This window comes from Carica papaya, chromosome 4 (genome assembly GCF_054855325.1).
Source record: "Carica papaya isolate Zhongbai chromosome 4, ASM5485532v1, whole genome shotgun sequence".
Classification (NCBI taxonomy): Eukaryota; Viridiplantae; Streptophyta; class Magnoliopsida; order Brassicales; family Caricaceae; genus Carica; species Carica papaya.
In genome coordinates this window covers 31,405,023-31,685,166 of record NC_142312.1, presented here as the reverse complement: position 1 = coordinate 31,685,166, position 280,144 = coordinate 31,405,023, and the positions used below count along the sequence as shown (strand labels likewise).

At 35.0% G+C, this 280,144-nt stretch overlaps 31 protein-coding genes, 1 long non-coding RNA gene, 2 other non-coding genes and 1 pseudogene across 68 annotated transcripts in view; 18 read left to right on the top strand and 17 right to left on the bottom strand.

Moving 5' to 3' along the window:
- The window catches only part of LOC110808916 (uncharacterized), a 44,396-nt gene extending 33,713 nt beyond the window's left edge, over positions 1-10,683 (bottom strand). For all 3 annotated transcript variants that reach the window (XM_088219036.1, XM_088219038.1, XM_088219037.1), the window contains exon 1: positions 9,961-10,683. The gene's annotated coding sequence lies outside the window, so the exon portion shown is untranslated. The remainder of the gene's footprint in view (positions 1-9,960) is intronic.
- Positions 10,684-20,079: 9,396 nt separating this feature from the next.
- Positions 20,080-28,072, top strand: LOC110808888 (uncharacterized). Of its 6 annotated transcripts, XM_022034519.2 has the most exons (7): positions 20,088-20,483; positions 26,033-26,221; positions 26,308-26,428; positions 26,545-26,628; positions 26,692-26,763; positions 26,858-26,929; positions 27,499-28,072. In XM_022034519.2, exons 3-7 carry the CDS (start codon positions 26,345-26,347, stop codon positions 27,760-27,762), a joined length of 576 nt encoding a protein of 191 aa, XP_021890211.1. In that variant the 5' UTR covers positions 20,088-20,483; positions 26,033-26,221; positions 26,308-26,344; the 3' UTR covers positions 27,763-28,072. The 6 variants fall into 6 exon arrangements, with proteins under 6 accessions (XP_021890210.1, XP_021890208.1, XP_021890209.1 ...); XM_088219035.1 differs by having other exon boundaries at positions 20,085-20,483; positions 21,006-26,428; XM_022034515.2 differs by having other exon boundaries at positions 20,086-20,483; positions 26,033-26,428.
- Positions 28,073-28,585: 513 nt separating this feature from the next.
- On the top strand, positions 28,586-42,951 carry LOC148266564 (Core-2/I-branching beta-1,6-N-acetylglucosaminyltransferase family protein). The gene is made up of 2 exons (XM_088219034.1): positions 28,586-29,694; positions 42,034-42,951. Exons 1-2 carry the CDS (start codon positions 29,170-29,172, stop codon positions 42,670-42,672), a joined length of 1,164 nt encoding a protein of 387 aa, XP_088075160.1. The 5' UTR covers positions 28,586-29,169; the 3' UTR covers positions 42,673-42,951.
- A 682-nt stretch (positions 42,952-43,633) lies between these two features.
- Positions 43,634-45,813, top strand: LOC110808894 (protein neprosin-like). Its single transcript, XM_022034528.2, has 7 exons — positions 43,634-43,753; positions 43,888-43,977; positions 44,314-44,514; positions 44,695-44,853; positions 44,949-44,993; positions 45,102-45,248; positions 45,321-45,813. Exons 1-7 carry the CDS (start codon positions 43,646-43,648, stop codon positions 45,696-45,698), a joined length of 1,128 nt encoding a protein of 375 aa, XP_021890220.1. The 5' UTR covers positions 43,634-43,645; the 3' UTR covers positions 45,699-45,813.
- A 545-nt stretch (positions 45,814-46,358) lies between these two features.
- On the bottom strand, positions 46,359-47,969 carry LOC110808884 (small ribosomal subunit protein eS30z/eS30y/eS30x). Its single transcript, XM_088219033.1, has 3 exons — positions 47,832-47,969; positions 47,592-47,729; positions 46,359-46,593 (listed from the first exon to the last, which is right to left on the bottom strand). The coding sequence occupies exons 1-3, from the start codon at positions 47,833-47,835 to the stop codon at positions 46,547-46,549; spliced, it is 189 nt and encodes a 62-aa protein (XP_088075159.1). The 5' UTR covers positions 47,836-47,969; the 3' UTR covers positions 46,359-46,546.
- Positions 47,970-48,055: 86 nt separating this feature from the next.
- LOC110808883 (RNA methyltransferase family protein) lies at positions 48,056-61,804 on the top strand. Of its 2 annotated transcripts, XM_088219032.1 has the most exons (10): positions 48,056-48,465; positions 54,246-54,488; positions 54,730-54,891; positions 55,596-55,705; positions 58,825-58,933; positions 59,610-59,765; positions 59,897-60,012; positions 60,096-60,262; positions 61,046-61,176; positions 61,256-61,804. In XM_088219032.1, exons 1-10 carry the CDS (start codon positions 48,070-48,072, stop codon positions 61,361-61,363), a joined length of 1,698 nt encoding a protein of 565 aa, XP_088075158.1. In that variant the 5' UTR covers positions 48,056-48,069; the 3' UTR covers positions 61,364-61,804. The 2 variants fall into 2 exon arrangements, 1 of the variants encoding a protein (XP_088075158.1); XR_015818738.1 differs by lacking the exon at positions 60,096-60,262.
- Positions 61,805-63,239: 1,435 nt separating this feature from the next.
- Positions 63,240-66,850, bottom strand: LOC110808917 (IAA-amino acid hydrolase ILR1-like 4). Its single transcript, XM_022034556.2, has 5 exons — positions 66,433-66,850; positions 66,060-66,185; positions 65,388-65,702; positions 64,374-64,502; positions 63,240-63,864 (listed from the first exon to the last, which is right to left on the bottom strand). Exons 1-5 carry the CDS (start codon positions 66,781-66,783, stop codon positions 63,457-63,459), a joined length of 1,329 nt encoding a protein of 442 aa, XP_021890248.2. The 5' UTR covers positions 66,784-66,850; the 3' UTR covers positions 63,240-63,456.
- A 760-nt stretch (positions 66,851-67,610) lies between these two features.
- Positions 67,611-71,540, bottom strand: LOC110808880 (IAA-amino acid hydrolase ILR1-like 4; annotated as a pseudogene). The gene is made up of 5 exons (XR_015818737.1): positions 70,610-71,540; positions 70,238-70,363; positions 69,754-70,052; positions 68,773-68,901; positions 67,611-68,265 (listed from the first exon to the last, which is right to left on the bottom strand). The product of XR_015818737.1 is annotated as an IAA-amino acid hydrolase ILR1-like 4 (transcript).
- Positions 71,541-71,864: 324 nt separating this feature from the next.
- Positions 71,865-73,251, top strand: LOC110808882 (Mannose-binding lectin superfamily protein). The gene is made up of 3 exons (XM_022034507.2): positions 71,865-72,004; positions 72,412-72,639; positions 72,744-73,251. Exons 1-3 carry the CDS (start codon positions 72,002-72,004, stop codon positions 73,086-73,088), a joined length of 576 nt encoding a protein of 191 aa, XP_021890199.1. The 5' UTR covers positions 71,865-72,001; the 3' UTR covers positions 73,089-73,251.
- Positions 73,252-73,441: 190 nt separating this feature from the next.
- On the bottom strand, positions 73,442-75,057 carry VPS46.2 (SNF7 family protein). Its single transcript, XM_022034506.2, has 2 exons — positions 74,592-75,057; positions 73,442-73,901 (listed from the first exon to the last, which is right to left on the bottom strand). Exons 1-2 carry the CDS (start codon positions 74,914-74,916, stop codon positions 73,615-73,617), a joined length of 612 nt encoding a protein of 203 aa, XP_021890198.1. The 5' UTR covers positions 74,917-75,057; the 3' UTR covers positions 73,442-73,614.
- A 4,216-nt stretch (positions 75,058-79,273) lies between these two features.
- On the top strand, positions 79,274-91,265 carry LOC110808895 (anoctamin-like protein). Of its 7 annotated transcripts, none has more exons than XM_088219028.1 (16): positions 79,282-80,625; positions 81,317-81,386; positions 81,481-81,596; positions 81,890-82,016; positions 82,100-82,200; positions 82,285-82,376; positions 82,488-82,592; positions 82,719-82,988; positions 88,172-88,304; positions 88,385-88,498; positions 88,583-88,650; positions 88,754-88,854; positions 89,464-89,546; positions 89,648-89,755; positions 90,608-90,766; positions 90,906-91,265. In XM_088219028.1, the coding sequence occupies exons 1-16, from the start codon at positions 80,449-80,451 to the stop codon at positions 91,026-91,028; spliced, it is 1,947 nt and encodes a 648-aa protein (XP_088075154.1). In that variant the 5' UTR covers positions 79,282-80,448; the 3' UTR covers positions 91,029-91,265. The 7 variants fall into 7 exon arrangements, 3 of the variants coding, with proteins under 3 accessions (XP_088075154.1, XP_088075153.1, XP_088075155.1); XM_088219027.1 differs by having other exon boundaries at positions 79,287-80,625; positions 88,754-88,884; XM_088219029.1 differs by having other exon boundaries at positions 80,491-80,625; positions 81,220-81,386; positions 88,754-88,884.
- Positions 91,266-91,502: 237 nt separating this feature from the next.
- LOC110808944 (fasciclin-like arabinogalactan protein 21) lies at positions 91,503-93,554 on the bottom strand. The gene has a single exon (XM_022034600.2). The coding sequence runs from the start codon at positions 93,262-93,264 to the stop codon at positions 91,966-91,968; it is 1,299 nt and encodes a 432-aa protein (XP_021890292.1). The 5' UTR covers positions 93,265-93,554; the 3' UTR covers positions 91,503-91,965.
- A 4,171-nt stretch (positions 93,555-97,725) lies between these two features.
- On the top strand, positions 97,726-101,317 carry LOC110808914 (ras-related protein RIC1-like). Of its 2 annotated transcripts, XM_022034555.2 has the most exons (8): positions 97,918-98,021; positions 98,771-98,813; positions 99,833-99,905; positions 100,031-100,078; positions 100,172-100,219; positions 100,305-100,376; positions 100,452-100,711; positions 101,029-101,317. In XM_022034555.2, the coding sequence occupies exons 1-8, from the start codon at positions 97,970-97,972 to the stop codon at positions 101,120-101,122; spliced, it is 690 nt and encodes a 229-aa protein (XP_021890247.2). In that variant the 5' UTR covers positions 97,918-97,969; the 3' UTR covers positions 101,123-101,317. The 2 variants fall into 2 exon arrangements, with proteins under 2 accessions (XP_088075156.1, XP_021890247.2); XM_088219030.1 differs by lacking the exon at positions 98,771-98,813 and having other exon boundaries at positions 97,726-98,021.
- A 293-nt stretch (positions 101,318-101,610) lies between these two features.
- Positions 101,611-104,336, bottom strand: LOC110808948 (large ribosomal subunit protein eL28y-like). 2 transcript variants are annotated; one of them, XM_022034606.2, is made up of 4 exons: positions 104,208-104,336; positions 103,923-104,087; positions 103,030-103,190; positions 101,611-101,956 (listed from the first exon to the last, which is right to left on the bottom strand). In XM_022034606.2, the coding sequence occupies exons 2-4, from the start codon at positions 104,068-104,070 to the stop codon at positions 101,816-101,818; spliced, it is 450 nt and encodes a 149-aa protein (XP_021890298.1). In that variant the 5' UTR covers positions 104,071-104,087; positions 104,208-104,336; the 3' UTR covers positions 101,611-101,815. The 2 variants fall into 2 exon arrangements, with proteins under 2 accessions (XP_021890298.1, XP_021890299.1); XM_022034607.2 differs by having other exon boundaries at positions 104,187-104,318.
- LOC148266563 (small nucleolar RNA R24) lies at positions 102,130-102,219 on the bottom strand. Its single transcript, XR_015818789.1, has one exon. It is a non-coding gene; the product is annotated as a small nucleolar RNA R24 (small nucleolar RNA).
- On the bottom strand, positions 102,650-102,740 carry LOC148266562 (small nucleolar RNA R24). Its single transcript, XR_015818788.1, has one exon. It is a non-coding gene; the product is annotated as a small nucleolar RNA R24 (small nucleolar RNA).
- An 850-nt stretch (positions 104,337-105,186) lies between the features above and the next one.
- On the bottom strand, positions 105,187-114,293 carry LOC110808892 (uncharacterized protein At1g51745). 5 transcript variants are annotated; one of them, XM_088219023.1, is made up of 5 exons: positions 114,198-114,282; positions 113,804-113,894; positions 113,311-113,700; positions 107,922-108,985; positions 105,187-106,643 (listed from the first exon to the last, which is right to left on the bottom strand). In XM_088219023.1, exons 3-5 carry the CDS (start codon positions 113,499-113,501, stop codon positions 105,523-105,525), a joined length of 2,376 nt encoding a protein of 791 aa, XP_088075149.1. In that variant the 5' UTR covers positions 113,502-113,700; positions 113,804-113,894; positions 114,198-114,282; the 3' UTR covers positions 105,187-105,522. The 5 variants fall into 5 exon arrangements, with proteins under 5 accessions (XP_088075149.1, XP_021890215.2, XP_021890217.2 ...); XM_022034523.2 differs by lacking the exon at positions 113,804-113,894 and having other exon boundaries at positions 114,198-114,293; XM_022034525.2 differs by lacking the exon at positions 113,804-113,894 and having other exon boundaries at positions 113,311-113,689; positions 114,198-114,293.
- Positions 114,294-120,821: 6,528 nt separating this feature from the next.
- LOC110818625 (Ubiquitin-conjugating enzyme family protein) lies at positions 120,822-142,988 on the top strand. Of its 2 annotated transcripts, XM_022047560.2 has the most exons (11): positions 120,822-121,400; positions 121,929-121,994; positions 122,090-122,157; positions 122,603-122,636; positions 122,837-122,906; positions 132,041-132,098; positions 132,330-132,458; positions 133,301-133,392; positions 134,435-134,519; positions 142,444-142,525; positions 142,647-142,988. In XM_022047560.2, exons 1-11 carry the CDS (start codon positions 121,394-121,396, stop codon positions 142,724-142,726), a joined length of 771 nt encoding a protein of 256 aa, XP_021903252.1. In that variant the 5' UTR covers positions 120,822-121,393; the 3' UTR covers positions 142,727-142,988. The 2 variants fall into 2 exon arrangements, with proteins under 2 accessions (XP_021903252.1, XP_088075148.1); XM_088219022.1 differs by having other exon boundaries at positions 120,822-121,994.
- Positions 142,989-143,369: 381 nt separating this feature from the next.
- LOC110808939 (Amino acid dehydrogenase family protein) lies at positions 143,370-167,768 on the bottom strand. Of its 4 annotated transcripts, none has more exons than XR_015818732.1 (16): positions 167,516-167,768; positions 165,931-166,528; positions 164,836-164,965; positions 164,525-164,726; positions 161,614-161,700; positions 161,458-161,517; positions 161,287-161,373; positions 159,436-159,507; positions 159,271-159,326; positions 151,256-151,341; positions 149,554-149,644; positions 149,300-149,457; positions 149,122-149,213; positions 145,231-145,304; positions 144,592-144,665; positions 143,370-143,850 (listed from the first exon to the last, which is right to left on the bottom strand). XR_015818732.1 is itself a non-coding variant. In XM_088219018.1 (16 exons), exons 2-16 carry the CDS (start codon positions 166,490-166,492, stop codon positions 143,775-143,777), a joined length of 1,914 nt encoding a protein of 637 aa, XP_088075144.1. In that variant the 5' UTR covers positions 166,493-166,528; positions 167,516-167,768; the 3' UTR covers positions 143,370-143,774. The 4 variants fall into 4 exon arrangements, 3 of the variants coding, with proteins under 3 accessions (XP_088075144.1, XP_088075145.1, XP_088075147.1); XM_088219018.1 differs by having other exon boundaries at positions 145,231-145,311; XM_088219019.1 differs by having other exon boundaries at positions 145,231-145,311; positions 165,931-166,518.
- Positions 167,769-169,456: 1,688 nt separating this feature from the next.
- LOC110808896 (dentin sialophosphoprotein-like protein) lies at positions 169,457-189,594 on the top strand. Of its 3 annotated transcripts, none has more exons than XM_088219016.1 (12): positions 169,457-170,001; positions 182,529-182,755; positions 183,115-183,182; positions 183,486-183,560; positions 183,721-184,070; positions 184,299-184,367; positions 184,448-184,536; positions 185,571-187,823; positions 187,914-187,991; positions 188,193-188,304; positions 188,911-188,961; positions 189,083-189,594. In XM_088219016.1, exons 1-12 carry the CDS (start codon positions 169,636-169,638, stop codon positions 189,131-189,133), a joined length of 3,789 nt encoding a protein of 1,262 aa, XP_088075142.1. In that variant the 5' UTR covers positions 169,457-169,635; the 3' UTR covers positions 189,134-189,594. The 3 variants fall into 3 exon arrangements, with proteins under 3 accessions (XP_088075142.1, XP_021890222.2, XP_088075143.1); XM_022034530.2 differs by having other exon boundaries at positions 188,911-189,012; XM_088219017.1 differs by lacking the exon at positions 188,911-188,961.
- Positions 189,595-190,339: 745 nt separating this feature from the next.
- Positions 190,340-206,051, top strand: LOC110808904 (ubiquitin carboxyl-terminal hydrolase 6-like). 2 transcript variants are annotated; one of them, XM_088219015.1, is made up of 19 exons: positions 190,340-190,499; positions 191,484-191,629; positions 191,770-191,805; positions 191,905-192,012; positions 193,644-193,744; positions 193,887-194,013; positions 195,937-195,996; positions 196,095-196,162; positions 196,428-196,478; positions 201,589-201,697; positions 203,349-203,437; positions 203,625-203,694; positions 203,787-203,867; positions 203,947-204,039; positions 204,141-204,189; positions 205,271-205,390; positions 205,479-205,553; positions 205,798-205,849; positions 205,945-206,051. In XM_088219015.1, the coding sequence occupies exons 1-19, from the start codon at positions 190,490-190,492 to the stop codon at positions 205,985-205,987; spliced, it is 1,488 nt and encodes a 495-aa protein (XP_088075141.1). In that variant the 5' UTR covers positions 190,340-190,489; the 3' UTR covers positions 205,988-206,051. The 2 variants fall into 2 exon arrangements, with proteins under 2 accessions (XP_088075141.1, XP_021890228.2); XM_022034536.2 differs by having other exon boundaries at positions 205,798-206,051.
- A 1,656-nt stretch (positions 206,052-207,707) lies between these two features.
- LOC110808889 (serine/threonine protein phosphatase 2A 55 kDa regulatory subunit B beta isoform) lies at positions 207,708-217,829 on the top strand. Of its 2 annotated transcripts, none has more exons than XM_022034520.2 (14): positions 207,708-208,340; positions 211,217-211,320; positions 211,424-211,522; positions 211,617-211,736; positions 212,290-212,493; positions 213,089-213,180; positions 213,565-213,683; positions 214,121-214,244; positions 214,642-214,765; positions 216,358-216,426; positions 216,513-216,604; positions 216,694-216,771; positions 216,866-216,933; positions 217,095-217,829. In XM_022034520.2, exons 1-14 carry the CDS (start codon positions 208,229-208,231, stop codon positions 217,229-217,231), a joined length of 1,542 nt encoding a protein of 513 aa, XP_021890212.2. In that variant the 5' UTR covers positions 207,708-208,228; the 3' UTR covers positions 217,232-217,829. The 2 variants fall into 2 exon arrangements, with proteins under 2 accessions (XP_021890212.2, XP_088075137.1); XM_088219011.1 differs by having other exon boundaries at positions 212,290-212,496.
- A 136-nt stretch (positions 217,830-217,965) lies between these two features.
- LOC110808890 (uncharacterized) lies at positions 217,966-219,513 on the top strand. The gene is made up of 2 exons (XM_022034521.2): positions 217,966-219,079; positions 219,177-219,513. Exons 1-2 carry the CDS (start codon positions 218,919-218,921, stop codon positions 219,364-219,366), a joined length of 351 nt encoding a protein of 116 aa, XP_021890213.1. The 5' UTR covers positions 217,966-218,918; the 3' UTR covers positions 219,367-219,513.
- A 959-nt stretch (positions 219,514-220,472) lies between these two features.
- On the top strand, positions 220,473-222,414 carry LOC110808868 (dof zinc finger protein DOF1.7-like). Its single transcript, XM_022034485.2, has one exon. The coding sequence runs from the start codon at positions 221,071-221,073 to the stop codon at positions 221,770-221,772; it is 702 nt and encodes a 233-aa protein (XP_021890177.2). The 5' UTR covers positions 220,473-221,070; the 3' UTR covers positions 221,773-222,414.
- A 3,045-nt stretch (positions 222,415-225,459) lies between these two features.
- On the top strand, positions 225,460-226,998 carry LOC110808931 (inorganic pyrophosphatase 2-like). The gene is made up of 5 exons (XM_022034575.2): positions 225,460-225,595; positions 225,744-225,916; positions 226,001-226,122; positions 226,219-226,423; positions 226,510-226,998. The coding sequence occupies exons 1-5, from the start codon at positions 225,502-225,504 to the stop codon at positions 226,861-226,863; spliced, it is 948 nt and encodes a 315-aa protein (XP_021890267.2). The 5' UTR covers positions 225,460-225,501; the 3' UTR covers positions 226,864-226,998.
- Positions 226,999-227,656: 658 nt separating this feature from the next.
- LOC148266561 (inorganic pyrophosphatase 2-like) lies at positions 227,657-232,641 on the bottom strand. Of its 2 annotated transcripts, XM_088219014.1 has the most exons (6): positions 232,499-232,641; positions 232,178-232,350; positions 231,972-232,093; positions 231,671-231,875; positions 231,320-231,584; positions 227,657-227,862 (listed from the first exon to the last, which is right to left on the bottom strand). In XM_088219014.1, exons 1-6 carry the CDS (start codon positions 232,590-232,592, stop codon positions 227,774-227,776), a joined length of 948 nt encoding a protein of 315 aa, XP_088075140.1. In that variant the 5' UTR covers positions 232,593-232,641; the 3' UTR covers positions 227,657-227,773. The 2 variants fall into 2 exon arrangements, with proteins under 2 accessions (XP_088075140.1, XP_088075139.1); XM_088219013.1 differs by lacking the exon at positions 227,657-227,862 and having other exon boundaries at positions 231,096-231,584; positions 232,497-232,583.
- Positions 228,761-230,510, top strand: LOC110808930 (inorganic pyrophosphatase 2-like). Its single transcript, XM_088219012.1, has 4 exons — positions 228,761-229,080; positions 229,423-229,544; positions 229,632-229,839; positions 229,943-230,510. The coding sequence occupies exons 1-4, from the start codon at positions 228,943-228,945 to the stop codon at positions 230,318-230,320; spliced, it is 846 nt and encodes a 281-aa protein (XP_088075138.1). The 5' UTR covers positions 228,761-228,942; the 3' UTR covers positions 230,321-230,510.
- Positions 232,497-241,936, bottom strand: ABCC8 (multidrug resistance-associated protein 6). 3 transcript variants are annotated; one of them, XM_088219010.1, is made up of 13 exons: positions 241,828-241,936; positions 237,848-239,805; positions 237,442-237,762; positions 237,257-237,343; positions 236,479-237,093; positions 236,174-236,338; positions 235,782-236,076; positions 235,270-235,484; positions 234,760-235,065; positions 234,612-234,675; positions 234,148-234,387; positions 233,843-233,999; positions 232,497-232,583 (listed from the first exon to the last, which is right to left on the bottom strand). In XM_088219010.1, the coding sequence occupies exons 1-12, from the start codon at positions 241,913-241,915 to the stop codon at positions 233,845-233,847; spliced, it is 4,509 nt and encodes a 1,502-aa protein (XP_088075136.1). In that variant the 5' UTR covers positions 241,916-241,936; the 3' UTR covers positions 232,497-232,583; positions 233,843-233,844. The 3 variants fall into 3 exon arrangements, with proteins under 3 accessions (XP_088075136.1, XP_021890263.2, XP_021890264.2); XM_022034571.2 differs by lacking the exon at positions 232,497-232,583 and adding an exon at positions 233,566-233,766; XM_022034572.2 differs by lacking the exons at positions 232,497-232,583; positions 241,828-241,936 and adding an exon at positions 240,170-240,886 and having other exon boundaries at positions 233,566-233,999.
- Positions 241,937-248,028: 6,092 nt separating this feature from the next.
- On the top strand, positions 248,029-254,260 carry LOC110808887 (kinase with adenine nucleotide alpha hydrolases-like domain-containing protein). Of its 2 annotated transcripts, none has more exons than XM_088219008.1 (10): positions 248,029-248,185; positions 248,881-249,864; positions 250,421-250,575; positions 250,664-250,758; positions 250,960-252,002; positions 252,342-252,502; positions 252,865-252,941; positions 253,026-253,173; positions 253,483-253,632; positions 253,744-254,260. In XM_088219008.1, the coding sequence occupies exons 2-10, from the start codon at positions 249,681-249,683 to the stop codon at positions 253,993-253,995; spliced, it is 2,265 nt and encodes a 754-aa protein (XP_088075134.1). In that variant the 5' UTR covers positions 248,029-248,185; positions 248,881-249,680; the 3' UTR covers positions 253,996-254,260. The 2 variants fall into 2 exon arrangements, with proteins under 2 accessions (XP_088075134.1, XP_088075135.1); XM_088219009.1 differs by lacking the exon at positions 248,029-248,185 and adding an exon at positions 248,229-248,383.
- Positions 254,261-255,847: 1,587 nt separating this feature from the next.
- On the bottom strand, positions 255,848-260,502 carry LOC110808918 (RNA-binding (RRM/RBD/RNP motifs) family protein). Of its 2 annotated transcripts, XM_022034557.2 has the most exons (10): positions 260,296-260,502; positions 258,701-258,763; positions 258,356-258,437; positions 258,174-258,248; positions 257,886-257,964; positions 257,714-257,756; positions 257,114-257,229; positions 256,946-257,015; positions 256,218-256,300; positions 255,848-256,132 (listed from the first exon to the last, which is right to left on the bottom strand). In XM_022034557.2, exons 1-10 carry the CDS (start codon positions 260,500-260,502, stop codon positions 256,102-256,104), a joined length of 849 nt encoding a protein of 282 aa, XP_021890249.1. In that variant the 3' UTR covers positions 255,848-256,101. The 2 variants fall into 2 exon arrangements, 1 of the variants encoding a protein (XP_021890249.1); XR_002538708.2 differs by lacking the exon at positions 257,714-257,756.
- A 980-nt stretch (positions 260,503-261,482) lies between these two features.
- LOC110808919 (uncharacterized) lies at positions 261,483-262,240 on the top strand. The gene is made up of 2 exons (XR_002538709.2): positions 261,483-261,622; positions 261,753-262,240. It is a non-coding gene; the product is annotated as an uncharacterized LOC110808919 (long non-coding RNA).
- A 2,983-nt stretch (positions 262,241-265,223) lies between these two features.
- Positions 265,224-266,151, bottom strand: LOC110808922 (PRA1 family protein F3-like). Its single transcript, XM_022034561.2, has one exon. It carries the CDS (start codon positions 265,999-266,001, stop codon positions 265,426-265,428), a length of 576 nt encoding a protein of 191 aa, XP_021890253.2. The 5' UTR covers positions 266,002-266,151; the 3' UTR covers positions 265,224-265,425.
- Positions 266,152-269,274: 3,123 nt separating this feature from the next.
- PLDEPSILON (phospholipase D alpha 4) lies at positions 269,275-272,230 on the top strand. The gene is made up of 4 exons (XM_088219006.1): positions 269,275-269,440; positions 269,641-270,204; positions 270,310-271,507; positions 271,618-272,230. Exons 1-4 carry the CDS (start codon positions 269,351-269,353, stop codon positions 272,061-272,063), a joined length of 2,298 nt encoding a protein of 765 aa, XP_088075132.1. The 5' UTR covers positions 269,275-269,350; the 3' UTR covers positions 272,064-272,230.
- Positions 272,231-272,356: 126 nt separating this feature from the next.
- On the bottom strand, positions 272,357-275,008 carry LOC148266560 (Tetratricopeptide repeat (TPR)-like superfamily protein). The gene has a single exon (XM_088219005.1). It carries the CDS (start codon positions 275,006-275,008, stop codon positions 272,480-272,482), a length of 2,529 nt encoding a protein of 842 aa, XP_088075131.1. The 3' UTR covers positions 272,357-272,479.
- Positions 275,009-275,222: 214 nt separating this feature from the next.
- LOC110808941 (uncharacterized) lies at positions 275,223-277,788 on the bottom strand. Its single transcript, XM_088219007.1, has 2 exons — positions 277,666-277,788; positions 275,223-275,282 (listed from the first exon to the last, which is right to left on the bottom strand). Exons 1-2 carry the CDS (start codon positions 277,786-277,788, stop codon positions 275,223-275,225), a joined length of 183 nt encoding a protein of 60 aa, XP_088075133.1.
- Positions 277,789-280,144: the final 2,356 nt, after the last annotated feature.

The following is a 280,144-nucleotide window of genomic DNA, read 5'->3' as shown; positions in this document are numbered from 1 at the left end:
TTTCATCCTCCCTTGAGTAGGAACTCTCCGTTCTTTCACTTCTATGCAATAACCAAATATAATCCTCTTATTCCCAGTCATTGAAGTTTTTTAAATCCTCCACCTCTGACACCAACAACCGCTGAGAAAAAGAATAGACCATGAGAACATCTTTCTTTTTCCAAGCAAAACAAATTGGGAAATTGTATGCAAAGAGGAGAAGGGCCATACTGCATTTTATCCCAGTACTGAACTCCCTTCTCGCTTCCCCACCTCAGACTGGATACAAACCTCAAACTCTTCCCAATCTCCACTAATCCACCTCCATAGACTAGCACCACAGGGACTCCTATCCATTTTAGTCATCCAACCCCTCTCCTAATCACTTTTCACACAGACAACCAGATTAATCATGTATTTTCAGAGCCGTTTACCAAGAAGTGCTCTCATTAAGTATACCAAACACTTGATATCAAGTCCACCTAAATTCAATGAAAGTGTGACTACATCTCACATCATCAAACGGAATCTTCTTGGCTTGTCAGAATCACCCCAGGAAAAACGATATTGGATAGCACATAAGCATAGACCTATTCAAATCCCACAGGGATAAAAGTTGAGAAAATCTTTAAAAAAAAATATGATGATACTTTCTTCATTTCTTTTTTTGAAATAAAAGTATAGAAATGTATCATAAGAGACTTCAAAGGGACGTCACCCATGTACAAGGAAGAATTTACAGATCTATGAGAATATTAACAATAGATCCAAAATCATCTACACGATCAAAATTGTGACCAAGAATATTTGATCCAAAATAGTGAAGTCATTTGCCTTTGATAGTAACAAAATCAGTTTCTAATCCATCAAAATTCTTCTGTTTCTCTCCTTCCAAATAAACCAGAAGACAGTCAAGGGAATAATTTTGAGTTGCTTGTTTTTCAATTTGATCCCTTCCCAGGCAAGAAGTTCATTTTGGACAGAGCCAGGCATGACCCAGTGAATACCAAGGAGGTTGAATATCATAGAGCAGAGCATGTGGGTGATAGAGCAATGCACAAGGAGGTGATGACAAGTTTCTGTGTTCTGTTTGCACATGGGGCATCTGTAGGCAAGGCTGCACCCCCTTTTCATTAGGCTATCAAGAGTGAGGATTGGAACCTTAGTACCTTCCCAGGCAAAAAAAAAAAAAAAAGAAGCTCTTTGGGGGGGGGTTAGATATCCAGAGAATTTTGCTAGGGAAATCGATCAAAACAGCAGGAGAATTGACAAGGGAGTTATAGAAGGTTCTGACTGAAAACAAACCATTCTTGCGTAGGTTCCAACAGAGTTTGTCGTCGGCATTATTGAGCGGGAAGCTGGACAGTAGGTGCAAAATGTTTTCTTTCTTCATTTATAGTGAAACATTTTTAGGGAAAGAACATTAATCAATATTTTTTTATCAAAAGGTTCGACACACTGTATTCCTTTTTTTTTTCAAGTCATTTAGATTTTTGCTTTTTTTATGTGGATTCCTTGTGCACCTAAACATCTTTAGATAATCTTCTTTCTCTAATAACTTTTGCCTCAAAACAGATGTTACTGAAATTTTATTCTAGTTCTTTAAGACATTGATTTTACAAGCTGAACTTGACATTCCCAATCGTTGTCATTTTTTTATCTAAAAAACAATTGCCATTTTCATTGTTAGCTAACACATCTTATGTGTGATTATAAGTGAACATGTATGGGGCAAGCACAAAATTGAAAGGTTTTGATTAACATTAAACAAAACAGAACTTTCTAATAATAGATCTTGGAACAATTGGAATAAACAATCATTCATCAGACACATCAAATATATAATCAGATTTTGAACGTACCTTACATCAATTATAAGCTTAGCCAACTCTCCTCCTAGACTCTTAGGCTTGAGATCATTTCCTATATACTTGGTCGAACCACTACTTTGATGGTTTTTTTTGTTTTCTTGCAACAACTCTCTTGACTAGGATCTCAATGTCCTATGTTTGCTCCTTCAAGTGTAAACTTAGTCTTCTTGGCAATGGCTCTTACCGTTAACAAATGTTGAAAAAGGAAAACTATTTCTAATGATAAAGCTTAAAAATTTCTAAATCTCCAATGAACTTTTGAGACATTCTCAACCTTTCGGGTGGATATGATTGCTCCCTACAAACCAAATGACTGCTAATAACAAAAAGGAACATAAATTTAGACATTATTGGAGGATGCACTTTGCTAAAACATGAATTAGACATTCTTGAGAGCTCTTGGCGGCCAAATCTTACATTTACTTTAATCTTGAATTTATGTATTTTGTTTCAACTCTTGAAACATAATACATCGAGGATGCTAAGTTCTAATCTCGTTGGACTTTGGAAGAAGGATTTTAATCTATTACAACAACCATGTAGGTTCTGCAATGGCTGTCATTTCTTCAAAGAAGAAGATTTGGAGCTAATCAAATTCTCAGTTTACCTTTTAATTGGACACCATAAATTAGGTCAAGATTAAATTAAATATTGTCTCATACGATCCACTTATTTAAGAATAACCTATTTAATTAAATTTGGACCTAATTAAATCTCAGAGGCTGAATCAAGTTACTCTTAAATTAAGCTATAAACATATAATTAAATGGTACCCAATTAAGGCCACTATAAAGCTAGCACTTAAAATAATTATTTAGATGATAAGATCTAAGACAAAAATTAATTAAGTAACTTGGAGTACTGTATCATGCCTTAAACTCATGTAGGATACATTTCTCGAACAAATACATAGGCACATATATCTAATTTAACTGTTAACTAAATTCTTATTTGAATATTCATTAATCTCATTAAATAAAACCTAAAACTTGTTCAGGATTAATCTCTTCATTACACAACAAATAAAATTTACTTCAGATAAAGTACGTGCACCATTAGGTTCATTGTCAAGTTAGTCAATCTTATTGATGTATAATCAAACAATTTAATTATATAACACCAAAATACCTTTTAGTCCTCAATAGAATTCATTGATCACATCAATAAATTTAAGTGAACCAAGAGACTATTGTCTATCTAGCCAAGCGTCAGTGTTTGCTTCTGCTTTTACGGTCAAAAAATAGAATCTTGCCAAAGTATTAAAAGTAAAAGGCTTGAGTTAAAAGTATAATTTATCTTTCTCTCTTGATAAAGATAAAACAAAAAATTGGAAACATATATTTTTTATATGTAGCTCTTGTTATAGAAGTAGAATAATATTTTGAAAAGTACATCTATTAATTTTATATTTCATTAATTTATTAGTTTACAATTTAAAATATATATATAACAATAATTAATTACTAATAAGTATATTATTATAAATTATTAAGATAATGCTATTTTAAATTCTCTTGCATGTTGATGCATGCCAAATCCCTTCTATTCAGGTAGATCCTCAACATTATTAGGCTTCTCTAAATACTTCACGCACGTCAAATTATAAAAGATACAAGAAGCTAAACTAAGGAAGAGAATAAATTTATTACAAGAAGTTAAACTAAGGGAGGGGTCTGAGAGTGGGCGGATGAAAGGGACACGTTGCAGGAAGGTGTCAGCATTTCAGTCGGCCGTATTGGCCGACCAACAGGAGATGATGATGGATGCAGATGGAACGAAATTTGTGCTAATCGAAAAGAAGTCGTTTGATTTGGTGAGTGAGGGCAAGAACTTGAAAGGGCTAAGGATTAGTGAAAATGGGAGAGGCTTCTGGGTCTCAATTTTGCTGGAATAAGAAGTCAAATGGTTATTGGAGGCATTGGAAGACTTTTATTGGAGGAAGGGAGGGAAATAGTGGGGGAAGAACAAGGTCAGTCGGGGTTACAAGTTATGTATTGCTTTGGGTTGGCACAGAAGCAAAAGGTAATTGGTTTTGTCCGAGATCAAAGGAAGAATGTGAAACGTATTTTCATCCCAGATGGACAGGAGGAAAGAGAGTAGTGGCAAATCATGCAATCGGTCTTTGAGTCAACAAGATGAGAAATCATCAATCCTAACAGAAAGGGGAAGAAATAGTCAAGGAAGAGAAGGTAAAGAGTTTGGAGGTGAGAGTAAACACCGAGGAAATCGGAATCCTACAATGTCCTCACTGTCATTCAGAGTTTTTTACCTCCGCTGAGGTGAAGGAATAGTTCGTGGCGGCAATGAAGAAGCGGGATGCGAAAGGAGAGCAGGCATGGCAAAAGAGGTCCAATAGTGATCTGGGTCTGGCGAACTTTGAATTTCGAATCGGCCCAAGTCTCATTTGGCATCAAGATCTTTTAGCCTCTACCGATGCTCTTTAGGAGAAGTTCTTTATTACGAAGTTTGTGCTTGTGCATAATAAGTGAACCACTCGAATGGAAGAGGTTTTGGCCTTTGAAACCGAATGAATAAAAACTAAATTAACAATATGAATTGCATAAAGTTTCAAGTTATGAATGACAGCAAGGTCAAGTTCTAGATTGATTGTTAATGCTTGGGTAGACTTTTGAAAAACATGCATCTCTAAATGCTTTAATTAAAACACACAGAGTCAAAGATTAGGGAATGTTAGGAGGGGTTTGATGGCAATATTCAAGAAATGATCTCTTCTTCCTAATCTTGATGATTGAAAAGTTGGCCAACCTTCTTTCAATGTCAAAGTCAGCAAGCACGCAGCCTTTTCTAGAGGTCATCCCTGTTTGGAAAATCAACGGAAGCGGGAATTCTCAACGAAGTCCTACTAACATAATTTTTTCGATGAGATTCTAGATTGTTTCCCATGAAACATGCATGTAAAACTAGTTTCTCTATATATTGCTAATGCAAAAAGGATGATTTTTTTTTATAAAAAAGGAAGAAATGATACAATCAAGGAGAAAAAGACATCCTCAACATGATACTACATGAGTAAGCGATAAACAAAGAAATGCAAACAAACAATGGCCTAATATCAAGAGATAAAAGCTTCTCAGTTGCGGTGGAGATCAGTGATGCTTGTCGTAGAAGCAGCCCCATCATTGAAAACCCTACACTTCCTTGAAAGCCAAATACAACATAATCCTGCAAAAAGAACCCTTCTTCAGGCTGGTTTAGCCCTTTCAGCCACCCTCTCTCCTTTAATATGACAGCTCATGAAAATCTCAACTGTAAGAGAAGTCATCCAATATATGCCAAAAGCCTTTATCATTTTGTCCAAAACTTTCAACTTGTCTCACAATGTAAAAATAAGTATGAACGTGTCTCTCCCCCCACAAAACACATCACACATATGTTCAGAGACAAAGTAATGTGAGGTTAATAGACTTGGAGCATATCGTTTAACTTCATATGGATGGCGGTCCACAAGAAAACCTTGACTTATGAAGGAACAAGAGATTTAGAAAACACTTTGGCCTTGAAAAGTAGGTTATGGTTTGGTCTTTTTAAAAAAAAAATAAAAGTGAGAAATGTTATCCACAAAGATATCAAGAGAATATTGTCCGCATACAAAATAGTTACATATCTATCAAGTTATCAATAACCAAGTCAATGTCTTCCCAATCATGAACATCATTATCTAACAAGACAGCCCAGTAATAAATGGTAGCACGTTTCCTCTTTAGCTTTATAAAAATAGCATCTATTCACAGTAGTGTTTCCTTTTCTCTTTAACATGTCAAGAGTCAAAATACTATCTTTTGCTGCCTCCCAAGCAAAAAAAGTTACTCTGGGTGGTGCCTTTGTCTTCCAAATTAGCTTGAAAGGTGCAATCATGTTCAGTGTCCCTTCCTTGTTTGCATAATCTGTTATAAAACGACTTAACCGAGAAGCCCCTGTTAACATCCAGTTTCCAGAGCCTCTCATCTTTATTTGTTAGTCAATCTTGTGTTATCCAAACAGAGCAATAGATCTTCAATCTCCCAATCTTGCAGATTTCTCTTTACCTTAACACTCCAGGTTCTATCACCTCTCACAGATCCATAAGCCTTCTCCACCTTAACCTCCTTATCACTAACAATCGCAAAAATTCTAGAAAAACAATCTTTTAACTTGAAGTCACCCTCCCACTCATCATGCCAAAAGCTTATTTCTTCCTCATTCCCAACCTTCCAACCCACAGTTCAGAAACTCTTTGTTGTCGTCCCTCATTTTCCTCCAAAGACTCTTACCATGCAGTCTGAATCTCCCCCTCCTATCCCTCTCCTTATTCCAAATCCCCCATCTCCCAGTCACCACCTTCCTCCACATCTTCTCTTTCTGGTGAGAAACCTCCACAACCATTTCCCATGTAGAGCATTGTTAATTTTCTTAATGGATCTTAAACCCAATCCCCCCTCCCTCACACTTTTCTTTACCTCCTCCCGTCTAACTAGATGATATTTTCTATCCCCCTCTTCATTTCCCCAAAAAAAACTTACATTGGATCTTTTCAAGTTTTGTAGCAATGCTAGTCGGGATGGTTAAAATTGAGAGATAATAAATTGGTAGATTAGCTAGAGTACTCTTGATCAAAGTGAGCTTTCCTCCTTCTGATAGGTAGTTTCTCTTCCAACCCACCAACCTCCAATCGAACAATTCCACAATAGGATCCCAAGTATTGACATCTTTATATTTGGCCCTAAGTGGCAATCCTAAGCATTTGATTAGTAACATTGATACTTTGCATCCCAAAGCCCTTGCCAAACTCTTCTCATCCCCCCATCACCAATCCTAATCAATTCCGTTTTCCCCACATTAATCTTAAGCCCAAACACCATTTAGAAACAAAGTAGAACACACCTCAAGTATAACAAGGCATGGATATTCGCTTCACAAAAAATAAGTGTATCATTCGCAAAAAATAAATAAAACGCCCTCACCCTTGACTCCCCTCTCCCCACCACGATTTCTTTCAACAAACTCAGTTCCCCAGCCCTATCCATCAATCTGCTAAATGCTTGCATAACAGTAATAAAAAGTAGAGGCGATAAAGGGTCACCTTGACGGAGTCCTCTGAAAGCCTTAAAGAATTTCGAAGGCCCCATTAACCAATACAACAAAAAGATGTAATAGAAATGCAGTTCATGACCTATTTCCTCCTTTTGCTCCCAAACCCCATCCTCTCCAGCATATAGTTTACAAAATCCCAACTAATATGGTCGTAAGTCTTCTCCATATCAATTTTACATATAATAACATCTTTTTTCTGACCAACTAAATCATCCACAATTTCATTTGCAATCATCACAGCGTCTAAGATCCGTCTACCCTCCACAAATGCATTCTGATTTTCTCCAATAACCTCACCAAGCATCTTGGACATCATTTTCGCCAACACCTTTGAAATTAGTTTGTACACACTGCTCTTAAGACTTATAGGTCTGAAGTCTTTAATCTTTTTTGCCCCCACAACCTTAGGGATAATGACCAAAAAAGAAGTGTTAATTGAGTAGACAAAAGAGCCCGCTCTATAAAAATCATTGAAAACCACTATCACATCCTTCTTGCTCACCTCCCAATAGTCTTGATAAAATTTCAAATTAAACCCGTCTGGCCCCGGTGCCTTCTCCCCATTACAATCCTTTAGGCAAACTCTGATTTCCTCTTCCATGAAAGGTGTTTCCAGCCCCTTTCTACTTTCTTCACTTAACTGCTTAAAAACTAAGCCCTCCAGCCTCAATCTAACACACTCCTCCTTGCTGAACAGATTCTGGAAGAAAGATTTGGCTTTCTCCCTCATTGCCTCGATAAAACTAAGTTCTTCCACATAATTATTTTTTCTTCTAAGTTAGCCAAACTGTGGAAATATTTTGTGTTCCTATTCCTTTCCTTCAACCATTTCTCTCTAGCTTTTTGTCTCCATGAGATACCTCCATATTCATAATGGTTGCAATGTCCCCTTTTAAAGACTTCCTCCTAGCCCGACCCTCTTCATCTAATCTGCCCTCTGATTCCTTACTATCCAGATCAGCATCTCCTTGAAATTTTCACTAATTTTTCTTTCTATCTTCCCTTCCTCTTCGCTGGTGTATTTTTTGATTTCCTCCTTCGAGGCTTTTAATTTTGCAGCAAAGATGAAGCTAGCCGTCCTTTTCACTGCTCCCAACCAGATTCCTGAAACCCTCCACCTTCAACCATTTATTGGTAGGCCTAAACAGTCTTGATATGAGGTGTATGAAGAAGGATTTACATGTGTATATGCCTGAAGATCCCAAGGTCCATGTTCTAGTATCAAGAGGGGATGTTATTCGGATAGGCTCCAAGAGGTCCAAAGGGTTTAGCATTTCAGAAGCCTCCCCGTCCAAAAAGTGACGGTAAATGTGAAAATTACAGGTTATATTCCTCTATATGCCAAAAATAAAGTGTGAGTTAGTAATGTTCATGTCTCGTGGACAAACTATAAATGCGTGGAAATTTAGTAGCTAACAACTGATCGCCCTTCTAAGTATCCTCCAAGAATTTGGCTCCACAGCTATTTATTTCCTAAGCATTATGCTTGCAGGAGGTTACCGAATGATTGACTTTCTTTTAACATCAGCTCTTAATTCTACCTTGATCAGGACGTTATTTGACAATCTCTTCAACCAATCAACTTCGAGTTTTTAATTCTTTAAGCTTCTATACATACTCAATTACTGATATGTTGCAATAGCCTAAAGTATAAGTTTGGTCATGAAGGTCGCAAAATAGTGGGAAGGTAAATACTTTTCACCAAGAATGACTTTCATCTCTTCCCATGTTTCAATTGTTAATTGTCTCCTTCTTGTTATCCTCTCATCAATAATGTACCACAATATTTTTGGAAATTCAAACTCTTCGTGCATCTGAAATATCATATAAGTTGAAGTATTCTTCTATTGAATTAAGGCAATCAAGAAAGCAATTGGTATCTCTTCTTCCGTCAAAATCAAGAGTTTCAAACTTTACCCTTCTGTTAACATGTCCGATGTTATCTTCAGCATGTCTTCTATCAGCAGTTTGAGCAACTTCTATAATTTTCAATTGACAGATGTACTTATATTATGTGCAGATCTTCACACAACAAGTCTTCTTACGGAATTCCAACACATCCTCTTCAAAAGGAGCATTTGCCTTGTATCCACTCACATTATTCCATCAAAAATAAATTTAACTTTTTTCTTAGTTTGTTTCTCCTTTTTCATTCCTATTCTTTTGTTATTTTTATGAATAGAAATAAATACAAAAAAAAGAAAAAAGATTGAAAGATAAAACCTAATTCCTATTCCCTTTTCAACAGCATATGATGGTAAAAGAACCTAAAAGACACCCACTTTCATCAACTTTAATGAAGACAAATGATGTTATACCATGGGAATAAACCACAAAATACCATAAGAACATTAAGGAAGAACCAGATAAATGAAAATCAATTAGTCAATAGATGATATAGTAAATACTGAATACTGAATAATAAGACAGGTGAAAGTCCAAACAGAAACAAAAGGAACAGTGGATTGAAAATTATAATAATCCTTCCTCACATGCAACTTTTAGAAATGCCAATGACCCAGTAATGTTTAAATCGATATCCTATTTACCAGTAATCTACTATTTGTATCTAAAAAAAAAACGAAACTGACTAAATCACCTTTGAACTAAAGTAATACATCTAGAAAGTGAACCAGCCTCAAGCAAACCTCTGACTTTTCTGAACAAAATCCTTGCAACTAAGCGATAAATTAAACTCAAGTGCTGTCAGCGATCAATTCTAAAAGTGGAATAAGTAATAGGAGATCTCTACCGCTGAACTTAAAAGTGCAATATCTAGCATTCTGGATATAATTATAGTCCTCACCTCCTATTGAAAAGAAAACCAATGCTACTACATAATCAACAGAGAATAAACACTGCAAACAAATATAAATTTACTGAAACATTCAATTAAATTCACATTTCATGTATTCATACTGCCTCAAATATACTGTATAATATGCTAAAAGAACTTAAACTAAAGTCATTGGAAATTAATATATATATATATATAGATATTTAGGTATTAAGATTATACCTAATGATTATCAGGCTCAGATCCTCCTGTTCCTCCTTGCTTCTTCAGTCTTCCCTTGCTCCAGATTCTTCACAGACGCACCTCTCCTTCTCAAACAGCTCATGCTTTTTTTCGTTCCATCTTGCATTAGAAAACTACCCCCTATTCGTCTGCTTCTCTGGAACCCAAATCCTCCCCTTTCGTTCTCGACCTCCTCAAGAAGCCCCTTATTCTTCTGAACTCCACGTGGTCTCTCACTTGAATCACACTCTCCCAGCCCAGAAATAAGCCCTCTAACTACAATCCTTTCATGTTCGCTTCTTCTTGCGTAGCCGCGCCTTTCTTTACCTTCTTCTCCCTTTCTCGCCTCGAGTCAACCATCCTCTTATAATGCCTTTTCCTAATTTCATGTACCGTTTCTCTTTTTTCCTCAATCATGCCAGAAGCAAGGGCTTCCGCTTTGATGTTTCATATCTTCTCTCTTTCCTTGGCTTGCTACTTCATTATCAGTTTCCATTTTCAGCTTTTTCTCTTTCTTCCTCGCACAGAACCTTTAAACCAATCTCTTTCTTCTCTTCTGTCGAGTTTTTTCCCTCAGCTTTGCCACTGTCTCTTTGCCCGGGCATATCTCTTCCTTCTGCTCCGTCATCGCCTCCTGCAAGCTTCCCCTTCATCTCTTTCGGTTAACACAGAAAAAAATTGAAAGGAGACGAAAATGTTTCTGGTTTTGAGGAAATAGGCTTAGGACGTTGGTTATATACGCTATGGGCTAAAGTTGGCTGAAACGACAAAGCTTCTTATCGTTTAGTTCTTATTAAAATTGAACTATTATTAATGATTGGCGCTCTTCATGTGTGTGTGTGTGTATATATATGTAAGATTTTAACTAAATAATTTTTTATACGTATACCAACATTTTGTAAATTAATTAAAAAACAATTAACTTTTTTGATAATCTAGCTAATGCGATGAATATTACACCCGAATTTATATATATATATATATATATATACAAGTCTCTCAATACACGTATGTGTTTCTTTTCGTTTCTTGAAATATATAATTACTATAATTATATTAAATATATGTGTTCTATTCTTTTAAATTTTTGAAATAAATATACAAAAAATTTAATAAAATTAAATAAAAATTATATGTATCTAATGTGAATAATATAAATTAATTACTTATAGTTATGTTGTTATCACTAATTCATATATTTTCTTTACCTTATATAAATTATAATTTATCATTCTAATATATAATTTTTTATAAAAATAAATAAATATTTTATAGATTAAAATCTTATTAGTTATATTAATTTATTCTATTATTATTATATATTTTATAATTAAATATATCATATAATATATCTTAATGATCATAAATTTAAATACAGATTGTTTCTATATAATAATTAGAGCATTATTAATTATAATAATTTACTCATATCATTATTAAATATTTGATTATTAAATATATGTTTTTATATATTTCTAGTTCTTATATTATTTGTTTTTGTTCGATTTAGTATTTATCTTGATTTTACATCAAATTTATTTTTTTTACATTAGTGATCTACTAATACTATTAATAACAGTGTTATAAGTTTAAACAAATGATTGTTATTTGGATGATTAATTTTTTATAATAGATACTACGTAACATCTGATATGATAAATATTTATAAAATATTTAAATTATTTTAAAAAATAAAAAATCAAAATTATTTCATTTTTCATTCATCCAACATTTTTTATTATTTTCTTTTACAAATATAAAAATAATAATATAAATTCTATAAATTGTAAAAAAAAAAATACCAAAACGTTATAAATGAAGTCATTTAACTTTTAAAATGAATACTTTAAAAATATACATCAAGCTCATTCTCGGACATATCCAATCGATTAATCCAACACCTTTGATCTCTTTCTACCCCCAAATACTTAACCATACATTTCTTGCACAACTCCCCCATGTGTGACATCTCACCATACATCTTATCATCACTCATTCCTTATGCTGTGCCAAAAAATCCTTGTGAATTATCTATTTAATGGGTTTGTTTTGTCAATGTGCAGCAGATGATGAGTGCATCATAATTGGCCACAAGTTCGCATTACAGACATTAATTAGGAGTTCGTCGATTGCATCAACAACATCTAAGGAGAAGATGGTGTCAGCATTAATTACAACAATGGCACAATAGTAATATTAAATTATGTCGAGATGGTTGAGGTCAATGTTAATGTCGATGATGAGAGTAAGAGCAACAAGAGACACATGGTATCAACAAGGACAATGAAGTTGTCAAAGGAGAGGATGGCCTTGTCAAAATGAGAATGGTTGCCAAAGAATATGAATGTTAGTGGATGTTTTAGAAGCATGACTTTAGGGAGTGTGGGAGATAAAGTGTTTTGATCCATTTATGATTGAAATTTTCAAAAGATATTACATATATGATTGATATTATTTATATTATTCTTTTGTATTTGGATAAAAATTAACTAAAATAAAATAAGAGAAAGTTTTGGAAAAAATAAAATTACAAATAATTTTTATTTTAGTTTTTAAAATAAATTGTATATTTTTTGTCACATCATATATCATATCAGATAATATATAACATCTTATCTAAAAAATTAACAAATAAAATAATATTACATGTATAAGCTGGTAATATGTGACATAATCGTTAATAGTGTTAGTGGTTATTACCACAGATTGACTAATTAAATAATATCAAATATTAAAACTTGTGACATGTTATGCAATCATTAATAATATAGTGTTCATTGACAAATATGAACTAATTATAACATTATTTGAAAGTACATGAACTAATTTATGTAACACCCAAATAATTTCAGCATTTTGTTATTATTTTTATTATTTTTATTTATTTAGTTTAATTTTTTTTTTAAAAAAGCCACGTCAGCAGCTACGTCAGCGGTCCAGTCAGCAGCTCTGGCCAACCAGGACCTGCCGCGTGGCAAGACCACGTCGACCAGGGAACGGGCCACGTGGGCGATCCGCGTGCGCGCGATCGGACGGCCCAAATGCGTCCCCGCGCGCACGGACAGTCCAGAACAAGCGTGCGCACGGACGGCCCAAATTTCATCAAAATGGACGGCTGAGATCAAAATGCAAAAGGGTATAAATAGAACCCCCACACCTGACCACAAAAACCCAAGCCGCCTGCCCTCGCCGGAGAAGACGAACCAGACGCCCGAAGGAGCCGGCCGCCGCCACCCGCCGCCGCACCAGGGAGTTTTCCGACCACCGATCGAGGTAAATTTCATACCCCCGACTCGTTTTTCCACGATGAGTTCCCCTGTGGCCAAATCGGAGCCAAAATCCCGGCCAAACGGCCGGAAAACACGGCCAAAACCCAGCGGCGCCGCCGCGCCCCTCCTCAGTTTTTGCCTCCGATGAGGCCCTTTCTGACCTCCGTTTGATGCAATTTTTATATCACCGTGATCACCATTCTTTTCTCTACAGGTTTTTCCACGCTGAGTTCCCCTGTGGCCAAATCGGAGCCAAAATCCCGGCCAAACGGCCAGAAAACACGGCCAAAACCCAGCGGCGCCGCCGCACCCCTCCTCGGTTTTTGCCTCCGATGAGGCCCTTTCTGACCTCCGTTTGATGCAATTTTTATATCACCGTGATCACCATTCTTTTCTCTACAGGTTGATCGGAGCCGAATCACCAAAACACGAACCTCGCCGGAGAGCCGCCGCACCCGAGAGCACCGCCGCCGGTAAGCTTCGGTTTTTCGCAATTTTTTGGCCCCCCGAGGGCCCTAGGGTTGTTTTATCACAGGGACCGATGTAAGTGTGGCCGAATTCGGCCAGAAACGGCCGAAAACGGCCAACCCGAGGCGAATCGCCGCCGCAAGCGGCGGCGCCGTCGCCGGAGCAAGGCGGAGCCGCCGTGCCATAATTGCAATATTGGCCGAAAGGGGCCCTGGGTCTAATTTGGGATTTTTTGGAACACGTGCAGGTACCAGTAGTGCGTTTCAGTTCCCCGGAAAAAATTCAGAGAAAATTAGGGACAACCTGTAGGCGCACTGTGGAGCCGTGTTCAAACCCCAAAATGAGTAAGGACCCCTCACCCTATTTCCTATCACGGTATTAAGTTCAATAATGATAAAACGGTATTTCTTGAATTAATGAATATGTGAAATTACTTAAGGTCGCTAATGGAGCCCGAGTCTAGTGTGTTTATCGGTTAACTGTTATTTGGCCTATTTTATAGTTTTAAATGCAGTATGAGGTCTGATGTTTTTATTTAATAGTTTCGTGTGCATATTTTACTGTTTTATTGATTGTGGGTTGAATGACTGAGAAACCGATGCTGTATGTTGTCTTGTTTGGCATAAATTACTGTTTTGCTTGTTTGTGTGTGAATTGATGATGCTGACTGAGGAAAAGGGGAATGAAAGGTTATGTAAATTGATAATTGTATAATGTGATCAGCCTGACTAGATATCCTGGGAGATGGTGGACGGACCGGGTCCGTAGGGAACCCTACCAAGATTGTGGTCTCTCATACCGGACGGGGTATGGAGACCCTATGTGTTTTGGCGCCCATACCAGACGGGGTATGGGGACGGCCGGTTTCACCCTCATACTGGACGGGGTATTGAGGTTTATATTTTTGACGCCCATACCGGACGGAGTATGGGGACGGCCCTGAAATCTGATTACAAGTGTTAAGGGTTCACGGGTAGCGGGACCCCTATGGATCCCCATGGATACTAGTAGGCTGGTAAAAGAGGAAAAATATGTTGTGTAACGATTGAATTACAAAAGGCGTGATAAGTATTATGTTATACAGTTTATATGATTTCATGATGATGATAATGTTATTGCTTTCGTATATTATTTTATGAATTTCACCGAGGTAAGTGGATGGTAAAGGTTTTATTATTGATAAAAGGATTTGCTGTAAATTATGCTACATTGGTCTTTTTGTGTTTTCTACCCACCTTTACCTCCGTGACGGTGAGATATCGTGATGTCTTTACTTGGATAGTGTAGCTCATTCCTTATTTAATCATTTCAGATCAGGAAGACATTGTTCTCGAGCCTGTTCTGCAGGAAGACGACGAAGGGGACGCCTAAAGACTCCATAGTCATATTCATAGTTTTTACTTTCGAGTTTCTCTTTTAGTTAGTTTGATCTTTTATATTTTGAGCACGTTTTTTGTTTTAGTGTAAGGGATGTTAATCGAAATTTTGACTTCGCTTCCGCATTTGACATTTTTAATACACATATTTCATTTTAAATTTCCGGGGCCATTACAATTTAGCACTTTATTATTAACAAATCATCGTTAATTAAGTAAAAGAGTATAAAAAAAATTATCATTAATGCATGGAGTAGGGTTGTTGTTGTAGTAAATATAGTCTCATCGAATTGAAATCTTCATTTCTTTAATTATAAAGTTATTCAACTCTTCATGTTTCCTATCTTATCAATTTGTCATGTTTAAAAATATAACAAAAAAAGATTTAAAATAAAAAAAAACATAAAAAAAGAAAATGGGTGAAAAAGTGGTTTAGTATCTCTGTCTTTTTAAAAAATAAACATAAACAGATCAAATATTTTGTAAAAGCCCAAAGCTAAAAGAAATGAAAATATTGAATTATAGCAATTATAAGCGGAAGCAATTTAGAATTTAGGATTTACATTCCTTACACAATAAAGAAAGAATGTTCAATAAGGTTACGATAATGTTTCTTTTTCAACAGTTCATAATAATGGAATAAATGATTAAAACAAACGAAATAAAAATCATGTGGGGTTAACCTCCGCTGGGCAACTTTGATGGAGTCCGGGAGGTAAACTTTATTCGCAATCCTCCTACTGTTAAGGATCCGCATATTGGTCTTATTGATATGAAATAGTTAAATAAGAGAATGAGTTACACTAATCCTGTAAGAATATCACACTTATCACTGATACAGAAAATAAAAGTTTGGTAAAAAATCATAAAACAACCCATGAAGTCATTTACTTTCTTAAATAAATTCTTTTTAACATAAAAAATGTTATTTTATACGTACCCTCATGAGTTTCCAAAACTCACTTATGAAAACAATAATCCGAATAACATTGTGATTTCATATCCAAATGAGAAAAAAATAACAACTTACCTTCTTACCTGCTTACCAGTACCTCTAGGGTCCATAGAGATCCCCCTTACGCATGGACCCAATATCTAAGTTATCGATTAACCAGTCATCCTCATACTATGTCTGGTGATGGGCACCAAACATGTCACCGCCTTAATATCCCGTCTAGTATAAGGGTAAACTATATCTCCTAACCCCTTTCGGTATGGGACTTATCAACTCCGTTCAATTGAGATAATTTCTACGGTAGAGTTTTTTTATGTATCGGGTCCGTTTACCCTTTTTCAGGATACCCAGTAAGTATTTCATACATAGATTCACATCATCACCAGTCATCACCAATCGCATAGATTAATGCATGCATATTTATATGCATGCATTAATCTAGTTTAATTTTATACAGATATATATTCATTAAATTAATGTTAGAAATAATCAATTTACATACATGTATTAAATTATGTTTTAAAATTAATTCTAGGAATAATTAATTTTTATGCATGTATTTAATTAATTTTAAATATTTGGAAAAAAAAAAGAGAGAGAGACACCGTTGGGAACGAATTGTAGGTTCTTTATTGTTGGTTAGTGCCTCCATTATTTTTTTCTCATTTTGATGCCACTTCTAGAGTTAAATAGACAATGTATCAATCCTCTATTCTTCATTGTTTGTTTGTCTTTTTTAAATTTTTATACCTATCGGCTGAATATTAAAAAAAAAAAGCTTGGGTTTCTAAGAATGAGATATTATTGTACCCTGATCGAAGGGTGCACATACACTGCAATCGCTCCGTGACACAACCTACACATATTTAATGAAACATCGTGTTTTGACTCTCTTACTACCTAAAAATGCAGGCTTGGTTAACCAAGCTTGAGCTCATGAACTCTCTTAAGCCTAATAACAGTTTTTTTTTTAGAGTTCTCTCTCTCTCTCTCTCTCAATTTTTCTCCTCCAAAATCCTCCCTTCGCCTTCCTTGGTTTTAACTCCATTTTAAAAAGAGAAAGAAAATATGACAATTAGAAGAAAAGTAAGGAAGTCAAGGGGTCGAGATTTATTCATGACATCAAGTAGTTCATAAGTTCCCTAAAAAATCTTCCTCTTATTGACTATTCCATTAAAAAAAAACCCTAAAGGAGAAAGAGAGAGCTGAAGATCAATTGGCAGCGACTACTTGAAAATAACAGGTGTTGCATGTGGAAGATTTGTTTTGAAGAAAAAGACGTGCGTGGTAGCTTCTTAGAACTTGTTTTGTCCGTACAACAACATTCCAAGTTTGGTTTAGATCTAAAGAAGGTGAAGAGGCGTAATATGTCTAGATTTGTGTTGAAACTGCTTCAGTGCACAATGAGAGAAAGCCGTATGTCTAGATATGTGCGAATGACTGGTGATGAAACATAAAAAAGAGATTAGTGCATGGATCTATCTGGGAAGAGGAAAAGTTAGATCCGTGTGCAACTTGAAGGGGACGAACCACATTTGCGAGCGTAACATCCAGCTTTGCACACGGTGGAAGAGGCAGATCTATGTGCCACGACGACTCAGTTCTGTATGGGGAGAGAAGATGCAAAATGTGTGACGACGCGTGGTGGTTCGCCCAAAGGGCGATGATGCATGGTGATCTTGGTGATGGCACATGTAGTGGCGCATGGTGTCTCCAAAGAACAGGAACCAAATGTCCAAGGTAAAAACTTGTTCACCTTTCATGTTATGTTTATTTCTAAAAGTATTTGTTGTTTAATGTGTGTTATCTACTTTTTAAACGAGAAAATTAATCGAGTAGTAGTCGAGATTTAAAAAAATTATAGATCCAACCCAGTAAGAATCCCAACATCTTTTTTTGATCGAACTCCGGATAAGAATACTTTAACCATTCTCTATAATTGTTTAGTCGAGACTTAACACTAAAATATCTAAATTATAAACTGTTTTGAGGTAAATTCACTTGTGATGTTGATGATGGACATATACATATATTTTATTCGTATTTTAAATGCATATCTGCTTTTCCATGATAGTGTATGTGTACCGTGTGTGTGCACATTTTTTGTGCATGTAAAATTACAAATAAATATGAAAGCACATATAATGTATATGTGTTCAAATTATAATATATGTGTGTGTAGTATATATATAGGAACATGTTTTTAATGAAAAGTAGGAATTTTTAATATAATCTACGTATTAGGTTACAAAAATAAATGGTATTGCATGGCAATTTTTGTATATATAATTAATATTATAAGCTTTATAATATAGTTATAAAGTTGTATCATATAACATAAATTTATAAAATTAAAAGAATGTGATATATACATGTAAATTATATATGAATGTGAATATAAGGATTTGCTAATATGTATGTATAAACATATGTATGTGTATAGGTATATAGAAAAAAATAACTGAAAGACATCGAGAGAATAAAAGAATTAATAAAATTCTAATTGTTGAAGTTGAAATAAAAAGAAAAAAATAAATTAAGAATAAAACGCATAAAGAGTGAAATAGTTATTTAAAAGACTAGAAAAATTCATTTAACATATATCAGAGAGGGAGGGTGCGTGTGTAAATATGAAATATGTGGTTAACCTTATTATGAATACAACGATAATCTATAGCACTCGTGTAGGTTGAGGTACGAGGATGATCGATATTTTATGGTGCTCGTTTAAGTTGAGGTATGAGAATGACTAATGTTTTATGATACTCATATAAGTTGAGGTATGAGGACAACTAATATTTTATGGGGCTCATATAGGTTAAAGTACGAGAACGACTGATGTTTTGTGGCTGAGGTACGAGAAAGACCAATGCTATTATGAAAAATGTTTGAGTATCCATACGTAGAGGAGATCTTTGTGTGCCTTCAATGATACCGGTTAAAACGGTATTGCACCATAAAATCTAAAAGTAAGTAAAACTCTAAATCTCATATGGAAAAGAAAAGTAACTAATATGATATATGTACTATATTTAAATATCAATTCGATATGATGTGATGGTAATATGTGAATGAAAATGAAATTATTTAAATATAAATTCGATATGATTTGATAGTATTGTGATTGAAAATGAAATTACCTGAATATAAATCCGATATGTTCTGATAGTATTTAAATGAATGAGAATAAAAGTGCGATGAAGGAAATAAAATGAAAAATGAAACATAATTGTAATAAGAAGGAGAAATTATAAAAGGAACAATAAGATTTTTAGATTAGAGATATGAGTCAAAAAAAGTTGAACATAAATGAATTAAGAGATTAAAAAAAAGTATCTTAAAATAAAAATATAAGTTTTATCAAACTATATTTTATTAATATTTTTACTTTGATAAATTATTACAATTTTTTATTTTTGTATTCTTACTGAGTTAACGTAATTTATTCAGTTTATTATTTATTTATTTTTTAAATTAAGATAAATTATCAAGGAGGACAAGTCCATTAAGAATAATCGGATAGCTAAATTTAAATAATTGTAGAGATTTGAAGTCAAGATAGTTCAATTTCGTTAGTACATCTTATGTGCATTACGTCGTGTATTTGTATTTATTTATAATTTATATATACAAGAGATGTGTAATATAATACTTTATTATATTATTGCTGTATTAGTAGATTTTACGCGAGCGGTAACGTCTTTAAAGATTAGTACGATTTGAAAAAAAAAATAATAATAATAATAAAAAAGAAAAAGGGGAAGGCAAAAGGGAGACTGGTTTTAGTTCAAATTTTACTTTGGTTTTTTTTTAAGATTTAAATAACGAGAAATGACTTTTAAATTCATATAGAGAAGGATAAATATACGAATAATTAATAAATTCACAAGAAGATATTATAATTATTGTCAAAAACAATTGGAATTAGCGTACAGCCGAAAAGGACAAGAAAACGACAAAAAAAAAAAAAAAGAAAAGGGAATATAAAAGACTAGGTGGAAGCACGCGCCAAAAAACATGAGAGTGGGGCATGTGATTTCTGTAGGAATTACTACTTCCAAGTTTTACTCCAAATAATAATTGCTTTTCTTGTTTTATATACCCAGCGACCGTATCGTTCGTCGTGCCGTCTACCGCCCGCACCTGCTCCATCTTCTTCCATCACTCTTCCTTCCGTTTCCAAAAACCAGAAAACCCTAACTTTTTCCTTCGTTCCTCAGTTATCTCACACCAGAGTGGCCTCCGTCACCCCTTTGTTACTTCCTCCATTCGAGATTCCTTGCTCGCCAGGGCTCTCGTTTTTTTCAAATGCTATTCCCCAGCGGCTGCCATTGTTTACGGGTCCGAACAGTGTTTGTCGAGGATAAAAAACCTGGAAGCTAAATAATCTCCCCCTGTCGTCATCGTCCATCGCGTCAACTCCTCTTGTAGTCAAACTTTGGAATCTCCACTCAGGTAATACCCGAGCCTCTCATATTTCTATTTTTCACATTCTTCTGTTGTTATATTTGAGACATATTTTGCAAAATAGTGTTAAAGGGAAGACCTTGTTTCCATGGTTTAACATGTTCCATTTAGCTTTATTTGTACTGGCATTTTTTTTTTCACTATCATTTCCTGTTTACACCTCATAATTTTTTTGTTCTTCAAGGGAAGTAAACTTTCCTGTACCATCCTCAAATGTTTCTAGTTCCATTTTAAGAGCTTAAATCTGTGGTTTTGATTTCTATTATATATATATATATATATATTTCCATTTGTCCACATGTTTTATAGTTCCTTTTGAAGAGCTTAAATCTGAGGGTCTATGGTTTTGAACTCCATTTGGTCCTTTTTTATTTTTTTGAATTTTTTCTATTTATTTCTCAATGATCCATCTTTACCATGCACTTTTAGGTCCCCTTTTGAGTCCTTTTACTTTTTTGTTACATTTCCTTATATTAACAATATTTTTGAGAGCTTTATTTTCTTGAATAGTTAGTGCGATCAAATCGAGAGAAGCATGAGATATATTGCAAGAAGATCTTTAGGGATATGCAAAGGTAATTGCCGTGAAGTTGCAAATTTTGCGAAGACAATTTAAAAAATTGAAAAATAAAGGAGTTAGAGAAAATAAATAAGTATTTCTCGAGGGTTGTCTGACAAGTATGAGTATATTGTTGCTAAAACTAAAGAGTGAAAAGACTTATTCACACTTACAATTTAACAATTGATGAGTTTCTTAGAGTCGCATGAGTCGAGCAAATTGCAGTTTGGAGCAACTCAGTTGAAAGTGCTTTTAGTACAAGTCTTAGAACCGAAAAATCCTTGAAAATTCGAAAGTACTTCTCAGAGAAAAGGTGGACAAGATGTGCAGAAGCAGCATGTTTCAAATTGAAAAAAAATTGGGTTTGAGTAGTTTAAATATGCAGTGTGATATATGCAAGAAATTGAATTATAGTATGCCAAGATGATGGACGAAGAAATGCTGCAACAAATGCAAGAGGTACGACATATTGCAAACCGCTGCATACTCAATTTTGTGATCGAGCAAATTTCTCAGCAGAAAAGAAGAATGCAGAAAATATTTTTGATGCATGCCATGTTGCGATAGAAGAGATTGATGATATTTGGTATCTGTATAGTGGCTGCACAAATCACGTGATTGGTAATTAAATTTTTTTTCTAGATACAGATGCATCGTACGAGATCAGTTACGCATGGGAAACGGTCAAGCTAAAAGCAAAGATAATATTGCTGTGCAGACTAAGATGGGGTCGAAATTTCTTTGAGATGTACCATTAGTTCTAGATTTGAAGCAAAATTTGTTGAGTATCAAACAACTTGTGTAAAATGGTTACACAGCTTATTGTGAGGAGGAAGGTTGCAAAATTTTCAATCGTAGAAAAAAAATTAGCTAACCAAAGTTGATATCGAGAGGCTTAGAAAGTTTCCGCTACAAATAAGTTGTGCTTCATAATTGATATTGCAAAGTGAAGTAACAGACTGTTCATCCTTATGGGACAAAAGGTTTGTTCATCTCAACTACAACGGTTTAGAGATGCTGACAGTTAAAAACATGGTTCAAGCCCTATTATTCATTCACACGAATTCAAGCACTTGTGAAGGATGTGTTTTCCGTGAACAACATCAAACATCATTTGAAAGAATATATTTTGTGGTAGCAAGTCGACAATTGCAATTAGTGAGAAACTAGTTAGTCATGACAGAACCAAAGATATTTTATGAAGTACCATTACATCTAAGAAGTAGTCGAATGCTAATAGGTACAACTTAAATTTTGTAAAACGGATTTTTAGTTCGCTGATATCTTTTGCATAAGCATTAACCAAAAAATAATTCATACACAATCGAAAAGATCTTCAGCTAGTGCACATGCTTGTTAAGATCTTCCAGATGGAGAGGATGCTTGATGTTGCTTGCCAAAAATACATCATTCACAAGTGCTCGAATTTGTGTTGATGAACGGTAGACCTTGAACCACGTTTTTAACTTTCAAATCTTTGTAATTGAGATAGTCAAACCTTTTATGCCATAAGTTTGAGCAGTTTGCTACCTCACTTTGCAATGCCAATTCTGAAGCATAACTTATTAGTAGTGGAAAATTTTTGGGCCTCTCCTTATCAACTTTGGCTAGCAAATGACTTCTGCTTTTTCGATCGAAAATTTTGAATCTTCATTCTCAAAATAAATTGCGTAACCATTTTACAGAAATTTCCCAATACTCAACAGATATTGCTTTAAATATGGAACTAATAATACATCTTGAAGAAACTTTGGCTCCATCTTAGTTTGCACAATAATACTACCTTTACCTTTAGCTTGAACTAGGTCCTGTTTCTCATGCGTACCTTGGTCTTGTACAATGCATGTATTTCTTGATATAATTTTTGATTGGAGATATCTTCATCATAGTTCCGTATTTGGTTTACGATCTCAATCATCTTCGAGAAATGTTCATTTATTTTCTCCGACTCTTTCATTTGCAAATTTTGATGTTGCATTCGCGAAGTTTGCAACTTCATTACAATCACCTATGCGGATTTCTAAAATTCTAAATGCAATATATCTTATGCCTTTTCAATTTAGTTGCCCCAATTATTCGAGAAAACAAACTCTATGCAATCCCTTCTTGGATGAGAAACAGAGTTCTAACATCTCTCATATGATCTTTTGCCAACTTCTTTGTTTATTCTGACATTAGTTGTTGCCCAACAATAGATTGAGAATAACCATTCTCAAGTACATCCCACAATCTTTGTGATAGTAGTAACATTTGCATCTTAATCTTCCATCTACCATAATTTTCTTTCACAAATATGAGAATCATTGACTACAACATACTTGCGAACACCTGAAGCCATGAATTTGGATGCTTATTCAAATTTTACAAATGTAAATTCACTATTTCGTTAATTCCTGTACTCGAACCAGACTTGGATACAAATTGTTGGGATTAAAATGAAAACTATAAGTATTGCTAGAGCTGAAATGTAAATTATCTAATTTGAAGAAATATATTGGAAATAAGGTTAAAACCATATCGAGTCTTCTTTTTTCTATAGAAAACAGGGGTCCAAGAGAGATACAAATACAAGGGTATATGACATATATATATGTATATACAAGTTTGACCGACTTGAAGAGAAAAAAAAGGTTTTCCTTGCCATGCTTACTTCACGGCCACTTTCTCTCTTCTTCTTCTTTTTTTATTGCCATTCTCGATTCTTTTTCTCACCGACATTCTCGATTCTTTTCTATTCTTCCTCAACCATCATTCTTCTGTCTCTCTCTCTCTCTCTCTCTCTCTCTCTCTCTCTCTCTTTGTGGTTCTCTGTTTTCGGCTTCTTCTTCAAGACTGCCAAAGAAAATTTATTTTGAGAATGGTGGTTGAGGAAGAAGAGAAGAAGTGTCGATAATAGCAGTAAAGAAAGAAGAAGAGAGAAATAGTGGTGAGAAGAAGAATCAAGAATGGCGGTGAAAATTTATTTTCTTCTTCAACTCGTCAAACATGTGTATACATATATATATGCCATCTATCATTTTGTATATGCACTCCTGTTTTCTAAAAAATTGAAGGGTTGGTATGATTTTAACCTTATTTTCATTATATCCCTTCAAATTAGATAATTTACATTTCAGTCCTAGCAACAACTCCTAGTTTTCAGTTTAGTGATGCGAATCCAAAATCAACCAATGTGATAAAAAATCACATATAGAATTTAGCACAAAAACTTAATCTCTAAACAGGTCGTCCATACTTAATTTACAATCAACCTGTGATTGAGAAGTAAGATAATTGGAAAAAGAACAATAATTGATAAAACGCCAAAAGAGTTACCTGGATGAGTATAACCAATTCTTCGCTCAACAAGAAGGTTGAAGTAAATCTTTACAAAAAACACTCGAAAGCCAAAGGCTATAAGCTTGAGAAGCTATGAAATTTTATTGATCTAAACTTGAATTGCTTACTACCAAAGAAGTGAAGCTTTTGTATAGCTATAGGCCTTGAGAATTGCAATAGAACTCAAAGTCTAAAATGTAGGAAAAAAATCTCAAATTCCTATCTAGTACTCTTAAAGAAAATAATAAATTAAAGAATTATAAAGTAACATAGATTAAGACTCTTTACTCTCGGATAAGTGTTGATTTCTTCAAGGATTGTGGTTGGCTTTATCTTGGAGTAGTTTGCTTGGTTTTTGCCTTATTATTTTAATAATTGTAGGTGATGAAGATAAGATAACATTCAAGCATGTTTGATAAAGAGAAGGACTCTTTTTCCTTTCAGCCATGAGGTGTAACTTATCCTCTTTGAGCTTTCACATGTCAAATATGATTAAAACACCTTCTTAATATGATTGTAGGAAGAGGAAAAACCGATTAGGACTCTTGAAAGGATGAGGATGGATTCCTTGAGTGATTTACTGCAAATCCTACTTGATTTAGGATTCATGAAACTGATTTCTACCATGAGATGAAGAGGGGAGAAAATCTCTCTTGGGAAAGAAATCCTCTGGCCATGTGACCCTATTTTATGGAGCTTGGCGTGGCTAGCTCTCTTTTGGCCTTATGGGCCTTGTTCTCTTCCCTAGTGGGCTTTTAAATCTGGTCCAAGCCTTTTTCCTTCAATGATCCACTCTTGAGCAAAAGTTTGGAAGGATTTCTCGAGTTCTTTAGCTCTTAAACTTGTGGTAGTCCTTCAATGTGTTCCAAGTCCATCATATGTTGTGATCAGCCCTTGTATGCACCCATATGAACTTTGTCCATGGCCTAAAACGTCATGGACTTGTCTTGGACAGTCCATGAGGCCGTGATCTCCACTTATACAGCCTAATCCGCCTTGATCTTCCTTTAGACAACCCAAACCGCCACCTACCGAGCTTGGATGGTCCATACCTCAACATTCATATTTATGGGGCTGAAACCATTGCCTCTCATGCTTATGAGACCTTGAGATACATCTTGGAATGCGTCTTGCTCTTCCTTAAGTTGGTTGTGGCCTTGTAACATCAATTGGCCATGTTTTTCCTTGAGCCCGTAAGCTATCAAACTCATATTAGTCATGTATGCTCATGTGGCCATGAGCTTTCAAGTGATCTTAAGATTTCTTATGGTCTAGTTTTAGTTGGCTTACCTTGGCTCGTATCATTTAGTCTTAACATTTTGCTGTTCAGGATTTTGGTATGTAAAAATTGTTTGTGGATATCTTTCTTCCCTTAATGTTTCTTTATTTTATTCTGTAAATTCTTAGGTCATATCAATTTTTTTTTTTGGGTGAAGTATCAACTATGTTTAGTAAAATATATATATGAACACATCCATTAATGTGCATGGCCGAAGTATCTATAGTCACAGTAGTCCATTGCGCATGAAATGTTTAATGGCTCTTTATTTAATTGCTTTGCATGGTGATGATACCTATATTTGAATATGATTTCCATAATGTACTTTTATCTCTTTTCTTGGTGAGTTCTATTTTACTTCAATCTCATTTTATTTTCTAGTAAAATTCTGTAAACACCAATCCTTCTCTTGGGGGAGCTGAATTACAAACTGAGAGTACTTATCAATCACTAAGTAGAGGAAACTTAAGTTGTTGGTTAGAGACAATGAAATCGCAGCATAAAAGGCAAGCTGATAGTTCCAACTTGTCTTCAAAGAGAATAGCAAAGATGAAGAGTGCTGTTCCCCCAGTAAGGCGCTCTGAACGTTTACAAAATGTTTTTATTTCTTCTCATGCAAAAGACATTCAACATGTGATTAATGAGGTAACTCTTAGTGAAAGTGAGGAACCTCCTCTTCAGGAGGGAGAACCAATGGAATCTTTGGAAGAAAAAGTTAACTATCTTTTACAAAAATCCATAGAACATCAAGAGATCATAGAAGAATTTAAGTTTAAGGTAACTGCAATCTCTTTTTATTATTTTTCCTTTTCCCTTTGACATTACTACTCGTGATTGTGCCGATAATTTTGCATTTTCTGGTATAATTCCATAAAATATTGAAATTGAAATAGGTAACTCGGGATTCTGTGTTTTGTAAAAGTCCATCTGCAGCGGATACCAGATACAAAAAATTGTATATTAACTCTCAGAAGAAGGTATGTATGATCAGTGTCATTATCTTGTTCTTATTTTTAGTCTAACATTTTTTTTATATGCAGGTTGAGTCCTTAAAAGATGAAAATCGTGAGTTGGCTTTGAAGTTAGAGGCTGCACTTGCCAAAGTAGAAGCAGTATGTTTTTGTAGTATAGTTTATATTACGTATTCGGCATTGTTATCTTGTTCGCATTCCTAGTCCAACATTCTTTTCTCCTTTACATATGCAGGTTGAGTCTTTAAAAAATGAAAATTATAGGCTGACTTTGAAGTTAGACACTACACTCGCCAAACTAGAAGCAGTACGTGCAACAGTATTATCTTATCATAATATGATAGTGTGATTTATGATTCAGTTAAAATCCGATCTATATGCTCATAGTAACAAATGCGATCTAAACCTTGATAATAATCATAAGGCATCTTATCACTGTATAAAAGAAATATGGAATAGTGAATAAATGGCAAATAATTTGTGTATATATGTGGATGTTGGTACCTATTTGTGCATAGAAATAAAAATTACTACTACATCTGTTTTGTTCTGTTATTAATGTTAATCCTTGAATTATGGTGATTTTGTTTCTTTGTAGACTCGCTTTTAGTTGATAAGAGTGCAACTATTTTGGGAAATAAATTCTTGGAATCTGGTTCTTAGTTTTTGTGTACTTTTCTGAGTCTTTAGTTCATTGAATATTATATGACACTATTAGGCTTCGAATAGAATTTTTAGGTTATAATCAGCTTACTCGGGTAAAAAGTAATGGATGTGCTTGTTTAACTTTCTGTTTGCATGTGTTTTCGTACTATTTCTTAAGTCAACTCTGGCACAAAATTGCAACTTCTTTAACTTCTGCATTGTTTGTTTTAGTGTGAGAAAGGTGCTACTAATGTTCCGGAAGTTCTGGAGAAAGTAAAGGATATGATGGTGGTTTCTCATCTGACAAGTGCAGTAGGAAATGTCGAGATTTTCGAACTTGAGAAATTGAAAAATACTATGAAAAGAGCAGCAGAAACTGCTGTGAATGTTTCTTATCAAGCAATGCAAGATGCTATTGTTCCACCGGCTCCTGGTGTTCTAACCAGATTATCTTCTGCCAAGAGAAAAAGACATGAAGAAAGTAAAAGGGTCTGATGGCCTTATTTCCTCAGCTACCGCTTCAGGATTCGGGACTGTCTTTTTCTTTTAATGAACTCATACGATGTTCATATTTTGTCAAAAATATTGGTGTCTGTAGTCAGAATGTTAACAAGGTATTTAGTAATGTTCTAATGGTTTTGCCATTTTATTCTTAGGTAGCACTTAGTGTCCAGTTGCATGTATAATTCCTCCTCCTACCTTCCCTGTTCCAAAATTTGTTAATCTTAAAGATTCAAATGCTCTGGAAACTAACTAATTATTCAGAATATGTGGTGTCTATGCAAAGATTAATCTTATGATTAAATGTTTTCATAATATATGCTTATACATTACCATGAGCTTATTATGATTATATTTTTATCAACATTTATTATTTAAATAAATTTTAAATATCCATATGTGAATAACACAATAATAAAAATACAATTATAGGTGTATTTCTTTCCCTTCTAATGTGTTTTTATGACACATACATGCTTCATTTATTCCATATATTATTATAATAACTATGCATTATATTCATATGACACATAATATAATTTAATTATACTATAAAGTCAAAGTTATAACTTTTACATCATTATGTATGACTATGAGATTATAAGTTTTATTTGTTTATATAGTTTAAGAAAACTTTGTTTTATATTAAATAAAGCCATGCTAAACACATACACACACACACACACAATATATTTGGCTAAGTAAGAATGTAAAAGCTACAAAATTTAAATTAAAATATCAGAAGAAAATAATCTAAAAGGAAAAAAATATTACAGAAATGACAAAAATCAAGCCAGTTACAATGAATTAAAGTAAAAAATATAAACAGAGAGAAGAGAAGAGTTGTTCCAGAAAAATCACAGCTTTTTCCAAGTGGTGAAGCAGGTTTCTCCATCCTACTTGTCATCTCTGTTCTTTGTGCACTTCGAGTTTGAAAGAGTTGTTTCAGAAACAGCCTTTGATGAACACACACCAACCTCGCACTACAACAAAATTGGGAGCCTCTCTCGCTTCTTGTCTCTCCCAAATAACCTGCCGCTATTCAGGAAGGGTATGAAATGTGTGAACCCTTCCCATCCTTCGCCTCCTTCCTCGTACTTTTCTTTTTCTTCTCATTATATAACTCTCAATCCACATGTTAGTTACTTGCAATCTTACACGTTATTTTCACATGATGATCGCTCTTGATTTTTTTCTCTTTCTTTATCATTTCTGATCTTGTTACTCTTCCCACTCATACTATCCATCTGGGAGTTGCAGAAGATCAAACACCCACATGGCGGATGCTAACCCTCCTCCATCTTTTCCCTTTATATAATGTTATCTCATGCATTAAAAGAGGTTTTCACCTTGAAAGACTTGGTTTTTTCCGGAATCCAGAGAGTGATTTTGATAGTTTAGATGCTACCAAGATTGGCTTCAATGGAGGAGGGCAAGGACCCTGCTTCTACCACTGCTTTTAGGATAACCCATTCTAGGGCTTTGCCATTGAGATTCCTTCAAATTTTTTTGTTGCTTCTAGGTCTGGGTCTTGGGTTTTCAATCATTAGCATGCGCATGTTCCGGTATTTTGGAGCTAATAACATTACCCCTTCCACAACTACCACCATATTTCCTTGCTACCAAGAAGTTAATAATCTCGAAAGTTGGATTAGACCACCATCAAACCTCTGGCATACCATGAATGATAGTGAGCTGCTCTGGCGAGCATCCTTTGTAACTCTAAGAGAAGAGTATCCATTTAAGAGAGTTCCTAAGATTGCCTTCATGTTCTTGACGAAGGGACCACTGCCACTGGCACCTCTTTGGGAGAGATTCCTCAAGGGGCACGAACAGCATTATTCTATTTATGTCCATGCACTGCCATCTTATGTCTCCAATTTCCCAGAGTCATCAGTGTTCTACAGGAGACAAATCCCAAGTCAGGTTACGTATTGCCTCATTTTTCTTTTATCTATATGATTCGGCTATACTTTTCTGTTACTGCTTCTTTGAGTCCATGTAAGTGATTTAAGCATTTGTGAATTGGTATGACTTTGATGAATGCTTTTAATTATGAATCATACAACTGAGCCATCGGTATTGCAAGAAGCAAAGTTTGTTGTCTGTTGGCTGAGTGATACCTATGTTTGTGTTCTTTCTTCTTCTTCTTTCATTGATGTTGTACTTTTGACTATTTTGCATAAAAATGAAGTAGCCACAAACATTCTTTTCTTTAACTGACACATGTTGATTAATTTGTTGTTATTGGAAGGGAAGGACAACGAGAAGATTAAAATGAAAGTTTACTTGTCTAGTAGTAAGATTTGATTTACTTACAAGATCTGATGAATGGAATTTTATGTTGGGGTGGGTGGGGGTGGGGGGGGGGGGGGGGGGGGTGGGTATTTGCTCAGGTAATAACTGGATGGACTGTGATTGAGATGGATTGTGGTTATGAGCCTTTTTCCTACATAAAAATTGTACATAGATTACATGTTTGTAATGGATGGAAATATGCATTCAGATCTAGACATCGATGTTGTTAAGGGTTACAAGTTCAAAGTTTTGGGGACTATGAATTTATCTCTAGTGTCGTGTACATGTAAGATTAATTGAGATTCATATATATGTTGGGTTTATTTCTTACTATGATATGGGCATAGGTGGACCAAGTACTTTTTGATATTTTTTTGTATACTTTCAGATTCTTATATAATTTGATGGGATGTTTTTGTTAGAGATGAATTTATAACTGTTTGGAAGTAGTTCAGGAAAAGATCCATTTCAAATGATCTGGTTGAAAGGTAGTAGATATTTGTTTGTTTATAACCAGCATGATGACCTCAAAGTTGTTCCTGTTTTGGGTGAAAACTACTTAAAATCATTTGTCAGAGTAACTTCAATGAAGGTAAATCATGGGCCATTTTTTTTGTTGCATGGCTTGGTGCAAGTTGAAGAATATATCTCAAATATGCTAGTGGAATTCGGCTCCCCAGCCTTAATTACTGGGGGAATAAGAGAAACAATTACAGACGTGCACAAAATCCCAATTGATTTTAATGAATGAAATGTCTGCTTCAAGAAAGTGGTCTTCTGATAATAAGATCCCATCATTGTTAGTCCTCTTCTGTTTTTTTTTTTTTTGAAATAAGTTAGTCCTCTTCTGTCCAACCAACCTCGTTCTGTTTATCTCTCCCTTGTATGTCTTTATTTTGGTCCCTCGTTTCCTATTATCTCCTGTTATCGCTTCTATTCCTCTAATTTCTATAGTACTGTAGGATAAGCTAATCTCTCCCCTGTCTTTCTTCGTTTCGGTCCTCCCCATTTCCTCTAGTCTGTCTTATTATTCTATTTTCTTGTCTATATTCATCTAATTTCTATACTACTGCTATTTTCAATGCAACTTGTCCTACATCAATTATTCTTAAGCTTTTTGCAAACCATTACTTCTCTTCTGATTATTTACTTCTGTCAGCACTGTAAACTGATATTTTCTCCTTTCCTCCCGTTTGCTTGAAGGAGAAATTTCAAGTTATTGTTAAACTTTTGATGCATATAACATATACAACCTTTTGATCTGTGCTTAGATCGTTAGGAACAATTACATGGCACACCCCATTAAGTTCTGCCTTACTGTACTGTTTTGCAGTGTGCTAGCTTTGGCAGGCTAAACCATCACCAATTCTCCTTGAGATTCATGCTCCATTATTTTGTGTCTTATTTCTCTTACCTGGAACTTAATTGAAAATCGAGTAACTATAGTTGCTATATTAGAAATATTTACTTCATAATTTAGAAGATATGACACCAAGGTTGACCAATTTTTTTTGATTCAGTTTGCTATTTATTCTAGAAAATTCTCTTACTAATTAAGAAGATTCTTATCAAATCTCTTTAATTTGATTTGACATTTATTTTGGAGAATCTTCTCATTAGTTAGGATTTTTTTTCCTCTATGTATAAATATGGTAGCTTTTATATTGTAAATATAATCATTGTATTATTCTCAAAAAATAGGGTGCGATCATATTAGCACTAATGTATTGGATCCAATCAGAATTCCGCAGTTAGCGTGTTTGGAAGAGAATAGTATTAGGATGGATGATCTCCTGGAAAATTCTTGTATTGCACCTGACTTTTTATAAATCCCGAGTTCATTTCTCGAAATGCCCCTTACTTTTTGCCATCATTCTCAAAAGATGAAAAATACATAATTTTAATTCTTCATGTGTCAGAGCAATTCTAAAAGACCAAAAACTGTTTTCTCTTGTTCTACTGCCTCAATCATCTCTATTATTTTGTCTCGATCTGTTACCAACTCTAATAGATGATCTGAATCCAATGCCTTTTTCATTACTGGATGCAAGCTGAATGACCATAACTATCTCCAACAATCATATTTAGTTATGATGTTGATCTATGTCGAGAAAAAGATGTCTATAGCAGAGATGCAGTCATTAAACTAAAATATGATGGTCCACTCTATAAGACGTGGAAAATTGAAAATAACTTAGTCATGTCATAATTTGTAAACTCCATGGCAGATGATTTAGGAGAGATATTATTCTCTATGAAACAAGATGAGAAATCTGGGATGTCATGCGTGAGACCTAGTCAAATAAGGAAGATACAGTGAAGGCGTTCAAGATTAAAGGTATCCTTCATGACCTCCAACCTCTCAGTCACCCAATATTTCAGCTATCTCTGTAAGTAGTAGTAGCGAGTAGATGTCTATAAAACTATTCAATAGGATTGTCCAACAGATGCAACCAAGTATAAGAAGATTGTTAAGAAGAAATGAGTTTACAAGTTTCTGTTAAGACTCAACAAAAACCTTGATGAAGTTCGTAGCTAAACGTAGCAACCAAATCTCTACCTAATCTGCGAAAGGTCGGTGCTAAAGGCTGATAGGAAAAAAATCAGGAAAAAGTAATCATGGGCCTTAGAAACCAGTCCATCAACAATAATGAGGCTTATGACCTTGCATCACGAAGAACTAAGAACAAACACACCAAGAAGGAAAGACCATGGTGTGTGCATTACAAGAAGTCTGGCACACCTGTAATACCTATTGGAATATTCATGGAAATCCCCATGATTGGAAGCCACAAAACAAGAGGGAAAGACGTGAAAATCATAGTACAACCGAGGAACAACCAACCAATTTAGTAGGGAGCAGTTGAAATCATTCAAAAGCTGATTGCTGAAGCACAACATTTTTTTTATGCCAAATTCCAACCTCTCGGCAATAGCAAACATGGCACAAAAAGGTACTTCTCAATAACCCTCGAAACATATTGGGGGGCAAGAAAATTTTATGAATAATGGTTTATGGAGCCTTTGATAATATTATTGGTGATGTAGCTCTTATATGAAATCCCACTGCTTGTCATGAAAACTTACTGTCAAGATAGCTAATGGATTGGTCTCAGAAGTGACTGGTAGAGGATCTATGGTTCTCTAGAAAACTTGACCTTCAATTTAGTTTCATTGGTTCCAAATCTGGATTTCAATCTTCTATTAGTTAGTCAAGTTACAAGGGAAAGAAATTATGTTGCGATATTCACCTCTAAATGTTGTATCTTTTAGGATTTGACTTCGGGATAGATGATTGGTAGTGGGGACTTGCATTTGCGACTTATCATGCTCAATAGAGTCGAGTCTCATGATAATTTTCTTCAAAGGAAGATTGTGTTTTTCTGCTATCAAGAATAAAGGTAATAGAATAATGTTATGAGACTATCAAATTTAGGTAATTCAAATATCTTATATCTCAAGAAACTCTTCATTGTTCAAACATAACTCTATTGATTTTTAGTGTGAATCTTATCAGTTGTCCAATCATGTTTGAAATACCTATCTTATCTGACAATACAAATAGTTATACCTCTTTCAATGATTCACATTGATTTTTGAGGACCATACAGAGTCAAAACTTTAACTGGAGTAAGATGGTTCATAACGTTATAGATGACCACTCACACCTTAATTGGGTATTCCTCATGAAGGAAAAATTCGAGGTATGTAAATCGTTTAAGTGTTTTAATAAAATTGTCCAAACTCAATTCGACACAAAAATCTAAAGCTATACACAAATAATACTAAAAGTTATTTTAGTTCTATTATTGGGGAATATCTGATCGAAGAGGGAACTATCCACAAAAGTTCATGCATTGGCACTACTTGACAAAATAAGATAGTTGGAGAAGAAAATAGACATTTATTAGATATTGCACGAGCTATCATGATCCAATCATGTTCCAATCATGTTCCAAACATTTTTTTTGGGGGACGCCATTCTCACTATAGCCTATGTAGTCAATCGAATTCCTTCCTGTGTCCTATAATTCCAAACACTGTGTCATGTCTTCAAAAATACCTAGCCATCAACATGATTCATCTTATTGATTCCTCTAAGTGTTCATCATTTGTTCATGTTCCTCAACAATTAAGAAATAAATTTGATCCCAAAGCCCTAAAATATATTTTTCTTGGATATGCACCAAATAAAAAAAAGATAACAATGTTACTCTCCAATCACCAAAAAATTCCATCGTTCTATGGATTTTACATTTTTTGAAAATAGACTCTCTTATTCCAAAGTTGATGTTCAAGGAGAGAGTGGAAATACAGAAGAACATCATCTTTGGAATTTGGGAGCAACACCCAAACACAAGATCCCAAACTTGTTGAGTCAAATCTTCTTGATCCACTTATCATTTCACCATATATACTTCTTTCCTAGAAGACCCCTCTCAAGTATTCCTCCAAATAATGAGCAAGAACTCTCAATATACTCAAAAAGACAAAAAAGTGCCTAAAGGAACAAATGTAAGAAAGAGCTGGTCGTGAAGCTGGACCGGAGCCAATCTCGGAAGAGAGACAATTAGGTAATACTTCTGGTAAGTTGATATTACAAGATCTCGATTTACCAATTGCTCAAAAGAAAGGAGTTAGATCTTGTATTCATCATCCTATTTAAATTTCGTGTCATATAAGAAATTGTTATTTGAATATCATGCTTTTGCCAGTAAACTCACGGAAATTCAGATTCCTGATAGCATCCAAGAAGTCATGAAAAATCATGAGTGGAAGCAAGCTATTATTGAAAAACTTAGGACACTTGAGAAAAAATAGTACATGAGAACTTGTTGATCAATCTCTTGAAAAAATTGGACGCAAGTGAATTTTCACTATTAAACACAACGTAGATTGTACCACAGACAAATTTAAGGTTTATTTGGTTGCTAAAGACTTTACTCAAGCTTATGGTATTGACTACTGAGAGATTTTTGCACATGTTGCAAAACTTAACACCATTCGAGTTCTCTTGTTATTGCCATCAAATTTTAGTTCGAGCTTTATCAGTTAGACATAAAAAATGTGTTTATCAATCGAGACTTGAAAAAAAGTGTACACGGAGATTTCTAAAGGTCTCAAAGATCATACTAATTCAAGCAAAGTTTATAAGATGAAAAATCTCTCTATGACCTTAAGCAGTCGCCGAGAGCCTGATTTAAGATATTTTTAAGGCTGCAAAGAATTTTAGATATGCCTAATGTCAGTTAGATCATACTTTATTTATTAAAAATTTTGTTGATGAAAGGATATTTGTCATAATTATCTATGTACATGATATTAACTCAACAGGAAATCATGAATAAGAGATTATAGAACTTAAGAAAGTTCTAGCTTATGAATTCGAATTTAAAGACCTATAAAACCTAAAATATTTCATTGAGATGAAAATTGTAAGATCTCAATAAGGAATTATAGTTTCACAAAAAATGTATGTCCTTTATTTACTCAAGGAAACAAGAACATTATGCTGTAAACCTCCAGATACTCCAAAAGAAGCAATCACTAAAAAAAAAGGAAGAAAAAAACTGTCAAAAATTTGATGTGTATTATATTAAATATTACAACCTTATATATACAGATTTTCTAAAATCTGAAAAGGAAATAGACAATTAATTACAATTAATTACAAACAATGTAATTGACCCTCATATTCTTTAAGTTAATTTACCATTTCTTTAACATTCTCCTTCAAGTTAGGGAATAAATGTTGTCTATTATCAGCTTGTCAATAAGAATTTGAAATGTTGGATTGGTTGCACTTTTAGTTAACACATCTGCTAGAGAATTGGTGGACATGTATATGGTAAATATTAAGCCGTCATTAAATTTTTTTTTGGATAAAATATCTGTCAATCTCAATGTGTTTGATTTATTTATGTTGCATCAGATTGTGAATGATACTTATGACTGACTTGTTGTCATAATATAGGCGCATAAAATTTTTCCACATAATTCAAAGATCTTCCAAAATTCTTCTTAGTTCACATACCCCTTGTGCTATTGCCCATAATTTTGATTATGTACTTGATCTCGCTGTTGAGAAAAAAAATCTCAGATTTAGATCGAGCAACTTTAATTCTCGAAAAATACTTCAATTTGTCTAGTTTCTTAATTTTTGATTCTTTTGCTAGATACTAATTTAGTGTTTGTTGTTTATTCTCATCATTTTTTGTTGTCATCAATGTATACTAGGAGAGCTGTAGCTCCCTATGTTTCTCAGTGTTTGGTAAACAAAGTGTGGTCTCCTTGTGTGTGCTTGAATCGCAGATCAATTATCACTCTTGTGGAATCTAAAAATTATGCTTTTGGTGACTGCTTGAATCCATATAGTGCCTTCTTTAGTTTATATACCTTATTTGATCTTATTTCTTCGTCAAACTTTGGTGGAATATCCATATAAAATTTTTCTTCTAAATCTCCGTGTAGAAAAATATTTTTTACATCAAATTGTTATAATTGCTAGTCAAAATAGCTATTGGTGCGACTCTTTGCTAGTAGTCTATCCCATATGCTGGTGTATAATTTTTTGCCCCTAGTCTACTGCGTATCTCTAGATTGGCCCATGGACTTTATATTTAATTGAGAAAACTCATTTACATTCTACCAGTTTCTTGCCTCTAAGTAGATTTACTATGTCTCAAATCTAATTTTTTTCAAGTGCATGTATTTTCATACTCATAGTATTTTTTCATTTTTTACATAATAATGCCTCATATACTGTGTTAGAGATGTACTGATTATTTAAATTTGTGATAAAGTTTTTATAGATTGGTGAACACTAATCAAATGAACAAATTATAAGATAGGATATAGCGAGTGTTCAATACAGTTTATTGTACCTTTTCGAAGTGTAATAGGTATATCATTATTAGAGGATTGCATAAGTTTTTTGGAACTTACCTTAGTTTCAGGGTTAAGGTCGATTTCTTGAACTAATTTGGCCTCATTATTCGACATCTTCCTCCTTGTATATACTTGAGGAGACTTAGGTTCTGGTATGTTCTCTTGAGAGGATAGATTTTAAAGGTTTTTTTATGGTGATGAGTTTTTTGGTGGATTTTGAATGTTTTCTTTTGATGATGGTCTTGAGGTGTGTGGTAGAGGTGGTAAGTTAAAATTCATTAAAAATTTTGTATCTTTATTTTCCAATACAAACTTCCCATAAAGATAAAGTTGGGTAAAGTAGAATTCTTTTTTTTTTGAAGTAAAGCTGTAAGGTATAGTAGGATTCTTTTTTTTTTTTTAAAGTAAAGCTGTAAGGTATATTAGGATTCTTATTCAACAAATATAATGTTTACAGGCACATAAAATTTTTAGATGGACGTATGATAATATTTGTACCCATCTTGAGATGAGAAACACTCCACAAATAAACATTTTTTAGACTGGAGATCAAGTTTCACTCGTTTTTAGGAATGAATATGAACAAGAAACGTATCAAATATTCAAGAGACCAAATGTTTTGTGATACATACTCTGGATAAAATTGTTAAAGTGTTTGAAGAGGATTTTTAAAGTCAAGAAAATTTGCGGGAAAGTCATTAATAATGTATGCGACAATAAGGACAATTTCGCCCCAATATTGTTTTGGGACATTGTTTTGAAAAAGAAAAGTTCTTTTGGTGGTTAATAGGTGAGTATTCTTGCGTTTCGCTCCTTTGTTCTGCCGTTGATTATGGATACAGGATGATTCATAAAAAATTCATTTTTGATGGAAGAATATGAAAATGGAGAAAATCTTTGACATTACCAGTACGAAATTTTTTTTGAATGTTCTAAATATGATTTTTTTATCATATTGCGGAACTAGGATATGATATGACTAACATCATATTTGTTTTTGAATAAAAACAGTTAAGTGACTCTTGTGCCATCGTTAATAAATGATGCAAATTATTAGGTCTAAAAAATATTAGATATGTGAGATGATTCCCAAGTTTTATTGTGAATTAATAAAGACGAAACTAAATTTCGTTTATTATTATTGAAAAATATCACATATTTATGTTTTGCAAGCTCAGATATCTTGGTGTAAATTTCGAATTTTTAAATAATGAGGAAAACATAATCTTTAAGACAGGGAAAGATGAGTGTACAAATCTTTTATGGTGGAGCCAAATATTGTGTTTGAGGTCGATAGTAATAGCAGAGAAAGATCCCTTAGGTGTATGTAAATAGTAGAATCCGTTTCTGACTTCATCACGTTGAATTATCTTTTTGTAATTCTAGTCCTGAAAGTTACATTAAGAAAAGTCAAATATTACTTTGTAGTTTAAATTTTTTTATAATTTATTGAGTGACATAATATTAGAACACAGTTTAGTAACATTTAATATATTTTTTAGGACAAGAGTTGGACTAAGCTTAATGTTGGCTTTTCCTGCAATAGTATTGAAGCAACCATCTGCAATAACAATTTTTTATTGCTTGGACATGGAGTACATGTATGAAAATGTTTAGAAGTATTGGTCATATAATTTATGATTCCTGTGTTCATAATTCTAAATTTTTTAAAAATTTATCTGAGATGTTTAATCCATGCGAAATAGAAGCTGAATCTGAGTGTGCCATTAACTTGATACCTGTTTGTTTCTTCAGGGACTCAAGTCAAGTGCTTAGTCTTTCAATTTTCACTTTGAATTCGCTAATATCTAAAGATGCCATGCTGAGATTTATTCTAGTAACTTGAGATGTTATCTTTGACAGCTTTTAAGAATTGTATGGTAATTAATATCGGAAAAGAAAAATTGTCAGAAAGATTTTACCTAGAACATGTGGTCACATAAGGAGGGAATCCATAGATTGCAACTTAGTTAGCTCCGCATTGAATCATTGAGTCCATTCACTGAATCAACTTGGATTAGGAACTTACTGAGTCAATTCAGATTAGGAACAAGAACTCATTGAGTTAGCTTAGGGCGTGACAGGAGCAGCAGGCCGTTCGTCTGCATCTTTCGTTCATTGTATTTACAGTTGGCGACTAGGGTTGTACTTGATTGGAGATTAGGGCACTGCTTGTTGATAGAGATCACGCGAGGAAGGACCACAGGAGCAGGGACCATGCAAACAGATCATGTTTGCGACAGGGATGAAGTTCGCAGTTGACAGAGCTATATAATGTTATGTATGCATGACTGAGAGAGAACTGAGTTGGTGACTAGGTTGTGCCCCGAATGGTGTGGCTGCGTCTATTTACGGTGCGGCTCCATTTGGATTTGTGCTAAGGTCTTACTTCTATGCAATCAAGAGACATAGAGAGGTTGCGTCTGGTCGCAACTGATAAGATCTGAAGATCACAGAGGAAGGCCAAACAGAATCCGAGATACTTGGATAACTGATCAACCCAGCTGCTCCGCACGGACTGCAACAAATATAGGAGGAAATCTACCAAAAACTCACGGATCAGCTGCTATCCACTCTAGAATTTCAGCACCAACATTTGTTTTTTGAATTTCTTTTTGATTTACTTATATCTTCAGTTCTTTTCTAAAATTATCCAGTCAGTTGTACTCATGTCTATTTAAAGGTCTCGACATTCATCAATAAAACAGTCAAGAAATTCAAAAATTTTCTCTGGTCTTTTCTCGCATAAGTAGAAAACCTTACTTGAGTGTGAAGCTCTGACTGGGACCTATCAGTGGTATTAGAGTTTGGCGAAAATGACATCTAACAAGGAACGTATTGAGAACCTTGAAACTGGTCTCAGTGCTTTACAAGACCAAATTAGTCGAATGGAGATTGGCACGGTTGACAAACTCTGAGCCATCGAAGAAAATCTCCAACAATTGACGAAAGCAACCATCGGGTACCACGCGTCAATCAACCACACCCCGACCTTGCGATCGATGATATTGGGCGGGCCCCCTTCTTTCAAGGGGACCGGGGGGAAGGAGGGGGGTGATGATAAGATTCGAAGATCATAGAGGAAGTCCAAATATAACCCGAGATACTTGGATAACTGATTAACCCAGCTGCTCCGCACATGTTGCAACAAACAGAGGAAAAAATCTACCCAAAAATCACGGACGAGCGGCTATACACTCTAGAATTTCAGCACCAACATTTGTTTTTTGAATTATTTTTGATTTACTTGTATCTTCTTTTTTTATTTAAGATTATTTAGTCAGTTGTACTCATACCTATTTAAAGGCATCAACATTCATTAATAAAGCAGTCAAGAAATTCAAAAACTTTTTCTGATATTTTCTCGATTAAAGTAGAAAACCTTACTCGAATGTGAAGCTCTGATTGAGACCTATCAACGACAGAGAGCAACTTCGCGTCTAGTGGTTGCACCTGAAGGTGCAACTTGTCTGCACACGATAGAGGAAGTCACTTGCTTTTAGTCGCGATTGAAGGTGACCACGTTTAGGGCTGTGACACAGCTTGGTTGGGCAAATTGGACGATAATGAAGGCTGGTCTTTGGTGGAGATGGCTGGCTATAATGTTGGCTTGGGGCAGAGGTGGCCGGTTTGTGGTGGTTGGCAATGAAGGTTAGCCTGTTTATTTATTTATTTTGGTAATAAAGACTAGAATTTGTTAACTAAAAGTTCTAGTACCATATTAAAAATGATTGATATATATTTTCTTAAATATAATAACTCTATATATACATATTATTAAAACAGAAAAGAAAATATTCTTTAACTTAATTTATCCACTCTTTAACAGAAATAATGTTTTATGTGATAAAAAAAAGATATCAATGATAGTCAGAAAAACTCTCACACACACAACCAGATATCAGCTTTGCTATTAGTCTGACTAGTCAATTCATAAGTAATCCTACTGAAGAGCACATGAACCGATTATATCATATTCTGATGTATTTAAAGAGGACTCTTGAAGAAGGTTTTTACTTCAATAATACTAAAAATAAGAATATCGAAATGTTTATTAATGTAAATTAGACAAGATTCACCATTGATTGACGATCCCCTCAAGGATGCTGTACTTATATGTGGGGAAATTTGATTACTTAGCGAAGCAAAAAGTAGAAAGTAGTTGCTTAGAATAATATAGAAGTAGAATTCAGCGCTATGACTGATGGAATATGTAAAGGAATGTAGTTAAAACGTTTACTCAGCAAACTTAACATTTAAGTGATACCATCAATGTGATGTATGATAACGAAGCTGCTATAAGTATAACGAAGAATCATGTTCATCATAATAAGACGAAACATGTGGAAATAGATAGGTATTGCATCAAGTAGAAGATAGAAGAGGGTATAATTAACATCTCCTACATTCCTACTTACATCAAAGAGTAGGTATTCTGACTAAGGTACCATCAAAGGCAAAATTTGAAGATATGAGGATATTTACAATCCAACTTGAGGGGCGTGTTGAAAATCGAGTAATTATAATTGCTATATGAGAAGTATTTATTTCCTAATTTAGAAGATATAACATCGAAGTTGACCAAATTTCTTTAATTTTGTCTTCTAGAAAATTCTTTCACTAATTAGAAAAATTCTTACCAAATATTTTTTTATTTGATTTAAAGTTTCATTTGATTTTCAAATTCTTGTCCACGTAAATCCACACACTCATCAACTGAAACTTTGCAATTTTGGGAGTGCTGAAGTGCTGGTGAAAGGAGAACCATTCCTTACATCCCCACTTTAGTTTGATTTTGCCATTTGTTCTGAACAAATTTCTCACTAATTAGGAAGGTGTTTTTATGTGTATAAATATAACAACTGTTATATTATAAATACAATCCTTGTATTATTATCCAAGGAATTTTAATTCTTCATTATTTTTGAATCTCTATTGGCCCCTTCCATTCTCATGATCCTTGCTCTTTAAAGTATTTAATTTCTGTTAAGTAGCAAAATTGTGATGATTGCCTGGCAAGAATATCTGCTTCACTCTGCATGTTTTTCTTATTAAAATTACCTTTGATGTTTTAATCAGGTTGTTGAGTGGGGGGAGATGAGTATGTGTGATGCTGAGAGGAGACTCCTTGCCAATGCATTACTTGATATTTCGAATGAATGGTTTATCCTTCTATCTGAGGCATGCATTCCTCTCCACAACTTCAGCATCATCTATCACTATATATCGAGATCACGATACAGCTTCATGGGGTCTTATGACGAACCTGGGCCTTATGGGAGAGGACGGTATCATAGGGGGATGCAACCCGTAGTTACACTGGACCAGTGGCGTAAAGGGTCTCAGTGGTTTGAAGTTAATCGGAGACTCGCAGTTGAAATTATACAAGACACCATTTATTACCCTAAGTTCAGAGACTTCTGCAAACCAGCATGCTATGTTGACGAACACTACTTCCCTACAATGCTAAGCATTGAAGTTCCGCATCTGTTGGCAAACAGGACACTTACATGGACAGATTGGTCAAGAGGGGGCGCTCACCCGGCTACATTTGGGAAGAAGGATATAACAAAATTTTTTTTAAAGAGGATGTTTGAAGGTCAGTTATGCCTTTATAATAATCAGCCGTCTACCGTTTGTTATCTTTTTGCGAGAAAGTTTGCTCCTAGCGCGTTAGAGCCTCTTTTACAAATAGCATCGGAAGTTTTTAATTTTTGATGAAGGTCTAGTTATTGAGATAATTCCGAGAAGAGTTCCCGGAATAATCTAGACTTTGATTAATCATACTGAGTTTCCAGGTTCTCTCATTCTCACAAGCATTTTGGTTGTATAGAAAATTGAATCCAGAGATTAATCTCCTTAAAGGAGGATCCCCTTGGAGTAATAATATCGTTGCCAATTTACAAAAACTCTTGATTAGATAAATGCTAAAGATGTTTTCTTGTAACACCTCTGGTTGATTTAATGGTTAATTAATGTGAGTATTTTAATAATTAATTACATATGTTAACGTAATTTTAACAGTTAATTACATTACAAGCTTAATTTATTCTGTTAAATTCAATAATCATTTTTTTATATTGCCTCAAATCTTGGCCATGGAAGAGAGAAAATCCAACAAGAAATTTCTTAGTAAAAATTCAGAAAATTCCCAGTAAAGAAACTTCATAACATCTCAAGAATTTAATGCAGAGTATATTAAAGTTTGAAAAAAATTATTATTACGTTACAGTAGATGTTAGAAACTCATGTAATACGAATATTTAACATATTAATAGTAATCAATATTCATTTAAATATATATAAAAAAAACATTACTATGATTAATTACAGATTTCGTACAAATCTAATTTAATTAATTAATAAATTATATCAGAGTATCTAAAAATTTTTAAGGATATGATTTTTTGTAAGTTTTAAGAAATCATATGCTGGGTTTATTTTCGCATTAAATTATAATTACAATCAAAATTAATTAATAACAGTAAGTATTTTAATGTTGTATTCCGGATCTAATTTATCATGGGAAAAAAATTTCTATTTCTTAAATTAAGAAAAAAAAATATCTTTCCTTATTTGGGTATGTGTACCATGAATGTATATATATATTTATCTATATTGATATATATATATATATATGTAGCATATATGTATTATTTGAGCAGCCATTGCAGCTTTAGAAAAGAGAAACATGGCGGATGGACCCAACAGCCTCCTCTCCTTCTTAACTTTATTCCTCGTATTATTAAGTTGTGGAAGTAGACATGTTGACGGAAGAATACTCAAGAGCATCACACTGGTTCGTATATAGTTATTACTGTCTTTCACATACGTATACGTATATATACGTACTTACATATATATATATATATGTATATGTATACACATGTCCTCGTTGAAGTTTGTGTAATTAAATTCCGCTGGTTTTTACAGAGTGAAGAAGACGACGACGTAATCGACTGTATTGATATCTACAAACAGCCTGCTTTTGATCATCCACTTCTCAAGAATCACACAATACAGGTACTTATACATACATACATACATAATATATTTATATATATATATTAATGGACTTAATTACGAACAATGTCCATATGATGTTTATTTTATTTTTTTGTAATTAAATTTATATATTTCAATTTTTTATATAAATATTTATTGTAACATATATATATCAAAGTAAATAGAAAATTTTTAGCTTTTAATTCAGACTACGTAAATATATTCAATTTAATTTTGTTCGATATTTTAAATGTTTTATTCCCGTAACGGTTGATATATTATGATTCGTGTTCAAAAATTTATTTATATTTTTTTTAAAAATTATTTAAAAGAAAAGCAAAATTATTATTGTAGATGAAACCCAGTTCATCGCCAAGCGGAATTAGAGGAGGAGAATTATTTTCGAATACGTTCGAAAAATTGTTCGAGTGTCCTGAAGGATCGGTTCCAATTAGAAGACATCGAACAGATTTTCCTCCGAAAGTAAACCCTTTCGCTCCACAAGCTACGCGACTTAACTTTAATAACAGCTTTCTATCCACCGTAGGTCACGAGGTATGTGTATGAATTATGTTCGTTAAATTCGATAATTCTTTCGAAAAAAATAAACTAAAAAAATTTTTATTTTAAAAAATGATTAGTTTAGTTTATGTACCCTAACGATATATATATATATATATATATATATTTTTGGTAATACTAAACATAATTTGTTGGATTGGAAACTTGAATTAGTATGCTAATGTTGAGGTAAGAGGTGGCCGGTACTTTGGATCACATGCAATGCTTAATGCATGGCAACCCTTGACATCTGGTCGAGACATCAGCATTAGTCAACTGTGGGTTACAGCCGGACCCTACGAAAATTTAAATACTGTTGAGGCCGGATGGATTGTAAGTTTATATATATATATACATATATATAATTTAATTTGTTTTACCTGAAACATTAAAGTAAATGTAATTGAGAATCAACTCTGCATTTGCAGGCCAACAACAAAGTTAAGGACACTACAATTTTCGTATATTGGACGGTGAGTCTGTATGTGTATTCAACAGTTTAGAATTGGGTATACTTACAAATTTGAATCGGTCTCCATTTTATGTTAATATTCATACATGATATGATATTTGTATTTCAGAGAGATGGGTATGAAAACACTGGATGCTACAATCTTAATTGTCCAGGGTTTGTAATAACTAATAGAGCACACAGTCCTGGTTTTCGGATAACACCTTTATCCACCTTTAATGGAGAACAAAGAGGGATAGCCTTAACCATACACAAGGTAATTGGTAATGCTGTACAATGCTGAAGATATTATTAAGTTCGTTTTAATTATATGTGTAATCTTTTGCAGGACAAGAAAAGTGGGAACTGGTGGGTGGAGTTGAACGGGGAAGCCATCGGATACTGGCCAGGATCGATCTTCACGAGCTTACAAGGTAACGCGGACAGGTTAATTTATGGGGGAGAGATATCGAATTCAAATCCTGATGGTCATCACACGACAACTCAAATGGGAAGCGGGCATTTTGCAGAGGGAGGTTTCAAGAAAGCCGCGTTCGTCGGAAACATTCAATACATTGATGAATCAGGTAAGGCAAAAGATCCAGAAAGTCTTATATCCACTGTCACAAACCCTGCCTGTTATAATTTGAAGATTGCTCCCCGCAGCTCAGTTTATGGAACTCACTTCTATTTTGGGGGTCCTGGATATTCTGATAAGTGTCCATAAATCACACATCCTCCCAATCTACAGCTTATTAATTTTATTTATACAATAATTTCATTACAACTAGCTGACTTTTTAGTTATTATACATATATATATATATATATAAAACATTTCAATAAAAGAATTAGAACAGACATGTTAAATTCGATTGTGGCTTTAATAGTTATAAATATATTTTCAACTAAGATAAATTAGTACTCAAAATTTAATACTTTTTATAATTTAATTTATATTTGTTGTTATAATTTAATTCCACAATATTATTTTATTTATTTCAAACATTCAATTTTTAATACAAAAGATAAAATAATTAGATAATATTTAAATGAATTTAGGAATGAACAAACTAACTTTTCAATTCAATTCTATCCTCTTCTGGTATGAACATGCCCCAAATACCACTGAATATGTATATATACACATGTAGGCAGATCATATCTTATTTAATATCTACGTTTAACAAATACAAGTTTCAAAGTTTTGAATTTCTGATCGAGCACCATAATCAATCTGTTTTTTTTTTTAAAATAAAAAGTATAGTATGATCATTAATTCATAAGTATTAACGGAGTACTACCCATATAACCAATCCGTTTTCTGGTTTGGGAATATGCAACTCCACAGAATTATAAATACAAGTATTCAAATGCGATCAAAACCATGAAAACTTATGAAACTTGATTTCAAACTTGAAGCATTAGTATATCTAAGCCATAAAAACAGTTATTCAAGCAAACTGATGTCAGCTAACAAAAAGGAAATTGCAAAGCTTAATTCTAACAAGAGACATTTCAAAATTTGAGAGTGTACGAAAATAATCGACCAGCCTACACTAGCGAAGGGGCGAGCTTACTTCTCTGATGAATTGGGTCCCCGCTTCTTTCCAAAGCCAACAACTGCAAACAGATTTGAGGGTTTAATCATTGTACTGGCAGATATTCAACATATACAATCTATATGACATAGTTAAAGCATAGCATAAATGGGTATTCAAGGTTAGTCCTTACGGTTTTTTCTTGCAAGAATTGGTTGTTGGAAATCAAACTGATGTACAACTAAAGACATGTTCAAACTGATCCTATAACGGTAACGGAGCTGAAAACTCATGATTCATATTATTGCATGAATACATTATCTAAATTAATGTGTTTATAGACGTGTTTATTCATGAAAGTATGTAAGAGTTGCATATTTGTAGAATAATCGAAACACAAATAAGCTAGTTCTTTAAAGAATACAAAAAACAATACTTCAAAGCATTCTAACTCCATTATCATATTTTTCGTTGGTAGCTAACTTGTATATGATTTAGTAAATGAAATATATATGAATACAGAAAATAAAAACTGGGAAATATTTTCATATAGGATTCTAACAGCTTTGACGGATGGCTTATACACAATGGAACCACCGGGGCCATAAAGATGCAATATACTTATTCATGCTTCATGTATACAGTATACTACTCTGTCATGACTTGCAAATTTCAAAACTGTAGTGCCCCAAATACAAAATGCTGCATTGTTGCAGAAAATTCAATTCTATGTGCCCCCAAACATTTAATAATCTCTTCAAAAATACCCTTCACAGGTTGCATTGGCTGAACACATTATGTCAAGAAACATCATTCCAAAGATCCGATTTCATAAAATCATCCCCATAAGACGATCTGATAATCTCAATATCAAAAAGTAGCATACTAAATCAATCCCATAGGCCATTAACAATGTAAAACTGCACACAAGTAATGAACTTACTGCAACCATCAAAACCCATCTTACAGTGTTTATATATATTGATACAAATAAGAAGGCAATCACAAAATAAGATCTGAAAAGACAAAAAAATCCAAAATTAATCAGCAATAATAAGAAAGATGGAGCAAGAAACTCACCGGCGGTGACGAAACGACGATTGTGTTGCATGCGCTTGTAAGCGCGGCCTCTTGGCTTCTTCTTCTTGTCTTGCTTTGCCACTTTAGGCGTTTGGCCCCTCACCTTCCCGGCACGTGCCAGCGATCCGTGCACCTTACCTGCATGTAATCACAATCACAAACCCATCGCGCCAGCATTTATTCATATATGCAACCTACGAAAGAAAACTAAAAGCGAGAAATTGGCCGCTAAATGGTTACCCATGGATTATGGACTTTTAGGGTTCTTCTTCCTCTGCTCTGAACAAACTGGGGGAGAATCCTTACTGTCTATCTGGGGTTAGGGTTTCCTCGTCGCTTGATTGATAGTTTACTGCTTATCCGGCGTCGTTTTGTTTTTCTTTTTCAAAATATAAAAATAAAAAAATAAAGTAAAAATAGAAGTAAGAAAGGTGTCGTCTTCTCCATTCATCCAAACCTGACCTCACCCGGAAAAAAAATGATGGCCACCCCACAAAGCCATGGGTTCAGGCACCTGGCCAACGCTGGCCCGTGGCTCCGTGGTCGCGGCTGCACCTTCTCTATTGCCAGTCTTGCTTCTTCCTCTGCTTTCACTCAACACCCACAACAATCCCAATCCCAAGACAACAACAAGAGCGAGGAAAGCAGCAAAAAACATCAAGGCGTTGTTGACAGTAGAAGCACTGATAGCAAGTCGGGTTCGTACTTTCCCAAAAGAGGCCAAACTCTGGAGTTGGTTTGCGAGCGTTTGGCGTTCAAGGGAAAGGGTCTGTGCAAAGTGACAGACACTGGGTTTGTTGTCATGTGTGATCATGCACTCCCTGGTGAGCGCTTTATTGGACGCGTTACCCGCAGAAAGGGTAATTATGCTGAGGTTTGGTTCTATATTCTCTTCTGCTGGCTGTTTCATTTCTGTGTTTTACAGATAAAGAAAGGAAATGCTAAACGATGTTTGTGAAGTAGAGAAAGGGTCTAGAACCAGACTCCAGATGCAAATGGGCAATTTAATGAAGCATTTTAGAACTCGATTACTGAGGGTTATTGTATGCTTTTGGTATCGTATATTAATTTAGAATATAAGTACATTGACTAAACATATTGTAGGGATAGTGAATGAGTTGAGCAACAGGGTCTTAAGAGCTACCGAAAAGCTTTTTTCTTTTTTTTTTTTCTGGGTTGTGGAAAAGGAAATATTGTTGGAAAGAGGAGAGAAAAAATAACAATACCATTGCAGAAGAGGCAAGAGTTCTTCCCAATACCATTGCAGAAGAGGCAAGGACACCTCTAGAGAAGCCATGGTCTTTGTCAGAAAAAGAAGCAGAAAAAAACTAGTCTGCCCCAAAAGAAATGATAGTAAAATGAACCTTCAAAAGTCTAGCGTTCGTGCTCTAAACACAACACCTGCAACCCAGCAAATAGAGCTCATTTCCAAAGCACCTTATGATGTATGAAAAATTAGAGTTAGTTTAGCTACTTCAGGATTTTGGAGATAGTAACTTGCACATCAATATGGAATTCCTTAGATATTAAACCTCTGTATCACGCTTTAACAGTTTAACTATATAACATAGTTAGAAATTAAGAAAATTTTAGGGGGGAAAGCAATCATAACAATCTAGATAGAAAGGTGAGACTCTCTGTGGCATTACTAAGCTAGTCAAGATAGTTGTTGCTAGCTATGATAGTAAATTAGATCTTGAGGTCTTTCTAGATTGGCTAGTTAGCATGGAAAATTACTTTGACTAATATGGGATAAGTGACGTAGAAAGAGTTCAATTTGTTAAAACGAAATTGAGTGAGTCAGCTAGGAAGTTTTGACAAGTTGTCTAGCTAACCGAAGGCGTCTAGAGAGGCCTCCCTTAGCTTAGTGGCATATCGTGAAATAAAAGCTTAAAGAAAAGCACTTACCAACCTATCATAAGAGATAATTGGTTGACCAACTACTGATCTTAAAAAGTTGATCTCTAGTGTTAGCGACTACATGTACAGGTTTGAAGAGTTACAATTTAGGTGCGGTCTTCAAGAGGAATCCTATATCAATGTTAGTAGGTTTATCAATGGACTTAGGACAATTTTTTTTAAAGAAATATAATTAAGAAAGAGGAACGATACAAAAACAACGGATAAGATATCCAGCTGAAAAGACAACTAGCAAGAAGACAAAATAAAATGATAGATGATCACGTGTTGCATCCCAATTCCTATGGAAGGCAGTAAGGGAGATGTCAGAGAACTTTCCATGTGCCTTGACCCATAAGGAAGGCGGAAAATTTATTTTGTCCCATTATACTGTGTGCAGAAACGATCAGTTGTCAAATATTGGATTGTTTCTTTCTACCAAATTGTCCATAGCCCTGCAAACGAAGATCTTTTGCTGTCTTGGTTTCTTCCTTACCCCTATACCGTTAATATTGGATTTGATGAATCATTCCGATGTTAGAACAATCTTACTAGTGCAATCGTCAGCAAATGACATAAATCATTAGGTCCCAAAAATACTACATATGTGAGATGGTCCCCAAATAGCACTATGGATTAATGAAAGTGGAACTAAAATTTGTTTATAATAGAAAATATCACACACTTATGTTTTACAAACTCATTAATATCGCAGTGTAAATTTTCAAATTGCGAATTCTTAAATAATGTGAAGAGATAACATTTAAGATGGAGAAAGATGAGTGCTCAAATTTTTTATAGTGAAGGCAAATCTTGTATGTGAGGTTAGTAGTAATAGCAGATAAAGATCCCCTAGTTGCATCTAAGTAGTAGAATCCATTTTTGACTTTAGTACACTTAATTATTTTTTTCAAATTTTGGTCCTGAAAGTCACAAGAAGAAGAGCCAAATATTCTTTAAGAGTTCTAGTTTTATGATAATTTATTGACCAACACGTGATTATTAGAAAATTTGGGAATATGTAATATATTTTTTAGGTAGGGTTAAGTTTAATGTCGTCATTGCCTGCAATAGTGTTGAAGGAACCATCTGTAGTGACAGTTTTTTTATTACTTAAATATAGAATATATGTGTAAAAATATTTAGAAATATTGATCATATGATATGTCACTCTTGAGTCTATAATTCAAGAATTTTAAAGGATTATCTAAGATATTTAGTTCTTGAAGGTAGAAGTCATACATAAGTGCGTTAGTAAATTGGTATCTGTTTGTTTCTGCAGGGACTCAAATCGAGCCCTTAGTCTTTCAATCTCCACTCTGTATTTACTAACATCTAAAGTTTTCATATTGGGATTTGCTCTAATAATTTGGTAACGTGAGAAAAATATTGGTTTTGCACTGAGTCAACTTAGATCACGAACTCACTAAGTCAACTCGAACCTAAGACTCACTGAGTAAACTTGACGGTTCTTTGCCTTTCAAGTATAGTGGTGCTGCAGATGGATCAAGGTCGGATTTGGTAGGTCATGAGCTAAGGTTGTGACAAACAGATTTGAGTCACAGCAGAGACAAGTTCCGTTGTTCGTTTCACCGAGTTAGGGCTTTGAGTCCCGTTTGGTTCACAATAGGGAGTTGTGTGACTAGGGATCTGCAGCTGATGTGAGCCTAGGGTTTTGACAAGGTTGTGTCAAAAGGTGTGGCGCAACTAGATGTGCGGTTGAAGGCGGTCGCGACTCAGGGATCCAGTGTGCAGGTGTATTGATGTGTTTGAGGCTAGGGTTTCTAGCAATGAAGGCTAAAGTAGGGGCTAGAGTCTGGCTGAACAGGGTGGCGCTCACAGAGTGACATGCGACTGGAGTCTAGCAGCTACAAGGATAAGAGAGCAAGGTTGTGGCCAATCTTATGGTGGCCAACGACTGGAAGTGATTATTGGAGCAGGGAACAGAGAGCAGTTATGAGCATGCCGTGGGTAGCTACGCACAGTTGGAATTTGAACGAGGGCGACGTACAGTTGTGGTGGGCTTGGATAGCAAGCTTGTGGTGCGCAGCAGTGGGCTGTGCACCTGGCCTTTTTTTTTTTACTCTCAGCTATGAAGGCCAGTGGTGGTTGTTGCGGTGGCCGACTATGAATGCTGACCCTTTTATGATTTTCTTTCTTTCGGCAATCAAGACTTAATGGAGTTTGTAAAAGATTAGGGTTTCTTAACCTAGGACTTTAATACTATGTTAAGAATATTTTTTTAATTGATTTACATTTTATTGAATATTACCACTTTAAATGATGTAAAACTCAGAATCAACAATATAATGCAAAACCATACAATTTTAATTAGGATTAGAAAACTTAATTTCTAAGTAAACTCTCCATATTTAACCCGCTATCAATATGTAATAGGAACTAAGGTAATTGGAAAAATTAAAGAATTGAAAAAATATCATAAGACTACTTTGATATGTTGAATCAATTTCTCGTTCAACGAGAAGGATGAAAAATATCGTACTTGTTGAAAGTTAAAAATTTTGTAATTTTATTATTCTGAAACTTGATATTTACAACTATGAATTAAATGTCTATTTATAGTTATAAGCCATGTGAATTATAAGGAAACAAATCTCCTATTTTAGTTGTAATAAAATATATAGAAAATTAAATCAAACTAAAGTAAGAATAAAATTAAATCAAAAAGATTATAACCATAATAGTATAGATGGGCCATCCCTTTGTGGAAACCTTTTAAATGGTGGAGATTTCATTAATTATAGCGGTATCTTCCTTTATAGACTTGAGATTTAATTTTCTCTTTTCTTGAAAGATTGTGATTGATTTAGGAAAATCTTGGAATTAATTGTTGATTCTCCCTTGGATGAGTGATCTTGTGATAAATGCTTTTGATGTTGGTTTCTTTATTTTAAGGATATGATTTTAGTTAGAAACATTGAAAAGAGGATATGATCTTGATTCTCGCTTGATGGATTCCCGAAATTCCTTGATTTTAGTTTTTTTTTTGCCATATGAGAGAGATATAGAGAAAAAAAGGAAACTTTCCTCATTGAGAGAAAAATCTCTCTTGAGTGGGAAAAAAATCCCTCAAGGGTAGGAAAGGAATTTTCTTCACTTCAGCTAAATGGACTTGTTCTCTTTCTTTATGGACTTCTACCTTTGGCCCAAGTCTTTCTTCTTCATGGATCCATCTTTTAATATAGACTTGAAAGTTTTCCTTGAATTTATTGGCCCATGTTATTGTGATACTCCATATATAAAGTCCAAATACATTTTGAATTAGATTCATCATAATCCTTTCTCCATATGAACCTTGCTTGGCTTGAACTGGATTTTTAAACTAACTTAAATGGATCAAACCATGAGCTCTTTGGCTTGAAGGTTCCAAGCAATCCATGCTTACATCACTATATATACAGGTTTTGTAAGACAGAAAAAGGAATAGACAATTAATTAGAATTTATTACAAGTGGTGTAATTTTACCCTTATACCCTTGAACCTGATTTGTTTCTCCTCTAACACCATAATTTACTTCCTTGTTGATACTCTGATTTGCCTCATTTTTAACACCTTGATTTACTTCTTCTTTAACACTATGTTGTCTAAAAACTAATTTTGGAAAGGGAACTTTATCCAAAAGGAACACTAAGTTAGTCATTGAGGCACACATTGGTGCAAATTATGTAAGCTCATTGATAAAGGATCTACTATGGATTATCGTAATTTTCTTGGAGGCAATCTTGTTGCTTGGAGGAGTAAGAAGCAGAAAATGATCGCTAGATCAAGTGCAGAGGCAGAGTTCGAGGCATGACATAAAGAGCGTTTAAATTTTTATGGCTCAAGATAACTTTGAAATCTAAGGTTCAGATGGAAAGGACCGATAAGATTATTTTGCGGTAACAAGTCTGCCATTGACATTATTTAGAATCATGTGTAATATGACAAAACAAAGCATATTGAAGCAGATAGAACATTTATAAAGGAAAAGTTGGATAGTGAATTAGTTTGTACTCGTGTACTTACAAAATGACTTAGTTGTGCAATGTTCCAAGAACTTAACTCGAAGCTTGAAGTAAATGGTGCATATTCACCAACTTGAAGAGGAGTATTGGAAAATCTCTCAATATTTTTTTAACATTATGAAATAAATCTTCCTAAAATATAGGATACCGATTAGGTAATCCTAGTAATATGGAGATTTGGTTTGATATGATTTTATTTATTTTATTTGCTGTAGTTAATTTGATATTTTTTTCTTTGTGAAAGCTTTATGTACCCTGTATATGCTCATTCTCAATTTACAAGAAATTCAATTTATCTCTAAATTCTAAATTGTTAGTGAAGACATTTCAGAGCTTGACATATAATGTGTTTTTGCCTGGAATTATAGTCTTTTCTTATGAGGTTTTTCATTTTTCCACATAACACATTGTTGCCTTGAATTATAATCCTCTGGTGCAAGGTATTTTCTATTGTTTCCATTTCAGCTGTAAATCTCATGGCACCTAAGTGAGGATGATAGTTATGTATTGTTAACTTGGCATTCCTTCTGTTGATAGTAGGTGGATAAAAGGATCAAACTTATCATAATATGAGTGCATGTGTATATCTTCATTCCATCTTCTTTTCTTTTTCATTTGTGTGTTTTTACTTATTGCCTTTGGGCAGTGGGTCATTTCTTCTCTACCTTCATCTGCAAACATGCCTTCTTTTAGTTTTCTTGTTAATTCTTTTTTTTTTTTCATCTGCAGGTAAATAAGGTGAAAACGTTATCTCCTCATTGGGATATAGTAAATGCTCCTTGTGAGTATGCTGCATATTGTGGTGGTTGTAAAACTCAAAATCTGGCTTATAAGGCTCAGCTCAGAGCTAAGGAACAACAAGTGCATGAATTGGTTATTCATGTTGGAAAATTCTCTGATAAAGATCCAGAATTTAGCAGCATCATGAAGCCTATAGTCGCATGTGATATGCAATTTCATTATCGAAATAAGGTTAGTTTATGAATAAAAATTTTTTTATAATTGACTAAGTAAATAGCAACTCATGTGACAATGCTAATAGTTCTTTTTCCCACGCTTCTTAAAGTAGAAACCATGTTAGATGATTTGACCTCTGTTTGGTATGAGATTTTTATCAGATTAATGGAATATCTGAAAAAGAGAGGATGCAATGCATTTCCAATACAAAGAATAATTAACTAAAACTTTTGGTGGTTTTGTTTCTTCACGCCAGATGGAGTTCTCTTTTGGTCCTCAAAGATGGCTACCAAAAGAACTATTAAATGAAAAGCAGGATACTAATGAGAACTACGCATTAGGTCTGCATGCACCTGGATTTTTTGACAAGGTTCTTAATGTCAACAAGTGCTTATTACAAAGTGATCCTGCAAATATGGTATGCTGTTTCATTATCAATTTTAGTATGTTCTTTGAAAATTTGTAATTAAATTATCTTTTTATTGAATTTTTATTAATGATACTTACTTTATAACAGCTGAATAAATATAAAAGAAGATTAGAGAAAATTTAAATAAGAAACTAAATACAAATCAGTTCTAAAAAAGGAGAAGATCTTCTAGTTATGAAAATTGTGCTTTATAGGGAGATTTCCCTAAAGATATCAATCTGTTAGCAAGTGGACTTTTATAAGAAATCGGATTCCTAAGCTCCTCCTCAAGCTGGTTTGAAGATGTTGAACATACCAAACTTGGAACTCAATTCTTCAAATGTCTTCCTAGATAATGCCTTGGTGAAAATATCTGCTGTTTGATGGCAGTCCTTTGATCTTTTAATGAGAGCAAGTCACTGTTGAAGTAAACTTTTTTCTTCTCATCTATGGACTTTTACTTCTTGAATTCAATGTTCCATAAGCTAGCATGAATGCTGTTCCTTACTGCCAGTACTTGCCAGCATCAAGGTGTTGGATTAACATGGCCTTGTTTCTTTTTGAAACGCGCTATGAAGAGATCAAAAGGGGGGAAAACAAAAACGATAATTTGGAATTGACTAGGTTATAGATGGGGCACTTTCTGTTTATAATTTTGGAACTTGCGGAAGTCATTATGGCCTCCTTTAGAAACTAATAGTTTTGATTTGTAGGTTCTTGCTGCTATTCAAGACTTTTGGAGAGATCCTCAGCTTGGTCTTTCTCCATATAATGCTCACTCTCATTCTGGATTTCTTAAGCATCTAATGCTAAGAACTGGAAGGTAATAGTAATAATTTTCCTTTTTTTTTTGAAAGAATAGTAATAATTTTGGATTTAATTATTTATTAAGCACAGATAAATTTTAGTTCCAATGGCCTTTAAGTTCATAGCACTTTAAGCTTGAAAGAATTTTGGATACCTTATTTCTCTTTTAAAATTTTAAACCTTAAAAAGCTGTCAAGTGTTTGTCAAAGAAGTCTTTGGGAACGATAGATAAAGGAAAACATGGGTACTTGATGAAATGAGAGAACCAGATAGGATGGATGCGGGCGTTAACCATTTCTGAGGACCAGAAGGAGTTATTATTCAAACCAAAAGATTAGTTGGAAGAGCTTCTGTTGCTATAAGATAAAATGTAAGAATCAAGTTGGAATTTTGGAGGTTTTACAATGTGTTTGCGAATAGGATGTAGAACGCTATAGTTTGATGAGGGGAAAATTGGAGTTTTTGGTTGTGAACAATGGTTGTAGGATGTTTGTAAGATGATCAAACAATAAAATTGTAGAAAACTGGGCTCAGTTTGATGGGGGGAAAGATGGAGTTTTTGGTTGATGAACAATGGATTCCAAACGAGCTACAAGATATTATGTTTTTTCTATTTAAAAATTAAAAGCTAGTTGCCTTAAATGGTGGTTTGAAATAAAATTAAAAAATTGGGAACTAAATTACAATGGAAAATATTTTTAGAATTAAATTGAGTATCTGCGCTAATTTATATTATAAAATAAGATAGCTAAAGTTATTAAATGAGAGGTAGTGGTAGGATCATTATTTTTTCAGGTAATTTTCAAATTAGTTCCGAAAGTTTGACGCTTATTATAATTTATTCTTTTTTTGGCTATAATTTGGTTCTTGACATTTTCAATTTATTTATTTTTTCTCTATTTTCTAATTAAAAAATTTAAAATGATTAGATCATGTTTGGATGCTTTAAAAAATAATTCAAAAAATAACTTTGACGAATTAATTAAATTAATAAAAATAAAAATTAAGTATAATATTATTATTAGTTTATTAATCTATTAATTTAATTAATTAGTCAAAATCATTCCTTTGAGTTGTTTCTTGAAGCATGCAAAAATGTTTTAACTATTTTAGCTTTTTCCATTTGAAAATGAAAAGAAACTAGGCGTTTGGAATAAACAGAAAATGTCATGAACTAAAGTGTAAAAAGAAATATTAGGAGCCAAATTGTAACAAGTGCAATACTTTGGGGACAATTTAGTTTGCTTTCCTTTTTCATTTCAATGAGGGGTATAGTGGTCCAAAATATTCTTATGTATTTTTCTTTTTTGCCAAACTCTGCTGTGAGCACATTTGACCATGAAAAAAGATCAACTCAAAAACCCTCAGGAATGAAGATAACAGTCTTTGGAAGAAAGTTATTATGTGCAAATGGTTTGGAAACAATGTGTATGACCCTACTGTTTTGGAGAAGTTTAAGTTTGGTCTCAGTCTATGGAATAATATTTGGAGTTATAGTAAAATGATCCTAAATAATTTCAAATAGATTGTTGGAAAGGGTGACAAAATTCGATTTTGGCATGATACTTGGTGTGGGCAAATGAGCCTCCAAAGTCAATTTCCTCACATATTTGCTATCGCAAGAAATAAAGACATTCTTCTGGAAAATGCTTATGGAATCAGCTCCCCTCTGACTTGGAATGTGACTGTCACTAGGAATTTGAAAGAGTGGGAGGTTGAAGAATATGAAAATATTCTCCAAATCCTTGTTAGTGTTAAAATGGGTACTGAAACTGATAAATTAAGTTAGAACCTAAACAAAAATGGCTCTTTTACTATCAAATCTCTATATAGAAACTTGATAGACAAAAATCACTCTATTACTATCTTCCCTTATAAAATCATATGGAATAGTTATATTCCACCTAAAATTTCGGTGTTTGCATGGGAAGCAGTTATGGACTTTATCCTCACGCTTGACAACCTTATGAGAAGAGGTTTTATGTTGGCTAACTGGTGTGTCTTATGCAAGCAAAATATGAAATTTGCAACCATCTTCTTCATTTCTGCCCAACATCCTACGAACTATGGATTATGGTATATAAGCTGTTTAGTGTCTCTTCAAAGGTGAATTGTTAGCATTGGAAGGACTCACTTCAGGTAAAAAGTGGCATAGGGTCATTCTTTTAATAATTCTTTGGATTATTTGGAAAGAAAGAAACTGTAGGATTTTTGAAAGCGAAGAAACAAACTTTGTTTTTATAAAGGATAGATGGCTTTACTTTTTTGGCTCTATCATCCTTGGTCGCAATCCTAACTCTTTTGATGATCCTGGACACATTGTTGATATACTCACTGATCTATAAATACTCTCTTTTGTACATGGGTTCGCCCCATCGATGCTTTTTTTAATATTACTACTCACTTTTATCTTTTTTTAAAAAAGTGTTTTATGGCTCCTTTACAGCTAAAGTTATGGACCCTCCTTTTTTCATTCTTGGCTCACAAAAAGATGCCCGTTTACTTGCAAAAAGCTTGCAGCCTATGTATACCTCGCATGGGAAGGTGAAATATAAGCTGTAGGATTGTCAAACTTTTATGGCGAAGAACAATGAAATTTAATGAAAATCCATTGTAAAGAATCAAGAATGTGAGAGAACATTAGAAACTGGCCTAGGAAACTAAATGGGTAAATAAAAGGGGACTGAATGAACCCATAATTTAAAACATACATGGTTAATGCTGAATAGATACCCTAGTATTTTTATTAAAATAAAAATGATAACCTAGTATTTCAAAATTAGACTAAATCTAATAATAACCTCTCAATATAGAGCATTGATATAGAGAAGCAACAAAAAGGAATTCAAAGTTTCAGAAGCATGTAGCTAGGAACACTTTCTTGGGGATACACTAGTTAAATTGTTGAATGAAGAGGTGGTGCAATACTTGGTGCTACTCTAACATGAGGTGGTGCCTGCCAAATTCCTCAATGTTGATTTTTTTTGTTTCTTGTTCTTAAAAGATATGGACATGCTTGATACTTATAGTGCATCATTTTGTCCTTTAATTCGTACAATCATAATTTTGATGGTTTCATTATTTTTTCCTTTTCGAGGTTTCTTTAAATATTCATTAGCTACTATTTGTATCAAGGGATGTGAAGACTGGTTTGCCAGAACTTATGGTTAATTTTGTGACCTCATCCTACAAGCCAGAGCTGCTGAAGCCTCTAGTTGACAAAATTTCAACTATTCCTGGAGTGGTTTGTATGAAAATCTCTGAATTTTGTTTGCATTTAATTTTTATATTTTATCCTACTGGAACTAGCCTTTCAGCTTTCAGCATACTCTGTAAGACCATAGTCACATTTAGATACCCGGTGGACTGGGCTAAACAACACAAGCAAGTAGGTATAAGCATCTGTCATGCACAACTAAAATGCAGTTCCCATGAATACTTCTCTTGTCCTCTTCTAGGGATTGGAGAAGGATGGTGGTGGCATATAAGACTTCTCTCTAATGAATAAAACCTTTGAAGGCTATATATGGTGTTATAACTCTCTAAGGAGTCTCTTGATTTTTCCTAAAAAAAATTTAACTTATAAGTTGCTTTTGAAACTTTTTAATGCAATTTGCAGGGTAGACTTCCTGTCATGCTCTTGCTTCCCTGAAATTTTGTCCACATTCTTGCAAACTGTTATTGACTTACGGCAAATGGAGTTTCAAAGTTTCAATATTTCAAATAACATGCAAGTGGCTGTTGAATCTTCTTTATTTTCTCAATCAATGTGTTATTTTCCTCAAATGTGCAATATAGAACTGTTGTTCAAATGTCTGGAAATCACTTTGCAAATGTACATTGTGGCTTTAATGTAAATTAGTTAAACTGTACTTTATTCCTTTCAATTTTAACTTTTTCTCCCCTTGGGTGATTAATAGGTAAGTGTCATGAATAATGTGAATACTTCAGTTGGTAACACATCTGTTGGAGAGGAGGAATATATTTTACACGGGAAATCTACCATCACGGAGACCTTAAGAGGTCTTACGTTTCAAATTTCAGCCAACTCCTTTTTCCAAACAAATACTCACCAGGTACAAAACATTGTAATCTTAGTTTAATTAACAGTTAGGGTGCTGTTTACTATAACATAATTCCCTTCTTAAATTACCTATTATATTTCGTTACTATACTTGACAGGGAGGAAAAATTTTACAATGTTCAGGCAGAAGTTTTATATAAACTCATTGAAGAGTGTGCTGGTCTCAGAGGAGATGGTTCAGAAACTGTTCTTGACCTTTTCTGTGGAACTGGTACCATCGGTCTGACACTTGCCAGAAGGTGAATCTCATTTCACGTTTTATCAATATTGGACTACTTGCAATGTATGCCATGTTTTCATTTTCTTCTTTCTATTTTATCAGGGTTAAACAGGTTTTTGGCTACGAAGTAGTTCCTCAAGCTATCTTGGATGCTCAGCAAAATGCTAAGCTGAATGGCATAAATAATGCAATTTTTGTACAAGGGGATCTTAATAAAATAGGCGAAAATTTTGGCAATGATTTTTCAAAGCCTGATATCGTCATTTCAGGTTATCTTCTTTTTTAGTAAACCAGTTTTACAATTTTTTTAAAATATTACATATTCAGAAATTAAACTACTGGAAAAAACCAGTGGAATGTTAGAGGGAATTCCTAGGAGAATAACAAAATAAGTAATCTAGATATGACGGTCAAATTATAGCCCCTTTATTTACAAGCTCTATCTCAGTTGTGTTGGCGTACAGAATCTGGCAGGAGATATCCCAATATAAGCATCTATATGGATCATTGACTAGTAGAGAAAAAGTTAAACCTTTTTGCTAATTCTTGACCTTGGTTAATTGCTTAATCTAGTCTATCTGACTGATTACAAGAGGGAAAAGTTAAAAACTTTGCTGTCAGCCCAGTTCTTCTCTTTAGGTAATTGCTTCTTCTGATGTCTCTCTTGAGGTTGCCAGGAGAAACATAAATTAGGAATGCCTTGGAAACATCTCTCCTTGCCTCGTGTATATGTATTTCAAACTTCTGGGGTACTGTTATGAAATAGATATATGGAATTTACATGTTCGCAAAATATAGGTCCAAGATGAGCATGCAGTAACGTGTAGATATCATTGTTAAGAATGCTGGAGGCATTCACTTTCCAAATGTTCAATTAGTTAAGGGTGGATTATGTTTCCGTTCTCTCATATCTGTTTACATTGCAGACTGGAATTTGCATAAATTATTGATAATACAACAAACGAATTTATGATCATTAGATTCGTTATTCCTTACTCGAAGATACTCAACAATCAGGTCTTTCCATCTTTTGATAATGGGAAATTTTGCAGATCCCAATCGACCTGGTATGCACTTGAAGCTGATTAAATTTTTGTTAAAGCTCAAGGCCCCACACATCGTTTATATATCTTGTAATCCTGCAACATGTGCACGTGATCTTGATTACCTTTGTCATGGTCTGGTATGTATTGTTCCTTTGCAATGACTCACTTGTTTCTTCAAGTTTCTATTTCCTTATGCATTCAAATCCCCCTATGCAGATTGACCAAGATATTAAAGGTTGTTACAAACTTAAAAGCATACAGCCAGTCGATATGTTCCCTCACACTCCTCATATTGAGTGTGTTTGCTTGTTAGAGCTTCGTTGACTACCTTGTTCCCATACTTGTCACTGTTGAGGTTTAAATGGTCCATCACTCTGTAGTAGTATCTGAAGATCAGAAGCATCCAGCATCCATATCTTTCTGGATGAAATGAAGTCAGCTCCTTTTTCACTGCTGAGGTTTGAAGGATTTCCTTTCTTCCTCTTTGAATGTTGCAATCTGAAAATATAAGGTTCTCTGTAAACACCAGTGCTTGACATGTTCAGCAGCCAATACTGGATCAAAAAGAAAGAAGCAGATATTCTGGAAGGATTTTTAGCTACAAAACAGGGAACCTGTATGTGACAGAACATCTGAGTAGGAAAGTTCTTTATTCTTTATATTGGCATTTCTCATATACCTTTTGTTGAATAGTATGTATTCTTTTCTCTCTTCTTGGGAATCCTTAAAATTAGATTAGTACAATATGATTTGTTTCGGTTCCTAGTAAGACTGGTGACATCTTTGGAAAAATTATTTAAAATTCAAATTTTATTTTTTTACAGAACTATTCGCCTCGCGTCACATAGGTTGTGACAATATGCAACCTCGCTAACGCAGTGAAGCATTTTGAGAGGCCTTAGAAAAACACTCTGGGAGTTTCTAAAGCCGTTTCTGACCAAGTTAAATCTTTTGATAAGGTTGCAATTTCAAAAGGACGAACTCGTCAACATTTAAGTGGACTTCCCAATGATAGAGTCACAAACATGTTTCACACATTATTGAGTCTACAATAATTGATTTTGTGGACATTGCAACACAGTGTCATAATTCTTAAGATTCTAGTCAGCTGTTGCAAAGCTTAGGTAAACCTGAGCAGGATAATGATGGATGACCTCAAAAAAGGGTAGTCTTTAAGGAAGAATAAAAGCTTGTATTCGTATTCAACCTAGGATATCCATTGAATCCATTAAGGATTGTCACCAATAAAGCAACAAAGTGCATTTTCATAGTGCTATTGACTACTTTAGTTTGTTCATTGGTGTGAGGATGATAGGACAAACTGAAAGCAATTTTAGTGCTATAAGAATGGAATATTCCCTTAAAAAAATGTCGGTAAAGACCAGATCTCTATCACTTACGACATATTAAAGCAAACCTGCAATTCGAAGACATAATCAAAATAGCTGTGCAAAGATGAGAGAGGGGAACAAAGTGAGCATACTTTGAGAAATGGTCCACAATCACCAAAAAACATTCTTGCCACGAGAAGGTAGAAATGCTTCCGCAAAGTCCAAAGAGATCTCATATCAAACTTGGTGGAGAAGTAGGTAATCGTTGCAATAAGCACGCAGGTTACAAAATTTCAACTTTATTGCGTTAAAAAACCACCTAAGAATGAACAAAATTCCTCATCTGAGACTCCATACCTTCGCAGAAAAAAATGCATAGATATGAGGTTGATTTTCTTGCCTACTACGGATAGTAAAAAGAAGGTTGAGACATGAAAATTGATGAAGTTTTTTTTTTTTCATTTTTCAAAGGCTCGAGGTCGATGATTTCGCGGCAAATAGGAGAAGAAAATGTTGCAGAAAGAACAGGTGCTGAGAGGAGCAAGGAAGGGTATGTTTGGGAGGGGAGGAAGGACTCACAGTTTAAAAACAAAATTTATAATTGAGAAAAAAGAAAGAGGAAAATTGCCATTAGCAAAATGCCATCGTAACTTCAAACACTCAAGTTGGAGAAATTGAACACAAAACCAAGTGTTCAATGGTGAAAATGATTGCATTATTATTTACTTTTATCTAAACAAATAATTATATTATATGAATAATTATAAATAAATTACATTTCAAGAATATTTAAATTTACGTACTCAATGTTATAAATGTACTTCCAGTAAGACAAGATAACAGTTGAAAGTGGCCTACCATTCATCAGGTTGGAAATTAGAAACACTGTTTTTCTATTACTGATTGGTAATACAGTCTCATAATTCTCTTGTCAAAGAAGAAATTGAAAGAAAAATTCTACCATTAAAATTCTGATATTGACCAAGTTTAGAGAAACCACTTGGGAAAATAAGTTCTGATCAGAATAATGTACAACCTGAAAAGAGAAATGGCAAAGGATTGAGGAGATGATTTGATAAAGGCATCTCAAAGTTCATCCTTGTAGTCTTTCTCAGGCAAATCAAGTTTTGGTTGTGATTGGAGAAGAAATCTAGTGGCCAATGATGCATGAAGTGCAGCACCAATAGGAAGTACATCTTCATTAATCTTGAAATAAGGCGAGTGTCCATTTTCAAGTGGCAGCTCACTCTTATTCTGCATTCCAATAAAGAAGAAGTATCCTGGTATAACCTCTTGGTAAAATGAAAAATCCTCAGATCCCATCAATGGTTTCATGTCCAGGAGGTTGTTGGTGCCAAGCATATCTCCTGCAACATTTTCAAAGTACGAATGCAAGTTTTTATCGTTTATGGTTGGAGGAAATAGAGGCTTCGTGTCTTCAAAGAAGTTGACAGTTGCAATACACCTCTGGACAGCAGCTTGTGCAGTTATCACCTGTTACAGATGCAATCATCAGAATCTTGATTGGAGCTTTATTTCCAAAAAAAAAAATCTAAAAAGAAAGAATTTTATAGAGGAATTGATAGCATCCATTAATCTATAAGGTTATCCAGATTTTTTCCATTTCCCACAGACTTGTTTTTCATACTTCATTTTCTTTTTCACTCCCTTTTATTCTAAACAAGAAATAAGACCGACTTAATCAAACACTGGCAATATAGCTCATTAGTCCTCTCCACCTTTGTGGCAGTAGAGGGTTAATGTCTGGTGTTCTATACCAATGTTTCATAAGGATTATACAGCTAAAAACTGGGTTACTGTCAGGAAATCTCTGGTTACAGTTAATTCCCACCTCCTGTAACTTTCATTTCCACCTCCTCTAAGTTGAAGCAGCAAGAATAACTATTTTGTTCTCTTAAAGATAAGATTTTGCAATTATTGATATGAAGATATCACCACAGACAGAGGGGAAAGAGTTATGAACATGTGGTAGGTTATACTACCTGCTCAATGCGTTGCCTAATTTGCAAGAGGTTTTCCCTCGAAAAGGCGCGGAAGGTCCCACCAATTGTAACTGAATCTGGAATGACATTGAAAGCTCCACCTCCTTGAAATTTTGCTACTGTAACCACCTAAAAGTGAACACCTTATTCTGAGAATACTTGGACAAATGCAGATTAAATAAAAATGTGGTGTTCGGCAGGTTGTGCTCTCTGGCAAACAAGGCTCAAAGAAGAAATAAGACCTACCAATATATATAGGATAACGATTTCCCCAAGATTTTGGAAAAAAAAAATTTCAACTATTTGAACAATCCAAACTAATATTAACATATCTGAGTTGTATGGCAGTCTTTGCTAACTTTCAGTCTCTGAGATCATAAATTTATGATACATGTTGATCCCTATTTCTGATTGATCTTGACATCAAGATGATGACCTCTTAGTATAAATTATATACTCTTTCTTTTAAAAAGAGAAACTATTTTTCTGATTGATCTTGACATCAAGATGATGACCTCTTAGTAAAAATTATATACTCTTTCTTTTAAAAAGAGAAACTAATAACTATTTTTGAGATTTCAATGATGTCATTAACTTGGATATTTTAACTAAAGCCATGTTTTTTGCAGAATTGCTTTGTGGGACACCTGGATCACCATAAGAAAAACTAGCATATAGTTTCTCTTCTGTTTCACATCACAATTTTTCTTCCCCATAATTAACATAGAAAGCAAAACAATAAAACAGTCAGTAGTATTCGAAAGGATTCCAACAGCCAACCTGTTGTAAGCTAATCACATGTTGGTAACATAATAATTCAGAAGAACTGTTACAGTCATGTTGACCATAACTGAACATGTCACTAAAATATTTCTTTTCTACCGAGAAGTTACCCCATTTCTTTTGCAATTTTAATATGTCGTATTGTGTTTGGTTAAACAATAGTTCAGATTTTCTTAATCAAGCACAGGATGCAAATGGAAGAAGCTAGCAACACCATAGATAGAAATCTACCTGTGAGTCTAGTGGGTCAGCTTCACGTGAAACAAGATGTTGTAAGCTAACAATCACGTTTGAAGCTGCCAAAATTGGGTCTATCGAGTACTGAGGAAGGGCTGCATGACCTCCTTTTCCACTTATTACAGCTTCAAAGAAGCCACTCCCAGCCAAAAGAGGACCTTCTCTAGCAGCCACTTGGCCTATAGGTATGTTAGGAAGAACATGCAACCCAAAGATAGCCTCAACGTTCTCCAATATTCCTGCATCAACAATTTTCTTTGCCCCTCCACCTCCTTCCTCAGCTGGTTGGAAAACAAGAATAACTGTGCCCTGATGAAACAAGCAAAAGCTGACATTTAAAGAGAAAGAAAAATGCTCCTTTACCCAAAAGAAAAAGAAACAAGAAAAGAAAGAAGCTCAAAAAACATTCTGACTTTCCTAGGATTTCTCTCCAAGAAATTTCAGTTATAACATTTTCTTTCTTGGCTTTCTTTACATTGTGAAATTTTTTATATAGCCCTCTAATTTCTAGCTGCCGTGTCTCTTCTGCTTAGAAGTTAGAAGTTTTCATAACAAGAATCAGGCTCTTGGAATGTACATTTCACTTCCCAAAAATAGATAACTTATCCAAAGAGAAGAAAGTGATATGCAGGAGACTCAACAAGAATCAACAAGAAAAGAGCTAACCTTAAGTTGTTGGCGATTGTCTTGGAGCAGCTTTGCAGCACCAAGAAGCATTGCAACATGAGCATCATGTCCACAAGCATGCATCTTCCCAGGAATTTTACTCTTGTGTTCCCACTCCACCATTTCCTGTGCAACATAAAATTCCACCAACTCATTCAAATTCACAACATAAAATTTCATTTTTCCTCAGGGGAAAACGGATCATTTTGCAGTATTAGGGATTATAGATGTTCAAATATCAATTAAAAGTCTCCACAAGATTAATTAACCTCAAAATTTACACCACAAGCCGACCATCCGGCAACAATAATAACTTATGGAACTAGTAAACAAATCAGGAAAAATAAAAAGAATAATCAGATTTAAAGCAGACCTGCATCGCGAGAGCATCCATATCCGCTCTCAGTGCGACAAATGGTGATTGACCAGTACCAACGTAGGCAATAACACCAGTTACAGCAACTGGGTATTTGTAAGAAATTCCCAGTTCGTCAAGTTGTGCTCTAACAAATTTACTGGTCTCAAATTCCTCAAATCCCAGCTCTGGGTATTCATGTATCTTCCTCCGAATACCCACCATCCAATCAACCAAGTGTCGCTCTTTAGCCAAATTAAGAAACTTTATGGGGATCTGAGACAGATCATCGAAGGCCAAAGAAGATGAAGATGCAAGATGCAAGTGAGTGAGGACATGAAGGATGAAAATCAGAGATACCCAAGCCATGATTATCCTCTCCTCACTCCCTCACAAACAATCAGAAAAATCACAACTTTAATTACAGCGCCCGCCTGAATTTTATTTTATATGGGAGAAGAACAGCAGTCGACAAGCAGTGGCTGCTTGTAACTAACTCGCACGTGTTAGACAGTAAAAGCCACGTGCTGATCGTGCAATTAAATATTGTATTATTAAAATATAATATAATAATTAAGTTTAACTAAATTATGTTATTTAAATATTAATTCAATTTTATAATTTGAATGTTGTTAATTGTGTTAAAAGTAATTATTTTTTTTAGATTAAAAGGAGCATGTAAATAGAGTGGATTTGGTAGAGTGAGGGTGGTGGAGAAGATAAATGAAGTATAAAAAAATTAGTGTCAAAATATAAATGAATAATTAAATCTATACATATACTCAATATAAGAGCAAAAATTTCATCTTTATATGGTAAGTGTTGGAGTGTGAATATTTATTATATATTCATCCCGAGACTATTACTAAGGTAAAAAATTATTTTTCTTTATTATAAAAGATTCTTTGAATAATTTATTTGATTTAAAAAATGTTAAACGTCATCTAAATTATTACAAATAGTATTATATTATGTCAATGTATTCATTTGCGTCAGTACAAATTTAGATTTTTAATATATGTGATTTTGACAGTAATGATAAAAACTTAACGTTGAAAATTTTAATATTTTACATTCGGTAAGTATGTATAGTAACGGTTGGGGTTTGGAGCGTGTTTTATAAAACCTAAATTTTCGTACTCATTGTTATAAATGTTCTTCCAACACTTGAATGTGACTTCGTATTCATCAGGTCGAACATTAGAAACATTATTTTTCCATTACCAACAGGTAATAAAGAGTCATAATTCTCTACCTAGCATTCATCAGGTTGGGTATCAGAAACATTGTTTTTCTACTACCTATTGGTAGTACAGAGTCATAATTCTCCTGGTATTGACCAAGTTTGAAGAAACTAATTGAGAAAATAAATTCAGATCAGAATAATGTATAACCTGAAACAAAACAAAAAAGGCAACCGATTGAGGAGATGATTCAACCAAGGCATCTCAAAATTCATCCTTGTAGCTTTTCTCAGGCAAATCCAGTTTTGGTTGAGATTGGAGAAGAAATCTAGTGGCTAATGATGCATGAAGTGCAGCACCAATGGGAAGTACGTCTTCATTAACCTTGAAATAAGGCGAGTGTCCATTTTCAAGTGGCGGCACACTCTTATTCTGCATTCCGATATAGAAGAAGTATCCTGGTATAACCTCTTGGTAGATTGCAAAATCCTCAGATCCCATCGTGGGTTTCATCTCCAGAAGGTTATTGACGCCAAGCGTATCTCCTGCAACATTTTCAAAGAACCGATGCAAGTTTTTATCGTTTAAGGTAGGAGGGAATATAGGCTTCGTGTCTTCAAAGAAGTTGACAGTTGAGATACACCTCTGAAATGCAGCTTGTTATCACCTGTTACAGATGCAATCATCAGAATCTTGACAGGAATTTAATTCCAAAAAAAATATAAAAAAGAATAGAATTTTACGGAGTAATTGATAGTATCCATAAGTCTACAAGTTTATCCCCATCTTTTCCATTTCCCACAGATTTGCTTTTCATACTTCATTTTCTTTTTCACTCCCTTCTATTCTAAACAAGAAATAAGACTGACTTGATCAACCCCTGGCTATATAGCTCAGTTTTTAGTCCTCTCCGCCTTCGCAGCAGTAGAGAGTTAATGCCTGGTGTTCAATATCAGTGTTTCATAAGGATTATACTGCTAAAAACATGCTTACTATCAGGAAATCTCTCGTTACAGTTAATTCCCACCCCCTGTAACTTCCATTTTCACCTCCTCTAAGTTGAAGCAGCACCAATAACAATTTTGTCTCTTAAAGATAAAATTTGCAACTACTGCAATGGAGAAATCACCAGAGACGAGGGGGAAATTTATGAAGGCGTCATAGGTTATGGTACCTGCTCAATGCGTTTCCTAATTTGCAAGAGGCTTTCCGTTGAAAAAGCACGGAAGTTTCCACCAATGGTAACTGAATCTGGGATGACATTGAAAGCTCCACATCCTTGAAATTTTGCTACTGTAACCACCTAAAACTGAACACCTTATGCTGAGAATACTTGAATAAATGCAGATTAAATAAAAATGTCGTGTTTGGCAGGTTGTGTTCTTCCCAAGATTTTGGAAAAAAATTTCAACTATCTGAACAATCCAAATTATTCTTAACATATCTGAGTTTTATGGCAACCGTTGGTAACTTTCAGTCTCTGAGATCATGAATTTATGATACATGTTGATCCCTATTTCTCATTGATTTTGACATCAAGAGCATGACCTCTTTGTATAGATTATAAACTCACTCTTTTAAAAAGAAAAACTATTAACTATTGTTGAAATTTCAATGATGTCCCTGACTTCATTATTTTTACTAAAGCCATGTTTTTGCAGAATTGCTTTGCAGGACACCTGGATCACCATAAGAAAAACTAGCATAAAGTTTCCCTTCTGTTTCACATCACAATTATTCTTCCCAAGAATCAACATAGAAAGGAAAACAATAAAACTGTCGGTAGGCATTCGAAAGGATTCCAACAGCCAACCTGTTGTAAGCTGATCAGAAGTTTGTAACATAATAATTCAGAAGAACTGTTACAGTCACTTTGACAATAACAGAACATACCACTAAACTATTTCAAGTTTTCTATCAAGAAGTGACCCATTTTGTTTTGCTGTGTAGACATGTTGTGCTGTGATCGGTTAATGCAAGGACAATATAGCAACTACAGAACAAAGTGAAATGAGGAACGGTTGGTTTTCTAAACTAATTGGACAGGATTACATTATTAATGGTGCCATTATAAGTTAAACAATAGTTCAGATTTTCTTAATTAAGTACAGGATAAATATGGAAGAAGATAGAAACACCTAAGATAGAAATTCACCTGTGATTCCAGTGGGTCAGCTTCAAGTGAAACAAGATGTTGCAAGCTAATAATCACATTGGGACTACTGAGTACTGAGGAAGGGCTGCATGACCTCCTTTTCCACTTATCAAAGCTTCAAAGAAGCCACTCCCTGCCAAAATAGGACCTTGTCTGGAAGCTGCTTGGCCTATAGGTATTTTAGGATTAACATGCAACCCAAAGATAGCCTCAACGTTATCCAATATTCCTGCACCAACAATTTCCTTTGCCCCTCCACCTCCTTCCTCAACTGGTTGGAAAACAAGAACAACTGTGCCCTAATGAAACAAACAAAAGCGGACAATATCTATCCTCAATACGTGAAAGAAGAGTGCTCTTTTACCCCAAAGAAAAAGAAACAAGAAAAGAAAGAAGCTCTATTAGACTATGCAATTTCTTATTTGGTGGGTTGATGTTGTAAACTTATCCAAAGAGAAGAACGTGATGTGCAGGAGACTCAAACCTTAAGTTGTTGGCGATTGTCTGGGAGCAGCTTTGCAGCCCCAAGAAGCATTGCAACAAGAGCATCATGTCCACAAGCATGCATCTTCCCAGGTATTTTACTCTTGTATTCCCACTCCACCATTTCCTGCGAAACATAAAATCCCGCCCACCCATTCAAATTCACAACATGAAATTTCATTTTTCCTCAGCAGCAAAAGAGGGGGAAACATTTGCAGTATTAGGGATTACAGATGTTCAACAATACTCAAAACTCTCCACAAGGTTAATTAACCTTAAAACTTACACCATACGCCGATCATCCAACAACAATAATAATCTATGGAGCTAGTAAATAAATCAGAAAGAATAAAAAATCAGATTTAAAGCAGACCTGCATCGCAAGAGCATCCATATCTGTTCTTAGCGCGACAAATGGTGATTGACCAGTACCAATGTAGGCAATAACACCAGCTACAGCAACTGGGTATTTGTAAGAAATTCCAAGTTCGTCAAGTTTTGCTCTAACAAGTCTACTGGTCTCAAATTCCTCAAATCCCAGTTCTGGGTATTCATGTATCTTCTTCCGAATACCCACCATCCAATCAACCAAGTGTTGTTCTTTAGCCAAATTAAGAAACTTTATGGGGATTTGAGACAGATCATCGAAAGTCAAAGAAGATGAAGATGCAAGATGCAAGTGAATGAGGACATGAAGGACGAAAATCAGAGATACCCAACTCATGATTCTCCTCTCCTCACTCCCTTACAGATAACCAGCTAAAAACTCACAACTTCAATTACAGCGCCCGACTGAATTTTATTTTATGCGGGAGAAGAACTGCAGATGGATGGGTCGCACCAGCAGTCGACGAGGAGTGGCTGCTTGTATACATATATACAACTCGCCATTATATATATATATAGAAGTTGCAAAATGTACAATGAAATTGACCCTCAAAATTAGAAGATTGATCCAAATTAGCCCTTAAAAATTAACACTATTGATGGCATGCTTTTGAATAGTAAATGAGTTTTTGAAGTATCTATTCTGTTTTTTAAACATTAATTAAAACTTTAAAATGTATAATAGTTTTTACATACAAAAACAGTCGAATTTTTATTTCTGAAACCCAAACCACCGAGGTGATACCAACAAAAAATTCGACTCGAACTACTTTTGTTGCAAAAATGATTCCATTAAAATTGTTTTACAGACACATTTACTCAAACCAAACAATGCCTGTCAGATTTCTACGGCTTATCAGATGGTATAAAGTTGAAGTAGGTAAACAACATGTAAATATATTCCTTTTCTTTTTAACTTTCAGAGCATTTTCAGTCAAATATGATGTAGAAAAATTCTTCCCAAATAATTTAATGTTAGGTTGGGCAAAGGGTAGGTGAGGGCTTCCTTTAAGAAAGATGATTAGATGGAATTCGGAAGTGAAAAGATTTTCTTTTTTAACAAAAGTAAGTGAATGATATACTTATACCTGGGTTTATTAGTTTTTCATTTTCTTTTTTTTTTGCTTTGTTGATAAAAGCTTGATTTCAGCATATAATTAAATATGTTGATGTTGAAGTATCTACTAAAATGAATATGTGTGAAAGCAAAAAGCATAATTCCTAATTCTTAGAGCTGGCAGTGGAATTAGATACCAGATGAGATGGTACACTTCTCTTTTCTATATGAAGCCTCCTGCCAACCACAAACTACTCCCATTCTGCAGTCCACAATTTTGGCTTCTCTCAAATTCTACTTCAGCAGATTTTGTTAGTAAACATGGTATGTAATCCAAGAAAATGTTTTTAATTTTTTATTTTCATTTGTAATCAGGTTTCTTTGAACACTAGGATATAAAATTCGTACTATTTCAAATGGTTATTTCTTTTTTTCTAAATCAAGAGAAGTTCTGATTGTTGGTTGTTAAATCCGGATTGCTCATGATTACTTGAAGCTATATAACAAAGAAGTCGCTCTATAATATCTTCTCTTTGTTTGTGATTAACATATATCTAAATCTTAAAAATATCTCCTTTTTTTAATTAAAAAAATGTGATATTATTTTATAAAATAATAATAGAATATAAAATACTACTTCAAGAATTAAGTACAGTTTCTTCTTGTTGTGGTTTTCAATTATAGTAAGCTTTTGATGGTTGGAACATGTAATTGAGATGAAACTTCTGTAGGATGGTGGCAAGAATCAACAAGGTGGTGGAAAGAAACTGAATATAGTGGTAGGACCATGGGGGGGAAACGGAGGGACTAGTTGGGATGATGGAACCTATCATGGAATCCGAGAGATCACTCTTGTTTATGATAAATGCATCGATTCCATCTCTGTTGTGTACGATAAGAATGGAAAACCAGTAAAAGCAGAAAAACATGGAGGTGTAGGAGGCAGTCACACAACAGAGGTTAGCTAAATTCTATGTGATCCTTCCCCATGTTTTCACCTTTGATTTTCCTTTGCATTTTTATGATATGCTGTTGATGTTCAGAACTTATTTGTTGGTGTCAGATAAAGCTGAATTATCCAGAGGAGTACTTGGTAAATGTAAGTGGTTATTACTGTCCGGTAGTTTATGGGGGCAGCCCTGTGATAAGGTCACTGACATTTAAGAGCAACAAAAGAGTATTTGGTCCATTTGGAGTAGAAGAAGGAACACCCTTCACTTTCTCCATGGATGGAGGGAGACTTGTAGGGTTTAATGGAAGAAGTGGCTGGTATCTTGACTCGCTTGGATTCCATGTATCTCGTGTTCAACCTAAAAACCTCTTTCAAAAAGTTCAGAAAGGTCTAAGGAGGCTTACCAGTACCATCTCAAAATCGCCTGCACCTAAGGATGATGGAAATGGATATTGATGAAGAAATCTATCTAGAATAGAGTACATGGGATAAGACCACAATTTATGCCTTTTTCCCCGGATGAAATATGGGAAGCTATCTACTAGCTGTTGTCCTGTATCAATAATGTTTGTATCAAATGAGAATGACAAGCATGAAGCACCTTGTGTTTTAGTATAAATCTTGAGCTTCATTTTTTTTGCACCAGCAATTATTATATAAACAGGAAACTCTTAGATTAGATCTGATTCAAGAGTGACGATCATAACCCACCTATAAAATTATTTAACTCGTTATTCACATCAATTAAGTTCTCTCTCTAGACCGCATATGAATGAAATTTTTATGTATGGTAAAAAGAAGATTGGGAATTGACAGGAACCACATTAGCATTAGCATACATTGCAACAGCAATAAGTTCCACACTCAAGTAAAGGACATATATCCCAATTAAGTAAAGATTTACATATAATGTATCTTCCAACAATAATAAGCACGGGATCCGGATTCACATTCAAGTGTGATCACAAAGGCATTTCTCATTTTATCCTCTAGCCTTAAGCTCTGCAAGCCGCCTTGATAAATCATCCTCATCAACCTTCTCCTGTGTCTTGGTTGTAACAGCATGAGCAGCTGGTTGAGGCAGCCCCACAGAGACCTCCAGCCCATAATCATCGGCGACCTGTTGCATCAAGCTGTTCACCTCCCCTTCTGGGGTGGACAATGAGGTAGAACCTGCCATTGCACTCTCCATAAACTCAGCCTGAACCTCCATGTTCACAAACTGCTTCTCAAACTGATCCATAGTCTCCGACATCTTCTGCAGATTACCTGCTCAAGAAAATACACAGATAACATCAGAATTTTTACTCTCTCCAAGCAACAAGAAATACACAATTCCCTGCAATACACAATTCTCTGCAATCAGGCAACCTAACATCCTTAAAAGAATATTCAAATTTATGGGCACAGAAAAATCCTAACTTTAACACCAAAGTAGAGAACCGTATTCCCACAGGAATAACTAGAGAAAGAAAAAAAAAGAATTATCTAGGCACTCTCATTGAGTAAACTACACCTCAAAATTAACACCTGTTATATGGACAATTTAATAAATATTCAGCAAAGTGAAAATTGTTATGCCCTAGTTCTCCAAAACATCCGATAACTTTTCCTTCTTTTTCCTAGATTGCCAAGCTTCTATTCTTTCCTTTGGAAAATCCAGCATTCGGGATAAGCCAAAAGAATCCTAAAAAGAGAAAAAACTAATAAATATTCCCAAAACAACATCCATCTTGTTCTTCAATCCAATTTGCCGTGATGAGTTCATATGTTTTCCACTAAAATATTTACCTTCTAGTTTCTCAGCCGAACAAACTACAATCCACAAACAAATTTTGTAGCGATATAAAGTGACATGCATATATGTACAAAAATAAGCAGGACGAAGTAGCGACGGGATGCATATATAGAGAGAGAGAGAGAGAGTGGGGGGGGAAATCGGGCAAATCGATGAAATACCGGTCGCTAGGGAGGATTCGAGAGACTTGACGATGTTAGCCATAGATTTGTTGATTGTAGTCATTTTGGCCTGGGTGTCGAGCCGCGCAACGACGGCGTCGAGGCGAGAGGCGAGACGGAGGTAGTTCATCTGCTCCGTCCGCTTGCGGATGGCGTTCTCAGCATAGATCCGACCACCATCCATATTTCCCTTCTCGATCGCCTTCTTGACCTTCAATTTCTCCGCCTTCTCCTCCTTCTCGCACTTCCTAGCCTGGCGTTGCAGCGACTTTGACGTGAACTTGAGGTCCATGATCTGATTCAACAGCTTCTCCGTGTTCCCCATGCTGGTGCTCTTTTGGTTAAGATTAATCGAAGGTAGATGAATGGAATTTTGCGCTAGGGTTTGATTTCTGGAAGAGAGTTGGAATTGGGGATTTTTCCGTTTGACCTTTTGTAGGACTTGGTGCGTGTTTTGATAATTATATTCCTTGCTTCGTGTAGAATGCGTGTGAAGACTTCATATAATTAATTAATTAATTAAATTATAAGCAAATGATTTATCTTACTCTTATTTTTTTTTTTCAATTTTATTTATTTGGTTGTCTAACGAGTAATTTATTAGTTAAATATTCAATTAAAAAGATATTATTAAAATGAAATTTATTATTATAAATAAAATAAACATTGATAAAATTTTAGTATTTGAATTAGTTAATTAAAAAAAATTAATTGTTAATTTTATCAATTTCAATTAATTTTAATGCTTATTTGACGTATTTATTAATAATTAGTTAACTTGCAATTGAAAGAAAATTCTATATACGAGAAATTCTTTAAATAATCTTTTTAAATCTCAAAAATAATAATCTCTTAAAAAAATTTTCAAAACAATTATTTATATATTTTCTAAATAACTTATAAGATATTTATAATTTATATAACATAATATTTAAAAGTGTATTAATAGATCATTATGTCTTTTAAGTGAATATTATATTTAAGAGGATTTTTTTTTAATTTTTTTATGTGAATAATATATTAATGTTTGATAATAACAGTACATTCGTGATTTGAAACATTTTGTGTAAAATAGATTTTAAACTGAAGATGGCGGTCAACTTTTGATCTTTTTAGACGTGGAGGTCAAAAGGTGTTTTAAAGGCATTATGATGGCTCGAAGAAAAAATCGTTCTAATTATGCTCAAACAAGCATGATGATAGTCATTAAATACGGCTTTTTTTTAATAAAAATGTAGAGCTTTCATTTAAATTAAGAGAAGATACTATTTACCAAGAAAGTAAAAGAGATTACACATTCAGTTCGATTATCTTTCTAAATGTATTGCAATATTTAACAGAAAATATGTCCTTCATTTACTCTCTTAAACTAATATTTAGCTCATCGTTACTCCTATAAATTTGAATAGCTTACTATGTCACGGGGAGTTATTATTTTACCTATACCAATATTAGAGCTTGGTTGGTAATGATGAATTGTTTTTTATTGCTTAAATAAGATCTTTCTCATGTCATTAGTGTTGTTAGCCGACATTATAGTGTTTCTTGTAGCACTCTTTTGCATGTAAGTACATATATTTTGAGGTACTTGAAAAGATTATTGGTCATTGATTGAAAATAATATTATATACACATAGACTAATAGTCATACATGCAAATTGAACTGGGTCGCATAGTGACAAAATATCCACCACTTTGATATTATTTATTTGTTGGCAATAACTTCATGTTGTAGAAGAGTAAGAGACAAACTATGATTATTAAATCTATGGCTAAGTTAAAGCAAAGATTTATTGCATAGACGGCTTGTGAATTTCTTTTTAATAAAGTATTAACTAAAGGAGTTAATCTTTATTATTAATAAGATAGTTACACATATTGTATTAAATCATATCTTCATGAATGACTAAAATATATATAAATTAATCATAATCTTTTTTATGAGAACTTTATACATAGAATTATTTGCACCAAGTTTTTTCAATGCACAGATGAACTAGTAGATTTGTTTCTTCAGTTTTTACAAGGTTCATGGATATATGCTACAACTTGAGTGAGAAGTATAGAAAGATCTTTTCCTTTATATAATAGTTATATTGTGTAGAATTGTTATTGCTTAAGTAGTTTATAAGTAAAGGTACTGATGTATTCTCTAAGATGGGTGGGTGAGCATAAATATCAGCTAATTTTTGGAGTTGTATGTCTTCGGTTTGTTGTTATAATTCATAATAATTTATTTATTCTCTTGAGAAAAATAAAATTTCCTAATTGTTTTAATCTCTTTTTCATGTACTATTTTAATACATAGAATTTTTATTCAAATAATACTGAATATGTAACTAGCGTTAAGGACAGTTCCTTAATCTAATCAATAATGGGTGAAACGAAGAATTCAAGTTTAGCAATTTACACTCCAATATTAATGACTTTTCTTATATTTTTGTATAAGTTTAAGATTTTATTTTTGCTTTACTTTTTAACTATTATGAGTGTTCTCTGATAGATTATCTTCAATTGTCTTGTTGAATGGAAGTTTGTTCAACTTATCAAGATAACTCTTGTGACATTTTATCAAATCTTATTCTTTTTTCCAATTATCTTAGTTTGCAATTATAGATTGATTGTGAGTTAAGTATGAAGAGCTTGATTAGAAATTAAGTTTTGCATGTTAAACTGTATGTATATATTTTTTATCACATTGGTTGATCTTATTTTCGCATCACAAATGACTTTATTATCACCAGTTTGTTCACAAGGTGTTCCCAACTTGGAGACTTGTAGCTTAAAAAAGACATCCATCATCATCTTGTTAGAAATAATTTACAAATGAAAGATTCTGTTAGTATTGCTCTTCTTGACATGTATGCCAAGTGTGGGAGTACAAAGAAAGCATAAAGAGTGTTCAAGTGCTTAAAATTTTCATGTCTGGTAATATGAAGTGCAATAATATCAAGGTACAGTTTGTGTTGATTTGAACATAAAGCTTCGGCTTATTTATCTAAATTACAAGAATAAGCATTAAACTTCTAGCTGCTTATACCTATGCAAGTCTTATTCATGAGGGAAAAAGGTACCTCAAAATGATGATGGAAGAATTTGTTATAGTCCAAAATTTACAATAGTCTGCATGCATGGTTGGTCTCTTTGGTCATGCAAACTTATTCAAGTAGGCACTTCTCTTTACCAACATAAAAATATATCCAAATTCAATAGTTTGGGGAGCTAGTGTTGCTTGGTGCGTGTTGGATTCATAAAAAGGTCAAGCTTGAGGAATGTTTGTTTTAAAAAATATATATTTATCCTTAAAAATTGTAGCCTTTATATATAAATGTCAAATCTATGCGCAGTTAAAGAAATGTGGGATACTGTTGAGACATTCATGAGATATGATGAAAGACACAGGTGAGAATGACTTTCTTAGTCACCTATATTTTAAAGAAGTTTATCTTAAAACGCTTTTTTTAAGCATTTATTTTCATTAGTTAGTTATTTATATATCTATTTTGTCTATGAATCACACAAATTAAGTTTCTACATGTAATTATGTGAATTGTTTTTGGTTTTAAGCAAATTTCTATATCAATCTTCATTTTCAATTGATAGGTCGGCACTAAAGCCCATTCCAAAAGAGAAGAAACAGGTAAACCTGATTTATGAAGATTTAGAGTTTCTATAATTACAAAGAATATAAAAAATCTATAAAAGTTATAATCAAAATTATTGATTTGAACTCATTATGTATGTAAAGAAAGTTAATTTTTTTTTATATATATTTCATTCTCTAGCGAGTAAATTTTCTTTTCAAAAAAGAAATTATTGAGATGAGCTTTCAACAAGGAGAAACTGTATGTGGCACAAGTTGCAACATTGACAATTTGTGTCAATTGATAATTTAATGCATCATCAGCTCTTAGTTGTCACAAATCTCTTGATTTGTTAATATAATTATTCTTAATTACTATCTTTATAGTAATAACAGATTAAATAAACTATTCATTTATACTTATACTGGCTCTTATTTAACTACTTTCTTCACTCGTATCAGTTCTATACTCATAGTAGGTAAGAAATTATATACACTGTCTTGTGGGATGAATGATACTCAATATTAGTTGTCTTCTTATTTATGAAAAATAATCTAATTAAAAAATTTAGTTAATTTATATTAAATATAAATTTTAAAAAATAGTAAATTATACCAAAAGAAATTAGTTTAGCAAACAAAAATGAACTTTATTTATATTTTCATTCAATTTATTATATTTAAACATATATATATATATATACACACACACACAATTACATAAATTTTTGAGATAACTTGAATACAATAAAAAATCATGGAAGGTCGTACGAGTATGATGCAAATAGAGTTTCTTATTTATTTGCTTATACCTGTCTTAGCATTGACTGCTTTCATCTATTATCCAATTCCAAAAAGATCAAATAGGAAAAGAAAAACCCAAGAACACACCTCAAGGATATCATTGATTATATATACCATGTTGAAAGTTACTTAAACCAGATAGCAGGAGCTTACTCATAATTAAAGTTAAAAAAGATAGAAAGATTGAGTTTAAACAAACACAAAACCTTTTCTGTCCTTGAAGTTTCCAAAAAACTTGAAGGTCAATACTCTGTAAAACTTGTGGGTTTTGCTTTGATGTTGAAATAATGAAATCACAACTTGATCCAAGCTGCTAAGAAATTTCCAATTTCCCCAAAGAAAACCCTCTTAAGAAGTTTCAAGCTTTTTCTAGTATCCATCTGTTCCATCACCTTAGCCACTAGTAATTGAATAATCCAACACTTAACACACCATGAATATGCCAACAACGACCTATGGATGATGGTCTATTAATGGCCGAAGGAATTTATGGGTCAACAACACAATATTCGTCCCCTCTTTATCTCATTCCCTTCTGTTTTTTTTTTTAATGCTTCTGTTGAGTCTACTCTGTACAGAATAATTTCATCTGCAAACAGAGAGAGAGAGAGAGAGAGAAAGAGAGAGGGAGGTGAAAGGTCATGATTGACTGGTAGGAATCCAAATCCAATCTTGACATTGCGGATTTTCGCAGAACCCGATGCTGCACTGGGTACCGTGCCAAAGCCATGGTAAATTGACTAAATTCACTCATCCAACTTCACTGCTTGCTCCTGTAAACTTCACCAATGGCAATGGTGAATGGAACAGGGAAGGGGAAAATGCCAAAACAGAAAAAAAGAAAGGGAAAGCCAAGTCAGCAGTAGCACGTGTTCTTCTCCTTTCATTACGTTGCATCCTATGTGTGCGAAGCTCTCACTCCCCAATTTCAGACACTTGTCTCTCTCTCTCTCTCTCTCTCTCTCTCTCTCTCTCTCTCTCTCTCGATGAAGAGTCCAGATTAATGTTTTTGTTGTTCGTATTTGCCGCTTTCTTCTTGCCAACCGTTTAATCATGACGTTGATACAGACATAAATTTCACCCATTTTCTGATTTGGTTCTCTGAGCTTTTTCTCTTCCTCGTCCGTACGTGCGTTTGCTTCCATATTTTATCTTTTGCAGAAAAAAAATGTTCGAGAGAAACCAATCTCTTAGCTTTGTTCGATCGTAAACACAGAGATCCATCGGGCCGTTTATTCCAAGACAGAATCCCATTTACGGAGAAATCGATGTCACTTTGGTTAACTCGAGCTTATTTTGGTGGAAATCTCGGACACCCTATTTCCTATTTTGGCTAAAAACCGAGTTACTAATGCTTATTTTGGCGGATTTGAGAGCAACTGCGATTCATCTTATTTCAGCCCTTGAGCGGTTCTGGTGATCTTTTGTCTTTTGTTTTTCTCCTTTTTCTTTGATTCTTCTGGATTGGAAATGAATGAGCATGGAGACCAACATATTACCTACGAAATTGCGGTGGTGGTCCCCAAAAGAATTGTGAAGGAAGAAGATAATTCATGTGATTGTGTTGATGTTCTTGTAGACGAATTCAGGAAAGAGGGTTTAATAATTGATAGGGTTCTTGGCCTCGCAGATCATGAGTTTATCAAGGTATTGCCATTTTATGCAGAATAATTATTTTTTATCATTCCATGATATATCGACTTTTAATTTGTTAATCAATGATTTATTTTGCCATATGTTACGGGGTTAGCAGATAACATTCAGTGCCCATATTAAATAAATGAAAATCTTTTCTTGCTGTCAGTGTATGCGGTTGAGGGTTATTCTGATGTTTTCTGGCATGTTGCTGTGAAATGCTTGCAGTAAAAGTAGGTTTTTTTATTTCTTAAAATGGAGCATGCTCCCGTTTCTTTTATGCTTAAAAAAGGGGACAAAAGAAAACTTAATAAGTTGATAATTTTGTTCTGCAAATTTAAGTTCTTCATGTTCATATTCCCCCCCCCCCCCCCGACCCACCTCGCTAACAAATTTTTCTCCCCTTCTTTTCTCTGGGACGGGGTTGGTAATGTTGTGAGGGTGGAGATGGGGGGCCTATCAAATGTACCATGACCCATGCCATTTGGATTTACAATCAGTTCACTGTAGTTGCTTAGCGTGATTTTATTTACCATCTGGTGATAAGCTTAACCCTGTAATTTCCTTTGTTTTTGTTCCTTTCTTAAAAAGTTTTGTTTTCTATAGAAAAATCCTTGTTTTAGCGCATTGAGGCAAAGTTGGTGGATCATAAGCAATATATATTCAGGCCTAACTGGATGGCTATAAATAATGTTTCTCTCAGCTGGCGGCGTCTTCGGAGACCTTGGGCAGGGCTGCAGCTGAGCTGCAAATGAGGAAACCTACTCATATTGGTAGTAATGTTAATGAAACTTCGAATATTCTTAACCTTCTCAGTAAGTATTGTACTCCTTGGAAATCAAACCCTGCATTACCTTCTAATTTCAGGAGTAGATCTACAGTTTGAGTGGGAAGAGACTGAAGCTTTTGTTCGACAGCCTGACGGCTCCTTGTTTAGCTGGTGGGAGCGTCTTCAATGCTATAAACATCTAATTTATGGGGCTGTAAGTCATTCTGTCTACACTTATCTATTAACATTTACTTAATCTCTCTTTTTCTCTTGTTTGTCTTTTAATTTGTTTAAATGTGCATCTTGCTACATGGATCGCACTATATATATTTATATGATATCTTAATCAAACAACGGATAATTTTTTTAGCTAGGTGGCTTAATGCTTCATGATTGGAGGATTTGATCCTTGAAATATTATGTTCACTTGTTTGTCTTTTAATTTCTTTGCTCCTGTATCTATCATGAGCTTTGCATGGTTGGTATCTAAAACTGATACATTTACAGGTAAACAAGCAGAAATCAGGTATAACTCTAAAATCTGAAGGCAAAGAGTTCTGTTGGAATGTTGGGGAATCATTAATGCATAGGTTGGAAACTGAGGGCATTGCCAAAGAAGTCTTCCCGCTGCATGGTATGCAAAGTTGAATAAGTTAACATAGTTGCTTGAGTCTATTGTGATCGAAATGCTGACATAGAATGAACACTTGTCCACAGATGAGCTGGAGAGGAAGAAGCTCTTCAGAACATGGGCACTGAATTGGTGGGACTTTACAAATCAGCCAATTGATGAGATATATTCATATTTTGGGACAAAGGTGAGTATGACTATGAGTACAGGTAGATTTATACATCACTAGAAAATTCTGCAGGCTGCCTGATTGAGGACATATGCTTGGTAGATTGCAGTCTATTTTGCTTTCCTGGGAATGTATACACGCTGGATAATGTTTCCAGCTGTACTGGCTCTGATTGTGCAGTTGGTTGATTTTGGGTAAGCCTTTTCTCCATTTTATATTTGTGAAGGCTGCTTATGATAAACTATGTGATGCACCAGGAGGACCATTGCTAATCAAATATTTTTTCTTTGTAATGTTTTCGTCAGATCCTTGCAGTTATTGGCGCTTCCTGTTTTCCTGATAAGCATAATACTGTGGGCTGTGTTGTTTATCCAGTTTTGGAAACGAAAAAACTTTGCCCTGTTAGCAAGGTGAATTGTTTTGTTAAGGAACTGTATGATAATTACAGCATTCATCTCTGTATGTGAGGCTTGTTTGACATGCTGACTATTTTTAACATTTATTTTCTCTCCCCTTTCTGGATTTGGGCAGTACAGATGGAAGATAAATTATTCCGTTACCTCCAGCCAGGGATATAGATTTTTGGGCATGGAGTGGAGTTCCCAGCAGTCTTCTACGGAACTTGTAAAAACATTGGGGAACGATAAGTCTAAAGAGAAGGAAGCATATCAAAGATATGAATGGCTTGTGCATCTCAAGCGATTTAGAAATGACGCTTTATTTATCTTGAGTCTTATCTGCCTGCAGCTCCCGTTCGAATTGGCTTATGCACATCTTTATGAAGTCATCGGGTCTGATGTTCTAAAGTAAGTATTTATCTTCTCTTCCTTGCTTTCTTCTGAGGAAAGAATGAACTTTTAATCACGGTTAAATAAATATTAGTATTAATCCCTGCTTTTGGTTCTCTAAAACCCACTTGTACAGGTATACTGATGTTTATGCTGGTAAGAATTGCATTAGATACATGATTGCTCTATTAGTTTACAGGCATCCCTTTTTATTTCAAGCATTTTGAATATAATCAGTCATTGGGGTGAAATCACAATCTGGTTAAACTATAAATATCATTTGTCCAGAGTTGAAAGATTATTATCAATTATGATCTTCTCCATTCCTTCTGGTTTCCATTACTGTCGATTACTCTTTTTCAATAAAGTCAAGGCTGATAGAGTAACTAAATTAGGTGGCCATGCTTTCCTAAGATTTAAGCTAGTAGTGGATTATTGAACTTATTATTTGCACTATATTTTCACAATGCTATTTTCTCATCTAAGTTAAGACTCCTTTTATTTAGTTCTTCATAACATCTTTATAAGAAATCAAGCGAAACCCTTGCTGCACACAAAACCCGCCTTGTTGGAGAAGAGTTTCAACATATCAACCTTGCTGAAGATGATCCGTTTTAAGAAGTAATGATGTAAAATATTGTAACCAATTGAATGAGACTTGTTTCAAATCATAGATTGTGTTCTCTAGTTTACAAACATATTATCAATGCTGTTTATCTTCAAAACCACGAGGTTATCTCATGTATACATCCACCTTCAAATGTGCATGAAAAGCATGTTCTTTACATCAAGCTGATGAAATGGCTAAAGAGATGAGGCCGCAGAGAACAATCCTCATAGTGACCATTGGATGAGAGGTAATCGGATGAGAATCTGTGTCTTGAGGCAAGCTAGAATTGGATGCCTCTTTAGCAGTAGTTAGAAGAGTTTAAAAAGGAATTTGCAGTGAATCATGATTGGAGACTGTTTGTAATGGATATGTCATGCGAGTTTGAAAGACTGAATAATTATATCAGTTTGTGGAGTCAAATGAATTTGTCTCCTTCTAGCATAGGCAATTAATTGTTTTGACTGAGGTGAAACAAGTGCATGCAACTGGGAAGGGTATGTTTGTAACTACTCAATGAATTTACTTGGACTTGTGCAATTTGGATTCTTGAAATCGATGCAAAAGTTTAGACAGAAGAATATGAAACTGATGGTATTTTGAATGTGTAAAACACAGATGTTGAACTTTGAGTCCCATAAGATTTAGACTTTTGCAGCATATGGAAAATCTTGTTCAACAAAAACATGTCTAGAAACAGTAGCATTGATAGCCTTTGTGATTATTAGAATAACCGATGTAGATACATTTAACAGCTTGAAGACACAATTTATCTGGACATTGCGGTGGTATGTTCGGATAACATTCACTATGAAATATGCTTAAGAGTCCATATGATGGGCAATTTTTTAATAGCATATCAACAGGGTACTGTTTCCAATTTAAGATGGTGGAAAAATGTTAATACGCTGAACGACAACCTCTAATGCCTTATAACCAAAACTTTTAGGTAATGAAGCCTAAACTGAAATGGTACAGACCATATTAATAGTAGTGTAATGCATGCATTCTGCCATGCCATTTTTCTGAGGAGTGTAAGAACAATGAATGCTGCATGTATTGTAGACCTTTATCAATTTTATTAGATTTGATATTGAGATAGTCACACCGACATCACATGGGATTTCTTTAATGGGAACCTCAAATTGAGTTTCACAAAATTATAATAATTGACTAATAAATCAAGTGCCTGCATGTAAGAGTCCACATAAAGCAACAAAATGTTTCCATAAATATAACATAATATCCAAATCTTGAAAAAAATAATGCTGTAGTTGCCCAACTATAGAATGTTTATTGGAAAAGGTTCATTAACAGTCCACTGAAAAAGGAAGTCTAGAACATTTGCCATTTGCCTAAATTATAGGATTCACGTACTAGATTACTAGTCTTAAAACCGACTGAGAATTAAAGAATGTAATTGATGATATATGAGAAAGCACCTATGCCAAAGCTGTAACTTAGAGGACATGGCAACAAAAGCAGGAAAATGAAACTTGTAAGACTCGATGGATGTGATAGACTGTATGGAATGTGATCATGCAAGGAAATTCATTTAACTAGTGGAGGTTGAGTCCAGAAATTCTATAGAAAAATCAAAATTGGTTAAATCTGATAAACATGAATCACCTTCAGTAAAATGTTTTACAAAAATAAAATTATCAGCAATGAAAAAATAAGATTTATAGAGAAGAGAAACAGAAGGACAGTACCTAGAGAGGCAGTCATGTGAGAAGATGCTTCTGTATTTGGTAATCAAGAAGTATCATCAGGTTGTACTAGTTGTAAAGTGGCAGCTGTTGCACTTAGATGAAGTAGAGGAATATGTGGGCAGTTGTTGGCACGAATGAGAACACTCGCACGCTAAATGATTAAACTGAAGGCAGTATTGGCATTTGAGGGGTATGGGCTACATAAAGAACAGAGGAAGCTGGCGAAATAGGCATGGACTTGAGAATGCCAGGCTGGAGAATATTTCTAGTGCGGTTAAAAGTTCAAAGGCACCCAAGATTGCTGCGTGACAACAACCCCTACTACGGGAGCAACCACAACCACAGGCTTGCTGGTTCTGATTTTTGTGCAGATTGAGGGGTTCGATTTTTGGTGTTTTTGGAATTGAGAACAGAGGATAACTGATTGGCGTATAATGCTACTAATGAAAAGGATTTTTTATGTGTGCTAAGTGCACCTTTCACAAATAGAGGGGTGTGAATTTTTCTGCAAACAAAGGTAGTGGTTTGTGAGAGCTGAGGTTGATTGTGAAATTTTTGTGATCAGTCTAAAAGCCTTCAAGAATTTAAGGAACTAGATCATCATAAAGTAATTCATGTGTAATGGAGATGGGAGAGTCATAAAGGGTCATCAATGTTTGAAGATAGATTTTGACAGAAAGATCAGATTTTGATGCGTGTGGATTTTAGGCTTGAGTTGGAGAAGATGAGAATCACTGTTGTGCAAAAACTACTGAACAGTGGTCCATGCTTGGTAGACAGCAAGGAAGAGAGTTGGCTTAAGAAGGCTGAGAAAAATGTAGAATGAAATTGTTGCTTGAATTCCAAAAAGGACAGAAGTATCATCCTGTATCCAAATAAGGACTTCAAGGTTGTTGTCAACCTCAATTCCATCAAGTTTATTTGAGTGGAAGACAGATCGCTTTGCTGTCGAAATGTTGAAGAACTCTGTAGCCTAGGAATACTGGGATAAAAAGAGATTTCCAGACGAGATAATTTTTGAAAAGAAGCGTCTCATTAACATAGTTGCTGGTATTAGAGACGCTACTGGCATGTCCAGTTCATTGCATTTAATAAGAGTGGAATAGGATAAAAATTTGATGATAATGGAATTAGCTGTGATGTATGTGGTTGTCTTTTTTTTTTTTTCTGTTGATATTTAAATTACCAAGTTAAAGTAAGATTAGAGTAGACTCAAGAATACACCATAATTATAAATTAAAATTTAAAATTAAAGAAAAAACCAAAAACCACAACCTAAAGACTCTTCCTAGTCTAGTTGCACAACCAGTATCATCTCAATGTCCACTTCTTGTGGAGAATGTAGGTTTAGCCATAAGACTAAAGAAGAAAGGTATTATCTGCATGAAAGAAAAATTACCAGACAAGGAGGTGTGATTTACTGGGAGCAGAGTGAAAGCTGAGGAGAGGATTGCATTAAGAAGAGGAGGAATTTATGGAGGGGAAGGCCTCTGGTATTATGTAAAATGAGGAAAGTGACGGAAGCTGTGATTTTGTTTAGTAGAATCTCTTTTTGAATATGAAAGTCGGGTTTGGCAGCACCCAGAAGTTAAGTGCTGTTTTTGAAGCTCTGATTGCTGGCTTCATTTCCTCCCGTTGTATCTGTGCTTTGAAGAAGATCTGGTTCGTATTTTGGTTCTTTTGATTACATGAAATGTCTATGTAATTTTCAGAATAAAAAATTTTGAAGAAGAATAAGGTTTTCTGGTGGCTAAGAGACCTGAGGGAGAAGGGAGGGAGAAAGAGGGAGGAGGAGGATGCTAGCTACATCATCAGTGTGGGAGATATTGTATCTGGTGGAGCATGCAAAAAAAGGTTGGCATCTAACCTTTTCTTACCAGATCTCCCAGATCTAGCAGTTCTAGCTATTTCTCAATGAATTTCTGGTGATGTCAAGGTGGCTTACCGGTGGTTAGCGGTGGTCTCTGATGGTGGTCAGGCCATGATCTGATGACAGTGGTGGAGATAAAATGTGAGTTGGATAGAAGATGTAATTCAATATTAATAATGAGGTGTAAACTAGTATTCAGATTTGTTTAAAACCCTGAATTACAATTCATGTTACCTCCTTGAATGGCTATTCCTCATTTAAGGAATGGCTTTTCTCATTAATGGCATTTAATGCTCAATGAAACATTGTTATAGTCATTCATATGTAGTAGCTATTATATTGCTACATCTTTCCAGCAATATTCTGCAAACCAAACATGGCCTGGAAGAAAGATGTAACAAACTGGATCGCCATGGAAGAGGAATAAAATGGCTAGTCAGCAACAACAGAGGAATAGCCTTTGACTCGGTGTGTGAAAAAAAAAAAAAAAAAAAAAAAAGGAATATCTTCAATCAGCTCTGGTACTACGTATAACTTATGGGCAAACTGCCTTCATGGTATTATTGGTTGTAGCATGGTATTTATATGCGGTAGAAAGACAATCCTAACTTAAGAAGGATAAAATTGTACAGGTCAAACTAAAACAAGTTGTTATGTGGTAAAATTGTAATAATAATAATAATAAATTGATTAATATGGTAGTATTTATTCCTTTAATAGGAATCTCTACCTTGCATCTTCTACGTCGTCCAGGCATATGGTACACGATCTAGAATGCATCTACCCTTTTTATTAGTTAGAATTTTTTGTTTGCTTTACTTAGGAGATTGTTTTATTTATTTAACCTAGGTAAATTCACAGAATGTTTATATTAGGAATCTCTGCCATTGCCAATCCCTACTTCAATCATTAATCATGCTCTCCCTAGAAAGAATCTTGGATGTGGTAATCTGTAATGCCTTTCATGAAAAGTCGTGTGCTTTTGTAACAACTTTGAATATTTGTTTTTCAGGTTTGGGTTGACAGCCATTTATCTTTTTATCATTCAGTATCTTACACAGATTGGGGGAAAAATATCAGTCAAGCTGATTAAACGTGAAATCAACGAAAATACAGAACATAGGGCAGACAGCTTGATCTACAAGGTAAACCATACAATTTTTTGTGTTGTTTGGTGTCTTCTTCCCCTCTTATTAGCACTACAATAATACCATTTCTGTTGCAGGTGTTTGGTCTTTTTTTTATGCAGTCATATATTGGGATTTTCTACCATGTTCTTTTGCATAGAAACTTCTCAACGCTTCGCCAGGTCTTGATTCAGCGTTTGATAATCTCTGAGGTACAAAAGGGGATTTATTTGTAATTGGAAAAGATTTTTCCTTCTAGTTCACTAATGTTAATCTGCTCTTGGACTGCATTGCAGGTTTTGGAGAACTTGTTGGAGAACTCTTTACCTTACCTAAAATATAGTTACAGGAAATATAGAATTAGGTAAGTATTTCCAATTTTCCATGTACTTCATTGTAGGTAGTGATTAAGCTTAATCTCTATTTATGTTTCTAGAATTATATGGTAATATAACTCCTGTGTCTAGAAATAAGAAAAAATGGGAGAATGGATCATCAACTGGGAAGATTCAATTCACGTACAGGGTGGAGAAAGAGTTCCTGAAACCTGCATACTCTGCAAGCATTGGTGAGGAGCTGGAAGATGGACTATTTGATGGTAATATGTATACATATATTTTTTCTGGGATATGGGATTGTGGGGGGCAAGTGGTTATTCGAAATCCTTGTGGGATAAAAAGTCTTTCACCGTGAAAAAGTAGAAAATTTCGGAAACCAAACAAGTTGGCTTGTTCCCTTATTTAATAAACTTAGAATTAGGGGGTAATTTGGACAGACTTGCTGGAAGTACGGTCACAATTGGTTCAAAACTTCTAAACTCATGGAATAAGAGTAGAAAATGCAACACAAATGTAGTAAGGTTGAAATGAAAATGTTCCTAAACAAAATTGAGAATAGTATTCTAATTTCATTTTAAAATGAAGTTTGGTAGATTCTTTTAATTCTTCCCTAGCAAAATGATAAGAAATTCAGGTAGAAATAAGAAATTCATCTTCAAAGTATTCAAGGTAAGAATGTAATTATTTAACATAATCATCAAAGTAAAGTGAAGTATTAATGGTGATAGAAAATCTCCTTAGATGTCAAATTGTGGAATTATTCATCTTTCTTATTCTTCTACTAGTAATGCATCGTATTCCTTCTTCTTTTGCTGATTAAAATTTCAAATGGTGTGCAGATTTTCTGGAATTGGCATTACAGTTTGGAATGATCATGATGTTTGCTTGTGCATTTCCTCTAGCATTTGCCTTCGCTGCCGTGGTACATTATTCTTCCAGTGGTACTTCCACCCAATTGTAAACAATGTATAATGTCGACTTTGAACATTATTTAGTAAATTAATCGTTATATTTTATGTGCAGAACAATGTGATGGAAATTAGAACAGATGCACTGAAGCTGCTTGCTATATTTAAAAGGCCTGTTCCTCGTGCTGCTCCAACAATTGGAGCTTGGTTAAACATATTTCAGGTACTTTGGTTGTCATACAATATTTAGGTATTGCTGACATTTTATTTTTCAAATTCGTAAATCCTTGTAGACAAAAATTAATATGTTGTTGAAAATAATAACAAAACTTTGGAGACAATTTAAAGTAATGTCATAAAGTTTGAGTAGAATTTTGTTTATTTCAATACGTGTAATATTTTTTACTATTATTTCGCAAGCCCGTTTCTTTTCTTTCACTTACAATAAATTCACATGTTTCTGTATATAAACACACGAATCTTCAAAATAAATTCTTAAAAAGAAACTTTTTACAACTAAAAAAAGATATTTCTTATAGTTTTATGTTCTTTCTTGAGAGTATGGCATATGCTTCTTCTCGCTGCAGATAAGTGCTGAATTGAGAAATTGTTGGGACGGGCTAGTTTGGTTGAGTCTGTCTCAAAGTTCTGCAGATTTAATGCAATTGTGGCATATATCTAATCTCCCTTCTACCTGCTTATGAAATTGTATTAACTCGAGCTTTTAGAATTCACCAAGCATTCGTACAATTTTAAGTTCAGCTTATTAAATGCCCAATTTCAAGATCTAGAAAAATTCTTGCCTGCTGGCAGATCAACTTTGAAATAAAAGAATCCCTTCTTAATATGCTTCTCTGTGTTCCCTTTTGGAAAGAAAAAGAAATGTGCCAAAGAAGTATGTCCTGTTTTGGTTAGATATTTGCGCTGGTAACTTGGGTTCCTTTTTGTTGTCGGAGGCTTTTCTCTGCCAGAGCCCTCATCAGCTTATGTTTGTGATTGGAGTACAGTCATTCAAATGTTCAGTGTCCCTAACAAATGTCTTACTGATACTGGTACTTATTTTTTGAAATTCAAGTTCTTGATAGTGATGTCAATATGCACCAACTCTGCACTGCTCGTATGCTTATACGACCAGGAGAGGAAGTGGAAAATAGAGCCTGGATTGGCGGCAATTCTTATAATGGAGCACGTCCTCTTGTTGATTAAATTTGGATTCTCCCGTTTTGTTCCCGAGGTAATCTCCTCGTACTCTAAATCTATACGCAACTAAGCAGTTTAATTCAAAATCCTTTTACCAGTGTTGTTATGAGGGGCATTAATGAACTGTTTGTGGAAAAACTTAAATTGAGTATAGAGCTCTGTTTAATGGACAGGAACCTGCGTGGGTGCGAGCCAACAGGGTGAAGAATGCAACACAGGCGCAAGACATGTGCTCTAAACAGCTGTTGAGAAGCATTTCTGGCAGAGAAAAGACCTTGTTGAATAAACTTAATTGAGAAGACAACATTTCGTCGGCAGTCAAACACATCATACTGCGGTTGCAACTCAGAGAATTTTGATTAGGAAATTTTCGTTTTGTTCTGTTTGATTCTTTCTTTTTTCTTCTGTTTTAATTTCCCTTTCCCCTCACTTGTTGGTGGGTAGTTTAGTGTTGTGTAAAGCACCTGGTTCTTGTTGTTGTATTCTTTTGAGATAAAGTAATGGGAATGAAGCTTGGTCGGTAAAATCGAAAATGTGATTATGCTTCTGTAAATAACGTTCTTCCGCGCCCAACAACTTTTGAAGCTTTGCTGGTAGGACATGGCTCAAACCAAGTTTTCTTTTTTTCCATAAAAATTGTTAAAAGGATATCTTAAGTTTTGAACTCTGGTTTAATTCTAAACAATGATTCTTGAAATCTGTTACGAATTTGAGGAGAATGACAAGAACTGTTAAGTATATTTGCAATTCTAATATAATTGAAACAGTAATTCAAGCGTAAAAACTACGGCTTAGGTTCATCTTTTCTGCGTTTATATAATTCTGTCATTTTAAGGAAAAAGGAAGAAAGAAAGCTATGAGGGAAAGCCTCGTTCTGTTCCAAATCGGGGAAAAAAGAAGCAGGTATGTCCCAAACATGGATGCAACAAACTTCTAACTGGATTCTGCTTTCCCGTCCAAAAGAAAAACTACGTTCTCTACTTCAGAGCTTTCAGGACCCAATTATGCAAAAAGCGCTGTTTAACACTCAGACGAACTGACACTAGAAAAAGACTCAAAGCAGACTACTGCCAGAGATATCCATCAGAACAGTCGAGAACAAACCGTTCTCATCCTCGAAGAAAAAAGGTAAAAGACCATGGGAAAAGGAAAAAGAAAAAGCATCATCAATTAACAACGAAGTGAAATGATTTTCACCAAGAAAATGCACCGCGATAATGGTAAACACACACGTCACATATGGTGATCTTCAATGTCCAGTGTTGGCTTGAAACGAGGCAAGGAGATGACATCACATCTGCCATACTCATCCAGAACTGAGCAACCACCATTCACCGTGCGATCAACAGCAGGATGATCTCTAGCGTCCAATCTGGCTTCTGGTAGCATGTCTTCATGCACAGCAGTCACGGGATGGACATGAGGAAACGGCGAGTAGACGCTGTGCACAACAATCTTGAGGTTTTGCATCACATCAGGTACCTTCACCTTCACATAGTTGATTCTCATGGGGGCAGACGTTCCCCCTGCAGTTGTCACCACCAGATCCTGGCACCTCTCCATTGTCGGCAGCATTGTTCCCAACGGAAGCTTCTCAAGCTCTGCAATGGTGAAGTATTGATTTGGCACGATGTGGAACCTGACGTTACTGAGGTAAGTGTAGGAACCGGAGAATATGGAGGCGTCGTCAAGAGCAAAGACAGTCATATTGCTGAGACTCACAAGCTGCGGGTACTTGACCTTCATGGCGAGGGATAGCATGGTGAAACCGTTGTTGCGGAGCCTGAGAATGGCGTCCCTGAGCATGAGGCGCATAGTAGGGGCGCCAGGCTGCGAACGGCTCTGGTGACTGCGATCGTGCTGGACTGGGAAGGAAATAGAGCTAATCCGCTGCACATCGCAGGACAAGGGCGAGAGATGAGAGACGTAGCCTTGGATTCCGTGGATGACAACAAGGCCGTTGTTGAACAGATCGGGATGCGTAATCGCAACGCCTCCGATGAAAACCTTGGGGGCCGTGGTGGCGTTTTTCTTGGAGGAGGTGACGGTGATGCAGCGGCCAGAGCTCAGTGTCTCGATCTTGGTACCGAAAGCAAGTCTGCGTAGATAATCGACGGTGAAGAGGCCAGGAACCATGTGCTCCCGGAGGAGAGAAGGCACCGAGCAAGAGTTGCATGTACGGACCGAGGAATCAGATGGCGCAAAGAGAGTGTAAGGGCCAGACCAGGTGTTAAAGGAGGAATCTGAAGCCAGAGAATGTGCGGCGACAGCGAACTCATTGTAGCCAAGGTGTGAGAGGATGGGGCTCAAGATAGCCGTGTGTAAGGAGGAGTGGTCACGGACATCTTTAGACCACGGAGGTGATAGTCGCGGTGGTGGTGAGGAAGCGAAGAGTGGTGGTGGGGCTGTTGTCGGTGACTGTGGATAGTTTGTAAAGCTGGACTCGAGACCTTCAATGGCGGTTCCTCGCGAGACGCAGAGCGTGCAAAATGAGAGAGAAAGCAATAAGGTTGCTCGGAGAGAAATCTCCATGGAGAAGAGAGAGCTTGAACAAGGAAAGAGGGAAACGAGAGAGAAAAGCGAGGGGAGGGGAGGGGGTATTTATACTGAAGACGGTTGGTTACAGCTGTTAAAGAAGGAACTGAACATGTGTCACCGGTTTGTTGGGATGTTTGTTAGTATCTGTTGCTTTTGGCGGGATTTATCATATATCAATATAATAGTAAATTACATATGTAAACACAGTGGGTATTTTACAAAATTTTAAACAAAAACTTCAAAAACGAAGAAATCATATTTACGTGATGAACAAAAAATGTTGGTCAATTGAAATTTTTCTTGGAAGACGGCCGAAATGAAACGCCGCGAGAGCTGCCAAACCGATCACCGCCTCTGGAGCTTCCGAATCGGCCGCTGACTTGGCGAGCGTATGCAACCACGGCCTTCGCCCATCTTCTAATCTCATCCTTCAACTTGTTGGAATCCACCTCTTTCAGACGCGATCCTGCGGGCTCAATTGATACCTCCTTGAACGAAAAACACCCACTAAAACGCCTCCGCTTCGACCCAAAAACATCTTCACCTCTGCTTTTCACATCGTCGGTATTTTCTATACCAACTTTTTTCTTCACGGACATGATTCTTTCCCCCAAGATTTTCATCATCGACACTAAATTTATACCCGGGTGGAAACCTACGCTTGTGCAGGCAGACAAGCAAAAGCCCACATTGTACTATTCCAAAACTTGGAGCAGGGGGTAGGTGGCTTGGGTTGACTTGACTTGTAAACTTGTGTGCAGAATAAGACTCTCGTTACTCGGTACAATTTATATACACGTGTGTTTGTGTGTGTGTTTGTGTGTGTATATATATATATATATATGAACGTGTAAATTATAATATTCAATATGACATGTTAAGTTGACCGGACACCTTCAACGTGGAGCTGTCATTAGCTGAGTATGCTGAACATGTTTATTTTATTTATTTTTCTTATTTTATAAATTTAAAAGTTGTAAATGTTTAAAAGATAAAATAAGAATGAGAATAAATGTTTGAAAAATTCGCATATTTGGAGGAGAACCGTGGGATGAGATGCAGAGGGATCAGGTGATGATGAAACCAAAGTGATCAGGCGCATGCGAAGATGATGGGAACGCCAAGAAGAGAAGCATACAGCTGCGAAGCAGGAGACCAGAGCTCGGAGGACGAAGACTCTAGTTGCTTACAGACGGACGAGGAAGAGGTTGTTACTAATACTAGAACTGCGCGATTGGTACCCCTCTGGTGCTGATGAGCGGTGGAGATTGAAAGAAAGACGGCGGCTTAAAATGCACGCTAGGGCTTCTAAGGATGGTGGCAGGCTCGATTAGGAAGGAGAGGAGGCTGAGGTCTCCTTTTTCTTCTGGGTGGGGGAGGATTTCAGCAGAAACGGAGGCAATTCTGCGGTAGCTAAAAGAGAGAATAAGCTTACTTGCTGTTTCCTTACTTCCTATTTCAAGGCTGATATGCAGAGGGGTTTTAACCGAGGGAGAGAGATTTCAAAGAGGACAACCGGAGAACCAGAGACCCAGGTAAAGGAATAAACAACGAATATTTGGGTACTTATTGGGTAATTTGCTCTGTGATCCCTCATCTGTTTCCTGTTAGATTGAATTCGGAATGTTATTTAGAATGTATGTGCTTCATATTTTTTTGTTCTTTGTTAAATATGTTTTACACTCGAGCATTAACATTTTCATGCTTTGTTCATTGTTAGATTCATAGGTTGCTTTTAATCCTGGAAAATGGATGATTGTTACCTGTGAATTTGATCTTCAATCCAAGGATTTAATGAGTTGTTTTAATCTTCTGGATTATTGTTTGTTTTCTGCTTTCCTAGTGCTTTCATTTAACTTCTCTTACAGCCAGGCATTCAAAATCATATGAAGTCTTATTGTTTAATGCATAGTATTATCTGAACCTTCAAACTGTTAAAATTTTTGGGTCTGAGTTTGTTTCCATGTCCACGAAATGGGTCATGTGCTTATCCTTATGTCTATGGTTCTGTTTCTACAAAACTTTGAGTTTTACATTTAATATACTGCCTCCACATGCTTGGGCTAATTATGCAGCCTCATTTCTACGCGCAATCATCTCATTATCTCAATCTGGTCTCCTCGCGACGCGGCAGAACTCTTATATAATCCACACGACGTATGCAATATCGAAACTTAGACCAAGGCTTGGTCCTCTTTTGGGTTGGACTTTCTCATCATTCTTCAAGCCCGTTAACTTTTTTGGATTTTAAGTTTTTTCTAAAAGTACTTGAAGTCAAAAATAAAATTACTTTTCGTGTGTTCTGGTGAGTTCATTATTAATATAGAATTACATCTTCGAAACTAATTTTGAGATATTTAGGATCGCGACGCGTTACTTCTCTTAAGATAAACGACGGGGATTGAGATCCAATTTGAACAGTCGTGTCTTTTATTTATTACAATTAGACATATGCATTCATATTTCTTCTATTTTGAACCGAATTTGGTCGGTCCTGGATGGATAAAATTGTACATATAAATGTATCAATGTCTAAGACTGACTTAATCCATGTTGAGTGGCAATTACAGGTCTACCATTTCCTTTTGTGAGCTTGCTTATATTTGGAATGGGACCGTGGCATCTCGGAATTAGAACCTACAATCTTTCCTTTTTCCAATGTATTTAATCCCCCCATCCTCCCCATAAATGAATGGCATTCGCCATACTTGCAACATGGCTGGCGCACAATTAACTGCAAGCAAATTGATTGTATGACTGTTAGCATACACCAGCGGGACACACCTCATCCCGGTTCATCTACACTCTTCTAACTGTATCTAACTTCATCTCTAACTAGTATTAGTAGTGACGATTCTTATTTTATGTTTATTCGAATAACGATTGAAGCAACGAGATTAAAATCAATTAAATAGTATTCCTAATCCAAGTTTAGTTACCAAAATACAAAATCCAAGGCATTAAGTACTAATTATCATGCATTAAATACCAAAATAACACTGGATTATCAACATGGTAATCTCTGTTTTACAAAAAATCCGATACGATCATGTTCGTTTGACTTGCCAGTTATGTCTAGTACTCAGGTCTGTCACCAATATATGCACACAATGACCAATAAGGCAGAGTGTACAGCCCTATGTGCCTGGTGTGCAGTTAATGCCATCCAGGACATGTCTCTGCCTACTACTATATGTAGTTACTCTTAAGTTCATCACACATTATTGAGTTCCTTATGTTATTTAATATTCTTACATATATATATATCTTAATTTTAGTATTTATTATTCATATAATTTGAGATATTAGTTGAATTTGAATTACTGTATTATTATTTTTTTTTATATTAAGAAAATTAAGAAATCGTCGTACACATTTTATGACGCGTACTTTTTTATTCGGTAGTTCTCCTACCGTCGATTATTATATGATCGGGGACCACAAACCATTAAAATCTTAATAAATTTTGGAACAGTATTATTAGGTGGAGAGTAGTTTTTCACTAAAACTCAAAAAATTTTAATTTGTGAAATCACTGTAATATATGCATTCAATCTTTAAATATTTATTATTAGGATACTATTAAATCATATCTAATTACAATTTATCCATTTAATTAAGATTTGTATTGAAATTAAAATTTAATTAATTGGATCGGAAATTCTTCTGCGATTATATTTACCTGCCAGGAGCTTTCAATTCGCCCACTCCGGATAACATGGCAACTGAAGTCACCAATTCTCCAAGTCCACACACCCCACCAAAGCCGACGCTCCCGTGGAAAACCAGGCTCTCTGGAAGATTCCTCTCAGCCGTCATCGACGCTGCATGCCGCCACGATGGCACCGTCAACCGCCGTCTCCTCCGTTTCTTGGACTTCAAAACCTCTCCCAACTGCAAACCCGTCAAGTCCGTATCTTCCCTCGATATCACCGTAGACCCCACCCGCAACCTCTGGTTCCGTCTCTACTCTCCCGTCTCCGTTTCCTCCGCTTCCCGTCTCCCCGTCATTATCTTCTTCCACGGCGGCGGCTTCACCTTCCTCGGCGCAGATTCCATCGCTTACGACGCCGTTTGCCGCCGATTCGCTCGGAATCTCCCCGCATTGGTCGTCTCCGTCAATTACCGTCTCACCCCCGAACACCGCTACCCGGCACAGTACGACGACGGATTTGACGTCCTGAAGTTCCTCGACGACAACCACGAGAAGATGTTGCCTCCGGTCGCAGATCTCTCCGGGTGTTTTCTAGCAGGGGATAGCGCGGGAGCGAACTTGGCTCACCACGTCGCCGTTCGGGCTTGTACGGCCCGGTTTAGGGTTTTGAAAGTTATCGGGCTGGTATCGATACAGCCGTTTTTCGGAGGAGAAGAGAGGACGGAGGCCGAGAGCGGAATCGTCGGATCGTTCCTCGTATCCATGCCCCGAACGGATTGGTTGTGGAGAGTGTTTTTGCCGGAGGGATCTAATCGAGATCATCCGGCAGTCAACGTGAGCGGACCAAATTGTTTAGATATATCGGGTATGGCGTTTCCGGAGACGGTGGTGTTCGTGGGCGGGTTTGACCCGCTGAAGGACTGGCAGAGGAGGTACTACGAATGGCTAAAGAAATCCGGGAAAGAGGCAAGCTTAATCGAGTATCCAAACATGGTCCATGCATTCTACGTGTTCCCGGAATTGCCGGAGGCAACGCAGTTAATCATGCAAGTCAGGGATTTCGTTACCAAGCTTTTTGCCCGCAGCGAAAGCCCTAGTAATTAATAATTTAATTAGTGTTAATTTTAATACGCGTCTGTTTACAAGGCATTAATCTGCTGTGAGTTTCATGGATTATAAAAATAAGTATTTTTAAACTTTCATTATTTGCTAAACATAAGTTTTAGTTAACTACAACTTACATGTGTTATATGGGATGAAGATATATTATATATTTATTTATAATTAATATTAATATATATATTTTTTTCAAATAATAAAAAATATCATGTGGTACTCTCTAGTATTAGAAAGAGATATATATATATGTGTGTATATATGTATATGATTTCTTCTCAATTTTAAACAAAATAAGAAGATATTACAACATTTCTTCCTTTTTCTTTTAACTTTTTTAATTCTTCAATTGTCAAACATACTTACTTTTGCTTTCAAAAAATAATATTTTTAATTCCTTTTATTTCGAATTCTTTAACAAACATACCTTAAGCGATGTGTATAATAACCGAGATGTATTGTTTGGTAATTAAGTGTATATCTTTCGGATTTAATGAAAAAATTTACTTACTATTTAGCTAATAATAATTATGGTGCATCTGTAAATAAAAATATTGAATTTCTATTTTAATTTCTCAATAAATATTTAATACAAATTTAATTTTACAAATATCTTTTTAAGTCAAAAAATGTGAGATCCGGTTATTAGGAGGAGTAATTAATTAAATCTTCCCTTTTCTTTTTCTTTGTTTCTTTCTTCTCTCTGAAACTCCCCCAATTCAATTTTAGGGTTTCACATTTTCTTCCATCTATCACCGATGCTTCCTGAATAGTATGCTCCTCTTTCTCTCTCTCTCTCTCTCTTATAATGTACGTTCATAAAGATATACTTACAACTGTCGTATTTTATGTGCAAGTAATTTGGATGTTACAAACATTTACGCGTATTTTGAATCACATAATTTTTATTAATCGACAAGGTTTTCATTCTATATTTGCAACTTGTATTTCGCTCGTTTCTCTCGTCCTTGTTGCTGTTAGTGGTGACGGTTCTTCTTCATTTTCCTCTGACTACCTCGGTTAGCGTGTAGAAGGATCATATTATTATGGTTTGATATGATTCGTTGACCATACATTTCCTTTTTTTATTTTAATTTATAATCTGGAAAAGAGTCTCGTAATATATTTTTCAAAATTTTCTGCTACAAGAGCTTGGGAGGATTTCATTTTGTTTCTATTTAATTACCTACTGCCTTCGATTTCAATTCTATCAGTCTTTTATACAGTTTATATAAGAACATTATAGTGTTGAGAATTGGCCAAATTTTGTTCAGAAAAGTTTCAATATAATTTGTCTTACGGTTTGTGTTTTTGTTTCTGTTGGATTTATTGGATATATAGTTAAACAATTATGTCTCTGTTTCTACTAGTTCTCTTCTGTGATGAGGTTAATACATAGACATGAACGAATAATTTTTGGTTGTCTCTTCTGTGGTGAGGTTAATATATAAACATGAATGAACAGTTAACCATACAGGATATAAAACATGCGAGAGCATCCTAGTTAGGGACTGTTTCTAAAAAGCATAAATAGACAAATAGTTGACAGGCATGTGAAAAGGACAATAAGAAGAAATTCTACTATCGTTTTGAAGCATATGAAGCAAGTAGAAGAATTTGGAGTTGCATAAATGTCAATTAGCAGAACTTCTGTTGGTTGGTTTTGTCAAATAAGATTTATGGTTGTATTGGAATTTGCTTTATTGCATTATGCTAATGATTTATATCATTCTACTCCAATGTTAATTCAAACTTCTTGGTAGAAAAATTTGATTATATATGGTTTTTCAGTGACTACCTTTTCAAACTTCTGCTCATTGGAGATTCCGGTGTTGGCAAGTCATGTCTTCTATTAAGATTTGCGGTAAGGAGTGCCTAAATTTTTTTTCTTTTTGCCATCTTAAAAACAGAGTGTTACGATACATGTAGAACCACATGTACATTGGTTATGGTCATTATAGTATCTTAACTCCATTAATTGTTGTGTAGGATGATGCTTATATTGAAAGCTATATAAGTACTATTGGAGTTGATTTTGTAAGTGGTATATGCTGACCTTCTTCCCAGAATTGCAGTAGTTTTAATATCCTTGATTAAGGATTTCTAACCTATATGTTTCTTCTTACTTAGAAAATCCGTACAATCGAGAAGGATGGAAAGACCATTAAGCTTCAAATTGTGAGTATATATACACACTTACCACTTTTCGTCAGTCAATATCCTTTTAGTCCTTCATTTATAGATGTCCAAATAATCTGCTCAGTGGGACACTGCTGGTCAAGAACGATTCCGAACAATTACTAGCAGCTACTACCGTGGTGCACATGGGATTATCGTAAGTTGTGAAGTAAAATTTCATACTTTGATCTGCAAGTAAATTCAGATTATAACTATGGTCCTGATTTGATAGATTGTATATGATGTTACTGACCAAGAAAGCTTCAAGAACGTAAAGATGTGGCTGGCAGAAATCGAGAATTTTTCAACTGATAAAGTAAATAAGCTGTTGATTGGGAACAAAAGTGATTTAGGAGACAAGAGAGCAGTCTCATATGATACTGCAAAATCTTTTGCAGATGAGATAGGTATTCCATTCTTGGAAACAAGTGCTAAGGACTCTACTAATGTAGAGCAAGCATTCATGACCATGGCTTCGGAGATAAAGAAGAGGTGAGAAATTTCCTTTCTTTTTCTTTTTTTCCTGAGAAGAAAGAGGATAGAGGTAGAAATCTTATGCTTAAACAACAAGCTAGGTTTTTCGCCATTTATTCTTAAATATTTTATCGTATTTAATAATTGAGATTTTCCTTACCCTAAAGAAAGCAAACCACATTTTTTAACTACGGTTACATTATTTTCCTACCCTAACTCTTACCCATTTGCAATATGGTGGGTTTAAGCAGTCAGCTAAGGTTGATTCGTTATCGTTTTATCTTATTTGAAACATAAAGGTAGTGTTTTTATTTTCTTTTTGAAATTCACTGCAGAATGCCTAGTCAGCCGGGGCTTAGTGGGAATAGATCTATCTCAATGAACATGCGTGGGCAACCAATCAATCAAAATACATCCTGTTGCTCTTGATTTGCATCTACCAGTTTCCTTGAGGTGTTCGGTTGTCTAATTTGTACAGAAGCCTCAACATGAAGTTTTTTATTGATTCAAAGCTTTGATTTTTCACATTGATTCCTAGATATTTTCATTATACACATGTATTGTTTTGTTGATTAAATATATATATTTCTACTTAATAACATTCCATAAACATAATTTACTAAATATATACTTCATTTACTTTTGATGACTACTATTTTAATGACAATAACCAAATATAAATTTTTCTAAATAATAAACATAATTTTACATATTTACCTTTTTTTTATTTTTTTGGTATGCATAAATTTACAGACCACAAATGCAGACTAAATTGAAATGAATTTAGTCTTTAATATATTGTAAAACACAGTTTGAGGAGAGTGTGGTAAGGGGGGCATCTTTCAAATGTCTTTTAATGTAGGACTAAAGCCTTTATTAGCCTATCTATCCAACCAAATCTCTGAAAGTCACCAGAGTGAAAACAAGATGCCTTCTTAGGAAATAAAATCCATAATGCTAACAGATTAACCCATAAAAGAACAATCTCTTCAGTTCACAGTCTAGACAAATATCTTCAAATCATACGAAAAGAAATTTAAATAGCAAACATTCAAATATAAGAAAACTTATGGCATTCGCCAGTCATTCTAAGAAAACAAAAACACATGTCAATCCTCTAACTCACTTCCTGCCAGAGATCCTAGTAGCCTGTCTGTTTCTCTTCTTGACACCAGACTTAGCAACCTTGAGACTCCTGTGGACAACACTCAACCTTGCAAGAGCTGCCTTCTTCAGATCTGGCCTGTAATGGTTATCTGCAACCTGCAATATATGAAAGTCAACCGAGACTGAAAACAAATTCTCCAGTTTAAAGAGGGCAAATACCACAGAAAAGACATGACTTGCGGGCAAGTAGGGTGGAAGAACCACTCGTGGAAGAGCTAAATAGTGGCAACCATCCTGCCTCATAAATGAATGGAAGAATTATATAGGTACAAGCTCAGAAGCCAAGCGTAACATGTGTATTTCATTGAAGAAACCACATAATGGGTTCCTCTTACATGTTAGTGCTTCATCACTGCAACATAAATGAAGAATTTGACTTATGACTACTACATTACCCCTTGCTTACATTTTGTTAGGCCAATGAAATCGTAAAATGGTTTGATGACATTAGAAGTGATTATATTATATAGATGCGATAGAGAAGTATGGGAGTGCTGATTTCCCATGAGATCAGAAGATTTCATTGAGAAACCATTATGGTTCCTCCTACATGCTAAAGCTCCATCACTGCATATATGAGGAACTTGGCTTAGGACCATGATCCTCATTGCCTAGATCATTAGACTAATGAATTTCCAAGCTTTTCAATTAAAGCACTGCAACAGATCGGGTATCGACACACAGATTACAAAAAGTTCTCACATCTAACATGATATGAGGTAGATAACAGCAGTAATTAATGACACAGAAGACATGATGCTATATATATAGAAGTGCTGCTCGCCTGCACAAGCTCAGAAGCCAAGCGTAACAAGCGTATTTCATTGAAGAAACCACATAATGGATTTCCTCTTACATGTTAGTGCTTCATCACAGCAAGATAAACGAAGTACTTGATTATCAGCAAGTAATTCTTTTGTTACCATATAACTCCAAAAAAAAAAAGTACTTATGAATTATCCAAGCAGCTTAGGGCTTATAACACAAGTTCAGACAAAAAAAGTACTACATCAAGAATGACTGATTAACAAAAACAGTGCCGTTTGACAAGGACACCACAAAGTTATCACAGACTAAAATAAGTCAAAACTTTAAGCTAGTAAACAATATAAGTAGATTTCCAAAAAAAAATAAACTAAAAAAATGAATACACAACTTCAAACGCTTACCTGGTTAACCACTGCCTTTGCCATCCTGTGGAACTCTTTTTTCAGGACAGATTTGTGAAGCAACGCTGCAGGTTTGTTCTGTTTCTTTGTCTTAGTTGTCGCAAAGAGTACAGATTTATCACTTCCCGGTTGAATAGTGACTGTTTTCTTGTTTGCCAACCCTAGGAAACCAATGACAAATGAATATTCAATGCACTGGAGAATTGACACTTAACAAAAACAACCATTAGAAAACAAGTTCATTTCAGGCAGCTTAGAAGAGAAAGAATCATAATATATACAATCCTGGGTGTGGTTAACCATGTTTTTCACATTTTCACCATTGCAAAATGGAAAGACAAAGGAACAGGAAAAGTCCTTTTCTAGAAGAAGAGGAAGAGGAAGAGGTTTCCATATGCATCTTTCTGTAGTTTCACTTTTCCAAGGCAATGTGTAGCTCAAACAAAGTAAATACTATTGTAACCAACAAACATGATCAGTTTCCAGAGAAGTATAAGAAAGACAATCTTCAAGTACTTCCACAAGACATGCAGAAATACCTTAAGATCATAAGCATCAATTACATGCACTTTCAGTCCTACTAACAACTAATCAAAGATTGAGATAAGTAAGAAACCAGAAATATATACTCCCAACTGGTGTTAAATTTTACCCTCTTCATTTGGCAACCACCAAAGAACAAGAAACAAGATAAACCAAACATCCATTTTCGTTTCCATTTACTTTGACAAATTTCCTAAGGAAGCCAACAAGATCGGAGCATATACCTGCATTCATGCCTAGATTTGAAGGCAAGAAAACATATATACATGTTGCCTATACATGTGACATATAGAATAAATGAGGATATATATATATAGAGAGGGAGAGAGAGAGAGAGAGAGCATTCTTACCAGAGTGCTTATAAGAGTTGAGATTATAGAGATTGTTGCCCTCTTTGCTAAACTGCAGACCTGCAGTTCCTCTCCCGAACTGCTTCACCAGAAAAGAGTTGTTTTTCTTCACCATCTCCCATATCAATGGCCCAGGCAAAGTAGCCATCTCCTCCTTCCCTGAACCTGAATACACCAGATCAGGAATACACCCAAAAGTCACATATATATATATATATATATATACACGAAGAAAGTTACACAGACACACAGCTATGAACGTACAAAAGAGAGTGCGACAAAAACCTGTTAGGGTATCTACTTGGGAGATGAAAGAAGAGAGAATGAAAGTGTTCAAGGAAAAGAATGGAGGTTTTATATTGCGATTTAAGGAGGAAACCCTAATTGGTGGTTTATGATTATTTGGACAAGGAGGGGTATGGTGATTTTATGTTATTACGATCTTGTCCTTTGCATGGGCCGGTCCACCTCCATTTGTTCAGATAAATTAACAGGTTCTTAGTTTTTTTTAATTTTAAAAAAAAAAAAAATTAGTTTCTTCTACTAAAATACTAAAATTTCTCAATACACTTTATAAAATATTCAAAATTCTCTTCAAATTATTTTTTTTTCCTTCAAAATTTTCTTTGTTAAATCCAATTAACATCGTACGTAGATAATAAATTATATCTCAAATGATTTATCACTCCGTATAAATTTATTAATGTAATTATTAAATATTACATATTAAAAATAAACGTAAAACGAAATAAATTGAATAATATATATGTCATGCTCCGTCTTGATACCGATACATGGGTGCTATCGTATGGCATCTTTTTCCATTATGTATAAACTAGTAAGCTTTTTTTATGTACTTATTTTTAATTTTACTCGAATTAATTAAATTTTTCTTATAAACATTTATTATTTAGCAGATTATTTTAAATCATATTAATTTCTTAATCAACATTTTAAATCTAAACCAAACTTTAAAGGCATCTAATTTTTGGAACAGAACAACAAAAAAATTTTAAAAGCAAAACAGAGAAGAGATTCATCAAACAGACAGCAGGAATTCTCAAAAAAATTAAATTATAAAATTCATTTTCCATAAAATCGCTATCTTTCATGTAACCCTTTACAATTCCCGGTCGCTAAATAGAAGTCGCAAAAGGGGGATAAACCTCTTCCCGACGCATTTCTATTTGAAAATTTAAGCAAGCTTTTATAGATTCGAAGCAATGGAACCAAGTCATGAGAAAAATAGCTTGCCCCAACCAACTAAACTGGAAAAATAAGTTACTCAACCTCCATTCATCGGTTTAATAAACCTACCACCTGGTCATAAGCATCTGCTACCAGATCATTTTTACACCTCAACTAATGTTACATTTATATACAAAAAGCCTATGCATCCCATTATCCTTCACACCTCAATAAGTTCCTACAAACATCAAGATGGCATTGAATGGTAGAAAGAGACTTGCCCTTCAGCCAGGATTCAGAAGCACTGCCAACCAGGGCATGCTTCGAGAAACAGAATATCAAAATTGCACAGACACCAGCCAAATTCATGGGTACAAAGCCACCTGCTAAAAGTCTCCACCATCAACCACGTTCACAAGTTGGTTGATGGCAAAGATCGGTTTGCTGGTCTTGCCGAACCATTCACAGCTTCATTTATCCTACTGAAAACTAACTTCAGCGGTATACAGGCCACCACAGGCTCTTTAGGCTTTTCAACTTCCAATTTCTGTCCTTCACTTAGTTTCTGACCAGTCAGTGAGGATAGCTTACGGATCTTTTTAGACAAGGATGTGGATTTCCTAGTTTTTGATGATTTTTTTGATGGAAATCGTGAATGCAACTTCATGTGCTTTGTAGGAACTCTTCCAGCTTCTGAATTTCGCTTAACAGAGAGAGTCACTCCCGCAGCTTCTGTGGGCACATTGGCGCCTTTGCATTCTTTGCTACTGATCATGAGATCACAACAGCCACTGTCCAAAACCTCAACAGTGAGGGGGTGACCAATAATAGCTTTACCATCCAATTTACTCATCAGGGAAACTAATGGAACATGAGGAGGCCGGTAACTCGCTTTCACCTCAAGTTTAACATCATAGAGTGAAGAGTTTCTTTTAGGAAAATCCGACATTTGGTATCTGGGATGAACAGTAAAGCGTGACTGACGATAAGGAAGTAACCTTTGAGTGGTCAGAGAACCGTCAGGCAACAACTTTGCCTCGACTTTTGGACCTTTTGTATGATTTTCCTTGTGACAAACTGATTTCTTCAAGCCCTCCAACCTATCCATGGGGTCTTCAGCAACTGGTTTGGATTTTGCTTGTAAGGCGCAACCATATGAAGCCAAGGACGACCCAACACCATTGCAATCAACTTTCTTCAAACTGTGAGGAAATACATCCATTTGCTCTATTCCTGTCAAAAAATCATTGGGTTTGTCATCCATGTCCACATGTTTTCGTAACTCTTCTTTTCTACTTCTTCTCCTCTTTCTCGAATTCCTCTTTCTTTTTAACTGCCACTTTGAAGTATCTTTCTCAATCCTCTCGCTACTATTATCGACATCAACAGCAGCTGAACTGGTAGAACCAGATTCATGAAGTCCCTCATTTTTCAATGAGATAGCTTCAGCCTGACTGCTCTGACTAGACTGCCTTCCCCATAAATCAACTTGTGGCTTCCCAGATGAAGACGACACGAATGCAGAAGAAAGACCTGGGAGATTGAAACAATATTTAAGTGAAATGAGACAATTCCCCATTGTTCGTTCTCACATTTTTAGGATAAAAAGAAGAGAAACTAAAATGGTGCAATTGTGATGTCATAAAAAATACAGAGATCACAAACAATTTGCAAAGATATCAAAACATCAGAAGTTGCGCATGCATCGACAGCACACTGGCACACAGGTCCAAAAGACTAGATGTTTTAACTATGCCTTTACAACAACCATAGTATAACAAAAGAAGCACAGAGAAAGAAGTTATGACAAAATTATTCAAAACAGAGAAATAAGATACCAAAATCTAATCCTAACTATCAAAAGCTGAAGCCAAACTGTAACATAATATGCAGGCAAATTACAAATTACCAAGAAAGAAAGGGTATCGTTTATATCTACAAGGCAACAAAGGAATGGCATCCATCTATGGAAGGAGGAAGAGAAATAGGCACAAGTCAAAATATCACAGTGTCACCAAGCTCACCCCCTCCCCCCAAAAAAAACAATCAAAATTAGGCAAGCACAAACCATGAGTTTAGTCTTAAGCAAGTTATACAAGGTGAGACAACTTCTCAAAGCTTTTTATTCCTCAATCAAAGGACCCCACAGGTAGTAAGCAGAATGAGATAAATCCTTTTTCCGCTCTTTATCATTCTCTGATCCTTCAAAAAGTTGCTGATATCAGCTTGTAGATTTTATGTCAAGAGTATAAACATGCATAAGTTTTTTCTCCCTCTTTCCCTTCCTATCCCATCTCTATCCCCCCTCCATCTCTCCTGATCTCTGCCTCCTCTCCTGCTACCCCTCTGCTAATTCTCTATTCTTATTCATATTATTGAGTGAAGAGAGGAAAACATTTACAGCAAAATCTGTAGCTCCAAGTTTAGAACACTTGAAAGTGTGAAATAAAAGATCCATGGCAAAAATTTAAACATCAAAGTCCCAAGATGCCCCTTAAGGAACTTTAAAAAAAACAAATGCCCTTAATGACATCTCCACTTTTCGGAGCAACTAGACCTATCTGCAAACCTTTCTAAATAAGTAAAACTATAGAAAGTCTATTTGGGTCTCTTGAACCATCTATTCTCAACATATTATCGAGTCACTACAGTGACTTACAGAAACTCCTTCCTTCCAGAAGTCTTTTTCCAAACTGTATCAAAGCACTTAGATATTTGCAAATCCAAAGCATACACATGCATTCCACAAAATCACATCTTTAAAATATAGTAAAGGCTGTCAGCAGTTAACTAATTCTTCAATCATCTTACCTGCAGAGTGTTTGTCTTCCCCAACAAATGGCACGTCAAATAACCGGTCAGAAGAATCATTCTCAGCTAACCCTGATATGCTGGAAATTTCATTCTCCTTGACCTTGTTACTGATTTGAGAAGCATCAGCAACATTTTCAGGTGCATTTAAGGAGATGCCATTCTCACATGAAACTCCAGTGCTGTCTGAATTATTGTTAATTACCGCAGGAAACCGTTTCTTTGACTCATTAGAGTCTATCCCTGAAACCTTGCTGTCAGATAACCCTGGAAGAGGTGAATCATTTGAACTAGCAAATTGATCACAAACAACTGGAACAGAAACCATTGCTGTACTCTCCAAAACCTTTGTTAGTGGTCGGCGACGATTCTTCCTCTTCAAGAACTCATGAACATTTGCCACTTGAGTTCTCTTCCTTTTCAGTGATGAGGAAGAACATTTGTTACCATTTACAGGATTTCCATTAGGAAAGCAATTACCTGTGTTCGAACCACAGAGCGGAGTATTGTCATGTTGAACCGGCTCGGGTACTCCAACAGCCTGGACCTTTGCTTTTGACACTATACCAATGCCTAGATCCTCAAGACCTCTCATTCGCTTGATTCCTTCTGTTCCATCATCTTCTGAATCGTTTGGGGTTCTTCTTCTCTTTCCCTGCATGGGTTGCACCTTCGAAGCAGCACCATTATTAGGTTCTTCAAAAGATATAACAGATTGGGATAACTCTGGTGCAGAACCAGACTCATTTTCGGAGTCACTCGTATCATCAGTCATGTCCTCATTTTCTTTGCTATAATTGGACATTGTAGGTGACTCTCCAGGTGAACTACCATGCCCATCACATGAATTCTCTCTTCTTCTAGAGAAGAAGTCTGGATGATCCTTGCCTAGGCGAGCACTCTCAATCTCAAGAGCATGGAGAATGGCATCTTCCCTTCGAGCATATTTCACTGCTTTCTTACTAGAATTAGCTGCAGAAGCCTTTGCTTTCTCAATGCAATCATCATATTCCCCACAACGGAATGCCTTTACCCTCTTAGATTTTTCAAGATTATACCAATCCCTGAACCAATAAAGAGGAGATTTTGTCAACAGAGTCAGGCAATAAGAAAAAAATAATATAATCGTAACAGTAGTTGGAGTTTTAGGAGATTATGGAGTACCCTAAAAGAATGCACTCCTGAAAAACAAACGGACATACTATAATAAAAAGTAATATATCAAAAACGCACTCTATGAAATTTGCCTTACAAAGCATGCAAGCAATAATCATTTTTTCTAGAATATGGAAGCATTCTTTTGGACATCAAAGGACCAAAGTTTGTAATTTGAAAATTTTAGGGCCTGAGTCAAACATCAATCCACACACAAACAGATCTGTTGAGCCTCAAGCCTAAGATAGAAACCTGAAAAACGTTATAAAAGGTCCAACATTCTAGCCTTAAAAGCCAATTCCACAATGCCATAGTTTAACTCGAAATGGAATCAACAGATTGATCGATCAGCAACACCAAATTATAACAAGAACTGATTAAGAACTGTATAAAAACACCTACCTCACAGATAGATCCACCATTCTTATTGAATTAATACAAGCAACTTGAGTAATTTTAGATTTTTTAGCCATGGTTTAACTTCCTGTAAGTCAGAAGTGTTCTCCCCAGAACTAATACCAAAATCACACTTTTTTCTGATCATAAACTTTCTTTGTTCAAAGGATATGAAAAACAAAAGCAATTAATCTTTTCCGAGGGCATAAATATATAAACTCGTCACATACCTAACTCTATTGTAGCAAATTACAAGTTAGCTAACCACTAGGCATAACAGATTTCTTCCACAAGGGAAAATCGCTACTAACTCCTAGTGCAATTAGTCTTCTTCTTTGAGCACATGACATTGAGTTGTACCCATATCAAACTCATATGATGCAACTTCAGTAAAATGACAAAAGAAGCAAACTTGAGACTATTTCATCCAGTTAAAAGCTATAAATAAACCCTAAGAGATAAGACAAAACAGGTTTGGCCCGTAAATACATTCATATGAATTATCAAAGCACATCAACATCCATAATTGCACAACCGCAGTATACAAACAACCAAAGTTCAGCAGGAAAACACTACAATAAGAATGTTTTAGCAGCACCAAGGTACAATATTAGAAAATAATTTTGCTGTTGAAGAGTACAGGAATATTTGGTATGGCTTTTTTTTTGGGTCAAAGCAGCTTATTAAAGGTGTTTGTTTTAGCCATTTTCATTTATAAGCAAATCACTTATAAATGGGGAAAAAAGCTAAAGAAACTTATTTTTTTGGCTTATGAGCCATGAATAATGCCTATTTCATCTTTTAACCATTTTAACAAAGTTCCCTTATGGAAAATTAATTTTGTCGGTCTTCTTTAATAATTTCATCAATATTTCCATTTATAACCACTTTTCTTAACCAAACATTTATTAATTATGCAAAGCTTTTAAGTCAAACAAAAACAAAATATCCAAACACATTCACTTATTTTTTTAAGAGCTTATATGTCTCATGAGCTTATAAACCTCATCAACTTATATGCTTTAAAAAAAAAAATTAAGCGAAACCAAAAGACCCTCATACTCATGGTACTATTCTGTGTACTAGATCTCATTTTCTCCTATCAAAGGCAGCTTTGAAGGCACATAAGAAAACACCTTCAATCTGCAAACCAGGATATTGGAGTCCTCACATTTGGCCTCAAAAAGGTCGGAAAAGGGGAATCTCCTTTTCCTTTTGGTGTCTATGGACATAAATATAATACAAATTCTTCTATTTTAATTTTTTAAAGCAATACCAGTTTTGGTCCCTATAGCGATCAGAACAGATATTCATGCAAAGTTTAGCCTTTTGACCTCTCCCAGACGTGCTATAGTAAGGCAACACATTGCATTACTCTTTTATTTTGTTAATCCTGTGTCTATAAATTTTTCAATGGCACATCTTAATCAATATCCAAAGGCCTAAGGAAGACATTGAGTACATTTCAACCTAAAAGTGGTAAACTTTATATCTAAGGCAATGTGAACCTCAAAGCAAAAGGCAAGAAAGTTCAGAAAAAGTTTCTGCTGCCCAAGTGAAAACAGCTTTCCTATCTATTCTTTGGAATCTTATAGCCATATTCGTTTGAAATGGAATCTTATTGCCTTATACCTGAAATTACAAGGAAAATATTATTGTAATGCTACTAGCCTAACTAGTTTAGAACTAACTGTTTCACCGTAAAAGTTTACATGTATATACGCAAATATTCATCTTTAATGCTCAAAAACCATTCTATAGGATTAATGACAGCTGTACATCACCAATACTTTCAGTTTACCGGTCATACTCTTTCCAATAACGGATAGCTTGTTGACCATGCAGATATTTTGAAATGTGCATAAACAGTTTAGTTTTGTTAATAGATGGAACCTTCTTCATTAGTTCTTTCTTTTTTTTGTCAAAAACAATATCAATATTAATAGACAATACCATACTGATATATGATACCATATTAATAGCTTGTTGACCATGCAGATATTTTGAAATGTGCATAAACCGTTTAGTCTTGTTAATAGATGGAACCTTCTTCATTAGTTCTTTCTTTTTTTTGTCAAAAAGAATATCAATATTAATAGACAATACCATACTGATATATGATACCATATTTTCAGCTACTAACTATAGAATCTAGTCTTAGAACCGCGATGAGGAGATTATTTGGACCGAACAAAATTCAGAGTGACTTTGAACTTAAGTTTGATACAGATCCTAGGAGAGGTATCAAATGAAGCAAAAACCAGTCGCTCACAGCTTGACTGGACTGCATGTAAAGTGAAGAGAGTGGTCAGGACAAAATGAAATTTTACGAGAAACTATTTTTTATTATAGAAGAGTTGCAATTTCCTTAAAATGATCAATTCTTAAAGGAATTCAAGAAATGAGATTGATGAGAAGTAGTCACTTAAATGCTTCTCCCAGTTTAATTCTCTACAAACCTCTCCAGTTCCAATCTGACAAAACTTAGGGCTAGACAGATATTTTCATGCAAAATTTCTTTCCATGAAAATTTATGTCCTTATGAGGCTCTTCCGTCCTAGCACAATTTCTGTCCTTATAAGGTCGCTTTTATTCTCCCGTTAAAATTTATGTCCGTATAAGGCTCTTCCATCCTCCTTTCCTTCTTTTGGAGGAAATCTTTTATTCTTATATTTTAAGCTACTCAGAATAGAATCTACTTTTAGAACCCAATAAGAAGGAAAGTTGGACAAAACAAAATTCAGTTTGATTGTAAACTAAGTTCCATAGAGGGGATAAAAAATCCTAAGAGATACCAAATGAAGCAAAAACTGGTCTCTCAAAGCTTGATTGGACTGCAAAGAAAGCGAAGAAGGCAATCAACACAAAAAGAAATGTTATGAGAAACAATTTTTACAGACATCCATTACAAATGTTAGCAATCAAGGGGGAAACTCTTCAAAGAATTCATGAAGGAAGTCACTTAAATGAATCTCCAAGTTCACTTCTCAACAAACTTCTCTATTGCCAAACTGGTAAAACATAGGGCTGGATAGAGATTTTTATGCATAATTTATGTCCTTATAAGGTCTCTTTTATTCTCACGTCAAAATTTATGTCCTTATAAGGCTCTTCATCCTCTTTTTTTTCGGTGGGGAAACTCTTCCATTCATGTTTGTCTAATCTAAGAAGAGATGCCCATTCTGGAAGAATCAAAGAAGTGTACAACTAGACTTTCAATGCAACAGTTAACTTCTCTCTTATTTTCTCAATCCAAACATGCTCTTAAAGCCACTTTTTAAATTATAATTCCAATACATATTAAGGTTTTGTACTTAACTCAACGTTCGTGTTGAAAGCTGTGTACACCAATCCACTATCTGAAAGATGTTTCAATGATAAAGCAACAACATGGTCCCAACACATATAAAGACTAAAATGAATTCACAGGAACCAAATGTGAAAAGCTTTCCTCATAACCTAAAGGTTCAAGTATGGGATCCTGCACCAAATATTGCAAGGAACTTTAAACCATTCTATAGCTAAACTAACTGAGAAAAGAAATAGCCATGAACACCAATTACTTTGAGTCAAGAGCAAACTTGAGGACATAAGTGATTATGACACAGGCCTAAGACATCATTTTCAACCATATTATAAATTAATAGTAATATCAGAAGTTCCATGTATCAAACTGCCAAATCTTTGACCAAAAATAGAGTGCACAACTGCCTGAAAAACGAAAACCAACAAAAAAATTGAAAGAGGTATCTAGCAGTAAATCAATCCAAGAAAGAAAGCATCAGCAAGGCTACCAATTAAGAAAAGCTTAATAATGGGAAAGAAATGAGAAGCTCACACGCTGGCATCGTCACGACCAAGAAGTTTCACAGGCGTACCAGATCTTGGTGAAACCAAGCAACTCTCAGATACCTCGTTGAGACCCATAATCCGACCGGGCCACCACGACCCGTTTCGACGCCGTACCCAGACCAACCCTCCTACTGATGCATCAATGCTCTTGGTGCTGGGCTCATCAGGACCTCCCATTACAACGAAACACCGCCCCCGCAAAGTGAAGCCAGATGACTAAACAAAATAAAAACAAAGATACCCCGGTTAGTGCACCGTCGCTGATCTTAACAATCAACCTCAACCCTCCATTTTTATGGGTCACGGGCCTTCCAAATCACAAGAATGTTCTCCTTCCATGCGCAAACGGAACACACCCTTGAGGCCTGTAATCCAACTGAAAAAAAAAATATTAAAAACGGGTTCAAAAACAGTTCAAAAGAACCCCCAAATCTCGCATGCAACTGAAAACTCACGAAAAAGATTTGAAATATACATACACACATAAGATGGCTAGCATATAAAGCTACGCGTACAGATAAAACTACGGAGGGAGACCAAGACTGAAGAGTTCCTGCCAAGAAAAGAGATCTGGAGACGATAGAATAAGCAAAAAACGAAGAGACGAGGACGGTAACGCAGGGAGATCTAGGTTTTAATTCTGTTTTCCCTCTCTTTCAATTTTCTAGGTGTTCCCCCTCGCCGGTTTGTTTTTTTTTTTTTTTTTTTTTAAGCGTTACGTGACTTCACTGTTTCTTCCCTTTTCCTTTAACATACGAATTTTGTGGAACCATCCATGTTTAGATTTTCTGCAGACTGTACGGAAGACGCAGACAGATAAAGTGAAGACGGTGAAGAACAAACGAAATGAGCCTCTGTTCAGATCAAACGTACCTTTTCGTATCTTTCTCCTTTTCTTTGCGCTTCCACACTCTGAGAGAGAGAGAGAGAGAAAGAGAGAGACAGACAGAGGGTGGGGGTGGGGGTGGGGGTGGGGGAGGGAGAAGAAGAAAATGAGGGCTGGGTTTGTGTTCGGTGCACATATCTACGATCAGTTAAGTTATCATGCCACGTCAGCCTTTTTTCAAAAAAAAAAAATCATTTAAATGTAGTTTTAAAAGAAGCAAAGTCAGAAAAAATTTTATAAAATTTATTACCATTCCATATTTTTTAAAATTAAACCAAATTTGTATTTTAAATTTATTTTACACCTTTTCTCCCATTATTATATTAAATTAATATTATACTATTTTAATTTAGACGAATTTATGAATAAATATTTAATTCTATAAATTACTATATTTATTAATTTATAATTTTTTTCTCCTCTATCCATTTCTTTTTTTTTTCTCTTTTTCGTGTTCTAAATTTTAATTTTTTAAAAATATCTCCTAATTTTATTCTCACGAGCATTTCACTAAAAAAAAAAGTAGCGAAATCTTAAGAATTTTTTATTTTAAAAAAAATATATATAATCAATCAATTTAAAAATTTAGATCTTTTTTCTCGAATAAAATCAATAAACAGATAAATAAGTAATTTCGTAAGAGAACACGATCTAATTAAGATATAAAAATTAAATGAAAAATATTTTAAAAGAACAAATTAAAAAGTTATTGTTAATAAAAGTATTTGGTAGATAATATTTATCTTTGGCATAATAAATGAGATAAATAGCTTATGAAAATTTGTGCTTTAAAAATATTTGAATATTTAATTTTTTAAACTTTACAAAGTTACCAAATATTTAGTAAAACTATCTAACTTTAGATTAAAAGTTTGTGATAAATAATTAATATATATAATTTATTTATTTTTTAATTGGCGTGTGTTTTATACCAAATAAACAAACCTAAAAAATTTAATTTCTCATTTTAAACTTTATTATTTAAGATATTCTATTAGTATTTCAGTAACAATGTTAATTATGACAGCTACAAAATTTATATATATATATATATAAAGAAAGTTATTAAATGAGAAATAATGGTAAATTTTATTTTATTACTATATTTTTAATTTCTGATATGTATTCTCTTTATGAATTTTTTGTTTACATATCAAGATACAAATCAAATATGGGAGTATAATATCTATACCTTAATACAGTGCCATTCTTATGGCTATGTAAACAATACTGCCTAAATAAATGGATATCAAAAGAGCAAGTGGTTGTATGTTTCTACCAAAATATGACTAGCACAAAAATCTTGTTATACTATTATAGTTCCAATAATGTTTTAAGTACAAATTTTTTTGATATGCCCCTAATAATTGGAACTTGATTATGCTGGCTAAATGTGCTCCTGAAGCTTTGTATTTAGCCATTACAAATTAAAAATTTTGTGATTTTGTGGGAATTTCCACACTGATCTATGTTAATCTTCTACCTATTTTTTGTTTTAAATACGCAATTTATACTACATCGTCTATAAAAATTAGACCACATGAGTTGTATATTTCGTTTTTATTCACTAACTTATAATCAGTTGGCTAACTGAAACTAAGCTTCGATATGTACGGGTCGGCGACATAAACCATGGAATATAAGGTATACATAGGGTCAACCAAATACTCATGGTTTTTGTATTTGTTGTTCTCTTGTGACGTCATATTGATAAACATGGTGGCACATGCACCAAGCTTTTATAATTGATGGAGGCTTTTTTCAAGATATCTACTTAGGATTTATTTTTGGTGTTTATATATTATGTTATCCATTCATATACCAATTTGTCTTATTCTTTGATATAATATATCTCATGTCCTACTGTTTTATTTTTAGACTCATCATCGCTTTAGACTTTTATGATTATGAATCACTTAGTTCACTTAAAGCATGTTTTTGATGTATTTGTTTCCAAAAGCATTAATAAATATATATTGTCCGGTTTGTATATGGATGTTGTTTGAGGGATTTAAAAATAAGAAAAGCCCAAATATAACTAAATCAGGTTATAAGGTGCCTACAAAGATTGAATATAGATGTATATTTAATATACTGAGTTACTATTTAAGAATTTTAAAAAACAAAAAATCAAATGCTTAACTGAAAATACAATGAAGAAAAAATTGGGATTATGTTAGATATATAAGCATATACTACTTTAGAATCTCCGGACAATATTTAAAGGCCTATTTCATATTTACTTATTTTATAAATGGATACTGTTTAATATTATTTAAATATGAAAATTAATATATTTTGTGTTACTTTATGAAATGAACGAAATAGTAATAAAAGTTTTTTATCTTTATTATTTTAGATTTCATATATAGTGTTGTTTTATCTTCATTACTTCGTATTTATCGTTTTATTTTCAATTTTTTGAATCATTTTCAAAAGTCTATACCACCAAGTGAGTGTCTTGCGCATTCTCTTCATTGTTTGAACTTAGTTTTGTTAGACTAATACATGTTTTAAGTGTCTACTCCCACATTAAATGAATTAATGAGGACTTTTTTTTTTATTTATTGTAAATGCTCATTTTTATAGAGTTCTGCTACCCTATCACCATTATGTCACAGAGATAACTCGTTATAGAAATGGCTGCAGCATATTCATTATTATTTTAGAAATAGTTTTATATGATATATTACGTAATAAAATAAACTAAAATTAAAATATCGTATTAGCTCATTCACATTTGAGAATCAAGATTAAATTTATTTGATTGATTTCTTTGAGTATAAACCTAATGCAACAAAAGTTTAAAATGTTTTAATCACATCATAAATAATAAAATACAAAAAGTCTTTTATAGAATAAAGTTGGTGTACAATTTTATCTTGGTGATTCATGAGAAATTATATGGTGTATAACTTGATAGATTCCTGTACAATGGAAATCACAGTAAATAACTCATTATCTTTCAGTGACATATATGACACAAATAATTAGTTTAGATATTATCATTCAATAGTTAGGTTTAATGCATATAACTATTAAAAATAAGGAGAAATCATATTTATTAAATCTTTAGCCCTTGTTTGGATGATAATTCAATAAGATGGTATAGTTTTTTCATGATTTTTTCCTATCTATTTGCGTTTTCAAATACATAATATAATTTTTTGTGGTTGAGTCATGGTTCTCAAAATCATGATTTTCTCTATTTTTTCAAACCACCGATTCGGTAGTTTTATGATGATTTGATAATTTATTTTTCTTTATATCCTTAATATTTTTTTATTTACAATATTGCCATTTTCTTTAATTTCGTCTGCCGGACACTTTTTCTATATTTTTGTTGACAAAGTAATATATTTATTTTATTGTATATATATTTAATTATATATATTTTTATATATAAACATATATTTATATTTTTAATCATATATACATGTATATAATATATTTAATTATATTGATTTTATTAAATATATACATATATTTATATATTTAATTACATATATACATAAATTTATCTATGTATATATGTATTTATATTTTAATTATATATATACACATGTATATAATATATTTGGATATATATATTTTATCATATATATGTATTTATGTTTTTACTTATATATTATACATGTATATAATATTTTAATTATATATTTATATTACATATATATGTATATATTTAATTATATATGTTGATATATCTCTATATTTAACACTAAATATTTTTTTAATTTTTTCTCTTTTTATTTTTTTATTTATTACTATATACTATAAAGTATGAGTAAAATAAAAAATTTGTTCAAATATACAACCATACCATACTGTTAATGTAAATAAAATCAGCTATTACTATGAGACATTAATATACTATCATCTAAATATTGTTAAATTTGAATATTAATAAACCTTATATATACCCGATTATATATGACATTAATGAATTCTTATGCAAGTCATCCAAACATAACATTAAATTTCAAGATTTATTGATCTAGTCATTATTGAGTGCCCACAATTTTGTCCAGTTTACTTTTAATTATTGTTGAATGATAAAAGAATTTAGTATCACAATCCCTCCACAATCCATATACTCCATATCATTAACGTTAATAAAGCTCTTATCAATAATTGATCCAATAACACTTCATTTATAAAGTTGTCTGTTACTAGGGATTTTGCTTTAATTGATCCAGTTATATCACTCCATGATTAATTTGAGTTCCCATTGGAGTAAATAACTACTTATTCCATTATGCTAACACATTATGTATGACTTTCAGTTTTTTACTAAACAAATAAGTTGGTGAGTCGAGAGTTTTACAGTGTCAATACTAATCTACTATCATATTATATGAAGGATTTTGTAGTCGGACTCTTCAAACCTTATAAATAATTTACTCTTATGTGCCTTGTGATTTGTAATTGTAAGCCATGTATTATAGTCCTAAAAGGTGATGGATAATGACAATTTTAGTAGTTGTATATAAAGATCTCCACTGCAGGTCTATCACTATCACTATTTTGTAAAGTTTCTTTTTTTGGTTGGTCATCCCTACTCGTTTATTAGACCAATAAAATTATTATCAGTAAATCATTGGTTATAAAGTCCCCATTTATGTGTAAATTGCACCGATTGTATTATAAACTGAGAAAGCCCTATGGTGAGTTGTTATTTCATCGTCTAACATGACATAATTAAAGTCCTTACTATTGATCATGGTTCCTTAATTTGATTACCCAATATTTCAAGTTGTTCTCGTAACTTTCTTTATATTGAAAATATAATGTATAATAAATATCATCGAATATCTATGAGAAATACCATATTGATTATGGATCCACAGGTCTATTATATAAGGAGAACAAAAAAGAGATAATTTAAATACTTGGTCGCCATAAAAACCAAATGCCACCTCTCATTCCCTCTGAACTATATGTCATCGCATTAGGAAACCCTAATTCTTGAAGTTGTTTTATGACTTTTGAATCTTCTAACTTTAGCTCTAAAATAAAAATATAGTTAATATTATTATCATATACTTTATTAATTGTAAAGTATGGATAACTCTATACAAATAGTAATTAATGTATTCATTATGAGCGAAAAGGTGATTATCTCATATTTGAAACTTGTGAGTCAATCTCTACATGTGTGGATGGCACTAACGTTGACTGAATAGAACCCGAGATACAATATATATATATATATATAATTTAATAACAAGAAAATGATGGAGGATTGATGTCACTCTCTAGTATACAAATGAAATAATTTGGGCTTTAGCCTCGTTAGTAATCGAATAGCTAAAAGAGGAAAGTCTTGTAAATAATATTTGTATTAGATGTGATGTCATGCACAAATGGGGGCTCAACTCATTTCCTTTATTAGTTTGTGGCAATTTAGATGGGAATGATGATGGAAGGATTGAGGGAGGGAATCTAATCTACGGATTGACATACCTAGTGAAGGTTTCCAAATAGTAAATTTTTAAGTAATTACCTTGAAGAAAATTATTTTTGTCGATATTGAATAACTACTAAGGTAATAGTTTTTATTAAATATAAGATTGTGGAAAATAGTTTTTATTAAATGTTTTATAAAAAGATTTTTTGTCCATTTAGTTTGGACCAAGACCGGATAAGAAAAATTTGGTCTATACCATATTGGACCAAACCTTATGTGGTATGGTCTTCAATATTGGGTTTAAGTTAAATTTTAGTTTTTAATTTGAATTAAAATTAAAAATTAGATTTAACATTCTTATTTTAGATTTTAAATCAAATACTTTGAATCAAAATTATAATTGATATAGCATATTGTCGAGTATAAACTTAACATATTCTAATCAATATCTTAGAAAAAAAACATTTACAGTCAATTTAAGTGTTAAGTGTGATGAAACATATTGTTTATACGCAATTTGAAAGGAGGCGTTAAAACAGAAGTGGAAGCTATATGAGGAGTGGCCAAATAATGGGCATTGGTTAGTAGACATGAATTGAGAGACTAGTTTAATGGAAGTGGAATGGAGTGACTGGAGTCTTTGAGAATTTAAATTTGAGAGGCAAACGCTAAGAAACCAGATCGATAGAGGAGAGGCGTGACTCGCATAAGTGAGAGACAAAGCTGGTTAAAGTTTAGAGGTAGTATGTTGCAGGCTGAATGAAGAACAACCAAGAGAGGGCAGTTAAAAGGCAAGAGGGACCTAGGAAAGGAGAGGTCGAGAGGCGCGATAGGGGAGGCTTTAAATACTAAGGGTTTTTTTAGATTTTTTTTATTCAATTTTTTTTATCGATTAAGACGATGACTAAACTGATTTAAATTCATAACATAAAAATATTAAAAATATATTGGTAAAAATTCGTAATTTCTTTATGTTTCTTTATTTTAATATATTATTATATATAAATAACAATATAATTAGAATAAAAAATATAATACATAATAAATAAATAACAACATAATAAAATTTTTATATTATATACTATATAATAAAATAATAAGAATCGAAATTTTATTTTATTTTGAATTTGTTTAATCCTCGTACTAAAGATCCGACAGAACATATATTCAGTTCGGTTCGATCCAAACCGATGAATTGGTCTAGTTGAAAGGGAGATTTGCACACCCTTGTGCTTTTAAATTTTTGTATTTCGCACATAATAATCTTCAATATAAACCGCCACGGGGCTGGGGCAAAAATCGAACAACGGGACACCAAACCAAAATTGAGAGGGCAGGACAAACACAGTTATACCCTACCCGACGGATGGGAGACAGATGCTCAACAGTATATGCAAACCCACCGAAACGCACAAGGACTCAACCCGAGGACTGCCGACGGTGAAGGGGAAAGCACAGCGCGACGCTACTAGCCGACTCGCCACTTGCTACCGACCTCCGGGACACCAGAAGAGAATCGCGACGGTGGAGCAGCCGCTGTAACCGAAACCTGTGCAGAATAGAGAAAAAGGACACGGGAAACGGAGATCAAAGCGGAACTCGGCTGGATCTGTACTGAATCGAGACGGACTCACAGCGGAGGCACCGCCTTTGACGAAGAAGCTCCAGAAGGGAGACTCGGCTCCAGTAGGAGCACTAATTTTTTTTTTTCCCTTTTTAGTTACTTTTAACTTAAAGGCCTTATATCAAATCATTTCTTAAAACCTCGCAACCATGGCAGGTAAACTATACTTAATTTCATTTGAAATTTGATTTCATTCCTCAAAATCAATTTAGTTTTGAAGTAATTGATGTGCTTATAAGCTTAATTACTTGTTTATTTGTTCGAGTGACACGAGTGTTTGTTTGCTTGATTCTCTACGGTATCTTCTTTCTTTGATGTGAGCTTAGTGGTACCTTCTTCATTTCTATCAGATTAGGATAATTTCCTGCTGCTTGAATTGATTTATATCGAAATTTCTTTCATGTTTCTTGTTCAAGCTTCTGAGCATTCATCAATTTCGATGCATGAATTGTTTTTGGATGATAAGATAAGATGGAAACTGATAATTGTATTAGGGAGATTGTTTTCGCTCAAATAAAATCCAAATGCATTTACTTGATAATCTGAGAGTGTTCAATGGAATGTTTAGCATAGGTATGGTGGGGTCATGTTAATCGCTCCTATAATGTGATGTTTATTAAGATTGCTAATGCCTGCCCTCAAACATTCTCCTATCCATATCTCAAAGTTAAGGGATGTTTGCAGACTATGCACAGGAGCAAGAGATGGAAATTGAAGCATTGGAAGCTATACTAATGGATGATTTTAAAGGTTTGCTGCTCTTATGTTTTTGAATAGCTACTTAACAAAAAAATTATTTTGCCTTGTACTGATATGATGTGTTTTTTGGTGGTGTTCCGTCCCAGAAATTCATTCATATGAAAGCGGGCTGGATACTTCAAACCGATGCTTCCAAATAACATTATCTCCTCAGGTATCGTAATCTTTAGTGCTATGTGCAAATTCTTTTTCCAGAAAACCTAAGTATGGCATTCTCAATATTTCCTATTTGTATGATATTTTAAGCTCCCAACATATTTCTTTCATACCCTTACTATGCACAGAATATAAGCAATTCTCATCCCATGAATTTACCATTTATTGGAATCTATTCGGTATGAACTGAAAATTGAGTATACTTCTTCCTGCCTTCCTGAAAATTGAGTTTTGATTCTCCATCCAAGGACGAGCTTTCTCTAAGTTATCTAGAGGCTCAAGCTTTTGTATGTTGGGTTTGTGACTGTGTGTAATAACTTCCACCTGGGGTTACAAATTTTCTTGATCTTAGGTGTTATGAATTGATAGATTGAATTTATTCATTAGATATCTTCTACTTATTATCATATTCTACTTATGTAGTACATCTTTATACTCTGCAGGATGATGAGCCATATGAGTCAACAATGCCTCCAGGTTATTATTATTATTTTTTTATTACCACACATTGAACTCTTCTGATTTCTATGAGTGTGTTTATGCATGTGGTTTTGTTTGTTTCTTGCACTGGGTCTGAATTATTGCACTCGACTAAATTATATGAATTTTGGATTGTTTGCCATACTGATATTCTGTTTCACTTCAAACTAAAGCTATTTCTTAAACTCCTTTTTCAGTTAAGCTGGCTTTAATTTTCTCTCACACAGAAAAATACCCTGACGAACCTCCACTTTTTTGTGTAAAAAGGTTAGCATATCTTCCTTGTGCAATGTGTTTTTTTATAGAGAAACCTCTTTTTTTTTTTTGTTTTTTTTAACAGGGAAACATAAAATTTCATTCTAAGTATTTGTGTGACTTTGTCATTATACATGCCTTTCTTTGTGCGATATACACAGTACCATGCAGAAGACATGTTTCTATTATCCTCCACTCTATTTAAACAAAGGTGAGCCTAGCTTTTCTTTTTTTTGTTTTTATGGGAAGGGTGAGTCTTACTGCCTTCTATTCACTACGCCAAACATTTAGTGTTGATTGTGGAAAATTGAAGGTCCATCTTTATAGTAGCAAGATAGCATCACGTATAATTTGTTTAACATCAAATCATGTCTCTTCTGCCACCAAGGAAGTTCTTGATGATAGAAAAAGTCTTTTGATGTGATTTTAGAGGGGGAAATTGAAAATACTCTTAGAACCATAGACGATGGCGGCAACAAGATGTTTTTCTCTACCTTTTCAGCTTGGAGATAAGGTGGACTTTTATAGCCTTGTGTGATTTTCTTTTTTGGGTCAGAGGGCATAGGACATGGTCAAATATTACAAAAGTGAAGATCATTTTTAGTCTTTATTGAAGAGTAATGGTGGGGACGTTTTTATGGAATTAAGAGAAAAGAACACAAGTGATAATATAGGGGTCTTGGTTCTAGAAGTTACTAGCTGAGGTGGTGGAGATTGTTGTTAGCCACTGGGAGTTTGCAAGTTAAGCCTGGAGGAAGAAAAGCAGCAGTTATTGCAGAACTAGTGTGGTTGGATGGTGAATAAGAGAAAAACCAGCTTATCCAGCCACTCAGGGGGATTAGACTGGGAGATCAAACTGGTTGTGGAAGCTACACTCTGCCTTGTCCACTGTGTAATACACAGTGGGTTTTGGAGAAGAAGAAAAAGAGCTCAAATATTGAGGAAAAGAAGTCTTATGTCTCTGCTCTGAAGAGAAGACAACCCATGTTTTTCAAAATAAGAAAACTGCTTACTTTTATTTAAGAGAACTGACTTGATGCTAGGAGATTATGCAGGCCCAAATTTACAGCCCAAGAGATGGGGAAATGGGTTGCAATTTAAGATAAGAAAGTTATAAGGATAAGAACACCCAAATTTGTCTCAATTCTCATTCCTTAATGATTTGCTAACTTATTTGCTCCAAGTTCACATGTTGAATCATGCTTTGATCTCAGGTGTGTATGATGTGTTTTCTCTTGCTAAATCCCATAACCATTTTTTTGCACGGTGCTACACTTGGAGACTTTGGGCTCATTTATTTGATCTTTTTGGTGCTTGTTGGGTTTCTCCTTGGAACTTAAGGGTTTTCTTACTTTTTTTCTTTGTGGTGTTGGGTTAAAAGAAAAGGATTAGTCCCGCTTTTATCCTGAGTCATGTTCTTCACAATTTACCTTATCTTTTTAATGCTGGTTCAGTTCAAGCACAAGATAATGTTGCGTGTGTTATAAATTGTCATTTCAGTTGTCACTGTATTATTTAAAAAAAAAAAAAGTTGTCACTGACTAAAAACATTTGAAAATTGTGTTCTATTATGAGTTATATCTATCTCTGCAGGTCAAACTTCTAAATGTTTTAATGAGCTTGGTAATTGTATATGCAAAAGCTGGCTGTAAAACTGTAACATTCTCTTAGAGATTCTACCTTATGGACCAACTCTACCTTTGGTTTCTAGGAACTTATATAGATCATAGGAGTTCATTGTGCCCACAGTTCCATTCATGAGATAATTCTTCTCAGCAATAATGTTTTATGCATCTGAATTGTAAGACAAGTGAATTTTCTGATTAGTGTAGGATGAATTAGGGCTAATTTAGGGATTTGGGAAATAGAAGCCTAAATATCACATCAAGGTTTCTTAAACGCCACATCTAAGAATTTTAAGTATATCACACAACCAGAAAATGATAAAATCTTGAAGCATTTTATTGAATAACTGAATTTTGTATTAAGAAGTACAATTACAAAGATATTTGTAGTGCTTTCTAAGTAACTTTTACAAAATAAGACTGAACTAAGAAATACTAATATTAATAAGATTAAAAATACACTTCTAAAGAAAATAAGATTAGAAATACTATTCCTGATAGGATAGGAAACTAATACTAATAAGATTATAAATATTACTCCTAATAAAATAGGAAATGCTGTTAATTTTTTTTCTTTTTGATGGAATAAAGAATATTATTGAAGAAAAGGGAAAACATACAAAAAGTACAGCATATAAGATATCCAGCTGAGGAGAAAAGACAAGCGCAGCATACAAGAAAAACAATTATCATCAAATACAAATGATCTCGTGACAATAGCCATTGCAATTCCTATGGAGGACTGTAAGTTAAGCGTCAGAAAATTTCCCATGAGCCTTGGCCCAAAGAGAGGCTAGAAAGGTGATATTCTCCCAAACGAATGAGTCAAGAGGAAATATTGTTAATACAAATAAGAAAATTAAATACTAATAAGAATAAAATTCTGAAGTTATTAAACTATAATAATAGACTCTTGAATAGTTTGTGTTAGTTTTATAAAACTTAAGTGGCAAATTTCATAAAACTTTGATCTTCAAAGTATTTTAATTTTCTTGGTCATTCTCTTTGGTAGCAAACATGTGGGAAACAAATAATGGTTTAGGAGTATGAAATCTTGATGGTAGAATGAATTTAACATATTGAAACAATTTGTGCTTCAATTTCATCCTTAAGTTTGAACATACTAGACCCAATTATTGGCTTAAGTTCCTCGTTGTGTTTGAACTTCCAAATAATTCTTCTTAGATAGTGAAAGGTCTTGAGTGACCTTTGACATCTTTACTCTTAGAAACACGTGTCAATTCGTCTAATTTCTCAACCTTAATGAGCTCATTCTCTTTATCTTTTTAATTGAACTTAGGTACTTTTGGACGTTTATATTTATTTATCTCTTTTGTGGTCATAGGTTTTAAAACTACATCCTTTATGCCAAATTGGCTCTAAATTCTTAATTTTTCAAACTTCTATGTGTACTTTATTACTGAAATATTGCCAGGAATGAATGTTTAAGCTTGATTATGAAGTTTGTCAAAGTATTTGGGAAGAAAATACTTTTCACAGAGAATGGTTTCTGTCTCATCCCATATTTTAATTGCTAGTTGTTTCCTTGTTGTATTTTTTTTAAATAAAAAAGTATAATGTGTATTCGTTAATTATAGGCACCAAAGAGTTGTCAATCCATGTACAAAAGATATTTACACATCAATTAAGATTTCAATAAAGTTACCAAAATCCTCCATAGAGTAGAAATAGTTACCCATAGCCGAACAACCCAAAGTTTGATACCATCTATCCCTATCAAACTCCTCTTCCGTCCCTTCAAAAGTTCTCCTATCTTTTTCTTTTTGCACCACCCACAAAATTGTAAGAGGAATGAAACCCAAATGTTTTTTCCTACCCCACCTCCTTCCATGCCCATGTCTCATCCCTTGTACTACTGCCATTGCCCAACTAACAGCCAAAATCCCATACACCATGCTCCATAACTTAGACGCCAGAGGACACTATAGTAAAATATAGTTGCTAGTCTCCTCTGCCCTCTCACAAAGGTAGCATCCATTGATCAAAATCTTTCTCCTTCTTGTCAACTTATCAATGGTCAAAATACTTTTACGCCTTGCTTTGCAAGAAAAGGAATTGATTATAGGGGGGATCATTCACTTCCCATATTGTTTGACGTGGGAAAGGATCATAGGAATCAGGCTCACGACGTTGCCTTACAACTCTCTCTTCTCTCCTCTCTTCTCTCTCCTCTCCTCTCCTCTCCTCTCCCCTTACTTGTAATCCTCGCCTCTTCAAATTTCTCTCTCTTATGGCCTTTCCATCCCAGTTTGAAGATATCCTCGGCCCATTTGGCGTATCTAAAGATCCTGAGGACCCACTTGATTCCTCAGTTGATTTTGGTGAGATTGTTGCTAGGACATTTCCATCCTCTCTCGAAAAGGGTTCCTCTAGCGAAATTGAGCCTCTATTAGCCAAATCAACTATGTACACTACTTACGAAGGACTGGGAACTAAGGATTTGGGTATCTCCGGGGATGAAGTGGAGACTCCCTTGTTGAAATTGAAGAGGGGAAATCTCCAGAAGGTACGTCCCAACTTTGCACTTCTTTTGGTATGGAATTGTTGCTCCTTCTGGAGCCTGTTTTTAGAAAATTCCCGATCTGGTTTCCAAACTTCGAGCAAAATTTTGTCACTTCTGATAGGGAATCTTTTGTAAAGCACTATTACTCTTCATGAGTTTACAGAACGTTCAACAATTAAGTTATTCACTGGGTGTCACTTTTGAAGGATTAGAACAAATTGCTTTGTGTCTTTTTTCTGAGTTGAGAAGAGAGTCAAGGTGAAGGTGGATGCCTCTCTCGAAAAACCGAAGAAAAAACAAAGAGAGGTGGAAATAGGGAACTTAAGAGGGTTCAATCATCAATTATCTATGATGCCGAAGAAAGAAGACCAGTGTGGTAGGGGTGAATTGATTGTTCTAAAATGTTAAGGAACATTCTATCATGGAATATGTGGGGTCTGAATGACGATAGAAAATGACATATCATCGAAGGCTGTCTAAGTAGATGGAAGCCCATGATTTTCTGTCTACAAGAGACCAAAATGGAGGTAATCAACAATTTAATCATAAAGAGTCTATGGAAAGTAAAAGATGTCGGGTGGCTTCATCTCCTTACCTCGGGCTCGGCCGGGGGCATCATGATTATGTGAAATAAAGATATCATTGAATGTATCAACACCGTTGTTGGTGAGATTACTGCCTCCTGTAAGTTTGTTAGTGAATCACAGAGGATTGGGTGATATTTTGCAGGTGTGTATTGTCGGGGTAATAGAGAGGAGTGTATGGCTCTGTGGAAGGAATTGTCTGACTGCCAAGTTAGATAGGGTAGTATGGGTGTGATGGGTGGTGATTTCATTATGGTAATGATAATTTGGAATTCCTCAATCTGACTTACAGTCCCTTATAGGGAGGTTCCTAGACTTGCAACAATCAACAGGTAGCCCCTTCAATTTCCAGAATTGATCGCTTCCTCATTGATCCTTACCTCCTTCTCAAGCTACTGGGTTTGTGTCAAAAGGTACTTGTTAGAGCTGTTTCTGATCACTTTCCTATTTTATTAGCTGATGACAGGTTTTTTTGGGGTCCAATTCCATTATGCTTTGACAATAAGTGGTTAAAACTTGAAAGCTTCAAAGAAATGGTCAGGAGGGTCTGTAGTAATTCTACTATGTTGGGGTCAGCCAGCTCCAAGATTGCACATAAATTTAAAATACTCAAAAATGCCATCAGGAACTGGACTAAAGAGGTTGGTCTTAAGGATGAGAGAGACAGTACAAACATCATGGAGGAGCTTACCAATCTGGAAAATTTTGAGGGCTCCTTAGGTCTCAGTTCGGAGTACAAGGATATATTATAATTTGAAGACCGATCTAGTCAATAGACTCCACATGGAGTTCATATCTTGAAAACAGAAACTTAGAGAAAAATGGTTAAAGGAGGGAGACAAAATTACAAAAAATTTTCACTGCCTGGCCAATCATAGGAGAAAGTCGAATTATGTTGAGAATATGTGTTTGGATGGAAAGAGTTTTTCAGTAATGAGGCCATGGGAGAGACTACTAGAGCCTTTTACCAAAGGCTGTACACTGAAGACTTTCCCCTCCGCCCAAAGCTGGATAATCTGCACTTGATACCCTTGACAATTCCAGCAGGGAGTCGCTGGAAGTGGACTTTACTGATGATGAGATATTAGCAGCTCTAAAAAGCTGTAATGGGGATAAAGCACCTAGCCTTGATGGTTTCAATTTCAAATTTCTGCTGAGTTTCTGGATGTTGATTGAGGATGATATGGTCAATCTCTATAAGGATTTCCACCGGGATGGACTTTTTGTTAAATCTTTAAATTTTACTTTCATTGTTCTCATCCCCAAAAAGTGGGGGTCCAATGTTCCACTGATTTCTGACCCATCAATCTGGTAAGCAACATGTATAAATTAATCTTAAAAGTGTTTTCTAGAAGATTGTCAAATGTTCTCCATCTGATTATCAGGGAGAACAAACATGCTTTTGTCAAAGGTAAGCAGATTTCTGATGCATTTATGATTGCTAATGAATTGGTTACTTTTAAGAAGGGGGTCATGTGTAAACTTGATATGGAGAAAGCTTTTGACCATGTTAGTTGGAATTTCATTGATTACATGCTGCAACGTTTCGGTTTCGGATGCAAATGAAGGAAATGGATCAACGCTTGCATTTCTATTACTAGTTTTGCGTGATGAATGGCGGCCCCTCCTCATTTTTCCATGCCTCTAGTGGCTTCGGCATGGGGACCCACTATCCTCTTTTCTCTTTATAATTGTGATGGAAGCAATTAGCAAATTATTGCTGAGAGCTACTGATCTGACTTAATGGAAGGTATCTCTTTGGGGAGTGGGAATGAGCAAGTTGAAGTCACACATTTTTCTTCGTGGATGATTTGCTTATCTTCTGTAAGCCTAAAACTGAATATCTTGTAAACTTGAGCTGCATTCTCCTCTATTTTCAGGCAGTGTCTGGGCTCAAGATCAATCTTGGTAAATCCGAAATGGTTGGCTTTGATGTGTGGTGTGATGTGGACACTCTTGCTCAGGTTCTGGGCTGCCAGGCAAAATGTCTTCCGATCACGTATCTGGGTTACCTACTGGGTCCCAAAGCTAAAGATAAAAGAGGTTGAGAACCAGCTATCAACCTTTTTGACAAAAGGCTTGCGAGATGGAAGATGGGTTTTCTCTCGAAAGGGGGGAGATTGATACTAATTAAGAGTACTCTCTCTAATCTCCCTATTTATTATCTTTCCGTACTCACCATTCCGGTTCAGGTAGCAAAGCAGATTGAATTGATCCAGAATAGATTTCTTTGGGGGGACCCGGATAATAAAAGAATGTACCACCTTGTGAACTAGGAAGAGGTTAAGCAACTGATGAGAATGGGTGGGTTTGGGATTAGATCCATCACCACTATGAAAAAAGCTCTTCATGGTAAATGGTTACGAAGATTTTTGAGTGTGGAAGACAGCCTGTGGAAGAAAATCATTCAGATTAAATGGATGCAAAGAGGCAATGACAGCAGTATACATATTTCCAGTAGACCTTACGGTACCAATGCTTGGAAAAGTATCATGAGGATGTTTGATGTGTTGAATGGTAATACTCGATGAGAGGTTGGCAGAGGGGACAAAATAAAGTTCTTGCATGACACTTGGTGTGGTGATTCTTCTCTGAAAACCGGATTCCCTAATATCTTTGTGTTTGCACGAGGCAAAGATTTGTTGGTATGTGATGCTTTCTGTTCCACGGTCAATGCACGGTGGCTGTCAGTAGAAACCTTAATGACTGGGAGCTGCTGAATATGTTTGCTTCCTATATTTGATGGCCGATGTGAAATTAGTTGACAAGAAAGACATTCTTATTTGGAATCTGAAAACAAATGGCAGATTTATGGTTAGCTCTTTATACAAGCACATCACTTCTGTTAGTGATCTGGATAATGGTGTGTTCCCCTTGAAATCAATTTGGAAAGCTAATGCCCCTCCTAGAATCGCTTTCTTTGCTTGAGAAACGGCAAATGAACGTATATCTTAACTACTGATAATTTGATGAAAAGGGATAGGATCCTAGTTAACAAATGTTTCCTATGCAAGGGCGACACCGAAAGCTGTAACCACATTTTCCTCTGGTGCCCTTTCTCTGTCAAACTATGGTCTCTTGTCTACAGCTTAATGGGTTTAAATTGGGTGATGGCGGGCTTTGTTAGTAAAGAACTCTTCGCATGGGAAGGCCTCTCTCCAAATTCTCCAGTGGCACGCCTTATTCCATTATCTATCTTCTGGATTTTTTGGAGGGAAAGGAACAATAGTGCGTTTGAGGGTACGGAAGACTCATTTGTAAATATTAAAGATAGATGGTTGCATTATTTTTGCTCTATCTTTTTGGAACATAACTTACATACTCTTGACAACTTGGGAGCAACTCTAGATATGCTCATTGACTTGTAAATATACTTTGCACATGGGCGGCACTCCCTTGGTACTTTTTTCTTAATATATTTGTCTTTTTTATTTAAAAAAAAACAGGAATCAGGCTTACCAAACTTCAATCTCAAGGAAGTCAAATGGAGTAGATTGGGTGAGCTCTACTCGCAGCTAGGTGCACATGTCGTTCATGTGCCAGCTTCCAGTCATTGGATGACAACGAGCTTTGGTCACTCAACTTAACTGGAGGTGGCGTTTATAAAGGAGGTCAGTTTGAGACGTGGATTTACGGAAGAATGGGATCTTGAGAGGTGGAAACTGGGAGAACTTGCGGTGAGAAGTGGCGTGTTTTCTGGTGGCCTTTTGGGGTTGCCAATTAGAGTCTTTTGAGACTAGTGGTATTGTGGCTGTGTTGATCACCTCCCAATGGTGGCTAGTGAATAGATGACAACCATTTGGAGTGTTTAGGTTTCCACTTTGGTTGTTTTTTTTTTCTTTTCAGATGCGTTGGGGGCTGTTTAGCTATAGTGTGATGAGATTTTGGGTGTCAATTCTTAGAGATTTGGGTGATGAAACTTTAATGTCATGTCTAAAGTTTCTTAGAGGCAAGAAGTCTTAAGCATACACTTAAGAGTTTGATTGTATCATTTTATTTTTTAAGAAAAGAGTTTGACTGTATCACACAACTAAAAGGTTGAGAAACTCTCAAAATATTCTATTGAATAACTGAATTTGGTCTCAAGAAGTGAAAATATAAAGATACTCAAAAGTGCTTCCTAATTAGTCTTTATTAAGTGTGACTAAACTATAATAAAATTAATAAGATTGGAAATACTACTCCTAATAAAATAGTAAATTAATAATACTAATAAGAATAAAAACCTAAAGTAACTAAAATTATAATAATAGACTCTTAAATATTTTAGTAGTTTTGCATTTAGTTGAATTATGACTTTTAATCTATTTACCAATCTTGAGCTAATCCATTCTGCATTGCTGATTTTCTCCTTTCATTAATGCAAAAGATCTATGTTTCAGAACCCCCTGATATTGGTCTTTTTTCTTCCAGTTTAAGAGGAATACAGACTAGTGATCTTCGACTTTTAAAAGAGAAGCTTGACCAAGAGGTAACCTTATTGGCATCTTAGATGTCTATTGTGACTGTGCCTCCAATTCACTCATTTAATATATACAAATAGTCCAGAGAATGCTAACTAAGAGCGAACTATCTAGATGCAACTGTGCATATTTGATGTGAGCTAGCTTTTCTGATCATTTGCTAATTGGGAAGAGAAAGTTCATGCCATCATTTCTGGACTTATTTATGTGGATTCTAACCCAAGAATTATCCTCGCCAGGCATCTGAAAATCTTGGTATGGCTATGATCTACACCTTGGTTACATCAGCAAAGGAATGGTTGTCTGATAGATATGGGCAGGAAGCTGGTGTTGGGAACTCTGAAGAAGAAGAGGCAGAAAAAGACGAAGTATGATTTCTATTTTCTTTGTTTGACTTTCGTATATAGACTGATAGGTTTACTAGTTATCTCAAAAGAAGAAGTTTACAAGTTTACTAGATCAGGTCTGAGTCTATAAGTTTCGATGACCATATTTGCAATAGCTTTTTGGAACCTTGCTATATCATCTGCTGAAATTCTGTCATGTTACATGGCTTATTCATCTATATAGATTAGAGCAAATTGGGAATGTTCACACGTCAAGCATGTTTATTTTGCATTTTGTTAAATCTGTAATTTTGTGGATGCAGAATGTTGCATTGTTGTTAAGGTTGCTCTATCACTGTAAAATATCTAAGCCCATTAGGGTAGATGGGCCAACAATGGGAAATTAAAAGTAGAGACTGGAGCTGGTGTTAAGCCCACTGGAGCAGATAGCAAAGAATTCTAATCTCTCTCTCTCTCTCTCTCTCTCTCTCTCTCTCTCTCTCTTTTATATAGAAAAATAATTTTAATCTCTTCAAACTATTTGTACATGGAGAGGAAAAAAATTGCCCCAAAGGTTACTAGTTACCATTTTAATTATGTTTTACATGAACTTAACTTTAAGAGCTTTTAGATCATGAGGTAATAGGACAGTGAAGAAAATTCTGACAACTCTGGGAGAAACCAAACTGTCAGACGAGTCTCTTCTAAATAAGGATTTGAGATGTGAGTCCCAGTCATAAAAAGAGCACTTGGCACTTGGGGACAAGAGGGTAGGGTTAGATAACTTGGTCTTCTTTTGAATTTAAATGAACATGTGCGCAAACACTCCCTTTTCTTTTCCTTTTTATTATGTGTTTTCCTTATGTCAAACTTTCTGCTTCCAGATAGTTGTACCGCATGGAGAACCTGTTACTGTTGAAACATTTCTGACTTGGAGAGAAAGATTTGAGGCAGAATTGGCACTTGAGCGAGCCAAGTGAGTGTTTATTAAACTATATTTCTGATGCAATGTTTTTTAAGATGGTTAGTTTCTGAGAAAAAATGCTGTGAAATCATAGAGTAAAATGTGCATAGAGTAACATAAAAACGATAGAGAAAGAAAGAACACAAAAAATTTCAACGGGGTTCGTCGATATGCCTACTCCATGGAGCCACTTGCAAATTTTTTACTATATAAAGAATGCCTCTTACAGGTAAGGTTTTTCTTGTATATAAAGAACATAAGAAAATCCGAATTTTACAAAAATGGAGCATAATAAAAAACCATCCCCTCTACCAAGACTAATATTGAACTGTAAATCCTTTGAATATGAGCAACAACTCAACAAAGGAAAAATCGAAATATTGATGACAACTGTTTTTTTTTTAACAAATTTGAAGTTTTTGTATTCAGTGCAAGTGGTAGGTAACTTGATAAGACTTTGTTGCATGGATCACATTTCTTTACATCCTATCTGTCGAATTGGGTTCCATGTCATGAGAATGTCTCCAAACATAATAAGAGCGGGTTGTCTCGAGACTATCTGGACATTGGCCATTTAGGAAATTTTAATTTTTTTTCATTATCTTTTCTTTCTTTTTCTATTTTAGTCATATGGATTTTCTTGCAATTATGTTTCATCGAGTTATCAATTGGGTATATACAAATGGCTGGAAAAGTTCTCTGTCCTTATTTTTTATCTAAATAGCTTTCTATTGTATGACCAATAATCAGTCAGTAACCAGTGAGAAAATAATCAGTGACATAAATTGATCATGTTATAAAGCTGAATCCACATAATTGAAATGAAGCAAAATGTTGCATTGGTTTTGGCACAAACTTCCTGGACATCTCTTCGATAATGAATTATGTATTGATGAAAAGATTCTATTCCTGCTAAAAGACAATAGGACAGTTTAGTTCTTAAAAGCCTCTAATGCTATAGCTTGTAGCTTTGAAAGAAAAAAAAAGTAGATTACCCATTTATTTATTCACCTTATATTTTTAATTCATGAAACTTACTATGTGTCAACTTCAGGTTAATGCCTGACTCTGCACTCACAACACCTAAAGAGAAGAAGCTTTCAGGCAGACAATATTTTGAAAGTGGAAGAGCTGCTGCGGTACTTTATATTCCATAATTCTTCCTCTCTATTCCAATGTATTCATAAATTCTATGTCCTAGATATTCATGAGTAGCTTGGACTAGGTACAGAAACAAGCAGAGAATAATCCTAAAGTTGGCTAGTCAATTGGTAATCTCTAATATCATTTTCCTTTGGAGTCTTCTTCATGGCACAAAGTGATTAAGAGTGACTTTGGGTTACAAAGGAGTAGTTGGGATTTTAAAGCTAGGAGTACCACGACCTGCAGGGACCCCTGAAAAACCATCTCTCAGCTCTATGACCTTTTCATGTGGGTGATAGGTCCAGCATTTTATTTAGGAAAAATACCTTGATTGCCAATTTTTCTTGGCTAGCCTTTTTATACACCTCTATAGCCTTTCCTTGGGCCATAATTCTCATATCTGCCACCTTGTTAATCAAATTGATGGGCCCTCCTCTTAGAATTTGTTATTTTTTTCAGGAATCTAAATGATTGAAAATTAGATGATATTCTTTTTTTTTTTCCGCTTAATAGCTTTTAGCCTTTTATTGTCTCTCCACGACCCTATTTTGACTTTCAATTCTTTGAGTCTGTACTCTTGCAGGCCCATCTTAATGTTATTCTAGTTGCCACAATAAGATTTTCACTGGTGCATTTGGAAGGCTAAAGCTCCCTCAACAGTTATGATTTCTATGTAGATTGTTATCCCGAACAAGGAAGCAAGAGTACTTTAGAGAGGAGCTTTCCTTGCTGACTCATGGATGTTACTGTTTGAGCACAATGCTAGACTTTTGAAGGATTGTTACTTCTCTTCGCCTTTCCTATGGGACAAATTGATTTTCTTTGCTTCTTGGTGGGCTAAGCTCATGGCTTCCGTAGGGATGTCTCTTGACAGGTTGAATTTTGGCACGTTGGAGAGGTGATAAGATTAGTTTGAAAGGCCCTTCTTGGAGGACGAGATTATGAGATTCTTGCTTTCATCAATAGTTTTAAAGAGGATAAAGCTCTGGGTTCAGAGATTTTTTGATGGCATTCTTTCTATGAAATAGAGAGGCTTTCAAGAATGATTTCTGGAATTTCTGTGATGTTCTTTCATTTTTTGAGAGTTTTTTTTTTTGTACAGAGTCTCAATTCCATGCTTCCGGTGCTCATTCTTGAAGTGGAGGCTGCCTCAAATGTTGGAGATCGAAGCTTGTCAATTTTATGGGTTGCATCTATAAGCTTTTAGCCTAAATAGTTTTTGCTAAAGACTTGGTTGGGTGGTGGTTGGGGTGGTGCAAGAGACCTAATATGCTCTTTTCTAGAGGGGAGAAAAATGAGGAGCAAGGATTTTATTTGCAAGCTTGATATGGAAAAGGCATACAACTATTTGTATTGGCTTTTCTTGCTTTATATGTCACAAAAACGTGGTTTTGGTAAAAAAATGGTATATTTGGATTTATGTCTGCACCTTGTCAGAAACCTTTGTCATGGTACTGATCTGAAGAAAAAAGAGAGGAGAAGGAGAAGAGGAGGAAGGAAGGAAGGAAGGAAAGAGAGTACAGAGAGGAGAATTGGGTACTTATCTTATTTATTTCTGGGTGCATTACAAAACCAAAATAGAGCCTTTCATAGGCTTTTAAGCAATAAAGCAAACAGTTTCAGTGGTTGGGATAATACGGCCATTACATGCGTAGCGGCGGTCGGGGGATGAGATGGTGATGAACGGCGGCTGTGGAAATGAAGAGATGATTAGGGTTTAATTAGGTCAACCCTAACCCTAGATTTTACATAAAAAGACTAATTTGCCTCCCTTTTTGTACCTTTTCCTTTATTACCCTTGAGCATCAACCTTGTCCTCAAGGTTGAGTTGTGGAAACATTTTCTTCGAAAGTCCCTTCCATAACGATTTTCTCCATAGCCATTACTATTTGTGGAGCATTGTCCTTAAAAGGACTGGTCGCCACACTTGTAGCAAGTGGTCGTTGTTCTTTTAGGTTCTGTACCCTTTTGGAGCGGTTGGTCATAATTTTTTGTTTCCCATATTTCTGAGAATTTAACAACTTTACTAGTAAGATATGAACTTTGGGACAATTCTATCACATATTGTTCTTGAAGTAAGGTCTGTTCGAATTCTTGATTAAGCTCGTGGCTTGAGGAGCCTTATCATGGGTTGTAACTTTGGCCTTAGGCCACTGATAGAGGTGGATATGAAAATCTTTCTAAAAGTGTTGGGTTTTCTGCATTCATGAGAGAGCATAAATATTCAAAATGTTCTAAATAATTAAGAACAATACCTATTTGGAATAGTTTGGTGAACTTCTCTATTAAATTTTTCCTTGAGGGTCCCTCGAATTGCCAACAAAATTCTTTCATAAAATATTTCCGGTCAAGGATATCAAATTTGGCTAGCGACTGGTGGCACCATATATCGGCTTTTTCTCCTAAATATAACGATGTAATCTCCACTAGTTGCTCGTTAGGAATGTTGTGGATCATAAAATATTTTTCACACATTCGAACCCACCAGTGAGGTTTATTCTTTCGAAAAATGGAATTTCCACATTAGGAAGCAAAAAAAGTTGGGCGGGCGCTCGGTGTGGTGCATAGGGTCCATTGGACCGATTCATTTTGGACTGGTTCGGTTCGAACCAATTCGGTCCATGTCCGCCACGGGTAGAGTTCAGTCCGATGAACCAGGCCTAAATAAGGGTTGAAACCCTTATGTGCTATGCTTGCTGCTTGGAGGAGCAGCAGGAATAAGGCTGTTATTCGGGAGAGGAAGTAGATCTCCCTCTTCGTGCGCTCTCGTTGCCATTTTTGGCCGGTTTGCCGTGGGTGTTCGAGCCCGTTCACGTCTCTTGGGAGGGGAAACAGACTTCCCTCTTCGCTTGCATCTGTTGGCTTTGACTGGTCTCCTGATGATGAACCGTGAAGCCAATCCTTGATGGTGTCAAGTTGTTGTAGGATTTCCCGCCTCATCTCATTTACCTCTTCCATGAAATAGGTAAGCTTCTGATCTACTTTTTGTACCGAAAGTTCGGCGCTCTCGGGTTTTTCAGTTCCCGCCGCTGTTGTCTTCCCTTTCGATCGAGCGTGTGTTGCAACTTCGACGGAAGACTCAGTCGGCTCCTGCTCTGATACCACCTTGTCAGAAAAAAAGCCATCGTTTTGTATTTTTTTTCCTTTTTTATCCCTTAATACCCTGACACACCTCTTATCCTTTTCTTTTGTTATTGTAAATGAGGGGCCATCCAAGTTTTTTGTCTTTTGACCCTGCTGTAGGGGCGTTTAGGTCCCCTCTTTCTCCCCAACTCTCTCTTATTGTTATAGAGGCCCTTAACAATCTATTTGTTCAGGCTAAGGAGCTTCCATTGATGTTGGGGTTGATTGTTAGTGATGAGGAGGAGCGGAGTTGTCGTCTCAGCCAAATTTTTATTGATGAAATATTTTTATTTTGTAGACTCATTAAGGAAGCTCTTTTTAGTTTCATATGTATTTTTCTTTTTTTTTCAAGCTGTCTTTGGGTTGAAGATTAGTTTTGCTAAGGCAGAGTTGATTCTTATTGTGGAAAGAGTGGACATTTAGCTTTTCATTTTTTCTTGGAAATAAAAAGTAAAGCATTAAAAGGCACCAGGGAATGCAGTCTATCTAAAAAAGCTTTACAAGTCTTTCAACATATTAATCAATGCCCCTAAATCATCATTAGAGAAAGAAGGAAGACCCTTCGTATATAGATCTATGGTCTGAAACCAAGAATCTTCATCCTATCATGTCTTTGAAGGCTCTTCAATTCCCTCTTCGCAAATAACCTATTGATGCTTTTCCAAGCCCAAATCTCTCTTTAATTGATCCAGCCACAACCCAATTTACCCCCACAAGACTATAAGCCAAACACCAATACCGATAAGAGCAATGACAACATAGTAGAAGATGACTGAAGTAGCATCCATTCGCAATGACTTCCCCCCTCTTGGTCAAATTGTGTAAGAATACACTCTTGTGCCACCTTCCAGGCAAGAAACGTAATTCTAGAAGATGATTTGACCCTCCAAATCAGTTTCCAGGGGAACTCTTTGATCCTTCCACATGCAGCCAAATGGGAGTAGTATGATTTTATAGAGAATGTCGCTTTCATGCTCACTTTCAAATTGGTTCATCTAAATCGTCTGAAGGTCTTCTCCATTGAGGCAAACAATCAAACAAGTTTGCATGTTGTTTCACCTTCTAATAGTTGAGGATCCTTATCAGGTGAAGAACTCAGACTCTGTTACTCTCTGAACTGGGGAAAGAATCTGTTAGCGTTGCCTCTTTGTTGCGAGCCAAAGAATAAATTGTGCGGAAGTGCTACTTTGGTTTACCATCCTCCATCCATTTGTAGGACCAGAACCTCACCTTTTGCCTTGACACGACCTTCCTGCTGTGGCTTCCTGAAGCTCCTCTTTTCCCATACCAATTTTCCTCCATAAGCCGACCCCATAGACCTTCTTGTAGTCCTTGGATAACATCCCATGTTGTCAGTAGCAAATTTTGCTTTGACCACTCTCCACCTCAAGCTATCCTTCTCCTTCATCGGTGGAGCTTTTTGCTGTTATTATGGGGTTTTAATGTGGCTTCTTTGTTGCTGACATATCTTAGGCTCTCTCTGGGGCAAAATCCAACACAGTGGTGGCCTATTTTCGGAAAAAGATTTGTTGGGTAAAAATGAGATTCTTGTCTATGGGTAGTAGGCTCGCCCTCAGTAAATGCACTTTGTCCAAATTTAGCCATCTACTTGTCTTTGTTCTTTATTTTGTCCAGCGTGGTTAAGGAGCTTGAGGTTCTCAAATATAGTTTCCTTTGGGGTGATTTTGGGAAGCAAAGCAGACTTTGTTAGTGGTCCAGGAGGTGGTAAAGCAGCCTCGGTCTCTCGGGCCTTGGGATTCGAATGTTGATCCCTTCCAACAAGGCGCTTCTTGAGAAGTGGCTTTGTAGATTCTTGATAGAGGAGACTAATATCTTTGGAGGGTGATTAAAGCCAGTTTTGGAGTGGATGATAGGCGATGGAGGACTAAACTTTATAGAGAGTTGCATGGTGTGGGACTTTTGAAGGGTATGGATGCTGGATGGGATGACTTCTTCAGTTCTATCCATATGAGGATTATTACTGGGAGAAAGATGAAGTTCTGGAGAGATAAGTTGTGGGCGGTCTGTGTGTGTCTAGTGAGGATAGGTGCTCTAGTCTGTTGGTTCTATATGGTGTTCTCTTTGTACAAAAGGAATGAGGCACCTGGTGAATGGTCTGTTTTCTGGATCAATTGGGCCTGTGGTGTGGAAGGTGGACTTTATTCTTTGCAAGTGAAGAATAAGGGATAAACATTAAACGGGCACCACAAGGGTGTCGTCAACGTACAAAAGGAATCTCACTCAAAGCAAAAAGAGATAAAAACGATCAATGTTATTCTCTCAATATTATTCTCCTTATTAAACACATGATAACTCTTGAACAAAATACACATGGTCCTTAGCCATGATATTTAATGGAAATAGAGGATAAGGTGGTATTTTTTAAATTCTTATCAAGTTACCCAGAAAACAAAGAGGGGGATGAGAGATGGAACTTTTTTCCCTTTGCTTGGTTATTTCGGATTCTGTTCTATGCTCAAAGCTTGTCCTTGATAACCTGTTGACCATCCAAGATAGTTGAGGAGATTGAGATTAGAATCCCAAACTAATGCCGGATGAGTAGCAGTTAGACAAACTTCCTATATATAGTCTAGAAATAGAAGAAATTCATGTGAGAAACAGAAGAATAGAGATAGGGTCAGAGAAAATTAGAGATCAGGGTGAAGAAATATGTAGAAAAGTAGAATTAACGAGATAAAATAACAATTAAAAAAATAAACAAAGAGAGGGAAAACAAATAATAAAACCCTAGCAAAGAAATTTTCAATTCATTATACTAGTATTTGTAGATGCATTAATTGCAACTAATAAAGAAACTTATGAAAGACAAATTCTGAGAAGGAAGCAGTTCTACTTGCAGCTTTCCTTTTTCCAATGAGTTTCCTTGGGGAATTACCTGAAAATAAAATTAGGCACCTCAGAAAGGATTGTAGAGTACGCTTAGCATCCTTGTAGTGCTTTCAAATGGATGTATATTTCAAAGAATGACGAAAGGAAGTCAGCAGCACGGTGAGAAATCCACTGGATTTCATGTCTATAGACAATCAAAACAGTTATGAATCCTGGTCTCCTTACATTTACCAAGAACAAGAATAGAGGGAAATGAGTCCCTCAAGGGACAACCAAAACACCAGGGGTCAGACGAAAACTAGATGATCCCTGGCAAGGGTTATAGCCGATTCTTGCCATTCCATGCCCAAGGATTATGGCCAAAGGTACTTCGTACAGCATCAAATTGTACACTCGAGGCCAAATTTGGCTTCCAATGAACTTCAACCACAAGGAACCCCAGCAAGTAAGAAATCTCTATTGCCACTTAGCCAATAAAGCTTTGTCAAAGCAAACTAGAGATCTAATCCCTAAACTGCCCTCTTAGAAAAACTTGATTGATCATGTTGAGGCTGCCAAGTGATATTTTTTTATGCTCCATAGAGTCACCCTAAAAGTGTTGAATAAGTTTGAAGTCTGTTAACCACTTTGGTTGGAATTGGAAAAGTGGACAATAATAAGTGGGAGATCGGAAAGGGCCAAAGGATACTTTTAATTAGTAAAGCCTTCCACCTTAGAGTAACTCTGCTTCAACCCAGCCGACTTGATGTAGAATAAATTAGGGTTAATTTGTTTTCTTAGAATTTTGTGATAAAAATCTAGATGTCATATTTAGGATTTCATAGATATCAACCTAAAAAGTCTTAGGTATTGCCCTTAAGGGTTAGATTGTATTACACAACTAAAAAATTAAGAAAATGCTCAAAGTATTTAATTGAATAACTGAATTTTATCTTAAATGTGATATTAGAAAAAAAGTATTTACAGTGCTGTCTAACAAATTTTTCAAAAATAGGATTAGACTAAAAAATATAATACTAATAAGATTGGGAAATACTAAAAAGAACAAAATCCTAAAACTACTAAAATTACAACAGTAGACTCTTAAATAGCAAAATAGGTTTATATTTAAAAATTATAATCTTTAATTTATTTAAGAAATGAAAACCTAGTTTGTTCTGCATCGCAGCATCTTCTCCATCTTAGAGGCAATGAGATCACAGATTACTCTCTTTAGTTTTAGCACCAAGAGAGAGGCCAAGATGCTTGATAAAAGATCAATTTTTGCACCCAAAAGAATGGGCCAAGTCAGCATCGTTGGCTTCATGCCCAAAAAAAAAAACAATCTTAAATTTGCCCTAATTATCCTTAAGATCCAACTGAAACAATTTCAGAGTTATCTGGTTAATGCTTCCCTCAAAAGAATAAAATAGAAGGTAGGAAGGGGACCCTTCTGCCTTGAGCCCCTAAAATGCTTAAAGAACCTCGAAATCCCACCCTTGAGGACGACAAGAAAGGAAGGGGTGGAGACTCAGTGCAGTTACACCCTAGATTATATATAGTACCCATACAAGGTGTACGTGCATATATGCGTGATATATACATTGTGCATACAATACATATATATGCAGTGTATATGCACGCCATAAATGCAATATCTATACGATGTGCCTGGATGTATGCATGCTGGTATATATACACTGTAAATAAACTATATATATGTAGTATATGTGTATATTATATATGCAGTATATATGCATTGTATGCATACATATGTACATACACGCTTATATACATATATACACTCATACAAACACATAGGCAGTATTTATACACCATACATGTTAGCTTCTGAAACAAGGGAAAACTGAAGGTGGATGGTTGGTATTAGCGGAAATTTGTTCTTCAGTTTACAGAACCAATTAAATATAAAATATATGTAGTAATCAAATTTGCACTCTTTTACAGAAAGGTAATGCAGCACTTGTCAATGAAGGATCTGGTGAGGAAGACGAGGAAGAAATTGACTACGATGAAGATGATTTTGAAGGTAAAATCTGTGCCAGCCTGAAAATTATTGCACCTGTGAATATGAATGATGTTTTGCGAGCACTTAATAGGCATATCTGACAGAAGACGCTATACTTTTTGTATTTTTGTTGTTATTTCAGATGATGAAGAAGCTATGCTTGAGCACTATCTGGCTGAGAAATCTGACTCATCATCTCACCCATCAAGGAGAGCTAATTGATTTTAGAATTAATGTTCTCACATGGTGTAAGAGAACTCGGTGTGATGTAAAATTTTCTTTTGACATTGCGTATAATATGTATTTTTGGGTATGCTTGGGGGCTTGTGGTGGGAAATGTATTCCATGTTTTTTAAAACGTGGAGAGAGAGTTTTTAGTGCAATAAATAGGACAGACGGCATAGACATTACATTCCATTCAAGACTTTGTTCCATAAAAGTTCAGCAGCATCTACTTAATCTTCATTTGTATGTTAAGGCAAAAGTTTAGTGCAGAAGCTGTTCTCTTTGGACAACGATTCGGTTCTGAAGCCTTGAGGATCAAATGACTAAAATACCGTTCATATTCTGCACGTGATAAGTCTACCAACTTAAAGTTCCAGGAATGCTTTATATAATTTACCCAAATGTTGCCTGTGGGAAAATGAACAAGCAAATTGGTTTTTTTGCCGTGTAACGGTTTTGTGGCCTTATATACGGCGACTAGCCATATGTATTGGTGCCACAGGATGTGCATCAGTAGTCATCCAAGGTACCATGTACAAGATCATGAGAAACGAAAATTATGTTCTGAAGTTAAATTATTAAAATGGACTTCTGTTGCTGACTGCAAAATGGAATGTCTAAACAGAATAGAATAATCCAGTTGTGGTAAATGATTGAAATTTATTCGTCTCAATTTCTAAGTAACTCAGTTCTAGAACAAGAATCGGACGACATATGACATGTCTAAGAACAAATCTTTTATCACAGCCAGTCCAAAGCCCCATTTCTATTCTAAACCAACATTTGCCCTAACATCAGGGGGTGTAAATAGATGTAATGCTCAACTCAATTCCCCAAGAAGTGCTAAATTACTTGTATGTTACAAAATATATCCACCATGTCCTCAAATTTTCTTCTATAGCTTTTAGAAGAGCGAGGTCTTGAAATTTACACCAAAAAACTGATCAATCTCCAGCTTTCTCCTTCCCAAGGCCATATTACAGGCTTCAAACCAGCAACCAGCTTTTGGGACGCATGCTATAATTTATACATTTTTTTGTGAAATCTACACACATCCTTGATCAGTCATAGCTTGAGCAATATTCAGAAAAGCAGAGATGACTGCTCCATGTGCCAATGCCCTGTTCAAACAATAAACCAGGAATAAGAATACACATCTCAAGAAGAAGCCTGCAAGCTCTTTCAGCTGAGAAATAAAACCCAACTAATTTACATCCCACAGAACTTGAATCTAATCCAAGGACGTGAGGTGCTATGCCAACTCAAAGGCCTCAGTCTCTTTATTTTTTAAGAAAGAAAGAGGGAATGTGGCTTATCTTACTAGTAAAAAAACTTCTTTTAACTTCAAACGATGTAAGATAAAAAAAAATATTTCGCACACCAATAAAAGCTTCTCCTGGAAACAATTTAGTTTCAACACAGTAGTTTCAATACCTACAGCTTTAAAATGTCTTAAACTTAAATTTAATAGTCATTTTCCTAATAAATTATGTAAAAATTAATTTTCAACACTTTTTGTCCATCCGTTAATTAAATACAAAATCAGTGATCAAGCTGGTTAAAATCCTGTGTAAGGGTGCAATTTGGAACTGGAGTGTTTTAATAAATAACTTGAAGGGTATTGAACAAGTCAGGGTTTTCATATTTAAAAAGCCAGGGTTTTGAAAATGCAATTCAAGTGTAAGTTCTCACTTGAGGAAATGATAAAAAGTACATCATACTTTTATGTAATTTACCTTAAAAGGTATTAAAACCACAAGGAAAAAAATATTTGGCAAGCCCAAGAGGGCTTTAAAACCTCAATGCAGAAGAATTCTTTCCTTCTCCATAGATTCTATGGCACTAACAGTAAAGTTACTTACTCAGGACTCTCTTTTTGATAACCAAAATCGGTTGCTGCCTTGAGGGCTTTCTGGTACGTCTGTTTCAGTGCTTCCTGCCAGTGAAAGTATGAATTGAAGTATCACCCTCAGATTTGCTCAGTATAATCTCAAGTAGGCATCGATTACCAACTTATTTCTGACTAAGTAGGGAATAAAATAAGCAATTAATCCTCCAAGAACTAAGATCTGATCTACAATCCAAAATTGGCATATTACACAAACACCATATCCGAAAATTTTCAGTACCTAACCCAACATTAACAGTTCAAAATTGGCATATTACAATAAAAAATTGGCATATTACACAAACACCATATCCGAAAATTTTCAGTACCTAACCGAACATTGACAGTTCCAGGTAAGCTTTCCAGAGATCATAATATGAATTAGGTGCCAATTCAATTTTGATCTCTTTTAGCTACAACAACTATAGGGAACATATAGACAGACCCTGAAAAATCATGAAGTTTGAGATCTAGGGGCTGAGAGTCACATAACTTTGGCCAGTCAGAGAAAGGACTGCCTCTTAATAGTTGCAGAAATGTCATGAAGCAATTTAATATAAAGCTTTGAAAAATACACCTTAGCACAAGATAAGATAAATATGATGCCCCATACCTGTAATTTAGACTCAAAATCGTCAGGAGACCAGTGCATCAAATTAAACTCATGGTTTAACTCAATTTCTCCAGCTGCAACCTGGAAACAGTTAGATTGCAGATCAAGCACATAGCTGGAAAGCAAATCTACTAAACCAGAAAAATGAATGAACAACGAAAAACTTAAGATGCCTTGGCTCATTATTCAATTCCCATTCACACACATGCTTATCCTCAATTAATAGTTTTTGGGAATCCCATTCTTTTTTTAATTTCGAATATGTGATTCCTTCGATACCCAAGGATATGTCATTGTCAGTGAATCCTTGGCAACATGATATGAAAAACATTTGTCTTAAATCCCTAAATTTTCAACCTAACATAGGTTTAAGTTCAAGAAAATCTACAGAACATTATTAACATATGGCACAGCCTTCATTAATCTTGTTGCATTTTCGTTTTCTCTCATTTATTATACGAAAGATTATTAAATCAGAAACAAGAACAGGAAGCAAGTAAAATATAGCCATGAAACAAGAGTTCACCATTGATGTAAGACAAATTAGCATTAATTTGCCTACTTCGGAATCTGGAGAAAACATAAATATCACACTTTAGTATTCTCAGATACCATGTCTATCATTTGATTGAATCACAGAATTAGGTATTGAGAAATTCTCGAAGTGTTTTATTGAAAAACTGAATGATGACCTTAAAGAAGACTAGAAAGGTATTCATAGAGTGCCAAGTAACATTTTTCAAATAGGAATAGACTAAGAAATATCAATACTAATAAGATTATAAATACTATTCTTAATAAAGATGAAAAACAAAACATAAATTGGAAAATATAAAAATAATTTTATACCTAAATGATATAATTCTTAAATAATAAATTTTGATTATGCCTATGTGTCATCAATTACTAATAGAAACATAATCTAGAGTTAATTTATCTATCCAGAAATTTAGAAAAAACCTACATGTCACACATAGAATTCTTAGATATGACGCTTAAGATTTGATTGAATCATAAAATCAGGAATTGTTAATGTGATCTCTAACACAAAGAGAGAGGCCCTCCAAGCTCCTGTTGACAACTTCAGCTCATCAATCAGTTTGTGTATGAAAAGGCATAGAATACTTGAGCTGGGTATTCAACATTCTCCATAAAGTACGCTAAAAGCAGCTCATAGATTTTACATCACGATCAGAAACAATGACTAGGGAAAGTCCAAATAAGCAAACTACTTCTCTAAAATATAGTTTAGAGAACCTAGATGCATCAGAAGTCTCTACACATGTATGAAATGAGTCATCTTAGAAAAATGATCTACTACCATAAATACTGGAGGGAACCAAGTAAGAAGTCCATGCTTATATCTGTCCAAGGTCATGGGGTATAAGCTAGTAACGTGTTTCTTTCCCTTGTATACTTAACAGATAGGACATCTAGTAGCTACTCTAGCCACATCTCTTTTTATGCTTGGCCAACAAAATCAATCTTCCACCATTGTAATTGTTTTATCTCTTCAAAATTACCCACTATACCAGTCGAATGTAATTCCAAGATTACTTCCAGTGGGAGGGACGTATTGAGCGGAAAAAGACAAATTCCTGTATCTATCATGCAATAAAAAATTAAGATCACATTTTCCAGCCACTAAGTCTCCATAAATTACGCCAAAATCTTTGCGAGATGAATAATTTTAACCAAGTCAAATTCTACTACTTGGACAGCCATGAAGGTGAGTATCATTATCACCCAGCTCAAAGCATCTACAAGGTGAATTACTTGCTTTAACCAAATCAAATTCTACAACTTCGACAGCCGTGGAGCTGAGCATCACTATCATCCAACTCAATGAATCTGTTGCACGGTTCTCTATTCCCTTCTTATATTTGATTATAAAAGTTTACTCTTGCAAAAAAGCCACCCAACTTGCATGATGGTACTCTACTTTTTAGGCAAAAACACCAACAATGAAGTGTTTGGATAATATAGAATTCTTTGTCCGATGTGGTGTACCTCTATTTTGTATAATTAAGTTTCTCACTGAAGTAAGCAAAATAGATTTTCTTCTTGACTAAGTACACCAACGATACATAAGATGCACCACAAGCGACTTCAAACACATGGGAGAAGTCTGGAAGATGTAGAAAAGTCCTTCTGCCCATTTCCTCTTGATGTTTTCAAAAGATCTAGACATTGCATGCTAAAGCCTTAAAAAAATCTCCTATAGAAACATTACAAGCTGCGGAAACTTCGCACCTAATGTAGTGTTCTGTGAGTTGGCCATTCCTTGATAACTTTAACCTTTTCTAAATCAATTTATACCCCTTTTGGAAAGACGATAAATCCCAAAAACACCACCGGTTGTCATGCATTTTTTCAGATTAATAGAGTTTTTCTTGACCCAGAATTCTCGTAACCTGTTGCAAATGAAAGATGTGTTCTCTTCGGACTCGTTGAAAATAAGGGTATAATCAAAGTAGATGACAATAAATCTCCCATTAAAAGCTTGGAATACTTGTTCATGAGCACACGAATGTTCTCACGATGTTAGATAGTCCAAATGGCATGACTAACCATTCTTATAAACAACCTTTTGTTCTGAGTGTTGCCTTTTACTCATCTCTTGGTCTTGCAGATTTAGTGATATTCACTCTTCAAATCTATCTTAGAAAAGTATGAGGAGCTTGCCATAAGATCTAGCATGTTATCAACACAAGATGTGCAAAACCTACAATTGACAGTAATCTTGTTGATTGCACGACTATCAACACATTCTCTAGGTATCATCTTTTTTCAGTGTAAGTAATGCAGGGACAAGACACGGGCTTACACTTTCTTATATAAATCCCTTGAATTATTACTCATCAATTTGTCATCCACAACCAGCATGTTCAATAGAATTCATACAATAAGTTGGTAGGTCTGGCAAATGAGATCCAGGAAGTAGGTCAGTCGCATGTTGAATGCGGTAACGAAGGATGTTTATTTGGAAAAGCAGTAGGAGTGATATTAGAAAAGTCACAGAGTAGCCCAGCCACTTCTAGTGGTGTTGTCTCTGTTGATTATGCTACTGATTCCCTGACCTCCCTACTTACTACAGCAAGAATAACTTTTGATTTTTTATTTTCTACTCAAGTTACTTTCTTGACAAAAATGGAGTTGTTTCTTTCAGCTTGGCCAATAGTTGCAATCTTCCTGGCCTTAAAATTTTTATATCTTTTGTACTCATGGAAAACGTATATGTTTTCTCTTCCGCTATGATGTAAATCTCAATCATATAGCCTAAATCGACCAAGAATGATATGAATCACTTATATGGTAACAACATCATATAAGATGGTGTCTCTATATTTAGAGCAACAGAAAGAGACAAGTTAATATTGAGTTACCGGAATTATTGTATCATCAATCCACATTACTTAGAGCAGTTGTGGATGTGGTTTTGTGGGTGGTTTGAGACACTCTACAACTAAGGAAAGTGCTAGATTTATAAAACTTTGGTGACGAAGACTACAAAAATGAGAAGAGCACCTAGTATGCCCATATGCCGGTAACTCTATATCTTAGTAACTTAGTAGTATGCCTATATGCCATCAACTATATTTTAGTATGTTTAAAAGCACCAAGTGAAGAGCACTAGAAGACAAGAATACAGAATTAAGCTATTTTGATTGCATAGTAAAAAAACAGTGCAAGCGAAGTAGAGGAGTATGGTGCCACCAACCTATCCGATTCCTAGACAAATCATGCTAGACTTGTAATAACTCTAACAAAATAAGGACATTACTATTAGAGAAACAATATCCTCCTAGTGTTTTCATTTATTTCCTTTTTAGATATTGCCGATGCTGAATGCATATAATGGTTCACAAGATGATGAGGAGAAGCACGTACTCCTCCAGCACCAGCAGCCACAGCAGGAGCCATGAGAACATTAGCCTTTTTCAGAATGTCAACTGCTTCAGGGGTACATGGCATATTTGAACCTAGAAAGAGAAAAAAGGCAAATGAATCTAGATATATTAAAAAAGACAAAGTACTAATAGAAATTGTGTCATATCAAGAATTTTACCTTCTACAAGTATACGACAACCTGAATTAACCAAATTAATGGCATCAGACTGATCAATTTCATTTTGGCATGCACAAGGAAATGCAACATCACACCTTTCATTCCAAGGTTTCGCTTCATCATAGTACTTAGACCGTGCATAAGTCTTTGAATAATCTCTGCACATGAATGTATATTAACAACAGTTTTAAATATTTCAAATCCTAGTCATCAGTGTAAAAGATAATAGAAGATCACAGTGGGAGACGACAAACCTCAGACTTCTCTGTTGGGCCTTGATATCCCTCAAAAATGAGATTTTCATGTAATCAAATCCGTCCTCATCCACCAAATATCCTTTAGAGTCTGCAAAATTTGGCAACTGAGGTAAATGATTCAGAAGAATTTGACCTAGCAGCTCTATGCATCAGAAAGGCTCCCTAATAATATCTGTTCAAGATTCATTTCTCATCCTTTGGGAATCAAAACTGATAATTGTAACCTAATTGGCCAAATTCTTGGCTTCTACTTTTGTTGTGAAAAAGTGGAATTTTAGCCAGTCGCTTAAGATAGAAACACTTTTTGTGAATCATATGTTATTTTTAGCTTTTGATAAAAATAATACTAGAAGCTGAAGCTAGATGCTTATCAAATATAAATTTCTTAAATATGTGAATAGTGTTTTTAATGAATATACATTTATTGAGTTTTTCTATCACTAATTTATTTGCTTAATATTTTCTTCAAATGAAAGAAATAGTATTTTCTTTCCGAGAGAAAAAAGAGAATAATGCATTGAAGGAAACTAAAAGGGTGTCACCTATGTACATAAGAGACCTAAAGGAGAAGATAAGCAACATTATCGGAAATAATAATGCAAGGCATCAATAAGATCGCCACAGTCTTCACCCAAAAGGAGGGGATAGCCTTTAAACAAAATACTTGAAGTCGAGAACCAATGAGCATTAAGGCTACCAAAATTGGAGAAATGCCCTTCAAAAACTCTCTTATTCCTCTCGAGTCAAATAGTCCAGAGAATGTACTAGGAATTTACAATTAATAATTTAATATTTTTTATAAATTATGCAAATAATTATTTTTAAAAAAGAATCAAATGCAGAAGAATTAAAAGTAGTAGTTATATCAAATAAAGTTCATATAAAAATTGAACTAAATTAAAAAAAAATTTAAATAATTTGATCTACGAGAGAAATTTTACAAATTTTTTTGATAAAATTTAAAATATTTGCAATAGTTACATCAATTTTTATGCTCTTCCGATAAATTCAACTTTTATTACTTATTTTAGACCATGATTAGTGAAACAATAATCCAATCATGTCGCAGCATTCTATGGTAAAGTTTTACCAAATATTGTATGACTTTTAGCACAAAAGCACTTTTTACCTGTTCTCATGACACTTTTAACAAGTCACAACACAAACACTACTTTCAGCAAACGAACTAAAAAACTTGGAAATAAATAATTCTTGACATCAATCTGTTATAATAGCTGTGAAGTTACCATGGAAGACCTTATATGCACAAGCTATATAGGAATAGCAAGGTATTTGCAACCCTCAAAATGATTTTAGTAAGTCTCCAGTGGCAGAGAAGCAACCACAAGCTAAAGTTTTTTCATGGTTGTGGCCTAATTACTAAAACGAAATAAGAAATAAAAATATATGGAAAAGAAGAGAAATGATAGTTTGCAAAAATTTTTACATGGTAAGAAATTGATGATATCCATTACTTGAATCCAGCTTAAAGTCAACTTTTAAACACAGAAGAAAATATGAATATCTTTCTGTGAAGTAGCAAATGATTTCTCATAATAATAGGAAGGCTGAAACTGAAACTGGATGTTCGGATGAATATTCTCTTAGATGGAAATATAGATTAAATTCGTTTAATCCATGATAAAAATCTCAAATACTGAATGAGTTTTAACAATATTCATGGAAAAAAGGAAGTTACCTGACACTGTGATTGGATGAGCTCCGCATGCAATGAGCTTCTCCAGAACATGCATTGCAATCTTTCCAGAACCACTAACAATGCATCTAGGAACAAAATTAAGAGGAAAAATGTCAACAAATAAATCTTTTTTTTTTTTTCAGTTTTGTCTTTTGTAAAAAACATTCAGTTTGTTGTTTTGTTTTCTTGGGAGGGGTGGGAGGATTGGGGGGTATAAGAAATCCTCCTAACAAAAAACCGTGAGTCAAAAATTACATTAAGAAAGTAAAGTATGTGAATCCCTTCGCAAAATAGCAAAGAGACATTCCTATAATAGCCATGAACCTTAGCCCATAAAGCAGCAAAAAGACAAACTTCAGCAGAAACTAGAGTTCAACATTTTCCTTAAAAGACAAGCTTTGATAATAACTAGAGTTCAACAGTATTCATGGGATGAATTTTGAGTTTTGGACTATGTTCCACTTTTTGTATGAATTGGATTTGTCTTCTAGACTTGAAGATATCCATTTCTACTTCTTTATATGGTTCCAGACAGAGTACAGAGTAGTTGATGAAAGGGGCAATTTTCTCGGGTCATTGGGTCCTTTGGTTGGGGCCAAATGCAAAATCCTTAAGAAAAAGTCTTATTCAGTTAATGACCATCAGGTGCAGTGCTTTAGCTTCTGTCAGGACTAAATGCACGGTTTATTTTAGGGGGATTCATTTGTCTATGCTACAAAGGAATTGCAATGCTATGTTGTACTAAGTGTGGCTTGTTTTTCTCTATTTTCTTTCAAGGGCTCGTTTTCCTGCATTATTGTTGCTTTTTTGTCTCTGTTTGTTTTCTTTTCTGGAGGATAGCCTGTCTTTCCTTTAACTCTAATTTTGCTATCTACTACTAATAAACTTCTCTTTTATCAAAATAAGAACAAACAACATTTGATTGGTAACGAGTGCAACTAAGGTAAAACTTTAAGAGAACACCTTTAAGTAAGAATTTCTATCATCTATATCTTCTCAAAACATTCATATTTTATGGGTTTTATTGACGTAAAAATAATGCAATGTTGAGAAGAAGGGAATATAGGTAAGGGCAGGAGAAGAGCAGTAAGAGTGAGCCCGTACTATCTGGCCGGGAATTTTGTCTAATGACAAGGGAAGGTGCTTGGACTGTGAACAATCAACTTTTATCCCCCTTTAAATGGTGAAATCTGAATTTGGAGGGGGAAGAACAATTTTCAGTATATTTATAGAATTTACACTTTTTATAGGAAATTAGGAATGGTACCGGTTTCTGCAATTAAGAACTGACAACTGACTTTTTTGCGGGATTATGGACCTTATGGGTTGACAGGAAAAGGTGAACCTTTAAAGGTTACTCTTCGTCTAATCAGGATCTATGATGAAGGACGACTCTTTTTGCTATATGATATAAGATAAATTATGGTTAATTTGCCTACTAAACAGTAGGAGAAAATCTAAATATTACACCTAGGATTCTTAGGTATCACGAGAAAGGGTTAATTGGGTTACGCAATCAATTATAAGAAATTATCAAAAAAATATTATTGAATACTTGAATGAATAATAAATGAAATTACAAAATTATTTATTATAATCTCCCAGTACCTTTTCCTAAGTAGAATAAACTAGGAAATAATAATATAGTAGATTAAAAATAATAATACTAATATAAATAAAAAATAATACTAATAAGAATAACTCCTAACTCTAATAAGAATAAAATCTTAAGTTACTAAAACTATAATAATACTCTTAAGAATATAATAACAAATTTTTAAATAATATAATTGTTTTATATTTAATATCATCACAATTTCTAATTTATTTAAGAAATCTAATGTTAAACCATTTTGCATCATTCTCCTCTAGTTGGAGCAAACTCGTCTATGAGTTTTGAAGTGGCAAATGATATAAAACCTTGATACTTGAGTTTTTTCATCAAAATTTAGCAACTTTTTTGCTTGATTACTCTCTTCAACAGCAAACACGATTGAAACACAATAGTTTACGAGTGTGGAATCCTGATGGTAGGATGAAATTAACATAATGACCGATTTGCACTTCAACTAAATCTTTGAGTGATGACTCATTCTCTCCCCCACAATGTCATATATGCTTTATTACGAATGTTTTGATGAATATTCTATTAAATATTACAACACTATATATACATATTTTCTACAATATAAAAGAAAATAAATAATTAATTATATATGGTATAATTTACTCTTATACCATTTAACCTAATCTACCATTTCTTCAAAACTCACACTTAAAATAGGGAGTAGATATTGTTCATCCTCAGCTTGCCAATATGAGTTTAGATGCTAGACTATTTAAGTTTTTCATCAACACATCTGCCAGTTAAGAAGTAGTAGACATGTATAGGATACATATTAGGTCACTATCAAATTTTTCTTTGATAAAATATTTATTGCTCTTGATATTTTTGGTCTAGTTACATTTAACTGGATTGTGTGCAATGTCTATGACTGACTTGTCGTCACGATAAAGGCACATGGGATTTTCCCAATTGACTCTAAGATCTTCCAAAAATTTTTTATCTATAATAGTTCATATACCCTTTCTACCATTGCTCGATATTCAAACTTTAAATTTGATCTCGCAACTATATTTTGCTTCTTACTTCTACAGGTGACTAGATTGCCTCCAAGAAAGGTACAATATCCTGTGGTAGACCTTTTGTCTACAATTGACCCTATACAATCTGTATTAGTATAGACTTTTAGGAGCAACTTATCACTTTTACTGAACATAATTCCTTTTTCAAGTGACCTTTTTAAGTAATGTTGTTAACTGCGATATTTTATTATTTAATTAGTTGAGATGATATAATTAGAATCCTACTATAATAGAATTCTAATTACATGAGATTACTATTTTACTAAAATTCTACTTATAACATCTTAACTAATTAAATAATAAAATATCATAGTCAACAAATGTAGCATTTAGTAAGCTACTTGTAGGTGCAATTCTTTCGAACTATGCATGAATTGACTTATAACACTCACTGCACAAGCAATAAATGATCTCATGTGGGGTACATATATCAATTTCCCAACTAATATCTAATACATTTCCTTATTTACTTACTTATATTTTTTATTAATCTAAATTTGTAATTAGGATCAATAGGAATGCTAACTGGTTTGTACGCTGACTTACTAGTGTCCTTCAACAGATCATGAATACATTTCTGCTGAAAAATAAAAATTCAAGATTTTGAGCAGGTAACTTCAATTCTCATAAAATATTTGAACTTACCATGTTTCTTAATTTCAAATTCTTTTGTTAGACCCTATTTTAGTATCAATTTTTCTTTCTCATTATTTCATATTACAATAATGTTATCAACATATAGTAGGAGAATTATAACTCCCAGTATTTTTAGGTGTTTGATGACTAGAATGTGGTTTCCTTGGGTTTTCTTAAATCCAAAACCCATCATCACTCTTGCGAACTTGTCAAGCCATACTCCTGGCAATTGCTTGAGTTCATACAAATCTTCAGTTTACATACCTTATTTAGTCCTACTTCTCTATTAAAGTTTGGTGAAATATTCACGTAAATTTTTTTCTTCTAAATCTCCATTCAAAAATGCATTTTTTACATCAAATTATTGTAGTCACCAATCAAATTGAGTAGCTAATGATAATAAAATTCGCACAGTGCTCATCTTGGCTACTGATGCGAATGTCTTCAAATAATTTATCGCATATGTCTGTGCATCCCACTAGTTTCTTGTCTTTGAGTATATCCACTATTTTCCATATTTGATTTTTCTCAAGTGTCTGTATTTTCATATTTATAGCATTCTTTCATTTTTCACAAAATAATATCTCAGATATTGTGTTAAAAATAGACTCAATATCAAAACTTGTGAAAAAAATTTTATGAGACAGTGAGCACTTATCAAATGACAAAAATTGCATAATAAAATAAAGAGAATGTTTAGTGCATTCTCTTATACCTTTAGAAAGTGTAATAGATATATCATTATCAAATTATATACATTTTTTGGAACTTACCAATATTCTAGAATTAAGACGATTTTTGAACTAGGCTAGATTTAATACTATGCATCTTCCCCTTTACATACATTTGAGAAAACCTAGGATTTGGTATGATCTCTTAAGTAGATAAATTTTATGGAAGGTTCTGAAGATTCTCTTATGGTGGCGGCGTTGAGGTGTATGACAAAAGATTATGAGGCAAAAATGGTAGGGTAAAAACTGTTAAGAACTCTGCATCCTTATCGTCCAATACAAACTTCCTATGAAGATAAGGTAGAGTGAAATAGGATTATTATTTAATAAATATAATGTTCCCAGGCACAAAATTTTTGGGTGGACGAATAATGACACTTGTACCACTTTTGAGATGACAAGTACTCCACAAATACACATTTTAAGGCCCGGGGATCAAGTTTTCCTCTTTGATGGAAGTATATATGAATGAAATCAACATATGCAAATATCCGAGAGATTAGAAGATTTGTGATATTTACTGTAGGATAAATTTTTTTAGTGTTTTTAGAGGACTTTTGAAGACAAAGACACTAGTGGATAGAAAGTTAATAATGTAGATGATGGTAAGGACAGCTTTACCCCAATAACGGTTCTTGATGTTCTTTTGGAAAAAGACAGCTTTGGTGGTAGCTAAAAGGTGATTATTCTTGCATTCTGCTACTCTATTTTATTGTGAATTGTGGACACAAAATAATTCATAAAGAATTCCTTCCTAATAAAGAATGATGAAACTATTTTATTAAAAAAAATTGGCATTATCGATGTATAATCTTTTTATGATAGTCCCATATTGAATTTTTATCATGTTATAGAATTGAGGTATGATATGGTTAACATCATATTTGGTTTTGAGTCAAAACAATCAAATGACTTTAATGTATTCGTCAACAAATAACTCAAACCATCAAGCCCCAGAAATGTTAGGTGTGTTAATTGATCCCCAAATATCACAATGAAGTAATAAAAATGAAATTAAATTTCACTTGTTACTAATGGAAAATGTCACACACATATATTTTACAAACTCACAGATATCACAATGTAAATTTCTCTCTTCTAAATTCTTAAACAAATGGGAAGCATAACCTTTAATATGGAAAAGGATGGATATCCAAGTATTTTATGATGGATCCAAATCTTTATGCGATGTTGGTAGTAATAGTAAAGAAGGATTCCCCATGTGCACCTAAGTAGTATTAAAGTTTGTTTCTAATTTCAGCATATCTAATCATCTTCCCCAAATTCTTCTCCTTGAAGTCACATTGAGAAAAATCAAATCTTATTTGTAATTTAAGTTTTGTGATAACTTATTAGCCGACATACGAATAGTACATAATTTGGGAAGATGTAACACATTTTTTAGGACAATAACAATACTAAACTTAATCTGACGTCATTGCTTACAATAGGGTTGAGAGAACCATCTGCAATGACAATCTTTTTATTACTTGCATATAGACCATGTATATGAAAATATTAGAAATAATAGTCATCTTATCTGTAGTTTCTAAGTTTATAACTCAAGAATTTTCAAATGGTTCGTGTGAGGTATTTAAACTGTGTGAAAAGGAAAACGTATCTGAATGTTTTATTATACTTGTACTTGAGACCAAAGTCCTCTTATCGACTTTGCAGTCCAGCTTTAAAAGCATTGATATTGGTATGTGTTTCTTCTTCCCATTGGTTGGCCATATGAACTCGTTTAAGAATCTTCTGTGAGCCAGTTTTGTATCACCACTCTTTGTTGGAGGTCTGTAGATTGAGACGTAACCTCCAACACATGAATCAAGATTAAGAAGATAAGTTGGATACTGTTAAGGTTACTGATGGTGGCTGGAACAGTTGTGCCGCTGGAGGGTGCAGCTGGTGGTGTGTGACTGCATAAGGAAGTTGCTGGAATGAGCAAAGGCTAAGTGGAAGTGACTGATCACCATGTCAGAATGCAATTTTGGTGCAGAGAAGTTCTGATAGAGGCTGGAGCAGAGGGTGACACAGAGGGCAAGCGTCTTACATCTCGTGTCCTATGACAAAGCAGCATAGCAACAGAATGGCGTAGTGTTTTCTAGATGGTTGTGACATATGGCATCGAGACAGATGACAATGGTGCAAAGAAGGTTGTGACTACATTTGGTTGTAGCTGTGTTTAGCGGTATGGCCACGTTTAAGTACGTGGCTGAAGGTTTTGACACTAGCGATAAAGGCCAGTTTGATTGCTACTGTTAGCTGGTGATGATGGTTGACGGCTGACATACATTAGTTATGAAGGTTGACCTTACCCTTTTTAAGGTTTTTTCTTTTCTATTTCGGCAATGGAAACCAAATTGAGTTTGTAACTGAGGCTAACGTTTCTTTAACATTAGGCTCTAATACAATATTAAGAATGGTTTGATGTGTATTTTATTAAATATTACAGCTCTATATATATATATAAGTTTTTTAGGATGGAACAAAAAAATAGACAGTTAATTACAATTAATTTTATATGATTTAATTTACCCTTGTACTCTTTAACTTAATTTGTTCTTTCTTTAACAGCTTTAAATTTTCTCTATTACACACTTTGCAAAAGAGATTGCAAATTAAGAAGAATAGATAAGAATACCTCCTTTAAACTGCCAAAAACCGGTTAAGAGGGGATAAACCAGTCTAATCTTGACAAAGCTAGTACAAAAGTTAAAACAGAACGCAATACAAAAGGCCCACTCACGGTTGTGCGTGCATGAAGTCCACACACCCGCTTCCAGTCACCAGACGACAGTGGTCATTTGACAGTCGGCTCAAGCAGAGGCGCTGGTCTTAGATCCAAGGTCGATGTACTACACAACAGTCTAGAAGTCCGAATTTGCAAGAGGCAGCGGCTGTGGGAACTTGCGCCAGTGATTGTGGTGGTTTGCAGTGGATTTTGCGGTAAGGCTTCAGCGGTCAGCCAGTAGGGCATTTCTAGAGTGGGTGATGGTGGTGGCAGTGTCGACCACCTTTGGCAGGTGGCTGGTGAACAGTGCTGTCGGATGCTTTAGGATTTCAAAATTTTTTTCTTGGCAATTTTTTTAGACATGTTTGGGAATGCTTGGGTGGAAGGTTTTAAGAAGTTGAGTGTAGGATTCTTTTAACTCTAATACCAAATCAATGTAAGACAAATTAGGGTTAATTTGCCTATTAGGAAATAAAGAAAAACCTACATATCACACCTAGTGTTCTTAAGCATCATACGTAAGAGTTGCCTGAGTTACACAATCAATTATGAAAATTTTTTTAAAAAATATTGTTGAATATTTGAATAAATAACAAGTGAAATTATAAAACTATTTATAATAATCTCTAAATAACTTTTCCTAAATAAAATTAAACAAGCAGATAGTGTTATAGTAGAATTAAGAATATTAATCCTAATACAAACTAACAAGAATAAACTTCTAACTCTAATAAGAATAAAATCCTAAGTTACTAAAATCATAATAATATTCCTAAATAATATAATAATAGACTCCTAATAGTTAGTTGTTCTACATTTAATATAATTACAATTTTTAATTTCTTTGAGAAATTTAGTGCTAACCCATTCTGCATCACTATACTATAGGCAAAAGCTTGTGGACAGTTTCCAGGCATTGCTCTCTCAGTGATACATATGAATTGGGAGGCGATAATCTTGTAATGACATGGATTTGGAGTCTACACTCTTCTGTTTGGTCTTTTGTATCTTGAAGCTTTTTGTTTTAGTTCTTCTAGTTGAAGTTTCAAGGAGGATGTCTTATTTTCCACTTATACAGTTTCTTTCTCTTCCTAATATTATTTCTTCCCTATCTAAAAAGATCAAGAATTCACAAGTGAAATTACTATGCTAATAACCTTTAAAAGGATAATCAGAGGATGTATCCCCAAGTAACTACATTAAGATATCTGTATGACAGAGCTGGCTTGTAAAATCTAGTATAAGCTTTGAAAGATAAGGAAATAAACCTTAGTCCTTTGATTTCTTTGTTCATATCTGCAAGCATAAGTTGTGCAAAATAAACCTGCAGAGAACGGAACTTCGTGATCTTCCAAAATATGAATGCATAAGATATTAGAAATGATATGTATCAATATAAAGATAGCATCAAAAGTTACTGAAACATGACTTACCAGCCCATAGCCTGTGGCTTCAGTCCTGAGGCTAGAACCAGACCAAAATATCCTTGGCCCTGTAAAACTTCCCTGCATAAGTAAGGCATAGATATGAATGCATAAAGGCAAAACTCACTTTTTTTCCATGACGGATGCTTATGTAACCAGCAACTTATATTAACCAATCTATTTGATAAAATAGACATAATGAAATATATACTTCTTTATTTAACTACGTGAAGTGCTACTATATCCATCCCTGAATTGAATGAGTACACAGCCAAACATGCCTGACCAAAAGTCTTCAAAACTCTTTATTCACACTCTATAACAAAAGTTGGATATGAAAAATAGGTCCTAGCCATTGCTAAATAAATCTACACCCTAGGCTTCAACACATTAGCTCACTGCATATGAATATTACGAAAAAAAGGTCCTAGCCATTGCTAGATAAATCTACACCCTAGGCTTCAACACATTAGCTCACTGCATATGAATATTACCACATTGTCTCTGCTGCTTATTGAAACATTATTTTCAATGGATCAAATCAAATATTGCAGGTTAAAAAAAGACCATAGAAATGGTAACCCTCACTGCAGACAAGAAATTCACTAGATTCATGCTGCCACTACATTTTCCAAGTACCTGCTCTGCGTTAACAGAACAACAACTCTGACGGTCCATTTATTCCAGCTGGTGTTTGTACTATAAGTTACCAAAAATGCTGTGAAAATTACTTTTAGTAAAAATAGTTTTAAAGTGAAAAACAGTATGATACTCAGTAAAACTTGCTGTATAAAATAATTTCAATGTAAAATGTGATATTATGTTTAATTTATCATGTTACAAAATTAACAATAAATGTTGAAATGATAAAAAAATTACATAAAAAATAAAAATCAATTAACATAAATATTTAAATAATGCTAATTTTTCTAAATATATCCTAATAGTTTTAAATTATTTTAAAACATTTAATTAATTTTTGTTTATTTTCTCCATATATAAATATTAAGTTTCAATGATAATTTAAAAATAAATATTATTTAAATAATTTTTAATATAAACTTATTGATACTAATTAACATTATTATTTTATTTTAGTAAAACATAAAGTTAATATTAAAAATATTATTTAGCTCCTAAGGACAAATTATATCTCGAAAGCATTTTATTTCCATCTTCTGATTTCACGTTTATCAAAAGCGATAAACATATTCTTCTTTTACCTAAAAGCATTTCTGTTTGGCCAAACTTATGCTTTTTGGCAGCAACAATAGAACCAAAAAGAAGAGTATATACGTAGGAATACAACTCTTTTGCTATATCTAATTCAATGGCCAAAAAATACAAAAAGAGTACTGCATTATATCTTGTTTCTTCCACTGGATACAAAATCATGCAGCTCTGAAAGACCCTTCTACAACCTCAACTTAGCCTAAAAACAAAGTTTTTGAAGTGCAATCAGTTCAAATAATTAAAATTTAATTTTAAGATGATTGAACAGCACAGACGACCAATAAACATTAATCCACAGGACGAAATGAAACAACTTAAGGAAAGTGGTAGGGTTCTTGAATAGACAAACAAACAAGAATTCTACTTTGCATATAGTCATCCAGGTATATGTGAGCTTCAAGCCTAATCCCATTCTAACCTTCCCTAAAGCAAAAGAAAACGAAGCTGAAAAGTGTAGTGTGTCTGTGCACGTACATGCATGTTTTCTTTTTTCTTTTTTTTTGGGGGGGGGGGGGGGGGGGGCATTTTCATCAACAATGAAAGTGGAGGGAAAAACAAAGAACTAAATAAGAAAAAATACAACAAAGCTTCAGTGTATCGAGCACTTTCTTCAAGTGTTCAATGTACCTGAAAATGACCAGCTAGGCGTCTATATTGCCCATAAAGATACCCCATTTCCCGAGTACCAACACCCATCTCCTCTGATGGAAGGTCCTAAATTACATAAAACATTAATGGGCACTGAAAATAAAAGGATAAAAGAGATTTGTATAGAAAACAGAAATTTTGTGTAGTTACCTTGTCAGGACCCAAGTATCGATAGATCTCACTCACGAAGCTTTGACAAAAGCGCATAATCTGCCAGCATGGATTACAAAAAGAAATTAAGAAAACTCCCTAAGTTTAGGGGGGTTCATGTTAGAAGACTCTCATGATATAGAATGAAGATCTCACCTCATTATCACTTTTCCCTTTAGGATCAAAGTCACTTCCACCAGCTGCCCCTCCTAGTTTGTAAGGTGATAAAGCATTTTTTAATGTCTGCATTCAATAAGAAATCATAACTTATAGAGCAGCCAAGACTTTTAGTTCATTTTACTTCAAACTTTCATCTCATTATATTAACGACAAATATAATAGGAAGATAACTTTAAAATGTTAGCTACAATTTTAATTTTGCAAGCACTCAAATCTTACTTTATGTCTCTTTCCCAGCCAATGCTAGCTGACTTCAATCAGTTAGGTAGAAAATGCCTATAATTAAGACAAATCAACTTAAAACTAAAATAGGAATTTATGAAGTTAAAAGCTTTGGGGCCGAATCTAAGTCGCCTTTTATTTCTGTCGAAAGAGGCCATTCTTTCTATAATGTTATCATCTCGAAGACATGCAGGAGAAAGGGCTTTGGGTTAGCATTGACAAAGAGGGTCCATTTGATTTATGAAGTTTCTTCAACAAACTGGTCAAAGGAAACACAATGAGTATCAGAGCAGATTGTTCAGAGTTATTGAACATTTCTTGGTGGAAAGTAAAAAAGGAATTGTGATTATTTTTTCATTTAATGGGGATGGCAAGAAGGCTACCTATGTCCTGGAAGATACTGATGGGAGTGTATCGCCGTTTATTGTGGCACATTTCATCTCTGTTAGCAGGAGAGGCTTTCCAGGCCAGGGACAAACACAGGATCAGGAAGAACTTCCATGAAATTCTTGTTCAAGTATTGCAGTCAAACAACGCAGGAATTGGTAGACATAGCTGTGGAGCATCCACAATTCAGGTTACAAAATATTACTGTCAATCTATTTTTTAAGAAGTCAAAATCAGGCATAATCAACAAGCTGCAATAGGCATGGACGAGGAGATTATATTGGAAATAAATCCAATAAATCAGTCGGGCAATCAATAATTAATTATTATGACAACTGAAAAGAGGAGAAAGGTTCTGCGGATTGAGGAGGTGAGAAATAGAAAGGCCAGATTAGGTAACAAAAAAACATTTGTTTCAACAGACTAAGGCCCAACCTGGATTTTTCCAAAAGCCCAAATTCTGACAGGAACCTCACGAGAACCAAATATTACAAAGTATGGAACAGGCAATTGCATCCCCATTCAGCCAAACATTTGAGAAACAATGGATCGCTATGCCTAGATCAGGTGAGTGGACTCAATAGGGCTGAAGAAGTCAGTTACCTCTCCAGTGCACAAGTTGACTTTTCATGATGTCGTTCCTATACAATCGAAATCGATAGTGCTGGAAAAATGGAGCAAGCCAATCTTATACCTAGGAAGCAACCTCCAGTAAGCAAGTAGGTATGCTGATGTCAAAAATGGGAAAAAGATGATGGGGGAAGTCTAGGTTGCAATGGGAAGACTGTGCTTTTCATGGGCCAAACAGGTGGATTTGAAATTCTCTCGACATAGCCAATGCAATCTGTTTCTAGGCATAAGTCTGTCCTTGACTCTATATTTAGTGATTCCTTTATGGATTCTCTAGATCTGGATGAAGGTTGATGCTAACACGAGGTTGTTCCATAAGGTTATTAATGGGAGGAGAAAAGTAATATTAAGGAGTTGGAGTAGAGGATGATAAAATTGTGAAGGACATCAACTTTATAGGGAGGGCTCACTAGTTTTATAGGAATTTGTACAAGAGGAGGGTGAATGTCCTTTTCTATAGGTTCTTGACTGGTGTTCTATCTATAGGGAAAGTTCCTTTTGGTTTGAGCAACCTTTCAGTGAATAGGAGGCTAAGAAAATTGTGTAAGCCTTCGATATGGACAAGACTCCTAGCCTTGACACTTTTCTACCTCTTATACAACTCAAAACTAGGTGATGGCTCCAAGAGTTGTTTTTGAAAGATTTTTTGGGTGGGGAATCTCTCCCTAAATCTTTCCTCTCACCTACATAGCTCCATTCACACCATCATGCTCCCATATGTCATTTCCATAATCAGTTAGATAGGTAGATTGCTTGGAATTTCTATTCTTTACAAACTCCAATAATTGCAAGTCCAAAGACATAATCTCTTTGCTCAACATGCTCGAGCCTTTTTTTGTTTCTCCTTTACCCCATAATATAATTTGGACGTTGGAGTCCTCTAATTCATTCCCCTGCAAGTCTGTTTTTTCTCATCTCCAACCAATACCCCCTCTAGCCTCAATGAGTCTTTTACTAGTTCTTTTTTAAAGACTAAAATTCCTTCTAAGGTTAAGGTTTCTGCATGGAAAGTTCCTCTGGAGAGGCTCAATAATAATCATCTATTGCAAATTCATAAGCTTAATTGTGCCATTTTCTGAATGTTAGTGTTATGTGTTTTAAGGCAGCAAAACCTCATAATCACCTCTTTTTTGCATAGTGAGGTGGCTTGGAGGCTTCACTCTAACCTTTTTAATACTTTTGATTATTGTTGTGTGGTTTCCCCTTCGTTGAGTGTTTTCTTTCCAGTTTCCTCTAGGGAGGTGGGAAGAAGCAGGTTGGTGTGTTGTGGAGAGGTGCTATTTTGGCTGGACTGTGGATGTTGTGGTTGGAGCTTTACGCTAAGATTTTCAAGAATCACGTTAGCAACCATCTTCTTTAGGGACAAATTGAATTTTTTTGTTGCTTTATGGGCTAAGGTTCATGGTTATTTTGGGCATGTCTGTTTGGCAATCTTGTGAAGGGAGTGCAATGCTTCATAAGTTCAATGTATTTCTTTTTATCTTTTTTCTCTAGGAGGAATTCAATGTATTTCTTTCTCTTTTTTCTCTAGGGGCATATCTTGCCTCTGGCTTTGTTTTTTTCTCTCCTCTAGTGATATTTCTTTTTCACCCAAAAAAAAAAAATAGAAGAGGAATTAATTGACATACTATTGAAAGTGAAAGAGTACCTGCTGAAAAGCAAGAAATTTAGCAATACTTAAGTTCACCAGTGGATGAAAACGGATACCGCCTCTACATGGACCAAGTGCCTGGTTAAACTGTACTCGGAAACCTCTATTTACATGTGTTTCACCGCGGTCATCAACCCATGGAACTCGGAAGACAATCATACGCTCCGGTTCTAATAAGCGCTCCATGATATTGACATAACTGAAACACATTAGAGACACTTTGTGAGATTAAAGATATACCACCCTCCTAAGGCTTTTGCTTAACATGATGAAGCCAAAATAAATACAGTTCATCCTTCTCAACTCACTGGGAATTCTTTGCGATCACTCTTTCTAAAGCATGCACAGCTTCTTGTACAGATTGTATGAACTCAAGTTCATGAGGATCTCTTCTTAGTGCAGCTTCAACAATTGATCCAGCCGTTTTTGACATAAGAGCTTCATTACCCAAAAATTGAAACAAAAGTTAATTTACCATTATGTCAAGAAATTATAAGATAGGTTGAACATAAAGAGGTAACTATCAGAATCATGAAGAGCGATTTGTTAATTTCTTTATCTCAATTTCCAGGTCCAAAAAAATCTTTTTTTTTGATAGAAAAAGAAATTGGCTCCAAAAAGATATAAATTCTAATCTTTTATTGTCACAAAAAGAAAATTATCAGATAAAAATATCATAGTTCCTTTTAATATACAAACATTTCAATGTTACAGACATGAAAATAAGGAAGTTTTAATTTCACACCAAAAGTTCACTCATTTATAGGATCACTCATCACTCAAAAGGAGGGAAGCGGGTGAGAAGCATGTTATAGACTACCGATTCAATACCAATTACAGTTATTATAATACAGACATAAAGGATCAAATTATCCTAATAACCTTACCTGGCATAAGAAGTCTCACAACCTAGTATGTACTTTAAACTCTTGAGTTTAAGAACTTATTGTGTGTGTCCCCTTTGATATGGGTGAGAGATGGAGAGAGAGAGAGAGAGAGAGAGAGGCACAGAGCAGTTAGCAAAGGACACCTCCAGAACAGAAATCATTTTCAAATCTTGAATTAACTAATGCATAAACATGCATTCAAAATGGATAAGATAATTATTGGTTTCCTCCATTAGAAAAGTACAACAAAGGAACAGAAATCATTTTCAAATCTTGAATTAACTAATGCATAAACATGCATTCAAAATGGATGAGATTATTATTGGTTTCCTCCATTAGAAAAGTACGACAAATTAGATTCACTATGTCCAAAAGAATTATTTGGTGAAAGGGTTAAACTATGTCTGGTAACGTTTACACAGTAAAATAGCATAATATAATGGCTAATGACTTCTGGTGCATGCTCTTTATTTTATTTGAATTGCAACAAAGATATAGAAAAGTAAAATAACTAACCTTTCACATACATGGGTTTGTCAAGAACAATCTTATCTTTGGAGGCCATTTGGAGACGAAGAGCTTCTTTGTGAAGCAAACTATTGTTGTGCTCTTCTAACGCACTCATCTGCATATTCCTACTGCCTTCATTCCCGTAAGGATTTCTTCTATGCTTTCTACCATAATCTCTACAAACAGAGCAAAAAATCCTCGCCGTTCCATCCTTCACATCAACAAACGCCCACTTGTAAGTATCAGCCCATTCCTCTCTCCATCTTTTGACCACCTTCTTCTTTCTTTTTACAGGCTGTATCTTTGACATATCTTGATCTTCATTAGGGAGCTGAGAAACCATTACCATGTGTTTACTTTCATCATGTTCTTCGGTAGAAGGTTCTCGTGGTGGGCCTCCAATCAAAGGAGTGTTGGCAAAGGATGGGTCATCTTCTCCAGGTCCAATTTCCAAATCAATCTCTTCTCCAAGATTACTGACCACCAACTGGTGCCTCTGTGCTTGCTGGATCAAGTTTATATCATCCATTGTGGGATTCATCCCTAAACCACTTGTTGGTCCAAACATCCAGCATCACAATCTAAACACACCTCCTGAGTTCTCCTTCATCAATTAAAACAACCTTATCAGGTAACTTTCATTTATAATGGCATATTATAGCACGCGGTAAAAAAGCTCAAGCTACGACTAATGAAAGGACACAAAGATTTCCAACAACTTATTCAGTTTAAGCTGGCAAAATGAAGTGACCGCAAGAAAGCTGAAGGTAGCTATTAGGTACTGAGAAAATGAAAAGAATAAGAAAAAGACATGACAAACCTGAAAGATACAAATTCTAGTTGTTTCTCCCTCACCTACTACTACCAATTTAGTTTGACTGACACATAGGTTGGCGGATAAGTACACAGAATCAATCACAAGTCAAAACCAGCTGTGCAACTGCATACCCAACAAAGAGCATCTGTGTAATGACGATAACCCATTTTTATTCTTTGCCCAAAAAGAAGATGAGAAACAAAATCACCCGACCACCTAGACATGAATGCAATCTATATATTTTGCCTAAGAAGAAGTCAAGCCATTGTAAACTCCAGGAAATTCTATTGCCATAAGGTGAATTCCGATCCATTTCATAATTCAGGCCACTAGATAATCCTTTCAAATTTTCCAAGGAAAACGCACAAAATACATACATGTCAGTACACGCGGATAGGAATAGCTGTAGGTAGCCATTTATAGATCGAGACAAGCACTAAGCAACTTAAATCAGTAATTCAATTCCCAAGCCCCACAACCACGCAAGGGCGAATGACCCAGATTCCTTGTCTTCTCTACTTCTTCGCTTTCACCGGAATTAACAGAAAATTCACGGCATCAACACTTAAAGACCATAATTAGGTAATCACTCAATTCAGCTCAGCAGTAAATTAGTAGCAACCGTAACCACAACCAAGAAAACAACCCAAATTATCCAATATCCACAACTTCCCATACAAAAATCAACGACTCCAGGCTGAAATTTTGATATAGTTCAGCCCGGAAGTATTTTCTACACCCTAGAAGTTTAAATCAAGAGAAACCACGACTTACCTGTTAAATTGAGCATAAAAATGAACTTTGCAGGAGGATAGTCAAAAAGTTGCGGCCTCTGAAACTGGTACTTCTAGTACTTCCCGTCTCTGAACTAGCTCTATATATAAGTGAAACAAGAAGAAAGAGAAAAATCAGAGTAAAAATGGGATCGTCAGACTCGATTCTTCACTGATTCCCTTGTTCGTAAATCTGCTGAACATAATATCTACGAATAGAAATTTTTTTTTTGTAAGAACTGCTTTGGTTTATAATCTGTTGAAAAACATTATAAATTTTATTAATTAAATATATTAATTTAATTTGTTCTCAAATTTTCAACCAAAAAAGTAAATACTTTTTTAAAAAATCGAAATAATACATATTAATTACGTCATGATAAATAATTTGTATTACGTTGCTTGACGGCTTAAGAAATATATGGAAAAAAACTCAAATAATTATTTTGTCAATAAATATATAAAACTAAAATATATAATAAAAAATTTGTACTCAAAACAATAAGCATATATTAAAAAATAAGTATAAATATATAATATTATGTTCATAATTATTCAAAAGTACAAAATATTCCAAACTCTTTTTTAATATATAAATCGAAATAATTTATTATAATAATATCTTTTAAAACAAATTATTAAAAATTTTATATTTGAGTATTATCGTATAAAATATAATATATATATATATGCATATGTTACCTTTAATAATTTATAAACATATTTTTTATAAAAATATTACAAAAATTAAAAAATTATTGATTACAATAATTTGTTATAATTATTATTAGATATCCTATAGTTGAACTATATTATATACAATTGACATGTTAATGAATATAATTTCGACTATACATTATGATATACATCTTGTAATTGAATATATTATATATTATCTATATTTATATTACATATAAATAAATAAATATGTAATATAAAATTAAAAAACTAACTATTACAATATAGTGTAAATTAAAATATTATAAGTAATTTATATATTAATAAATTTATCACAATCATTAAATTTAGTTTATATATAATTTTTTATATTTTAATAAATATATATTTAATTTAATATTTATCTATAATATAATTAGGAATAAAATAATTTCATGAAGAAGTTGACAAAGTAAAAAATAAAATAAGTTTTGTAAATCCATATCGGATTCTGAAAATTTAAAGTTGTCTCTTATAAAGTTTTACGAGATCTATTATCGAGCCTACTCATTATTACTCATACCAATAATTAACATGAAATCGAGAGTTCTATTATTATAGTTTTTAGTAATACTTTAAAACACTATTTATTTTTCAAAATTATTACGTATAAAAAAATTTTAGATACGTACTTTTTTTGTTGAATAATTAAAATACATAAAAAATGTTAATAAAATAAAAAAAATTCACTCTAATTTACATATCTCACTCCAGATTACGACATATCATAATCAAGCTCGAGATAAATAGGAGATTTTAAAGAAACATTATAGTCTTTCATCAAATTATCTTATAACGAATAACTATATTAAAAGATTATTATAAATAATTTTTTTTGAATTTTATGTATTTTTAACTCAGTACAAGTGACGTATAATTTAATCATCTAGTAATTTGTTGTGCAATAATAAATTCTACAAATATTGTGATATATAATATCAATAGAGAAGTCACGACGTTATATTTTATGTAAAATATTAAAATATATATTTTTTATTATAATTTTTAGTTAAATGTTATAAAATGTTAATATTCATATCTATTAATTATGTGCAAAATAATTAATATTTAATGGTTAAACACCGCACTAATTAATACTTAATTTAATTTTGACAAAAATAAAATGATTAAAAATTAAATTCGTAAATTAACTAAAAGTATTTTATTTTATTATTATTATTATTTATTTATTTATTTTTAAAAAAAGCAAGCACAAAAGAACAAGCAGTCAATGCTAACTCCCTTCTGCCCCGGTTTTCCCCCTTCTTCCTTCTCTACCTGCTCCTCCGCCTCTACCAAAACCATCTTCCACACACAGAACTACCTGTTTATTTATATATCAGCATATCTCCAAATATATGCCAGATTAATACACCGGGCAGCAAATCAAAGCAAAGCCAAAAAATGTACGGAGGCTCGTCAAAACTCGGTCGAGGAGGAGGAAGGGGCGGCGGCGGAGGCCCTCGGAACCGTAACTCCTTCCCCCCGCCGCCTCCTCACCGGCCTCCCATGGCTACCGGCCGCCTATCACTAGGTGGGTCCTCCGCCGGTCCTCGTCATCGTGGTACTAGCAGCGCCACCGCGCCAGCAGCGAGGGCACCGCCCGCTGTTGAGGAGACCTTCAGCCTTGTGTCTGGAAAGAATTCGTTAGCTTTTGGCATGATCATACGGCTGGCTCCGGACTTGGTGGACGAGATCAGGCGGGTTGAGGCACAAGGAGGCACCGCCAGGATCAAGTTCGATCGTTTTGCCAATAATACGAGTGGAAATGTGAGTTCACTTGCTTTATCAATTTCAGAAAGTGGAGTTGTTGACTTGTGCGTTATCTTCTGTAGGGCAATCCTCCAATTGGGTTTTTCGTCGTTGGGGTTGTTCTTTTGTGTTTTATTTTTTTCTACTTGCTTTTGTTTGATTTGTGCCTTTTTTACGTACTTGTTTGGTTTTCAAGTGCATGTGTTGTATTCACTTCCATTTTCAGTGTTTCTAGTGACTGATTTAGGCTGTTCTACTCCTCTCCACTTGGTGTTAGCTTCTTTGTTTTTCATTATCTGATTGGGGATCCTTGAGTTTGGGTTTTTATTTGCCTGTATTCAGTTGGGTTATGTAATTTTGGTGAGCTTGAACTTCGGTTTTGTGCTTCTTCAGGTGTTTCCTTTTTATTTTCTCCCGTCAGTATTATGGTGTTTACTTTCACAAATTCTATTGAATTTGTGCTATGCTTGTTGGTCTCTTCAAAGTGGGCATTAGCCTAGTTTCATTTAAGCTGGCAAATTGTTGGGTTCTTCAGTTTGTGCATGTGCACTTTTGTTTTTCAAATTGGTATAGCTCGCCAAGTCTCTTGTTATATGGAGACAATTTTATGAATTTTTTCATTTTCTTGAGCTGGTGTTCAATAGGATTACAGGGTTCTTTCCATTATCTTTGTGATATGCATTGTGTTCTTTTGAATTTGAGAGTACATTTTTCCTGCTACCAAAAGTTTGGGATATGTTTAACATTGACATTATAGTGGGGAACTTAGCATATAAGTACAACTAAGCCCTTAAGTTATGCAAATGCTTAGAACAAAAGCAAATGGGAAGTAATCATAGTCCTTGAGTTGTTACTTATGTAGAAGAATTATTAATTTAGTTGAATAGAATTTTCTTTTTATGTATGTCATCCTAATCTATACTGTTTTAATGGTATAGATAAGCTTAGGACTTTGGTAGCATTAGGGTTTTATTTACGTCAAAATTTTTGTAGGGGTTGATTAGGATTTCTAGTCATAGGTTAGGATGAATAAAGTCCCTACAAATAATCTTGTGATGTCTCTAACGAGGACTCATTTTTCAATATTTTAAGAGAAAAAGATGAAAATAATTTAACAAGGCACCAAGTGAGGTGCCACTTGATAGCAAAAAGGAGATTTACCATTTTCATAAGATATCTACAATGTGTCCTTGAGTTTCTCAACATATATGAGGATGACTCTTGGTGAACAGTTTTTTTCCTATGCAAGAGGGAGACGGAATCTTGCAATCACATCATTTTTTGGTGATTGCTTGTGTATAGGTTATGAACCATGACTTATGGGTTACTGGGAATTAGTTGGGTGATGACTGGTTCGGGAGAGGTATTAGTAGAGGGAAGAAAAGCATGAATTTCATTCCTCTTGCTATCTTTTGGATGATGTGGAAAGAAAAGAGCAGTAGAACTTTTGAGGGAGTGAAAGATGACTTTGATAAGATTAAAAATAGATAGTTCTAGACCCTAGTTTTTTGGCTATGGGTGATCCTTTTTATTCAATAGAAGATTTTGAGTTGTCTTACGTTATTTAATCTCAACTAATGTATAAGAATTCCTAATTTAAGTTAATTCTTTAAGTAGGCAAACTAATCATTTAGTTGTCTGAAATAAATTGTGAGCATCAAAGAAAATATTTTGTAAAATATCAACGAATTCCTTGAGCATTACTTAATTAAATGGTGTAATTCATAAAGAAGATTAAACAACCCCATTCGACAAGGGAAAGGACCAGCTTCAAATCCTTAACCTATATTAAATGACCATACTCTCCTAGTTGAAAAGTTAATATGCCTAGTAGGTCATTTGTCTTTGTACATCTATATCTGGTTTTATATGGCACTTTTGTGTATAAGACCATGACTGTTACCTCTAACCACCTTGTGAATATTGATGTTTTGTTTTCCTATGAAACTAGTAAGAAAAGAATATCTTTTTATTAGTTCTTGCCGATATTTGAACTTGTAAAATATGCTTAAAAAGTTTTCTTCATATTGTTTTTTCTTTTTTGAGAGAAAAAGAAGTAATGTCATTGAGAGGCACAATGGGGATTCCGTAATTTCAAACTAAGAAAGATTAGAAGCAAATCTCTAAATCCTCATTGTGAAGGATAAAATAATTTATCGACAAAATACTTGAGGAATGGAACCATGAGTTTCTAATTCTATCAAAAGGGGAACAAACTTCCTCAAAAACTCCAATGTTACTTTTTTTCCAAATGTTCCAGTAGATAGGCATTAGAATAAGATTACAATGATTCTTTCTTTTTGGATTTAGAAACTCTCAAACTCCCTCCCATTTCTAAAAAGAAATGTCCAAAGCTCAATTAATGACCCATAAACAACCCAAGACAGATTGGAAATACATAACTAAACAGCCAAAGGTTGAGCTTGGAGATTTGAAAAGAAGGGTTATTTGACGCAATTGCTAGGGCAATTCAACAATTTGGAGGGAGAGAGGGACTTTCTCGTGATGAGGGAGAAAGGTGGGATTATGCGATGATGGACCTTGCCAATATTTCTTGGTGGAGGGAATTGCTTATAGTTAAGGTTCCAGGATAGTTGGATCAAGGAGGGAAGTAGGAACACCAAGTTTCTTCATAGTTTGGGTAGCTAGCATAGACGTCGCAAGATAATTGAAAAGTTGGGGTTGGATGGTCGAGTTGGCTCATCTCTCTCTTCTCTCCATGTCTGGTCTAGAGTTGGTTTTTTTTTTTGTTGTTTGATCCTTTTTCAGTCTATCCTTCCCCTCCCTCATGCTAGTCTTTGCTCTTGCATTACTTTCAAGTGTGAAGCCGCTTGGCGAGTTCTATTGCGAGAATAATGTAGAATGGGTTATGCTTAAATAAATTAAAAATCATAGTTCTTTTAAATGTAAAATTAAATACTGTTTAGGATTGTATTATTGTAGTTTTGGTAACTCTAGGATCTTATTCTTTTTAGTATTTAGATTTCCTATTTGTTTTCATATTTTCTATTTATATCACTGAGTATTATTCTTAATATTGTTAGTATTAGTTTCTTTTTTGAAATAATTGTTAGTATTAGTTTCTTAATTTTATTAGTTTATTATTTCTTAGTTTAGTCTTATTTAGTAAAGGTTACTTATAGAGCACAATAAATATATCTATAATTTCACTTCTTGAAACAATATTCAAATATTCAATAAAGTATTCTGAACATTATACAATTAAACCCTTAAGCATGATGCTTAAGATTTTTTAAATGTTATGTATAAGAAACCTTATGTGTGATATTTAAGCTTTTTATCCTTAAATCTCTAATTGGAGGAATCAACCCTATTTGTCTTACATTAGAAAAGGGTAAGAGTTTTTGGATGAGAAGCTTGAAAGGAAAGAAACACAAACACTTGCTAGCTTTGGGGTTGAACAATGGGGGAAATTTTCTAGTCCTTGTTGAGCGAGCTGGTCAGTCATGTAATAGAGGTTAGTCCAAAGTGAAATGATGAAAATAATCTAGTATGGCACAAGAGTGAGAGATAGGGTTGTTGGTTCATCTTTGCTTGTTTGTGTTAGATTTTTTTTTTTTTTTACTTTTTTGGTTTAAACATGATTGGTAGTATTATTAGTATGAAACATTTTGATCTTTGCATTGAGAAGAAGGATTTTAGCATCTTTAGAGATGAGTAGAAGAACGGAAGACTGATTGTTTCAGAATTTTCAAAGTCTCCGTCTTTCCATATTTCTTTTGAACTTATGTTTAGGATTATCCAAGAGATTATCTCAAAATGCTGTCCAGTTCAAAGAATTGTGAAAAGGGACAAGGTCGGAAAGGATTCTAAGGGGCATATGATATTGATTTCTTATGTTAAAAAAATTGTGTCATAGAACGTTAGGAATTTGAAAGATTCTAGCAAGCAATCAATAATTAAGGATTGCTTGTCAAAGGAAGCTTGATGTGATTGACCTTCTAAGAGTCTAATATGAATTTTTTTTTCTACATTCTTGGCTGATCAAGTGTGGAATGTTAAGGAGGTAGGTTGGAAGGACCTTGCTCAGGATGGTGCTTCAAGGGGGATTATTATTTTTGTGGAAAACAAGTTTGAGTTGGTTGAATGGTAAAGGGTTGTGCATTGTGTCTTGCGATTTGAAATGTAGACCAGTAGGTTGGTATTGGGTCTTCAGTAGAGTTAGCAGAGAGGGTGGTAGGGAGAGGGAAGTTGTGGAATAATCTTGAGGTGACTCATGAGAGGTGGGAGTTCCGTTGGGTGGTAAGGGATGATTTTGATGTGGTCATTTCTGTCTGAGTCATTTTCTTGGATTTTTGGGGAGGAGTTCAAGGAGAACATCAGTGGCAAGTGTTTACAGTACAGAGGTGGCTCAAACAGTTTTGGTCAAAGCCTTTGGAGAGACATCTCTAATAGCAGCAACTTGGTCGTTGATTGCTCGACTTGGGCTGTTGGCAGAGGCAATAAAATTAAATTCTGGACTGATAAATGGTGCGGTCCCTCCAAACTCCAACACCAGTTCCCTCTCATATATGTGATATCCAAAGGCAAGAATATGCTAATTGAGAATGCCTTCGACACTGTTAATGGCAGCGGTTGGAATATTGCGGTTACTAGGAGTTTGAAGGATTGAGAAATCGAAGAATATGAAAGCTTACTATCTCTCCTAACACCAACTAAGCTTATGGATAACGAAGATAAGCTCCACTGGTCCATTGGTAATAATGGCAGTTTTTCTGTTAAGACCTTCTACCATCATTTGGCTCTAAACAATAGATTGAGAATTCCCGATTTTCCAACAAAAGTGATATGGAACTCCACCGAACCTCCTTTTGTTTCTTTCTTCACTTGGGAAACTACCAAAGAACGGATACTTACCTTAGATAATCTCGTAAAAAGAGGTATAATTCTGGCAAATAGATGCTTTCTTTGTAGAGGAGATGCTGAGTCTTGCAACCATCTCTTACTCCATTGCTCTTTTCACTAACAAATTATGGTCCATGGTTCACGGGTTGCTTGGTATTAGATGGATTATCGCAGGCACTATAAAAGACAAATTAAAAGCTTGGGATTTTCTACACAAAAGAAACAAGAAATATCGACTAATTCCTCATTATTTTTTGGATCATACGGAAAGAAAGAAATAATCATGCTTTTGAAGGTAAAGAGGATAGTTTTGGAAACATCAATGACAAATGGTTTCATTTTTTTGGGTCCATTAGACTTGGACGTCACCTTTGTAGTCTTGATGATTTTGGTTTCATTGTAGATATGCTCTTTGATTTGTATATTTTGTACATGGACAGCATCTCTTTGGTGCCTACACTCAATGTATTTCCTACTCTTTTATCTAAAAAAAAACTTAATTTTATTGGTATTCCTTCGTCAAGTGGGAGATGTATTTGGTCAAATTCTTGTAATGGTGCTTTCTAGAATTTCCATGTCTTTTTTTTAACTCTTTTGATTCTCAGGTTCTTTGTTTGGTGTGTAAATTGTTGTTGTGGGGCACCTTAGATCATTTCTCTTTGTGGTTTGGAAGTGGTAGTATCATGTGAGGAACCTGTACATTTGCATTTGAGAACAAATGGCTTTGGGTTCCTTGGTTTTTGGGATCGTTTTTAAGATTAAGAATTGGTGGGGGAGTGGTGAGACATTTTAGTTTCAAGATTACGAAGGGAGTTTGTGATTTTAAATACAAAGTTAAGTTGTCGATTGAGAAGAGTTAATGCAGAATCCTAAAACCTTCTAGCCTCTGGCACTAAGGAAGAACTATTAGTTTTAGTGTTTGGTATTTGTTTTTTGATCGAACAAGAAATAATATTTGATAGAAAAAGAGGAATATACCAAGTAGAGAACTAGATATCTTCTAGAAAAGAAAAGGAAAAAATGAAATAGAAAACCATAAGGAGAAAGACCTAAAAGATAGTTGGTTGATATCTATGCAAAATAAACAAACGATAATCTCTAAAGTGCTGATGCATTGGTCTAAAGAGATGTAGAAAAAGAATGATTGCCCTATAGTAGCAAAAAGGTGAAGAACTAATCCTTAAAAATCCTTGCATTCCTCTCCGATCGAATAACCTCCAACCAACAAAAAGAGCCCTGGGCCATAAAGGCTTAGTGTCTTTCTTTCCCATGCCATTAAAAGTATAGACAAAAGAAACCCCTCGAGATGAGTCTGAGAAACCTAAGAAACTCTGGAAATATCAAATAATTGGGACCAAAATTTCTAGCCTGAATCAGAATGCAAAAAATAACTATGAGTGTAAGTTGGATGGTCTGACCTTTGCGTCTTTTGCGAGTTATATCATGAGAAGTTCAGTTGGAGGCCTAAGTTGGATGGTTTGACTTTACGTCTTTGGATGAGAGGAGTCATGAATCGCTTGAGAAAGACTTCGCTGAGGAGGAAATTACTAGATGGACTCATGCAATTTAAAAGGATAAAACCTCTAGGCTCAATGGTTTCAACATGAGTTTTCTACAAAAATTTTGGCACGTGATAAAAGAAGACATTGTTGGGCTTTTTAAGGAGTGCCATGAATTTGGGTATTTTGTTAGATTTTTAAGCTTCTCATTTTTTGTCCTCGTTCTAAAGGTTAAGGGGACAACAAATATGAAGAATTTTAGACCTATTAGTTTAATTGAGAGTGTTTATAAACTCATTACAAAAGTGGTGGATAGGAGAATGACTAAGATGATGGATAAGGTGGAGAGCGAGTGTCAACATGTTTTTGTAAAAAGAAGACATATTTTGGATGCGACTCTTGTTGCTAATGAGATTTTGGATGATCTGTTTCACAAGAATGAGAAGGATGTTTTATGTAGGTTGGATATGGAGAAAGTCTATGGTCATGTCAATTAGGGCTTTCTTGATTATATGTTGAGGTGACTGCGCTTCAGTGACAAATGGTGCAAGTGGATTAATTCATGTATCTCTATAGCTTCTTTTGTAGTTATGGTGAATTGGAGGCTGTCATTGTTCTTTAGAGTCTCGAGAGGCCTAAAAGTGGTGATCATTTCTTTCATATATTATTCGTAATTGTTATGAAATGCCTAAATAAAATGTGTTAAAGACTAGAGAGCTGTTATACCAGGCTATCAGCTATCAGGTAGACCCCATGGGAAGGGGAAGTGGAAAAAATATGGATGAGTAGAAATAAATTACAGGATTGTATCAGTTGGAGGGTTGGCACTGGAGATATGATTAGTTTCTGACATAATGCTTGGTTAAGAGGGGGGTTCTTAAAGAACAATTTTCCCAAATATATGTTATCGTGCAACGAAAGAATATTTTGATCTGTGAGTTGTACAGAGCCACTGGGAAGAAGGGAAGTGACATGTGGAATTTATGAGAAACCTCAATGACTCAGAAGTAAACAACTATGAGACTCTCCTCTAAACACTTTTACCATTATAATCAATGAGAGCAACAATAAATGAATTTAGGGACTAAATGTTATAGGGTTTTTCTCGATCAAGTCTTTTTATAATCATCTGATTCAAAATGATGATACGGACACCAGTTTTTTTCCTTTTCGGCAAATCTAGAGGTTTATGCTACACCAAGAGTTGCTTTCTTCGTGTGGGAAGCATGTCGATGGTGTATCCTTATTATTGATAAGCTTATTAGAAGAGAGAAAATATTGGTAAATGATATTTTTTATGTGAAAAAGAGGTCGGAGTTGTGTAATCACATCCTTCTCTAGTGTCCACGTGTATAAATTGTGGACTTTGGCTTATGAGTTATGGAGCACAAGTTGGGTGATAACTAGTCTAATAAGGGAAGAAGTCTTGGGTGTAGAAGGGCATTAGCGGAGGGAAGAAACATGTTAGTCCCATTCTCTTTACTATTTTTTGGGTGGTGTGGAAAGAGAGAAACAAAAAAACTTTTAGGGAAGGAGGAGGGGGGAGTGAGGAGTGGGGAGGGGGGAAAGAGATGACTATTTCCTTAGGGTGAGAGAGGGAAGAAACATGTTAGTCCCATTCTCTTTACTATTTTTTGGGTGGTGTGGAAAGAGAGAAACAAAAGAACTTTTAGGGAAGGGGGAGGGGGGAGTGGGGAGTGGGGAGGGGGGAAAGAGATGACTATTTCCTTAGGGTGAGAGATAAATGGTTTCAAACCCTTAATTTTTTATTAATGGGACATCCTCTTTATTCAATGAAGGATTTAGGAGACCTTATTGATATTTTGATTAACATGTAAATACTTTTGTACATGGGGGACACCGTCTCAGTGCTTGTGAATGAATTATGCCACATAACACGCACCACTAGGGAGAAAGCATGAATCCGCTTGCGAGCTTGGAATAAATAATTAGTATTAGAAATTAACCTATCCAAAATTGTTGTTTAAACAAAAACCTTAACCTTAGATGGAACATAAACTTTCCAAAAACATTGGGTGACCATCATGCTTCATAATCGATAGGTCTCCCCTGTTTCTTCTAATATTTTAATTCATCTTGCTGGTTTATGCCTGAAGGTGTTACCTAGAACAATATCAGATCATTTCCCCATTTACATTGTATCTGAAGGAATCCAATGGGGTCCAACTCCTTTCTAGCTAGACAATAAATGGTTGACAGTTAGCAATTTCAGAGACATGGTGAAGTGTGGGAAAATACTAAGAGTGCAAAGAAAAACAAGTTTTAGGGTTGTGTCCAAATTGAAAACCTTGAAGACGGAGATCAATAAGTGGGCGAAGATATAAGGTCTAGCGGAAGAGCAAAAAACTACTAATCTTATTCATGTACTCGAGATTTTACCTGTAAAAGGGTTCCTGTTTTTGTATATTTTGTACATATTCGAAAAGTTTTGTTTTATTTTGTTAAATTCTAAATTTTTACCTCATGTTTTATATATATAGTTACTGTATATATTACATGAGATGCTAAATTGTATTATATTTTTTATGTATGCATATATATATTTTGTGGGCCCATTGCATGAAATGACATGAGTAGGAATTACGCATTATAACTAGTATTGGGGTGTTATATTGTATAACTTATTGAACCTAAAATTTAGAGGTTGATGTGGTAGGTGATATGGATAAGAAAATTGATTTTTATGATGTGTTGGTGGTTCGAGAGTATCCAGATGTATTTCCCAACGAATTTCTAGGGTTACTTCCGGACCGTGAAATAGAATTTTCTATCAATTTACAAATAGACACCCAACCAATCTCTATTGCTCCTTACAGACTGGTAAGAGCTGAAATGGAAGAATTAAAGAAGCAATTAACAGAGTTTCGAGAAAAATGGTTCATTCGTCCTAGTGTTTCTACTTGAGGTGCTCCCGTAACATTTGCCAATAAGAATGACGGAACTAAGCGAATGGTATTGATTATAGAGAACTTAACCGGGTCACCATAAAAAACAAATACTTTTTGCCCAGGATTGATGATATTTTTTATCAATTGCAAATAGGATGGAAGGCGAGATTGGTTTGTCACAGGAAGATAGTGAGAGGGTGCATTGTTTGCATGTAGAGATTGCTAATAGGTTATAGATGGAGGTGTCATGGAGGTAGAAGGTAAGAGAAGTGGATTAAGGAAAGAGACAAGAATACAAAGTCTTTCATTGTCTAGCGAGCCATAGAAGAAGACAAAATTATGTAGAAGAATTAATTATAGAAGAGAGAAGCAAACAGTGTAATGAGAATCTCAGGGAAGAGGGCAAAAACTGTATGAAGAAGAGTTCAGTAGAACAACAGAGGCTTGATAGGATTCGGTTTCAAGGGTTAGAGGAAGCCAACAAGATTGATATTGAGAAGGAATTTTTTGAAGATGAGGTTTTAAAAGGCCTTAAGGAGTGTAACGGCGAGAAAGCTCCGAGACCCGATGGCAGAGACTTTTGTAAAACTGTTGAACTCCACCTTCATTGTCCTTATTGCAAACATTGCAGTAGCAAAGAACATCAAAGAGTTCAGACCTATTAGTTTAGTGGGCTGCATTTACAAGTTGATCGTGAAAGTATTGACTAAGAGAATAACCAAGGTATTGAGTTAGGTTATAGGAGGTTGCCAACATGCTTTCGTGGAGGGGAGATAGATTCTGGATGCAGTTATGATGGTGAATGAAGGCTTATCTTCTTTATTCAGGTCAACTAGGGGTTTGAGACAAGGCGACCCATTATTCCCTTTGTTGTTTATTGTTGTTATGGAGGCCTTGTGTAAGCTGATTGAGAAGGCTAAGGAGGTGGATTTGTTGAGAGGCATTCAAGTGGCGAGAGAAGGTAATCAGATTGAGATATCACATTTGTTCTTTGCGGATGACACTTTTATTTTCAGTCAGCAAAAAGTGATAATGATGATGTTAGATGTGTTTTATTATGCTTTCAGGCCATCTCTGAGTTAAATATTAATTTATCTAAATCCAAGATGGTGGTCCTCTGAGACATGTTAAATGATAATAGACTTGTTGGGGTGTTCGGGTGCAAAATAGCAAAGTTGCCCATTAAATATCTCAATAGTCCCATGTGATCAAAACATAAGGATGGGAGAATCTAGGAACCAGTGATTAATATGTTCGAGAAAAGATTGGCGATGTGGAAAAGAAATTTGTTGTCAAAGTGGGGTAGACTTACGCCCATCAAAAGCACTCTTTCAAACCCTTCCATTTGCTACTTGTCTTTATTAACTGTGCCTGTGAAGGTGGCCAAGAGGCTTGAATTTATCCAGTGCATTTTATATATGGCGACGACGAGGGTAAAAGAAGATATCACTTGGTGAAATAGAGTGAAGTTACCTTATGAGAAGGGGGGTTTAGGAGTGAGGTCTATAATTGAGATGAATATGGCACTCTAAAGAAAATGGCTTTGGAGATACCGAAACGAAGAGAATTGTCTATGGAGGAGGGTGGTAGAGGTAGACGGGGTTCTTGGAGGGGGAAGAGGATGGCAAGGGAGTTGGGGAGACTATATGGCCTGGGCTGTGGAAGAACATTTGGGTGAGAAGTCAGTTTCTTCAAAAGTGTGTCATATGGAAGGTAGGCAGAGGTAAGAAAGTTCTCTTTGGGCATGTCATTTGGTTGGAGGAGGGTAGGCTGAAGGATCAATGGCCACAGATCTTTACCATTGCTCAGACAAAGAATACGATGATCATGGATGCCTATGAGGGAGATGAGTTAAGGAGGGAGTGGACGGTTAATGTGACGAGAAATATTAATGATTGGGAGCTAGAGGAATATGAAGCGCTGCTACAACTTCTTACTACTGCTCATTTGAACATTAATGGGGACCAGCTCGTGTGGACACTGGATGAATGGCTCATTCACGGGCAATCCCTTGTACAATCATTTAATGAATAGAGGCGACATGGAGAGGCGGTCTTTTCTGGTCAAGCAGATATAGGAGGCAAAAGCACCACCTAGGATTGCTTTTTTGTGTGGGAGGCCAGAAGACAATGCATCTTGACTATTGACAAACTAATGAGGAGGGACATAATTTGGGTCAATAGATGCCTCTTGCGTAAAAATGCTGCGGAATCTTGTAATCACATTCTCCTTTGGTGCCTGGTGTCATATATTTTATGGTCTATGGTGTATGGTTTGCTTGGGATCAATTGGGTCATTGTTGGGTTGGTTAGGGATGAAATCGGAGCTTGGGAGACCTTATGTAAAAGGAAAAAATTTGCTAACCTAATTCCTTTGACCATTATTGGGGTTATTCGGAAAGAGAGGAATAGTAGGCCTTCGATGGGGTGGAAAGGGAGATTTATAAATTTAGGGATGAGTGGTTTCATTATTTTGGTTCCCTTTTCCTGGGTCATGATATCATTAGGGTAGAGGACTTTGATTATATAGTTGATGCTTTGACAAACTAGTAAATTTTTTTACGTAGGTGGTACCCCACTACCCTTTGGTATCACTGATTCTTTAATACATCTTTTACAGTTTTACTTTGAAAAAAAAAGAACCACCGGGTGAAAACATGCATCGTGATCTATGAAGCTGAGTAGTTATACATGCAGTATCACATGTTTATGTTATTGGTACTTCATGGTACTTGCATCAATAGTTATCCAACACCAGCAATTTATGGTTCGATTTTTGTAAGGATGTTTGGTTGTTAACCATTTGTATGAATAGCAATAATACTTGGTCGTTTGTGTTCCTTTCCTCGATGGATTTGTTATTATACATAGACATTTTCGTTTTGGTCATTGTTGCCCAAGGATACTTAATGTAAAGAGAGCATTTTGCGGTGCTGTCCATGATGGATGATGCTTTTGCTCTTTATCTGGTGTAACAGACTATTTCTTGGTTTTATTTTTACTTTTTCTTCTTAAATTTTCATCATGATTTCATTCAAAAAAAAATTTTCTTGATGATATCCTATCTGTAAATTGAAGAAAAATTTAATTGAATATTATATTCTGGATCTTGTAAACTGTCGACTTTTCCATAATATAGTTCTCTTATTTGCAATTGAGATTTCAATTCAACTGTGTCTACATGGGCCATATGCTTCTCTCATGTTGTAATGCATACTTATATTGGTTAATCTTAGGCAACTGAAGGTTTAATTGGTTCATTATCATATTAGGTTATTGATGTGGGTGGTAAGGAGTTTAAATTTACATGGTCACGGGAATTAGGTGATCTATGTGACATATATGAAGAACATCAAAGTGGTGAAGACGGTAACGGGTTGCTTGTTGAATCTGGGTGTGCTTGGCGCAAGTTGAATGTTCAAAGAATCTTGGATGAGTCAACTAAAAACCATGTTAAGATGCTGTCAGAGGAAGCTGAACGGAAGACTAAATCACGCAAGTATGTTACTAATCTCAAATAGTTTTATATTAAGTGTGCCTGGAATAAGTTTATTTCTTAAAATTATAGTTTTTCCATAATTGTCGTACTCTCTGGTTAAGCTGCTTAAAAATATTTTGCATTGAAAAAAATTTGGTTCTTTCTTTCACTTGGTACTGTTAATAAGAGTCTTTGTTGGTACTTCTCATTGATATATTTAGCTGCAAAGTTTTTATGATGGTTTAGTGCCAAAAACTTTTAGATCTTTGATTAGCCTTTTGTTCCTAGTGGTAGAGAAATGATTAAAAGATTTTGCTGTTAAGTAATTTTCTTATTTTTATATTTCAATTTTTTTTTTTCTTATTTTTGCTATGTGATAGGGCCATTGTGTTAGATCCTGGGAACCCATCCATGAAGAGTCAAATAAAGCAATTGGTTGTCGTTGAGGGTAAGTTCCTAATTGGGATGGTTCGCTGCTTCCTCGTTTTCATGTTATCTATTTGTTTTCAGTTACTAGGAGTATAAAAAGTTACTATAAGTGTGATACTCTCCTCCTTGGCTTTGTTGAGAATTAAGAATTTTGGAAAGGAACTTGTGGTTTGTATCAGCATGATGAAGATCGCTGGTTGCTATTAAATGATTCGTCAAAGCTGACATTGCCCTCCAGAAATTTCCTGAGGGAAACTTGTTGTATCTTTATGAATTGAGATTTTAAGTTGAAATATCCAGTTTCTAACATACTTATTTCCAGCAAATCCTTGGAGAATGCCTTTTAAACAAAAGAAAGAGCCTCCATTCAAAAAGCGGAAGGTTGATCCACCTCAAGGTACTTGAATAAAATTCTGCTCAACAAGTCAGACTTTAACCTGTCTTTATGTTCAAATGTCTAAAAGTAAAAGGAATTTCAAAGACATTTGAATTTTACTCCTGCTTTTGTCTTGATACTTGGGCAATTTTTCAGTTCCTCTTGTTTTGCTTCTGTTTAGTTGGAGTACTCCCTAAATCTGCTCACAAATCTGGATTAGCTTCAATTTCTATGGCAAAGGTTAGACGTGCAGCATCACCTCTACCATCACCCCCTGAGCAATCTGCTGCTCCAGTATCTCCTGTTGGCATTGGGAACATCACTAAGAGTCATGAAATCGATGAGGAATCACCCGTGAAGGTGAAGAGCAAAGAGAATGCTGCCAGCGCTGAAAAAAATGCCCCTAACAGGACTAATAGAAAAGTAGGGGAGGTCTCTGGGGGCAAAGTGAACCTTGGTTGTAAACCTGTGGATTTGCCGAATATGCTGATTACTCTCCTAAAGGAGCACCCAAAAGGGATGAGGTTGAAGGTAAGCACGGGGATAAGCTGTCTTTTTCTTTTTTTATAAAATTTCTATTCATTTTATAACCGTAAAGCAGTATTTTCCATAAGTTTTTTTTTTGGCTCAATTTCCATTATTTTTGAAGCCTTCTTTATATCTAACTTTCTTCACTCTATGCTATGTGGGTCTCTCTTTATATATATATATGTGATATATATATATATATATATATACTACCTTTTGTTTTTCTCCCAGGATTTGGAGAAAGCTGTTGGAGATGTGATCCCTAATTCTGCAAAGAAGCTTGAACCAATCATAAAAAAAGTAAGTGGTGGAAATCCTTGATGCAATTCTTTTGAGAAAAGAACATGATCTTATGCATTCTTATTTAATCTTACTATCAGATTGCAACTCTCCAAGCTCCAGGAAGATATTGCTTAAAACCGGGAGTGGAATTGGACAGCTTCAAGAGATTTTCATCTGAAAGTGGAAGGTAGCTGCCACTTTTAAGCAACAAACTAGCCTAATCCTGTCATTTCTGTGCTAAGTTTATTTGATCTTTGTCTTCTTTTTTCTTCTTCCTGTCAGTTCGTGTTGTTTTCATTTGGGGTACAGACCACATGTGTCCTGTTCATTTTACCTTGTTGCTATGTTTTAAATATTAATGAAGGTAATAACTTGAAAAGCGATAAAGAACTGACAGACCTCGTCTGTTAGGAAGATTCAGGTGAAAGTTTCATGCAACACAGCTGCTGCTAAGGTTGCGAAACTGCAAATATTAGATGTAGGAGGATTATTTATTTATTTATTTTGCTATAGATATTTCACACTGGAATCTTGGAGATGACTTTGTTTTCAGCCTTCTCTTATTCAAATATCATGAAATGCGAAGGATTGAATTGTTATATGCAATTGCTTTTAGATACTGGTTAATGCTTCATCTGCCTTTTTTTTTCTTTTTTTTTTCGGCCTGGAATTCTCAAAACTTTGAGTTTTCTTCTCTCGTTTGATGCAGTTCCTTATCTATTCCATCGAATTTGTTTTCAGATCTCTTGCCTTTATGGTTTACCTTTTGTGCTTAAGCTTTATCCTTTTGGCTTCCTAGTGTACTTTTTTAATCTTCAAAAATATTTGTAAGCTAGGTACTGCTTTTGTTTGCAGTGGTCATCCTTGTATCATGTGTCTCAATGATCCTGTAAAATACATGTGTCTGGTTATATTCAACTTTGATGTGGCTACTTTTCATTAAACAGAGGACTTTGAGGCTTTGATGATGTCTCAGCTTCTAGTGGATTAGGGACAATTGGTTTCATACCTTGGCTATGACTTGGATCATACTATTTCCAATTAAGAATAGGAGAAGAAAGAAAAGGTTTTTAAAGACCAATTTTTTTAGTAGGTAAAGAACATGTTTTTGAAATAGTCTGCTGTAGTTGATCTGAAGATGTTACCTTTTTGTTGAGAAAATCTATATATATTTCTGTATATACATGCCATGTTTGTGGTAATAATGCATATCTTTTGCAGCTCACCTGAGGACAACAATCGCCAAACCCCTGATCCTGAAAAGAATCATGATCAAGTGCCTGCTCAAGTACCAAGCTTTGTGGAGAAAGTTCCTGTTGCAGATTCAGAGGAGCATGCACTAGCAAGGCCTAAACGTGGAGAAGAATCAAATATATCACAAAAGAATGATATCCAGCAGGATTCACCTGATTTTTTTGGTGAGAAAAAGGTCTCTGACAATAGTGATGGGCAGGCAGGAAGCTCTAGTGATAGTGGAAGCTCTACTAGTGAAAGTGACAGTAGTGATAGCGGAAGTGATAGTGGAAGCCACAGCAGAAGTAGAAGTAGGAGCAGAAGCAGAAGCTTAGTTGGGAGTGGAAGTGGAAGTAGCAGCGACAGTGATAGTGATGCTTCGTCCAACAGCAAGGAGGGATCTGATGAGGACGTGGATATCATTAGCGATGATGACAAAGATACCAAGCATAATTTACAGTCAACAGATCTGGGGTTCTCAACATTGAGTCCATGGCAAACCAATGATGACAGGTCTTTTCAAGAAGAAAGGCATGAGGGTCATGGGTCTGATGCAATTGACATTGAGGGTAATGGATCTGATGCAGTTGATATCGATGGACATGAATCTGATGCAGTTGATATTGATGGTCTTGGATCTGATGCAGCTGACATTGAGAAAGACATGGCAGATAATGAACGAGAAATTGAGATGGCTGTAGATACTAGTCTGGTTCCGAGAAAGGATGGAACACCTTTGGAAGGATTTAAACCCTTCACCTCTGCTCAAGATGAACTGCAAGAGCGCCAAAATTTTATAGGAAATTTGTTTGAGGACATAGAAAATATTAATAGTGCTACCTTCAGGCCTGAGCAATCAGACAGTTCTGAGAGGGCATCTAAAAGTAAATCCAAAAGGGGAACTGATCTGAATCAATTTAATGATAGATCCAGAAAAAGGAAAAGATTAAAAGCTGAAAAGCCTGAAAGCTTGAGTCAACCACCTATTTCTGGGGATAAAGATTTTGATTTCTCAGAGAGTGGATACAATTTATCTCCTAATGGACTCATTGAAGACACTTATAAGTGTTCTGCCAGTCAAATGAACAGAAATAACAGGGAAGGAAATGCTAATTTTGGCACAGAAAGAAACCAGATATTGTCTGGAAAATCTAGTCCTGATCTTAAGCAATCAGGTCGCAGGGCTTCTGACCAAAGTGCACGAGCAAAGGCTCCAGATACAGGAGAGAGATCGGACAAACATTCGGAGGGATCTGGGCATGGTCGTAAAGGTTCTGAAAAGAGCTTTCACATCCAGGAAGGTTTTCCTGTTCAAAAAGAGAAGGCCTCTAGGGACGCTCAGAAAGAGGACAACTCTGTGAAGGAGAAAAGAATTTCAAGAAACCAGAAGGATGCTAGTGCTGGAGGCAAACATGCAATGGCTTCAGACACCCATCAAAGAAAACATGGTGAAATGGTTGGAAAGTTCAAGGAGGCCTTGAATTTTCCAGGTTTGGTCATGGGGTCTTCGCCACAGGATAACAACATAATGCCTCTAGATAGATATCCCATTAACGAAAGAAGTATGCTCCAAAGAGAGTTCTCAGACTTGGAGTTGGGTGAACTTCGTGAACCATTGCCTGAGGAAACACTCGGTAAGAAACAATTTGAGAGGAAAAATTCATTCAGGAATTCAGGAAACAAGCCAAGCAATTCAGAGAACAATACTTCTGAGTTAGGCAAAGGCAAAACTGTTGGAAAGGTGGCTTTTGATATGGGAAAGCCATCCCCGCTAAATCCAAGTGTTGGGGCTAAGAGGACCCCAGAACATCATGTTGAAAACTTGAACAGATCTCAACCTGTAGTTGCACAGCCCCAGCACCAATCTAGAGTTGATAATGTAGAAGTTGGATCACATTATAATAAATTGGCGGATGCAAGTAGGAAGTCTAGGCAAAATGAAAGTGGAATGAAACAAGGAGTCAGCCTAGAAGGTTATGGTGAGAGCCATAAGAAAGCACCTATGAATGGACAGCATGACTCAAAACGAGGACTGATTTCTCACTCCATGAGGGAAAATAAAACAAATGCATCTAATCCAATGATATGCTTGACTAATGGACGGAAGAATGTTAGTTTGATAGAGGGAAATGATGGTGGTCAAAAGAAAAGAGAATCTTCTCCAGATGAAGACAGTTCTTCGTATCTAAAGTATGAGAAAGATGAGCCTGAGCTCAAGGGACCAATCAAGGATTTTCCGCAGTAAGTAGTCATAATCAGCACTTATATGAATTTATCTAACTGCAGATTTATGGTGTCTGATGTAACTGATATGTTGTCCTTTGTTGTTAGGTATAAAGAATATGTGCAGGAGTATCATGATAAATATGAAAGCTACTTCTCTCTCAACAAGATTCTGGAGAGCTACAGGTAGCTGTGAACTCTTTAGATGTTATTGCTTTTCCAGAACGTTTGATGAACTGCTATTTTAGTTGTTGCCTAGGATTTTGCTAAATGAAATGATCTTTCTATCTTCGTCTCTCTATTTCGCCATATATATGATTATCTATGTATTTTCTTTCTTTTTCTAATTGTTTTAAGTGATAATCAGCTTATACATGTTACATGTAGGAATGAGTTCCAAAGACTGGGGCAGGAACTTGAGTACACAAAAGGCAGGGATATGGAGAAATATTATAAAATCTTGGGGCAGTTGAAGGAGTCCTATCATCAATGTGGGGAGGTATGTTTTGACCTATCCTCTTATAGATTCCCTAATTTTTTTAATAAAATGTTGTGTTCATGCCTTTATTGATGGTTCTGTTTAATTAGTTGGAGCCAATAACTTAGTGTTCTTCTATGGTAATCTAGATCACTTCAACTAGTGACTAGAATTTGGAAGCTTATAGAAGTTAGGAGTGATAACCTTGCCTTGGCAGAGGATTTTATTTTTACAGAGGATTCTATTTTTATGAGGGATGAGGATAGAAACAGGTTAACATGTGTAAGTGAGTTTCAAATAGATGGATTATGTGATCGATAAGAAGAATTTCCGATTAGATATCTGCAGGACAAGCATGGACCAGCTTGGATTGGATGGCAAGTATACTGCTCCTGTATGAGATTCTTGGCTTTTTCTCATTCGGGAGTATGAGAAAATTTTATATATTTTTGAAATATGAAAAAAAAAATTATATTTTAGTAATGATGAACAAATTTCAGCATGGGTTGGGTCATGTTCCTGGCATTTAATTATTTATTGAACTGATATCTTTAAGGGTTTTATGGAAATTAAGTGAGCATTGCTGTTGAATTTATATTCTTACTCGAACAGTGTTTTGATTTGTAGAGACACAAAAAATTGAAGAAAATCTTCCTTGTGCTTCATGAAGAATTGAAGGTGGTTCAACCAATTCTACCTGCTTCTTACTATTTGATTGCTGATAGCTCTGTGAGTTTCTTATTTTCTTCTGAAGTCTCTTTCCATTGATGCTGATGTCAATTTTCTCCTCTTATTGCAGCACCTTAAACAGCAGATTAAAGACTATGCGCTGTCATATGCAAAAAGCTGATAGTGCTTTTTATAGTGCTTTTACACGAGATGCCAGAGATGACCCTCCAAAAGTTGGTCGAATATTTCTGCTTCTGTCGGGGCCAAGGAATGTTTATTGATGTTAGTGTTGAATGATCAGAGCACGTGTAAATGATTATAGATTATTCAAACCGGAGGGTAGATTCCTGCTAACGTGTCTTGACAACACAATTTGTTGGTCCATGGGGCATCGAGTATACGCACTTGGGGTTCTTCTGACTCGTGCGTAAGACGTGCAATGTACTTCCAGCCCCAAATTTTGTTGTAGAGTCTTGGGCATTGTTTTGTTGCTGCACTGCTGCAACCATGCAAGCCACAAATTTTTGTGACATGTGTATAACAAATTAAAGATGGAAATGTAGTTAAATATGTTGTGATGATTCTGTAAATTGTTTTGACTTACGAGCTAGAATCCAATTGAATCTCTTGTACTTTTGTACATTTATCTTTCCATTAGTGAATACTAAATATGATTTATCACGGGTACATAACTTTTACATATATTTTTCTATTGGTGTGGTTAGGAACAGGTAGAAGAACGGCGATAGAGAACAAAATTAGCAGTATGTCTTAAAGCCAAACCGCAAAGCAATTTGATGGAACTTAATTATGTAAATAATTTTAGACTTTGGTTGACACAAGCTGGAATGGTTGTGGGAGACCTTAACATGATAGAAAAACGTAGTTTTCTTGAACGGAAAACGTAATTGTGATAAAGATTACAAAACTAAAGTTTATTGTTAAGTTTTTAAACTATTCTCAATCATAAGATCACGACTTCGTGATATTTGTAATCTAAATTAGATTGGTACGTGATGTATTCATTCTGATGGATGTTCGCAATTGACCATTTGTATATACGATGCACGAGCAAGTGTGAGTTCACCGAACTAGCTTGCGTGAATCTCAAGCATGTAGTGAGACGTAAATATTACCGTTCTATATTTTACACTTCTATATAGTTGTTAAGATATAAAATTTGTGTTCCATTAAATCCTCTTGATTGTATTCAATAAACCCAAATAACCTCATGCATATATATCTATAAATCCAGCAGGTGGTAAATGGTTTTGGATTTTACAATAAAAAATATTTAAAAATACACTGAAGGTAAGTTCAAAGAAAAATCTGCGGATCCTTTCGGGATAAAATGAAATCCCCTTGCGAGCGGCGGCCCATGTTTTCGCATAATTCGGATCCGGGTTCGGGTCTTTCCTGCATATAAACTGTGAGACGGAACTCTATTGAAGTATCTTTGCCCTCTCTTCAAGCAAAACTATAAGCCAGACCAGACCCCTCCGTCGCCCTACAGAGATCTTTGAAACCCGTAGCAATCATGCTTACAGGTTTGTTTTTCTAGGTTTCGTTACTTATTGTTATCCTCTCTTGATAGACCGTTAATGCTTGTTACTTTTTATGTTCCTAAAATCTCTGGTTAATGTTACTCGTAGAGCTTAATTTTTGGTATGTTTTGAATTTTGTGAACTGAGTCACCTGCGACGATCTCCTTTTTCATGTTTGAATTATGAGATTATTGGATTTGATCGTCAGATTTTTTATTTATAGTTTTTTCGTTGAGGCTGGTTTTGTTATTGTATTTCATTTTTTCTTAGCTGTTGAGTTTTCCGAACTATGTTTAAATCCTTATTGGGTGAGATAATCGTAACGAAGTATTATTCGGAATTATCTTACTAAGTCTTGCTTGGATACAGTGTAGTAGTGAACATAAATAATGTGTTACTGCATGTAACAGATATTCTTTCTCAATGGAATGTTCATCTGTCATTACAAGTGAGAGGATGCCAATTGTAGTTTTCTGAAATTTTCTGTGCAATATGGAAATTCTAAGACATCTTTTGCCTTCCTTTTCTTTAAATTCATGAATTTGAATACATGCACCTGTAGGAACGTTAGTTTAGAAGTTTAAGTGCGACAAAGGTTGGAGCTTTTTTTTTAAAAAAAATGTATAAATCCTTAATTTGAATTTTACAATTCTAAACTTCAATAGAACTCAAAGGTTGTGGCTTTTATTCTAATTTTTTTAATTTGATGAATTCAAATGTTACAAAGTTGTGAATTTAAAGTACATGGAAGAAAAGTAAAATTTCCAATTTAGGTCTTTAAGGTATAATAAAAAAGATGCTAGACTTTCAAAACTTAGAGGGAATTTTAGAAGTTTTTGATTCTTCAAGCTTTTAGATTGTATTGGAAATTCTGGGCTGTTAGTTTTTTTTTTAGCAATAAAAATGATCCACTTGTTGCTTGATCTAATTTCACGCCTAATCTTTGGCAAACATTTTGTCATCTGGTATCATGTGGTTTTGTTGCAGTGAGTGTAAAGTGGCAAAAAGAAGTGTTTCCAGCTGTTGAAATTGATACTAGCCAGCCCCCTTACGTTTTCAAATGCCAGTTGTATGATTTAACTGGAGTACCACCTGAAAGGCAAAAGATAATGGTTAAGGGTGGTCTGTTAAAGGTATGTAGGCTGCTTGAATATGGATCTCCAGTTCATCATGCTGCAGTTACTTGGATGAACATTACCAGTTTGTGAATTGATTTATGTGCCTTACCGAAGCTGACTGCTAACTTTTCTGTATCTTTATTTTTGCAATACAGGATGATGCAGATTGGTCAATAGTAGGAGTGAAGCAGGTGAATGCCCTTGGTGGTGTATTCATCTCTAATTCCTGTGAACTTGTATGTGTGTGCATTTAGATTCAGGTCCAGTTATTTACTCTTCTTTCCTTGCAGGGGCAAAAATTGATGATGATGGGAACTGCAGATGAGGTCGTGAAGGCTCCAGAAAAGGGCCCTGTTTTCATGGAGGATCTTCCAGAAGAAGAACAAGTGGTAAAGCTGGTAAGAATTATGCATTTTTTCACTTATATCAAACAATATTGATAATTTGTAATGAAGATGTCACATTGAAGGATTCGCAAAACCAGAAAGTAGATTAAAGAAAACTGTCAAATTTACTTTATTCTCCTTGTGGAACATGTGGCAGCAAAGGAACTTGCTTTTGCTGGAATAACATCTAAACCAATAGATTTGTCTTTTTTCATACAGAACAGCGGTTGAATAATTTCTTTTTAGATAATCCAGTCTAAACCTATTCTTTGATTGAGACTGGGCTGAGTTATGTAACTATTACCTGAAAAAACCACATTGTTTTCTGAAAGATATAACTTTTTCATGCTTGGACTCAGAAGGTAATACAAGCTGTACCTTAATCCATGCATGAGTTAAAATGCACCATTGGTCAACATGAACGAAGCTGCGGAGTCATGTGGCCAGGACTTGTATTTTGTGTCGTATCAGTAAAGGCATAGATACAACATACTGCTTGTCATAACCATAGCCTCCCCCGTTGATGATGCCTGCCATTGCTGTTGGTTGATGGGTAGACTTGGTCAATGGGTGAAGTTACACCAAGTATTCTAGTTTCCTTATTGAGAATGAAGGGGGAAGAAACTCTCATTGTTCTCTCAAGTAAAAACATTTCATAGAGAAAATCGGAGAAGATAAAAAAAAAATAATGGGGACGGCATGGGAGCTTCCAACATTAATGAAAGCTTTCCATATCCGCTCCTCTCGTTATCTTGTGGATTGCGTGGAAAGAAAAGAAGACTTCTAAAAGGGTGAGTAACCCCCTCAATAAAAGTATGGAGTTTTGTCATAAACTCACAAGTATCTAGATTAATGTTTCTTCAATAAAAGTATAGAGTTGTTGTTGGTGAACGGGTGTTTTTTATGCAAAAAGGAGGCAGAGTCGTGTAATCACATCTTCTATGGTGTCTGTTTGTGCATAAATTGTGGACCTTTGCTTATGGACTACTGGTCATCAATTGGGTGATGGCTGGTTTGGTGAGACAAGAAATTTGGGCGTGGAAGAGTATTATGGAGTGAAGAAATACTTTAGCCTCATTCCCCTTGCTATTTTTTGGGTGGTGTGGAAGGAGAGAAACATGAGAACGTTTGAGAGGGTGGAAGATGTCTTTGATAGAGTTAAAGAAGGATGATTCTAGATTCTGGACTTTTTAATTATGGGTCATCATCTTTATTCACTGGAGGATTTTGGAGATCTTATTGACATATTGATTTATATGTAAATACTTTTGTGCATGAGTTTGCACCTTCTTAATGTTTGTGAATGAATCATATCATACTATTTTTATTTTTATATTTTAAAAAAGGAAGACCTAGGATGCCTTATAGACTTTCTTTTCCCATATAATTTTAGAGCCATATGTTACGTACCCAAGAGACACCCTCTTGTGCATTGTGAGTCATGAGTTACTTATAAAAAATAATCAATTTTTTCAAAAAGTTCTGGGTTATTTCTTTTACTTATTTGTTTACCAGTCAATTTTTTTTCATTCGTTGTAGCTCACTTAAGCTTTATGGACTTGAATGGACCCTTTTTTTTTCTTTTTGCTACCTGTTATTCCTTCCAATTTAAGATTCTGTGGCAATGTTGTCCATGCTCCCAGGGTCACAGTGCTGGCCTATTTAATCTAGGAAACACCTGTTACATGAACTCTACCGTACAGTGTTTGCATTCAGTTCCAGAGTTGAAGTCTGCCTTAATTAAGTGAGCACTCTCTTCTATGTTTGATTTTTTCCTACTATATGTTTTTGGTAAATATCTATATGATATTTTAGGAGCTATATATAACATTTGCATGCTTTTTATATAAGTGAGATCTAGTGTTCAATGCATTAATATGAATCAGGTACTCACTTTCTGGAAGAAGCAATGATTTGGATCAGACCTCTCACATGCTGACTGTTGCAACACGTGACTTATTTAATGAGCTTGACAAAAGTGTCAAGGCTGTGGCACCAATGCAGTTCTGGATGGTTTGTTATGTTCTTCTGTCACACAATTTGAAGTGCTCCTTTTTGTTAGAACTGTTTTTGCAGTGCTACATTGTGTCTCTCCTATTGTTGAAGTTTTTCATAACTGTGGAAGTTTTCAGGAAAACAATATATAAAAATTACTCTCAAGGTTATGCTGTGTAAAGAGAAAGGTCTCTTGGAAAAAAGAAAGCCTAGGAGAGCTGTTGCTTTTCTGAATTAAGGGATATATATATATAATCTTATTAATTGCTTATCTTATCATGTGAAAACCTTGGCTGCATCTTTTTTTTTTCTTTCCCAATAGGTAAGAAAGCATATTGTAAGATAAATACCCACACTACACACACTGTGTTTAAAATAAAGTAGATAATTTTTAATAATTTTGTGTTGAGACAGCATTTTGTATTTTTTTTTTCTTCTTTTGATCCTTCTCTCTCTCATTCTCTCTCACTCTCATTTCTTTTGGAGAATAGCTTATTATCCCTTAACTTATAACTTTTTTGGGTAGATTGTAAGGGGAAACTTGGATTCTTTCTCTCACTCTCATTTCTTTTGGAGAATAGCTTATTATCCCTTAATTTATAACCTTTTTGGGTAGATTGTATGGGGAAACTTGGATTTTGGGTCTAATTACAACTGGATTCATCAATTTGAAAAAGTTACAACTTATTCTCAGTGTTTGAAACAAACATTACAACCCAGTCCCATTGAGATGTTAAAATCACCATTGGAACATGACTAGGTCTTTTTTCCCCTCAAGTGGGTACATTTCAAACTTAAAAGAAATGTGAAATCTTGATACGAAAGGGAAAAATCTAGGAAGGAAACTGGAAGGAGAGTTTGAAGAACTGCGATAGGAGAAACTTGATAAAAGTTCAGAGAAGTTTGACTGGAAGTATTTCTGTATAGATGTAATTTGAGAAACTTGAAAAAATATGTGTTTACAAAGTGTTGATAGTTTGGATGATTTGCAAAGAAAATATAGGTGATAACACAACATAATCAATTACCTAAAATAGCTCACATAACGAGTACTTTGCAATTCATTAGAACAATCACAATTTCCATAACCACATTAATATATATATATATAAATTCGAAATCTTCAAATAAGATATATGCATACCAGATCTTATCAAGCTTCTCTAAATTTTAGTCAAGTTTCTCCACATTGAAGTTCCCAAACTTTCTATTTTTAGCAAGATTTTTCAATTTTCTTCAAGATTTGTTTTTCTAAAGAGGGATTTGTCTTGTGGCTTCTCGAGAAAGAAAGATTGATTTATGTTTTAATGCTTCTCTAATATTGAGCAAGATTTTTATAATTTCTTCAAAATTTGTTTTCTTTTGAGGGATTTGTCTTGTGACTTCTCGAGAAGGAAAGTTTGATTTATTTTTGTCATTTGGCTTGGACTTGTAATATTTGATTAAAACACAGAGATTAAGTTGTAATTTTTTCAAACTTGTGGACTCAGTTATAATTTAAGTTCAATATGTAAGGAGTTCCATATAACTTATCCAATTTTATTTCTCTTTTCAGTGGTACTTTTTCTATTACAAAAAATTATTTTGGTGATACCACCCTGCAAAATTTTTTACCATTAAATAACTGAATCTTTCAGAGGTTTTCTCCTTTTATAAGTAGAAGAGAATCTAAAAATAAAAGAAAATCTGGATGACAAAAAACTGTCTTAGGCCCAGAAGTAGCATGCATATGAAGGGGGAGCCCTCATGCATCCCGCCCCCCCACCCCAAGAGTACCCACAAGAACTGTTGGTAGGACAAGAAGATGATTCATCATCACTCGGAAGGGGTTCATACTGCATATCATTCTCTTTGTTGGGACTCTTTTGTGAATAGTCTCTGTAGATGTGAGTCATAACTCATTCTATTCTCTGTCTGTAAGATTGTTGCCTCAATTTTCAGGTGTTGCGCAAAAAGTATCCTCAGTTTGGCCAGTTGCATAATGGTGTCTTCATGCAGCAGGTTTTCTTTTTTCCAGTGATGTTTATCTGATTTTCTGCAGTATATCTATCCTTTTAAATCTCCTAGTTTGCTGATATGTAGGCTTTTGAATGCTACAGGATGCTGAGGAGTGTTGGACACAACTTTTATACACACTTTCTCAATCACTTAGATCACCAAATTCCAGGTAGCTTGTTTTCCTTGGCTATGGTGATGATAAAGAGAACACGCATCAGTTTACCTGGTGATTTGGTCAAGTGTAGTATATCTATTAAAAAATTGTATTTTTTATATCATATTTAACGTGAAAATATTTTGTTTTCCAGCTGTATGTTTTTTGAATTTCTCTAAACTCAACTGTTTTACTATTATTTTAAATTTTATATAGTGTTTTCTGTTGGTCTGCAACTTATTATTAATACTTAGCTAAACAGTAATAACCTTTTATGCAGTGAAAGTCCCAGTACCATCAAGGCACTTTTTGGCATTGAACTTGTAAGCAGGTGAAGATTGAGAATTTCTGATGCCGTTTTCTCCTAATTTATCTTCTCGCATTTTATCCATGCTATGGGTATTGCTTTTGCATGATGGGCTCAAAAATTGTTATCCATGTACACTTTATTATCATATGTTCGGAGATCCATATACTAAATAAATTTTTTAAATAACTTTTGTTGGGAATTCATCAGTCTCCTATTCAAAGTTTTGTTGGAAATTTAAGATTATCCAGGTTCTCTAGTAGAATATGCAAAGTTTGGCAGTAAAACAAAATTCTTAAGTAATGATTAGGATCCCAACCATCTTCTTTTGTGGCCACCGCCTAAATTCCACTATTCACAGAATTAGAGGGTTGTGGTTCTCAAATCTTTGCATTTGGCGAGGGTTATCCCCTGTACAACATGAAGATGTGTTTGACAAGTTGTAAATTCTGTTTGTAGATGGGTACCGACCTCTTCAATCATTATGAATAAGTTTTACTCACTTTTAACAAGGCCTAAATTTTGACAAACTGGAAATCCATTCTTCCATCTAATTGGGAAAAAGAATCCCAAGAAAGAATTTGATGTCTATGTGGCAGTATACAGTAGAAATCCAGCTTCCAATCTTCCCTGATTGTTTTCTTCTTGTTTGAAGAGCTGAAAATTAGAAAAGACAAAGAAATTAGAGGATTATTATAAGATTTGTTGATTTAGGTGTGCCTAGATAAAAAAGGAACGAGAATATTTAGTTTAGGTGTGTATTGGAAGGAAAAGTTAATTTATTCTTTTTTTTCCAATCCCATTTTTTGTTGACAAAATAATAAGTTAGATACTTGAGGGGATAACCGACAACTTATGCCTAAAAATTTTAAATCCTTATTGTCTCCTACTTTTCCTCCAATTTGTAGGAACAGGAAAAATAAATGTTTGAGGGAGAAGTGAGAGGTACTCAATATTCCTCTCTTTGGCTCATTCCCTCTCCCACCCATTTTAAATTCATTATCCAAACAAGTATATGATGGTTCTTTCCCCATACTTTCCTTTTTTCTTCTTCTTTTCTGAGTTGAAACTTAATATAAATCTTAGCTTCTGGTCCGGGCATTAGGTGTAGGTAAATGTTTACTATATTTTATAACAGGTGAAAATAACGTGTAAAAAAATTCTTTGTAATTATTGATAGATGATTCAAAACATCTAATGGTTATCTTAATGATGATGGGCAAAGTAGGAATTTCTTAAAAGACTTAAGTGTTCTTAGGGTTAAATACTTTGTTTTTGTTCAGTTTTCCTTCTTTAATTGATTTTCTAGTTTGGTAGCTTTCTTTAAGGCATAACATTTCCTTTATTGTCAGGATTACTTTTCTAGAACTCCTATTGAAAACTGCTACTAGCATATCAATAAAAGTGACTGCTTATTTCTCTATTTTTCCTAGTGGCATACCCATGAGTCAAGCTGTTTGTTTGATCAATTCTCTCAGATGCTCTATTTTCCCTTATAAAAAAACTCTCTTTTCGCCACAGCAAATTGATACTGGGGCTAACAAAAGAGATCTTATTCAGTTATCAAGGCAAGGTGAAAAAGAGTTGTTAGACTAATCCAAGCCCAACAGATTTTAGATGCCAAGGAACCGTGCAGAAACTATGCAGCAGTTGAAAATGTATGAGAATAAATTGTGATTCGTCAGACCTATTTGAAAATGCATTTGAGGAGAGTGAAGCATATTAAGATTGGAACTCACGACTACCAGTCAATGATGAGTGTCCTCACAATGAGATTATTCACCCTCTGATTATCAAGATGATTGTCAAGGTGTTGAGGATAAAGGTATTTGTCAAGAATATGGTAAAATGCTTGAGCATTCCTAGTCAATTTAATTGTGAAAACACATAATTCGATGACATAAGGAGGCCTTCATAGCAAAAAAAGTGAGACAAAAAGTTCATACCAGGATGCTGCTAATCAATAGCTGTACAGAAACCCATGAGGCTGCAACGTGTTTAGACTTACATATGCGATGTATATGGATAACTGAAGTATCTGTTGCTCGTGAAGGGAAAAGTGATACAACTAGCAAGTGACAGGATTATTCAGAAATCCAATTGATCATGGAAATGAAAGTTAACTTGAGCTCAGGTTTTTCCCAATACGCAGGATAATGATACAAGTCAAAGTAGAAACTTCCTCAAAGATTTAGGAACCGTTACATTTATGTGCTCTTCGGACTTATATATGTTACTATTTGGAACTTTCCTATGAATGTTGGTTTTCCAAATTAGGTAAATTTCCCTTTTGGTTAGGATGCTTTTCTTGTATTTCTATAAGAGCTAGTACCAGCTTATTAAATAGGCTTCTATGCTATAGAGTAGGAATTAATAGCTTTCTATTATTCAGTTTTAATAATTGATAAAATTTCACCCTGTTTTCCTGGTTTCGGTACTGAAAGAGTCGAACACTGGTTGATTAATTTCACCTACTGCACTGTTTTTCTCTCTCAATAACTGTCTTTCACTCCGTCACTTAGATGCTATTAACTATACTGGTTAAATGTGTGTTACCTTTGCTAGATGGGAAACTAATAACTTGATGTTCAATTTCTGTAACACTGTATTTGCTTCAATTCACATCCAATTACTATTCAATTCCAAGTTTTAATGCTCATATTAATCTTTAATATGTATAATAAGAAGATAAATTGTTGTGTTTCAACTACCACCACTCCCACTTTGAATTCTTTGGTGATGGGAATTCAACTCCCATCTCGAAGTTAGGAATTGAATTTCCACCTTTAAAGAACTCAGGCGGGGTGGTGGTAACTAAAATACTAGAAATTCTGTTTTATTATCCTTTATAAACGAATAAAGATTTTTGGGATCACTATTATGTTGAGATGCATCATACGACCAATAAGTTAATTCAAGATTTTACTATCACCTTTTAGCATAAAAAAGTGAACTTTCTCTTTAAAGTCGGTTGGTTAGGATAGAATTGGATCTTTTTTTATTATATGTTTAGGTGATTGGATTTTGGACACAAATGATGGAAATGGATTAACTCATGTATCGCTACAGCTTGTTCCGCGGTTATGGTTAATAGGGGTCTGTCATCTTTCTTTAATGCCTCCAAAGGCCTTAGACAAGATGATCCATTGCCCTTTTTACTAGTTATTGTTGTTATTGAAGCTCTAAACAAAATGTTGTTAAGGCCAAAGAATGGAGGTCTTTAAGGGATTAAGGGTGGGTGAGGATACATTTGGAGAAGGTAACTCATTTATTTTTTGTTGATGATATCTTATTATTTTGTGAATCGGATAAGAGGGTCCTAATTAACTTTAGATGCATTTTGCTGAGTTTTCAAGCAATTTCTGGCCTCAGTATCAACCTCTCGAAAGTCGGGATTTGTAAGATTCGGTGATGGGAGGGATGCTACCAGACTAGCAAGGATTTTGGGTTATAGAAGTGTGGATTTGCTAATCAAATACCTGGATTACCATTAGGGGCTAAATATAAAAATGTGGCCGACTTGGGACCCTATGGTGGTGAGGTTTGAGAAGAGATTGACTGGATAGAAGTGAAACCTCTTGCCTGAAAGGGGAAGACTCATACTTATTAGAAGCATGATGACCAACATCTCCATTTACTATATTTCCATACTAATAGTCCATGTGAGTGTAGGCAAGAGACTAGAATCTATTCAACAGATTCTTATGGGGCAAAACGGAGGACATAAAGAAGTATCACTTTTTGGTTTACAAGTCAGTTAAAATTTCAAAGACTTTCCCAAAATCATTCCACCCGTAAACATCATGCCCCAGAATCAGAAATCCAAAAGTATACAGTCATCTATCTCTAATTCTGCCAGTATCTCTCACGCACCCATCAAATGCTCTATTGTTTCTCTCTTTCCATACCACCTAAAAAATAGTCAAAGGTATAAGTTTTACAATTTTCGATTTCTTACAAATTCCACTCCAAGCCCAAATTTTATCCTTAACCGATCCCGCAATAACCCAATAACTAATAAACCATATGCCAAATACTATAAGTAACCAGACACCAGAGGAAAAGGTGGTTGCAAGATTCAGCCGCATCTTTACACAAATAACATCCATTAACCAAAATGGTAGTTTTGGATATTCATGAATGAAAATGGTAGTCTTTGATGGGGGGTGATAGAGGCAAAGTTTTAGATTGTGGATAGATGGTGGTATATCAAGTTCTCGTATAGACCCCTTGGAAGGAGATGTGGAAAAAAATATGCATGTGCAGGAACAAATTCTAGGATTGTATTAGCTGGAGAGTTGTTGCTAGGGACAGAATTAGCTTTTGGCACGATGCCGATTGAAGGGGGAGTCACTCAGAATAGTTCTTCCAGATCTGCCCTATTGAGCGACTTATAGACCTGTTAGTTGTATTGTAATAGAGCTCATGCTTGATATAAATATTAGGTTGTATAGGCAACAAATGAGGTCGGTTTGTTAACAATTGATGAAAAAGGGGGAAAAATTTAAGAATTTATTTTAAAAGAATAAATGTACTCATATACTTAATTTGTATTATATTTCACTATTCTTCTTTTTTTTTTTGTATCATTAGAGTTTTACAACCTAATACTTTGTAAGATTAGAACACTACATGCCAATGTCTTGTAACATTATAAATAACACATTTATGTTTTTTTTTAAATAATAAATAACACATTTATGTGATTGTATGTGATTAACAAAATCCCTGTTGAGCACTTCTCCATACATGTTTATGCTATTAGAGCCTGGTTACACAAAAAAATATGACAATAGAGATTCGGAGAAATCATAATAGATTAAATATGAGTATATTTATGTCTTTACTTTATATCAAAAAATATGTCTTTACATTCCTCTTCTATATCTTGCATCTTTAGTATTTTTGCCTGGTGGATACATTATCCATATTAAGACCAAAAGCAATCTAACAGTCTAAAAGATGTGGTTTCATATGAACCTGTATTTGTCCTCAAATTGGCTTATCCAAAATGTGCCAGGATCAGAGATGTGTTAAACAGCAGTCTACCTGTCAATGTGGTGTCCCTTATTTGTGGTTTCTATTCTGTTTTGGTAGGACAATCTCTAAAGGCAGTTTATGTTTTGAACTCTAGGGTACATTGTCAAGAAAGTGGTGAAGAAAGCTCAGAAACAGAGTCAGTTCATTCGCTTAAATGCCACATCTCACAAGAAGTGAACCACTTGCATGAAGGATTAAAGCATGTAAGTTTACCATTTACTTAATCAAATAACTCTGTGGTCCTCCCTCATCATTATTGTTATTTTATTATTATTTTCTGGCGGGAGCAGGGGAATATCAATGGTATTACTGTTAATAGTTTCCATATATTGTTAGTAGTTCCCATATAATGTTTTTAGCTATATATTTATGCTTCAACATTTTCTTTTGGTGTTATGCCCATTGCCAGGATCTTTTTTCATCTAAAGTATTATGTTACTGTTCTCTCTCTCTCTCTCTCTCTCTCTCTCTCTCTCTCTCTCTCCCCTCTCTTTCGTTGTCCACTTTCTGTAATAATGAAGCACTTAGATACCTAAATTCTCAAAAATTCAGTCCATAACACAGTGAAATTCAGTCCTTCAACAAGTTTTATTCACATTGAAGCATAAATCTGGCGCAAGTAATAAAGTAGTTGATGCACTTAGCAATGTGATTTGTTGTTGACTAATGTACACGTTCAAGTGTTTGGTTATGAGAAGCTGAAAAGTCAGTATCAAAATGATTCTCTTTTCCGTGATGTAATGAAAAATATATACCAGTTCCTTGTCTACTTCTTTCACTCTTCATGATGGATATTTATTTGGGTAGTCAATTATGCATTCCAGATGGTTCTCCTTGCAAGAGCAAATCATTTGGGAACTTAATGGAGGTTGCTTAGGAGGAAATTTTGGATGTGATAAATCTTTTGCTATGGTGACATAGCATTATTATTGACTTAAAGTTAGGTGATGTTGAAAGCTTGATAAAACAATGTCGAGGATGTCAATATGCTAATGGACTTTCTGGTTTGTACACACCACTACAACTACCTACCCATCATAGGTTCATTTAACCATGGAGTTTGTTCTTGGATAATGACAGAGAGACGCTCTCTAACTTCTGGGAAAACCAAAATCTTTGATTCAGCTATTTAGAATTTTTTTTTATCCTACAACATATTCCCCGAATCACCCTCCTTTTCTGCAAACGTCAAAGACCTTTTAGTTATTATGGGCTTTCTTCTAGCACACGAGTTAAATTTTCATTAGAAGGATCAATTGTCCTATAATTTACAATGCAAATAATTTTCTGTTACAATTGCAAAAGTTAGTTATTTCTTTCCAAAGGTTGTAGTTCACCTATGCAAAGTAATATTTTATATTTTTTTGAGGAACTGCAGAAAAACTTTCTAGAAGCAGCAGCAGGAGCCACCAACATAATGAGACTCCAATTTTTATGCATAATCATTGGTAGGCTTTTTCAGATGAGAATGGTTTTCGTGCTTACTGTTGGCACAACCTAATTAGACTCAGATGTTAAAAAATGTAATATATTAGGTGTTTGTTCAATTTCTTTTTGAGTTCAAGGCTGCAAAGAGGACAAAGCTAATGCCAGTGTAGAAGATAGGACTTGAACGCCCTCTGACTGGTGCTTAGAGCCATCTTTTGCCACTTGAACTCAGTAGCTCAGGCATATTTGTTGTGTGTTCATTATTCTTTGTGTGTTGCGCCTTTACATTACAAGTCTGCTATTGCAGATGTTTTGTTGTGCATGAATAGATCAACACTTTATATTCCCCTCCTCACCTCTGTTAAGCTCGTTCTGATTGTCTTCCATTTAATGATTTGACCTCGTCTTATTTTACTCTCTTTTTAGGGTTTGAAATCCGAGCTGGAGAAGGCTTCTCCCTCTCTGGGCCGTAGTGCAATTTACTTGAAAGAGTCTCGTATCAATGCTTTGCCAAGGTTCATATGCATCCAACTCTACATTATGGACTTTTTTGCTGTTTCCAATACTAGTTCATGGTTTTAAAAAAAAAGCATTTCTGTTTCTTGATTCCGTTACTTTAATATTTTGGTCCTTCACTGCTTTCATTTTGTGACTAGTTGTTTGGGTGAAAACTTTCTCATAGCCTATACTTTTGGATTGAAGGTACATGACCATTCAGTTTGTTCGTTTCTTCTGGAAGAGGGAGTCTAATCAGAAGGCCAAAATTTTGCGGGTATGCTAGTGAAAATATATGAATAATGAACATCATGGAATTTTGAAACAGTCATTTCATTATGGTTCTCTAAATGTTTTTGTGCTTCCTAGAAAGTGGATTATCCATTGGAGTTGGATGTTTATGATCTTTGTTCAGAAGATCTTCGTCATAAATTGGAAGGTCCTCGCCAGGTATTTCTTTTGTGTTTTGACAAGTTTCAATCTGTTGAGATGTTGGTCATGTAGTTGTAACATTTCTTGGAATTGTCAGATCCTTAGAGATGAAGAGGGGAAAAAGCTTGGTTTGGGAGCTGCTCAGAAGAGTGTTTCAAAGGAAAATGATGTCAAAATGTCTGATTCAGAGGTATGTATAACCTGTGTGTATGCATGCATACTAGTGCGGACATCTGAATGCATAAAATCCTTCAGTATATCTGGTAGATATTAAGTCTTTAATGCATCCAGGGATCATCAAATTGCAGTGGAGAATCATCTATGGTAGCATCTCAAGAAGGTAAGGTCTTCGTATACTGACATTTTTGTCTTTTGGTGGGTTTTATGCACATGGTGTTCCAAATTCAGGAGGTTGCTGTCCTCCTCAGATTCTGTTTTTTAAAGTAATATTGTTGCATTTTTGGACTCTAAGGTAGCATCCGGTGCCACCAAAATCATACGATGGACATTGCAAAAGAATTTAGTCGTATGTCCGGTGGCATAAAATGATAATTAGAGCAGAACAAAAAAGTAACATCAAAGGAACAAGTTTGTTCCTTCATTTTGGTGGGACAAAATTATTTCTATGTTGGAAACTCAATTTCTATTTAACTTCCCAAAATTATCCTTGTACATCTACTTTGAACTCTATTGTACATTTACTCTTGTAAAAAACAAAGCCTTTTAACTTTATTTAATTTTTTATCTAACATTTTCCTATAAATCTGGTGTTATTTATGTGACAATTAGATTTAATATGTATATTGTTTTAATAAAAAAATTATTTATATAAATAGTTTGAATTTTGTCAAGAGATTTATTAATAAAATTAAAATTAGTTAGAATTATTATTATTATCATCATTAAACGATAGAATTATACTACTTTAATATGAATGTATATTATTTTCAATTAAAACTAAACATAGAGATAATATAAAGGGCACTTTAGTAATCACCCACAGTAATTTGTACTGTTCCCTTGACTGCCAAGCATAAAATAGGACGAATTTGTTTAGACTAGTTTCAGGCACACCAAGCATATCACTTTGACCTCATCTTGTTCTACTCTTTGTTATTTAGTTTTATCTTGTTCAATTATTTTATTCCACCAAATGTTGGCTAATCCTAAGCTGGTAAATAGATTTTTTGTCATGTAAATTATCTAGGAGTATAATTTTCTACATCAAAGTATGAACCTGGACAAATCGAGGCATGCGAGTTTTTAAACTTCATGAAGCTCTAGTGAATCAAGTTTTTAAAAAATATGATAGGGAAAGGTGTTTAGCCACTTCAAAGAGATGCTTCCCTGGAATTCATACAAGGAAGTGCTTTTCTTATGATGAATTACATTTTTGTCTGATTGCTGATTGTGTGCCCTAGATGGTTCATCTGACAAGGAAACTCATTTGACTGGAGTATATGATTTGGTTGCCGTGCTGACACATAAGGGCAGGAGTGCTGATTCTGGCCATTATGTGGCGTGGGTCAAACAAGAGAGTGGTCAGTTCCCTGAAACATTGAATTCACTTTGCCACTAATTTAAATTCAAATGTTGTCGGAACTCCTCATCATCTTCAATTTTTCACAGGGAAGTGGATTCAGTATGATGATGATAACCCTAGCCCTCAGAGGGAAGAGGACATCACAAAACTTTCTGGAGGAGGTTAGTTCATGTAGCCTCAATCAAAGCTTGTCATGTACTGATCGTAACTTGCTTTTTCCAAACACCTCTATCCTCCAGTGTTCACTAATCAGTAATCATAGATATTCTTGGTTTCCAATTGACTTTGAATTTCTACTTGTAGATTTGACCTTTAATTCGTGGAACAAGGACCCTGTCATCAACCCATCATTTTGTTTTTATATGCTGATGAATGATGCTGATTTTTTTTTATTCTTGGTATCAGGTGATTGGCATATGGCATACATTTGCATGTACAAGGCCCGTGGTGTCTCCATGTAATTTTCTTTTTCTTTTTTTCTTAAGAAAAAAATCATTCTTCTTTCTATTTTTGGCTGTAGTTTCAGGTTCTGTTTATTTATGTTCTTTACAGAGAGACCGTCATGGTCGAAAGAATGATAAAAATGACTACATAGATACTTGCAGAGTTTGCGCTGTTGTATTATTGAAACTTATTATTATTGGTGCTGGACCCTCTTATTCTGGCTGTGTTTTTTTAATGACCAAGTTGAAATGCAAAAACATTCATATCAAGTCAACAAATAGTTTCTTGGTTGTCAAGCTGATAGAGTACCAATTATTTCCAACACATAATCCACCATTAGTGATTTCTCCAGGTTCCATGGTTACAGTTTGAATCAGCCATGCCTAAATTATGGTCTTTTTGCTAGAGCAATTTGGTATTGCAGGGAGATAAATCACATCTTAAGAATGCCTTACAATTGTAGCTATACCAAATCATATTGCCTCATACCAAATGATGCACATCAATGCTGTTCTGATAGTAATACATTACATACATGTATAATTTCATCACAGGCTAAGTTCCAGCACTGGTCATCTGGGCTTCTACTTGTTGAATGAAACAGTGGGGGTCCTAAAAAAGCTGGTTTTTTACTTACAATGGAGACATGATTCCTTCATAAAACAAAGTTTTTGGGTTATGTTTAATCTGTAGTAGTTGAACAGCAAGGGATGCTGTCAAACAATTTGACCAGAGGAAACTAAAAGCTTTAGAGGTATGAGAAATCTAATCCAGTCTTAAGATTTTACATCAAACTGAGACTAGCTTCCAAATAAAAACCCTAATGGCCTGTCACCTACAGTGTTATTATTATGGTATGCTATATGATATGATTTTATAATATTATATGCTAGCAAATAAGTTTGCAATCTAAAGAAAACCCCAAACTTTTTTTAATAGCCATGATTAGGACTTTTGGGGGTGAAGTTTATGTAGTAAAATTTAACCTCTCTCTCTATATATATATATATATATGTATGTGTGTGTGTATTTTATTTCCTATAGTGCTATATATACATACTTATAATGTTACTTGAAAGCTGATTTCTAAGCTATTTTGTGGCTTAAACTTAAGTTCAAGAGGGGCAAATTCGTGTGTTTGTTATAACTGTGATATCATATTCTCGTATAAAAAAATATATGTGATTACTGAGTTCGTAATATCTGATAAATCAATTTAATTCATGTATTACTAATAATTTGAATTAACATTTTTTTTTTGTCATTCGATCGTGATATCGTTACTGTTCGTACAAGTAGTTTTTAGAATATATTTTTTAATTCAGAGAGTAAATTAAAATAAAACTCGATTGGTTAAATTATGAATTTATCCGAGACCATTGTCCGAGTATTTTTTATTTTTAAAATATTTGTATTTTTTTTTACAAATTATTGAAAATAATACAAGAAAATAAAAAAGAATTAAAGAAGAGAAATTTTGTTCTAAGGTTACATCTTGAGCGAGGCCTGTCCATCATTTTCAACCGTCTGATCAGATGACTTTTTTTTTCCAATCTCATTGATCTCCAGGCCGAATTAAAAAAATAAAAAAAGGGGCCAAGGGATATGCATGTCATTTCAGACAACATCACCTCACCTTCTATCCCAAACAAATTATTTTATTTTATTTTTAATCAGTCGTTGTTTCGTCCTTAACCTCACCCAGTCGGTACACGACCTGTACCATCCTCCAATAGAATGGTACGGTCGGATCAGGGTAGCCAATGAGATCAAGCGGTGAGGAAAAGAAATGTGACAGGAGGTGGGTTTATCAGAAGGCCAAAAGTGACGGGAAGCCCATTTATTGAGAAGGAACTGGGGGGGAGAGGGGGGGGGAGAGAGAGGGGAAGGGGAGAGAGGATAGAGTGTGATTTGCTCAGTAATTTTGATCCTAAACCAAGTGGAAAATCCCAATTTTCTCCTCTGGGAAGGGAGGGAGAGAGAGAGAAGAGAGAGAGAGAGAGAGAGAGAGCGAGGAGGTTTTTTCTTTTCGTTTTTTTTTTTGGGTATAGAAAGAGGAAGTGTGAATTTTTATTCTCTAGAGGGGGAGAGAGAGAGAGAGAGAGAGAGGGGGGGGGGAGAAAGAGAGAGAGGAAAATTGGGTATCTTTCTTGTGCTACTAATCAATCAATGCTTCGATTGGAAAATCTATTGACATACAGAAAATTGAGATGATGAATTGAAGAGGTGTTGCGATACGATGCGATCTTCGATGCCGTGATTTTGATTGGGAGGTGAGTTCTGGACCGTTGATTTCTAACCCTTTTGATTGATTGTCATAGAAGAGAGATAGAATAGACACATAGATAGATATAGAGAGAGAGAGAGAGGAGAGAGAGAGAGAGAGAGAGAAATGAACGGTGCTGATGAGGTCGTCGCAGCTCCGGCGGGCCCACCTTCGCCCCTCGAGTGGAGATTCTCTCAGGTCTTTGGCGAGCGAACCGCCGGTGAAGAAGTCCAGGAAGGTAAATCTCGATATACCCATCGCTTCTCTCCGCAGCTTTTGTTTTTTGTTTTTTGTTTTTTGTTTTTTTTTTGGCTTTTTTCTTTTCGCTTTCCATTGGATCCAATTGATAGTTTGCAATTAGGGCTTCTTTTGCTGGTTTGGATCTATTGCGGATCGTGGGTTGTCCAGTATTTTTCCTTGAGATTTGTGTCTCGTTTGGCAGTTGTTGTTTTCGTTCTTGGCTTCCGATTGCATTTTGGGGGCTAATTTCTGGGTTTTTAGAGATTAACAGTGTAGTGCACTTTCTGCGTGCATTTTCTGTCAACTCATGTATTTAAAAGGTTACAGTCAGTAACTTATTTATTGGATTCAATGAAAAATACAGTTTGAAAGTGATGGGAGAAGTTTTAGTGTATATGTTGCAGGAACTGGTTTTGTAGTTTCCGACTCTCAGTTAGTTTTTCCAACTTGTTAGCAGTTAATCTTGTTGTTGTAACCTGGATCTAAATGGGAAGAGACTTATTGTTTAACTGATGGTTAGAGGTTTTTATTGCATGTTTTTAAGCCAGTTTTAGGATTCTGATCATCAGAATGGTGAGTTTGGTATCTACCGGCATAAGTTAAAACGGGCGGTAATCGATACAGGCACCACTTTTTCTTTTTACCTGAATCTAAATGCATCATATTTAATTTCATACATTAGGAATCTATGTTGCTTGGGGTTTATGCTCCGACTTTAGTATCATTGTGACCAATGGCAAATTGATTTGCTGCGACTGTGATTTCCATGTTACAGTTGGAGGGATGACAACCACCCTTCTTATATCATGGGTTTACTCAGTGATGCTAAGAAATATTCATATTAGTAGGATCACATCAATAAGTTCTTCCTGCAGTTACTTTTCATCTTATAGAATTAGGTTAATAAAAATGCAGAGAACTAGTGAAGTTACATTTGATCTGTTGGGAAATGGGCAGCAAGTGAAAATTTGAATTTCTTGGTGCATAGGGTTCTGTTTCTGTAAGATTTCGTTTATTTTCCTGAATTTTTTGCATTTTAGGTTTATGATAGAACCTAGTGTCTCTCTTTCCCATTGCTAAATTTAGCCTGACTTGAACAAGTCTTGTTGCAAACTACTTGTGGTTGGAAACTTGATAGCCGGCAAGAACAAGCGAATAATTTGTATGGAGTATCTTGTGACTCTGTTTGGTTCTTCTATATATTTGGGACATTCGCAGGAGTAGCAAATTTGTCACCTGCATTAGATCAGTGTGGGAGTTGCTTGATCAGGATCAAGGAGTTGACCTCGTAGTTCAAGATACAGGAACATTGGCTTGAGATATAATGGAAGGCAGTGAAAGTAAGGCACTAGTCTGCTGTTAATATAATGAGTTGAGGAAGCTACATTAAGAAGACATCTGCCAGAGCAGCTGATGGTGATAATCTTTGGTTTACCTAACAATGTTTTCATAAACAGACCAGAAGTAATTGGGATTGGAAATATCGCTTATCTTGAAATTTATCCACTAGAGTGAAGACTTCGTGGACAAAGAGAAGATTGAAAAGTTTGATATTGGTTATTGATATCTTAATGAGAAGTTTCTGCTGCCTTAGGAGGATCTGGTTCACACTCTTGTTTGTTATATGTATGCAGATCTACCTTGGAGAGTTGCTAATGAGATGTAGGAATTCTTTGAAGCAATAAATAGTTAATAAGCAGAAATCTTTAATAGTTCTATAACTTTCTGCTATTAGTTGGAAGGGGACTTTTCTGTGTAGAAAACCTTCCTGATGACTGCCATTATCCCAGAACAATATCCTTAAACACCAATTTCCTTCTACTTGTCCCTTCAATACTTGTTCTAAATGGGGTTGCTTCGGATTGCTTGTTTGCTATTTATAAGTAGCTTTAAGTACCATGTTCTTTGAGTATGATAAAATAAAAAGCAAATGCTTGTTATGCCTTTCAAAGCGACCTAAGAAGGGGGAAATACGTATCCTATTCCTAACTTTTTATGTTCTTATTTCTAATTTAAATAATTCTCTTGATATTTTCTTCAAATTAATAATATAAACAATGTAAATCATAAAATGTTTGTCATAAATATATTTTTGTGACAAATATTATATATATATATATATATGTTTTTATTAATTATTTATACAGAAAAAGTACGTATTTTTTTTTCTGTTATAACTTTTTAATTGCTATTTGGTTACTGAAGGTTGGATTTCGTAAGCTTTAAAATCATGTTTGTTCAAGTGTTAAGCTTATTTGAGTTCATGCTGGTGCAATATGCTTGTTTTGTTATCTATTCATCTCTGTTTCCGATGTGCTTGCGAGTACAAGCATGTTAATCAGCACAACAGCATGTTCCTATAGGAGTTCCAAACAGTTTGGAACTCAATATTCAGGAAAACATAATGTGAAAAAGAGGGTGGATTTATTTGTACCTGGATTTAGAATCTTATTGCTAGAACTTGAATCAAGGACATTTCAACTGTGTTGCTGTCCAACTAGTTGCACTTCTGGTTTTTTCTGTTCCTTTTTGGAGATTAGTAGTAATAATTTTATGTTTCATTTATTGCACCGTACTCTTCTGTTTAGTGATCAAGCTATTTGATGCTGCAATGGCAATTAATGCTGCTTGAGCAAGTTACAGCAGTTGAAACATAATGTTATTTATTCGATTAGAAATTGATTTACAACAAAATCTACAATAGAAATCTAGGAAGGGTAGTAAACTAGTAGCAAGAGGACAGTTGATACAAAGCTACGTTTCATATAAATTTGCACTGATTTACAAAATTTCTATGATTGCTTTCATGTAAATTTGGAAGATACTTGATTCTGATGAATAATTTACAATTTGTCTGTTTTTTTTTCTATGCAGTTGATATAATTTCAGCAATTGAATTTGATAAAACTGGGGACCATCTTGCCACTGGTGACCGTGGTGGGCGGGTGGTTCTCTTTGAGAGGACAGATACAAAAGATGTAGTTCTTCCTATCCTTTCAGTTTTAATTCACCAAAATTTTTATTTTCTTGAGCCATTTCTTGTTATTGTGAATAATGGTTTCAATATACTGTTACTTGTAGCATGGTGGATCCAGAAGAGATCTGGAGAGGATGGATTATCCAATCACCAGGCATCCTGAGTTTCGGTATAAAACAGAATTTCAGAGCCACGAACCTGAGGTATTTGTTTCTATCTATTATCTTTTTGTTTCTTATGTATCTGCTTTAGAGTCATCCTGCCAGGAATCTCATGGTACTCACTTCTTTATGCCAGTTTGACTATCTCAAGAGTTTGGAGATAGAGGAGAAAATCAACAAAATTAGGTGGTGCCAACCAGCCAATGGTGCCTTGTTTCTCCTTTCTACCAATGACAAAACTATCAAGTATTGGAAGGTAGGTAAAGCCATTATCTTTTCTTTTTGGCTTCAAAAATTGTTGAAACAATTAGTTTTGCACTGTCAGTAGGCAAGTATATCCAATATGGTATCTTAAACTACCCACATTTCATTCTTGTTTCAAATACATTATATGTAATGCAAGAAAGATATGTAATCGATCTGCTTCGGGATCATTTTTTCAGGTTTCTAATTAGTGGAGTGTCAATGCTTTTATTGTATTGCTTCATCTGTTTGATGAAAATTATGTGCAGAGATCCCTATTTCGTGTATTTGAGATTGTAATGCCTACTTAAGGTTATTGTGTGTAAATGCTTTATTTGGTATTGCACTGTTGAAAATATGCACTCATGGATGGATGATGGTTGTGAAGAATGTTATAAACACTGCTTAATGTTTTGAAAAATTCTGCTTCTCTTTCTCTCTGACTATTGTTTAATGTATTAAAGTCGTTTTCTTTGTATGGATGTTCTTCCTGTGAAGACAAGAAACATCCTCCTTTTGAAGCATATCTGAACCACCTTCTTTGGTATTTGTCTGAGAGTTTTCAGGTACAAGAAAAGAAGATCAAGAAAATTTCTGAGATGAATGTGGACCCTTCAAAAGCTGTTGGAAATGGCACTGTTGGTACTTCAAGTAATTCAAGCACTAAACAGTATGTTGCAAATGGAGGATACCCAGACAGATCATACAATTATCTGAATAATGACTTCTCATTTCCACCAGGGGGAATTCCGTCACTGCATTTACCTGTGGTAGTTGTACTCAGCTCAATCGATTGCCTTCCTTGCTATGGTTATTTCTTTAGGGGACACTTAAAACTTTTGTATATGTCTAAAACATGCAAAACACATGCCAAATTTGAACCAGTTGTGATAAAAGCGAAGGGAAAGTGAAGTACTGATTTGAAGTTCTCTAGGAGCTGTTCTTTTGTTTACCTATCAGATGCTGACCTGTAGCAACTCTAGCTAGGTGGAAAGTAAATAAATTATTTTGAATATGCTATCAGGCAATAAAATAAAACCATAATATGTGAATATCTTGCATGTCCTTGCGGTGGTATTCTTTTAGATGTGCGTGTTTTGCTTTTATATTTTAAACATATCAAATTTCACTTTCATTTTACCAATTATTTCATAGTTAATCTAGAAGTCAAGAGCATGTAACTCTGTGCTTCTTGTATATGAATGATTGAAGTTATTTTTGTCTTTAATGCTTTGAATCTCAAAAATATGTGCAAATTTTTGCTATATTTGCATTTTTGAAAATAATCCTAGTAAGCAATAATAATTTTGTTTAACTGCTTTCAATCTTATGTGTAGGACTAATACATGATTGTAAAATCTGTAGGTAACTAGTCATGAGACAAGCTTAATGGCTCGCTGTCGGAGAGTATATGCTCATGCTCATGATTATCATATTAATTCAATCTCAAGTAACAGGTGGTTTCTTTTACCATTATGCTTGCTATTTCCACTTTCTAGCAGACCAATCTCTTGCATACGCTGTGTGCGCGCACGCGCGAATCTTTTTATTTCAAACATTCCAGTTTATGTTAAAATCTTAGGAGACAGGATGGGGTGCTTAATGCACAATATTTTCGTTACAAAGAAAATGAATGCGGTGAATATATTTCAGAACTTAATTGATAATGCTCTGCTTATCTTACAATTCTGAGACAAAATTTCCACAATTGGGATCTGGAGCCAATGCCTTTGTTTTTAAATTGAAGACCATGCTGTCTTTGGAACTTCCTCATAGTGTTTGCTTGTTATTTATTGTCTTAAAATTCTACTGATCGTTACCGTCTATCTTGTATTTTTTAGTGATGGAGAAACTTTTATTTCTGCTGATGACCTGCGGATAAATCTTTGGAACTTGGAGATCAGCAATCAAAGTTTCAACATTGTTGATGTCAAACCTGCAAATATGGAGGATTTAACTGGTGAGCTTCTTGTCTGTCTGGCACTTATGGTTTAGTGCGAAATTTTCTGCAGGTGGCTTACCTTTGGGTTCTTATACTAGGCTGTATTTTAGGTGTGGTACAGCAATTTTTTTAAAAAAATATTACATCTCTGAATGCATGCATCCATGCGTGAGCTGAAGTTACCTGTATGTGTGCGATTTCATCCCCCTCTGTATCTCGATAAATCTATGTAGTCTTCTGATGATAGATGTGTTTATTTATTTCTCACAATATGAGACCTTTCGGAAATGTGTATGAAACTCATTCAATAATATCATTCAATGTCAAAATCTTGTCTAATTCACTTATTTTTTATGCTTATACTGACCAGCCTGGTCTATATTCCATTTGGATGGTCCTTTTTGGACTTTGAATTTTTTTATCTGGGCCTGACACTGCCATATTCATTTTTGCAGAGGTGATTACATCAGCAGAGTTTCACCCTATCCATTGTAATATGTTAGCATATAGCAGCTCTAAAGGCTCAATCCGCCTGATTGATCTGCGGCAATCAGCATTATGTGATTCTCATGCCAAGCTGTAAGTGTCATATGTACTTCTATTCTCTTCCCTCCTTCCTTTCTCAGAAAATGTAATCTTTTTTTTCATATAATGCTTGCTACTTAAAGAAGAGAAAGCTCATGTGAGAGGATTGCAGGCAAAAACAAATAGTTTCAAGACAGTTTAACTCAGCTGAAGTTAGGTTGGATCTTAATTCCAAAGTGGGTGGGATTAGTCAGGTGCATTATTTATGATGTGCAAAGTCCATACTCTTTGCCAGATGACTGAAAAACGTATACTGTTTCAACAAAGGAGGATTAACACTTTTTATATTTGATATGCAATTGAAGTTACAACATTCCTTTGTCACGTTTGCCTTGGAATGAAGTTTGCTTATAGTTTCTTGAGAATGAAGATTGTTATTCTGTGCTGACAGGTTTGAGGAACAGGAGGCCCCTGGTACTAGATCATTTTTTACGGAGATAATTGCATCAATATCAGATATTAAATTTGGGAAGGATGGGAGATACATACTTGGTCGAGATTATATGACTCTTAAGGTTTGGATGCTTATGCTATGTATTTGTATTTACAACACATTACTGCAATGACTTAGATGGGAATCATTTGGGGATACAATGCAATCTTGACTGTTTTCAATAACATTGTTTCTGTTCTGAATCTCATGATAGAAATGGAAGATATGGTTATCCGTTTACATTCCATAAGACTTGAAGACTCTCTGGGCCTTACTCACTTTGAGCTTTGTGAATAAATTTTTTCTCTAGATATTTTTACTACTATGATAGGATGAGTATTCAACTTTATTTGTTGAAAGAATATGTAGGCAGTTAAAATTTATTGCAAAATCTTGTATTAAATTTCTTAGTTCGTTTTGTAGGCATCCAAAAATTGGACCTAATTGTAAAGTTGATGGGAACAAAAATTGCTGGACATTTATGGGTTTATCACATGACACTATGCTTTATGTGCTTGAGTATGTTTCATGTTAGATATATGCACTAGAAATACTACCAAAGTTACCTGATAGAATTTGAAGTTTTCATTCCTTACATCACCCTGAAGCTTCAGCATCTGAATCTTTGACATCTCATCAATTTTGTTCATTTAGTAACCTGGAAAAATTCATATTATGTTTACTGTGGCTATTCCCCAACTGAAAATTAATTTGTTGATGCAATGAGTTTAAATATTAGGCCAAATGGTAATATTTCTCGACGTGATTATGGTCAATCTGTAGTGGATGGTGGGAGATTCTCCAATTGAGGACTGTGTATGACATACGAGATATATTTTGTCTCTGAGTATTATTTACCCTCTGATGTAAGAATCTAGATAAGTCTCTTTATTCTTCTAGCATTTTGGGAATATTCTGAGAAGTTGGACTGAGGCTTGATGGGAGTTCCAACTATGGTGGAAGGATGGCTGTGTTTTTATAATTTCTGAACACTCTAATGGGAGACCTCAGCCTTTTAACTTTAAAAACCTGTCAATTACATAATGTGATTCTCTGTGCTATATTTTTTTTCACTCTTGGTGATCCAGAATGTTTGGTTAGTTTTTTTTTTCTGTAATGCAAGGAATATAATTTACATTCCTATTAGGTGTATGGCCTTATTTGATTGTAGAAAATCATTTCAAATTTTCATTTTTTTTATAAACACACAAAACTGTATATTGTTGAGAATGAAAATATTTTAAAAATGATAAGGAAAATGTGACGAGTTTAAAAATAATGAGATGTTATTTTTAAGGTCATGCCACATTTTTATCATCTGTATTTTATCTTGTTTTCACTTTCATCAATTACTTACATGTTGTGAGTTAAGCGTAAATGAATTTAGAAAGTAAAACCAGAGCAGTTTTCTACTACTAAACAGGCCATAATTTCCCCTGTCCTAGTTTGTGTTTGTGTGTCTTCCTATGTATATATTCTTGTTTTACTTGAGAAATATGAGTGTTGAAAATTTAGGAAGGAAACCTTGTTGAATCTTTGCTTGAATGTTCTTCTCCAAAGCATTTCTTCATATAACTTGGGTTTTGTGTTCCTGTACTTGGTATTAAGAAATGCCTACTTCACATCTTAACACTTTTTCTTTTGTTTCTAACGTGTCTGCACTATTTTCTTCAGTTATGGGACATCAACATGGACTCTGGTCCAGTTGCGACCTTCCAGGTTCATGAATATTTAAGACCAAAGGTAGGTTTCCTCCCTTAGAAAAACCAACATGTAACTTACCTGTTTTGTTGCTTTGCAACTAATTGCACCGTTGATTGATTTTCCAGCTTTGTGACTTATATGAAAATGATTCAATCTTTGATAAATTTGAGTGTTGTCTAAGTGGTGATGGACTTCGAGTTGCAACTGGTTCTTACAGGTCTGTTTCTTATGTATGTTCTCTGTTTCATTGTTATTATGGTCTTCTGGAATTCATCATGATGTTGTCCCCTGTTGCACATGAACCAGCAATCTATTCCGCGTGTTTGGTGTTGCCCCAGGAAGTACTGAATCCACAACCTTGGAAGCTAGCAAAAACCCAATGAGGTAATTTTACTGAAAGGATAGAACTAGTAATATCAAAGATAATGATCTTAATTGTGTTATTGATGGTCATATGAAATTTGTTATGCCCTTTTAGGAGACAAGTTCAGACTCCTTCAAGGCCATCCAGATCCCTCAGCAGTATAACTCGTGTTGTCAGACGAGGTCAGTGCTTTTGTTTTCGTCTATTCCTTATCCATTTTGTAGCAACCAAATGCCCCCGTATCCTCTTCCACCTACCTGGAAAAGAGGAGAAAGAAGAAAAAAGAGCTGAAGAAACTTTCAGAAGTTTTTCTTTTTGTTTTCATGTTGGCAATTTGTAACAGGAGCAGAAAGTCAGGGAGTTGATGCAAATGGAAATTCTTTTGATTTCACAACAAAGTTGCTGCATCTAGCGTGGCATCCAACAGAAAATTCAATCGCCTGTGCCGCTGCTAACAGCTTGTACATGTATTATGCATGAAGATGGTCGGGGAAGAAATGTACTTGCTTGGTTAACTTTTTGGGTTGATATTGGAGAAGGCATCTTTTCCTTTCCCACCAACCACACCGGAGGCTACATTCATTTCTCACGCTTCAAGTGCCCCTCATAAAAAACAAAAACTGTAGCACGTGCTGTAGTATGAAGGTCAGAAAACGGCTGTCGCATATAAACCACGAGGAAGCAAAACCTGTCTTTCTTCCCGGGTGGGGCAGCTTGGTTCTCTATTTTTCTTACCTTGGTTCCAATCCTGGAAGATCCTTTTTCCCCATTTTCCTTTATTCACAGTATTTTCTTCTAAAGTAGAAGATGCAGTTTATGTTCTTAAATTGTGTTGGGTTGAAGTCGGAAGAAAACGTGATTGTAGCTCTCCTACAACAAAAAACTAAGGGATGTTCAAATATTTGCCACTAGGTTGAAGCTAAATTGTAGTTTCTTACTCAAATCATGGTGGGAAGGAGGTGTTGATACTTGCAGTGCATCAATTTTTTTTTCTCTTTAATTGATTATTTTGTCATGTTTGGAACTCTGTTATCTAGTTTTAAGATAAATGTAGCCTTTTTGTTATTGATTCTTTTTACCCACTAGTATTGCCAAACGACTGCTGACTCAAGATTTGCCCACGTATAAAGATTTTGTTCAAAGGATATTTTCAGTATTCTCGACTGGGATTCATCTTCTTTTCCTGGCTCTTTCTTTTGTTTTTCTTTTTTGGGTCTTTGGTTTTTCCCTTTTTGTTTTTGTTTTTTCCACAGCTTCATGGAATTTAGAGTGTAATTGTTGTGGTCAGTCTCAATGGGGATTACACTGATTTGAATTCATACCTTTTTTATAATTTGATTTATAAAACAGAAATACTAACTATTCAGCTGAAGTAGTTGATTGTTTGATTTTGATTTTGAGATACTGTGTAATCCACTAACATCCCACGGCACAAGGATCACATTCTACATGTTTGGAGGACAAGTTCATCAAAGCAGCAGTAGCCGAGATGAATATATTTCAATACCTAATGATAAAAAGACTATATATGCAACCATGTCATTATCTACTGTCTGTTGGTGTAGTAAGAAATGTAAGTCGATGCTGGTCAGCCTCCTTTTTAATGTGATTTGACTTGTTCTTTGCCATCTTGTCTATTTTTGTATAATTTTCTGATGGGATTGACATGCCAAATCATTGCTCATAATACTCGTTGGCGATTGAAAAAAGTTTTGATTTTTGGGTATACTTTATTACTGATGTATGTATGCATGCATATAGTGGGTGGAAATTTCATTTTCTCAGTAGTAGAGCCAAGTGTGTGGTGTATGTAAGCTGTTATATCTCGATGAATAACAGATGTATGTGAAGAGGTCAACTCTTAACTTAATCTTTCCTCCAACACAGGAGGCCAGACTGACTCTGTTGAGCTAATTATAGACCCAAGATTTACTTTAAAGAACATGAAGAATTGAATGTTGTTCCACAAAACCAGTTCTGAATCCAGATTTAAAATGAAATTTCCCCTTAAATAATTGAAAAAGCCATTACACATTTTGTTCGGACTCGGGAGACTCTTGACATTGTTGTTTCATCTGGGCGAGTTGAGAGAATCTTCCCCTTCGGTACTGGTACAGGCTTTAAATTTCCCAAAAAACCAAACAGACATATATATATTTGAAGGAGGATGGCGTCGAAGTTGGTGGAGTTGCAGGCGAAAGCAGTGAAGCATGGAGGGTTATACTACAAGCAGCTGTTGGATCAAAATAAACAACATATTCAGCATCCACCCACCATAGAAACATGCCAACTATTAGCCAAACAACTCCTTTACACTCGTCTTGCCAGGTTAGTTTTCCATTTTTAACTTTTATGTAATTATAAATGTGATACATGCATGCGTACATACATATGTCACGAGGTTGAACAAGGTATATTTGTGCAGTATCCCTCACCGTCGAGAGGCATTTTGGAAAGAACTAGAGTCACTCAAGCAAGCAGCGATGAGGCGGCCGGAGATGAACATAGAGAAAGCTGGCATCATTGCGCTGTTTGGGGTCGAGTGCTTTGCTTGGTTCTATGGCGGCGAGGTCATTGGCAGAGGATTTACATTCACAGGTTACTACTATGTATAACCATATCAAAATCTCTCCTTCACAACTTAAAACTTGTTGGGTTTAATCACATTTGGTTTTTCACTCTATTTACCTATCACGATGTATACGTATCGAGCATATATATGAGTTGTCAATTCACCTATAAGTGACAAATTGTATTTTTCACTCGGACTCTCAAGATTAAAATTACATCATGCATTGCACATGTGGTTTATTTTCTTCATTATATCATATATTTTTATAACATACATAAATTTGTATATGAACAAGTACAAAAAATCAAGATCGTATATAAATATAATTTTATAAAAATATATTGAAATACTCACATAAGTTGTAAACAAAAATTTAGTGAGTTTTAAGAACTGAATATACTAACCATAATAAATGACAACGGATATCCACGTCACCTGAGTTTCACGGTGCGTTGTGTGAATTAAACTGTCACGTTAATACTTTCGCGTACTGGTGATGAAAGGAGGGTTACGCTATGTGTACACCGTGTGCTGATAGGAGGATTCGTGGGTGGACGGTCCAGATTTAACGGATGGACTGATTCCTTGCTTCTTCTCCGCGCAAACCCTCTTCCCAATCCTTCCTTACTCACCCAAATTTGTGTTGCAAACCACTTTTTCAGGACAAGTAATATTAGTATTAATTATAATGTCTCTATGATTTGATACACACCCAAAAGAATTATGTTCTTAGGTCTAAAAACAAACATGGTATCATTCATTTACAACATGATCACCACCACACCCACTATAACATGTATCAATCATATAGCAACCTATAATGAAAACATTTCATCATTGACATTTCTTCTTTTCAAAGAAAAGATTAAAATATGTTTTCAAGTCAACCCAAATCAATTGTAATTTTAAAGAATTTAGGTTTAATAATTTTTGTCATTTTGAAATTTCAGAAACTGATTGATTAATATTGGGTTTGAGAAATTTGGTTTTCTCTTTTTTGTTATTCGGAATGGTAAAAAAAAAAAAAAAAGGGTAAAGCCAAAATTAATGTCGATGAACAGAATGATTAGAGAGTGTTTGAACTTTAATTAGTAGAAGGAAGTGCAAGGTTAGTGGAGGGTTGTATTGTCTGCAACAGGCTCAGCCAATCTCAGACTTCCACTTCACACCAGAGATTAGACGGGGACCAGACCAGAGTCTTCTCTATTTGAGGCCCAGACCAGTCACTCTCACGCGGAAACACAAATGGATCGTCCTCTACAAGATATTCACACCTAAGTATCCTTCTTCTTCTTCTTCTTCTTCTTCACTCTGAAAAACCAGAGTACCCACTTGCTTTTCTGCATGCAATTTCAACCTTTTCACACTTGAAATCTTCTTTCTCCATCTTGTTATCTGTTTCTCGGCTTCCCTTAATTTTTCCTTCTTTTTTTTTTTTCCTGACTATGGAGGATGATACACGGTTCTCTCACTTTGGTTTTGTGAAATCAGTGGTGAAATCAGTCGTCTTTTCTTGATCTCCTTCTTCCCTCACCTTATACGGGTCTTAAAAAAACAAAAGCACCCACCAAACAAAAACATATATTGCCTTTTTCTGATTTTGTTTTATTAAGTTCGTGCTTGTCCCCTTTTTAAAATTCGACCTATAGACTTCCTCATAAAACGCCATTTTTATTTTGAGATCAAAAACTTTTAACCAAAGCCTGATCCTGATCAGGACAAGAACAAGATTCCATCTCAAAGGAAAATGCAAGACCCGGCATCAACTTTTCACCAGGCAATGATGAAGCCACAGTTCCCAGAACAAGAGCAGCTCAAATGCCCGCGCTGCGACTCAAACAACACCAAGTTCTGCTACTACAACAACTACAACCTCTCTCAGCCCCGCCATTTCTGCAAGAGCTGCAGGCGCTACTGGACCAAAGGAGGAGCTCTTCGCAACATCCCGGTCGGGGGTGGGTCACGAAAGAACACCAAGCGCTCGTCTAATAACCCCAAACGACACGCCAACTCCTCTGATCCCAACCCGACCCGCAAGGCTCCAGAATCCGCACCACCCTCCCTGTCGACCGCAACTTCCCAGCAAATGGCATCGAACCAAGGTGTTCTGGGTTCGGGTTTGGATCAGGATCCGAACCGTGTTTACGGATTGTCGGTCGAGCAGGACAGGAAGGTACTGGATATGGGTATGAATGGAAGCTTCAGCTCGCTTTTAGCGTCGAATGGGCAGTTCGGGAGCATTCTGGAGGGGTTGAATCCGAATGGGTCGAGCCTCAAAATGGTACAAATGGGTGATTTAGGAGAGAACTTGGGGTCGGGTCATGGGCTGGATTTGGTTTCGGACAGCGGAATTGGTTTGCAGGGGAACAATAATGGTAACGACAATGGCGGTGGTGAGAGTTATTGTTGGAGTGGAAGCAGTAATGGCTGGCCTGATCTTGCTATTTAGACTCCCAAGTTCAAATTATCAGGAGAGAGACAGAGAGAGAGAGAGGGAGAGATTACAGGTATCCCCCCCCCCCTCCCCCCTCCCCTTTTTTTTTCTTCTTGTTGTTGTCAATGGTGATGATTAAGGTATAATTTTGATAGTAATTAGAAGCTAAGGTGGCATTGCCTTGCACGATGCTATACAAAGTGATAATACCACAAAGAAGCCACACAAGATAGCAAGCTATTCATTCTATAGGTGATATGGGTTTTTTCTTTTCTGGTGTCTTTTTGTGTGTGGTGGTGTTTGTTATAAATATATATGTATGATATAAAAATGTTAAACAGACTGGTAATGGGTATAAAAGAAAATGATCTCCTTTTTTTTTTCTTTTTTTTGAACTCCTGATGACTTATCAATGTCTTCATACTGTAAATTTACTCAACAAGAATGTGTTTAAGATGATGGCTTGAAATCTAGTTTTTGTGTCAAATTGATGTTAAGATTTTGATTACAGAGAGAAGTGGAGAATAATTTTGTTAGTATGTGAAATTGATGGAATGGGGGAGTAGATATGGAAGATCCAATATGTAATTGTTGAAGGTGTTTGTTTGTTTAGATACTGTCTATGAAAAGGCAAGACAAAAGTTATACTTGGCCTCACCCACTTGGGATTTTATATCTTTACATAAATTCTAATCTTCCTCTCTAATTTGCAAATTGTCAAGATTCAAATATTCTCTCAGTTCCATCTTGTTGACCATTTCTCCAACAAAGCATATGCAGAACATTATTTGATGTACATACATACATACATACATACAAACATACATACAAACATACATAGGTACCATCTTTCTCCCAAACCAAATAATTTCCCCACCATCTATTCCATAATTTTTGCACCACCTACATTACCATAATTATTAACTGAAATTGGTAGGTAAACTGGGAATTGATGATTTTGTCAAACCAAAACATGAAAAGATTTGCTTTGTAAATGGTCCACACACACACACACTGCCACCATTGCTCAACAACATCATCATCTGCAACCAACCACATGATATGGGTCTGTTCAATCACATTGCTACAAATGGGGAGATGAGGCCCACCCTAGGGTGGATATTGGATGGTGAAAGGGACCCACTTTTTGGGGGAAAAAATCAAATCAAACGGTTGAAATTTTCACTCGGGTCTTGTGAAAAAATTTTCAATAAAATGGAATGAAGGAAATGGAAATGGTAAAAGTTGTGGTTGGTGCTGGTCCTGGTAGAAGGTAATGGAAACTATACTTGGCAAAACCTATCTTAATTAGATCGGCCCTTGACTTCAATGGGTTTCATGCCCACCGAATTTGAAGCTATCACTTGCCTTTTCCTTTTCTCAGCAATTAATGTGAAGTGGGTCAGTTCCCCATAAATGAATATATTGTTCCATTGACTACCCTTCTACTGTTTGTTTTTGTTTGTTTTTTTTTGCACTGCAGCTGGGTTTCATTTTCATTATTATGGACAGGGTAGAGGTTAACTATGGTGGAACATGGTCAAACTGAATTGGGTGTGTGATTAACTTGGAAATAAGTAAGGCATATTATATATATATATATATATTACAGGAAAAAAGAAACTGCATAATATGCTTGAGGTTTTCTGAAAATTATAATTGCATACACTATTTCTAGTGGAAAAAGAAGTACTAACTGCTTGTGTGTAAATATGTTTTAGACATAAAACCAAAATTTGTATGGTATTTGAAAGACTCGATCCAACATGTGCGTAAGTCATTACAGATAGAGCGCAAATAGAATACTTCTTCTCGTGCAATATGTGCGCGAATGGACCAAATTAGTCTTCGTATCGCACCAAAATTCTAACTCTGAAACTATACGATATTGAAAAGATTCAAACAATGGTTAGAATTTCTATTCAATGATAAATAAATAGTTGTTGATGTTTCAATCAAGCTAACAATGTTGGACTTACAAAACAATTAGCATAGCAGTGTTGAGAGGGGCATTCATAATACTTACTGGTTGACCTGTAAGTCTCCTTAATTATATACTTTGAGAAGAAAAAAAAAAAAAAAACTATGTTCCATATCTAAACATGTGCTTGGTCAACAACAATGTCTCCTCAAAGATGCTGTGAACTTGTTTGATTGGATTTATGTTGTAAAAAACCTAAAATTCGTGACTGTAACAATCTCCATCATCTTCCTCCTCCGGCCACTATCCATCAACTTCCTCTTTTTCGTTATCTTTTGCTTCCAGTTTTCCTATTCCTATACCTCTCTGTGGTTCAACTTTGTCTCTTCTTCCTTTTCCTCTGTGTGCATCATCTCGTCTTTGCATATGGCCATTCTTCGATCTGTTTGTAGGAGGATAGCCAGAGCTTTCGCTACCTATCATCTCGTACTTCTCTTTCAATCCTCCTCCCTTTTCCACTCTTCGCAATATATACTTTCGGTCTCCGTGCTCATTTTCCTCTTAATCCAGGATAGGTTTGAGTTTATATCAGAACAGGTTCAAGTTTTATAAAACTCACCCTTACTCGGGTTTTGTATCATCTCTAATTTAGGTCTATATAAACAAAATACAACCACTAACAGAAGTTCTTCACGTACACCAACAACAAGTGTGAAAAGGTTGAAATTGCATGCAGAAAAGCAAGTGGGTACTCTGGTTTTTCAGAGTGAAGAAGAAGAAGAAGAAGCAGAAGAAGGATACTTGGGTGTGGATATCTCGTAGGGGACGATCCATTTGTGTTTCCGCGTGAGAGTGACTGGTCCGGGCCTCAAATAGAGAAGACTCTGGTCTGGTCCCCGTCTAATCTCTGGTGTGAAGTGTAAGTCTAGGAATGGCTGAGCCTGTTGCAGACAATACAGCCCTCCACTAACCTTGCACTACCTTCTACTAATTAAAGTTCAAACACTCTCAAATCCTCATACACATTATACATAATATTCACTAATTCAGACAGCTTTACAGATTTAGTTTTTTAAGAACATATATGTACGTATGTATACGTACTCTCACATGGCAAAATATATACATATATTGACGCACGCAAATTCGCTCGTACAATTTATATTATATACATTACTATACCTTCGCACACAAAACATATATATACACCCCTACACACATATTTTCCAGTTTATATATATATATATTACAATTACATATTAATAAAGCACATGGTGATAGTCGAGTTCTTTTAAAACTCGGAGTTAGAGACCATATGAGACGCAGCGTAATTCTAGCGGAATGAATTGAAAACGGACTTGTATTTACATTCGCATTGTACATATATATGTATATCTCTATATCTCTATATATATCTATATATCATAATTAGGCAACCTTACACATGCAGTGCAATTATTCCGAAGTTTGAAACACGTAAACACTTGAACAGCTCTGAATTCAAAAGAGACAACCCTCTGCGTCAATATAACTCACACACACACACACATATATATATATAATCAGCTGGTCTTCGTTGACTGGAGGGGTCGGCTGGAAGACAGCAATCTTCGGTCGTTTATTACATGTATGCGAAGTTTCATATATATATATATATATATATATATATGTTAAGATGTATATAATCGTGAGTAGTATTTATATGATATCAATGAGATGTATCCTAGTCTGAAACACGTGTTTATATAATGAGTATATTCCTGCCATCACCAAAATTTGTTCTCTTTTCCAGTTAAAAAAAAATCTGATGGAATATTCTTTTAATGTTGCAGGTTCTGAGGAAGGCAGACTCTGGAAGAAGGTGGAAGGCTGTGGCAGACAACGTGACTGGCATTTTAACAACTTACCCGAACATTCGTGTAATATTCCCTTTCGGTCAACCTTCACGAGCATGCTTTCCTTTTCTGATTTCTCCTAAATCCTTTCTGATATGTAGATATGTGTATATATATATGTATGTATGTATGTATTCAATCTCATTCATCTTCTTCTCTTGATTCTCCAGAAACAGAGTTTTCTTGTTTTTCTCAAGAAACTGCAATGGCGAAAATTATTATTGTTTTCGATTTCGATAAGACCATTATCGATTGCGATAGCGATAATTGGGTTGTTGATGAGTTGGGTTTCACTGATTTGTTCGATCAACTTCTTCCCACGATGCCCTGGAATTCTCTCATGGTGAGTTCCATCTCTGTTTCTCATCACCGTTTTGCTCTCTTCAATTTCTTTTCGTTGCCTGATTTTCTGTCCGACGATTTACAGGATACGATGATGAAAGAACTCCATTCCCGAGGAGTATCCATTGAAGACATTGCGGAGGTTCTACAACGGGCGCCGATTCATCCTCGGATCATTACAGCCATTAAATCAGCTCGTGCTTTAGGGTATGTTTATTTACGAGTGAATGAATGATCATCGTCGTCGTCGTCATCTTCTGTGTCTTAAAGACTATATATCTTACATGTTGAGAATATTCTCAGGTGTGATCTGAAAATTATAAGCGACGCCAACACTTTCTTCATCGACACAATCTTGAAGCATCACGGAATATGGGAATGCTTTTCTGAGATAAACACGAATCCGAGTTTTATTGATGAAGAAAGGAGGCTGAGGATTTTGCCTCAACATGATTTCACCAAATCTTCTCATGGCTGCAAAAATCCATGTCCGCCAAACATGTGCAAGGTGGTATGCAAGAACCTTTCAAACAGAAACTACTTCGTTCCCCAAAACAAATTTATTCGTTTCTAATTAGGATTTGGCCATTTTAGGGCGTGGTAATTGAAAGAATCAAAGCAGCGGAAGGCAAGAAAAAGATGATCATCTACCTGGGAGATGGAATCGGCGACTTCTGTCCGAGCTTGAAGCTCGACAATGGAGATTACGTGATGCCCAGAAAGAATTTCCCAGTTTGGGATTTAATATGCAAAAATCGGAGCGCGATCAAAGCAGAGATACATGAATGGGGAGATGGAGAAGAGATGGGGAAGATGTTATTGGGGCTTATAATCAACGCAATCTCCATGCAACGAGAACAGCAGGATTTAACCTCTCCAAGAATGGATTTCAAGTTTCCTCCCACTGTTCTTGACGCATTGCCTAGTCCACTCTCTGTTCCTCATTAGTCAAATTTTGACAGGCTAAACCCAAAATTCACTTCTTCCACGAGAAGAATTTCAATTGCTCTGATATACATACATATATATTGTAGAATCACAAGACCCCCTTAAGAATGATATTTTACAAAAGATTTCTCTCAACCTGTTTTTATACCGAAGAGTATTTGATCAAACTGAAAAATTATTCATCTCTAATTATTGAAATTCTATTTTACAAACTTGAGATTGTATATTTTGCAATTTAAGTATAAATTTCGTGTTAAATTTAGTACTGCATAAATTCAATTCAATCCTAAGAAAAATAAATCAAATTGAAATTTCTTGAGGACTATTTTCGCCATTGAAATTTCTTGAGGAAAACAAAACAACTCTGTTTCTAGAGAATCAAGAAAAGAAGACGAACGAGATTGAATGGAGTAAGAGGTATGCATACATACATATATATATATATATATATATATTACAGAAAGGGTTTGGGAGAGAAATCAGAAAAAGAAAAGCTTGCTGGTGAAGGTTGACTGGAAAGGGAATATTACGTGAATGTTCGGGTAAGTTGTTAAAGGGCTAGTCACGTTCTTTGCCATGGCCTTACACCACCTTCCAGAATCTGCCTTCCCCAAAAAAACCTGCAACATTCCTATTTGATTTTTTGGTCTGTTATGATAAGATTTGTATTAAAAGTTTTAATTTTGTTGTACGTAATTAACTTTAATCAGGTACAGAGCATTGATTGAAAGATATGAATCTCTGGTTATAATCCACCAACACCATTATTGTTTTTGCCAAAATGGTAGACGAGTTCTTGGGGAAAATACATGTATAGATATTACGTTGTTTCTTGAAAAACTAATTTTACAGTTACTTCACCAAAGCTAAAATTTTCATTAGTAATTTTCCTTGGTTAGTGAAGAACGCATTACTGAGGAACTGGTAGAACCTTGGGCAAGGTTTCATGCTCGACGACTGAAATTGTTTTGAACTTGCAGTAATCCCCTGAAATTGTTTTGAACTTTGCACATGTTTGGAGGACAAGGATTAATGCAGCCATGGGGAGAGTTGCAGGGGAAATCGTGATAAGGAAAAATCCTGAGCCTTCCTTGTTCATCAACAAAACCTGGATTGGTGTTGATCTAGTTGCTTCAAATTTCAATTCCATGTTCGTAAAATTCTAAGTTACTTTTCTGTATATTCTTTTCTGAGTTTAAAATATATAAAAATTATTTATCAATATAATTATATTTATATTATTATATTAATTTAATAAATTTTTAATTATCAGGGTATATATAGAATTAATTAAATTAGGTGGAAGTATAATAAAAAATAAATAGAATGCTCGTTAAATACCATCAATTTAGTAGTTTAAAAATTCATTTCAAAATTCATCAGTCAAATACCATTTGTTACCGTTGAAAGTTAAAACAAATATAGTTTTTTCACGCTCGTAAAATGACGTACATTAAAATTCTACCGTTTAACACGATTCAAATAGATGGTTAATAAAAGCATCGGCTTCTATTTCCCTTATCGGCATACGCCACCCATTTGGTTATGTCCACTTAGCTTCCCATCCGGAACCTGTCTCTGATCCAATGTCATAGATGCAACTTGGTGCCCATTTGGTTTTTCACCATTTTGGCATACGCCACCCATTCAATTTCCACCGCACTGCTTGACACTATCCTCATCAAGCAACAGTGCTTGGATTGTGAGCAGCCATAGATTAGGTATCAAGAATTTAGTTCCAAACAGAACTTAATTCCCTTAGAATATTCTTTTGTTCTCCTCCAATTCCCTCCATCATCATCATCATCATCAATTGATACGACTCGAGTAATCAAATCTAACGGCTGATGCCAAACTACACTGTAAAGATTAATATTAGATGCCACCTTACGGTATAATATTCCCTAGCTTCCTCTTCTTCTAACGTGTAATATTCCTTTGGTATCTTGGAAAATGCCTTGTGTGATTCTAACACACAACACTTTATAAATTTGCTCTTCCTCAATTCAATCTTCTCATATCAACACTTACAAAAACAGGAAATACAGGGAGAGTGCCCTTCCAAATTTTTGAAGAGAGATGGCTAGAATTGTGGTTGTTTTTGATTTTGATAAGACGATTATCGACTGTGACAGCGATAATTGGGTCGTGGACGAGTTGGGTGCCACCCGTTTGTTCGATCAACTCCTTCCTACCATGTCTTGGAACCTTCTTATGGTATTTCTCCCCTGTTTTATCTTTTCTACTATTTTTCTTTTATATTGTCGTGTCACTGTCTCTGTCTCCCTTAAATTTATTTAATTTTTAAATTTTCTTTTATTTAATAACATTTTTCATATTTTAAACTCGAGAACAATATACAGAAAACTAAGTTAGAATTTTACGATCATGGAATTGAAATTTGAAGCAATTAGAACTTCCTTTTTTTTTTTTTTCTTTCTTTAGAAAAACCATCTGGTAAATTCTCTAAGTTATCTTTGATCTCCATGGGGTTAATTATCTTATTTATACTTTGATTATGCAGCAGTGATTACTTACAGTATGTTAAACATAATGCAGGATAGGATGATGAAGGAGCTTCACTCACAAGGCAAGACCATGGAAGACATCGAGCAAGTGTTGAAACGAACTCCGATCCATCCTCGAGTAATCCCAGCAATTGAATCTGCCTTTGCTTTAGGGTATATAATTAACCAAATGATTTTCATCACTCAAGCAAGTTTTGAACAGTGAGAATAAATATGTTTTGATTCCTGAGGTATATATAGGTGCGAGCTGAGGATCGTGAGCGATGCAAATATGTTCTTCATCGAAACCATCTTGAAGCATCATGGAATCAGAGATTATTTCTCAGAGATCAACACCAATCCAGGTTTTGTTGATGGACAAGGAAGGCTCAGGATTTTTCCTTATCACGATTTCACCTGCAACTCTCCCCATGGCTGCATTAATCCTTGTCCTCCAAACATGTGCAAAGTAGGCATACATTTCAGTCTTCTTATTTATACGTATGCATAAAGATAGATAAGTAGATATATGTAATGAGTCTGTTCCTTGGTGGGTTTTGATTTTAAAATAGGGTTTGATAATTGAGAGGATTCAAGCTTCCTTGTCCATGGAAGGAAAGGAGAAGAAGAAGATGATATATCTTGGTGATGGCGCAGGGGATTACTGTCCCAGTTTGAAGCTAAACGAAGGAGATTATGTAATGCCAAGAAAGAACTTTCCGGTGTGGGATCTAATCAGTAAAAATACGAAGTTGGTAAAAGCTGAGATTCACGAATGGAGTAATGGGGAGGAGCTTGAATATATCTTGCTGCAGATCATCGACAAAATTTATATGGAGGAAGAAGAGGAGAATATTTGTCAATTGATTTCGGGAGATTACTGCAAGTTCAAAACAATTTCAGTCGTCGAGCATGAAACCTTGCCCAAGGTTCTACCAGTTCCTCAGTAATGCGTTCTTCACTAACCAAAGAAAATTACTAATGAAAATTTTAGCTTTGGTGAAGTAACTGTAAAATTAGTTTTTCAAGAAACAACGTAATATCTATACATGTATTTTCCCCAAGAACTCGTCTACCATTTTGGCAAAAACAATAATGGTGTTGGTGGATTATAACCAGAGATTCATATCTTTCAATCAATGCTCTGTACCTGATTAAAGTTAATTACGTACAACAAAATTAAAACTTTTAATACAAATCTTATCATAACAGACCAAAAAATCAAATAGGAATGTTGCAGGTTTTTTTGGGGAAGGCAGATTCTGGAAGGTGGTGTAAGGCCATGGCAAAGAACGTGACTAGCCCTTTAACAACTTACCCGAACATTCACGTAATATTCCCTTTCCAGTCAACCTTCACCAGCAAGCTTTTCTTTTTCTGATTTCTCTCCCAAACCCTTTCTGTAATATATATATATATATATATATATGTATGTATGCATACCTCTTACTCCATTCAATCTCGTTCGTCTTCTTTTCTTGATTCTCTAGAAACAGAGTTGTTTTGTTTTCCTCAAGAAATTTCAATGGCGAAAATAGTCCTCAAGAAATTTCAATTTGATTTATTTTTCTTAGGATTGAATTGAATTTATGCAGTACTAAATTTAACACGAAATTTATACTTAAATTGCAAAATATACAATCTCAAGTTTGTAAAATAGAATTTCAATAATTAGAGATGAATAATTTTTCAGTTTGATCAAATACTCTTCGGTATAAAAACAGGTTGAGAGAAATCTTTTGTAAAATATCATTCTTAAGGGGGTCTTGTGATTCTACAATATATATGTATGTATATCAGAGCAATTGAAATTCTTCTCGTGGAAGAAGTGAATTTTGGGTTTAGCCTGTCAAAATTTGACTAATGAGGAACAGAGAGTGGACTAGGCAATGCGTCAAGAACAGTGGGAGGAAACTTGAAATCCATTCTTGGAGAGGTTAAATCCTGCTGTTCTCGTTGCATGGAGATTGCGTTGATTATAAGCCCCAATAACATCTTCCCCATCTCTTCTCCATCTCCCCATTCATGTATCTCTGCTTTGATCGCGCTCCGATTTTTGCATATTAAATCCCAAACTGGGAAATTCTTTCTGGGCATCACGTAATCTCCATTGTCGAGCTTCAAGCTCGGACAGAAGTCGCCGATTCCATCTCCCAGGTAGATGATCATCTTTTTCTTGCCTTCCGCTGCTTTGATTCTTTCAATTACCACGCCCTAAAATGGCCAAATCCTAATTAGAAACGAATAAATTTGTTTTGGGGAACGAAGTAGTTTCTGTTTGAAAGGTTCTTGCATACCACCTTGCACATGTTTGGCGGACATGGATTTTTGCAGCCATGAGAAGATTTGGTGAAATCATGTTGAGGCAAAATCCTCAGCCTCCTTTCTTCATCAATAAAACTCGGATTCGTGTTTATCTCAGAAAAGCATTCCCATATTCCGTGATGCTTCAAGATTGTGTCGATGAAGAAAGTGTTGGCGTCGCTTATAATTTTCAGATCACACCTGAGAATATTCTCAACATGTAAGATATATAGTCTTTAAGACACAGAAGATGACGACGACGACGATGATCATTCATTCACTCGTAAATAAACATACCCTAAAGCACGAGCTGATTTAATGGCTGTAATGATCCGAGGATGAATCGGCGCCCGTTGTAGAACCTCCGCAATGTCTTCAATGGATACTCCTCGGGAATGGAGTTCTTTCATCATCGTATCCTGTAAATCGTCGGACAGAAAATCAGGCAACGAAAAGAAATTGAAGAGAGCAAAACGGTGATGAGAAACAGAGATGGAACTCACCATGAGAGAATTCCAGGGCATCGTGGGAAGAAGTTGATCGAACAAATCAGTGAAACCCAACTCATCAACAACCCAATTATCGCTATCGCAATCGATAATGGTCTTATCGAAATCGAAAACAATAATAATTTTCGCCATTGCAGTTTCTTGAGAAAAACAAGAAAACTCTGTTTCTGGAGAATCAAGAGAAGAAGATGAATGAGATTGAATACATACATACATACATATATATATACACATATCTACATATCAGAAAGGATTTAGGAGAAATCAGAAAAGGAAAGCATGCTCGTGAAGGTTGACCGAAAGGGAATATTACACGAATGTTCGGGTAAGTTGTTAAAATGCCAGTCACGTTGTCTGCCACAGCCTTCCACCTTCTTCCAGAGTCTGCCTTCCTCAGAACCTGCAACATTAAAAGAATATTCCATCAGATTTTTTTTTAACTGGAAAAGAGAACAAATTTTGGTGATGGCAGGAATATACTCATTATATAAACACGTGTTTCAGACTAGGATACATCTCATTGATATCATATAAATACTACTCACGATTATATACATCTTAACATATATATATATATATATATATATATATATATATGAAACTTCGCATACATGTAATAAACGACCGAAGATTGCTGTCTTCCAGCCGACCCCTCCAGTCAACGAAGACCAGCTGATTATATATATATATGTGTGTGTGTGTGTGAGTTATATTGACGCAGAGGGTTGTCTCTTTTGAATTCAGAGCTGTTCAAGTGTTTACGTGTTTCAAACTTCGGAATAATTGCACTGCATGTGTAAGGTTGCCTAATTATGATATATAGATATATATAGAGATATAGAGATATACATATATATGTACAATGCGAATGTAAATACAAGTCCGTTTTCAATTCATTCCGCTAGAATTACGCTGCGTCTCATATGGTCTCTAACTCCGAGTTTTAAAAGAACTCGACTATCACCATGTGCTTTATTAATATGTAATTGTAATATATATATATATAAACTGGAAAATATGTGTGTAGGGGTGTATATATATGTTTTGTGTGCGAAGGTATAGTAATGTATATAATATAAATTGTACGAGCGAATTTGCGTGCGTCAATATATGTATATATTTTGCCATGTGAGAGTACGTATACATACGTACATATATGTTCTTAAAAAACTAAATCTGTAAAGCTGTCTGAATTAGTGAATATTATGTATAATGTGTATGAGGATGTATATATAATTACCCTTAACACGTGTGAATGTATATGTATAGTTATGTGTGAGTATAATTGTGTCTGTTCATTTTTCCGCACGCCAATTGTTCGATCAAATTACTCAATCTTTCAGCATGGTGAGTTCTTGCACCATCTTCGTAGCAGCAATATGTATGGTAAAACCAATGTTTTCTATTTGATGGTCTAGAATTTGAAGTACATGACAGAGCAGAATTTTGACGCTCACGATGCTGCATAGTGCATATAATATATATATATATATATATATATGCTTTTACTACACGTTCAAGAGAAGATATGCCTGGCAAAGCCTGTAATTATTCGTCGTTTATTTTCTGTCTTTTGAGGTTAACTGCACGCCATTAGCAGTCTGTTTAATGATTACTTTCTGGCATTGCTTATGAATTGTCTCGAGATTGAATCCATACCATTAGCTTTGACTGAAATCAGCTGAATGGGAGTGATAGTTGTCAAAACTTTGATGAGATTTGCTTTTGCGACTGGCCCAATATTCAGCTACAAGCTTGGAGAAGGATGAATTAGTCTCCATGAGCTTTAGTGGCTCATCGTACTCCACCAGTTTGCCTGCAAATAAAACCAACTGAAGACTTACTAATCCATAAGGTAGCACCAAAATAATAAAAGTGCAAGCCAGATGTACCTCAAACTGGAACTTGGCACTGTATGTGTATATAGTGTGTGTTTGTGTTTGTATATACAGAGGACAGCATACCAAATGACAGGACCATGACCGTATCACTGTCTATAACAGTTGGAACTCTATGAGCTACAGTTATGATTGTGCACTGTGAGAATTCCTGCTTGATAACTCTCTGTAGAATGGCATCAGTTGCCGAGTCAATTGAGGCTGTTGCTTCATCTAGTACAAGAATTTTGTTTCTTTTTAGCAGCACTCTTCCGAGGCAAAACAGTTGTCGCTGCCCAGCGCTCCAGTTTTCACCATCATCACTCACTGTTGATATAACAAGAAGCAGAAAAGGATGACCACCCTTCAACCCAAAATGCAGCAGGTAACAGTTTTATAAAATGTATGCCACAGGATCTGTTAGTTTAGTGCATCTTATTGTTTCAAACATAAAATGCAATACAATAGCTAAGGAAATTTTAGAAGTAACATTATGTTTCCAGTCTCCTAATCCTAACCCTGTAGCATTTCATGTATCACAACTTACTTACCAGATGAATCTAATTTATTGGGTAGGCTGCAAATTGTGTCCTTTAGCTGACACTTCTCTAAAGCCTGCATATGATATCTTGTAAGTTGTTAAGAATGTTATATTTAACTTCAAACAGTATAGAGTACTTGCTTTGTTTTTGCACTAACCTGCCATATTTCATCGTCTGAGAAAAGTCCTAGAGGATCTAAGTTAGTTCGAACACTGCCCCGGAAAAGGGTTGGCTCTTGAGGGATGATACTGAGTTTCATTCTCAAATCCTTTAAACCCATACTGCATATATCAATTTCATCTATCAAAATGTGACCACTAAGAGGTTCTACCAGGCGAAACAAGGCAGTAATTAGTGTAGTTTTGCCACTTCCCGTTCTTCCCACAACGCCAACTCTAGTCCCTTCCTTAAACGTGCAAGTGATTCCTTTCAGAACTAATGGAGCATTTGGACGATATCTTATCTGACACCAAGAAGAAGAGAAAACCATTGAGTACGAAATGTGGATGAAATTAATTATCAATAATAAAAGCTATCTCTAAAAGATCATTTAACTAGTCTTCAGCATTCCATATACCTTCTTTCAGCATTTGAAAGAAAATAAATACCCTTGTTTTGGAGGAATTGCATAATTGTATGTGAAAACTATGTTAATTAAGGTATTCACCTTTAGTTCTTGCAACTCAATCCTACCCTTGGAAGGCCATGAAGGTGGTGGCCTTCTGTCTTCCACAACTGCTGGAGGTTCTGGTGTTATGTGCATGAACTGTTTGATTCTTTCGACGGAAATAATGTAGTTTGACAAGTTACAATACCATCTAGTAAAGAAAATTTGAGATCCACTGAGTGCAAACGCATAAGAGAGAGAAAGTCCCACAAGCCCTGCAGGTGAGTAGAAAAAAACATTAATGTTACATTTAGTTTAGCGTTAATTCTCTAGAATCAGAATAGAATACAATGGATAAAATTTTGATTCTCTTCTCAATTTTATACCTAATTCAAGCTCGCTTCATTTACTACCTTTGACAAGTAGGAAATGAAACTCATCATTCTAGAATTTGACAGAAGAAAAGAGTTTGTTTAATTAAGAACCACATATGGAATTTGTAATTAAATTCTACAGTAGATTAATTAAGATCTAGGGATCGAAGGAATACTGTAGTAGCGAGCTAGTCTTACCCGGAGGTACTAAGCCCCTAGGGAGTAGAACAAGGAGGAAAGTAACAGTAAATAGAGTCAGATTCTGCAGTGTCTCTATTCTCAAAACTTGCCACTCTAAGGCTGCATTTGAATGAAAGAAAAGCGAAGCATCTGTGTCAACAAGCATTAAATAATTTTTGAAGAATCTCTCAACCATGTCGAAAGCTCGGATTGTAACCACTCCAAGTGACGTCTCAGCTGTGTAATTCATAACTGGAGCTTTTGTTGTTCCATTGATCCTCATTAGCTCCCTTGCAGAGGCTAAATAATAGTCCTTTTAGCCAAAAGGAGTACCATGATCAGCTATTTCCTTTTACTAGGATGCAATTAAACTAAAAACACGTCTAAGGGAATACGTCTAAGGGAAGCACCTGAACATATTTTGTTGCTATCATAGCTGGAATTGCTACAATGAGAACTTGCCATGTGACAGAGGCCATAATTCCAATAGTTGTTACAATCTCCATGCCAGAAGCAGCCACAAAGATAATTGAGTAAGGTACATCAAAGTCCACAACACTTAAATCTGATGAAGCCTACAAATAGAAATTGTGGATTTTAAGTTCAAGACACTTGAATAATTGGCGGTTATCATAGATTAGTTGTTTCTCTGAATTAATAAATAAACTATTTGAGCTTCCAAGCTGATAGTAATGTTCAAGAAGAGAAATCTTACTCGGGTCAAGATCCGCCCAACTGGGGTAGAGTCGAAGAAAAGCATGGGAGCTTTAAAAATTGCATTGTTGAAGCTGGAAAAGAAAGTTTTGGAGGCTCTTAATCCTAGATGAGCAATAAGATTAGACTTGACATATGTGAAAAGGGCACCGAGCATTGAAATTGCAGAATAAACACCAATTAGCATGGCGCTACTGATTTTAGGAACTTCAATGCCAAAAGCTAGCCAGTAAGTTGAAAGAGCCTGAAGAGCAACAAAAGCAGCTTGACCCAATAAGCTGAAACATAGAAGCAATGATCCTTTTGATACAATCATATAATCAATGAAGGCCTTCCATCCACTATCACCAGTCTCTTTTCCTTCTTCTTCTGTTAATTGCACTCCTGGCAGACCTTTTATTAAAATATCCTGGTTGCTGTTCTCTCTAACAGAGTTGCCATCCTCTTGCTGAACAATATCTGTTTGTCGATGTTCTTCTTCGCTTTCAATTATTACAGGAGAATTTTTTACGGTTATTGCATCTTTGTGAGCATTTACAAGCCCTTCAAATGCAGTTCTAGCCATCAACAGGTCTTGATAGGTTCCTGCTTGAGTGATTTCTCCTCCCTCCATAACCTATAAAAGACCAATATTGTTGCTTGATTAATTGATGTGCATACAGAAACGAATTTGCAGTTGAAATTATATATTAAAACTTAATGATAAGAAATTGCACGAGTGAACTATTTATATATTTGAATAGAATGCATGTTAATATGTTGAGCTAAATTCTTGTTACCAAAATTCTGTCAACTTCTGTCAGAAACTCCACTTGATGAGTCACTAGAATGACAGTTTTCTTTTCTAGAGCAGTCATGATGTACTCCTGGAATTGCATTGATCAACATGAGTAAGGTGCTACAAGGAATTTGAAACTCTTGCATTTTATGCTTTTGGAAGAAATTTGGATTTTATTGGTCTTACCTTGAATAGAGTGGCTGCTGTACGGGCATCCACTGCACTGAAAGGATCATCAAGGAGATAGATATCAGCATCGTTATATAAAGCTCGAGCAAGTTGAATCCTCTGCTTCTGTCCTCCACTCAAGTTAAGTCCTCTCTGACCTATTTCCGTGAGATCACCATGGTCAAAACTGTCAATATCCTTTTCCAAAGCACAGGCTTTAATTGCTCTTTCATACTTTTCACCGTCCATTGATTTTCCATACAATATGTTATCACGAACTGTCCCACTTTGGATCCAAGAAGTCTGGGAAACATAAGCAATGGAACCAAATACATTCACCTGTTTCAAGTACCAAAAGATTGAGATTAGTAACATAAAGTAATAAAACATCATGAAACTCCTGTTAATTGTTTGATTAACTTACAGTTCCTGAAACTTTAGGAATCTCTCCGAGTATAGCATCCAATAATGATGATTTTCCTGCCCCAACTGATCCGCAGACTGCAATTTTCTGTCTCCAGTCTATTTTTAAATTTATCTCTCTCAGAGTTGGAACCTTTACTTGTGGATCCCAACTGAAGTTACCGGATTTTATGTTAATGCTTGTATCAGATTTCTCAAGTTTGATTCTCCTTATTTCATCATTGCTTAGCTCATCCTCAAGCAAAAAACCATTTATCCTATCAAAAGATACTTTTACTTGGATAAGATTAGAAAGAGCCTCGGGTATCACTCTGAAAGGCTCTCCCATGATCCTCAATGCAGCAAGAACTGAGAAGATGGTGCTAGCATTAAATGGAGCACTCTTGAAGAGAACACATCCTAAGAAGATAATTGCGGATATGACAGTTGGGGACATCCAGTACACAACACCACCATAAGCTCTTATAAACTGTGCTTTAGTCAGCCACTTAAATTCATTAGCGCGTCGTAATTCGATCGACTTCTTGAATTTTTCTTCCCATGATTGTAACTTAATAATTTTCATACTGTTGAGGATTTCAGAGGTTGCTCGAAGTCTTTCGTCTTGCGCTATCATGAGTTGGCATTGACAGTTCTTTAAGATCTTCGCAAATGGCACATTTAGGAGTCCACAGATGAAGATAGGGAGCAAACCAGGAACAGCACCAAGACCTACTACTCCAACAAGCACACCAATAGATAAGAAAAGCTGCAACGTGAAGCTCCATAATGAATGGAACCACCAAAGGAATTCTCCCATTCGATACGCATCAACTGCAATGTAGTTGACAATCTCTCCAGTTGAGTGCCTTCTCCTCCCCAAGTTGGAAAGCTTGAGCTGCTTTTGATACACTGCCACCATTAATGCAGATCTCATTCTCATTCCTGACCTCCTTGAATTGAAAAACCAATGTCGCTGCGACAATGACTCAACTATTTTGCAAAGAATTAGGCACCCCAATATAAAGATACCTTCATGTAAATCTCCCTTATCTCCATTCGAATAGTTGACAAAAGCATAGAGCAAAAGAGGAAGAACTACTACAGCAATTGTTCTGAAGAAAGCACATACTGCTATCACTATATTCTCCTTCAAGTAAACTTTTCTTATGGCCTGAATGACCACGTTCCCAGTATTGTCTGTTCTTTTGTTTCTCAAAATTGAATGCCACTCTCTAGCAAACTTTTGGTAAGCTACATCAGCCACATCTTCGCTAACTAGAGAAGGGATATCTTCGAGTCCTAAAGGTTTGGTGTAACCCAAAGAAAGCAAGGGATTAAGCCAGGAAAATGTCAATTTGCTGAGAAAATTAGCCTGGGATAATTTTGTGCTGTTGCTTGCAGTTTTTTCAACTAACAGAGGCTCAGATAGACTACTGTTCTCCCTGATATGTTCAAAAGAAAAATGACTGAAGCTTCTAAAAGCACAGAAGAGAAGCAGAAGGTTTACAGGCCAGGTTAGCATGTCAAAAACTTGAATGCTACGTGTTCTTAACAAAATTTCAATGTTGAGGGCTGTAACCAACAAAGAAAATGACACCCACCATATAGATACAAGAATTTTGATCCATTTGGATCTTTTGACTAGCAGGGAGATTACAATAGAGATCCAAACTAGTCCTCTGAAAAAGTATATTGCCCAGGCCAAATTATTGAACCCTCCATGACCATGTAACAGCAGTTCCCATAAACCTATACCAGTATAAGCAATGCCTGTAAAGACACAACAGATTGCAGCACCGACAAATGCCCAGTTCCTTGTATTATTGCTTCCGATACTTTCATGTTCTGTGACACAACCTACAAGCAAGAGCAGATAGAAGATGGAAAGGAACAGCAGGTTTGCAATGTCTATGATTGTTCTTTGTGTACAATAAGAACCCAAATTGACTTCTCCCTCACAAATCCAAGAGAAAACTCCTGCATATCCATGAAAACCAGATTTCATCAGATTCATCCTGATTTCTAGTTTCATCCACATGTATTAAAACTTTCTAGTGAAGCTTCACTTAATGGTACGTATGAATGTCTGTATATTCTGTTTAGCCTAACAGACTGAAGAAACTGAAGTATATTTAAGCTTAGTTTTGTCAGATGGTGATTCTTACAACTTGATTTAAAACTTATATTTCTCCCTTTTGTTAGGATCAATCACCATTCTGGAGCTAAAGACAAAAAGAAGAAAAAGAAACAAGAAGAAGAAGAAGAAGAACATCTCCAGGCAGAAAAGTCTTATACTCATGCAATCACATAAATAAGAGCTTTACAAGACATTGGAAACTACCAAGTGAGTTCTCCAAGGAAGCCATAGTTGTCCACTGTCTTGCCCCACACAACAAGACTTTAGTTAAGAACCTCAATATCAAGTCACTTCCAAGTGAAAGCAATTTTCTTTTTTATTTTTTTAAACTCAAATCAATCAACAATGCACCAAGGAATCTCTGCATATTTTCTTTGTTGATCAGCTCTTCCTTTCTCTCAAGGTAAATCTTTGTTTGTTCTCTTATAATGCATATGTCCACGCACTACAAACTGAAAGATATTTGGGGTGATGGACCAACTTTATCCCTACCTGATACACTTCATTGCAATCGCATATCACTTTTTATCTTCCTAAGCTACAGCCAACCAGGTACATGACAATTCTTGTGTTTTGGGTGAATCAGCACTTCCATTTTTTTTTCTTACATGATGCCGAGACACATATTGGAAATTTTAACTTCAGCTAGAAATTAGGTGGTGATAAAGTTAGCTTTCTGAATTGGGGGTAAAATAATTACAAAACTAGAGAGAATTTTCTTCGTTTGAAACTTTCTGTTTATCGTTTTTCCAAGAAGAAGAGGAATGAGAACAGAAGAAAGGAGAAAAACAGTGATTTGAAACTCTCTTACTTTATGATAAGATGGTAAGAGGAATATAATTGATGGATTATCAGGGTCCATTAGACTTATAAACAACATTTATTGCAACGACAGAGTAATGTGCTTATGGACAATCCATGAAGGTGTAGGTGACCAACCAATTGCAACAGAACGCATTGATGGCCTTACATCATCATGATCGAAATATAAACTGAAACCCATCTTTTATGTACAGAGTATATATCTACTAGTAGTCAGGGTATTCTTGAATCATCTTTGTGCACTGAGACTAAATTATTTCTTATTTTAGTCAGGAACTTGATATATAAGTCAGTATGTACTTATCAATATGAACTGATTATTTTGGTTTATATATATAAATACTTCCATATTATAGTTTAGTTTTTCTTAAAAAAAAAAACAGGTAAATGACACAAGTTTTTGCCTGTATAGCAGCACTTCCAGCCATTGGTAATCAAGTAGAAACTGTCAAGGCAGAAGCAACCTGATAGCAAGTAGACTCTATTTTGCTTTACAAGATATGAGTATTAAGCAGTCTTATTCTAATACTTTATATTGTAATACAAATCTCTTTCAAATTATTCACAATGATGTTTTTCATGAACATGTATAATAAATACATTGAAGTTGATGGTCACCTTATTTGTCATTATATTACTCAAAGCACTCTCAACTTCATTTCAATATCTTCATTAGCATATACTCAGAAAGTACATGTATTTTTGAAAAGATTCATATTGGTGCTTGTACAAATTCCAGTCCTTACACAAATTTTCACTGTAAATGTGATTTATACTTTCAAATTTTGTCTGAATTAGTCACTACCCTCCATAATATTTTTAACACTAGTCCACTTGGAGCTTTTTTCTTGTCCATTATGTCCAAGAAAATGTCAAATTTATCATTTTATATATCTATATATATGTATATCCTCATATTAAAATACAAAACATATCATGTAGAAGGAGAAGATTGTATAATATCTTCAAAACACCATATTATCCCAGCATAAAATACAAGACCCAGCAAACTGATTGGATGAAGGGTGAGAGAGTTTTACTTTGCCTTTGCTTCTTGAAGAATTTGTGAGCCAAACAGAAAACAAACACTGTCTTCATTTTGTCAGTGACTTCTAGGTTTTGAGCCATTTTTGGAATTTAGGGATTGGAGTTAGGGTTTGTGAGGGAATTATATGACAGATTAGGTAACAACACACTGAAAGTTCCTCTCTTAAACATGGTGTAATATTTTGTTAACAATCTCATTACTTATAATAATTACCCATATAAAAATGAGGAAGAATCAAATATAAGTAAGTGAAGACAGGAGGAAAGGGACAACAATATGTATGTACACATTTTCAACCAGAAAAGTAAGATGTGATCCATCATTACCCATTATTATATATTGAAAGTTTGGTGATTTTATATGAGATGTTTGTATAGAAATTGCATGATGTCAATAATTAAATCTAACTTTTTAGCACAAAGATGAAACATAAATAATCACAAGTTTGAACTCCTTCACTTCACTTTAATTCATTGCATGTCCCTCATTCTTATATTCGTATTAATATTTGTTGCTCCAATAACGTTTTTTTTAAAAAAAAAAATTTAAGTTATCGATTCTAAAAGTTTAAATTGAAATTAATGAAGCAATTAGTTTAAACTTTCGTATAATGTTAATAACCAAATTTTTTTCAAATCACTCATACTTCAATTAGAATTTTACGAAAAATTAAGATGCACTATTGAAGGTAGATATAGAAAATAACACTGAGTGACTGACATTTTTTCTTAAACCTAAATAACAGATACCTTTTTGAATAACAAAACACGATATATTTATCGAGAAGTGCATAATTATATGGATACGATTTTTATTATATAATTAGACAAACTGAATCGTTTTTTTGTGGATTCTTAGTTGAAATTTTTGTAAATGGGTTTTCGGGTCTTCCTTTATCATTTCATCTAATTGGAAAAGTTTCTCTAATTGAATGAATTTTTTAAAAAATCTCTCTTTTTTTTTTAATTTCGTTCAAAAAAGTTTGGAATTGCAGAATATTTCACCGAGAGAATGATTATGATTCCTTAAAGATAAATAATTTTATTATTTTCTTTCTTCTTGTTTAATTTGAATTTTCTTGTGGTAGATGAAACGTGTCTATTTCTCTTTTAACTTATATTTTTTTAAGAGAATACAATTTGATTTGTTCTTCTTTATCTTTCTTCTTTGTTTTTTTGTATGTGATTGAAAATTTTGACCGAAAACAATCTAAATACTTTTTATTCTAATAATTTAAAATTTATAACAATTAATTAATTTTAATTGTTAATTAAAATTTGGCAAAAGAAGATTATGACAACAATTACTTACCATAATATTATATTAAAATATACTCCTCCTTGACCCCATATCTACATAAGTATATGACCTTTCTTTGTTGGCAAGCACCATAAAAAGATATGAACCCTTCAACTTTTCCCTACTTATATATATATATATATATATATATATATATATATATATATATATAACCAACTAAGTACTAACATTCATATCTTTGAGAGCCCAATGTAAGTCCAATTATTGAATTTTATTATAAATATAAAGTTTACAACTCGTGAGTATATTATTAATTGTCGGTAACTAATTTATAATATTTGATTTAATTAAATTGAATATTTAACTTATTAATATATGAAATTGTGATTTGATTAAATTGATTTATTTTTTATGGGTCTTATTTTATTTTTATGTAAAAAAAATATTTTAAGAGAGAGGAATTTTTTTAATTAGAATAAACACAAGATATAAGTATTTATGATATAAATTTATAAAGAATCAAGGGGTTAAAAAAATTTTCTCAAACCTTATAAAAAAAAAATTCTTAATTTTAATATAAATATATAGACATTAAAATTATCCACAAAATAACTATATCATATATCGGGTTGAAAGTGAGTATTTTTTTGTAGATTAAATCAACATCTACGAATAAACGTGTCTAACATTATCAGACAAATATCATACGGCACATAATGTGTTCATATATGCATCGAGTTTTTAAGACTCAATATAGAAGTATTACGTGTGTGTGTGTGTGTCTGTCTAACGATATTAGATATACGATTAGTTATGAAATTTCTTTGGAACAAAATTTAAAATAACAAAATCTTAAAAAGTTTATTGGATACCATATTTGATTGGGCTTAAGGCCCATAAAGGCCAAAAATACATTCACCCAAATGGCCCAACCACAAATATATATATATGTGTGTGTGTGTGTGTGTGTGTGTGTGTGTGTATGTATATATATACCTTCCCAAATATTTCCTTAAAAATTAAAACTTTAGTTTAATTGATTACCAAAAAGGAATATTCCTCCCTGGAATGCCAATATATATACATCCATGCATGCAAAGAACCACATCACCAACCAAAACATGTTGGTCTCTCATAATTTTACACAAAAATGAAATTTGTCACTCTCTCATATTAATATGTGCATGTGAGGTTATGTACATATATGTATAGTTGTATGCTTGTATAAATGCCTTCATATACATACATACATACATATATATATATATATATGTATGTATGTACCTAGATGTTCACACAATGTAGCCTCACTTTGGGATTTATATTTGTATATGGACACATATTTTACAAAAAGCAAGGGTGGCCCATTAATGACCATTTGGGCTTTTTTGTTTTTTTTTGAATTTATGGCAATAGTTAAATATGCATAAAAATAACATTTGGCAATATATATATATATATATATATATACATTTGCTTCATTTGGGTAATGTGACTTAATTTATAAGAGAAATAAATATAAATTTATCACTATAAAAAATATATTACAATATGATTTTTCTCACAAATATCTAACAACAATTCTTGTCATGGAATCCTATAAGATATGGATGAAGGGGGAAAAAAAAAGTTTCAAATGCAAAAATCCAACGACACATTATTTTTTACTCTCGTTGTTTGTATTTTATGATAATTAGTTTCTGCTTACGTTACTTGCTTGCTCGCTGATGTCTTATTATTTTAGTGATACGTTACGTAACGTTTGTTTCATAGTAACGTTAGCATTTAGTTATCAATTATTAGAAATCGCTATTTATTATATATTTATTTGGATTTTTTTTTCTCGTGAGTAGATTTTACGCTATTTTATATTTATGAATGCCAAAACATTCGTACTGTACGTAATTTTTACGTTATAAAAAATAATATATTGAGTTCTTAACGTGTTGTGGTTATTCAAATTAAATGAATTCAGTTATAATAAAATTTTCATTTCATTCAAACACGTAATATATTCGTCAAAATTTAATAATTTTTATCTCACTAAACTATATATTATAAAATGATTACTGTCCGTGTATAATGTATTTATAAAGTAACAAAATTTTTCGTGTGATACTTAAATTTGTGATTTTTAAATAAAATATAAAATTTTTAATAATGAAATTATATGGTCCACTTCCCTTATTGTGTTTTTGACCCACCTATATGCATACACACATACATATATATATATATATATGTATGATTCACATTCACTCTTTTTTTTGTAGACATTAATTCTTTTTCTTTAAAGAAAAAAAAAATTGTCTTATTTATTTAGAGCTTTTTAGTTGGTTTTAAATGATATTTATATATGTTCATGCATAATATATGCTTCATAATTTCTATGTACTATTTTATTAATTGTAAGTCCACTATGTATGCAATAATTGTGTGACCAGCAATAATGTTTTGTCTTTCTTTTCACAATCATTCTCTCATGATACATTCAAAGATTTTACTTTCTCAAAACATTATTTTAAAAAATTAAATATAATGTATAATTATTATATATATAATAATTATTATTTATTTAATTATTTTAAATATAATAAACATGATAATATTATGACGTGATTAATTTTTAAATGACTATAATTTTTTTTATATTTTAGTTATTTATTTTTACATAATTTTTATAATATTATTTGTAAAATTATGACGGAAATTTAAATTAAACACGTGTCGTGTTCTGATTAGATTTATATATATGACGTAATATCTTTATATTAAAAATTAAATAAATTAATTATCATTTAAATATAATTATTTAAAAATAAAAGAAAATACACAGTAGGAGTTGATCCCTTGGCTGTACTGGAAAGTTCGAGAGACAAGAAGGATCCAGCAAGCATTTATTACCCAGCCCCATGCATACATACATATATACATACATACATACATACATACATACATACTATATGTAAATTCAAATTTCAAAATATATTGTTATATATATATATATAATTTTAAGATATTTTATTAATTATTACTTGCTGATCTGGCGGTTCCACGTGATTTTGGACAAAATAATTTAATTTAATTTAATATTATGTACTTAAAACATATATTTAATGTTAAAAAATGTCATGTGTATATATATATGCATATATAATTAATGGGTAAAAATGTTGGTCAAGTATTTGTGCAGATTCCAATTTTTACTCCCTGTTTTCATGAAATTTCTACTGTTGGTAAATTTGTCCACATATATATATATATACACATATTACATTATTGATATATATATAATGTTATGAAACTTTATATTATATTAAATCACTAATGTTAGTTTGAATAATAATTAATAATTAATGCGAATAAAAACAAAAAAAGAACCCTTCGGACGTGCATGGAAGTTAATTAAAGTCCAAACTTTATAGTATTAAAGACCTAAGTTTTAATTAATCAAAACATTAATATATACATATATATATATATAAGTACAATTAGTTTCTCTTGCATTGAAGTGCGAGAAAGAATCACCCACGTCAATCTGTCATTCAATACCAAATCTTCAATTTAAAATCACATTTTATTAATTATATTTTTATATTTATGCTTACTCTAAATCACTCAACTATAAAATTCATGTGTGTATATATATATGTATGTATGTATGTACGTATGCTTTGAATTATCTTATTAAATTATAGTTAATTTTATTAAATTAATAGATGTTATGTGCACACATTTTATTAAGTTAATTATACATTCCGACACATAAATTATGATTATAACTTTTTTAATAAGGCAATTAGAATTATTTATTATTATTAAATGCGATTATTTCTATGATTTTTTTATATAACTTTAATTATTTATTATAAAAATAATTAAAATCATTTAACGAGAGATAACGAATAGATTTATAATTTTTTACCACGAACAAAAAGTAATTAAAATTTAAACTAAGTTTAACATTTTAAACATTTTGGATTAGTCCTGATAATTAATTTAATCATAAAATAAAAATTAACTTGTTCATTAAAGAAAAAAGAAAAACAAAAACGTAATTAATTACGCCTAATTTCGCGGGTTCGAAACTTGTGACACGACGTTTAAAAAAGCCGAGGTAAGCCGCCGGAAACGGCGCGGTGCGGTCACCGTCTGAATTAAATGGGGACAGTGGGGGCAGCTGACAGACGGAAAGCGTTTCAGTTTAGGTAACGGTGAGATGGGTAACGGCGTCTGGGTCCCATCCGGGCTGGGGTGTAGTAAATGTCATCTGCTGTTGGGGACGTTAACGTGATATCTCGTGTATAAATTAAAACATGAAAATTGACGGTTCGGCATTTATGAAAAGGGGCAAGGTTTTTGAGATATTTACGAAAATGGGATCGGGTACTCTCTTTATGCGTGCATTGCTTGTTTGGTTTCATCAAATTTATTACAGCTGGGAAATTAATTATTTTTAAATTGTTTGAATAATTTTCAAAAAAATATTGAATTAAATTTAAAATTTTAAAAAATAAAATTACCCATTAAAATAAATAAATAAAGAAAAAAATAAAAATAAATACTCGTAACCGGGAGGGATCATCATCGGTCACTCATGGGAATCCTGACTCTCAATCACAAACCCATCCTCCACCGCTGATTTCAAATTTCACTGGGGGCCCCACTTGATGTGGTGGACCACCTGATCAAAAATTTGATCATCGCTGATTCTGAACCACCTGTGATTGTCCGCCTGCTGCTCTTCGAAACCAAACGCGACAAATTTTAAAGCTTTTTAAAGTAAGAAAAAATAAAAAGCCAAACGCGACCTTTTCTTTTCTTCACTATCAAGATCGCGCCTGCACCTGATTCAAATCTCGCATCCAACGACGCCGTTTTGCAATCCCCCAAAAACTGGCCAGAAATTATCTGGGGTAATGAAGGGCATTTTGGGAATCGCGAAGGTAGCGAAAATTTTGGATGACAAAAATTTTAGTTAAAAACAGACAAAACAGATTACGAGTAAAAACGCAACATTAAGAAGGAAAGGAAAAATTTTCAGGATCAGCTAAAATGGTGAAAGGTTTCGGTTGTGGAAGTTCCTCTATGTAAGAACTGAAACCCCTTCCCTAAGCTTTCCGTTTACAAGATGATCTGTGTTTTGTGTCTGTGTGTGTGTATATATATATGTATATATATTTCCTTTGAAAATAAGTTGAGTAAATTGATTATGTATTTTTGCGTACGGATGAATGAGTTGTTTTGGCGTGTCTGGCGTGATGAATTGAAGGAAGCAAATGAAAATGGTAAACTATTTCGGTGTTTGGACAAGAGAAAAGCGTTTTTAGTGCTTTGAGAAAATGGTTTTTTCTTCTGAGTTTCTACTCCTGTGCGGTTGTTTGTTTTCTTTTGCTTCAATCATTTTCTGGCGTTGAATTATATGAAGCTTAGCTGGTTTACATGTATGATAGATAAATAATACAAGTATTATATATATATATAATATCTCTGATCTTCCTTCTGGTTTCTGTTTGGTTGGTGGATAACATTTGTGCACAGAAGAAAAAACTGTTCAATATTTTGGATCTTATACTTCTCTTGAATTTGATGAGGTTTAGGCTTGGGTGTATCAAAGCTCGTTTTGATGAGATATTAGGCTTTTGCTGTTATGCGTTCTGTTCTTTCTATTATTTTATTACATTTTCCGAGCAACTATACGTGTATTGGAATCTTATTCTGCGCCTGGGCGGAAGTCCTCTCGATTCTGATCTTGATTTGGTTTTCCTTACAATTTTTCTTGCAGGCACGATTTTGAGGGTTAAAAATGCTGATTTAAGTGTTTAATAATTTGAGGTTTAGTATTGAAGAATCTGCAGTCCAATCCGTCAACTCCTCTGTCAACCTCTGATTTAATCGTTCTCTGTTTCGAGGTCGTCCTCCTCGCTTCCTCCATTAGAGAGAGGTAGCTTTTGCGGATCCGAACATTACAAGCTACTTGTTGCTGTTCTTTTCACCGTTTTGACTCAATGATTGAACCCTAAAAAAGAGCAATATGCTGGTTCTGATATAGACAGGAGAATTGTTGGGTTTCTTTCTGTCGCTTCTGCTTCTTCCTCACTTTAAGATTTCAAGTGAAACTGTTACCAAGTCTCAGTTTGGATAGTATAGAGTACGGCCTGACTTCTTGTTTTCCGGTCCAAATGGGTATATATGAATCTTTCAAAGATAATGGAAAAATCATGCAGGATTTTTCACTGGAAGGGAGTGAAGGTGTAAAGTTGAGTTTCTTTCAGTGTGATTCCTGAGGACTTGAAGAGTTCATGTGAGTCACTGAAAAGGGTCTTTTCACTTTGAAGGTTTTTCTGTCTGTCTGCGAATTCAACTGGATAGACACAGTTAGCAATGTCGGTTGTACATGTTATTAAATCCAACCTGGTGGGGGCAGACCAATAATGCAAGAAACCTTTTATTCTTGTTTGTGTTTCTTTTTGACATGTTTTAAAGCTATCTACCTCAATCATATTGCTATGATGGAGAGGTATGAGAACTCGGTAATCGGTTGAGCAAAAGGAATTTCCATAGAGTCTTTGGTCCGCGTGTTAAATGAGTCGAGAACAGAAACGAGGGAAGCCGGACAAGCCCGGCTCTGATCTGGCCGAGAAGGTTGTTGTTGCCGTCAAGGCGTCCAAGGAGATTCCTAAGGCTGCTCTTGTCTGGGCTTTGACTCACGTTGTTCAGCCTGGTGATTGCATTACTCTGCTTGTTGTCGTCCCTTTACATAGTTCAGGTACGATCTTCTCGTTCTGTGCAAAGTTTTGAGTTATAAAGCATGGTGTATGGTTATTTACTCTATTTTGATTGGCATTTCTCTACCTGGATCATCCACCTTGGTTAGTGTTTCATTATATCACGTTCTGTCATGGTGGAAAGTTTGGTGGGAAGGGTAAGTTTTCTCAATAATTAATCTTCTAGTTAATTTGGAGTTGCTTTGTGCTCGAAACAAGTGACCTGTTCTCAGTTTATAGTTTTAATTTATGTTGTTCGGATGCTTTTGAGTGGTTATCTAGGAACATATATGGTCAATAAATATAGAAAAACAAGGAGAATTCTTCTTCTGTTCCAGATCTTGGACTCTTATTGTCTGGGTGTTTTCTTTCGTTCTTCTTCCTTTTTAAAAAAAAAAAAATTATCTAAGCAAGGCTTAAAAATGACATTACCAAAATATGTTTGCGGTTGTTGATCCAAGGAATTCTCTTTTATATGTTTTTTTATCAAAGAAAATAAATTCTGGTGCTCCTTGTTTGAAAATTTGTACTCATTACTGCTTGTTTACTGCTATCCAGGTAGAAAACTGTGGGGTTTTCCAAGGTTTGCTGGGGACTGTGCCAGTGGTCACCGAAGGTCTAATTCAGCTTCAAGTCCAGAGCAGAAAAGTGATCTTACTGATACCTGCTCCCAGATGATTCTGCAGCTCCATGACGTTTATGATCCAAATAAGGTTCGTTTCTTGATATAGTACTAATATGCATAAATCTCTTAGATTCCTCATGCTTGATTCAGATTCCTGCCCTGATTTTAATTTGCAGATCAATGTCAAGATTAAAATTGTTTCTGGATCACCTGGTGGGGCAGTATCTGCTGAGGCCAAAAGAGCCCAAGCCAGTTGGGTTGTATTAGACAAGTAGGTGCTATATTTGCCATTCTTCTGCTTTCTTTTTTGTTGTTCTTTATTCCTGTGAAAAGCAAACTCCTTATATATATTATTTGATAAATTGATGCAAGTTTATCTTCTGTTATCTCTTTTCTTCATACTTGATCCGTTCTATATCTTATTTGTAATTGTTCTGCATTCAGTCTAATATTATTTGGGTTTTCTTTACAGGCAGCTTAAGCACGAGGAAAAACGCTGTATGGAAGAGCTTCAATGCAACATTGTGGTTATGAAACGTTCTCAGGCTAAAGTTCTACGCTTAAATTTGGTTGGGTTATCTAAGAAGGAAGCAGAAACTGAGTGCCCGTTACCTGCAGAGCAAGCTGAAATTTTTGAGATGAATGTGAAAGATAAAAATGGATCTTTACATTCTGTTAGAGGACCAGTTGTAACTCCAACAAGTAGTCCGGAGCTAGGGACCCCATTTACTGCTACTGAAGCAGGTACCTCATCAGTATCAAGCTCAGATCCAGGCACTTCACCTTTTTTCATCTCAGAAGTCAATGGAGACCTTAAGAAAAATGAATCATTAGTGACTAAGGAAAATCATGATACTGATGAATCCAGTTCAGATACAGACAATGAAAACTTATCTATATCTTCGGGAAGTTTGAGGTTCCAGCCATGGATATCAAAATATCTCAATGCTCTTCATCAATCCTCCCCACAGAGAGAGGAAAGTTCACGGAGAACTAATGACAAGATTAGTGTATCAGCGACAAAAGCTTTGTTAGAGAAGTTCTCAAAACTTGATAGGGAAACTGGAATGGGAATGTCAAACCATAGGAGTGATCTGGAGTTCAGCGGAAATGTTAGAGAAGCAATTTCTCTATCCAGAAATGCACCTCCTGGCCCCCCTCCCTTGTGTTCAATATGCCAACACAAGGCACCTGTATTTGGAAAACCTCCAAGGTGGTTTACCTACGCTGAGTTGGAGCTTGCTACTGGTGGATTTTCACAAGCTAATTTCTTGGCAGAAGGTGGGTTTGGTTCTGTTCACAGAGGAGTACTACCAGATGGGCAAGCAGTTGCTGTTAAGCAACACAAATTGGCTAGTTCTCAGGGAGATCTAGAATTTTGCTCAGAAGTGGAAGTTCTGAGCTGTGCCCAACACAGAAATGTTGTCATGTTGATAGGATTTTGTATTGAGGACAGAAGAAGATTACTAGTCTATGAATACATATGCAATGGATCACTGGACTCTCATCTCTATGGTAATTTCTCTTCCTTCTTGGAAATTTAGTGGTTGCACGATGCAGATGGCACTGAACATGTAGTAAGATGGTCAGGTATCTTGTTATTATATTCTTCACTGATATGAGCACTATGAAATATGTTCTATATTCCTAGAGCATTTGTAAATGTAGCCAGTAGACAACTAAACAAGTAACACTAGCAACAAAGTGGTTGTTCTAATAATCTTAAAGCCTTCTCTCTAATTGGTGGTTCAGTATCTGGTCTTCACAAAAAGAAAGAAAAAAGAACCAGTCTGCATTCTAAGAAACTTTTCTCGAAGCAGCAACTGTTCATCTTACCAATTAGGTTTGTTTCAGGTCGTCATCGAGAATCATTAGAATGGTCTGCACGGCAGAAAATTGCTGTGGGTGCCGCTCGAGGTTTGAGATATCTTCATGAAGAGTGCCGAGTGGGTTGCATCGTACACCGTGACATGCGGCCAAACAACATTCTTGTCACCCATGATTTTGAACCTCTGGTATGGCAGTCCCTCTTCTTTACTTGCAGCAATTCAAATCTGCAAAGTTGGTTTCTACCATACATAAAAGTTCCATTAGACATAATTATTTCTTCTTCCCTACAGTGGTAAGATATTGTAGATGTTGATAACGCTATTAGACAAAGAGATACTAGAAATTCAAAATTTGGACAGGGGAGCCCTAGTTGTTTTCTATCTCATGCACAATGCTTTGTGGAATTGCATTTGCATTGTACACTACAGGGAATAGCTTGAAAACTGTTTGTTCTTAGATATTGCTATTATATGTTTGAGGAGCATGATAGTGCAGTATTATTTTCAGTCTGTGGAGGTAGTGAGCTGTACTTTGCTTTCTTTGCTAGGTTGGAGATTTTGGTCTTGCAAGGTGGCAACCTGATGGAGATACTGGTGTTGAAACCAGAGTAATTGGGACATTTGGGTAAATATCGAGCTGCAGTTTTGCTTTTGACTTACTACCTATTGTAGGCGGTTGCAAAAAATTAAATTTCTTTCTGTGCTGTAGGTATTTGGCTCCAGAGTACGCTCAAAGCGGCCAAATCACAGAAAAAGCTGATGTTTATTCATTTGGGGTGGTGTTAGTTGAGCTTGTTACAGGAAGAAAAGCAGTGGACCTTTCCCGACCCAAAGGCCAGCAATGTCTCACTGAATGGGTAAGCTTTCTGAATTCAGGTCATACACTAATCTGTTAGGATATGTCCCCACCCCCCGACACTATTGAACATCACAAAGGAGATTTGAACCGCTCAAACACCAAAACAGGGACATAGCAATTCTACTTGAGAAAATTTATGTGTTAGTGATACCTTTTGATTTTTATAGGTTTAGTAGGTTAACCTATTAAAATGAAGTTGTCGAGGTATGTGGCTACCAAAGAAAAGAAGAAACAAGAAATAGAGGCAAAAGAGAAGTTGTTTTTGATTAGTTTATTTTGGTTTCTTGATTGTCTTGGTATGGAATAGGCACGTCCACTACTGGAGGAGGGTGCTATAGAAGAATTGGTTGATCCAAGGCTTGAGAATGAGTATTCAGGGCACGAGGTTTATTGCATGCTTCAGGCAGCCTCATTATGCATACGGCGAGATCCCCACGCCAGGCCTCGCATGTCACAGGTAAAAAGAGACTATGGTCTAAAGACACAAGACATGTTTCGCATTTTTAACACTATCGTTTGTCTGATAACTTTTACGGCCTTGTTGCTTATTTCATTGTTATGGGAGAAGGTGCTCCGCATACTCGAAGGTGACATGATAATGGATGTGAATTACCCATCAACGCCTGGGTACGATGCGGGCGGCAATCGGAGTGGGCGGATTTGGGCAGATCAGCAACAACAACAGCAACAACATTACAGTGGTCCTCTTTTAAATGAGGCAATAATAGAAGGGTTCAGTGGGAAACTTTCTTTGGAGGCAACAAGGCCAGTTTTCAGAGAAAGGGACAAGAGCAGGGCATCGCACAAGAGTGGTCCATGAAAGAACTAACTAATCATCCATTAAGGGCATGATAAAAAGTACGTAGTGTTCGCCCTTCGGTGATCCTTTATTGTTTTGTAATAATTTTTTTCTTTTCCAAGTCCATCTATATTTTTGCTCATGTATAGTAGGTAAAATTGTGATTGATGATAATTAGGTCTTCATACTTCTTTGGAAAGGGAATGGCAACTCCAGAACTACGATGAATATTTGCATTTTTTGTTAATTTGAATATCGAGCAAAAGGGGTGGAAGTTCTGAAGTTAGTTTTTTCTAACCCGATAAGTTATAATTTACAAACGGAGAAAGAAACAAAAGAATTGAAATGTGCAGGGAGCGGCGAAGTCGTCGGTGAAAATCTCACTGTTTCAGCTGTAATTTCTGTTCTGAGTTTCAGATTCCATTGAGGTAAATTTAAGATGTGAAACTCATACGTGGGCACCGCACTGCAACTTGCGAGTTGAGTGACAGAGACAAGGCTGGAGGCTAAGAAGACGGGTAAATTATGGTGTATTGGGTGTTTCTTCAGTTGGGTGCTTCGCAGGGTGCAGAAGACCGTCAACTCTTGTCTATATCTGGTAGGGCAAGTTATTAGATATTTTTTACGTGTATATATGTATGCGTGTATGATTATGGATAGCGGACATGACAAGACCCTTATCTTGAAGTTGGAAGTGTCCGCGCCTGTAGAGACCTGTCATGGTACTCGATGTTTACCAGTCACGTGCTGACACTTGATTTTTGGGTCAGACCACAATGTGTGTCTCTGTGTGTGTGTGTGTGTGTATATGTATATATATATAAAAATAAGAATAAGTAACTTACTTATAACAAGGCCAATAATTATTTGTTAGTGGTAGATTTGGGACAAGTAAAACAGAGATGGTGAGAGTTTAAATTTTGAAGAAAAAAAAAAAAAAAAAAAGGGGAAATTAGCATGAAGTAGGCTGTCTCTCGGGCACCTGTCAGAAAAGGCAGTAGATGAACATGTGGAGACGAAAGAGAGAAACAATGGCCGTCTGCACTGCATTGGGTTTGGTTAGAAATGGATTTCTCAGTCATGTCCAGAACCAGAAGGTGGTCCTTCATATATAGATACACACACGCACACACACACACACACACACACACACATACATACATACATACATACACACACAAGTCCCGAGAAACTATGTTGATAAAGTTACCTGATGGGAGTAGTAGAGACGCCAATGAAGTTTCTCCATCACCTTCTCGCCAGTTGGCTTCTTTTTTGGCTCAGCACTCAGCAGCTCACCAAACGCTGCATTTCCAGACAAATTTTAAATCCTCCACCGATTTAAACCTTCCATCCTCGGGAAGATGGTTGTATTTAATGGGTTTAATAGAACTGAAAAAAGAAAAACAGCAACAACATTAATATTTATATTTTGAAGTAAATAACTTAGATGATTAAAATGGTTTTGTTGTCATAAGCTCTCTATAATTCGAATTAGGTTTATCATTGGATGAACTGCGTTGCTTATATTGACCCCGAAAAAAAAAAGGGGAGGTACAGCTAATCCATGAACAGCCAACCATCGTACTGTAAAAATTGGATAGGTTCGATTCGTGATCATAGGGTCCTCCTAAAAAAATCTACTAAATTCGTTGAGTTGTTCCAAAGAATCAAAACGATTAGTTATTAATGGAATTTTTTATCGACTCTCTGTAAAATACTCGTTTGAACGATGACTTTCAAACACGTACCAATATTATTTAAATAATTTTAATAATTAATTGTTTATTTTATGTAATTTTTTAATAACACAATTCATTAAATATATAACATTTTCTACAATAAAGCTATACCAAACACTTTCACCAACTCATAGTACAAGCACGAGCTGCATTGCTATGGATGCTTGGAATTAAAATATAATCTTTGAAATACATGATACCAAAGATAATCCAGTTTTGGAGCTTTAAACCTCAGCTAACCATTGCATTTCAATTATCTTCTGCTCCGTAATGTTTGCACGGACTGAACCAAAATTTCCCATGAGATTATACTGATACATCTACGGGAGCTGGAACGATAAATGCGAGGCTGGCATACGTGTTTCTTGCCTTCCGTCCTCATCTCCTACTGCTTCCTCATCTTGGATCTTGCATATCTAGACAACAACCAAGAACATATCAGCACTGCTGAATTTTGATAAATGTGCACATTAATGAGAAGAAATTCAAGAATGCAAGTACTCTATGTGCACGCCGCCTCGGTCTGATGACGGTAAAAGGCTGCCCTGAAGCTCCTTCATGACTTTACTAGCCTGCTCAATTTCCTGCCAAAATGAGGAGAATAATGAAAACCAACCCAAGAGTTTAGTGAATCAACATGCCTCTTGTTTCTATCCAAGATTTTTTTTTTTTTTTTAATAAATTACTGTGCAGGAGAGAAGAGATTTCATATTGTGTTCGTCACACCTAGGTCCCAGTTTTTTTACACCAAGTTGCTTAGTGACTAATAAGGATCATAATGTGCAGGAGAGAAGATAAAGTGCATTCACAAATTTCACAGCATTCCTTAGGAAAAGGAATTCGGCAGTGACAAGATGGTGAGGGCAAGGTTTCCTATGAAGTGATCAACAGCATGGCCGGTAAAAGAAACTTCGTGATAACCAGAAATCATATTTTGGTTAGATCGGAGAAAAAAAAAATTATCAGAGAATCTGCAAGAAGGGAGAGGAATCAGGGGTACTATAGAGCTAAAAGGTTCCGTAGAATAATCTGCCAAGCATTTCCAGAGACGGTAAAAAAAACATTCATATAATCAAACCCTGAGGTAGGTGCAGCATAATAGACAGTGGATAAGAGCTTTTCTTTTCCTGAAAATATTTCTTTTGGATTCATTTATCATAGCATTTTCCAGCATGATCCTTAGTCACTAAGGAACGCCGAGACTATGGTTTCACTTATTAAGTTCGTACCTCAAAATCGGCAAATGCAACTGGCATTCCACCTTTGGCACGCACTTTGAGCATGCTGAATCCAGGATATCTAAAATACCAAATAAAAGCCAGAAGTAATAAATTTTGGGAAAAAATAATTCAAATGGAATTATGCCACACATGCAGTGATACGAAACTCCAACTTACTGAGACAGAACTTGTTTGAGTTCATCCTCATTGCAATTTGGACCAAGATTAGCAAGAAATAAAGTAGAACATGGTTGAACACCAAAAGCTCCATCAACAATCTTTTCAGATGGCTCCTGCAATAACCATTTGAATTTTAAGTGTATGGCCAAAACAATATATGTAAGAAGTTTTAAAAACAGATACCTTCCAACTAATGTGTTAATAATCAGATTGGACGCTATACTAATATATTTAGAGTGACCATAATACACAAAACGTCCAGTACATTAAGAATTTAGTGTTCATTATCATGTCATCTCATGCTGATGCCTGTCTAGAAGTTCCAGGATAACCTTGATGCCACTATTTCCAGTAGCTGTTAATCAACAAGATTCTCAAATTGGATAAAATAAATCTCAAAAATGATTTTCTTTTTCTCATGCAACTAACGTCATGTGAGTTTGTGCTTTATATACCATGGTATAGAGCTTCTTCATGTTTAACTCTCGCAATTGGCACTAATTTTCTGTTAAGGGAAAGGAGATAACCTCAAGGAATAGAAACATCTCCACTTCTAATGAAAAACTTAGTTTGAAAGACAATCTTAGGTCTACTTACATTTACAGATACAACTGGATTGTCAATATCAACTTTTGTCTCGCTGCAAATTACCAGAAAAACTACAAGCTCAGCAATGACATTCAGCCAGGGAAATTCCGCATGTTTAAACATGACATAGATTGAAAGATGCCATTAACACATCAACCAAGTTTTCTGGATGCCTACAAACCTCTTCGTAGTAACTGAATCAACCTTGTCGGTGGAATCCATATTGTAAGATCCAGATGCATCATCAGCATCCCTGTCACCTGAGCAGATAAAAATAAGCAAACATCAATAAATGTGCCAAAGGATATATTCAATGAGACTGCCAGCTCTAACATCTTAATTTATGTAGAAGAATAACATAAGAAGGAAATGGGTATATAATCGAGAACAAGGAGTTATCATGGTAACAATATTGAGATGAAATAAAATCAAGGTAGCGTATCTGAATTATAACTAAGTAGCATACTACCATCTTCACTTGATGTTTCCTGGGCATTAGCTGCTGCTTCAGTCCTGTTGTCAATGACAACATATGGACCATTTCCTGTGCAAGAAAAATGGAAATTTATGAGATGTACAAAAAAAAGCTGAACCTCGATTATCATGGTGTTGAAAGTCAATACAATCCGTAATATGCGAGCATTAGCATACCTGGTTTACGTTTTCTTCTTGAGTTTGATCTTGCGAGCTCGATATGCAGAGTGGATCCAGTTTGGGGATCAAATTTCACACCCTGAATAGCACTAAATCTCAGTCCAAAATTTGTAATGGGCAATTTACTAAGACACCAGCAGATTTGTATTTGTATTTTTCGTAAATAACTGCTAAATTGAAAAATGACTTAACACCAATTTTATGTGTTGTTCTTGCATTCTTGTACTAAAACACAAAGCGACTTAGCACAGGGGAACACTAAAGTTACTGCATCTAATGAATAGCCATAAAAATGTTAAAAGAAACACTACAGTCATAAGAACATAAAGTAAAAGAACTCACGTTTAATGAATGCAGTGCCGCAATTGCAGACTGATGATTAAAAAAGGTAGCAAATGCAACAACCTGCAAAAGATTAAAAAGGCCTGGGCTCTGAGAATCTACCGGTGCATCAATAAACTAATGAAAGATTAGTACTCTTTTTAACAATTTGCAACTTCTAAAAAACATACAAAACAAAACTAGTGAAGAATGGAAAAATTTAAGGTGACTTTGTCCTTTCATAAAGGATTTGGCCATATTATGTATGTTTAATGTATATATATACATAAAGAAAGTACAAGCCCTAATCTATCTTAATAGCGTTGAAGAAACAAACCCACCATTTGTGCAGTTGAATCAAATACTAAACTGAATCACTAATTGAGAGGATTACATTCTGTTAGTTAATGTAACACAAACATCCTTCTTATTGTTTACAAAGAGTTTTACCCGAAGGTGGACTTTATTTATGTATATATTCCTTTCACTATTAAATGTCGCATCATCATGGGTTTACTCTCAAATTTTACATGATATTAGAGTCTCCTAATCTTTTTTTCCAAATTCGTTCTACTACAGCATCCTCTCTTTCCCAAACTTCCGCTTCACCTTCTCCATGCTATGTCTCCCAAAAGCTCTCACTTTTCTTTTGGCATCTCCAAGATGAGAAAATATGCTCATGAGAATCTACAAGATGAAACTTACAGACTATCAAGTGTATTTTACCCTATGAAACACTAAATTATGGTCTTCAAATGATCATATCATCTTACTGATCGTTATTTCAAAAACAAATATCATCTTATTGATTCGATGATGATTGGAGCAGATGTCCTGACACCCATTGCAAAACCAACCGGGCACTACATATTCCTTGGCTCCAATTTGATCTCCTGGAGTGCCAAGAAACAATGACTGTTATCCGTTCTAGTGCTAAAGCAGAATATTGTTTGTTGCAACTGCTGTAACCGACATGACTTGGATTGACAATCTCCTTTCCAAATTAAACACATTGATACCTACCAAACTAGTCCTACGGCGTGACAATATCAGCAAGCCACACAGATGGCCTCTAATCTGGTTCACCACGCTTGATCCAAGCACATTGAGTTGGATGTCCATTTTGTTTGAGAGAAGGTCTTTTCTGTCAACCTATCAGTTTGCGACATGCCTGGTCAAGAGTAGTTAGCAGATGTCTTCACCAAGGGTTTGACATCTACATGGTTGCAATTGTTATGATTCCAACCATTACAAATCAATCTGAGAGTCTGCCCACACTCAACTTAAGGAGGGATGATAGGTTATACTATGTCAGTTAATGCACCACAAACATCATTCTTATCATTTACTAAGAGTTCTGCTTGAAAGATGCACTTTACTCGTATATATACCTTTGATTATTGAAAATCAAATCACCGAGTGGATTTACTCTCAAATTTTACATTAACAAGCACTGTAAGCAATAACCTACTGCTGTTGCATATTTTGAGATGCTTTAACTTTTTACCACGAAAACGAAAGAAAAGACAGGCTCAAATGTCGGATGGAATTTTGCGGGGGGATCATTCGGAAAATGGAATTCTAAAAGAAATTGAGAAGGGGACGCATGATTGAACCTGGTTGCCTCGGCCAGTGTACTTGAGCTGGCAGGACTCGAAACCCGGGCGGCGGCGAAAAAGGTTGTGAATTTCGCGGGCTTTGACGTCGTCTGGTAAGCCCGAGACGAAGAGAGTGTTAATGGCGCCATAGTCGGCCATGTCTTGCTGCGGTTGAAGATGATGTTGATGAAGGTAGTAAGGATCGTATGGTTGATGATGTGCCATCTACTTCTGCGATTGCGAAGATCTTTGGGACCAGAATACACGATGGGCGGCTGTGATTGAAGGAGCAGAAAGTCGCTGGAGGCCTCCGGCGGTCTATGTTGTGATATAGCGGGGGGAGTAGACCCGGGAGGAGGAATGAATTTGCAGCGAGCTAATTAGAGAATCGAGCAAATACGTCGCCGTTTTGGATTATTATTATTAAATTATATTTTTTTAATTATAACAAAATTTATTATTTTTTCTTTCATCTCCGTCGTTAATCGGTGAAGGCCGAAAATCAAGAATCCCAAACAGGTGCCTGCTACTCTTTCGCCGGAGAAGAAAGCACAGAGCTGAGCTCCTTTCTGCCGCTGCAATTGATGATTGGCCCCTGCATTTAAAGAAGCGAAACTCGGGGAGAGAAATAAGGAAGCAGAAGCTGGCCTGAGCAACATCAGAGAGGCAGAGAGCATCAGACAGAGAAGAGATTGACAGGACAGAGCTAGAGGTTGATAAAGGGAACGCTGTTGAAGCTTTCTGAAACGGAGAAAAGTAGAAGAAGAGTGGTCCCAGAAGAATGCTTTTAGGTGCTCTGGTCGAGGTGGAGGAGAAGCTGCAGCGACGGAAGATCATGCTTGGAGGATTGGCGGAGCAGAAGAAGGCTTGGTAGGGAAGCTTTCCATGTCTACAAAAGGAGAAGATAAGAAGGGATAAGGATAAGGCAAGAAATGGTGAAGGGAAGGAAAGAGGGTTTTAGAAGACTTGGGAATTTAGGGTTCCCGATTAGCATTCAAAGAGAAGAAGAGGGGATGAGGAGAGTTCATCCCGTGTTCCAGAATGAAGGCGATTGAAGGAACTTTGGAGGCAATTCTGACGGGGAACACTAGAGCCCGGAAGGGTCTCTTTTTCGTCTTTCCCTTCTCAGCGGGTGCAGAGAATTGAGAGCGAGGATCTTTGAAAACCAAGGATAGAAGAGCCCGAGAGAGAAATCTGGGACCCGGATTCCTCCTTTGGGAGTTCGGCAACGGAAGACCGGTGTTTTTGAGAAGTGAGGCCCGGAGATTGGAGAATTCTTGTAAATCAAAACCAGAGCTTTGTGGGGGGAATCAAAGACCATGTTCTACGTCAAACTTGATGACAGGTAAAATTCTCCTTTTCATTATGCTTCGTAATTTTTCTTTTCATGAAGAATGTGATTGTTTAGGCCCTTGATGAACAGCTCCATTTTATGTTGATTATCCGTTTCTCCCATGATTATTGTCAAAATACAGTGTAAATATTGGATCAACGAACTTCTGTTACCTGCTCGCGCAAGTGCTTCTGTTAACTGTGGTTCCTGTAAGATAATTGCATTCTAGAATTTGGGTGATGACATATGTTTTGGCCTGCATTCTCCTGTAATTTTCCTGTTGCTGTACGAATGGTTGTAATACTCTGTACCAGTTGAATGGAAATATCAAAATGACGAACAGAAGACTCAAATAAATGAATCCTTGTAATGCACGAGAATGGTTTGAATGTGAATACTGGTTGAGTGTGAAGAACTTCTGGGGAACTCATTTCTGAAAGTTTACATGCCGCCTGGCTATGGGATTACATGTATTTTTGAGCATGAACTGGATGTGGAATTTGTAAATGGCTCTCATCATTGTCTGCTTGCTGCTAAATATTCTTTACTTCAGTTGAAATCTGTCACATGCCCTCTGTAACCTTGAAGACTGGAATGGTAACTTAAAATAGAACTTGAGCAAAAGCCAAATGATGGAAGTGTGTGGTAGTTAATACTCTTTAATTAATTTTAAAATGTTTAAAATTAGTGTATAAATATAATTTTTAAATTTTTTATTTAATGTATAAAATTTAATTTTAATTTTATAAATTATTAATTAATGTAAAAATGAAGAAAATTAAATGAATGATTAAATTGAAAATAATTTTAAAAAAATGAGTGAAAATTTGGGTTTTGAAAGTATTATTTTAAAGAAAATTTATAAACTGAGGGTTAAAATGTAATTTTAAAAAATTATGTACGCAGGATGCCCAGTCAGTAGTTCTGACGAACTGGAGCGCGCCGCGTGGTAAGGGACGCTGACGTGGTGCCACGCGGGAGGCTACAGGGGCGATCTGCGTGTCCGCGATCGGACGGTTCAGATTCGTTTTCGCGCGCACGGATGGTCCAAATCTATTCTCTCCTGAGACGCGATCAGACGGTAAGATTTAAACGCGATGAATAATTTATATCCACTTATTATTTAAACGCAATCGGATAGTTCAGACCAAATAGCGATAAACGGTTCAGATTCACTCCCTATTTAATTGCGATCGAACGATTCACATCAAACACGATGGACGATCCAGATTAAAAAGAGACGAATATAAATAATTTTCTTCACATCAAACCCTAATATTAGCCGTCAGACCCCTCACCCTCCCCCCGCTGAAGAAGAAGACCCAGTCGCCGGAAAGAAGCTGACCGCCGCGTCGGAACCACTTCCGACTGCCAAAAGAGGTAAAAAAAAAATTTTTGCATGAAATTCGATTTTAAACACCCCATGGCCAAATCAGAGTAAAAAAATCAGTAGATTGGCCGGAAACCACGGGTAAAATCTGGCGGCGCCATTGCGAAAAATTATAAAAAACACCTCCGATGAGGTCCTTCCCGATTCCCGTTCTGCATAATTCTTCTATAATTGTAATCACTGTTTTTTTCTCTACAGGTTGACTGAAGCAAAACACATAATTGCAAAAGTAAGCCGGCGGAGCCGCCACACCAGAGAACTCCGCCGCCGGTAAGTTTCAGTTTTTCGATTTTTTTTTTGCCAACCGATGCCTCTTAACGTGTTTTATCACAGGAATTTATACAAAACCAGTCAAAAAAAGCCGATCCGAGGCAAACCGCCATCGCCAAAGCATGGTGGAACCGTCGTTTCGGAGTTCTAAAATTTGCCAAAAAGGTTCCTATGCTGATTTTGGATTTTTTGAAATATTTTTAGGTACTTGAAGCACGTTTTAATCCCCGAAGAAAAATTCAGGAAATTCGGGGACCGCCAGTAGGCGCAGCCAAAAGTTTAGCATTTCGGACATCGATTTGGGTAAAAATCCATCACCTTATTCTTTGTTATGGAATTGAAGTCTAATTAATAATAATACGGTATTTTGTATAATTTAGAAAATATTCATAATTAATTATAGGTTACTAATGGAGCCAGAGCCGGAAGTTATTCATTGTTGATCTTGTTGATTAATTTTACAGTTTGAATGCATGATAATACCTGATTGATTGATTTTATAATTTTGAATGCATGTATTGTTTGCCTTATGTGATTATAGTTAAACTGAGAACTGAGATGCGATTGTATTCCTTTGATGCATGTTTTGTTTGTTTTATGTGATTACGGTTGAATTAGGAAACTGGAAACGAAAGGTAAATTGAAAATTGTTTGATTAAGTAAATGGATGAAATGACAGTCTTACTAGATATCTTGAGAGATGGTGGACGAACTGGGTGCATAGGGAACCCTACCGTGAACGTTGTCTCGTATTAGACAGAGTATCGAGATTTGATAATTTGACGCTCATACCGGACGAGATATGAGGACGGCCCGTTTCAGCCCTTATACCGGATAAGATATTGAGGTTTGGAAATTTAGCGCTCATACCGGACGGGTACGAGGACGATCCGTTAATTAAAAATGTTAAATGAAAGGGTTCACGCGTAGTGGGGGATATCCCTATGGACCCCTATGAATACCACCAGGCTGATAAAAAGAAAAATTATTGTTCCAACTGATTGCATGTGAAATTATGACATGTGTTATATTATTGACTCTATAGGCTGTCTTTGTAAATCTCGCTACGGTAAGTATCCGGTAAATGATTTTACTTATGATAAACGAATTTGCTAAATTAAGAACTCCATTAGTTGTTTTTGTGATTTCTACCAACATTCATTTCTGTGTCGGTGAGTAACGCGATATTTTTACTGAACTAGTATAGCTCACTCTTTCATTACTCATTTCATATCAAGAGGATCAGGATCCAAGCCCGATCCGCAAGAGGGTTGCGAGTAAAACGTTCAGTTTGTTTACCTTTAATTTATTTATTTGGTTATTAGTTATTTTTTTTGAAAGAGTTATATCCGTAAATTCTACTCAGTACTTTCAATTATTGCATAAGAAATATAGATCATAACTATTTGTTTCGTTTCTGCGCTAAATTTATAATTTATTTTTTTTGAAATTTTCGGGATCGTTACAGTAACAATTTCGAGCAATGGGTTTAGAGAGTTGCAGAGTTCTCCGATCACATTCTTTTTTGGTGCCCCTTCGAGAGTTTGGACATTTGCACATGTTTTATTTATTGGGGTAAACTTCTGTTATCATATTCACATACACATCTAATTGGATCATTACACCTTTTAATTCCCATACAATAGAGTTGTGACATTTAATGCAATGACAATGTCAAGGTTGGTCCGGATTCTCCAACAATCTGCGTTGTCCTTACCTATCCTATAAATGTACTTGTCTTCTACTAATATACCCACCTGTAAGTTGGTAAAAAGAAAAGAACATATGTATATGTATATGTATGTATCTGTATATATTCATTTGGAGACATGGTAAGTGCACCAACTTTTACAGTAGGTCATAAAAGGAGCTACACGAATCATTATTGAAAAGCTGATACAACCCTTCTGTTTGTAAATCACGTGGGAAGCTCTCCTTCAAAGACGATGATGATTCCAACAATGGAAATCATATAAAATTAATGTTCCATGAACAAAAAATTCAATTCAGTCCAGAAAATACCATACCCATTTCAACAACAGTGTTAGAAAAACAAGAACAAAACCCAGAAATTTCAAGAAGAAAAAAAAATCATACCGAACAATAAATAAATCATACATATAATTCAGACAGTAAAAAAAAAATATTAAACTAATTAAGAGGAAGAAGAAGATGAAGCGGCAACCACACCGGTCATCAGCCCGCGAGCAGCTTCCTCATCCACGAACAAATCATCAGTCTTCCTCAACGCCGCATGAACCGTCACTATAACCAACCCTATCGCCACCGACACCAATATATTCAACGTCGCGTGAGTTAAAAGCAGCAGCACGATCGTAACCACGCCTAGAACGATCAGCACGGCGCGATCGTCGATCGTCTTCCCAAACACCGCCAACGGCTCGTCTCGAAGGAAGTACAGGAAAAGCCAGGCCGCCATCATCACTACAAACACTATCAGCGACACCGGGTGCCATAAAAGGCTTAGGAACAGAACAAATAGTGCCGTTATCGCGTAGTTCATGCGGAAATACACCGCGTTGGTTTTGATTCTGATAAGGGCGTCGGAGATGCCGCGGGGTAAACTAACGGAGCGGTAGTCGAACATGAGTTTCCACGGACGCCGGGTGCCGAGGCCGGACTTTATCCGGTCCTTAGCTCGTGATAAGTACTCCATGTTGGCGATCGGAGTTGCAGAAGACGATGTCGGAATTGTTCCATAGTTTGTCATGAAGGGTTGATTTGACTTTTCGGTAAGGAGATCGGAGAAGAAAGGATTTGAGGGTTTTGGAAGAAAGTAGACGTGGGGGGTTGTCTTGGAGAAGAAGAGAAAGAAGTATGGAGGGAGAAGGAGGAGGTTCTTATAAGGTGACTGTGAGGTCCATTTCTTCTGGTGTTGCACATGGTTTATAATTTTTTATTTAATTATTCATTTAATTATTCCTACTTTTTAATTTTATTTTTATTTTTTAAATTTTTGGAATTGATTTTCTTTTGGGATTTACAAGTTGAATACATAAATAATAAATAAAATTAATTGAAAATATTTATAAAATTTAAATTAAATTATAAAATTCACTATATTTTTTAGCTTTTTTTTCGTATACACGAACATTACTTAAAACAATAATATTTTATTTAACTACGAAAAGATGTCGCCTAAATTTCAATTCGCAAAATACCTAAAATATTTTATTTAATTCAACGATAACATTTTGAAACATTAGACATTGGTATCTTTTTAGTACAACAAAATATATTTATTTATTTTTATAATAAATAAAAATCGAACTTACATTCTTGACAAACGAAAAATTAATAACTGACCTAAAAATCAACTATATAAGCACGAATCGTTTGTAAAATGAAAACTAATATATTAAAAATAAATTTCTCTATAATTTTATCTTCTACTAATAGCCTATTTTATTATTATTATTACTACTACTATTATTACTGATATTATTATTATCGTCTCCCTTGTTCGTAATATTATTATTATTTTTTAAAAAGATGGGATTTAGTTACCACAAGAACTCTACGAGGAGGGTCATGCCCAATTCCGCTACCTCTTTTTTCAATATATATATATATATATAATGTATTTTTAGTTCCTTATTTATTTTATTTTATTCTTTTTTCATTCTTTTTGAGATATGATGCCCAAAATCAATTAGGCTTGAAAAAGAATACTACAAGTGTTATTATATATTTGTTGTATATTTATTTTAATTAGTTTATCCATTACGATTTCGTGCTTTTTAATTTTACCATATTTGGAGAATTGATAATTATAGTTGAGGGAAAAATTTTTTTACTTTTTTTTACTCTTTTCACTTCTGAATATTTTAATATTTTTATATGTCAAATTATATATTATCAGAGACATTATATCCAAATACTTCCGTAATAAATCAATTCTAAAAATACCACATCTTTTGTTACAACGTTAATGAAGTTAGAGATAACGTTTTTGATATGAGTTTATCATATCTAAATTACTTAAATCTGATTTGATATAGTTTTTCAAACAAATTTATGGGGTAATTTCTCGTTATACGCTGTGAATATCATTTTTCTCCTCGGTGTTATTTAGAATTCTTGATAATATTTTTGTATACAAAATAAAAAGATGAAGAGAAAATAGATCTACTTATTTAAGACTTTGTTCTGTAGTTGACCTTCTAAATATGTATCTATTGATAACGAACTAGTGAGAGACGTTTGTTATGCGTTGAAAAATTAGATTTATTACCTCAATTGTTGAATCCACGATTGCCCATAATATGCTTTAAAAAGAATTACTCCGCTCTATCAAATATATTTTTCATATTGTACTTTATAAGAAATTTTGTCTTCTTCCCGAGATTCTCCTCGTAGATATTTATAGCACGATGATCACATTTTTTTTTTGGTATATTTTTCTGTTTCGTAAAACTAGTTTGCACGAGAAATATTAACTATTAATATCATTACGGTAATATATTAGAAATTAGAAAATAGTTTATATTTATTCATTGAAGAGTAAGACGGGAAAATTTTAGTATTTGATTAATTATTTTATTTAATTCCTCATCAATTTTTAAGATTTAATTGTTTTAATATTATATATAATTATAACTTTAACTTTATATCTTCGAATTTTTTAATCACATTGAAATATAGAAATTAAATTTATATTTTTTTAAAAGTATTTAATAATAAATATAACACAATCAAGGAGTGACGGGACGGGCTGACGTGGATGTCGACGTGGATTGAAATAATAAAATTAATAAGAGAAAAATAAGGAGGCCGACATTTCCAAGGGGATAAAGTTCGCGTCCAGCGCTTCACTCGGGGACGGCGGTGATAAAGCGACATGCGAAGTGCCACCAAACCTTGTCACCTCCTCCCACGTGGCATGTTGCTAAGGGTCCCTCCAAAAAGTTGTGCAAAGGCATCGCTTTCCTCTCAAACGGACATATGCGTCTCGTGCACAAGTGGCGCTCTGTTATTGGCTGGGGGACTTTTCGACGGTGACAGCCACTTAGATTTCGCCACGTCACAATTTTGCAGGAGAATTTTGTGGATGATGGATATATTATTATTTATCAAGCAATCCCATTATGCATAATGCTTCACAAATTTGGATAATTTCATTTCTTTTGCATGAACCCAAAATATTGTACACCTCCGTGTATATATGGACGTCTTAAATGTATCTCGTGTTAGATTTAGGTTAATCTTTATTCGAACACCGTATGATCGTGTTACATGAAATACGTCAAATTCAAAACAAGTCATTCCCAAAAAAAATAAATGAATTTCAACGATTTTGGATAAATTTAAAGAGAATTTTCTCGTACGTTTATCATAAAATATTTTTAAATCTCGATACACCCAATGTTAGATAGTTGTCAAGAAACACAAGTCAGAAAACACGATATGCACTTCGACTACACCTTCGTAATTCTAAATACCCGGATTCGTTGTAGTTTTTCCTGTAATGCTCTAACCGCCTCCGTGAATTAGTTACTTCTAAATAAATCATGATAGTTAGATAGCGTTATATTTAGTGATTTTCTAATAGTTATGCAGTTTTAAGTATTCAATTATCGAATTTGTAAGATATAAAATTCTTTGTTTACTGTAAATTTTTTTGGATGAAAATGATTAAATGGCTTTAAATAGAACAGAATGGATTTGCACATATATACATATGTGTGTATACATATATATATATATATATATAGTTCAGAGAAGAGAATGATTTGAATTTTAAGACACTTAAGCTTGAAGTTAAAAATTGTGGCAGTAGCTCTTTTAGTGTTGCCTCTAAGATTAGGATAGAAAATTTTACAAGTTTCTCTAAACTGGAAACCGCTCATTTGCATTCCAAGTTTTCATTGCTTATTCAACTGAAACTACCAATCCAACCTACCTTTATATGTATGTACATAGATATATATATGTATATATATATATATATATATCATATCAGACTGTGGATGAACATGACAAAATCTTAAGTTTCAAGACCCAACTTAGTTTTAGATTCTGTATTTGTCTGCTTCTCTAGCTTGGAGAACTTTTTAGAGATGGAGGGGAGTAATCAAAAGTTCCTTCACGGAACACTTGAAATATCCATCTTTGATGCAACACCTTATGCACCTTCATTTCCACTCGATGTAAGTACCTTCCATCTGGGTGTATATACCCTATTTTGCAGGACCATGTGCCTTTATCATCCCATTTGGTACCCCATATCATGTAAATAAATCACTAATATGGACCGTCCCCATTTCATCTCTTATATCTATATATAAATATAGACATATACCATGCACAAATTCGAGCTTCTTCAACAATTAATATGTATTGATTGCAGTGTATGCTCTGGACTGGGAAGCCTGCATGTGTGACCATCAAAATAGACAACAAGAAGGTAGCGAAAACAAGCCACGAACGTGACCGGGTCTGGAACCAGACCTTCCAGATCCTCTGTGCACATCCATCCCGTACAAATATCACCATTACTCTGGAAACAAAATGCTCCATCTTGGGAAAGTTCCAAATCCAGGCACAACAGATACTAACCCAGGCTAGTTTGATTAATGATTCCTTCCCTCTCTTAATGGAAAATGGTAAACTGAACCTGGAGCTCAAGCTGAGGTTCATGTTATGGTTCAAACCAGCAGAAACTGAGCCAGGCTGGGGCAGATTACTCAGCAGCGGACAATTTCATGGACTAAGGATTGGTAATACATTCCCTCAGCGATCCAATTGTCGTGTTATGCTATATCATGATGCCCATCATAGCCCAACATTCCAGCCTCCAGTTCCCCTTTGTGGGTCTCCAAGAAAGCTATGGGAGGATGTGTACACAGCAATAGAGGATGCAAGGCATTTGGTTTATATTGCAGGCTGGTCTTTCAATCCCAAGATGGTTTTGGTATGAACATTTGATTGCACAAAAGTGCACACTATCTATATACATATATAATATTATATCGTAACAATTAGAGAGTACAAATATGGTTCTTGTGTTCTTGAGCAGGTTCGTGATCCTGAATCAGATATCCGTCATGCAAGAGGTATCAAGATCGGTGAACTATTGAAGAGGAAAGCTGAGGAAGGAGTAGCTGTGAGAATCATGCTTTGGAACGACGAAACATCTTTGCCAATAATAAAGAACAAAGGGCTGATGAGAACACATGATGAAGATGCCTTCGCTTACTTCAAAAATACCAAAGTTATATGCAAGTTATGCCCAAGATTACACAACAAATTCCCCACTGTATTTGCTCACCACCAGAAGACGATATCTGTGGACACAAGAGCACATGAATCTGCAGCTGAAAGAGAGATCATGAGCTTTGTTGGTGGACTAGATCTTTGTGATGGCCGCTATGATACAGAGAAGCATTCCTTGTTCCAGACACTTAACACAGAATCCCACTGCTACGATTTCTATCAGACAAATATTGCAGGATCTAGCCTGAAAAAAGGAGGGCCAAGAGAGCCATGGCACGATTGTCATGCCTGTATAACAGGCGAAGCTGCTTGGGATGTATTGGCCAATTTTGAGCAAAGATGGACAAAACAATGTGACCCTTCTTTGCTTGTCTCTACAAGTATCACTCAAAATCTTGCACAACAAGCATTTCCTTCAACTACATCCAATGAAAGGAATTGGAAAGTGCAAGTGTTTCGATCAATAGACCACGTGTCAACGATCAAGATGGTGAAAAACTTAAGCGTGGAACGAAGCATCCATCAAGCTTATGTAGAAGCAATAAGGAGGGCTGAGAAGTTCATCTACATTGAGAACCAATATTTCATTGGAGGATGCCATTTATGGGAGAAGGACAGGCATTGCGGATGCAGAAACTTGATCCCTGTAGAAATTGCACTCAAAGTAGCGAACAAGATCAAGTCAAAAGAGAGGTTTGCAGTGTATATATTGATACCTATGTGGCCTGAAGGAGTGCCTGAAAGTGAATCAGTCCAAGATATACTGCACTGGACAAGGGAAACAATGTCAATGATGTATAAGCTCATCGGTGAAGCCATTAAAGAGAGTGGTGAGGCAGGTCATCCACAAGATTATTTGAACTTTTTCTGCCTCGCAAATAGGGAAGAAGAGAACAAAGGAGAATATGTGCCTCCATGTTCTCCTCACCCCTTGACACAGTACTGGAATGCCCAGAAGCACAGAAGGTTTATGGTATATGTCCACTCCAAGCTAATGATCGGTATGTCAATTTCTGTGTTAAGCAAATAACTGAATATACATTTTCTATCAGCATAAATATTTAGTTTCATTAATTATTTAAAAGTATCTTCCTTTCATATTATTTCTCAGTGGATGATGAATACCTTCTAATCGGATCAGCCAACATAAACCAACGATCCATGGACGGGCAACGGGACACTGAAATTGCAATAGGATGTTACCAGCTCAAAACTGATAATGATCATGAAATCAAAACCATAAGCTCTGGTGATGTACATGCTTACCGTATGACACTCTGGTATGAGCATGCTGGACTAATTGAAGCATCATTTTACATGCCTCAAAGCCTGGAATGTGTGCATAGAATACGATCCATTGGACAAAAAATGTGGAAAATTTACAGTGGAGAAGAAGTTGTTGACATGGAAGGGGTGCACCTTGTAACATACCCCATTGAAGTAACGGAGGAAGGTTTGGTTGAAGATCTGGTTGATAATGATGGCAATTTTCCTGATACAAAAACTCCAGTTAAGGGAAGGAGATCAAAAATGCTGCCACCAATTTTCACCACATAGTTGCCATTGTCGTCATTATCATCACACCTAGCAGCATTAATACTGTTTTAGAAATTAACACACAGGGAGGTGAATTAACATTTGACATTAAACATCAACATACTGTAATCAAAATGCTAAAAATTTCAAAAATTGCAGAACATGATGCCAGTTCTCTTCTTGACTAATACTCAGAACCCAAAGTCTTTTTTGGCGCTGCTTACTAGTCAATTTAGATTAGAGAGCATCTGCAAGGAAGCAAAAAAAATAATAACAGCAACTAAAACAATGCAAACATTAATGTCAACCAAGAATAGTTCCAAGGCTTCATTTTTATTGTCTGATTTTTCCTCAAAATTGAACAAAAGCAAGTTCAAGTCTACATATTCCCTTGTACCAGAACTTATGTTATGTAAAATTATGAGTTACAAATAAAATTACCAATAATCTTTACAAGAACAACAGCCTTCCCTAAAATGATGAAACCGAATTGGATCTCTCAGAACGATTTCTCTCTTCTCCACCACTGAAATGAACTTCATCATCAAGTGGCAATCAGGACAGACCCTCAAGTTCTTCATTACCCTCAGCGGAGCTAACTTTGGTGAACTGATTATCCCAAAAGTCACAGCTAACAGTTCACTGTGGTAGTTTTCCACCGACTTGACCTTTAGCTTTGTTTCAGTTTCAGATGCACTTGAGGCGACAGTCTTATCATTATAATCTATTTCTTTAATCTTCTCTAACATCTCTAGTAGCCTCTCATCAATTAAGTGGCCCATTGGATGAGATCTATCACCTGCCACAAAAGAATGAACTTTGTTTCCCACTTCGATCCAACTTAGACCAGGTTCCTTTTTAATGTGTCGAAATTTCATCAGCTCTCTAACTTCTGTTGCTGCTTGCTCCATTCCAGCATCAATGTAGATGTTGTAGAGGAGTACATAAGATGCAGCAGCCTCGGGTTCAAGCTCAATCACTTTCTCCGCAACACGTTTCCCAGTTACTGTATCTTTATGAGCCCTGCAAGCACTCAACAAAGCTCGCCACATTACAGGACTACTCTCAAAACCTGATCTCAGAATGAAATTTTCGGCATCTGCCAGCCTGCCAGCACGAGCAAGCATGTCAACAACACAAGCACAGTGCTTCACACTACTTCCAATGCCATAATCTTTCTCCATGCTTTCGAAGTATTCTAGTCCTTTATCTACAAGGCCACCATGACTACAAGCAGTAAGAAGACCGAGGAACGTAATATCATTCGGTGCAACCTGAAATGTGCTCATCAGCCTGAAGAGGTTCAAAGCATCCTTACCAAATCCATAATGTGCATTACCACAGATTATCATGGACCATGTCACCACATCAGGATTCTCTGCCTCTTTGAAGGTCATGTTAGCAGAAACAATATCTCCTGACTTTGCATACATGCAGATCTGTGAGTTCTGCACAACCCTAAACTTCTCTATGCCACTTTTTATCGCATATCCTTGGACCTGCTCCCCAGATCTTGCTGCAGCTAAAGATGCACAAGCACCAAATATACTAGATATTATGAACTCATCTGGTTTCTTTGTAGATGCCAGGAATTCATGAAACAGAGAAAGTGCACTCTCATACTGCCCATGTTGTATATGACTAGCAATCATCGATGTCCACAAGGCAATATCTTGCTTGGGAGTTGAATTAAAGCATTTGATGCCATCTCCAAATGACCCAAATGAAGAGTATAACCCAATAAGTGCACTTGCAATAAACTCATCAGACTGGAAGTTGTTCTTGCAAATTTGAGCGTGAATCTGCATTCCCCACATGAAAGCTTCAATGGCATTGCATGCTTTGAGTATGCTTGAGAATGTAAAGCCTGAGGGATTCATACCCCGCCGTTGCATTTCCAAAAAAAGGTAAAAGGCTTTACTTGCACATTCATCATCAAAAGGGTCTGTTTGGAGAAACCCAGATATCATGGCATTGTACATAATAACATTGTGGGTAGGCATTAGTTCGAAAATCTTGATTGCATCATTCAAATTCACCTTCTTTGCATACATGTCAAGCAATGCAGTCCCAACAACAACATCCAGTTCCATTCCAAGTTTGATCACGCACCCGTGAAGAATCATTCCATATTGGATTGAGTCATAACAAGAATTTGTAGAACATGCCTTTAAGGCACTGCCTATGGTGTAAGTATTCAAACTCAGTCCACGCTGATTCATTTGAACCAGCAGCCTCAACATTTCTTCATTTTCACCAATTCTAACGAAAGCCGCAATCAAAGAATTCCAAGAAACATGGTCCAATTCATCAGATCTCTCAAACAAGCACCTAGCCTGGTCAATATGTCCACATCTACTGTACATATCAATCAGCAAATTCGTTAAGAAAACTTGCTTAGCTAATCCATATACAATAACTAATCCATGAATCAACTTACCCAACTCAATGTCACCAGATTGAACACACACACTTAAGGCACCAGCAAAAGTGAACTTGTCGAGCTTTAAACCAGCAAGTCTTGCTTCAGCAAAAACATTCATAACATGATCATGGAATCCCTTCTGGGCATACCCAGATATTAAAGAATTAAATGAAACCACATTCTGCTTAGGCATCCTATCAAACAAATGGTGAGCAAACTCCATTTCTCCACACTTACAGTACATATTAAGAAGGTTGTTTAGCAAGAACAGACATGGTTGAAAGGAACTCTTGACAATGTGGGCATGAGCAAGCCTGCCAAGGATTGAAGACCCTGATTTGGAAGAGGACTGGATCAACTTTGTGTAGGTGACAGAATCCAGAGAAATACTTGGGTAGCATGGCTGTGGTAGGGGTATTATGGTTTGAATCAGAGGTACGGAAGAAGTCTTTGGTTTTGTGGAAGGAATCAGAAACTTAGACAAATAAGAGGCAGATAAGAGAAAACTGGGCTTTGTGTGCTTGGTTTTTCCAACTAACATGCTGTTGCTGAAATTCACTTGAAAGATCTGTCTGCTTAATGCATACTTTTAGCACTAACAATTCTTTTGGATCTTATTAGTAGTTTTTTGTTAGTTGTATATTCAAGTATCTGCGCAGAATCCACTTAACATATATTATCTTTAATCTTTACCATTGAAGATATACTGAAATAACAGAACTGATCATCCAGTAGATCTGTTTTCAAACACATTCTTATGAAGACCTTGAACCCTTTGCCAAAGCAGCTTCACGTTCCAGATGAAGCCTTTCTCTCTGAAACAAATCCAATATCGGAAAATTGATTAGTTAGCTTTAGAAAAGGAGATGTGTAGTACCTCGTCAGCTAACCACAAGAAGATTGTATATATAATTGACATCAAATGTACTGTAACTGGGCAAGTAAAGCCGCACTCTGGATAATGACACGTGTGTATGATAAGTAAACGGATCTGAATTCAACACAGTAGTTACTGGGATCTGAAAAGATCTATTCCATACATATTGCGGTCATGGTAATTTACAATTCAAAAAATTGCAGAAGAAAACAGTTTAAAAGACTAAAAAATCTTTAGTACAGTTAGAACCTTTTTCTCCACCAAAAGAAAAATTATGTACAAATACAGTCCAATAAATTATAATAGTAATTTCGGCTGAGGAGACTTGCAACCATGTTCTACTCTGGTGTTCTATGGTCTACAAGCTCTGGACTCTGGTTTATAGTCTATTAGGTGTTGACGAGTAATGACAAGTTCAATGAGAGATGAAATTTGGGCGTCAAAGGGTATGGGAGGAAGAAGAAAACAAGCGGGGCTAATACCGCTTACTATCTTTTGGATTGTATGGAAGGAGAGGAACCAAAAGGCTTTTGATGGGGTTGATGATGTTGATGGTTTTGATTTACTCAATAATTGATGGTTTTAAACCCTTAGTTTTTTGTTACTAGGTCATTCTCTTCAATAGATGAAGGATTTTGGGAACTTTATTGACACCTTGATTGATTTGTAAATTTTTATACATGAGTGGGCACCCCCTTGGTGCTGATATCAATATATATCATACACTTTTTATTTCAAGAAAAAAATTACAATAGTAAAGACTAGTTAGTTATCAAAATTAGAGAATTACCCTAAGATTGAGTTTGATTCAAATTCAATGGAATATGAATGACAATACAATACAAGTAAGATGAATTTTGAAAGAAAATGACAGTGCAATACAAGTGAGATGAAATTTTGAAAGAAAATAACATTCTAATTCTAAATCATTTTTATGTCCAATTCAAGTTGGGTACTTATGTGATTCCTTCTTGACAAGTGATAATTCAAACCCACTACTTTAGATTAGAGATACTAGCCCAGTTGATTTAATATGAATCAAGTATATAAATCGTAACTAGATTCTATAAATCAAATAATTGAGATTTAGGAAAAAAAAAATGAGAATTAAACAGACTTGAGACAAATACAACTTAAAAAGGAAATAAAAAGTTTGTTGCCTCCACATCACGCTTCATGTATATGGAACTGCTCATACTTCATCTACAATCTTCCTAGAACTCTTTTTAGAAGTGCTATGTTATTGATGGACCTCGCCCTATAAAGAGCCTCATTTGATTTTTTCAACCTAGAAATAAGTAATATATGCATAGTAGTTAATACTAGAAAGATTTGAGTGCATGAGTCCCACCCCACTTATTAGCTTCGGTTAACAGGAAAAACAACCTACTCTTCATTTCCAATTTGAATCATGTACTTAGAAAAACAGTTAAAACCAACCTACACATAATAAGCAATTGTTTGCAAATCGATGAAGAACGTCTATTTATCATTTCAGATTCTTCATTTCAGTTCCATGAAAGTCTAATTAACCATGCTAACAATCAAAACAGAAAAATGGACAGTTCACTGCTAACAAGCCAACAAGATAAAAACTAATAGCACTATAACATACGTACATGATCTTTTTAGTTTCAACTCAATGAATTTATTACTAAGCAAAACCCTGCAGTTTTTTTGGCTGAATATACCATGTTTGTCATACTAAACAACGGACAGATGACATTTACTAAAGAGAATATAGTGCATATTCCGGTTTGTCATACCATGTTTGTGGACTGTGCGGAAAGTTAGGAACAGTAGGGCCTTTGAGGGTCTTGATGACACTAATGATTTTGATGTACTGAAGAATAAATGGTTTAGTACCCTTAATTTTTTGCTTACGAGTCATCCTCCGGTTTCTTTTGAGACTTATAGGAAGATTACTGGAATGGAGAACTAAGCTGTAAATAATTGTACATGTTCATTTGCACCCCCGGTGCTCATACTAATACTACTATTCTACTTTTCATTTCTAAAAAAAAAAATATAGTGCATACTCCTTCAAGATCCACCTCAATGTGTTTATTACTGAGCAAAAACCTGGAATTTTTGGCTGAAATACCATGCTTATCACACTAAACAATGGATAGATAACATTTTCTTGAGGAGAAGAATTGAGTGTTATTCATTCATATAAAACATGCCAACTGGAACTTCTTTTAGAACAACATAGAAGAGAAGCTGCCAACAATAACATTTTCTTATACAAACAATAGATTATTCATCTGCAAGGAGAGGAATATGTATTATAGTTATAGAAGAAACATGAGAATACGAACCCTTCTTTCCCAATAGGGAAGGAAACACACGAAATCATAAACTGGAGTGATGGTTGAGACCAAAACAAAATTGAGTCCAGTGAAAACCAAGAGCGCTGTCATTGGACGGGTTCTGTGAGGCATCTTTTACATCAAAAGATTTTGGACCTGCAATAATGTGTTTGCTGTCAATAAATGATCATAACTATGTGAAATGAATTCTGTCCATATGCATGTTCTCTGTGTGTGAATGTATACCAGTTATTGCACTTTGAAACAGCCACCAGAAGAATTTCAAATTCAACTGTAAAAAGGGTGGAAAGAAAAGAAGATAAGGTAAACATCTTGAATATTAATGCTCAGAACTTCTATGTCTACATTTAGTAAAGTCAAAAGGCTATGGCAAAACAAAAAACTTGAGTTTAAGCTATGAACAGAAAGAAGATTTTGAAAAGTAAAACAAGGTGTCAGTAAAATTTGAGTTTCAAGCCTTAATTCATTTAACCATAGTGAACTTCGTTGCAATGGGATCAATAACTAAAATTTGCAGAAGCAAGGGCACGTGGACACACCACAAAAAGCTTAGACAATTCTGCATTTTCAGATCACTGAACTAAGACAAAATGCAAAGGGGAAGCATATGAAAAAATGAATTTAATAGATCAAAGACTTCTCATGTATAACTATTTACCAAAAGAAAAACCTTTTCAATAAGTGATCATAATTGATTATAATAGAAGTCAACAAAATGTTTTCATCCAAAAAGGTAGCCACAACTGTCCAGTAAAAACATAAATGAGATGTGCAAATGAAGTTATATCTGGACACTTGTGAACATCACATAGAATGACATTGGCATCCCTGAGAAAACATGTTCATGCACATACAGACAAACACATCCACATGAATTATATACATTGAAGCAGAAATATTCTCTTACGACACGTATTATTGCTTTGCAGCTATGCTGCATGGGTTCAATACTATTGACCAACTTAACTGTCCATTATGGCTGAATAGACCTAGAAAAGTAAAATATAGAAAAATAAAACTGAAAGACAAAAATAAATTTTCACCTCAATGTTCTTTCTACCAACTATTTCCACTTTGAGTTGATTGGTAAATCTTTTAATATGCTCATTTTCAGGTGCAACCAAATCATAAAATAGGACCCCAACGAAAACATTTGATATCCAAGAACATCACTTGAAAGGAGCAAATAGGATTTTTGAAACAAATTAACAAATAATCATGTTTCATTTTCTACCAATCTACACTAGAAGTAGAAATGTAGACATGCAATTAGTTTGGCTAAATTAGTAGTTGTATTTTCCTTTTCAGAGTTCCCTAGGATCTCTCTAGCTCTGTTGTCAAGGTCTTTAAAGCAACACCATCGAAGTGGGGGTTAATGAACAGAAGTGAAAGATGGAACAGAGGTAGAAATAATTACTCTGGTGCAGAGGAAAGTTAAATGTGCTTGGGTGACAGGGGAAGCAAAGACAGGTTTAGATCTCCAAAAAGAGACGACCATAAATCTAAGGAGGTAAAAGTGAAAAAAAAAAAAATTAACTTGTATTACAAATATAAACTCCATTAACTAAATACTAGTCCTGCCATATAAATCGTAAGAAAAAAGAAAAGATAAAAGAAAAAAAACACGGCCAGATAACAGACAAATGGTGAAAAGATTGAAGGAAAAAATAGTTCGAAATGATTGAATGACTGTACAGAAATTATTGAACACTCTTTTTTTTTTTCTGAAATAACGATTCTGTAAGTGTTTTTCATTCACATCTTTTCTCGAACAGTTGGTAGACCGCATTATCTAGAATCCAACAACCACTCCGGGCTAAAGAAAAAGAACAAGCAAAGAGGTATCTAATCTGGTTCTCGAATTACACAATCATTCATCATACATGAATAGATAACCTCAAGAACACACCGGTAATACTCCAAACCAATGCCTAAGTACTTGGATTCAGTTGAAGCTGACCCCCTTTTTTTTTTCAAGTAACCCATTTTTCTTCCTCGAATCTCTAAAAATACCCAGTTTCCATTTCTTTCAAATTCCATTCAAAACAATACAAGTACTAACACAAGGAAGCAAATAGAACCCATACCCAGTGGATAGGAGGTTGATAGTTTCAGGCTATAACAACAGAATAGGTCAATTTAGCTTCATTTAACAGAAACCAGTGAATTCTTATTCTTTTGGTGGCTACCTGGCTTTGAAAACGAAGAGATGATCGCGGTGGCGTTCGATTCAAATCCTGAGAAATCGTCACGTTCAGCGCCTAGTCATACGATGGTTGCCGCGGCAGAGTAGCGAGAGAACAGAAGGTGAATGTGGCCGTAGTGGGATTCTAGGGCGTGTGCTTTTGATCTGCCGGAAACGACGTCGTTTTCCGATTAAGCTGGAGCGTGCCGGAAGCGTGATTGAGCCGAATAGTGTCAATCATGCCCTAAAATCGTAAATGTAAATTATATTTATTGGCAAATA

Bases quoted from the DNA above. Each gene is read 5' to 3' on its own strand.
- LOC110808888 (XM_088219035.1), top strand. From the start codon at position 26,138: ATGAAATCGCAGCATAAAAGGCAAGCTGATAGTTCCAACTTGTCTTCA. The intron at 26,629-26,691 runs GTATGTATGATC...TTTTATATGCAG, and splicing joins ATATTAACTCTCAGAAGAAG to GTTGAGTCCTTAAAAGATGA. The intron at 26,764-26,857 runs GTATGTTTTTGT...TTACATATGCAG, and splicing joins CACTTGCCAAAGTAGAAGCA to GTTGAGTCTTTAAAAAATGA.
- LOC148266564 (XM_088219034.1), top strand. From the start codon at position 29,170: ATGCTACCAAGATTGGCTTCAATGGAGGAGGGCAAGGACCCTGCTTCT. The intron at 29,695-42,033 runs GTTACGTATTGC...TGTTTTAATCAG, and splicing joins GGAGACAAATCCCAAGTCAG to GTTGTTGAGTGGGGGGAGAT.
- LOC110808894 (XM_022034528.2), top strand. From the start codon at position 43,646: ATGGCGGATGGACCCAACAGCCTCCTCTCCTTCTTAACTTTATTCCTC. The intron at 43,754-43,887 runs GTTCGTATATAG...TGGTTTTTACAG, and splicing joins TACTCAAGAGCATCACACTG to AGTGAAGAAGACGACGACGT. The intron at 44,994-45,101 runs GTGAGTCTGTAT...TTTGTATTTCAG, and splicing joins CAATTTTCGTATATTGGACG to AGAGATGGGTATGAAAACAC.
- LOC110808884 (XM_088219033.1), bottom strand. The intron at 46,594-47,591 runs GTGAGTTTCTTG...ATCTGTTTGCAG, and splicing joins TCGTCGTTTCGTCACCGCCG to TTGTTGGCTTTGGAAAGAAG.
- LOC110808883 (XM_088219032.1), top strand. From the start codon at position 48,070: ATGATGGCCACCCCACAAAGCCATGGGTTCAGGCACCTGGCCAACGCT. The intron at 55,706-58,824 runs GTAATAGTAATA...ATTTGTATCAAG, and splicing joins CTAATGCTAAGAACTGGAAG to GGATGTGAAGACTGGTTTGC. The intron at 60,263-61,045 runs GTTATCTTCTTT...GAAATTTTGCAG, and splicing joins GCCTGATATCGTCATTTCAG to ATCCCAATCGACCTGGTATG.
- LOC110808917 (XM_022034556.2), bottom strand. From the start codon at position 66,783: ATGGCTTGGGTATCTCTGATTTTCATCCTTCATGTCCTCACTCACTTG. The intron at 65,703-66,059 runs GTTAGCTCTTTT...TTGTTTCATCAG, and splicing joins ACAATCGCCAACAACTTAAG to GGCACAGTTATTCTTGTTTT. The intron at 63,865-64,373 runs GTAGTATAACCT...CATCTGTAACAG, and splicing joins TTAGGCAACGCATTGAGCAG to GTGATAACTGCACAAGCTGC.
- LOC110808882 (XM_022034507.2), top strand. The intron at 72,640-72,743 runs GTTAGCTAAATT...TGTTGGTGTCAG, and splicing joins GAGGCAGTCACACAACAGAG to ATAAAGCTGAATTATCCAGA.
- VPS46.2 (XM_022034506.2), bottom strand. From the start codon at position 74,916: ATGGGGAACACGGAGAAGCTGTTGAATCAGATCATGGACCTCAAGTTC. The intron at 73,902-74,591 runs GTATTTCATCGA...TTTCTTGAGCAG, and splicing joins CGAATCCTCCCTAGCGACCG to GTAATCTGCAGAAGATGTCG.
- LOC110808895 (XM_088219027.1), top strand. From the start codon at position 80,449: ATGAATGAGCATGGAGACCAACATATTACCTACGAAATTGCGGTGGTG. The intron at 81,597-81,889 runs GTAAGTCATTCT...ATACATTTACAG, and splicing joins AACATCTAATTTATGGGGCT to GTAAACAAGCAGAAATCAGG. The intron at 88,499-88,582 runs GTACAAAAGGGG...ACTGCATTGCAG, and splicing joins AGCGTTTGATAATCTCTGAG to GTTTTGGAGAACTTGTTGGA.
- LOC110808944 (XM_022034600.2), bottom strand. From the start codon at position 93,264: ATGGAGATTTCTCTCCGAGCAACCTTATTGCTTTCTCTCTCATTTTGC.
- LOC110808914 (XM_088219030.1), top strand. From the start codon at position 97,867: ATGGCTAAAGAAATCCGGGAAAGAGGCAAGCTTAATCGAGTATCCAAA. The intron at 98,022-99,832 runs GTAATTAATAAT...ATGGTTTTTCAG, and splicing joins TGCCCGCAGCGAAAGCCCTA to TGACTACCTTTTCAAACTTC. The intron at 100,079-100,171 runs GTAAGTGGTATA...CTTCTTACTTAG, and splicing joins GTACTATTGGAGTTGATTTT to AAAATCCGTACAATCGAGAA.
- LOC110808948 (XM_022034606.2), bottom strand. From the start codon at position 104,070: ATGGCTACTTTGCCTGGGCCATTGATATGGGAGATGGTGAAGAAAAAC. The intron at 103,191-103,922 runs GTAAGAATGCTC...TTGGTTTCCTAG, and splicing joins CAACTCTTATAAGCACTCTG to GGTTGGCAAACAAGAAAACA. The intron at 101,957-103,029 runs GTAAGCGTTTGA...CATATATTGCAG, and splicing joins CAAAGGCAGTGGTTAACCAG to GTTGCAGATAACCATTACAG.
- LOC110808892 (XM_022034523.2), bottom strand. From the start codon at position 113,501: ATGGGAGGTCCTGATGAGCCCAGCACCAAGAGCATTGATGCATCAGTA. The intron at 108,986-113,310 runs GTGAGCTTCTCA...TTATTGGTTCAG, and splicing joins GGTCGTGACGATGCCAGCGT to GGATTGGTATAATCTTGAAA. The intron at 106,644-107,921 runs GTAAGATGATTG...TCAATCTCCCAG, and splicing joins GGAAGACAAACACTCTGCAG to GTCTTTCTTCTGCATTCGTG.
- LOC110818625 (XM_088219022.1), top strand. From the start codon at position 121,919: ATGTTTGCAGACTATGCACAGGAGCAAGAGATGGAAATTGAAGCATTG. The intron at 134,520-142,443 runs GTACTTTATATT...ACTCTTTTACAG, and splicing joins AAAGTGGAAGAGCTGCTGCG to AAAGGTAATGCAGCACTTGT. The intron at 142,526-142,646 runs GTAAAATCTGTG...TTGTTATTTCAG, and splicing joins CGATGAAGATGATTTTGAAG to ATGATGAAGAAGCTATGCTT.
- LOC110808939 (XM_088219018.1), bottom strand. From the start codon at position 166,492: ATGTTTGGACCAACAAGTGGTTTAGGGATGAATCCCACAATGGATGAT. The intron at 161,701-164,524 runs GTACTCTTTCAC...TATTGAATGCAG, and splicing joins AATTTCTTGCTTTTCAGCAG to ACATTAAAAAATGCTTTATC. The intron at 143,851-144,591 runs GTAAGTAACTTT...TTGTTTGAACAG, and splicing joins TATCAAAAAGAGAGTCCTGA to GGCATTGGCACATGGAGCAG.
- LOC110808896 (XM_022034530.2), top strand. From the start codon at position 169,636: ATGTACGGAGGCTCGTCAAAACTCGGTCGAGGAGGAGGAAGGGGCGGC. The intron at 183,561-183,720 runs GTACTTGAATAA...GCTTCTGTTTAG, and splicing joins GAAGGTTGATCCACCTCAAG to TTGGAGTACTCCCTAAATCT. The intron at 189,013-189,082 runs GTGAGTTTCTTA...CTCTTATTGCAG, and splicing joins ATTTGATTGCTGATAGCTCT to CACCTTAAACAGCAGATTAA.
- LOC110808904 (XM_088219015.1), top strand. The intron at 196,479-201,588 runs GTGAAGATTGAG...TTTGAACTCTAG, and splicing joins GGCATTGAACTTGTAAGCAG to GGTACATTGTCAAGAAAGTG. The intron at 205,850-205,944 runs GTAATTTTCTTT...TGTTCTTTACAG, and splicing joins AAGGCCCGTGGTGTCTCCAT to AGAGACCGTCATGGTCGAAA.
- LOC110808889 (XM_088219011.1), top strand. From the start codon at position 208,229: ATGAACGGTGCTGATGAGGTCGTCGCAGCTCCGGCGGGCCCACCTTCG. The intron at 211,321-211,423 runs GTAGTTCTTCCT...TGTTACTTGTAG, and splicing joins AGAGGACAGATACAAAAGAT to CATGGTGGATCCAGAAGAGA. The intron at 216,934-217,094 runs GTCAGTGCTTTT...AATTTGTAACAG, and splicing joins AACTCGTGTTGTCAGACGAG to GAGCAGAAAGTCAGGGAGTT.
- LOC110808890 (XM_022034521.2), top strand. From the start codon at position 218,919: ATGGCGTCGAAGTTGGTGGAGTTGCAGGCGAAAGCAGTGAAGCATGGA. The intron at 219,080-219,176 runs GTTAGTTTTCCA...ATATTTGTGCAG, and splicing joins CTTTACACTCGTCTTGCCAG to TATCCCTCACCGTCGAGAGG.
- LOC110808868 (XM_022034485.2), top strand. From the start codon at position 221,071: ATGCAAGACCCGGCATCAACTTTTCACCAGGCAATGATGAAGCCACAG.
- LOC110808931 (XM_022034575.2), top strand. From the start codon at position 225,502: ATGTTGCAGGTTCTGAGGAAGGCAGACTCTGGAAGAAGGTGGAAGGCT. The intron at 225,596-225,743 runs GTGTAATATTCC...TTGATTCTCCAG, and splicing joins AACAACTTACCCGAACATTC to AAACAGAGTTTTCTTGTTTT. The intron at 226,123-226,218 runs GTATGTTTATTT...GAATATTCTCAG, and splicing joins AAATCAGCTCGTGCTTTAGG to GTGTGATCTGAAAATTATAA.
- LOC110808930 (XM_088219012.1), top strand. From the start codon at position 228,943: ATGGCTAGAATTGTGGTTGTTTTTGATTTTGATAAGACGATTATCGAC. The intron at 229,545-229,631 runs GTATATAATTAA...AGGTATATATAG, and splicing joins GAATCTGCCTTTGCTTTAGG to GTGCGAGCTGAGGATCGTGA. The intron at 229,840-229,942 runs GTAGGCATACAT...ATTTTAAAATAG, and splicing joins GTCCTCCAAACATGTGCAAA to GGTTTGATAATTGAGAGGAT.
- LOC148266561 (XM_088219014.1), bottom strand. From the start codon at position 232,592: ATGTTGCAGGTTCTGAGGAAGGCAGACTCTGGAAGAAGGTGGAAGGCT. The intron at 232,094-232,177 runs GTGAGTTCCATC...GACGATTTACAG, and splicing joins TGCCCTGGAATTCTCTCATG to GATACGATGATGAAAGAACT. The intron at 231,876-231,971 runs GTATGTTTATTT...GAATATTCTCAG, and splicing joins AAATCAGCTCGTGCTTTAGG to GTGTGATCTGAAAATTATAA.
- ABCC8 (XM_088219010.1), bottom strand. From the start codon at position 241,915: ATGGCTCAAAACCTAGAAGTCACTGACAAAATGAAGACAGTGTTTGTT. The intron at 239,806-241,827 runs GTAAAACTCTCT...ATGGATATGCAG, and splicing joins CTTCAAGAAGCAAAGGCAAA to GAGTTTTCTCTTGGATTTGT. The intron at 235,066-235,269 runs GTGAATACCTTA...TCTTGGTGTCAG, and splicing joins TTGAGTTGCAAGAACTAAAG to ATAAGATATCGTCCAAATGC.
- LOC110808887 (XM_088219008.1), top strand. From the start codon at position 249,681: ATGAGTCGAGAACAGAAACGAGGGAAGCCGGACAAGCCCGGCTCTGAT. The intron at 250,576-250,663 runs GTTCGTTTCTTG...TTTAATTTGCAG, and splicing joins ACGTTTATGATCCAAATAAG to ATCAATGTCAAGATTAAAAT. The intron at 252,003-252,341 runs GTAATTTCTCTT...GGTTTGTTTCAG, and splicing joins ACTGGACTCTCATCTCTATG to GTCGTCATCGAGAATCATTA.
- LOC110808918 (XM_022034557.2), bottom strand. From the start codon at position 260,502: ATGGCACATCATCAACCATACGATCCTTACTACCTTCATCAACATCAT. The intron at 258,249-258,355 runs GTATGCTAATGC...TTTCTTGCACAG, and splicing joins AAGAAGAAAACGTAAACCAG to GAAATGGTCCATATGTTGTC. The intron at 256,133-256,217 runs GTACTTGCATTC...GTTGTTGTCTAG, and splicing joins CGAGGCGGCGTGCACATAGA to ATATGCAAGATCCAAGATGA.
- LOC110808922 (XM_022034561.2), bottom strand. From the start codon at position 266,001: ATGACAAACTATGGAACAATTCCGACATCGTCTTCTGCAACTCCGATC.
- PLDEPSILON (XM_088219006.1), top strand. From the start codon at position 269,351: ATGGAGGGGAGTAATCAAAAGTTCCTTCACGGAACACTTGAAATATCC. The intron at 269,441-269,640 runs GTAAGTACCTTC...TATTGATTGCAG, and splicing joins CACCTTCATTTCCACTCGAT to TGTATGCTCTGGACTGGGAA. The intron at 271,508-271,617 runs GTATGTCAATTT...ATTATTTCTCAG, and splicing joins CCACTCCAAGCTAATGATCG to TGGATGATGAATACCTTCTA.
- LOC148266560 (XM_088219005.1), bottom strand. From the start codon at position 275,008: ATGTTAGTTGGAAAAACCAAGCACACAAAGCCCAGTTTTCTCTTATCT.
- LOC110808941 (XM_088219007.1), bottom strand. From the start codon at position 277,788: ATGCCTCACAGAACCCGTCCAATGACAGCGCTCTTGGTTTTCACTGGA. The intron at 275,283-277,665 runs GTTCGTATTCTC...GATTTGTTTCAG, and splicing joins TTCCCTATTGGGAAAGAAGG to AGAGAAAGGCTTCATCTGGA.